This window comes from Mus caroli, unplaced genomic scaffold (assembly GCF_978045245.1).
Source record: "Mus caroli unplaced genomic scaffold, Mus_caroli_1 scaffold_14, whole genome shotgun sequence".
NCBI lineage: Eukaryota > Metazoa > Chordata > Mammalia > Rodentia > Muridae > Mus > Mus caroli.
In genome coordinates this window covers 102,681,243-102,966,926 of record NW_028227269.1, presented here as the reverse complement: position 1 = coordinate 102,966,926, position 285,684 = coordinate 102,681,243, and the positions used below count along the sequence as shown (strand labels likewise).

The 285,684-nt window shown below is 48.1% G+C and overlaps 3 protein-coding genes and 2 long non-coding RNA genes across 16 annotated transcripts in view; 3 read left to right on the top strand and 2 right to left on the bottom strand.

Annotated features, from left to right (window-relative positions):
- Syne3 (spectrin repeat containing nuclear envelope family member 3) overlaps positions 1–25,458 on the top strand; it is an 84,948-nt gene extending 59,490 nt beyond the window's left edge. For all 4 annotated transcript variants that reach the window (XM_021179379.3, XM_029484594.2, XM_021179380.3 and 1 more), the window contains 7 exons: positions 3,627–3,788; positions 3,950–4,122; positions 4,585–4,714; positions 6,194–6,352; positions 10,078–10,227; positions 11,199–11,237; positions 18,327–25,458. In XM_021179379.3, coding sequence (XP_021035038.1) covers positions 3,627–3,788; positions 3,950–4,122; positions 4,585–4,714; positions 6,194–6,352; positions 10,078–10,227; positions 11,199–11,237; positions 18,327–18,536 — 1,023 coding nt within the window. In that variant the 3' untranslated portion in view covers positions 18,537–25,458. The remainder of the gene's footprint in view (positions 1–3,626; positions 3,789–3,949; positions 4,123–4,584; positions 4,715–6,193; positions 6,353–10,077; positions 10,228–11,198; positions 11,238–18,326) is intronic.
- Positions 25,459–81,153: 55,695 nt separating this feature from the next.
- LOC110306952 (uncharacterized) lies at positions 81,154–91,946 on the bottom strand. Of its 3 annotated transcripts, none has more exons than XR_015045263.1 (4): positions 91,710–91,946; positions 88,611–90,279; positions 86,126–86,312; positions 81,154–84,595 (listed from the first exon to the last, which is right to left on the bottom strand). It is a non-coding gene; the product is annotated as an uncharacterized LOC110306952 (long non-coding RNA). The 3 variants fall into 3 exon arrangements; XR_002379335.3 differs by lacking the exon at positions 91,710–91,946 and having other exon boundaries at positions 88,611–88,697; positions 89,855–91,607; XR_003838413.2 differs by lacking the exon at positions 91,710–91,946 and having other exon boundaries at positions 88,611–91,607.
- Positions 91,947–92,142: 196 nt separating this feature from the next.
- Clmn (calmin) lies at positions 92,143–198,975 on the top strand. 5 transcript variants are annotated; one of them, XM_021178585.3, is made up of 14 exons: positions 92,144–92,321; positions 155,703–155,764; positions 160,151–160,246; positions 163,595–163,678; positions 168,784–168,876; positions 170,221–170,411; positions 175,254–175,447; positions 176,859–176,941; positions 178,696–180,369; positions 184,574–184,770; positions 187,135–187,195; positions 187,823–187,893; positions 188,405–188,497; positions 189,773–198,975. In XM_021178585.3, exons 1-14 carry the CDS (start codon positions 92,240–92,242, stop codon positions 189,942–189,944), a joined length of 3,153 nt encoding a protein of 1,050 aa, XP_021034244.1. In that variant the 5' UTR covers positions 92,144–92,239; the 3' UTR covers positions 189,945–198,975. The 5 variants fall into 5 exon arrangements, with proteins under 5 accessions (XP_085686770.1, XP_021034244.1, XP_021034245.1 ...); XM_085830644.1 differs by lacking the exon at positions 189,773–198,975 and having other exon boundaries at positions 92,143–92,321; positions 188,405–189,061; XM_021178586.2 differs by lacking the exon at positions 188,405–188,497 and having other exon boundaries at positions 92,145–92,321.
- Positions 198,976–210,160: 11,185 nt separating this feature from the next.
- On the top strand, positions 210,161–274,938 carry Dicer1 (dicer 1, ribonuclease III). 3 transcript variants are annotated; one of them, XM_021178580.3, is made up of 30 exons: positions 210,161–210,432; positions 223,633–223,698; positions 224,620–224,717; positions 226,893–226,956; positions 230,412–230,599; positions 231,221–231,383; positions 232,164–232,294; positions 233,161–233,295; positions 233,924–234,084; positions 238,285–238,453; positions 239,906–240,378; positions 247,429–247,561; positions 249,080–249,322; positions 249,970–250,124; positions 251,950–252,082; positions 252,850–252,925; positions 253,753–253,892; positions 255,661–255,840; positions 255,929–256,142; positions 256,327–256,480; positions 257,457–257,639; positions 257,869–257,974; positions 258,455–258,630; positions 259,513–260,293; positions 262,127–262,282; positions 265,636–266,509; positions 268,012–268,280; positions 270,305–270,467; positions 270,568–270,643; positions 270,964–274,938. In XM_021178580.3, exons 5-30 carry the CDS (start codon positions 230,456–230,458, stop codon positions 271,127–271,129), a joined length of 5,754 nt encoding a protein of 1,917 aa, XP_021034239.1. In that variant the 5' UTR covers positions 210,161–210,432; positions 223,633–223,698; positions 224,620–224,717; positions 226,893–226,956; positions 230,412–230,455; the 3' UTR covers positions 271,130–274,938. The 3 variants fall into 3 exon arrangements, with proteins under 3 accessions (XP_021034239.1, XP_021034238.1, XP_085686769.1); XM_021178579.3 differs by lacking the exon at positions 226,893–226,956; XM_085830643.1 differs by lacking the exons at positions 210,161–210,432; positions 223,633–223,698; positions 224,620–224,717; positions 226,893–226,956 and having other exon boundaries at positions 230,471–230,599.
- A 471-nt stretch (positions 274,939–275,409) lies between these two features.
- Positions 275,410–280,524, bottom strand: LOC110307514 (uncharacterized). Its single transcript, XR_002379403.2, has 3 exons — positions 280,347–280,524; positions 279,145–279,212; positions 275,410–275,570 (listed from the first exon to the last, which is right to left on the bottom strand). It is a non-coding gene; the product is annotated as an uncharacterized LOC110307514 (long non-coding RNA).
- Positions 280,525–285,684: the final 5,160 nt, after the last annotated feature.

The following is a 285,684-nucleotide window of genomic DNA, read 5'->3' as shown; positions in this document are numbered from 1 at the left end:
TGGCAGTGTCCAGACAGGCCTGGAGGAGTTGAGAGTTCCACATCTTCATCTGGAGGCTGATAGCAGAATACTGGCTTCCAGGCAGCTAGGATAAGGGTCTTAAAGCCCACACCCACAGTGACACCCCAACTCCAACAGGGCCACACCTACTCCAACAAGCCACACTTTTCAATAGTGCCACTCCCCGGATCAAGCATATTCAGACCATGAAACATTGTCTGTTACTTTTGGCCACCGCACTAGGCTTGGCCCCAGGAGTCTCCAAGAAGCACGGTGCTATACACAGGGCCTGTGGCGCACACAGCCCTGCCCCTGAGTGGGGCAGACCTTGATAAGTCTGGTGACTTTAAATTCATCCTTCACTCATAGCCGAGTCACTTTCATGTCCTGTCATCACCATGACCAAGGATCTGACAAAGACAGTGTGTGAAGAGAGGGGTCTGCTTTGGTCCGCAGGTCCAGAGTGTAGTCCATTATGGTTCAGGGAACCATGGTGGCCGGAGCTTGAAGCAGCGAGTCTCACTGTGGCTTTAGTCAGAAAGTATTTCTCGAGGAACACTGGAGTCCTAGGCAGCCCAGGCTGGCCTTGAACTCACAGAGATTCAATGGCTTCTAGTTTCCCCCCTTTTCATGATGTCTCGGACCCTGGCCCACAGAGTGGAGCAGCCCACATTATGGTGGGATTTCTCACCTCAGTTAATGAACCTAGGCAACCCTTCAGAGACACACCCAGAGGCTTGTTTCTGAGGTGATTCTGGATCCGGTCAAGTTGACAAGCAAGATTAACTGTCACATATCCACAGGGAGTGCACTCCTGTGCCGGAAGCCACAGGCCCCTATGGCAGAAAGCTGTCGTGGGTAGTTAGCTACTGTTGGTATCCTGACCCTGGTTCTGCAGTCTCAGAAAAGCAGGGTTTAGAAAATGAGGTTATTTTTGACAGAGTTATTGAAGGCAGATGTAGAATGTGGGATGCTGAACTCATCTTTGGACAATATCTAATTACAGCTCGGACTTTATGGACTTTTCAAGCCCCTTGGCAGGGGCCTGGCATCCCTAGCTCTGCCAGTGGTTTTGTCTTATTATATATATATATATATATATATATATATATATATATATATATGGAGATAGGGTCTTTGGGAGCCCAGCATAGAGGCATGAGGCCTTCAGGGCAATATTGTGAGAATAGTGGCCGAAGGCTGGAGTCTAAATGGCCCTGGTGGGCAGAAAAGGGGGCTCAGAGAGACCCAGGCAAGGAGGCCAGAAGCATGGAGAATGGCCATCCTTCTGAGGACAGTGCCCAGCCTTCTTGGAGACAGAGATGAGAAAGGCCAATGATTCAGACTTCTGAGAAACTGACAGGCCCAGGAAATAGGACCCAGGAAGAAACAGAGGGAAAAGGAGAAGGGGAGGGGGAGGAAGCTTTGCAAACTTTTATAGAGTTGTAATTAGATACAGAAAAGAAAACATGTTGCTGTAGCTCAACAAATCTTAAAACAAACAGACCCATGTGAGCACCCCCAGACAAAACCTAGGGTGATACCGTGCCCCCCATAAACCATCCCTCACTTGCTCTGGAAGACAGCCTGACTTCAGAGTTCCACCTTCAGATAGGCAGAGAAGCAGATTCTCTCACAGTGCTTCAGGGGTCACAGGCTGTTCTTTTTTTTAAAGACTAATTTTATTTATTCTTTGACAATTTCATACATGTATACAATGTATCTTCATCATATCCACCCTGCTCCCCTCCTCCTCCTGAACCCCCTCCCAACATGCCCCTGGTTCACACCCTCTTACATTGATGCTGTTGCTGTCTGCTGGGTAGTTAGTGCTGTCCACATGGGAAGGTCGTGGGGTCATCCACTGGAGCTTGGGCGGCCTCCCAGAGGCCACACCCCCCCAAAGAATAAAAAGGACTCCTCGTCCCCCCAGCAGCCTTCAACTGCCAAGAGCCCCTTGTTAGGGGCGGGGTCTCATGAGCCCCTCCCTTATCCCCAGCGGTAGTATAAACTGGCTTGGTTTTGTACCGGTAACTGCAGTTGCTTACACCAGCTGTGTCATGTCGAAGCACCCTCGTTTACCCCATCTTCCGTGATTATCCCCAATCCTTGAGGAGGAGCGTACCTTAGTCGCTGTCCTATTGCTGTGAAGAGACATCATGGCCAAGGCAACTCTTTTTTTTTTTTGGTTTTTCGAGACAGGGTTTCTCTGTGTAGCCCTGGCTGTCCTGGAACTCACTTTGTAGACCAGGCTGGCCTCGAACTCAGAAATCCACCTGCCTCTGCCTCCCGAGTGCTGGGATTAAAGGCGTGGGCCACCACGCCCGGCTAAGGCAACTCTTATAAAAGAAAGCATTTTGGGGAGGGGGGAGCTTGCTTACGACTTAGTCCATTATCATCATGATAGGGAGCATAGCGACACATAGGCAGGCATGGTGCTGGAGCAGTAGCTGGGAGCTACATTCTGACCCATAGACAGCAGGCAGAGAGAGAGAGGGGGGGGGAGGAGGAGAGAGCGCTCGCACGCGCGCTTGCATCCATCATAGCCCATACACACCCCCTCCAACAAGGATACGCCCACTCTGACAAGGACACACCTCCTCCGACAAGAGTACACCTCCTGATCTTTCAAAACACTTCAAACTGGGGAACAATACATGAGCCTGTAGTAGCCCCTTTCATTCAAACCACCACAGGGGGTTCATATTAGTGTTCCATTTGGAAGTGAGTACTCAACCCTCACTTAAGCTTTGACCAGTTTTTTGTTTTTTGGGTTTTTTTGTTTGTTTGTTTGTTTGTTTTGAGACAGGGTTTCTCTGTATAGCCCTGGCTGTCCTGGAACTCACTTTGTAGACCAGGCTGGCCTCGAACTCAGAAATCTGCCTGCCTCTGTCTCCTGAATGCTGGGATTAAAGGCGTGCACCACCATGCCCGGCAGCTTTGACCAGTTTTAAGTCTCTGCAGCAGCTTCTGGGGCTGTTCTCGCTGCCGTATAATATTCTGTCGAGCGGATGTTCTACCATAAGCCTTTCCACCCTAACCCCCATGCTGACCGAATTCAGGGCCTTACACACACCAGGCAAGGGCTCTACCACTGAGCTACGCCCTGTGTCCTCCATTTTACTTTTGTGGATGGCTTCTGATTTGGAGCGATGACAGTGATATCCGTGTGCCTTTTAGAGACAGCATTTTGCTCTTCTGGGAAACATGAGCCACAGCTGGGTCAGATGTTACATCTGTGCCCAACCTTACCAAATTCCTACCTCTGGTTTTCCCAAATTCACAGAGCACCACAGTGGATGGGAGCCCCACCCTCAACTATGCTTGGGAGTCTCTGTGGAAACAAGACAGGGTCAGAAGTATTTAGGGCAGACGTGGTCTATACCATGTAGAGGGGAGACTGGCCAGCAAGGTTCCTGGTGAGGTAGATTGAGTAAAGCCAGATCTAGGGGCCTTGCAGAATTGGGGTGGCAGTGGAGTCTGCCTCAAGCATTCACGGGAAGGATTTTGGGATGGGGCGACCAGGAGGGGGCAGTGAGTGGGATGTAAAGTGAATAGGTAAAAAATAAATTAAATTTAAAAAGAAGAAGCATTCAGATCTCCCCGCCCTCCTGGCTGTGCCCCAGGATTTCGTGGACAGGTGTCAGCAGAACGTACGGGAACATTGTACCTTCAGTCACAGGCTGTCGGAGCTGCAGGTATGGATCACCATGGCCACACAGACGTTGGAGTCACACCAAGGGGATGTGCGTCTGTGGGATGCTGAGTCCCAAGAGGCTGGACTCGAGGTAAGGTGCCGATTTGTTCTTCCAGCCATATTCCCCTGCAGCATTTGGGATGACCCTCATACAGGGGTACAGTGACTCCCTCCTCCCCAGATCAGTGCCTCAACGTGTGTGTGTGTGTGTGTGGGGGGGGGTGTTCGCATGCTCACTCATGTTTCCCATAGACGCTGCTGTCTGAAATCCCAGAGAAAGAGGTCCAGGTGTCCCTGCTCCAAGCACTGGGCCAGCTTGTGATGAAGAAGTCTTCCCCAGAGGGGGCAGCCATGGTCCAGGAGGAGCTGAGGAAGCTGATGGAGTCTTGGCAGGCCCTGCGGCTGCTAGAGGAGAACATGCTGAGGTGAGGGTCTTTTTTGCTTCCCACTTTGTCTCACACCATGCCTCCTTACCTCCTGGGGTCCCTGGAGCAGATGGCTGCAGCTAGCCTGTGGGCCAGGCATGGTGCCAGGAACCTGGGACCTTCCTTACCTTTGGCCCAGTTAGTGATTCTGGTAGAGGTCGGAGGATCTGAGATCATCCATCCCTCACTAGGGAGTTAGCCTCCAGCCTGTTCTTACTTGAGCGTATTTCTTTACCTGCATTGATAGGTATACGTACCTTCCTGGTGTGGTAAGGTGGGTTTAAAATAAGAGATGGCATGAACATGCCCGAGAAGCCTTCTGATGGTCTCCAAAGGTGGCTGGCTGCTAAGTGAATCCCAGGAGTTTCCTGTCCTTCTTGGTACCCCTGTCTGGTCGCTTCTCCTGGGACCGATGGATACTCATCCCGCGGCTGCCCTGAGAAAGTGTCTTTGTCTCCCCAGTCTCATGAGAAACCAGCAGCTGCAGAGGACAGAGGTGGACACGGGAAAGAAGCAGGTTTTCACCAACAACATCCCGAAGGCCGGCTTTCTCATCAACCCTCAGGACCCCATTCCCAGGAGACGGCACAGGGTGAGTCTGTCTTCCAGGCTTTGGGGAAAAGGTCAGATCCAATGCCAAGAGGAGGTCGGGGCCTCCAGCACAGCTCCCTTCCTGCCCTGGACTGCATGCTCAGCTCATGGGATGTATCTGCTTTCTTGTTACTGTCCCCTGATGTGACCTCAGAAGCAGTCAATTGTTGGAGGACTGAGAGTCTTGAGGATCTAACATCTAGAGGTCTCAGATCACACCAGAAGGTCAGGAACACCCCAAGACAAGGCTGCCCCTCATTTCTCTGAACCCCTGCAGCAGTTCATATTGGGAGAGGTTAAAAAAATTACCCCAGATAGCAAACAGATCAGAGATACAGGTCCTGACCTGGTAGCCTGCTTCTGCATTGCTGCCAAGCCCCAGCAGATGGTCTGTGCTGCCGGGCTCTGGAATACAGTATGAGAGACATGGCAGTGGGGTCCTGGAAGCTGAGCAGGTTTTTAAAAGGCATGTGCTGATGCTGGGTAGGATGTTATATTCAAGTCTGGGGTGAGTAAGCCCTTCTAGTGTGGATGAAATATCAGCTGAACCCCCAAGTCTGAGCAGAAGAGGGAGGGAAGTGGGGACATTGTCTTACTTTTCTATTACCATGACAAAACACCACGGCCAAGGTAACTTATAAAAACAACAGATTTATTGAGGGCTCACAGTTCCAGAACCTTTGAGTCCATGACTGTCATGGCAGAAAGCATGGTAGCAGCAAGCAGGCAGATGCCAGAGCAGTAGCTGAGAGCTTACATCTTGGTCCACAAGTATGAGTCAGAGAGAGCTAACAGGAAAAGGCATAGGCTTTTGACACCTCAAAGTCCATCCCCTTTGGTAGTTTCTTTAATAAGGTTATACTCCTAATTAGTTCTACTGCCTGGGAACCAAGCATCCAAATATATGAGCTATCCTTCAAACCACCACAGGCATGTTCTCAGTAGAGGGGACAGTGTATACAGAGACTGAGAGGGAGCTGAGGTGCAGCTGCAGGCTCCAGCAGAGAGGAGGAGGAGGAAGGGGAGAAGGAAGAGGAGGAAGAGGGGGAGGGAAAGAGAGAGGAGGGGGGAGGCAGCTCAACCTTCAGGACCCCAGAGAACTGGAACCCTGGGCTCTCCAGCCACATGGGGGAAGAGGGAGGACCCACCAAGGGACAGAAAAGGACTTAGCTGGACTGGGTTTTATTTCACTCTGTCCACATCTCTACAAACATGGAGGGTGGATGGCCACTGGGTAGGCATTTTGGTCAAGGATGGTGATAACTTCTGGAACTACAGAGAGGTGATGGTGAGAGATGCCCAGAGGTAATGGTGAAGGGTACCCTAAATGTGGATGACTAGAGACTGCTCTTCGTCCCTCTGCACCTCTCCCATGTCCCCCTGGGTCTTCTGTCCTCATCTTCATCCTTCTGCTGTGGTAGAGTCCCCAGACACACGGTCAGCAAGCCTTTCTCACCTCTGGCCATATGCCTTCCTGCAGGCAAACCCACTGGAAGGACACGACCTCCCTGAAGATCATCCCCAGCTCCTGAGGGACTTTGAACAGTGGCTGCAGGCAGAAAACTCCAAGCTACATAGAATCATCACAATGAGAGCGGCCACAGCCAAGGACTTGAGGACCAGAGAGGTGAAGCTGCAGGTCTGTCTCAAGGAGTAACCTTAATGGTGTCCATGCCATCGGGGCTTCCTCAAATGAAGGACTTCATACTTAATAGTAGTTTGTGAGCCAACCTGAATCTAAGTAATATTTAAATTTTTTTTGTTCAAATATTTTAGAATTAACTTCTTGCATCTGTCCATGCATGCATGCATGTATCCATACATGAATCTATCAATCCTACCTTATATCTATTGGAAAAATATCACCACTTTTGAACTGGTTAGCTGCCATAAACCACCATGATAGTGATTTGCTTACAACAACACCTATTATTTAACTTATGATTTTGACACTAGGTATTTGAGCTCACCCTTGTTTCTGCCAGTTCTGGGGTCAAGACACATCTGCTGGGAAACCTGATTTTTTTGGGGTGTGTGTGTGCAGAGGGTTTAAGACAGGGTTTCTCTGTGTAGCCCTGGCTGTCCTGGAACTCACTCTGTAGACCAGGCCGGCCTTGAACTCAGAAATCCACCTGCCTCTGACTCTCAAGTGCTGGGATTAAAGGTGTGCACCACCACTGCCGGGCAACCTGATCTTTTATCGGATGTGAGGCAGCTAAGTGGCTCTGGTGGGGGTCTGGAATGGCATGGACTATGCCTGTCTCATTCTTGTGTGGGACAGCCTAGACTGCTCCAGGTGGCTGCAGACTGTCAGGAAGCACGCAGGAAGGGTCAAGGCCCTTGGGTGCCTCGGTCAGGGACCAGAGGCTTATGTCACATACTAGCTCACACAGATTCTTCTGTGTTGTACAAAGGATGTCAGCAGGCTGTCTGGGGTTCAAGGAAGGGGAAAACAGACTCCATCACATGATGTGAAGGTATTGGTGGGGTGGGGGAGGGGGGAATCGGACACTTGTATGCAGTCTACCACTACTTTCTACTCTGTGCTATCTGATTAGTCACTGTCTTAGTCTGTTTCTGCTATAATGCTGTATTATATACTGCTATAACAAAAATACTCCAGACTGAGTCATTTATAGCAAACAGGAATTTCACCTTCCAAAGTCCAGAAAGTCCAAGTACCAGAACCTTGCAAGGTTTCCTTGTTTCATAATACGGTCAAAAGATGGAGGAGGCCCAGAGGCAATGGGGGTTCCTTAAAAGGGGGTCTTTCTTTGTGACAGTATTAGTCTTACCCATCCCCGAGAGTTGTTCATCCCACTCTCAGACCAGGTCATCTCTCAAAGGTCCCATCCCCCAATACAGTCCACATGAGTTTGGAATGGGACAATCATTCAACCCATAGAAGTCACCAGACCTTTTTCGAGTCTATTTCTCAGATGCCCTCTGCCTTTGCTGTACACCTGACTGCGGCAGCAACTTCCTCCGTGGCCTCCTTTCTGGTGGGGCCTTCACCCAGGTCAAGTCTCCATCTGCAGGTAGCCAGGACCCAACACAATCACTAGTGTGACCTTGACCCCCTGGTGAAAGATTTTAGCATGATGTTCAAGCCTATGCCGTTGTACAGGGAAGACCTCCCTAATCAAGTCCGCTCCGAGTCTTCTCTCCCTTATTTGTGTGAAATCTCAGTCTGATGTTAGAGTCCAGGTTTCTTCTTACTTACCCTGCTCGGCAATCATCTGAACTGTATTTTCAGTGTAGCCCTTTATGGAAAAATATCTGACAACCTTTTAAAATGTTACCTTTTCCTTGATACCTTTTTCTCCTTGTCTTAAATGTCACTGTCATCTGCATCCCACACACTGTGTGTGTGTGGTTTTTTTCCCTTTGTTTCTTTTGTGTGTCTTTCACCTGTGACTCAGAATGTTGAATTCTGAATATTTTTTCTGATTCACCTTCCATTTCTATCTGTGTCTTATTCACTCTTCTGCATTTCTGTTAAGCTCTTAACACTGGTTGTTGTAATGATTGGTTTTGGAAGTTCTACTTGGTTCCGGTTGGTCTGGTTGGCTGCCTTCTTTGGCTTCCCTCACATCCTTGATGAAATGTTTAAGCGTGTCTTTTAACTTTTAGACTGTAGTCTACCGTGACTGCATTGACAAATAATTCTGCTACCTCCAGGCATCTAGGAGCATTTCTCTTATATAGGTTTGCTTTTCATTCTTGGTGTCGAGTATTGTTGGGCGGCTACGTTTTGTCCTGGACAAAATATACGTAAGACTAATTTGGAACTTAGGATAATCTCTTCCTCCAGAGATGATTTTGTTTGCTATTACCAAAAAAAATGGGGGCTTTATGATTCTTGGGCCATTGAGTCCACGTTCAAGGGCCACTGAGATGACCTGGAACTCGGTTATAAGTACACTCAAGGCCCAGATTCACTTATGTACTCTGAGAACAAGTCTGCAGGCATCTGGTCTACAAAGAGAATAAGTCCCTGCCTCTGCCAAGGCCAGGCTTTGGCTGCCTTATCCTTGTGAGGCTGCAGAAACATATCAGCTTCAAAGCTGGTGGTATTCCCCCTAGGTTGTCAAAAATCCTAAGAGCAAAAGGAAGTCTGGACAGAGGCCTCCCTTCTCAGGCCTCGTCCATGTCTGGGGCTTCTGTGGTGTCTTTACTTGGTTTGTGGTGGTTTGGATTATGCTAGGCAAGTGCTCTGCTGTGGAGGCTGTGACTCCACCCCTTACTCTGTCCTTACTCGCTGCCCCTGTTTGTTAGTCCGTTGCTGGCTTTAAATGTCACCCCGTGTTCTCAGTGAATGGCTTATCCCACGGAGGGAGCCGCATATCACCAGCAAGTCCACCCACCCACTCACCACCCTCTATTCCAGTCATATCAAAAATGACCTCCAGTCTATCCTACACCGGGGTGGGTTCTGAATAGCTTAGCCAGGGTCCAAAGCTGGGATTGAAGCTTAGGCTCCAGCCTGTGGACCCCTGATCCACCCCACATCACAGCATCTGTCAGAACTCCCGGGAAGAGGAAATGTCACCCTAGGGGAAAGCTGTGGTCTTCTTAGACAGATAAAGCTTATGTGACTGAGCATCAACGCTGGCAGTCTCAAATGCCAGCAGTGTCATCTCTCAGTGATCATTATTTTATCATGGCGACCACTGTGACAAACCTTTTGTGACCCCAGTTTGTCAGTGTTGGGAGTAACAGCCTCACTGCCATTCTGCCTGTTGGGAGTTCTCTGACATTCTGGATGGATGCAAGGCTGGAAAGATGGCTCTGTAGTCGAGAACATTTGTTGTTCTTGGAGAGGACCTGGGTTTCCTTCCCAGCATCCACATGGTGGCTCAGAACCATCCATAGCTCCAGTTCTGTAGGCATCAGGCACACTCATGATGCACATAGATATAGGCAGGCAAATGCTCGTGCATATAAAATAAATACGTCTAGGGCCCATTTTTAAAAAGAATATTTATTTTATGTATATGAGTGTTTTATGTGCATGAATGTCTGTGCCCTTATGTGCCACATCTGTGCCTGGTGCCTTTGGAGACCAGAAGAGGACATCAGAGTCTTTGGGACTAAAGTTAAAAATAGTTATGAATCAACATTTGGGTGCTGAGAACTGAACTCAGGTTTTCTGAAAGAACAGCCATAACTTTTAACCATTGAGCCATCTCTCCATCCCTAAAAACCCTTTATTAAAAACTTGCATGGATGAGAATCTCATATTACGGGCCCTGCCCACATCTCCCAGCATGCTTCATGGGGCCCTTGATTGGCATCCTTACCAGCCAGGTGGGGTTCTTGAGCCACCGGGCAGCTGTGGCATGATGCCACCTTCTCTCTCAGGAGCTGGAAGCCCGAATCCCAGAAGGCCAGCACCTCTTTGAGAACCTGCTTCGTCTTGGGCCGGCAAGGGACCCCTCCAACGAGCTGGAAGATCTGCGCTACCAGTGGATGCTGTATAAGTCCAAGCTCAAGGACTCTGGCCACCTGCTGGTAGGTGCTGGGGCGAAAGGTTGGGGGTCCCAGGAGGCAACCATGTCTCGGGGAGACAGAATTGCATCTATGCATGTTCATTCCTGCGTGTCCATATTATCAGGCCACTGGGGCTGCTTAAAGGAGGTGAGGGACACTCTTGGCTCTCAGGTTCTTGTAATATTATTTATCCATCTTACCTCCCAGGGAGGATGGAGCCTATGACTAAGGGCAGTGACTCCTGCTTAGTACATGAAGATGTCTTGCTCCCTCTGTGTTACAGTTTTACATCATTTCCCATTTGGTCCTAGAACCACCTTCTGCTGGAATAGCTGCCCCCCAGACTCCAGAGGGAATAGCTGAGTCCCACCCCTAACCCCAAGGCTAGAAGGGTCACATAGCCCTTCACTGGGGCGTGGTGTTGCCATGGGGATGCCATAGGGAACTGAATCCTGAGCCTCAGCTCCTCTCTTCCTCTGACCTTGGCCTAGCTAGCCCTTTTATCTCCTGGTCCTCCTGTCCCTACGAAAACCATTGGTTAATGGTTAACTATGGCCTCCTAACTTGCCCATGTAGGAGAGGATCTGGTGACCAAAGCGAGACAAAGAAGTTAAGTGTCCTAGGTCCAGGAAGGAGTGGGTGGCTCCCTGGACCCCACTTTCAGCCACAGCTTGAGGCAAGCCGGGCTTTTTTGGCTCTGCAATTTCCAGGTTGGCCACTAGGTGTCAGCTCAGCCCAGGCCATATAGACCACATCCCGAGCCCTGGCCAAGGCCATCCAGACAGTGCCACCTGGACCTGAAGTGTGTTAAAAAGCTCATTAAATGGGATCCCCTGCTGGTGCAGGCTGTCCAGATGACCGGCAGTTTGAACGAAATACTCCCCTGACAGAATGAATATTCTGTTACGGGGGTTCTGTTGGGGTTTAAGTTTTACGCGCCTAGCTGACTTTTTTTTTAAACCCCATTTCTTCTCCCTTCCCTAAAATAACAGACTGAGAGTTCTCCGGGGGAGCTGACTGCATTCCAGAAGGTACGTGTCTGCCATCTGTTCCACACAGCTAGAGGGCAGAGAATGTGCAAGGCTAGGAGCCTGTGACTCTGGTGCAGGGTGTCTGGGTTTTCTAGAAGGTTCCGGGAGAGCTGGAGAGCTCGGATGGAGAATCCGCTTTGGTCTGTAATGGGCTGGGCCCCCGAGGTGTATGTTCTCAGGAAGCCCCAGGCTCAGGGAGGGATTGAAGTGTGTGTAGATGACTTAGCCTTGACGTGAGACCGAGAAGGACCCTGGATTTGTCATCCAGACCTCGGGACACTCTGGAGAGAGACTGAATGCTGCACTGATTATACCTGTGACAGCAGATGTAAACCAGGACTGGCCCAGGAGCCTGGACTATCCCAGGCAAATAGATCTTGTGGCCTTTTTGGCCCCAGGGGACTCATTAGAAAGGGTGGTGGAGTCCTTTGTTCTGCCAGACAGGCTGTGCCCACTGCTGCCCACTGAGACACTTTGGCTCTTCCCGTACTGGTCACGGTGAAAGCGAGAACAGTGCCAGTTCCTGCCCTCTAGGTGGCACCCCTAAAGTTGACACCAGGTGTCATACCAGATGACACAGCCTAGGCTCTGGGTGTCAGGACTGGTGCTCAGTGGCCTCAGTTCTCTTTGCAGTGCTGTTTAAGGTGCTCGGGTTTTAGAGAATGCACCCATGATCTTTAGACTCATGGGCTTGGGCAGTAAGTCGTTGTTTTGGGAGCCTGTGGCAGAGGATGGCTGCCCGCTCACTTCCTGACCAACTAGCAATGAAGGGAGAGGGAGAGGCTGGGGAAGGGGGAGGGAAAGAGAGAGAAGGGGTGGGGAGGAAGGGGGGGAGGGGGAAATTGAGTACTGAGACCCGGGCATAAGCTTCAGCCAGCTAGGCTCCAACTCTCATAGTCTCTGTAACCTCCCCTAATAGGGACAGCCACCTAGGGATCGAGTTGTCCAAACCACCACTCTGTGGGGACATCTGCAACTCAAGCCTGGACAGTCGTGGCTGGGCATCTCCATGCACTCTGCCACTCACAAGGAATAGCTTCCTTAACCCAGCTCTAAGCCCGAGGAAGGGAACATCATGGAGACAGGATGTGCCCACCAGCATGTGACTGCTAACTGGCATCAGGCCTCAGCACCTAATGCTTTACTGTCTCACAGGGTGCCTTGGAGGCCTCCCTGGAGCCTGGACGGTCTCCCCAATCCTGTCCCTTACTGTCCCCAGTGTTACCACTGTTTTCTTGCCAAACATTGACCCTAATAACGTGAGTCCACAGCCCAGTCTGGTTCAAAGGATCCAGCGTCACTTCAGATCCCTCGTGCCCCAGAGTCAGCATCCCTGGTATGGATACCCTGGGTTCAATCCTGGCCTCTGGCAGCTTTGGGAGACCAAGGCTGAGCCCTGGGCCTTTCAGCTTTGTGGCCTTGGACAGCTGGCCTTGCCTTAGGTCTTCCCACGTCTTTCGTGATGTGTGAAATGGAAGTGCCCACACTGGCTTCATTTACTCTGTGGATGAATTTGAAGGCTTTTGTGAAGCCAGAGCGTGCTGAAGGGGGTGTGTTTCGCCCAGGATTTGCCCTAATTCAGAATGATGTGAACTTTGTGGAGTGCAGAGGTGTCAGGAAAGGGCATGTGACCCCTACTGCCTGGCCTGGTGGCCCCTGGAGGAAATGGAAGTCCCAAGATCAGTGTTCAATCTGCCTATGGTTGCTGCAGTTTAAGCCCCTCCATGATTGAGAGTCCACATCCATGCACCCTAGGCCAGAGTTGATCAGGGGCAACCAACCTTTAGTCACTGAAACATAACATTATGTTCTACAAAGTTACAAAGAGCTGTTACCGCTGTGGCTTCCTTCTTCTCCTTCTTCTCCTTCTTCTCCTTCTTCTCCTTCTTCTCCTTCTCCTCCTCCTCCTCCTCCTCCTCCTCCTCCTCTTCTTCTTCTTCTTCAAAAAAAAACCCCTTACAGTATTTTGTTTGTTTATAGTTTTGTGTTGGACCACATTCCTAGCTGTGACATGACACACACGTACCCCCGTCAGAAAGGTTCTAAGTGTTAGTTACATCTGGATCCCTGGTCTAGCCATGGTGCCTTCTAACTGCCTCTCCTTTCAGTCATTTCATTTATTTTGTCAATACGGAGTCATTGCTGATTCTGTGCAGAATGCCGATTAAGTTGCTCAAATCCCACCAACCAACAAGAGAGTGATGTATGCCATCCTAGCATGTGAGCACCTGGCTGTGTGCACAGTGCCAGGGACATCTATGTGGAACTGGGGTTGACAGTCTCTGGGTCAGGAGGCTCTGAAGAGCAGCAGCCATGAGGCCCAAGGTTCAACAATTAGCCCTGGTGAACTACAGCCAGGAGATGATAGCCATTGTTCTGCTGAGTGGACAAACCAGCAGGTTCTTTCTGTGTGTCCACACTGATTCAAACACATAGGCATATAATAGTCTGGCTTCTGTGCTGGCTTCCTTCTAAGCCAGTGAGTGAGCCTTGGCCTCCTGTAATGAAGGAAGCCATTCATGGCAGCTTGGGACTCAGAGACGACCTATGGGGTGGCTTGTGAGCCCAGACGGCTGCGCCCAACCCCTCTGAGGTCCTGATCCACTGCTCTGGATAATTCATGAATCCGTGTTTCTGACATCCCCACATATTGCTCACACTTCCAGTTCAGGGACCACACTTTGAGAACTGATGTTTTATGCTCTGACTTCAAGTCCGGACTCCGTCACTGGTGTGTGTGTGACATTTGGCAAAAACCATGATCTTCCCATGAAGGAAGTCCACAGAACTAAGTCCAGGAAGAGCTTCCTTCCTGTTAACTGGTACATTGGAGGCTCTCAATTGTCCTGTATATGAGTGTATATGAGGGCTTCACATGTCTGTAGACACGCTCCCTACTTCTTCCAAGAGCGGAAAGAGCAGTGACAGACGTCTTGTGTTAGTCAGCTTTCAGTTACTGTTACAGAATGCTTGAGGAAATCAGCTTATCAAGAGGGAAGGGCCCCCACCTCTTTTACCCTTATTGTTTACTTTTGTGTTTCACCTGCACACAAGTTTGCACCACAAGCATGCAGTACCTGTAGAGACCACAAGAGGGCACCCAACTCCCTGGAACTGGAGTTACAGTTGTGAGCTGCTGTGTGGGTACTGGGAATCAAACCTAGGTCCTCTGTAAGAGCAGACAGTGTTCTTTACAGATGAACCATGTGCAGCCCCGCTTCTTAAGGATTCTACTCCTCCAAGTAGCTAGCGAGGAGATCAGTCCTTTAACTGATGAGTCTCTGTGGGACATTCAAAGCTGAAATTCATAGTCTGCCTCTTGTTATTTATGTGGTTAGGTATATGCAAGTGTGACAAAACTCCAAACACATGTGTACACACATGCACACACTTATGTACACAAATACTTGTGCACACACATGTGCACACACACACACACACGTGCATACTTGTGCACACATGCAGGCACACACATGTACACACATGCATGCACACACTTATGCACATGCATACTTGTACAGACATGCACACACACTTATGCACATACGTACTTGTGCACACATACGTGCACACACACATATACACATGCACATACCCATGCATACACAGAAGCCAGCCAGGTAGACCAGCCTGGCTTCTGCAGAGGCTGTAATCTCACCAACTTGAAAACATTCTGTGTATTTATTCTTTTCTGTCCACGGGGAAGAAAGACGCCCAGTGTTGGGCTGATGATTTATGCGTGGTTGCTTCTCCACATTCCCTGACTCCGGCCAGCTCTCCAGTCATCTAATGCTCCAGCTACGTCAGCAGCTCTGGTCTGTTTGTTTGCATAAACAGAATAATTAAGATTTATTAAATTTGTACTGCCAACGCGTTAGCCAGCTTGGTGCCAACAGATGCTTGCCTGCAGCCCTCAGACACGTAAATGGTAGGTTTTTTTTTTTTTTTTTTTTTGGATGGCAGCTGGGACGGGGCTGTGACACACCTCAGGCCTTTCTGTGGCCCGGAGTGGGGTGCCGCCCTCCCTGAAGACGGCCTTTTCTCTTGAAGCCGGGTCTGACTGGTGCTGCTGTTTTCCAGGGCAAATCAGGGCGGTTTGCAGGGGCCAGGCACAGGTGCTTCCTGGGTACACCACACAGTGGGGCTCTTGGTATATAGACCCACCTAGGAATGGCATTAGGTTTTTGTGTGATTGTATTGCTAAGGTTTTTTTTTTTTTCCCCTCTATTTTCACCTTGCTGGAATTTAGATTTTTGTCCTAGTCTAGCTTTCCCAGGGAGTACTCACGATCACCCCCCACCCCACCTCCACTCAGGGAGTACTCATGATCCCCCCCTTTACATTTAGGGAGTATTCACGATCCTCACCCCCCTACTCAGGGAGTACTCACAATCGCTTCCCCCACCAACTCAGGTGACCTTCACCTGGGAATCTTGGAAGTTGAAATCTCTGCTTCTGATTGGGTTTCATTCTTCATTCTTGCTTTCTTTGGGCTACACATTTAGCCCACCTATCTGGGGGAGTCCCTGCTTTTGGTTCGAATTCTCAAGAAATAGCTTTTTGGGGGCTGGAGAGATGGCTCAGTGGTTAAGAGCACTGACTGCTCTTCCAGGGGTCCTGAGTTCAAATCCCAGCAACCACATGGTGGCTCACAACCATCTGTAATGAGATCTGACACCCTCTTCTGCTGTGTCTGAAGACAGCTACAGTGTACTTATAATAAATAAATAAATAAATAAATAAATAAATAAATAAATAAATCTTTAAAAAGAAAGAAAGAAATAACTTTTCCCCATTCCCTTCAACCAGATGTGGAGCGATCTGCCCCTCTCTCTGTGAGGTCGCTGTCCTTGTTCCCTCTTCCCCACTGAAGACACAGCCTCTCCTCATGCAGCTTTTTTCTCCTTCACTTCCTCTCTCTCACTCCATCCTTCCCCCCACCCCCTGCCTTCCCAAGAGTCTTCCATAGCCGAGGCTATGTTTGTGAGGATGAACCAGGTTTCTAAGCCTGCCTCTCCCTCCTGAGTGCAGTGTGACAGGTGGACCCCACCATAGCCAGTTTCCCCAGTGTGGGCAATCAAACCCAGGGCTTCATGCATGCTGGACAAGCACTCTACCTGCTGAGCGGTGCCATCCCCAGCTCCTCTGTAGAAGCTTTTCAGTCGAGTTTACTCTGGCCTTGGTGACAACTGCTTTCTTTCTTGGTAGAAAGAGGAATGGTTGCCTTTGAACAGGTACTTGGGTTGGGATATTGTAGTATCAGACCTAGGAGGCATTGGCTGGCTTCTCATGGTAGAGGATAGCTCCCTCTTGGAGATTTAAATAACGAAAACAAACAAAACCAACAAAGAAAAGCCTCCGACTGCCAGGTGCAGTGGACGCTCATGTGCCTGGCCCTACACACTCTACACAGCCTCTCTTCCTCTGTCCCATAGACAGCAAGGCCATTTGGAGCTGGGGCAGGCGGTGTCATTGACCTCCCTGGGCGTCACCCCTACACAGCTCAGCAATCAGATCAAACTTGTCTCTTCCCTGATCCCAGCTAAATACATAGCCGGGTTTTGCTCGGAGATGCTATCTCTGACCCCGACTGACCTCCAACCCCACTTGATGCCATCTGCCCTCTACCTACAGAACCCTAAGTGCTGCTTTTGAACTCGTTTATTTAGATGGCCTGCTTCCTTCCTTTTCATCCCAGCCTTCCTCTCTCTGACTCCACCCGACTTCTCAGAAACTCATACCAGCCAGGGAGCCTGGAACTGAGTGTGTGTGCATGCACATGCACACCCACACACCTAACACATTCTCTTTAGGGGCCAACAAGGAAATTGGCAGTCCTAGCTCATGTCGGTTCCAAGTGCCTCTCTCTCTCTGCAGAGTGTGATACCTATGCCCCACACAAAGCCATCCAAGAGAGAAGGGCTCCACCAGAGGCAAGGCTCCCATCCTTTCTTTGCTGAATAACAGTCATTCTCTGCTCTGGTCATCTGCCTATCCCTCAGTACCCAGGAGGTGACCACAGAGACACTGCCCCCTGTCTGTGAACATGGTCATTACCCCAATAGTCCGCTCAGAACATCTAGGCTCCTCTTCTCACACATGCACACACTCCACCCAAGGCCTCGTGTGTTCATCTCCTCATGGGCTTCCTGAATGCTTTCAACTGCTCTGGGAGGCTGGTTGTCCTCTGCCCATTTTACAGAAGCGAAACTAAGGCTATGGGAGAGTCAGCAGCCTGAGGCCACATACTGGCTCAACCTCCATCAACACAAACCCAAGGTTTTCCGCTCCTCTACATGGTGCACCTCCTAAGAAACCATGGTTAATGACAACCACAAGGGCCTTTGGGCCTCAGCAGTCCAACATGGGTCCACCCACCAACCTTTGTGATTGTGTAGCTGATGAGGAGCTGTGCGGTCCCACTGCCCAAGGGCCTTGGACCACACGGGCCTACCTAGCCCAGGAAGAGATTAACCGTTGAAGCCTGAGGTGTGGTTTCCACTGAGTACATTTTGCTTTCCAAGGCAAGCCATTGTCATTTGAGGGTCCACCAGGCAAGGATTTCTGTCATCCCTGGCCAGATCTGTTGTTCTGTTGTTATACTCCTTCCAAACCCTTGAATGGTCGCAGGAGTCTGCGGAGAACTTTGTGGCCGGCTAAGCTCAGCTACACATCCTAGCCGATGTGTCTCACTGTTGCGACAAATGCCTGACAAAGGAACCCAAAGGCAGGTTCGAGGGTACCATCCATCATGGGGATGGTGGCTGGTCACACCGTGCCCACAGTCCCGAGGCAGAGAAAGATGGATGCTGGTGCTCGGTTAATCATGTTATCCCTTTTATTCAGCCGGAAGCCCATGAGATGGTGCCACCCGCTGTTAGGTTGGGTCCGCCCACCTCAACACAATCTAGAACTCCCTCCTAGGCATGCTCAGAGGTTTGTGGCTCTAGATTGACACCCCAGACTACCCATCACACCCTTCGTCACAGTGAGCCGCAGTCACGTGGTTGATCCAGCATGTCCTCCAGCCCCAATCCCCGAGGCACCTAGCCACTTATGTACTCACGTATATCTCGTTTTGGTTCACAGAGTCGGAGGCAGAAGCGGTGGCGGAGTCCCTGCTCTCTCCTACAGAAAGCGTGCCGCGTGGCGCTGCCATTGCAGCTGTTGCTCCTGCTCTTTCTGCTGCTGCTGTTCCTGCTGCCAGCCGGCGAGGAGGAGCGCAGCTGCGCCCTGGCCAACAACTTCGCCCGCTCCTTTGCGCTCATGCTTCGGTACAATGGCCCCCCGCCCACCTAGCCCACTGGGCGCACAGGTGACCTTCTGCAGTTCCTCAGAGGCTGGCTGCTGGGGACCCAGTAGCCGATCAGACACCCAGAGCAGCCTTAGACCAAATGCTGCCTCTGTTCCCAGAACAAACTTGCCTTTTTCTACGATGCTGCTTCTGTCTATTTATACTAAAATGTGTACTGTGTGTGGTTAGGGAATATGTACAGAATTTTTATATGCCATGTCCGTACATGCTCAGTGTAGATAACTTCAGATACAATGTCTCTTTGTGCTTATGGAAGCCCAAGACAGTGGGTTTCTCTAGTGGGATTTGTAGCACTTGTGCCTTAGCCTCCTGGCATCCCTGGGGGACAGAAAAAAAAAAATCACACGTTACTTTGATGACAGCCTGTTAACCAGAAATCCAGATGTTGCTGAAGAAGCCTCTGAGTGGTTACCATAGCCACACAGAATTGGAGTCCTGGGACTTGAGTATTTGGCTAGTTTTAAAGTCGCACAGACTTGGGCCGTGGGCTAGATAAAGAGAAGCCGTGATGGCAGGCCACTGGCTTAGCCAGAGCAGTGAGACAGGATGCGTGCCAGAGGGATGCCAAGAGAGCAACAGAAGAGCTGTAAAGATGAAGCCCAGTGGAGCACCACAAAATGGTGGTGCGGAGCACCCAACCCTGCACAGCAGCCACTGATAATACAGACCATGGAGGAATGCCCGTGACTGTGACCGTGACCATGACTGCGACCCCACGTCTTCAGAAGTGGCTGGGTTTTATTTGCATGTTTTCTCCAGGAAAGAGAAAAAGATGAACTTGACTTTTTATTCTCATGCACAAGGGTGAAGTGGCCTGTGTCAGTCCTGGGAGGCCCGTGCCACTGTACACAGCTGTTGAGCTGTCTGCAGCCTAGGGCATGAGCTGAGAGCAGAGTGGAAATGCTTGCCCACCAGGCCAGGAGAGTCTACGTTAAGCAGAGAGGAGAAACTCAGGCCATCTGAAGGGGCCTCTCTTCCCTTCCAAGAAGGAACTGTGCAGGCTGGTGGGTCTACAAGGCTGGGTAGGTCCCACATCCCCCCATGGGCCTATGGCTCACAGTCTGACCCCAGGCAGGAGCAGGCAAAGGCAGCTCCAGGCACAGGTGGGAGGCATCTGGGTGATTCCAGGTTATGCCCAAGACTGGACACATAGCCAGGGAATTCTGGGATGGTTCCTAAGTGCTTTAAAACTGGATCAGGTTCACCCTAAACTGACACTTTTTTTTTAACCTCTAGAAAATACTTAACACTCCCTTGTTACAGATGGAATTACACACTCCTTTGGAGTGTGTGTGCTTGCAGGCCTGATCATTATTAGCTCATCATCATCAGTGTCACAGACCCAGAGAGGCACTTTAAATACAGCAAATACTGTAGCCCTAAGAGGGACTGGACTCCCAGGTCACCGCACTGATGCACATGCAAGCTGGCGTCAGGCTGTACCAGGGGCAGCTTTCGTCTTAGCATGGTACCCAGAAAAGGTTGGACGTCAGCAAACAGGAAAGCAGTGTCTTGGGGCTCGTGACCCTGACTTGGTCTGTTACCCCAGTCACAAAGCCCTCTCTGCACCTGGCCACTTTGCTGGGAAATCAGGGGCTGGTGAACCCTGACCTCACTTAGACCCAGGTAGCCGAGCCCTGATGCTCACTCACCAAGAAAGACCACAGGTCCACCAACTCCATCAGAACTGTGGCAAGGGCCATCAATACTTCTGTAACCACGTTTCCATTTCAAAAGTAAAAAACCTGAGGCCCAGAGAGGGGAAGTAACTCACCCATAGCCACACAGCAAGAACCTAGACAGCCAGAAACGGACTGGTTCCCACAGTCTTCAGGTGATACCAGGTTTATTAGAGCAAACCTCCTCACACTTTCCTTCCCAGGAAGAATGAACAGGGCTCGACGATGGAGCACTTGCCTAGCAGGTGTAAGTCCTGAGTTCCACGGCCTGAATTGAAGAGGGATTGGGGGAGAGCTGTTTGCTACGAATGTGGGCGTGTTTCCTGATAAATACTGGGGAGGGTCAAACTTCAATACCTGGATGGGGGGGGGCAGGGTGGGAACCTGACTGTGTTTTTAACGACAATGACACTGTGGATTGCTTGTTGTGTAACATTTTTTTTTTTAACAGAGGGGACTGATATTTTTATTACTTTCATATGAATATAGCTGCAATATGACTAGCCACTTCTGGGCGCTTTTCAGACGTAGCTTCTTTTGCTTAAAATGGGGGCAGACACCTGCTACTGGGATGTGTCCTAGCCAGTTATCAAAGAGAGTTGGAAGGTGTCCCTGGAGAGGTGTATCAGGACTTTTTGTATAGAGTGTGTGTGTGTGTATGTATGTATGTATGTGCACAGATACATATGTATGTGTGTTTGTATGTGAATGTGGATATACGTGTGTGTGTGAGTGCATGTGTGTGTTGCCTCTGTGTGCATGTGTGTATGCATGTTTGTGTATATATGTACATGTGTGCATATGCATGTGTGTGTACATGTGTGAGTGCATGTGTGTGTATGTGTGTACATTTGAGTATGAGTGCATGTGTGTATGCATGTGTGTGTATGTGTGTACATTTCAGTGTGAGTGCATGTGTGTGTATGTGCATGTGTGAGTGCATGTGTTAATGTATGTGTGTGTGCACATGTGTGTTTGCATGTATGCATCTGTATGTGTGTACATTTATGTGTGAGTGCATGTGTGTGTGTGTGTGTGCATGTTCCTGTTCCTTTGTCCTGCAGACAGTCCTCACATATAACCCTCATAGGTTAGCCCGTGAAAGTGGATGTGTGAGAATCCATTGATAGTATCAGTGCCATTGACCCCCTGGTCTGTATGCTTCCTCCTGCCCTTTTCTGCCCCATCCTTCCTCTGAGATCAGACTGGTGCTTTTAGGGGCAGAGAGTGTGTCTATAACTCAGACGGAATGAGTGGAGTTAGTGGTCCTGACTGCAGGGGAATCATGAAGACCTGGAGGTACTGGCAGAAAGGGCAGAGGGGCTGCCCCTAGACACAGGCAATGGTGTCCTCGGGGGGGCTGGCACGGAAAAGCTGGCATTTCATTGAGTCTCACACTGCCCGCCCCAATTCAAACCTGAGAGTTCTTCACCCCTAAATGGGAGCTGAGAAACCAAGGCATTTAAAGATATGAAGCAGCTTGCCCACATCCTGGTGAGAATTGAATCCAGGGTTATTGGACCCTGAAGCCCACGCTAGGAGGCGAGGACTCTGGGTCATTGCCCCCAAGCTGCAGTGTTCATGGCTCTGGGAATAGTTTAAATGAATAGCAGCTCCTCCCTCGGCTCTGCTGGGATGGGGTTAGCTTCTTGTGAGCTAGCCTGTGGCTCTTTGAGGAATCACCTCATCAGCCACATCCCTGTAGGTGATAGCCCATCATCACCATCCTCACACTGCTCTGAGAGACGGGACTTGCCATATACCCTGGAGCTCAGCCCCACTGTGAAGTCCTCCGCCATTGGCCTCACTTCCCTGTGGGACCAGGGTCCTAAGAGGCTTTAGAGGAAGGAAACTGGGGTCGTTCTGCAGCCTGGACAAGGAGATTGACAGGATCTTAGTGAGCTACTGCTGGGAGAATGGGTGCCAAGGGTGTGGGCCACCCTGTGAGGATGCTCAGGCTGCCTGAGAGCAAGAGAGGCTGGGGGGACCTTTGTTCTTTATGCAGAGTGGAGCCAGGACTGAGCAGATCAATAGAGCTTGAGAATTGGTGCTTAAGCTAATCAGGCTCGGGTAATCAGATGGGAAATGGGGGCAGAGGAGAGCAGAGACAGAGACCACAAAGGCTGAAGGCTACAAATGCACACTCAGTGTGTAAGGGGGTCTAAGTTTATCACTGTTTAAGAAAGGGGACAGCAAGAAAGGGAGATAGGAAGAAGAGGGGGTAGATGAGAGAGAAGAAGGGAAGAGGGAGGGAGTGGGAGAGAGAGAAGATAGAGAGAAGGGAAAATAGACAATAGATGATAGATAATAGATGGACAGACATGATAGAGATAGACAATAGATAGACAGACAGAAAGACAGAGGAAGTGTCCCTGTCTCCTCTTCATTCTATCCCATATAACAAACCCTTAAAGTTCCTTCTTGGGGCCATACATGTTGGGTAAACAAAGTGTAGACCCCGCCCTCCAGATCTCCTAGATGAGAAGGTGTCTGTTCTGTCTAAGATGCTGAGCACAGACTAGGGCCCTGGCCCACGACTTGGCTCATCTGCACTCCCACAGGTGCTGCTCAACCTACCCAGAGCTCAAAGACCATGGTGGAGACAGAGGGGGAGCTGGGGATAGGTGGGAGGGAACCTCACAGCCCCTGCTAATTAAATATGGCTGTGTCTGTGAGGGGCAAGGAGAGCTACAGAGGAGGCCAGATGAGGGGGTGGGAGAAGGTCAGAGGCAGGAGAATGTCAGGACCTGGGCATAGCACAAGGGACAGGAAACCCACTGACTGGGCCTCTACAAGCCTCAAGGTAGATCCTTGGGCTGGGCTGTGCCTGAGCACTGAGGCCTTCCAGGGAGGAGCCCACAGCTGTCTGTGGCTGTGGACATCTAAGTTTTCAGATACATCCCAGGAGGGATCATATCCCGTCTCCCTTCTCAGGGAGCTCAGCCTACAGTGGCAGGTCCTCTGTTCCCCTCACCCTAGCCTGTATTCTGGCCAGGTCAGCATGGAGGAGAGATGTGGGCCGTTTCCTCCTTTAATGTGCCCATGGCAGACCATTGAGCCACCCTCTCTCTCCAGCCTGAATGGACTTTCTAGTCCTCAAAGTACTTAAAGTGTTTACTACTAGTTTGTCCTGTGGGGAAAGTACCTGCTTGTCACTCTAATACCTAATCCTAGCCCCCCACATAAAACTAAATTCTTGTCTGCATCTTCTGCCAACCCCACATGTTAACTTTAGGGCATTCCAGTAAAATTCAGTTTTTCTTAGGAAGGAAGAAAGGTGGATGAGATCAGGCTGGTACCCAGGTTATCAGCCACTATTGGAACAAGAATCCCAGGTTCACCCAGAGCTCCACATCTGGGTCTCATACTCCTTTAGAACATAGGGGCCCTTTGAAGTCCCTGTGCTGCCTGCCAGCCCCTGTTAGCTGACAGGAAGGAGTTCCTGAGCCCTTCCGTGTGCTTGTGGAACACCCAACCTAGGAGTACAGAGGCAGCGCTCCCCTGTCCTGCAGAGCCTAGACTGAGCTCACCACCCTGTTTTGTGTTCAGATCTTCTGGGAAGTTCACAATAACTTTCAGCCACTCTTAGCCACAAGGAGCTCCTGGGAGCAAATCCTGGAAAAGGGAAAGAGAGCCATAGCTTTTTCAGACCAGCCTCTGACCTCCTAGCAGGTCACTGAGACCCACCATCACCTAATAGACAGAGCCTTGGAGCCTCTCCAGTACAAGGTTGCAACCAAAGGACTTCTGATCAGCTGACATTTCTTCCTTAGCCCCAAAGAATGAGAGGAAAGCCTTCCGTTTACAGAAGAGCAAGGCAGGGTTGTTTCAAAAACACAACAGAAGAATCAAGCCTGGAGTCTCCTAGCACAAGCCTTACAGGACAGCCCACAAGACTCAGTGTTCTCCAGGCACCTGCCTGCCTTTTGGTTCCCATGGTAAAATCATAGATGCTCACAGGATGGTACCCAGGCATCCCTGAACACAGGAGACAGCGATGGTAGAGGGAGTCGGCTTCCCAAGAGATCCCAGGCTTCCTTTGTGGAATGGTCATTGCTAGCTCAACAACCAGGCCACCTGGACTCTTGGTGACACTGTGTGGATGTGGGACAGAGCCTGTAGACTCTTGTCTAGTTCTGAGGGAAGAGAGCAGAGGAGACCAGTAAGGAAGGGCCTGAAATACAGCCCAACTCTGGAGACCCTGGGCTGTAGAGTTGAGAGCTATGTTTAGGTGCTGAACCCAGGGGTGACTGGCCACAAGCTGGAGGCTTTCTGCCACTGTGTAGAACTCGCTTTTATCCTCTGTGGCTTTGCTTTCCCTTCCGGGCCTCAGGTCACTGTTACTCCAGCATCTGGTTAGCCTATTGGAAGATGCCATTTCTGAGCAGGGGCTGCAGGCTTTCTCCCCTGTGTCTACTCTGCAGCAAGCTCTCTGACTTCCATTGCCAATGGGGGCTGGGAGTATCAGGACAGAATGCCAGGAGCAGGGGCTGGAAACACACAGGCCACCAATGTCAGGGGCAAATTCAGGATCACTGTACATGGGTCACATTCTTCCAGGAGAGCAAAGATCAGGAGCTGGGCAAGTTTTTGGAGCTCCTGGGATGAAGAGGGGGACAGGGAAGGCACGTGTGTGTGCATGTGTGTATGTATGTATGTATGTATGCATGCATGCATGCATGTATGTGCATGCATGTGTGCATGTGTGCATACATGTGTGTGCATGTGTATGCATGCATGTGTGTTCATGCATGTGTGTGTGCGTGTGTTCATGTGCCTTGTGTTGCATAAGTGTGCTCTGGTAGCTAGAGCAATCGAATTCAATGTTTTAAGTCTTCCTTTGTGTAAACAGTACAGAGGGGCCACCTCCCCTTGTCACAGTCTCTGTGATTATAAAACATGAATTTTTGATAAGTTCAGCTTTCTGGGAAGGCAGGCAGATTTGGAGCCAAAGCACTGTCTTGGAACATGTGTGGTGTTATCTTGGTTCATATCAAGTCCAGAGCTGACTGAAGGCCTCAGCAGCTCTCAGCTCTGTGGGAAGAGCCAAGTGAGTCCTGGGGTCCCTGCTCAGTGCTGTTGTGAAGTTGCGTGGCGGCGGTCCCTGCCGCTTTGGTGGCAGCAGTCTTCTGAAAGACGATTTTGTGTTATCATTGTTACTTCATGGTTTTTTAAAAAATGTATTTGCTCTATGTTTGGAAATAAAAAGCTCTATTTTGGTCTATGAGATGCTGTGTGGTTTCGAGTCCTTTTTCTGAGTCAGGAGTTAGCTGGGGAGGGCACAAGGGGGAGGAGGCAGCAAGATTATGGCTGGCTTATTTTGACATTGTCGTTAGACAAGCTTATTACTGGTGATTGAGCTTAGGGCTGTGTATTGGCCTCTTAATCAAAGATTGGAAATAAGGCTCACGCAGAGCTGCAGAAGCAGCAAGATCACATTATGCAAAGTGATTGTGCAGGAGAGAGAGAAAGAGAGAGAGAGAGAGAGAGAGAGAGAGAGAGAGAGAGAGAGAGAGAGAGAGAGAGAGGGAGGGAGAGAAAGAGAGAGAGAGGGAGAGAGAGAGAGAGAGAGGAGTGAGAGATGCTCAGGTTGACAGGAGGATGGTTACTGTTCAACCTCCTTTCTGGGCTCCCAGGGAAGGAAGAGCTGGTTCCTAGGGGCGGGACTTAGATGGCTCTCCATTTTGATTGACATATGAGGTCATATAGTCATCTTTCCTATTTCATCTTCCTATGATGTCCCTTTGAAGTATCTTCCTATGATATTTCTGTGATGGCCTATTATCCCTTCCTATGATGCATCTGCTTTGAATCACGATTATGCATACAATGATCAATGGAGAAACTCTCCCTAAAAGGTTAGTAGAAGATATAGTTTTGCCTTGCTGCACATAATGGTTTGAATGAGATTGGTCCTCATAGGCTCATTGAACTCTTGGTTCCCCAGTTACTATAGCTGTTTGGGAAGGATTAGGAGGTGTGGTCTTGTTGAGTAGGTGTGGTCCTATTGGGGGAAGTGTGTCACTGGGGGTAGACTTTGAAGTTTCAAAAGCCCCATGTCAATCAAGTTCCTCTCTGACTGTTGCTTGCAGATCAGGATATAAAGCTCCCAGCTGGGCTGGTGCGATGACTCAGCAGTTAAGAGCACTGATTGCTCTTCCAGCAGTCATGAGTTCAAATCCCAGCAACCACATGGTGGCTCACAACCATCCTTAATGAGAAACAAACAAACAAAAAAACCTATGGGCCGGAGTGAGCAGGGCTGGAATGAGCAGGGCCAGAGCAAAAGGGAAGGGGGGAAAAAGGAAAAAAAAAAGCTCTCAGCCACTGTCCCACCTCTGTAATGGGTCCCTGCCAACTCTGGCTTCGCCTCTGACTTCGTCGTGACCTTCTGTACACTGCTGCCCTGGATTGGGTACCCTGAGAGATCCCTGACTTACTGGGAGCTTCCTTGGCTGGAAGGCCTTGCAATTGTCTGGCACGGTTCCTGCCTTTGCTATCTGCCCTGGTCTGCCTGTGGCCTTCGCTGCCAGTTTCTCCGAAAGGGCTCATCCACTGAAGAGTGTAAAGGGAAATTGCTTAAAATTGTTCTGAGCCACAACCTGGCTCACATTGCCCGTGCGTGTGTTTCTCGGCCTCGAGCATGTGCAAATAATTGAAGCCTCCTTTCCTTTGGAAGGCGGAGACAAGGTAACAAAAAAGAAAATGTTTTTTTAAAGAAAAATCTAAAGTGCAATATGTGTTCTGGACTGCATCCTGGAACAGCGAGAGGCCATTAGAGGAAACCAGCAAGACGCCGCTTGGAGCTCCCTTACCGTGGCTGTGCGGTGTTAACGTCCTCTCGGTTTTGACGGATGCCCGTGGTGTGGAAGGATGCCCGTGGTGTGGAGGGAGTCAGCGGAGGCTGGGGGAAGCTCATGGGATCTCTGTGCTGGTTTTGCAGGCTTTCTCAAATCACTCCGAAATTAAAATTTTATTTTATTTTTTTTTTTAAAGATTTATTTATTTATTTATTTAATGTAAGTACACTGTAGCTGTTCTCAGACACTCCAGAAGAGGGCGCCAGATCTCGTTACGGATGGTTGTGAGCCACCATGTGGTTGCTGGGATTTGAACTCCAGACCTTAGGAAGAGCAGTCGGGTGCTCTTACCCACTGAGCCATCTCACCAGCCCTTATTTTTTTTTTTAAACATAGTCTTTATGGGCTCCCTTTTGCTCTTAATTTTCTTTCTTCGGAATGGTGAATCTGAGCAGATTTGGGTCCCTCTGGTGAGTGTGGAGTTTGAATAACCGCAGCTACAAGGCGTTTGACCTTGAGCAACTTCTCAGTCTCCCTGACTGTGTGCCCTTGGAGGGATGTGGTTGTAAGTACTGTAATGAGATGGGACTTGAACATGCCAGGTACATACTAAACACAGACAGGGAGCCACTTCAGGGCTGGTCCCATCGCGCCTTTGGTCCTGCCTTGGTGGGTTTTGAGCAGGGTATCCTGTCTGCCATCTGCTTTGGCACTCCCCATGGCTTAGGACTGACACAGAAGCCTGCAACTACACTAGGACTCCCACGTGTCCTGGGGAACTAGTTAAGGGAAGATTCTAGAATCAATCGGTTTAGTTTCAGACAACAGAGTCCAGTCTAACTGGAGTAGGGAGAAATGGGTTTGTCAGGGATAAGTAAGTGGCTCTTAGAACTATCAAGGGAGTAGAGTGGATGCCAAGGTTCCAGGAGCAGCCCTCCTGCCCCATACACCCCCCCCCAAGTCCATAATGGCCCCTCCCGATGGAGAACCTGTTGTTGCTATCAGAGGGCTTGCTGAATCATGACAGTTGCCAATGGCAGGGTCTCCTGGTCTCCATGGTCACTCATAGCAGCGTGTTGATGGCTCTTGACAGCTGTCTCTTCCTATCCTCCCCTTCCTTGTAGAGAATCTGAGCTGGAAAAGCCTCATCATATCCAGAACATTCTGACAAAGCACAAATGACAGCTTCACCTTACCCTTCCTTCACGACAAAAGAGCACTCGGCAGGGAGTCCACAGCACCTCCCCGGGTCACACCTCTGGGTGCCCAGTATCCATGCACCCCCTATTTCCACATGGTCTCTTCCAAACAATACCAGCAGCAGGACAATCCTCCCCCAACGCACCCCCTTCCTACAAGAATGGCAACTCACTGGACCGTCTCCTTGGCAACGCATGCATCTCTATGCCTGGCTAATTTTCATCTGATCTTGATGTCCTGAAGCCTATGTACCACGTGGCGAGATTGCCACCACCCTACCGCCATGCCTCTTTGTTCCTGAGCCAGTATGGGGGAGGCTGGAGGTAGAGGCAGGCTGGTGTGCACAGGGTGAACTCCTTTGTTCAACTGCCGCGGGCCCTCCGATGTGGATAACTGTTGAGACCGTTCTTAGAGGATTCCCAGACTTGCAGGGTTGGGGGTGGGAGGGGTGGCTCCAGCAGAGCGCTTGCCTAACTATGGGTGAGATCCTGGCTTCAATCTCCAGCACTGAAAAAAAGGAGAAGGAGGAGGGGGAGGAGGAGGGGGAGGAGGAGGGGGAGGAAGAGGAGGAGGAGGGGAAGGAGAAGGAGGACGAAAGAAGAGGAAAAAGAAGAAGAAGAAGAAGAAGAAGAAGAAGAAGAAGAAGAAGAAGAAGAAGAAGAAGAAGAAGAAGAAGAAGAAGAAGAAAGAAGAAGAGGAAGAGGAGGAGGAGGAGAAGAAGAAGGAAGAAGAAGAAGAAGAAGAAGAAGAAGAAGAAGAAGAAGAAGAAGAAGAAGAAGAAGAAGAAGAAGAAGAAAGAGGAGGAAGAGGAGGAGGAGGAGGAGAAGAAGAAAGAAGAAGAGGAGGAAGAGGAGGAGGAGGAGAAGGAGGAGGAGGAGGAGAAGGAGAAGAAGAAGAAGAAGAAGAAGAAGAAGAAGAAGAAGAAGAAAGAAGAGGAGGAGGAGAAGAGGAGGAAGAGGAGGAGGAGGAAGAAGAAGAGATTAGTGAGCTTCTAGTCTATGTCAAGGATGAAGATGATGCGGATGGTGATGACTGATGATGGTGATGGTGATGGTGATAATGGTGATGATGGTGATGATGATGATGAAGGGAGACAAGACACATGACAGGGTCAGTTTGCCTCAATGCTTGCTCTGCATCCCTGTGGGTCACATGGACAGATCAAGGATACCAAGTGGTGTCAGGGAGCCCAGCAACTAAACTCTTGACGAAGTTCCACATAAGGGTAGGGAGACGAAATCACAGCAGGCACACGTGCACATTGACAGATATACATGTATACACCGTAGACAGTCACCTTCTCACACTGCTCACACCTGCACACATGCTCACAGAGTCATACGTAGACACACAGCTGTCATAACCCCATAGACGTATGCACACAGCTGTCATAACCCGCATCGTACAAACACATGCTCTTCACAAAGGCAAACCTGTATATACTCTACACAAGCATAGCCACAGACATACACACATGATTACACACATACCTGAAGGCCCGAACATCCTCTCACCACACAAATCACGTGTGCAATACACACAACATGTCTATACCACATCTCACACTGTACACAGAATTATAGACAGTTACAGGCTGAAACACACCACACGCAACCATCGTGTGCATAAACCACACATAGGCACATACCCACACACAGCCACAGAGGCATGAGCAGATGTGTGCACATAACTTATCCACTGTGCCTGGGAGCCTCACTGGGCTCTGGTCGCATATCCCCAGGAGACACTGCTTTAGTGCTTGGTCAGTCAGTCCTTCAGAAGCCACAAACTGAAGCTGGAGTCATTGCTGTGTTCCAGACATTGTGAGAATTTAATGATCGCTCTGAACCATGGGAGAGGACTAGGAGGCCCTGGCAGGGGCTCCGTGCAGGCAGAGCGAGCCTTTGAACAGCCAAGGGCCGAGATTGGGGGTACAGTGATCCGTGGGCTACAAACAAAGAGAAAGCGTTCACAGACCAACCAGCTCCTGGCCATCCATTTTTGCTGAAAGGCAAACAGAAAGCATCTCTCATTTTGACACAATGTATTAAGATCTGAATGTGTCCTGGAAATGAGGACAGGAGGGATGGAGCCCTGCACTCCGCAGTGACGCATGCCAGCCAGCCTTCATTAGAAGACAAGGCAGGATCCACAGCCGCGGGGCACTTCCGCCCACGGTGTGTGGGGTGCTGCGCCTGATTCTTGCTGTGGCTGTCAAGGGTTTTATTGTCTAGACCACTAAAGAGAGAAATGGCTGAGGACCAGGCACGAAGGCTCATTCTTGGAATCCCACCTCTTGCCATGAGCATCACCATGAGTGTTAGGCTAGCCTGGGCTACAGAAAGGCTACCTCAAGGTCATGATCTGAAGGTGGCTTAGGAGCCCTCCAACGTAGAAGCCCTCTGCCTTCTAGTGACCTCTTGTGAGACCAACAGTCTGCAAGAAGTGAAACAAACCCACCACCGTTCATGTTTCATCCATCTTAACCCCCAGCCCACTAGCTACCCAGGGAACAGCAAGACTGTAAGGGTGGTGATCAGAGCCAGGGGATCATGGGCGGGGTCTCCGGCCCCTCAGGGACCAATAGATTACCTGGTGGTCCAGAGCACAGGCTTAAGGACTCTGGGGTTGTGTTGGAGGAAAGAGCTGTGAGCTGTCTTGAAAATGGAGCAGGGGTTGTCTGCTCTTTGTCTGGCCATAATTTTTTTCTAATGAGCTTTGCTCTAACTTTGGGTCTGTAAACTCATGCGCTTATAGACTCTAAACAGAAAACACCAAGGAGCAGGCTAGATTTGGTGGAAGAAGTCGCCACAGGGAGGCAGGACCTTCCAGTTGCTGCCTTGTGGGTGTGTGGAGTTCTGGGATGTGAGTTTGGTGGTTTCCCAGTCCTTCAAGGTTGTGGAGCTGAATGTAAGAACCGTTTCTTGGTGGCACACGCCTTTAATCCCAGCACTGGGGAGGCAGAGGCAGGCGGATTTCTGAGTTCAAAGCCAGCCTGGTCTACAAAGTGAGTTCCAGGACAGCCAGGGCTACAGAGAAACCCTGTCTCGAAAACCCCCCTCCCCTAAAAAAAGAACCGTTTCTTATAGTGACTTATTTTGTTTCCTGTGTGACTATGGTTGTGTGTGTGTCACAGTGTGCACGTGGAACTCGGAGGCCAGCTTCAATGACTGGGTTCTTTCCGTCTATCTTATTTCTGCAGCAGGGCGCCCTTTATCATTTCTATACCCGAGTTCTCCAGGCTAGCTCTCCATGTCTCTACCCTGCATCTCCTGCAGGAATGCTGGGATTATGGGTAACTACAACCACATCGGTTTTATTCATAGGTGGAATTCAGCTCATCAAACTCGTGCAGCAAGCGCTTTTACATGCTGGGCCATCTCCCTGCCCAGTGGTAACAAATTTAAATACTTTCAAAAGTAATCATGGCTACTCTATGCATGTGCATCTCCAGGCTGTGGCCCATACAGCATGCTCACCAACCTTCATTTTCTATAATCCAAAAGATTCCCTCTCAGATGTAAAATTCCACCTGAGACCTACAGGCCACACACCTGTTAAGTCTGTCTCTCGGTCAACTTTCAGTCCCTTCCCCACATAGCCAGCATCTTGCAGGGTCTGATAAGCATGATCTTGTCAAGGCTTACAAATCTTCCCTTAGCTCTCCTTTTCTGAGCTGAGAATTTAGGCTCAGAGACACAACTGACTTGTTCAAGGTTGCACAGCACATATCCAAATCAAGCATCATCCTTTGTGATTTTCAAAGCTTTGGGGTTTTATGGGTAGAAATTCTATGACATACTCAGCATTCAGTGGGGAAAAAACCAGCAAGGGAGGAGCCCAGGTTCGTATCTAGCCCCAGTATGACATTACCAGGGTTCCAGAGGAATGCAATTTGATCCAATGAGTAACACCACAAGTAACCCGGCAGGCATTCTTGAGCTGGACCTGAACCTGTAGCCCTGTAAGAGCAGTGCTCTGGCTGCAGGCCATCCCATCAATTGTTCTAAAGGCCACTGGAAGGTGGGGGAGATAGGAGGCTCTGAGAGCCAGTGTGTCTCCCATCTGGTCCACATTAGGGTGCTGTTAAAATTTTCATGCTCTTCATTGTAGCAACAAATGAAAGCAGAACGAACCTCTTTGTTGAAGGGTCCCCGACTGACATCACTGCTGATTAAGTGGCAGACTTATTTTCTCATAACCAGAGCCAAGCAATTCTGTGGGAAGTTTGGAAAGAGAGCAGGTTCCCACTGTGAAGCCGAGTGGGAAGCACTCTGAGAATGATGGAGGTGGGGGAGATTGCAGCTCTAGGGGATGGGTGGGAAAGAAGACATTCCTCAATGGTCTAAGCTCTGGAGATGGCAGAAAGCTTCCTGAGTGTGTGTGTGTGTGTGTATGTGTGTACACTCACATTTGTTCATCTGCTCAATGGCTTATCTAGTAAATCCATTCAGACACAAATCCAACAGCCAACCTACCCATACATACATACGTACATACATACATAATATACAAATACCAGCAACCCAAACATCCATACATATATACATACACAAACGCACATAGATAATACACACATGCCAGCCAATACATACATATAGACATACACACATACTTACATATATAATACACAAATACCAGCCAACCCATATGTATGTACATACATACACAAACACACATACATAATACACACATACCAGCCAACCCATCCATCTATTCATAATACAACATATATACATACAACATACATACATGCACACACTCCAGCCAATTCATTAAAACACACACACACATGCCGGGCGTGGTGGCGCACGCCTTTAATCCCAGCACTCGGGAGGCAGAGGCAGGCGGATTTCTGAGTTCGAGGCCAGCCTGGTCTACAAAGTGAGTGCCAGGACAGCCAGGGCTACACAGAGAAACCCTGTCTCGAAAAACCAAAAAAAAAAAAAAAAAAAAAAAAATAACCACACACACACAGCAGCAGCAGCAGCCAACCCATTCATCCATCCATCCATCCATCCATCCATCCATCCATCCATCCATCCATTCATCTGTCCATCCATCCGTCCGTCCGTCCGTCTGTCCGTCCGTCCGTCCATCCATCCACCCATCCATCCATCCATCCACTCATCTATCCACCAACTCATTCATCTATCTGGCATATGATCAATTTATTTATCTACCTATCCACCTACTTATTCATCTACCAACCAACTCATCCACTCATCCATCCATCCATCCATCCATCCATCCATCCATCCACCCACCAGTCCATCCATCCATCCATTCATCCATAAATGAACTAACCCATCCATTTGTTCCATCTACCAATTCACCCATTCATTGGTTGCCTACCCAATCAGTCTACCAACCCACCCATTCATTGGTTGCCTACCCATCAGTCTACCAACCCATCCGTTCATTCATGCATGTATTCATGTGTCCACTCTTATCACTTATCCTCATTGCTGCAAGGGCCCACAAGCCACAGGATGCGCATAGACTCCAGAAGCTTAAAATGTCAAGGAGAGCTGGAGAGATGATGGTGGGTCAAAGGCCTGCTGCTCTTGCAGAGGACCTGGGATCTGTTCCTAGCAACCATCCATGAATCCAGTTTTAGCAGATCTATTACCCTCTTCTGACCTCCACAGGCACAAGGTGCACACATGGTGCACACACTGACATGTAGGCAAAGAATACATACACGGAAAAAAATTCTAAAAAATATCAAGGAATTGGTGGCCTCCTGATCCTCCAGAAGGAGTATGGTGCTTCTGGCCTTGTGACTTTAGCTCCACCTTTGATGCTGATTTCTAGGATTCTGAGACAAGAAATGCATGTGATTGCTAAGCCTCTAAGTATGTGGCAATATAAAGCCACAATCAGAAACCAACCTGCCACCTCACCGGTTAGCTCAAACAGATGGCATGTGCTAAACTGTACCAGTTGACACTGCACCCGTGTGTGAACCCAGCCAAGACTCCATCCCAGCCCAGCTGAGTCCCTGACTCACACCATCCTGGGACAAAAGAAATCTCATCTGAAGCCCTTGTTGTTGTTGGTTTGTTTTTTTTTTATAGTAATTAAAATTACAGTGACATAGGCCACAGACTTACACCATGTGCTGGACATGGTATAAAATCCTTTATCAACAAATTCATGGTTTTGACTAACTTTTTTTTTTTTTTCGAGACAGGGTTTCTCTGTGTAGCCCTGGCTGTCCTGGAACTCACTTTGTAGTCCGGGCTGGCCTTGAACTCAGAAATCTGCCTGCCTCTGCCTCCCAAGTGCTGGGATTAAAGGCGTGTGCCACCACGCCCGGCTTGACTAACTTTTTACTAGTATATATCACTTATAATAGTACCCGCTCTCATCGTGACCCTTTTACTTATATAATTGCCACCTCACTTTATCACCACCCCCACTCCTGCTGTCTCTTTACAGGCATATTCCTTCTACTTTCTTTTCTTTTTTTAAATTAGCAACACAGTAGTAACTTTCCATATGGCGTTTCCATGTTACACAAAGTAACAGGTTTTTGTTGCTTTTCTTCCCTGCCCCTGTACCCGCATCCCCCTCACCTCCTTCCTACTCGGCCACCTTCCCCATAGCATCTTCTTTGCTTCCCAGTCTTGTGTGTCCTCCGGCCCCTCCAGTGTTCCTTTCCTCTCCCGTGGTCTCCTCTGTTCTCATTGACGGTGTCCTCACTTCCCTCACTTACTGCTGAATGAGCTAGGGTCCTCTTGTGAGGACGTGAAGAGTTCGTCCCTTGTGTCTGGATCACCTCACTCAGGACACACTGTCTAGTTTCCTCCTTTTCCTGAAAGCTTGGTGGTTTTTTTCTGAATCAAATTCTGTTGTTTCCTAGGTCCTGTGTGGTGAGAGTGCCTCAACAATTAAAATAAAAAAGATCCCCACCTTAATTCCATGGTTTTTCATACATCACCCATCATTACTATTCATTTGTTAAATAAAACTGCCAGCCAGGTGTTTCAGTGCCCCCCTTTAATCCCAGCACTTAGGAAGCAGAGGCATGCAGAGCTCTGTGAGTTCAAGGCCAGCCTGGTCTGCAGAGTGAGTTCCAGGCCAGTTGAAGGTACATGGTGATGTGGTGAGACTCTCTGTCTCTATCTCTGTCCTCTTTCTCTCTCTCTCTCTCCCTCCCTCCTTCCCTCTCTCTCTCCATGTGCGTGCCTGCGTGCTCGTGCACACGCGCACGAATACACACACATGCATATCAAACATATATATCATATACATTCCTAGGAACTCCAGAACTTTGACCCTCACTACATAGATGCTTGCACCCCATCTTTATTGCTGGTCTGTTCACAACAGTGAGGGAAGGGAGCCCCACTTTCTCAGGTATCTGTGCATGCTCTCTTCACAGTGTGCCTGGGTGAGAGCCTTTGGAAGCTTGTAGGAATGACTCAAAGTGCCCAGCTAGCACCCAGCCTGAGGAGGGACTTGAACCCTTGCAGTTTAAGCCCCTCCCTCAGCCTTTGTGTGCCACATTCCTGGCACTTCATTGAGTTCACTGCCGGGAAGGAGCACCGTTTCTGCCAGTTTATATACAGGACAATGAGGCTCGGCAAACTAAGCTCCCTAACTAAAGAAGGAAGCCAAGGGCTGCAACCCACAGCAGTCAAACTCTCCTGCCTCTGTCAGTGGCCATTTTGGGGCCTAATGTGGGTGAGGTCAGGCCCCACATGACTCTTCTCTGCCTGGCATTCCAGGGGCAGCCTCCAGTGGCCATGGGTAGGGCTTGTCCCAGGCTCTCCTGAGGCTGCTCCAGGCAGAGATGAGAAGAGGTAGCCTCAGGTGAACCCAGAAGAGGGATGGATGAAGTGTGCTTCCTCTGTTAGAATGGAAATTAAATGAGAGCATAGATAATGGTCTGCATTGAGCAGTCTCTAAATGACAATTTCAAGTCCAGCTTCAATACAAAGCAAATGTAAAATAAAATAAAAATAAAATGTGACTCTGGGGCCCGAGTCACATGCCCTCTTCCTGGAGCCAGCTGCTCCTGCTCCTCCCTCAAGGCTGGATCCCACCACGGGCTCCAGAGAGGTGCTCCAGAGAGGTGCTCCAGAGAGATGCTCCAGAGAGGTGCTCCAGAGAGGTGCTCCAGAGAGGTGCTCCAGAGAGATGCTCCAGAGAGGTGCTCCAGAGAGGTGCTCCAGAGGTGCTCCAGAGAGGTGCTCCAGAGAGATGCTCCAGAGAGGTGCTCCAGAGAGGTGCTCCAGAGAGGTGCTCCAGAGAGATGCTCCAGAGAGGTGCTCCAGAGAGGTGCTCCAGAGAGGTGCTCCAGAGAGGTGCTCCAGAGAGGTGCTCCAGAGGTGCTCCAGAGAGGTGCTCCAGAGAGATGCTCCAGAGAGGTGCTCCAGAGAGGTGCTCCAGAGAGGTGCTCCAGAGAGGTGCTCCAGAGAGGTGCTCCAGAGAGGTGCTCCAGAGGTGCTCCAGAGAGGTGCTCCAGAGAGGTGCTCCAGAGAGATGCTCCAGAGAGGTGCTCCAGAGAGGTGCTCCACAGGTGCTCCAGAGAGGTCGCATTTACATAATCCTCTATCATGGCAGTGTTTCCAGAGTGTAAAGGGAGAAGACGAACACCCACTTGCCGGTGGCCCTCTTACGCACCGGTGGCTCTCGTGGAATACCTCACTTGAGCCACTGATGGTTACTACTTTGTCATGGGGTTCGTTTCTTCTGTGTCGCTGTGGCAAACACCTGAGAAACAACAGGTGTGGGAGGAAGATCTGTCTTGGCTCACAGTCGGAGGGCACAGTCCATCATGGTGGGAAGGCAGGCAGTAGAAGGGTGAGGTGGCTGGTCACATCGCATCCAGTCAGGAAGCAGAAAACGACAGATGCTGTGTTCAGCTCACCCACTCATTTCTGTGCTGCCCAGGACCTCAGCCGGTGAACTGGTGCCACCAACATTCATCGAAGATCGCCTCCTCAATCAGTCTATTCTAGAAAGTTCCTCACAGGTGTCCCCAGAGACTAACCTAATCTAGAGATTTCTTCATAGGTGTGCATAGAGGCTCGTCTCCTCCACAGTCTAGATCTTGTCAAGTTGACAATCTATTAACCGTGGCGGCCCCTATGTGACCGGTCCCGGGGAAGCTGTTACCTCTCCTTCCCACTACAGATGGGCTTTCGCTGAGATTTTGTTTCCCTCTTTGGAACCCAAAGCAGGTTATATGCAGCCATGTCTCCTTCCTGCCCTCCTGGATGCTGCCTGCCTCCTGCCCTGGTCTAGCCCAGACCCCTTCCCTGCAAGCCGCATCTTGCTCATCAAACAAGCCACAACAGCATTCCTGTGGTAGTTGTACTTCACAGCCTCCCACGATAAACACTTCTGGGACCTGCTACTTTGATGGCAGGCTCATTCTCTCACCAGAATCTTGGGACAAACTCTGAGAAATCTCATGAGCAGAATGGAAATGTACACTGGCTTAGTATAGGAGACACATCACAATTGCCTGTGGTGGTTAGAGTTCAGGGGAATGAGGGAAGCTGTCGACACTTGGGGGTGGGAGGAACCGTGTCTGGATCACGATGGAAGACATGAGAACCAACTATGGCAGTAGCAGCCTTACTGGCTGATTCCCCCAACAGCAGGCACAGAAGTGCTGCTAATCTCTGCTGGGTCTCTGTGAGAGAGGAGCTGTTCTTACCCCCATTATACAGAAGGGGAAACCAAGGATATTGTTGTCCTGCTATTTCTAAGCCAGGTCTTTCAGCAGCCTCCAGCCTTTCCCTTCACCTGCAACACCTTCCTGTGTGTCCTCTGTGGGAACAGGGGCCTGAGGCGCCCTACGTTTGCCCTAGGGCCCTAACTAAAGAACAAAGGTTTAGTGGAGAGTGGGTCCCTTGTCCCACAGCCTGGGCCATTATTCATGTCCAGCCCTGTAGTCTGCCCTCTGTCCCCAAACCTCTAGATTCTTCTAAGACTCTACAGGGAACAGTTTTACGCCTCTGTCCTGGAAACATTTAGAAATGTCTAGGGACATGATTCATTGTCATGTCTGGGGAGAGGCTAGGGATGCTACTGAATGCCCAACAATGGAGAAGACAGTCTGCTACCCAGGACAAAGAATGAGCCAGCTCTGCAGGTCAAACGCCAGAGTTGAGGGGCCCTGCTTGAGACCCTGGGGCCTAGCTTTGTCCTTGTGTGATCAGTGCCTGGTCCCTAATATGGACCTTCTATTTCTGAACACCTTCTTGACTGGAATCCTCAGAGCTCATTTCTCACCCCACTTCATGCTGGCTGCCCACCCGCCTGTGGCATTCATAGCTCTTGCTGACCTTGGTAGCTTGACTAGCTGGACACCTGTTTCCTGTCACCATTGCCACAGCCCAGTCCCCTATCCTGTGCAGAGGGACCAACCTGTATGCCTTCTTTTCTGCAGAGCCATGAGGTTATGAACTTGGCCGTTTGTGGGCTAGCACCAGCTACAGTGACCATGCTCTGCCAAGACACCAAAGAGACCCCTATGTCCTTGATAGAGGTCTTCTCACCCTGGGACACGCTCTCTAGCCTGGCAGACTCCACCCACTTTTACTGAAGCATGAATTTCAGGCACCCAGAGGTTCTATTCCTTAGAGACCCAGTGTGGGGGCAGTCCTGGCAGTAGACAAAAGGATTCTGTGACCCATGCCTAAAAATACAAGTATTATCCAATTGTCAAATGTCATTCAACTGTGACAGCTGACTGCCCGACGTAGACAACAGGCCCCTGGCAACGGGACTGGCTCCCTGGGAGTCATTCGCTCTGGATATTAGGATGGATCTAGGCCGGCCTTTGGCAGGCCAATTCACTGCTCAATGTTCTGGGTTCTGGGCTGGGGCACAGGCTGGCTCCGGATCCGTGGGAAGAAGAATGAAAGGCACTGGGCCTGCTCAGCTGGTCCCCTTTCTTCAGGCTTCCACCCCCTACTGAGATGTCCCTCCTCCTGAGAGGAATGAAGCTTTCAAAGTACATTTCTGCTGGAGCAGGGGCCAGGAGGTTAAGTCCACACAGACTCACCCCAGCTTGGATTTTCAGTAAACAGCAAGCCCCCTTCTTATCTCATCTACTCGAGAAGAGAGCTTTGAATTAGTCAGACAGAACCCTACCACTCCCAGCCTTGTCTCTGCCCTGCTAAACCTAGCCCTGCCTTTTAAACCCTGAGAAGTCCTTTCTTCCACGAAGGATTTTCCAAGTTTTCCCTTTCTGCTGGGGTTTTCAGTAATCGCCAGCCCAGTGGTCTGTTTGAAAGGTTCCCAGCGGTGCTTCACCAACATGTATGCACATTGCACCATGTTCCTTGCAAGGCAGGTCTTCAGGAGATTCAGTGGGGTGTCAAGGACAGCAGCTTAAGTCCCAGCTCTGCTCCTATGAGATCCTGTGGCCTTGAGTGTGAGTCCTCTCCCCCCCCCCCGCCCCAGCCCCCAATTTCTCACCTTTAAAAGAAATTCGGTCCTGACATGATGGCACAGACCTGCAATCCCAGTGCGAAGGATGCTGGAGCAGAATTTTGAATTTGGGGACAGCCTGGGATACATACACAAAGAGACCCTAAAGTGGGGGTATCTCAATGCCTGCCTTGTGGGGCTCTTGTGATTTGTAATCACCAAGAACAACACTGCTGTTGTAGCCACTTGAAATGCTGGCTTCCGCTGTCATCAGCTTTAGGCACAAAGAGTAAGGGTATGCCATCAGACCTGAGTCTGAGGTCTGACTCCATTGTTAGTGGGTCTTAAAGGTTACACTGTGTCCCACTCCCCACCCCCTGCCCCCAAAATCCCAAAGCATTGACATCCTAACCCAGTTCTTCAGAGGTGACAATATTTGCAGAGTAGACTGGACTCTGAATCTATCATTCCTGGTATCTACAAGAAGATGGTCACGTGACAATGGAGGCAGGTGTTGGAATCCTGCATATAACCAGGGACCGTGAGCCACTTGCAGAGGCTTGGAGAAGAGTCGTGGAATGGAGTTCCTCAGGAGAATCGAGGCCCAGTGATGCCTTGGTTTATACGCTCGCCTCCTGACCTACACAGGAATAAACCCCCATTGCTGGAAGCCAGCCAGTTCCACTTGTTAACACCAGCCTTAGTAAAGGAAGTACACTTGTCCCAGCGGTGGGATCCTCCGGTGTGCCCAGGGACAGGGATGGTGCAGATGGAACGATGGTGTCTGGTAGGTGCTGAACTAACTTTACTGAAACCTGAAATTCAAGGAACTTTCAGAGAAAGGAACACAGAAGTGGGAAATTCACAACAGCTCCAGCCAGCTAGAGGAACCCACCACGGCTCCCAAGTGAGGAATTCTTGTTTCTAGACAGCATGTTGATCTTAGCACACAGCACAGAGTCTCCAGCAGCAGCTAGCACATAGCTGTCTCTGGAATTTGCCATGGTGGGAACTGAGGGAGAAATGTAGGCCTAGTTGGTTGTAGGAGGCCTGAGCCTTGCAGGGACTGAGCAGGGTGCATACAGTGTGAGCTTTTACACTTCTGTCAGATACCATGAGGGCTGTAGTTGTGTTGGCAAAGGCAGGAAGGACTCTAGGGAGCGCTGGTCCTGAAGGCAGGGAAAAGAACTAAAATGGACGCAAACAGTCATCCAGACCAGCTGAAGAGCTTGCAGTTCCCAGCAAGCGCTCTCTCCTGAAGCCATCATCCCCAGTTCTAGTGTGAGAGGTGGGCCAACTGAGGTAAAGCCAAGGAAGCTACAAGAGGTGAAAGGTGAAGGGAAGGGACCCCCACCTAGGAAGGCCTCACTAGGGGTCAGGGCAAGCAGAGGGAGATGGAAAGAGAGTTAGGGATCACTTTGAAAACAACAGGTTGCTTTCAGGCTTTTGCTATTGGGTAGGCCATGCTGAGCACCAAGGGGCACCTCTCTCTGTGTACATTCCTCCACCCAACACAAACTGGGAGCCAGGCTGCCGGAATCAGATGGCAGCCCACACTCAGCCAGTGTCAGACCCAGGATTTGTTACTAATTCTTCTGTCCTTGGATCCCTGGGGCGTTCAGCTTCATGGTGGAAACAGAATCCACCAAGCTCATAGTGTGCCCACTTATACCCCACCCACCCGTGACCTTCCGGAGGCCACCTTTGTTTGTTTGGGCAGTTACACTTACAAAACAGATGCCAGCCCTGGAGACCAGCTAAGCATCCTAACCGTAGGTGGGTTTACACTGTCCCTGTCCCCCAGGCTCTGAGCCTGGAAGGTCCCAGACCAGCATCTCCTAAGAACCCTCAGGGTCTTCCCCCCAAAGATCATGCCCTGTATTTGGCCCCTTGTGGCCCTCAATCCTTTCCCTTGAATGACGACTGACTATGACACGCTCCTTTCACCTCTACCTCAATAAGTGCTGAGCCAGCAAATACAAATGTCCTAGCTGTGTATGCCCCATGCTGGCCATCAGTGTGGGGTGTGGGAGATCATCCAGGCTTCCCAGAGGAGGTAGCACCTGATGAACCCATGAGTCGAGTGGCATGTTGACCAGACAACATCTTAGACCTGAGTGACACTCTGCCACTGTTGCTGTTATAGAAGGGATAGAAGATTGGAAGAAACCATGATTGCTGGTGGTCCCATTGCTTCTGACCAACCTGAGTCCCAGAGGCTGTTTAGCTTTCAGGAAGATATTGAAATTAAAGAGGCATCAAGAGTTGTGATACATATATACACATATGGCATATAATAATATATAAATATGTATTTAAATATTCATATGTTTGTATCGTATGTATATGATGATATCATATATATCTATCATATATATGATATACAAGAATTATATGAGGGTAGATAAATAGATAGATACGTAGATAGATACATAGATGTGTACACTGATAGATGATCCATCCATACATACATACATATACATGTTCATGTGAGTAGGTGTATGTATGTGCATGTGTGTGTATGTGTGTGTGTGTGTGTGTGTGTGGTGTGCTCGCATACGCACACATGTGTCTAGGCTGGCTAACAATCTTAGTTGTCATTCCTCAGGAGTTTGTTGTCTGAGACAGTCTCTCACTGGGCCTGGAGCACACAGATTAGGTTTGCTTGGCTGACCACAAGCCGCAGGGATCTTCAGGTTTCCCTCCCCATTGCTGGGTCACAGGCACAGGCAGTCACCATTGCCTTCCCCCTCCCCCGACATGGGTCCAGGGATTGAGCCCAGGAGCTCACACCAGCAAGGGAAGCTCTTGACCAACTGGATTCTCTCTACAGCATATTTTAGTCAAACGGAAACTACTGGACTGACTGCTCAGCATCTCCTGAGCGTAGACAGTGTTCTGCTATCCGCCTCCACATTGTCATGGACCTGGGGCTGGAGTTGAGGCTTCTACCCTACCCCATTGCACACCCCACCCCCACCCCCAGACACACAAGGTCTTTCTTAGGTAGGAGACAAAGGCTCAGAAAGCTCTGGGCCTGAACCTGTTTTACCACATTTGGTCTCAGTAGGCTGCTCTCACCACTAGTCTCTGATTCTGGGGTTGCTAAAAAGAAGCCCGGATGCCCTCTACGTGAAGCCCTGTGGAAGCCTACAGAGGGTGAGCGATAGATAACCTCGGGTTCCCTCTTCCCCTGGCTTGCTTTCAAAGCTGGCCTGTCTTTATTCTGAAGAACACAGCATGGTACCTGGTACCCAGATGGAGCTGAAAAGACGCCCTGAGGACTGATCTGACCCCTGGGAGGCCAAACACCCAAAGGACCCGGTGGATAGCTAATCCTATTTTAAAGCCTTCTGCTTCCCTGATTACAGGCCAAGTAGGATGCTGAACTTTCCTGACCCCTCTCCTCCCAGGAGGCTGTAAATCCTGCCAACCGGTGATCAGATAAAACAAACGTTTTCTTGTGAGGTTTTCGTGTCCTCTTAGACAACAAAGGCGACTCTTTGGCCCCCCCACCTCATTTCATGATAAAGTCAGGCCTCAGTGCAGGGCAGATCGGAGATCACAGGAACAGCTGTTCGAAGGCAGAAGATAACGGGCTTTGGAGAGGAGAGCTTCAAAAGACGGACGACGGACGGGTTGGACTCCGAATGGGATCCCAGCTCGGTCACAGCCCCCAATTAACTTCCTTAGCAACACAAATCTGATTTGGGCACCAAAGGGGGAAATTAAAACCAGACACTGACATGAAAGGCTGTGGTCTGTTTGGTTTGTGTGCGTGTGTTCGTTCATGTTGGGAGCCTTTTCACAACAAGAAATAAGAATTCTGCTTTCGACAAGGTGAAAGTCAGGGAGCCGTTGTTCTCAGCAGCTCATTTTGTCTTTTTCACAGCAGCGGGAATATTTTGCTGAGGGGTATAAAGTTTCCATTCTGTAAGCAGAAGACTCCTGGGATGGATTTTTTTCTTCTTCATCATTCTCCTCCTTTCCTCCCTCCCCTTCCCCTCTTCCTCTCCCTCCCTCCCTCACTCCTACCTTCCCTCCCCCTCCCTCTCCCCTTCTCTCCTTCTCTCCCTCTTCCTCTTCCCTCTTTCCTTCTGTTCTCTTTCTCCCTCCCTCCCCCTCTCCCCTCCCCTCTTCTTCCTTCCTTCCTTCCTTCCTTCCTTCCTTCCTTCCTTCCTTCCGTTCCTCTCTCCTTCCTCTTCTTGGGTTTCACATATCTTCCATCTTACAACTTAGACAAGAATGACTTTGAACTTCTGATCAGCCTGCTTCAACCTTCGCAGTGCTGGGATTACAAGTGTCTGCCAACACCAGTTTATACTGTGTTGGAGATGGAACTTGGGGCTTCATGCATGCCAGGTAAGCACTGTTATCAACTGCTAGGCCTATATCTCAAGCTCTGAGGCCCCAGATTCTATGAGCAAGGACAACCTTGTTCACTATCCCATCCCCAGTCACCAGCACAAATATAACACATAGCAGATGTTTACACAACATCTGTCTAATAAATGAATTAACTCATATCCCCAAACATACCTGTGGAGGGCTGAATAAAAATGGCCCCCATTGACTCATGTATTTGAATGGTTAGTCATCAGGGAATGGCACTGCTTAGAAGGATTAGGGGGTGTGGCCTAGTTAGGTAGGTGTGGCCTAGTTGGGGTAGGAGTGACCTAGTTCGGGTGGGTGTGGCTTTGTTGGAGGAAGTGTGTCACTAGGGGTGGGCTTTGGGCTTTCAGAAGCCCAAGCCAGGCTCAGTGTCTCTCTTCCTGCTGCCTGTGATTGTATATGTAGAATTCTCAAATTTCTCCTGCACCTGTCTGCCTGCAGGCTACCATGCTCCCCACCATGATGATAATGGACTAAACCTCTGAAACTGTAAGCCAGCCCCCAATTGTTTAATTATATAACAATTACTTCTTGTATAAGAATTACTATGGTCATGGTGTCTCTTCACAGCACTAGAACACTGACTTCATTATCCATAGAACAAACATTTTAGAGTTATAGTAAGTTACTATAACAAAACACCATGGACGGAGCGGCTTATGGACAACAGAAGTTTGTTTTTCATGGTTATGGAGGCTGGAACTCAAGGTCCTTAACAGATTGATTTCTGGTGAGAACCTGTTTTCTCACTCTGAGCTCACATGGAAGGAGTTAAGAGTCTCTTTCTGTCCACCTCTTTGAGGCACTACCTCATGACGTAATCACTTCCCCCTCTGTGACAGCTTGTACCTAGAGTGTCCCAGAGGCCACATTTATAAGCTTAGTCCACAGGTTAGTGCTGTTAGAAAGACTGAGGGAATTTTTAGAAGTAGGATTCAGTGGAGGTCTTCTGCTCATTGTGGGCATGCTATAACAGGGACTGTGAGACACTGGCCTCCCCTCTTTCTCTCTTTCACACCCAGCCTTGAGGTGACCAGACATCCTCCACCACAGGCAATGAGACCAATTAATCATGGACCGAGATCTTCAAAACTAGGAGCCAACACAAAACTTCTCCCTTTATAAGTTGGTTTATATTGAGAATTTATCACAGTAGTTGACAACCAATTAACACAACCTTCTAACACCACCACCTTAGGAGTTAGGACTTCAGTGTATAAATCTGAAGGAGATGCATAAAAAAATTCAGGCCATAGCAAACCCCTATACCAATGGATAGCCCTGAACTGCCTGAGTCTGAACTTCAGAATAGACCTTCATCCAAAATTCCCAGGTCAAACCGTGCCCAGCCTTGCATCTCTGAGGAATCTGCCTCCTCTCATGTGTTGATCATCTTCCTTCTTCTGACTAAAGAATGTGTGTGAGAACAGCTCAAGCTGGCCCTGTGTGTGGGGAGGACCCTGTGTGTGTAGGGAGGACCCTGTGTGTGTAGGGAGGACCCTGTGTGTGTAGGGAGGACCCTGTGTGTGTAGGGAGGACCCTGTGTGTGTAGGGAGGACCCTGTGTGTGTAGGGAGGACCCTGTGTGTGGGGAGGACCCTGTGTGTGGGGGAGGACTGTGCAGTAAAGCAACAGCAAGGAAAGACCAGCACACAGAACACTTAAAAAACCTATTTATTTTCATTTTATGTGCAATGATGTTTTGCCCACCTGCATGGCTGTGTGAGGGAGTTACGGATGGTTGTGAGCTGCCGTGAGGTTGCTGGGAATTGAATCAGGCACTCTGGAAGAGCAGTCAGAGCTCTTAACTGCTGAGCCATCTCCTCAGCCCCCAAGGACACTTTTTAAAAGAAGAGAAGAAATTCTTTGCTGAGACAGTGCCCTGTATACTGAAGGTTGCTGACCAATAAGAACTAGCACCTAAACATGATCTTTCAAAACCATCACCTTCAGGGGAAAATGTACTAGCTGGATGTAGTGGCATTACACCTTTAATCCCAGTGCTTTGGAGGAAGAAGCAGGAGGATCTCTGTGGGTTCAAGGCCAGCCTGCTCTACAGAGTTCCAGGACAGTCAGGAATACATTGAGAATGTTCTGGAAAGCTAAAACCAACCAAAGAAAGGAAAGAAGAAAGGAAGGGAAGAAGGAAGGAAGAAAGGAAGGAAGGAAGGAGGGAGGGAGGGAAGGAAGGAGGGAAAGACAGAAGGAAGGAAGGAAGGAAGGAAGGAAGGAAGGAAGGAAGGAAGGGAAGAAGGAAGGAAGGAAGGAAGGAAGGGAAGAAGGAAAGAAGGAAGGAAGGAAGAAAGGAAGGAAGAAAGGCAGAAGGAAGGATGGATGGAAGACAGAAAGAAGGAAGGAAGGGAGGAAGGAACGAGGAAGGGAGGGAGGGAGGGAGGAAGAAAGGCAGAAGGAAGGATGGATGGAAGACAGAAAGAAAGAAGGAAGGAAGGGAGGAGGAAGGGAGGGAGGAAGGAAGGAAGGAAGGCAGAAGGAAGGAAGGAAGGAAGGAAGGAAGGAAGGAAGGAAGGAAGGAAGGAAGGAAGGAGGGAAGGAGTCCTTCTGAGTACCTAGCAACACAGAGCACATAAGGAAAGTGGTGTTGCTGCCAGGTTATTTTTCAGCAGAACAGCCTATGGCAGAAATGCAATGCCTTTGTCCACATGCACAATGCAAGCAGGGGAAGCGGTGTCCGAGAAAATGAGTTTACAGAAGGGGAAGCGTGTAAAGACTAAACAAAGTCACCAACAACCTGTGGTTTCCCGAAGCCATTGCTGCAGAGTCGTCCTGGGGAATCTGACAGACAGGAGGGTGCAGAGGGTAGGCGACCAGTGACCCAACACAGGACCACGTGGCCACACAACACAGGACTGTGTGGTCACACAACACAGCCTACAACGAGAGTTATAGGTGATTGCTTGGGGTGAAACACAGGGACTCATGTGTGATAGACAAGTACTCTCTAAGGACTGAGCTACAGCTGGGGGATGCAGCTCAGTGATGCAGTCTTTGGGTAGCCTGTATGAGGTCCTGGATTTAATCTCAAGTATCAGAAAAAAAAAAACAAAAATAAAAAATCCTGCAACCATTGAGTTAAAGGTACACTGACAACTGGGCCTCAGACCCAGTGGTGACGGTATTACTGATGTCACAGGATTGGGTAACCATGGAGGGTTGAAAGTGTAACCTCCTTAAGGCCTTGGCCCTCAGGATGCCTGGCATGAGGAAAGTAGATGAAAGGAAATAAGGGAAGCAAAAAGAGCTCCCTGTTAGTGGACAGCATTGCTCTGGGGTCTATGGCAAACAGTCCATCGTGGTGGGGACGAGGAACTGCTCACATTGTGGAAGTCAGGAAGGGGGGGGGAATAGAGGGGGAAAGAGGGAGAGGGAGAGGGAGAGGGAGAGGGAGAGGGAGAGGGAGAGGGAGAGGGAGAGGGAGAGGGAGAGGGAGAGGGAGAGGGAGAGGGAGAGGGAAGCAGTCCTCATCATGTACATCCATCTCTTAAACTCCCTGTCTCCCTGTAGTGTCACACAGAGGAAAGGAAGGAAAGGGGAACTGGGGCAGGCAAAAGCTTTACTTTGATGGCTGGGCAGGCCTTGGGACTGACCATTCTACATCCTGAAGAGAGATGTTAGGATCCCGGGGGGGAGGGGGGGGAGGGGGTTAGGGTGGTTGACACTTGGAAAATCCCTGCATGAAGGCACAGGTGGAGTGTCGGAGAATGTGTTCACAGATCTGGGGTTAAATGTGTGTGGTACTGTGACATAACCAGAGATATATCTAATGTTTACCCACGGCTCCAAGAGCCCTCGAGACTCTTGTCTCAAGGAGAACCTGCACATTAACAAGATCACTGGGGGTAGGAGCCCCCCCCAACAGGATGGGGTTCAAGTTCACAAGAACTTTGTTTGGTTGAATACCAGGAGGTTCCTATTGAGCGGCCCATCCAGAGAAGGCAGGGAACTTGGTCCCTTCCCTGTACCTGGCCCTGGGTGTCTCTTCCACCCATTCATCCACTTGTGTCTGGTGTTACCTCCTTTCTGACCCATGGCTAAACTGTTTTTCCTGAGCTCTGTGGGCTCCTTCAGAGAAGTAAATAATCAGCTCAGATCAAATCAAATCTCCTTACAGTCATTCAGTCGGAACCACAGGTAAAAACAACACAGGTTGGTGATTGTCCTCAGGAAAAGGGGTGGTCTCTGGGGACCAAACACTCCCCCCTGTGGTAATGTGACACAAGGGGTGGTCTCTGGGGACCAAACACTCCCCCCCTCTGTGGTAATGTGACACTCCCTGAGTAGCTGTGTTAGAGTTGGGTTACAGAGTGCCCAGCTGGTGTCTGCTTAAGGCTGATGTGTGGGAAACCACACACACAAACACATGGCTGATGCCAAAGGTCCTGTGAGAAACGGCGGGACGACAGAAAATGGACTCACTCAGGACAGTGTGGACAGGAGTCCAGAGCAAAGATTTTTGCAAGAAAAGAGAGGTGTCTGTAGTGACTCAGGGACCCAGGAGCCAGGCTCACTGTTTGCTCTGGCCGCAGGAGCTGCCGTCCAGCCCTGTGTTCAGTCAGATCCTGGGAGACATTGGTGTGATGGAGAGGCAGGCATTTGGCACCTGCTCCCTCCTCAGGACACTCCCGCTCCTTTTGGTCACCTTCCATGTCCCTATGGTTGGCCACCTTCTCCAGCAGTTAGAGTAACCCTGGGGCTAATACACTTCATGAGAGAGGGGCAGGGTGGTTAAGAGGGTACACCAGCCTCCTGCCTTATTGCGGGACAATTATGAAGGAAACCCCAAATTATCCCAAAGAGAAGCAGTTCTCAACTCCTGGGTCACAGCCCCTTTAGGGAGTTGCATATCAGATATCTTGCACTTCCAATACTTACATTATAATTCATAACAGTAGCAAAGTGACAATTATGAAGTCGCAACAAAGTAATTTTATGGTTGGGGGTCACCACAGCATGAGGAACTGTATTAAAGGGTATTAAAGCCTTAGAAAGGTTGAGCCACCAATGGATGGTTCGTAAGATCCGAGGACAGCGAGGGTAACTGAGGGGCTTGGCTGGCTTGCTCAGGGTGGGTTGAGCATCCACAGAGCCACTCACCAGTCTTCAGTGCATGAGCCCACACCCCCCAAACCCACAGAACAAGAAACAAAATCGGAGTTCTCCCTGAAAAGTTCTATCGTCGTTAGTTTTTTGTTTGTTTGTTTGTTTTTTGTTTTTTATGTCAACTTGACACAGCCAAGAGTCATTTGACAGAGCTGGAGAGATGGCTCAGCAGTCAAAAGCACTGGCTGCTCTTTCAGAGGACCTGAGTTTGATTGCCAGCACCAACATGGTGCCTCACAAACACCTGTAGCTCCGGCTCCAGGGAATCCAATGCCCTCTTCTGACGTCTGTGGCCACTGCACACACGTGGTGCACAGACATACATTCAGGCAAAACACCCATATTTATAACAACAACAACAAAACAACAAAACAGCAATGTTTTTTTTTTAATTAAGGAGTCATTTAGGGTGAAGGAGTCTCATTGGTCAGATCAGATTGGCCGGTAGCTCTCTGTGTCTGTGGGGGGATTGATCATTGATTATTGATTGATGTGGGAAAGCCCAGCTCACTCTGGCTAGTGCCGTTTCTGGGAAGGGTTCCAGGACTGTATAAGAATGCTGTTTGAGCAGGAACCAGAGGAGGGTGAGGAGGCAGTGGACAGGACTCCTCCAGTCTCTGCTTCAGTCCCTCAGACTGCAGCCTGGGAAGTGTGAGACGCAACACAGCCTGTGCATTCAGTCAGCAGTTTGTCACAACAGCAGAGAGGCCAACTAGGCCTCCTCCCTTCTCACTGCTGATTCTGAGCTCCCGAAGGCTGTCTGGTGAAGTGCTGGAGACGGGGAGGCTCAAAGCTGGAACCCTTATTTTTCACAGCTCTGGAGATCAAGGGCAGGTGGAGCTGGTTTCTGATGAAGCTTTTCCCTGACCCTCTGGGTGTAGCTGCCTTCAAATACTATCTTATGCACAGTCATGGGTTGAGGAGATGCTCAGTCAATAAAGTCCTTCCTAAATGTAACCCCTTTACAGAACAGAACTGCTAAATAAGCATAAAGAGCTGAGTTTGAATTTCCAGCACCCACATACCAAAAACCAGGGGTGGAGGTACGCACCTCTAACTCCAGGGCAGAGACACATGCACAGGGTGGGGTGGGGGTGGGGCTCACTAGTCTAGCTCAGAGTGCCATATCCAGGCTTAGTGAGAGACCCTGTCTCAAAAAAAAAGTTAAGTGGAGTCCTGATTGAGAAACACATCCTGATGCCACCGTCTGGCTTCCACAGACATCTTTGTGCATGTGCACACATGCGACATGTGCACACACATGTGCTCTCTCTCTCTCTCTCTCTCTCACACACACACACACACACACACCAGAAAAAAAGGAAGAGTGATTTGTAGTGAATTAGATTTTCCCTAATGCCCTCATTTAGCCATATAACTCATGAAGCCACCATCCCCGAATGGTCACAATCTGAGGGTCAGATTCTGAGGTTTGAATTGTAGGCACACCAGCCGATCACAGCGTTCCCCGTGGATCTTTTATTTCAACTACGGTGGCTATTCATTTTGGTTTGGGGACCAATCAAATGCAGAAAGGGTCCCGTGGATGGGACAGGGCTCTCTTAGTCAGACCCTTCCTCCCTTAGCGTGCCCTTCACTGCTTTCAAATGTCAGGGGCCTGCTGGCCATCTGTTGCTCAGGCCTGGCTGTGAACTCAACCCCCAGTGAAGTTTTAAAATTCAAATCCCCTTGCAGAATATTAATTCTGTCCACCTCCTTCCTATCCCAGATCCCAAAGGAGTTGACGGTAATTGAGACCCAACCCAACAGTCTTCTCACAGGCCAGCTTGGGTTCCCAACGTGTAGGTGCTGTGGAGTGCTTTTATTTGCATTTTAACGGCTTTGCATCCCCCCACCCCACCCCCAGCCCCAGCCCGGGAGGGGCCTGAACACTTTCCATTCCACCTGCTGCGGCCTGACACAAAGCTCTGTTTGTGTCCCTGTGGCTGTGGGGGAATGGCTAACCCTCTGCACCACCTCATCCACCAACAGGCCACAAAAAGCCCAAACATGAGGTGCAGATCAAAACAGGCCAGGCTGTGCCTCTGCCAAATCAAACAGAGAGGAAACAAGCCCGAGCCTGCAGAGAAACCAGATTCCCCTGAAATGGCGGCTGCCTGCTGTGTCTGAAAGGCCTGCTCCAATAAAGCAGCTCGGAAAGGCCCAAAGGACCCCCATGGCCCTCATCTCGATGGAGGTGCCAATAAAATTCTCAGAACATCCAGGCCGCAGGCCCTGTAGGCACTGCCCGGACGGACGGACATAAATCAGCTATGAGCAACTGGGGAGTGGGCGGGAAGAGGCCTGCTCCTCGCAAGACCCACCAGCCAGCCAGCAGCCCACAGGCCAGAAAGTAATGGAGAAGCCATTAGGGAGAGAGGGAGGCTAAGGTAGCTAGGTGGGAGGGGGAGTCTGCCACCTCTGCTCAAAACCAAGCCAAGCTGTTAATTCCATAGGAGCTGCAGGAAGGAGCAATGGCCACTAGCAAACACAGGCTCCTAGAGGAATCTATGGGGGAAGCGGCCTTAGGAAACAACTGCAGACCTAGGGGCTATAAACTCAATTTTGAGGGACTCAGTCTTGAGACAGTGTCTACAGTTCACAGAAAGGGAGAAGTGTGTGTGTGTGTGTCTGCTTGCATATATGTGACTAAGAATCCAGTCATTGAACATACGAGTTATGTGTGTGCACCCCTGTCTTCATGTGTACAGCTGGCCCTCTTTATTTGTGGGAACATGGAATTGTCTATAGAGCCAGCCACCTGCCGACTTAGCTACTTGGAAGACAATGTAGTTAGAAAATAATATTTGCATCTGTGCACTCTCATAGTTTCCTGAGCAAGACAGCATATTTATATAGCATTAAAGTGCATGGGAGGGTGTGTACAGGTGAAATACAGAAGCCACGTCATTTACATATGGGACTCCCATATCCGTAGATTTGGGTATCTGAGGGGATTTTACAACCAATGCTCCTTGGATACCAAGGGAAACTGTGCAGTAGGTGTGGGTATGGAGAGGGTACATGTACACATATGTATGTATGTTTATGTGTCTGTAGAGGTCCCGAGCTTAATAAATCAAACATAAGACACATAGCTAAATTTGGGTTTAGACACATTTAAAAAAAAAAAAAGGTTTTGAAGCCGGGCGTGGTGGCGCACGCCTTTAATCCCAGCACTCAGGAGGCAGAGGCAGGCGGATTTCTGAGTTCGAGGTCAGCCTGGTCTACAAAGTGAGTGCCAGGACAGCCAGGGCTACACAGAGAAACCCTGTCTCAAAAAACCAAAAAAAAAAAAAAAAAATAGGTTTTGATAGAAATATCCACCAACATTTCATAATAATATACTAAAATGTATCTTTGTTATTTTTTTTAAAGATTTATTTATTTATTATATGTAAGTACACTGTAGCTGTCCTCAGATACTCCAGAAGAGGACATCAGATTTCGTTACGGATGGTTGTGAGCCACCACTCACACACACTCACACACACATTCACACACACACTCACACACACACTCACACACACACACACACACACTCACGCACACACTCTCACACTCACACACACACACTCTCACACACACTCACACTCACACACACATACTCACACACACACTCACACACTCACACACATACTCACACACACACTCACACACACTCACACACACATTCACACACACACTCACACACACTTACACACACACTCACACATACACACTCACACACACACACACACACACACACACACACACACACACACACACCCCAGTACACAAAGTTGTCCTTGCAGAGGTTTGAGTGAGGCTCCCAGCTAGCCTAGTTCAGGGCTGTGACATAAATTCCTCGAGGCCGTCACACTGGGAGAGAATCCAGTCTGTCACCTGGAAAAGAGCCAGGAGACTTTCTTGGTGAATGGTAGTAGAGAGGGGAAGCCATTTGCCACCTGGACAGTCTGTGCCTTGGCCCTCTGCAGTGCCCGTGGCTTGCAGGCAGTTTCATAGCTAGCCAGACAGGGCAGTCAGAGGATGTGTCTAGCAAGTGAGGCCTCCAAGGGTCCACTCTAGGGCCCCAGTGGGAGATCACAGGCCTAGTAGGAGATGGGAGAAGCCACTGGAGACTCCATGATCTGTGCCTCTTTCCTTCAATGTGGCAAACCTGTGCTTTATGACAGACAGGAGCTAGTGTTGGAGGTCAGCTTCCGACACTTGGATAAGGACACACCGGTCATCCTGGCACCAGAAAAGTCCATTTAAGCACTTTTGGCCCTGCCTGCGTGAAAAGCTTTAGTTCCCTGTGCAAAACAAGGACAGTTTCCTATCTCACAAGAGGAGGATTCGAGGTGACTTTATCTGGGCATCTCTCTCACACACACAGGTTGATAGATAAACCCTGCCCTCTGCAGAAATGCGAGGGCACTAGAAAGGGACTAGGAAATCTGTAGCCATTCTGCCCTAGTGGTCCACAGCAGAGCCCATGCAGGGAGAGTCAGCGGCCTCCAGGCTTCTCTGTGCATCCAGTGTACACGCCCACCTCTGCCCATGGCAAGCTCAGGAAGTCCTTCCTGGAGAGAAAGTGGTGGCTCCTTGGAGAAGGCAGAGGAAGGCTCACAAGCACAAGCCCCGCCTCCTCAGAGCCAGAAAGATAGATGGATGTCCAATCACCACTAGCTCACCGGCTTCTGTTTCCCCAGAAGATACTAGATTTAAATCAGAGAGACAGAAAGATGAACCTGGCTGGACCAAAGAAGGCAGGAGATGGTAGAGTGCGGGAAAGTGACTTTTCCGGCCTGGAGTGAGCACGGAGACTATCTTCACAATGTGTTCTTCGCCTGGAAGGTTCTGTCAAACCCGCTGATGAAGGCACCTCATGGCAATCCTCAGAAACTCCAAGTAATCAGCCCCTGCAACCCACACTCTGTAGACTCTCCAGAAGGGGACACTGTCGACCCCACATGGGCTAGCTCAAGACCTACTCAATGTGGACTGTTGTTTTAGTGAAGGCCGCTTGGGCACTGCAGCACTCCCAGAATTCCCAGCGGCTTGCAGGCTGCTCAGATCAGCCCTTTCTGGCACAGCCCAGTCATTTCTTGCTTTGTTAGGGGCTGACCCTAGCCATCACTGTCACAGATACCATTTACTGAATGTGTCAGGTACTTTGGACTTTACCCAAACCCACAGGAGTCCTCTGGCTGGCAGGGACGTGTGTGTGTGTGTGTGTGTGTGTGTGTGTGTGTGTGTGTGTGTGTGTGTGTGTGATTATTCCTGTTTTACAGATATGAAAGGCAAAACCTCGGGCCACTTAGGCAATAGTCAGCTGCCCACAGGGCTTCTCTCTATGGCCATGTCTTTCCAGTCCGTGCTCCAGCCTCAGCTGCTGTCCTTGCATGGAGCTGACCACCCCTGGCGTCAAGGATATCCTTGGCTAGCTGTCCCTCATGTGTCACCCAGAGCACTTCAAATAGCCCCCCTTCTCTAACTGAGCCCCAAATCAGGACTGGGTGTTGTGGGACCAGGTAGAATCCAACCTTTTATCTTGCCTGAGGGAAATCTATCCACTTCCTGGAGCAGGTAACACTCCTACTTCAGAACTGCCGGGGTCTGGCCTAGAGGACCGAGCACTTTCCAAACACGATGCTTCATATCTAAAATGGGAGGCCCAGAGAGCTGGCTTGCTGTCTAAAGAGCCCAGCAAGCATAAGACAGACAGCAGGTCCTGCTTACTGCTTTTTTCTGCTCCAGGGGATGTGCTACAATGTCTGCACTCATGTTTGATGGTCACATTGAAGAAGGGTAGAACTTCTGTGATCTGGTGAGCAGCGGCCAGTGAGGCTGCGGCACACTCCCCCATAATGTCCCCCCCCCCACCCCATGATGTCCAGGACAGTCCAAGGAGACAGGACTGCTTATTCCCACAAACACATGGTGGGCTTTGGAGACCCCTGACTTAATCCTGTCATTTTGCCTTGGAATCCTTCACAGGGGCAACTTGGAGCTCAGACTGGGAGACGCCTGGTCTGGTATGGAAGGTCACATGTCACAGCTCAGAGGGACCCCGTTTCGAGATCCTGAAACAGTAATGACACCACCAGTTGAGAGAGACTCATGGGCATGACTCTGGAGGTGGCAGGGGTGGTTGGCTGGACTCTCTTATGAACCTCTAATAAGTAAAATGTTTTCTGTAGAGGCACACAACAGTCAGACAGCCTGTCCAAGATCACATAGTTCTCCCATGCAGAATCCAGATTTAAGCCTAGAAATGATAGAATCCAAAGCCTACATTCTTTCCATACCTGCCCCCCCCCCCCGCAGAGTTCCCACATAACACACAGGCCCCTCGCTTTCCAAAACAAACAGGAGTGGTCTGTAGTCTCCATTCTTTCACAGGCTTGCATCTGTGCTCCTGTGAGACCAGCGCTTTCCAGTTCTTGGTTCATCAACCCTACCTGAGAACTTGGCTGTCCCTAAGCCTCGACGTCCCCCACCCCCCACCTAATAATAGCAACTTCCAAGGTCTGTGCTGCAGCTGGACTGCTGGTTAGGAATGACAGCTCAGTGGCTGCCTGCAGGTGCACACTAAAGGACAGGCTAGGCTCTGTTCCTTCGCTCACCTCTTTGGCCTTACACTTAATCCTTGCGCCGATTGGCCCAGGCAGGTATTTTTCCACCTCCAGGGTCACGGATTCTTTGCATACTTGTTTGGACAGCCAAGCAACCACCATGCCGTGTGAGCCCAGGAACAAAGAGACCTCAGAGCCCCTTCCCTGCCTGCACTGTAGCTGAATGCTGCATTTGTGACCAGCCCTGTGCTGCCTGGGTCCTACACACTATGCTTTGTCTGAGGCCAGCCCCTTCAGTCAAGGGGCACAGTTCAAGGTCAGACTTAGAGCAAGAGATAAGTGGGTGACGTGCCTGATACCCCTACTGCAGTCTTGGGACACTTGTCTCAGGATCCGGAAGCTCTCAGAACTTCTGAGTAGCCCTGACTCATGGAGAGCCCCACATTTTCCTACACAGTCCTGGACAGAGGCAACCCTCGAACCCAGAGTGGAATGCAACGCTGGCTGAGGCCAAGCACTTGCTTTTCACTGAACCAGAGCAAGCCCGGAGTGCTTTCCAAAGTCATTCACTTGGAACATTGGTGCATTGTTTATTCATGTAATCTTTCCTCACTGGCTGGCTGGCGTCCCCAGGGCTGGCGCAGTTCAAGGCCGGTGGACGCTGGGGAGGAAGAAGTGAGGGCAGCCCCAGAGAAGGATGGTTCTACAAGGAAGAAATGGCCAGGCTGTATCCTCAGTGCCAGCCGGTGTCTGCTACTCAAGTGGTCACTGCAATGTGCTCAAGGCTGAAGAAAGAGTGGAGAGGGACAGGCAGCTTAGAGGCATGAAGGGGTCCTAAGAGAAGTGTCATTAGGTACCCAGAAAGCAGGGCCTGCTTATGGGCTCAGAAGTCAGAGGAAGAGATAGACCTATATTTTTCCTGCCTCACTGTCTTTTTTTAATGAAAGGAAATGAAGTCAAGAGTATTTAGAGAGGCAGTTGTGCTTCCAAATGTCTATAAGGTGTTCTGAGCAAAATGCCTGGTTGAGCATCCATCCATCCATCCATTCAACATTGCATCATTCATCCATGGACCAGCCTTCATGGAACACCTACCTAAGCCAGACTCCTGGGAGTCTCATCTATTCTCTACACACTTGCAGCTTCCATAGCAACAGAAAAGCATCCCTAGGGATGTGCTCTTAGGCACTGTCTTTGTTAGGGTTTTACTGCTGTGAACAGATACCGTGACCAAGGCAGCTCTTATAAGGAGAATGTTTAATTGTGTTGGGCCCCAGCAGGCAGCTTGAAGGAGATGTCTAGCTTGAACCGGTTCCTCCTGCTTTAGCAAGACTGGGATTTTGAGGTAAAGGGGAGGAGGGCCTCTGAGCATAGAGCGACTGTTCCATCAACATCCTTGGTCTGTATACAGTTTACAAAGCCTCCACTTCTAGTATGCCTTTAGACCTTCATAACAACGTCAGGGGTTCCAAATAAGGTAAAATTAAGGGACTAGAAGGGAAAAGGGAACTCAGGGGTGAGACAATAAATACACCAAATGTGCCCGGAAGTCCCGCTGGGTTAGAAGCAAGAAACCAACCCAGAGCTTGCACCAAAGCTCTGAGGTGTGGCCAGATGCCGTGAACTGATACTGAGGGACTGTAAAGTGGATATCTGCATTTAGTCATGTGCACCATCCTGAGAGTACCGGGACAAACACCAAGCACGTATCCCTGTGAGGAACATACCAGTGGTCCAAGAATGTTCTATGGGGGAATGTTTGGAAAACCAACTGTGTTTTCCAAAGATAGCCTGAGCAACCTGTCCAATCCCACAGGATCCTCCTGTGTGGGTTTTTTTTTGTTTTGTTTTGTTTTGAGTATGTAGACTGTGATATCATCCCCCCCACCCCCATGTCACACACACACACACACTCCCAATCTGGACTGGCTTTAATGACTCTCTCCACCAATCAGAGTGACGTTAGCGATGCTTCAAGCCTTCTAGGGTGTGATGGCTTACCTTCATTGTCAGTGGGGCTGGATTTGAGTCACCATGGAAACACACTTCTGGGCACATCTGTAAGGGTGTTTCCTGGAAGGTTTATCTGGAGGGAAGAAGCACGCTGACGCTGAATGTGCACAGCACCCCAGGGCCTGCATCCTGGGATTCCTAAAGAGAAGAAAGCAAGCAGAGCATTGGTGTTCATGTCGTTCAGCTTCCTGATTGTGCATGTGGGGGAGGGGACGGGGGCACCAGCTGCCTTAACCTCCTGCTGCCATGACCGCCTCTGCGCCCCCCCCCCCCCCCGCCCAATGGACTGTCTCTCTCCAAATGTGAGGCAAATGAACACTTCTTTTCTTAAATTGTTTTTCTTGGATGTTTTGTCACAGCTGTGACAGAAGTAATTCGTTAGTACATGAGCAAAGATATAAGAGGCACAGAAGTATGTGGTGAGTACCTTGGGTTAATCTCATGCTAACATTGGAAGGATATCCCTCAGTGTCAGGCACTGTGCTATGGTAAGCCATGAATGCTTCCATGATGTCTGGCTGATCTCCCAGTTGATAGCTAGTATGCCACACGACTAGGTGAGCTATCTTGGACATTGTGTACAGTCAGGCCTTCAAGTTACACTAAGTGCCTAAATTCTAACTGTAAACAGCAGGAAATGCACAGGAGAGGCTTCCCATCTGTATCCTAGGATGTCTAGGATGCCAATCCCCTATTCTTGTCAATGGGGAAACAGAGGCTGACGTTTTCCTGCAAGCAGCTCAGGGCAGGATCCTCTGTCCCTTGGTTATCACTGAAGTGTTCCAGAGAGTGACAGAGGAGACAGTGTGAGCAGGGGACACTGGTGAGAGTGTAATGCTGGTGTCCCTTTGCTTAGTCACTAGCCGTTCAGCAGAAGGCATCAACCAGGCAGAGTTGGGTCAATGGCAGAGTGAACTGCATCCAGGGCAGGTCAGTCATCCGTGATACCTCAAAACTTCCAAGAATGGACACTGTGCTCCTCAGCCATGGCCCACCTCACTGATGGAGTCGGAGTCAGACTTTTGATGACTCCTGCACAGAACATACCCTTCTGCTTTCTCTGTATTCTCAGGAGCACAGCCAAGGCTGAAATACAGGTACTGGCGGGAGTGGGGGGCTTGCTGTGCTGAGCAGGATCGTTCATACTTCCCAATTTGTTAGAATGCACACATGCACACAACTGAAGAAAAGTTCAATCTGAGTGTAGTAGCCCATGCTGGTGATTCTAGCACTCAGGAGGCCAAAGCAGAAAGTTCAAGGATATCCTGGGCTCATCTGTGAATTAGTATCTTGAAACCATCTTAGTTTATCTGGACTAAGTTGAGGGTAGCTTTCAGAACAGGGAGGAAAAGAGAAAGAGAGGGGAAGGCCATTTTGCTGAGCATCAGCTAAGACCAGTGCTGGCTGGTTTATGTTTCCAAGGTCCGGACCCTGAGTGACAGAGGCAGGGTCTGAAGGACAGTCCAGTTAGGCCGGGGGTTGGGGGAACGGGGCGGGGACATCATTATGTCACACTGCTGGCTGTAAACAAAGGAAGCTTTTGAACAGAAACTCACCAGCCTCGTCACTAGAACCAGTTCTAGGAGTTCCGGAAAGTAAGCACCGAATTATCTCATTCTTGGACAATTGGAGAGCAGCAGACAAAGAGGCAGGAGAGAGGTGTGGAGAGAGGCAACAGCCGTGGAGGACAGGACTCTGGAGATGGCTCCAAGCAGAGTCACAATTGTGTGAGTGTGTGTGTGTGTGTGTGTGTGTGTGTGTGTGTGTGTGAAGTCAACAAATGTTAGAAGCACTAAAAATCAATGGGAGTATTGTGGGGACACAACTAAATAAAAAGGGGGTTAGAGAGACAGTTCAGTGGTTAACAGCACAAGGGCTCTTCCAGAGAACCTGAGCTCGGTTCCCAGCACCCACCCACTCACCACCACCTGGAACATGGAGGCTCTGACACCCACTACTGGCCCTGTGAGCATTTGCACTGCACTCATGCTAACACCCCCTGCTCCAGACACACATACACATAACTAAAATCTTCAGCTATTGATTGAAAACACAGCTTTATTATTCCCAAAGAAAACTATTTTGGTTTTGTTATCTTTCCCTCTCTGATTTTCTATTCTATTGCTGTCTAATTTTATCTTATCTGCCTTCCTTCTCTTGTTTCTTCGGGTAAAAACCTAGGTCATTTAGACTTTTATTTCAATGATTCTCATTGATCTATATCTTCCTCTGCTTCTGCATTCCCTTCCAGAGACTCCCTTATGAGGGGGTGGCTTGAATAAGAATGGTCCCGTAGGCTCATCATACTTTTGAAAGCTTAGTCATGGGGGAGTGGCACTTCTTGGGAGGGATCATGAAGTGTGGCCTTGTTGGAGTGGGTGTGGCCTTGTTGGAGTGGGTGTGGCCTTGTTGGAGGAAGAGAGTCACTGAAGGTGGGCTTTGAGGTTACAAGGGCCCAGACTAGATCCAGTCTCTCTCTCTCTCTCTCTCTCTCTCTCTCTCTCTCTCTTTCTCCTCTCTCTCTCTCTCTCTCTCTCTCTCTCTCTCTCTCTCTCTCTCTCTCTCTCTCTCTTCCTGCTGCCTATGGATCTAGATGTAGAACTCTCAGCTACTCCTCCATCACCACGTCTGCCTATGTGTCACCGTGCTTCCCTTCATGATGATAAAGGAAGGCCTAAACCTCTGAAACTTTAAACAAGCCCCCACTGTGATGGGTCTTTCACTGACTAGTCACCCTAAGACTCATGTTGTTTCATTCCACCCACGATGGCTTTTTCTGAACATCTTTAGCATGATGCTAGTTTTTAACTGGATTCTCCACACAGCTGTAATTTTCTTTTTGCACTCACCAAGTTTTGTTCTCCTGCACAGTCGATGCTTTGCCTTGCTGTGTGGTTCTTGTGTTTTGGAAACTAGTTTGTGTTCTGACACACTGGGTGAGGCGCTGTGCCCTATCTCTCCTTGGTTCCCCTTTTCCTCTGTTTTTTTAAGATGAAGAACTTTTATGATTCCATATTGTCCTTTCAGCCAGACCTCTTTCTTATCAGCCGGCAGCAGCTGCATCATGGTACACACTTTCTTACGATGATGCTTTGCTTTATTGTTATTGGAACTTTAGAGCAGTGTACTTTCACCCACCTCTCCCTGGCCTTTGTACTAATTTAGCATATATCCTAATGGACAAGTTATATGTGTCACAGTATATCACCAGTGCTTTTCTCTAAGCATTTCTGTACCTGTCTTAGTCAGGGTTTCTACTCCTGCACAAACATCATGACCAAGCAGAAAGTTGGGGAGGAAAGGGTTTATTCGGCTTATACTTTCACATTGCTGTTCACCATCAAAGGAAGTCAGGACTGGAACTCACACAGGGCAGAAACCTGGAGGCAGGAGCTGATGCAGAGGCCATGGAGGGATGTTACTTACTGGCTTGCTTCCCCTGGCTTGCTCAGCCTGCTTTCTTATAGAACCCAGGACTACCAGCCCAGGGATGCACCACCTACAAGGGGCCCTCCCACCCTTGATCACTAATTGAGAAAATGCCTTACAGCTGGATCTCATGGAGGCATTTCCTCAAGGGAGGCTCTTTTCTCTATGGTTGCTCCAGCCTGTGTCAAGTTGACACACAACACCAGCCCATTCAATACAGTAGTACCTCTTCAGTCTGATGTGCAAGCATGCTGATGGGAAGGTAAAGAGTGCAACCATGTTGGAAGATGACTGGGGAGTTTCTGAATCCCTGCCCACAACCCCATCATTCCACGCAGGTTAATGGCCTCAGGGACTGGCGTATCCATATGACAGAACGCTGTAAGACAGGGAGCACAGCTTTGGCACCTGCGCAGAACTAGTATATAACCATCACCCTGCTGGAGTGAGCCAGAGCGAGGAGATGTGTGCTACTGTGCAGTCAGTCCCCTGAAGTCCCAGGAAAATGCAAACTCAGCAATCAGCCCGTCCAGTGGTCTTCCGGGATCAAGAGGGAGAGAGGGCATTGCTCAGTAGCACAGGACACGTTGGGGTAGCGGGTAAATCCTGTATCCTCACCATAGTGGCGTTCCTATGGCAACGCCTGAGCCCCAAACTCAAAGCTTATATTTTAAATACATGTGATTTATTGCCTGTCAATTAGACAGCAATAAAACCATAAACATTTATCTGCCTAAAGCAAACTGTGAGTGGCCTAGTGGTCAGTGAGCTTGATAACACGATCCAAACAACATGATCCAAACTGAGAAAGCAGTACTGGGAAAACAAGAAAGTCTCAGCCTGCAGTGGGACAGCGTCTAGCGAGTTATCACAAGCACACCAAGGAATTCCTAAGAAGAGACACGGGGACAGAAACCATGTACAGAGAAATAATGGGCTCAGTCTTCCCAAAGCTTCAGCGAAAGCTCAACTCAGGGATTAAAATAGGAAGGGGTTGGCCCAAGGCTCAAATTCTCAAAAAAAACAAAACTAAGACGACCATTAGAATTAGCCAACGGGCCAGAGGTAGGTCGGAGGGTGGAGTTCAGTGGTTAGAGCCTCAGATGGCAGAAAAGACGGGAGAAAGAAGAGATATGTGAAGAAAAGAGAGGAGGAAGAAAGAATGAGAAAGAGAAAAGAGGGAGGGAGGGAAGGAGGAAAGGAAAGATGGAAAGATGGAGGGAAGGAAGAAGAGAGGGAGGGAAGGAGGGAGAGAGGAAAGGAAGGAAGCAAAGACGGAAGGAAAGAAGGAAGGAAGAAGGAAAGAAGGAAGCAAAGAAGGAAGGAAAGAAGGAGGAATGGAGGTAGAGAAATGGAGGGAGGAAGGGAGGAAGAAAACACCTACTTTTTTAAGTATCCAGAATAAAAAAAAAAAAAAAAGGAATGAGACCCACAGTGAGGGCCTTTTCAATAGAAAGAGAAGGTTAGATGATGGAATCCAGTCCCGTGTTGCTTAGTAACGGAGACTTGCTCAGAGATGCATACTGTTGGAGGGCTTGTCATGCGAACACTGAACCATATAGACTCAGAGAGCCACAGTGCCACGGGGTAGCAGCATCTTAGGTCTGTCATTGACCAAAACATCACCTCACGTCACCTGACTGCAGAGGTGGGTGTGACACAGGAATCCGTGCACACGTGTGTGCAAGCGTGCTTACATAGAGGGGAGGGGAGGTGTTTCCCAGCTAACTTTTTGAGACAAGGCCTCTCACTGAACAGGAAACAGTTTGAACTGGAAGCAGCTGGACTGGCCAGCAAGCCCCTGCACTGAAATGACAAACATATGCGACTGCTTGGCTTCTTGACACAAGTTCTGGAGATGAACTCAGGTCCTGGGCCTGTGCAAGGCGAGCACTTTACTGATGGAGCTTTCCCCTCAGCCCAAGACAAGCACTATTGTAAATTAAATAAATAAATAAATAAATAAATAAATAAATAAATAAATAAATAAATAAGAGAGATGGCTCAATGGTTAGAACATGGGTTGCTCTTCCAGAGGAATGAATTCAGTTCCCAGCACCGACATAGTGACTCACAACCAGTCTGTAACTCCAGCCCCAAGGGAGGATGCCCTCTTCTGGCTTCCAGGGGCACCAAGCACACACATGCAGCACAGATGAACACACAGGCAAAATACCCATACCCATTCAATAAAATAATAAAACTTAACAAATCAAATCAATGGCGAACTAAAAAAAAAAATTAAGCAAAGATCAGTACTCCTGGCATCTGCTCCTCACGACAGTGCCAGTCAACCCAACCTCATTCCAGACTGTTCTTTAAAAAGTCACTGCTTGTTAAGCACTTCAAAGTCAGAGAAGAAATCGCAGAAGGAACTGGGAAGCATTTTAAATTGGCTAGTAGTATGGCATACCAAAATGACATGGGAAGCTGTGTTCCGTTTCCAGCAAACCTCCCACAGAAATAGCTAGCTGTAACCGCTACATGTTAGAGTTGACTCAAGAAGAAGATGAAAATCCAAAATCGAACACCTTGCTTGCCTTTCTCCTGGATCTCCAGCAGGCGTTATTGACTGCTGTGCTTATTTAATAGACTGTCCAGTGTGTCTTTGTTCCTTTATCAATTTCACAGGTATACTGAGCATCTCCTGAGTTTCAGGCACTTTATAAGTCTTGAGAGATACAACGGCCGTTCCCATTAGTAGAGTCAGCTCAGCATAATTCTGCGTTCATTATTACTAAAAACTTGCGATCTGGAGGCCTGGTGAAGGATTCAGCTCATAGTGAGACTCAAAGATTTGTTGATGTTAGTTCAATGCAGTAACTTTGTTTCAGAAACTTGGGAATTGTTTATATTCTTTGGAGGAGACAGGATGAGGTAAGATGTAATTTAGGGATATTCAAAACAAAACAGACTATGGAAGGGTAGAAGTTTTCAAATTAGTGTCAGTTGCCAGAGAAATATATAGCAGGGTTCTTCTTTTAAATTGTGTCAGTGTGTGCCTGTGTGTGTGTTTGTGTGAGAGAGAGACAGAGACAGAGACAGAGACAGACAGAGAGACATTGGGTGTGTTTCTTAGATCACCTGCACCTGTTTGAGGCAGGCCCTTTCATTAGCAGGGAATTTTGCCAAGCTTAGCTAGGTTGGTCATCAGACTCCAGGGATCCATCTGTCTCCCCCTCCCATCTTGTCATCTCTAGGATGTCAAACATGAGCCAATGAGTCATGCCTAACTTTTACATGGGTCCTGGGGAATCAAACACAGGAACTCAACACAACAGACTCTCAAACCACTGCGCCAACTCCCCAGTCTCAGACCACGATTCCTGACTCTTGCACTCGCCTATCAAAAGGCTGTAAGCCCCAGCCACTCAGAGGACCGAGGCAGGAAACCATGGATCTGAGGCCAGTCTGGTAACTCAATAAGACCTGTCTTAAAGTGAAAATGAACATTTGCCCAGCACATGCATAGAATTAAGCTCAACCCCATGTGTAAAACAAAAAGAAAACGGTTTCTGGGTTGCCAGACTCCTCCAATGGGAGCCCCCATGCCAGCTGGGGAAGGCACTGTAACCACCTTCACCTCATCTCTGTCTGTCTCCTCCCTTCTGAGACACGCCACATGGAGCCCTGCGTAGCAGATAAGTGATAAATGTCTGATGGGAGTGGCTGCCGTTCAAGTCTTTACCTCTCCCCACCTCTGAGCATCCCATTCCAGCATCCTGACTACACCGGAACCTGGCTCCAAGACCTTTCACCACATTCCTCATCTGCTAGACTAGAATAATAACAAGGCTGATCAGAGAGACTCACAGGCGTGAGGGGAGGGGCTGGGCTCGTATCAGTCGATCAGGGCTTACAGGTGTAATCAGGAGCATTCCACCCCGCCCTAGCAGACATATGTCCCTTCTGTCTGTCATTTGCTCAACCCTGCTCCTGAGGACTGTGCTGCCCCAGGAAGGAATCCTAGACAGTCCTCATAAAGTCTCCTGCTCATCTTTTATATATATATGTGTGTGTGTGTGTGTGTGTGTATATATATCTATATACATGTGTGTGTGTGTGTGTGTGTGTGTGTGTATATATATATATATTTCATATATTTCTAAATATGCCATGCTCTGTCTGTATAATGTCAATCGTTTGTCTGTTTTCAGGGCTGACCATTTGGTAATAGCCAATTGGTGTGCTTGTCCCATGGGGAGACTACTTCTGCTCTCAGCATTCCTTAGCGACCTATAGCTCTCTGTGTAGTGACCTATAGCTCTCTGTGTAGTGACCTATAGCTCTCTGTGTAGTGACCTATAGCTCTCTGTGTAGTGACCTATAGCTCTCTGTGTAGCGACCTATAGCTCTTGTGTAGTGACCTATATAGTTCTGTGTAGGGTTGAGGCCTCGAGGTCTTTCCCCATATACTTTCACATGTCTCTTGTTCCTGTCCTTGCTCAGCTCATGTCTAGGTAGTCTTACCAGTGAGACGTTTTTGGCATTTGTAAGAGACCCAGTCTCAAAAACAAGTCCCTGATCCTCTGGCTTCTACAGTCTTTGTGATCCCCCCCACTTCCTTCTTTAATTTTCCTTGAGCCTTAGGTTCTGGCACTGTTTCGTAGATGTAGCCATTGGGACTGAGCTCCACAGTTTTGCTTTCTCATTGGCTGAGGTTCTCTGTAATGGTCTCTATCTGTTATAAAGAGAAGTTTCCTTGATGGGGGGTGAGGACAGCTATTAGGCTAGACCCTGGAGAAGGGTGTGTAGGATTTGGCTGGGTGAAAAGGTTGGACGAGGCATGTGGGGGGGAGCCTCTCTCGCAATCCTAAATATGTCTCTGAGGCCAGTGGTCCCCTGAACTCAGATTAGTAAATAGTATGCCCATTCAATGTGGTAGTCAAACTCCTGCCAACTTCAGTCATAGCTGAAGTACCTCTTCCTCTTTAGTGATAGCCTGATGCAGAGGTCACAGGGCCACGTGACACAAAGGATTCCGGGAACTCTCTAATTGGAGTCCTGTTGTCACAGGTGTACATGGCCTTCCTGGTCTCTGGTTTCATCATCATTTCATAATGCCTCTTAAAGATTGACATCTCAGGCTGGAGAGATGCTCTTTCAGAGGTCCTGAGTTCAATTCCCAGCAATTACATGGTGGCTCGCAACCATCTGTAATGGGAATATGATGCCCTCTTCTGGTGTATCTGAAGACAGCATATTCATATACATAAAATAAATAAATCTTTTTAAAAAGTAAAAAAGATTCTCTCTCTCTCTCTCTCTCTCTCTCTTTCTCTCCCTCCCTCCCCCTCCCTCCCTCTCACCCTCCCTCCCTCCCTGTATGTCTTGTTCATATACATTTGTGGGGGGGCGGGGAGTACCAGAGGAGAAAGAACCTCAGGTACTGTCCGTCTATCTTGCTCTTTTGAGCCAATGTCTCTCAGTGTCCTGGGACTTGCTGACTAGGCTAGGCTGTCTGGTTGGCCAGCAAGCCTCAGAGATCTGCTTATTTCCACAGCACTAGTGTTACAAGCATAAGCCACCACACCCTGCTTTTTTCACAGATGTCCTTGGGATTGAACTCTGGGCCGCACGCTTGCACAATCCTCACTTTACTGACTAAACTGTCAGCGCAACCCACCCTTCCTTCTGGACAAGATCTCGTACCCCAGCTGAACTCAAGTTTTCGATCTTCCTGCCTCTGTCTCCTGAGTGCTAGATTATCGGCTTGCTATTCCCTGGAGACTTCTTCTGGGTGAGTGAACTTACCCTGCTGTCCCTGAAGCTGAAGAAAGCATGTGTCCCACTGTCTGAGGCCTTGCCACTTTCAGATGAGAGAGAAACACCCTCCACATGCCACTCTACCAGCACCCTCCCACCCCGTCAGAGGGTGAGTGGGCTGTGAGGAGGATGGACTCCCAGCTCTGTATTTGCGAATGCTCCAGGCTTTTGCCTGTAGTCTGTGCTTTACTGTGAGTGAGCACGGGGAAGATTAGGAAATCCAAGCCCATCATTCTTTCAGATTCCTGCCCAGAGCATCCAGTCTGATATGTAGGAGACAGAGGACTCATAGGAGCCCTCCACCCAGGGTCTTCATAGACACAGATGGTGACAGCTGAATCTAAACACCTGGAGATCACGCCCTTTCCATTCAAAGAGCCTGGCCTGGGAAGTCACCCAGGGAATGACATTACCCAACCAAGTGACTAAAGCCTAGTTTGCTCAGTGATTACGCCTAACGATTCCTTATCATTACCTGGGTAGACACAGCTCTGACTAACCTTCTGCCCTTGCTCTGAGCTTTCCAAAGCCTTGTGGTTTCATGCTATCCCGCCTGTCTTGGGGCCTTGAGGTCCATTACCATGTGGAGGATGCAGCCTTCCTCCCAGCCCCAGGCAAGTCTTGTTCACCCTGGTGAATAGTCTCCCCTCCCTCAACACACACACACACACACACACACACACACACACACATGTTCAAACACACACACGCTCTCATACACACATGCACAACATGCACATAAACACAATACAAACAGGACTATGCACGAGGCAGCGCATTTTCTTCATGATACTCAGAAAGTGGAGCGAGGCAAAGGCCAGCAGTCCACAGTCCAGTTGTCTTATGAGTTTCAAATCAGTGAATAATGAACAGATGAGGGCATCCGTGAGTCAATCAACTCATTGATCACCAATGATCACTGGGTTGGGAGAAGCAGAACTCCCCCAGAGAACATGGCCCTTTGAGGCTACCTCGGCTGAAGCAATGTTAGTGGGGGTCACGGTGATTAAACTAAGCTAGGGAATTTATCAGCATAAAACTTAATCCAGCTCATTCTACCCCCATCAACCCTGAGCTGTGGACAAGATGTGTAATGGAAGATGGGGGGGCTCACATTAGGTCATCACAGCACAGCATCCCAGAGCCTCTGCTCACAGAAAAGCCTGTGTTCTGGGTGCTGATGACTCTCCTTCGTTCTCTCCTGGGGTTACCAATCTTGTGATTCCTGAAGTACAGCTGGTGGGGTCCCAGCAGCTGTGGTATGGGGTCCTGTAGGGCAGTGTGCATGCCCTGCCTCTGACAGTTTTTGAATGGGGTGCATTGTGTCTTACCTAGAATCAATCATCGCCAGACTTCCGGTCTACAGGATCAATGGTAGAATCCATAATCATCAGACTTCCAGTCTACAGTATCAATGGCCGATGCTCATCTCCTCTTCCAGGAGCAGCTGACACATTTAATGGACATTTCCTCTCTCTCCAAGTGCATCCTTCCCTTACCGTTCTGGCCTCCCCCTCCTTGGCTCATTAGTCTCTCCGCTCCTCTCCCCTCCCCCTTCTGAGATGGTTAATCTTCATTATCAACCTAAATGGATTCAGAAGCCCCTAGGGGACTGCCTGGGAGGCAGGGGGGAGACCTGTCCTAAGTGTGGATGGCTCCAGATGTAGTGAGAAAGGAAACAGGAAGACAAAGGGACACCTGACTTCTGGCTGTTGCCTCTCTGATCTCTGAGCACAAGAAGAAACTCCTGCCATTCTCCTGCTGCCATGATCTCTGCCTCACAGCAGGCGTGAATCATGGAGCTAGGCAATAGTCGACTGATCCTTTTGAAACTGGGAGCCAAAATCAAGCTCTCTCCCTCAAGTTATTTTGGACGTTCAGACACAGCAATGAGAGCATAAACAAAACCAGAAAACCTAACACCTTCCCAGTCGCTCCCTCACCTCTCCAGTACCCTATTTTTCCCTCCCCTCCTCTTCTCTCCCTCCTCCTTCCTCTCCTCTCTTCTCTCTCAGTGACCTTATCCATTCTCAAAGCATTTGATATCACACGTATGTACACTGGTCACTCTCAAACTCTTTTCCGAGCTTCAGTCTCACGAAGCCTGCCCGACTGTCTCCTCTGGTTGGAAGTGCCAAACTGAGCACACAACTCCTTTTGCTCGCTTCCTGACTTACCCACCCGAGCTGCTGGCCTCGCCTGTCTCAGTGTTAATCTAAATATCCAGGCCACCACCATTCTTGCCTTTCGAATCCCTCTCCCTCCATCAGCAAATTCCACAGGCAATAACTTCAAAGTATCTCTGGAATCTGCATTCTCTTCTCTACCCCTACCCTGCCCACGTCACTATCAGTCCTTGCCTGGATTTATTTCTTCACAGGCCTCCTCATTGCTCCACCCGGCCCCATTTTTTTTTCCACACAGCAGCCTGCGTGATCCTTCAAGACTGCAAATGACATCATGCCTTTCTTCTGCTTAGAACTCTCATCTGAGTAAACAGCTCAGGCTGTAGCTCAGTGCTAGAGTACTTGCCTAGCACACACGAAGCTATCCATCCCCATCACAATACACACAGATACACGCACACACGGACACAGATATAAACACATGGACACACACACATACACAGATATAAACACAAGGACACACATACAGATATACACACAGACACAGCCATAAACACACACAAAAACACACACTAGCTATAGCTATACACACAGACACACACACACATACACACACACACAGACACACATACATACCCACATACACACTAGCTATAGCTATACACACAGATATACACAGACACACACAGAGAGACAGACACACACAGACTCAGACACACACACACACACACACACACACACACACACACACACACACACACACAACTATAGCAGTACAGATGAACCCAGACACAGATTAGATGAACCAGCAAACAGAAGAGAAGACTCTGTCTTCATCAGTGGAAAGTCCCTTTGATAGAGTTATAATTGGTGGTGATGGGTGGCAAGGAGATTTGAGGGTGAGTTTAAAGGAAAGAGGCCAGTGTGGGGACATGCTTCGGAAGGGTATCACTTGTCTCCACTGTATCCTTTTGCTTGCCCTCCTGTCCCTCTCTTCCAGGCTGCCAAAGTGAGCAGCAGCACCCCACCAAGCCCTGTCACCACGAAGCCCTTCCTGCAGACCCGGAAAGCTGATCATGAAAGTGTGAGCACAAACTCCTCTTGGCTCTTTTGAGTTGACTCTTCAGGTGTTTAGCACAGCAATGGGACAATGACCCGCATAACTCATGATCACATGGCCTTTTATTACTGTATTCCGCCTAGTCAGCCTTCCACACAGGATTTCAGCTCTCCGAGGGCAGCCTCCTCCTGTTTACCTATCCCTTGCCACACCCAGGGCCTAGTACAGCAGCAGGCATTTCTAAGACTCTCCCATTTGAGCAAACCCACTTGCCCTCTCCTTCCTACACACCCTCATGAAGAAACTGTCCCCAAAGCCACGTCCTTTCCCATGATGACCAAGGCGGGGCTAGCACAGAAATGTAAAGCGGTGACCATCAGATTGGTGGTGGGAGAGAAAACTAAAGCCAAAAAATGGCTAATGGCTGGGCTGTCACACCAGCTCCTGGGGAAGGGTCATGGGGGTGATGATGGTTGCTGTCTGTTTGTTCCCGGAGCTTAGTCTGGGATCTCACAGGAAAGACAGTGTTCCAGGCAAGAGAGAGCCACGTCTCAGTACAGCACGGAGCCCTTTCCTCGGTGCCAGCTGCACAGAGTGGTGAGGTCTAACTGGCCAAGTGCCTTTGTGCTGAGGCTTGTGTGGGGCCCCATGACATCAGTCCTTGTGGAGGCAGTCAGGTAAACACCATCATTATTGTTTGCTGAAGAAATTGCCAGCTGAGCGGGGTGGGGCTTGCCCAAGGTAACTGAACTAGAACTTCCGTGTTTCTCATTCCCCCCCCCCCCTTAAACGGATGGGGGTCCTCAGAGAGCTGGAAAGTCTGTAGGCACCCTTGCTTCTCCCTCATCATGCCAACAAACACACCATTCTTACTTTGGGAGGTTCTGACCCCAGCTCTCCCTGAAATGCTTAAATACGGATGGAGACTGTCAGGTTCATATGTCAATAAAATGTGGGTGTGAATATTGTGGTAGAGGGTGTGTCACTCTTTAAAGGGGACAGGGGACATGGTCACAGAAATATTTCAAGGGAATTTACATAGAAGGAAGGGAATTAAAAATAGCCCTGGCTTCTTCTACAAGGAAGTGGAGGTGTGGTTTACAGCACAGTGTACACAGAAGCTTCCGGTAGGACGAGACAGGTGAGGGTCTCGTGTCAAATTACCTCACACAGTGCAAAGGTCTCGGGGTGTGTGCCTAGCTCAGCTAGGTCCCCAGTGTGGCGGGGGGGGGGGGGGGGGGGAAGGGCCAGACCAAGACACAGCACAAGTCATTCAGGTTGCCATCACTAGCCTGGCATGGGGTGTGTGTGTCAGGGGGACATGAATCCACAGTGATGGAGATCAGTGAGGAGCCAGGTAGATGTGTGGAGGCCAGCAAGGGGTGCCTACCATTGTCCTGGGAGATATGGGGGCAGCACAGTCAAGCTACGGGCTTTATTTTATGTTTATGTAAAAGTGGTGGCTTAATGTGACAGAAGTGGGAGGTGAGAGAGGGGAAGGGGACAAAGGCTTCGGCTGGGCTGGCCAGGACGGTAAGCCCCACTTCTCACACTGTGACCCGAAAATAAAGTTTCTCATGTTGTGGTAACCCCTCAACCATAGATTATTTCATTGCTACTTCATAACTTTGCTACTGTCATGAATCGTGATATAGATATCTGCTTTTTCCAATGGTCTGAGGCAACCCCACAGGGGCCGCGACCCACAGGTTGAGAACCACTGCTCTGGAGGAAAACCCAGCAATTCTAGGGGACTGGACAAGCTGGCTAGGTGTGGTGAGGACAGTTGCTGTCTGCAACAGCCATGTTGTTTGGAGCACACATCAGTGTGTGGTAAGGCCATTAAAAACCTGAGCTTGGCGGAGGCGGCACTAACACCATGCCCCATTCTGACAGGGCTGTGTAAGGGGAGACCTAGCAGGAGAGGTGGGCTTTTGTTATGCACCCAGACTTGAGGCTGTGAAGAATGGAGAGAAGTCAGCCCAGCTGCATTTAGTGCTATAAAGCCTGTTATTCTGGCACCTTAAGAGGCTGAGGCCAGATGGTTGCAAGTTCAAGGCCTGCCTGGACAACTTGGTAAGGGTCTGGCTCACAATAAAAAGTAAAGAAAAACAAAACATAGAGCTCAGATATAGCTGAATGATAAGGTGGTGGCCCAGCATGCACCAGGCTCTAGGGTCTCTCTGCTCCAGAGGCTGCGGCCTCCAGAACGGGCCTGAGGAAGTTCCCTTGCCCAGAGCCTGGCCTTCCTCCGTGACAGCTGCTGCCTGCCTCATGTAGGCTGAGGAAGCCTGGTGGCAAGGTCAAGGCCACCTTGTCCCTTGGAGTAATTGAGAATGACAACAGTATTTTGCGTCTCACGGAGACTAGTGGAGATCAAAGGCAGCATGAAGGAGCAGCTGCGACAGGCTGGAATTCCCTAGCAATTCTGAAATTACTGAAATTGGCCACAGTTACGACTGTTTCCATGAAGACTGCCGGCTCCCCGACACTGTGGAGAGATGAGGGCCTGACATCGGGGTGAGAGTGGTCCGAGGCATGCCTGGTGGAAGCTTGCGCTGACCAAGGTTCAGACTTCAGGATGGATTACAGGTCCGGAGATGACTAAAATGGAGCCTGGGAGCCTTCTTGGGGGTAGAGAGGAATTAGAGGACCTTGAAACATATGTGAGGGGAGGAAGTGAGTTCCAGAGACTGGCTGTCATGGTGGCTGTGTTTGCCTCTCAGTAGAGGTATGCGTGTTGGTTCTCTGCTCCAGGATCCTGGCCAGAGGGTCACAGCATGAACAGCTTGCCTGAGAAAACCACTGACCAAAGGACTGTGAAAGGAAGCAAGACTCTGAGCCCCTGCTGTGTGACAGAGGCTACTCCTGCCTTACCAAGGATGGGATCTGGGGGACCAGTGGTAAAGAATTCAGGCAGCCTGAAAGTGACTTTCAGGTCAACTCTCAGGCTCCAAGGTCCCATGGTTCTAACCAAGGCTCCAAGGCTCCAAGCCAGCCTGAGGCTGCTCGCCCCACCCCCATCTGCTACCCCATCTGATCCTGAAAGAGTCTGCAAAGGGAATGTTCCTCACAGAATGTCCCTGTTCCGTCAATATGGCACCATTATTAAGTAAATGAGGAAGCTTATTTAATTGAGGCCCCAGAATTTGCTTTTAAAAAGTACATGATGAATTGAAAGCTTGAATAGCGTGTCATTCGCTGACAGGAACAATCAAGATATCCCATTAACTCTAGGCTGAGAGGATATGTGGCTGCGCTTTCGCTGGATGCCTTCGCGGAGGGAGCATAGACCTCCCGGGCTGCTCCATGATGGCAGGAGCCATCCTATCACAGGCTGCTCCTGTGGTGGCAGGCCAGGTGCCATCCTATCCCAGGCTCTTGCTGTGCTTTCACCCCTCTTCAAAGGCTCTCCCCGCAGCAAGGCCGCCTCCATCACTGTTAGCAGGATGATGCAGAAGAATCATTTTCTGCTCTTCAGGGTATGGCGGGCCCAAGAGGCCCCCCATCAGGGTAATGGAGCCTTGGGTAGAGGCATGGGGCAGAACAGGCCAGGTGGCAGGAATCCTTGGGAATGTCTCCAGGGGCACTGCTCTGTCCTCTATTGGACAAGTCAGCTTCTTGCTTTTCTTTCTTTCTTTCTTTCTTCTTTTTCTTTCTTTCTTTCTTCTTTTTCTTTCTTTCTTTCTTTCTTTCTTTCTTTCTTTCTTTCTTTCTTTCTTTCTTTTGTTCTTTCTTTCTTTTTTTTTGGTTTTTGGTTTTTTTTTTGTTTGTTTGTTTTGTTTTCCAAGACAGGGTTTCTCTGTGTAGCCCTGGCTGTCCTGGAACTCACTCTGTAGACCAGGCTGGCCTAGAACTCAGAAATCTGCCTGTCTCTGCCTCCCAAGTGCTGGGATTAAAGGCTGCTTCCCTCTGCTTAAGACAGAAACAGCAGGGGATCGAGGGACTGCCCTGGATGGACTGAGCTGGTCCTAGTTCACTCTGTGGCTATAGAACATGAATCTTGTGGCAGTTTGATGAATTACCCCCGAAGGGTCATATGTTTAATACTTGATCCCCAGTTGGTGGAATTGTTTAGGAAGGATTAGGAGGTGTGGCCTTGTCGAAGGAGGTGTGTCACTAGAAGGCTTTCAAAAGCCCATGGCATTTCCTGATAGCTCTTTCTGCCCTGTATGTATTTGTGGATCAAGATCTAAGCTCTCGGCTGCTGCGTTAAAGCCATGCCTGTCTGGGTATTGCCATGCTCCTTAACCATGATGGTGATGGACCCAGCTTCTGCAGGTGTTAGCAAGCCCCCAATACACTTTCCTACACGTTGCCTTGGTTACAGTTTCACAGCAATTGAAAAGTAACATAGCAAGCCTCTTGGTGGAGAATCCCATCAGCTGGCCCATTCCCAGGAGCAGCTCTTCCTACAGAAGTCAGGATGCTTGTATCAGCGGGAGTGGGCATGGATGTCAGACAGGCAGAGTCAACATTTGCCTGTCGGCCCTTTCTCTCCACGCAGTGGAGATGCCTTCCTCTCAAACACGTGGCAGAAAGTGTGAGCAGCCACGTGCCTGGCCTCGCCTACGGAACAGCGGTGGTTCTCAACCTTCCTGATGCTTCAACACTTCAACAGTTCCATACATTGTGCTGACTCTCAGCCGTAACATTTTGTTGCTATGTCATAACTAATTTTGTGACTGTTAATGAATCATGATGTAATTTTCTGATATACCGGATATCTGGCATGTGACTCCTGTGAAAAGAGATCATTTGAGACACCCCCCCCCCAAGGTCACGAACCACAGGTTGAGAACTGCTGCTGTCATCTAGTGCCGTGACAGCCTCCCTGGGTCGGTGGCTGTTAGAGGAGCTGTATACGCCTGCTGTTGGGACTGGATTCTTAGGCTACTTCTCTGAGCCCAGGTGTCTTCTTCCATGAAAAAGAGAGGTGGACACTCCAATATTTATATCATTCTCTCCTCTTCACTTTGGTCTGCTGTCCATTTGGGGGTGATTCAGAGAAACTCAAGGGATCCTTACTGCAGGTGTCCTGAAGTCATGGTGATCGTCTGAGTAATTAGCTCACATGCTCTATGGGGACACCAGGTCCCTGTGGTCCCCATGGAAGTCCCCTGTGACCTTTATACTCTACACATGGTTCTGCCTTCCCTTCAAGAGAGCATTACCAGGATCCATTTGAGGTGTTCCGGGGCGCTAGACGCTGGCATGCGGCCTCCCCTCAAGCCATCTGACAGGCATAAACATGTAATTTTGCGCTGGAGGACAAATCAAATCAAAGAGAAATAAGGTAACATGTGCTTAGCCTATCTCAGGAATCTAGCCTCCTCCCGGGTAACAACGGCTGGAAACCTCTGCTAGGTAACTTCTCAGAGAACTAACAAGATACCTATCTCTTGCCTGGCACCCCTCACTGTAGCTAGCAGTTAACAGTGCCAGAAAGAGCAGGCAGTGACCTCTTCTAGTAAAGCCAAGAGGCCAAACCTTGCCCCAACCCCCACTGCCCTAATGCACTGTCTACATTGTGAGAAGGAGGGAGGGAAGGAGGGGGAGGGAGACAGGGAAGGACAAAGGGAGGGAGGGGGGAAGAATGAAGGGAGGGAGGGAGGGAGACAGACAGACAGACAGACAGACAGACAGACAGAATATGTATCAGCCTTTGCCACTGAGTGGCAATGCACGGGCCTGGGTTATCCTAAAGCAAGCAGAGCCCCTTCATGGGTGCGGAACCGTAAGCCAGAAAATGAGTTATTGGTTATTCTGCAGCTGAGGCTCTAGTAACATAAAACCATATAAACATATCAGAACCAGGAGAGACCCCCTTCTGCCTCAACCACAAACTCCCCTGTGGTTAAGTTCTCGAGGGCTAGGGCTATCTCAGGACAGTGTAAACCTTCAGCAATAATAAGCCTGACCGCATGCAAGCTGTGAGGGGTAACAGCAAGAACGAGATCGTGAACGAAGCTCAGTCGCCGGGTGGCCGATCTCCATCAGCCATCAACACGGATGGGCTGGGTGCTGCCTAGGAGGGAGACATAGCCTTTCCTGTCTGAATGTGCCAGGCCGGATGATCTAGGACACCCGTGGGAGCATGGACTGGCACACCGTTGCTGGGGCACCTCCACATGGCCTCTGTGGTTGGCTCACTCGGCCTTTCACCATGGTCTCAGAATTCCAAGTAACCCAAAAGTGCACAAAAGCCTGAACACCTATTTGTGTCTTTGTGTGGGTCCCATTTGCTAACGCCCACAGACCAAGGCAAGTCCTCCCAGTGGAGACACGAGGGAAGGTCCTCCACCAGGTGACAAGAGTTCTTACAGCCCTGTCTGTCCCCACCAGCCCGGAGACCATCTTGCAGAGAGACACTTTCTCTCTGTGGCACGACACTGCTATTACTGAGTCCTTACATGTCAAACTGACCTTTCTTTCTGTTCCTGGTGGTGGAGGCAGGGACTGGCACTGGACCCCCTGTGCCCTGCACAGTGAATACCACTGATTCCTGGAGAAGGAAGTGGGAGGGGAAGGAAGTGAATGAGGGAGGAGGCATGAAGCCCTGGGAAGATAGAGAGATTCTCTTGTTGCGGCCTGCCCGCAGTCCACAACACGAACGGTTCAACTGAGAATGGCAGTTCGAACTGAAAAGAGAGGAATCTAGACGGGGCGGAAGAAACAATGGAGCCAAGACAACAAACATTCTGATCAAGGCTCAATTTTACTATTTTCAGACACTCAGTTATAAAGGAAGGGGGAGGGAACCCAATATCCCGCCAAGTAACTCAGGGTCCAGTAGCAGGACGAACACGTGTGTGCCTCCAGGCAGCAAAGGCAGGTTCCAGCAGTAGGCGTGGCAGGACGAATGAGCCAGTAGCTCCACCCTTGAGCAAGCAAGTTCCAGGCTGGGGGAAGGGAGGCCACATTTCCTCCCATTAGTTAACAAAACAAACAAAAATAAAAAAGGGGGTGGCCTGAGGCAGAAAAATTATCTATGTTCAATAGTTCTGCCTGAGTTCTTAGGGCTAAAGAAAAAACCTGTTTCCGTGGGATTCCCTAACTTTTCTAATGGTAAACTGTATTTGGCTAAGACTGTCTTTATTATTCTAGTAAACCACTTAACAGAATAGGCTCTGACTTTATAATGCTAATTAGTGCTGAATAGGTAGCTACCTGTTTGCATTTTAAGTAGGGCGTTGGAACCCTGGCTGAGTTTAACTAAACAAATTTAGAATAACACTGAGCTGATAATCCTCCGCAATTTTGGGTGACAGGCAGGGGAAACAGTGAGAAGGGGTAAGACCAGCTCTTTAGTACAAGGCCAGTTGGCTTTTTTATTTGGGTGGGAGGCAGTGAAGGGCTTGCCCTTACGACAGTAAGGTCTCCAACCTCTCTCCCCCCTATTAATTAAGTTTAAATAGGCAATGCTTAACAGAGGTGATCAAATGATTCTTTTCATCCATAGATGAGTGGGCCTTTAACCTTGACTTGGGTGGACATTGACCTGATTCCTCCGGTGAGCATTATAACAACACACATCTGTGGCTCTTGGTATCTTTTGGGGAGGGGAGGCAGAGCCTTAAGTATTTTTGGTTTTTAGCTGGAGTCAGATACCAACCTCTTTCAAATCAGGTGTGTCGCACAGGGAACTCAGAAACGGTCAAGCTGGACCTTCCCTCCGCAGTAATCTCCTGCGCCAAGTGGTACCCATACTGTATTCATATGATTATGAATCAGTAGCGCAGTTCTGAGTTATGCGCGGTCTCTATATGAGACTTGTCAACCTCAGATTTAGCAAGGCCTAGACAAGAATTATGTCAGTATTAACACCATTAATTTTGGTTAAAATAGGAGCTGGAGGTCTTTCCTCTTCATACCTGTTATTCCCAATAGCCTGAGGAACTAAGGACACCTTGCAGTAACAGCAAGGGTGAAAAGCCAGAGGCCAGCTAAGGGACTAAGCCCATCTCTATCAAAATAAGAAATAATCTCTGTAAATATATATGAAATTTCTACTTCCCTAGCTCTCCTGGTAAATCTAAATCTTATCTTAGACTGAAAACCACATGCTGGGATGTCCTTGGAAGGGAGATTAGCAGTACCACCTGTTTGCTCTTAGGGGCGGAGAACCGGAGAATGTAGATTGACCTGCTTGAGAAAAGGAAGAATACTAAACAATTAGAGTGTAGTAATGTAAATTTTCTGTTTGGAGAAGTCAAGGTACTTTATTTAGATGTAAATTGTAAAACTAAAGCTAATCTCCGGCCTCCTGTAGGGGAATTGGCTCAGAGGAGAACAGTTTTTCTGAGAGCTTCCACTCCCAGCTGAACTCTAAGCACAAGAGGAATTTTAGTCTTTAGAATGATACTTACGAGAAGAGACAGAATCTGTGTTTACCTGACGAATTAATCTCTCTGGTAGCCACCATGCTTCATCTTCATCTCGTGAAAAAACACAAACCGAGCCTCTTCCCCAGATTAGAACTGGATCTGGACCCTTCCATTTATTAGTCAGGGCGTCCTTCCATTTTACCAATGCATAAGAATTAGAAGTAACTGGGTGCCAGTGGCGTTCCGCTGCAGACTGACCTTTAATGTCAGTTTGCAAAAGGTTTAGGACAAATAAGGTGAAGGCAAGATGAGCCTTTGGTGACCTTGGGGGAAATGCTCTGAATTAACTTTGCTAGGTAATTTAGAATATAGGAATCTCTAATAATTGAACTGAATATTAGACCAGTCTAAGATTGAGTTAGAATGGCTGGTCACACTGAAGAAGAGTGAAAAATCATTATGACTCTATTAAATGACTAATTTTACTAAGTCTGAATATACAGTCTCTGATGTACTATTGCCATAAAGTTAAAAGGTTAGAAGCTAGTCTAAACTGGAAAAATGACAAGCAAGGATTTAAGGTAAACTTCCCTTGAGAAGCATTAGTTAATAAAATACTTTTCACTTAGGAAACAATATATACTGAAAGATTAAAACTTTTGGCTTCTTGTAAAGAAGCAGAAACAATAAACATTTTTCTTACATAATGTAAAGCTATATTAGCCATACGTAGAGGCAAAATTTTCTAGTGATTACCAGTTTACTAGAAGCAAAAATCTTTGAATTTAAGCATTATTTTAAACATCTGAATAGATCTGTAACACTGTTAAAAAGAAATTTTCTTGAACACAGGGAAAAACTTTTTTAGGCATTGTTTGCAAAACAAAAGAAAGGACCACAAGCGGCTCTGGGGCTGCCCAGAGCCCTGTATTGACTCAAAGGTAAAATACTTTTTAATCTGAGCATTAATCTTAAATTTGCAATCAAACTGCAAGCTGCAGTCAATGGAACAATGGCAGTTTTAACCATAATTTTTAAGTTTTTGTGCAAGGTTAGGATAATATCTACAACTTTGGGAAAGCAAAACCTATGTTTAAAACAATTTATCACTGTTAAAATCAATATTAGAAGCATTACTATCATATTACGAAGTTTGGATATCAATTAATACCTATGAATACCTATTAAAGCAAGCTTTAACGCTTTAATAAAGAGGCATTGCTTTATATCTTATCTTAAATTTTACTATTTAGGATAGGAACCACATTAGTCATTATCTAAACTAGAAACATCTTAAGAGACTCAGCCTCTGAAGCTTAATCTCAAACTCTAACTCGATTAGCCGTGTGTCCCTATGAGTAGCAGCACCTCCCGAAGTGGTGACTATAGGTGAAGCGGGAGATTCGCAAGAGGACCAATTCTCATTAAGGTAATGGGCAATTCCTCTATCTGAGTGATTTTTGTTAAAATTCAGTCCATCATCAGAGTTTCCACATTTATCAATTTTTGAGTTAAGAAGATCTTTTTCTGAGGAGGCCTTCTCTGATAGGCACTCCTCCTGAGATACCACAAGCTCCGCCTGAGGGCGATTTAGCCCTGGAAAAGGTGCATCTTTTATAGCATCATTTATAAGCGCCCAGAGACCTAGGGTAAAATTATCTGTCTGAGCGATATTCAGGGCCTCACCAACTTTCTCCCAGGTTCCACAATCTATCGTTTCTTCTTCTTTGAACCATGGACAACAGCTATCTATCTTATCTAAAAAATTTCTTACTAATTGTACTTCAAGCCTTACCCTTCTTGGCCTGAAGCAACTCCTGAAAGCTAAAAACAACCGCCTGATCCATGACTTTAAACCATTCCTTCTTCCACCTAAACAGCTTTCTAAAAAGCTGCGGCACACCGCCTGTCTCCGTATCTAGTTCCGATTAACGAACTACTGACCCCAAGCAGAAACAGTGTTGGGTCAGCACTGATTCAAACTTGATTCGTATCCTACCGCATCCTCAGCAACACTTTACAAAACTGAAATTTTAGGCTAGCATGTGTACCTGTCCGTTGCTCCGATGCTCCTCCGATATGAAAATCCTTTCCTTTCTTGTGGAGCTCCACACAGCAGTCGTTTCTCTTAGCATCCCTCTGCCATTCTTCAGGTTCCAGTCCTGGCGCCAACTGTTGCAGCCTGCCCGCAGTCCACAACACGAACGGTTCAACTGAGAATGGCAGTTCGAACTGAAAAGAGAGGAATCTAGACGGGGCGGAAGAAACAATGGAGCCAAGACAACAAACATTCTGATCAAGGCTCAATTTTACTATTTTCAGACACTCAGTTATAAAGGAAGGGGGAGGGAACCCAATATCCCGCCAAGTAACTCAGGGTCCAGTAGCAGGACGGACACGTGTGTGCCTCCAGGCAGCAAAGGCAGGTTCCAGCAGTAGGCGTGGCAGGACGAATGAGCCGGTAGCTCCACCCTTGAGCAAGCAAGTTCCAGGCTGGGGGAAGGGAGGCCACATTCTCTGAAGGGGAAGTGTGGGGATATCTGGGCTGCTGGGTGTCCTGTGCACCCACCCCATTCCTGGAAAGCCAGTCTTTAACTACACAAGCAGGCTCTTCTACCCTCAGCTGGAGACCCTTCCATACTCCAGATCCTCAGTCCTTGGTTCCTTCTACTCACAGCTCTGGCTTCCTTCCCACCCCTAGCGCCGCCTCCTCCCCTCCCCCTCCCAGTGTCACGGTGGCTCAGATGCCACACCTTTATTTGCTGCCTCGTTGTCCTGAGTGTGTGTGTCACCTTGTGTCACCACTGAGCGCCCAGCAGCCCTCTAAGAAAGCACAGGGACTGGGGGATGGATTCTGCTATGAAATCCACGGGCCATGAGGTCAGCGATGCTCAGGGATCACATTTGTCCCATGTCCTGTCAAGGATCAAGTGGAAGCTGAGACTCCCCAATCTGTCTGCACACTGTAGTGAGACCATGTGGCCATGGAGTGAGGGTTCCATTCTTTTGGGAGAAGTGGGTTCTGAAAAGGGCCCTGCTGCTAGAGGTGTGCCACCCATGGTGTCCCTTGTGGATGGGGATGCTGGAGGGTGGAGCCTGACTTCAGGATCAAAGGCTGACAGCCTGCCTCCTTCTTTGCCAAAGGGGTTCTGCAATGATCTGGCCCCAGGGCAGGTGATGTTCCCATGGACAGGTCTTCCCAAAAGGGTTATTTTTATAAAAGAAAATAAGCCTGTTCTTAAAACAGGGAGCAACAAACCACACAGGCCGCTTTGGATTTCAGATCAGCGCCAGTCACTGCTATCTCTGTTACTGACCCTCCCCTGTCTCCCTAAGCCCCTCCTCCCTCCCATCCTCTTCCAGCTTCCTGCTAAGGATAGTAAATGACCCCAAGGATAGAGGAACTGGTTAGAGAAGAGAGCCAACTCCCAAGTTCGGGGGAGAGGGAAAGCAGGCAGGCTTCCCACATAACCCGCAGTGACTCGTGCCAACTTACTCCAACTTTACCACCAAGCTATGGTCCAAACTGCTGGAGGTGGATGGTGCCTGGTTACCTCTGACCCACATTCTAGGGCAAGCCCTAAAGTGAGGCAAATACACCCTTGCTAACCTGCACCAGGAAGGTTTGGCTAATTAGAAAAGGACTTTTCATCAGTGGGTTCAAAAATACCTCAAAAATGTGGCTGGCTACTGAGACACAATGGAGCATCCTGCAGGCCCTGCACCTGCCCCTGGAGGGGGGCACCCAGTCACAGCTGCCCCAGGCCATAGCCACTGCAGAACTGAGGTTGCTGGACCTAACCCTAGACGCCTCAGGAGCCCTTCCCACCAGGGATCCTGCCTTGCACTTGCCTCTGAGTGACATTAGACTGTCATACAAGCAGAGTGGAGTGTCCTTGTGTGCCTTGTTGTGTGTAGGGAGCTGCTCTGCACACTATGTGCATTGACTGCCTCTAGAACTCATTGTGACTCCCTTTCACATGGGCAGAAGTCCAGGGCTGTCTAAAGTGTCACAGGAAGGAGGCAGCAGGGCTGGGATCTGAATCTGTACCAGCTGGCAGTTACAGCCTGAGTCCCACACTCAATCTGGTCTCCTTCCTGCCACTGAGGGGCCTGGACAGCTGACCTATGTCTTGTCCTGCCGACTTCCTCCCTGGGTGCTAACTCTGTCTGGATGGGGCCCTCCAGTCTGACACCGTAGTTCATGTGCATCGTGTGCATTCCAACAGAATCTCGAGTTAACGAGCATTGTTCTTGATCACTTTCTTCATGGGTGTGTTTGTTTTGCGGCCACAGCTGACTGATACAATCCTTTTAGGAAAAGGGCTCCCTGAAGAAATGGGAGGCTGGTCTAGATGAGAACGACCAAAAGGAGTTCACCAAAGAAAGTCAAGAGAAGATGCACTCCAGGCGGAGGAAGGAGTGAGTGAATGCGACAGCCCATTAGTAGGTGGAACCTCACTGTTGCTCTTAATAGTGTCTTAAATGTTCGGTTTGATTTACCAGTGAAGAATCGGGAGCCAGATACTGGGGTGAAGAGAAAGCACCCAGCTGACCTTCCTCGTCAGCCAGCATCCCAAAAGGAAAAAGCTGTCCTTCTCCACACCAAACTCAAAACCCTTCAAACTGAATGTCCCTCCCTTCTACTTCCTGTGTGTCTCACTATTCATCCTCCTGACTTCCTCTTACTCTGTCCGGTTTTCCTATGTCCACTCCCTGTCAGCTGGTTGCTTACGTCACCTCTTCATCTATGTTGACTTTAATCTCATTTACAGTAAGCATGAAGCTCTTTGATTAAAGGGGTGAGCTAGGGATAGACACACAAGCTTGGGGTTCACAGTGTGACCAAAAAGCCTGTGACACAGCACTCCCTTCTTTATCACTAATTTGAACATCCACCCCTAAAATGGATAGACTGGTCTGTTAGAACTACCCACTCTAAAGTGTGTGACCAGACTCAGGTCAGAAACCACACACATCCAGTCCTCAGGGGTTGCCCTTATGTGCCTTCCTCTCTGCCTCTGAGGAAGATCTTCACCTTGGCCTCTGTTACATTCCATCACCAGCATCGGGACTTTTTAGCCAACAGAACCCTACAGCTCACACCTCTGTGTCATCTGGATTCTTTTGCTTCATGGTGTGGTCGTGTCTGATCCGTGTCTTCCCTCCTCCTTGATAAACATGATTCTGTGATGTATCTGTTCTCTTCCCAGGATAGTGTGAAACCACTAGGACTGGAACCCAGAGCTTCACGCATGCTCAGCAAGTACTCTATAGTATAAACCACATCTCCAGCCCTCTCAAAGATCCGAGGGAGTCTCTGAAGAGTTTGTATGTAAGCAGCTCTTTTGAGGAACTAACAGGAGCAGGTAACCTAGGGGAACCGAGTGGGTGAAGATGAGGGGTCATCCATGGTAGGGACTGTAGACACACCAAAGTGGACCGGAAGCAACCGTTTCTAATGATGGTTTAAGATCACTTGCTAGGGAGGAGGTTGGAAGCCATCAAGGGAACGGACACAGATAGTTGGTGATAGAGGGAGGGGGAAGACGTATCAGCAGCTGGGACAGGGGACTCTGGAGAGCAGGGCTGGGTTCTGGGTTCTAGGACTTCACGATGTATCTAGCACTTTAAAGCATACACATGTTTTCCTCTGTGATATCAAGAGTCTCTTATGCAGTTCCAGTGATTCCTAAGTCTGAAGCCCTCCACAGCTCCATTGGGCTGGATGGACATGGGCCCTGGAACAAGGCTTCTCTTCTCCTGTGTCTGTCTGTCTCCCAACTCAGTTGCTCTAGCTGCTGGGTGGTGGGGTATGCTTTCATTTCTACACAGTATGCAGGCTCACACTGATGAATGAACGGTAACTGACTTCATCCAGGAGGCATTTGGAGTGCAGGCTGCCAGACTTCTTCTGAGTGGCCTCAGAAGGGCATCACAGCTGCCATAGTTGTCTTCTCAGGCAAGCCATGAAACCCAGCCCAGGTCCAGAGGAGTGCAGGGATGGCCACATCCCAGGAGGAGCAGGGTGAAGATGGAGGTGGGAAAGCTGACAGGTCAGGTCATGGTGGGACAGATAACAGGCCAGGAGTCATTACATCAAGTGGCTGGGACTTGCTACTGGCTTAACAGCTTCTTCCTTTGCCCTAAAGGAATCTACATGCAAATCCATTTGTACTGCAAGGAACAGAGTCACATGTCACATAAGGACTTGTTGGTTAACAACAAACTACATGTTCATTGATGGTCCCTTAGGAATCTAGCCCCCAGTGATGTCACAGCTGGTTTAGTCTGTGCGGATGCACAGTAAGACAAAAATGCCAATAATGTCCTCGCCAGCATGCAGGCAGTATCCCTTCCTTGTGCCATGCACAAACACACCTCCCACAAAGGTCCTACTGAGGTGTCTTAATGATGAGAAGCTATTTGGGGATCCTTGGGCATCAGATTTGGGGACCCCCCCTTGGATCAATACAGAGTTCTTTGTTCCTGACCTGGAAGTGAGCTTGCCCTATTGGTCTTAAAGAGCTAAGGTCAGAAGTCAGCAAAAGTGCTCCCTAGAGAGGGATTCTGCCTTAAACAGCTCCAAGTGGGAGCTGCTGAGCTCAAAGCTACCATAGACAGGACATGAAGCTCAGGGGAGCTCCTGCACCCAGGTCCTGGGCTTCAGTCTCTGCGCCCCAGTGACTCTGGGGACACTGTGAAACTTTTCTGGCCTTAGTTTCCTCATGTCTAACATCGAGACGCTGACAGTTCCTCTCCAGAGGAGTTGCTGAGAAGAGTGAGTGAATGAGGTTATAAATGCTCTTGGCTGGGTCCTTGCCAGCAGGAAGGACTAAACGCCAGCCGCACAGGTAGACAATAGACGTACAATAAAACTAGAAATGGCTTCTCCCATCAGAGAATGTAAGCTTCAGGGACAAGCCCAGGAGGTTTATGGGTATCTTTTCTGGGATTCTCAGCAGAAAAACTTGCTTGAGATTTCAAAATGCCAAAAAAAAAAAAAAAAAAAAGCCGGGCATGGTGGCATATGCCTTTAATCCCAGCACTCGGGAGGCAGAGGCAGGCAGATTTCTGAGTTTGAGGCCAGCTTGGTCTACAAAGTGAGTTCCAGGACAGCCAGGGCTATACAGAGAAACCCTTTAACCCTGTCTTAAAACAAACAAACAAACAAACAAACAAACAAAACAAAAAGATGTCCATTGCTGCAATCTCATTGCAAACACTCGAGGGTGTGGGCGTTTCCCTCTGTAAAGTTTTTAAAGCGCCCTCTTTTCCACATTACCGTCACTAGTATCTCCCTCTTTGTGGTGGTGATGAGGGTGAGGGTTATCATTAGTTTTTCTGGAAAATGCACACTCCTTAAATGGAGTTTTTATAGCTACCAAAAAAAAATTAACTGCTCCATCCCCAGGGAAGCCGCCTTTGACTGTTCAAAACTGGGAGCAATGAAGGGTTTTATTTGTGGAAACTGGGGCATCCGGTACAATCTACCTAGGGAAGCAGAATTTTTTTTAAACCACCCACCAACACCTCTGCATACCAAAATAATTAATAAAATCTTAGGGAATTCATTAATCTCACATATTATAGGCAATCTCCTAACGTCAGGGGAACCTTATCTTCTAGATGTGGTTGGCTTTGAGCCTTTGAAGCGACCTGGGTCTCAGTGACGAACCATCTGAAGATAAACATCCGAGTTCATACCCCAACAGGCAGAGACCGTGAGCAGAGGGCAGAAGTCAAGAGAGGCTAAGAAGTGGCTTGGGATTACACAGCCAACACAGAGCCGGGGCAGGAGAAAGCGCCTTTCTGTTGCTGTGCGTCCCCTGTGTCCTCTGGCCTGTTGCTTGCTCATGGAAGAGGCCCCCGCTTTGCCTTGGGCTCCTTGGCTCTGTGAGGATCAGGAGTTAGTAATTAATAAGGCTTAAACGCCATTTGTTTGTGTATGCACACCACTGATATTTCTTGACCTATTTAACATAACAACAGTTATGTTAGGCGATATAAAATAGCCCAACTTTCAAGGCATTTTCCAGGAGTTTGGAGTAAAGTGGGTGCTACAGTTTGAACCTAAGTGTCTCGCAGTGGTGTTCAGGTAAAAGTGTAGCACTTACCACCCAGGGGCTGCAAATCTTTAGGTGGGAGAGTCTACTGACGACTATTCAGGTCCCTGAGAGCCTGTCGTTGAAAGGGCTGGGGACTTTAGCCACTTGCTCTTCTTCACACTCCAGCTCCTGTGGTGATTGGTTTTAACTGGTTTTGTTTGGCCCTGTACAACTACCATGATGCATTGCATTGCCCAAAGCAGCAGGCCAACCAGAGACTGAGACCTCCAAACTGTGAGCTCAACCAAACCTTTTTTTTCTCCCAAAGCTGATGAGCTCTGATAGTTGGTAGAGTAACAGAAAGGTGACTAACACAGTGGCAATGACAGGCAGAGAACGCTAGAAGCAGAGGTATAGAGATGTGGAGCTACGGGATTCCCTAGCCAAGCACACAGGGCTGTCAAATCTTCCATCTAAATAGTTCAAGAATCTATTTCCTTTGTTTGATGGAGGCTGCCACCCACTTGCTAGGTCGCCTGCTTCATATCTGTCATCTTCCACAGCATGGCTACTAGGGCCAGGAAGAGCCCTTTGTTTAATGCCCACCCCAAAGGCTTCTATCTCAGTAGTGAGGTTAAACTGAGGAGACCACCATACCAGACACAAGGCCTGGCCACAGGGGAGATACTCAACCAAGGTCTGTTGAATGAATGAAGCCAGGGGTATTTATCGCACAGTGCAGCCTGGTGACATCATATTGCAGACCCCTGGCTAGGAAATGTCTTTTTTTTAAAACAATAACCACTAGCCCAATGGCTGCAATCTGCTAACTTTGAGATTTTTATCATTTAAAATTTGTAAAGTTTTATTCAGTTTTTTTTTTAATTTTTGAAATATTTCTGCCAATGTTCAGGCTGGACGTGTCTGAGGAAGGGATACCCTCTCTTGGCACTGGTGCCTGCTTCTCCACGGGGTGCGCTTTGCCATGAGAGCTAAGCAAACATGTCTTGATTGCCATATGTTGTTATGCAACCATGGCTGGCCTCAAACTCTTAGTCCTTCTGTCAGTCTCTGGAATTCTGGGATTACAGGCTCTCTAATTACTCATCTGGCTTCCTGGAGGTTTTAGCATTCTGATTAGTATAGAGATTTTGATTGAGATAAGAATTTTAAACTGCTGGGCATGGTGGCACACACCTTTAATCCCAGCACTTGGGAGGCAGAGGCAAGCGGATTTCTGAGTTGGAGGCCAGCCTGGTCTACAAAGTGAGTTTCAGGTCAGCCAGGGCTATACAGAGAAACCCTGTCTCAAAAATTTTTTTTAAAAACTATATAAGCATGCATATACATACATATATATCACCAAGTGTTAGTGTGGCCTATGGCCCAGGTCTTTCTCTAGTCACACTGGAGAACACTGTCAGTCAAGAGTGAGCGTATAGGACAAAGGGCTCTGTTTGGAACCTGGGGCAGGCTGTTAATAGACTTAAGCTCCTCTAACAAGGATTTCTACCTCTTTGGCCTCTGGCATCCCTTCTGAGCTGACAAAGGCTGTCTACACATAAGAGGACACTGTGGTTTGGGTGAGAAGTGACTGGAAGGCTCATGAGTTAAAGGCATGGTCCCTGCTGGTGGGCTTTGGTGAGGTGGTTGGATCTCGAGGGCTGTGATGGAATCAATCAATCGATCCCTTGATGCAACTGATCCCTTGAAGGATTCATAATATGGTGGCCTCCTTGGAGGTGGTTGGAAGAGAGGAATGAGACCAGGAGGAAGTGAGTCACCAAGGACATGGCCTCCTTCCTGGAGGCCCTTCCTCTTCCTAGATGTCATTATCTGAATAGCTTTTTTTCTACCATGATGCTCTAAGGCTCACAGCCACCGAGCCAGATGACCGTGGAAACCTGCAAACCCATGAGCCTAAATAAACCCTTCCACCCAAGTTCTGCTCGGGCATTTTGTCACAACAATGAAGAAGATAGGGAAGTGGCTGTCTCCAGAGAGGGCAGCTTCCCTTCACTTGGGCTCCTCCCACCTCTCCCAGTGGGGTTACACAGGAACACTGGGGTTACCTTATCCTTTTGTGTTTGGAATCCACATGACAGTCATGTAGGCTGGACCACAGAAGGAAACCTGTACCTCACCTTGCTGCCTGCATCCATCAGTCCCCAGAAGCAGGGGCCAGGAAGGTCACTCGCTGGGCCAGATCAACTGGAAATCCTTGTGCGGGCCTGGGAAGGAGGCTGGAGTCAGTGCCGTCTAAGCACTCTGCCATCCTCCCAAGTCTTTCCCTTCGGGAGAAAGCCAGTTTTAAACAATGACCAAGATTCTGGAAGATCTGGGAAACATCTAGAAAAATCAGTTGCTGGGAACTTCCAGGAAGCCAAGCCTGTAGGCAGAGTACTTTTCCTTCCCCAAAATGTCTGAGAGAGAGAGAGAGAGAGAGAGAGAGACAGAGAGAGAGAGACAGAGAGACAGAGAGAGAGACAGAGAGAGACAGAGAGAGAGTTTTCTGTTCAATCATGCGATAGGCCAAATGCCCAGTTTTCCCTGAAGTCCACACCCTCCAGAAGGCTGGACGTGCCTGAGGAAGGGATAACCCTCTCTTGGCACTGGTGCCTGCTTCTCCACGGGGTGCACTTTGCCATGAGAGCTAAGCAAACATGTCTTGATTGCCTTCTCAGAAGCTTGCTTGGACCCGGTCGTGAAGGCCAGCTGTTGGTCACAGCAGTCCTCTGCTTTCCAAGCTTACAATAAGGGCCATTCATGTGTGTGGTACTTGAGACCTTCCTCTGTGCCAGGCACCGTGCTTCAGGGTCAAGTGTAGAAAATGGCTAAGACTCGGCTGTGTTCTTTAGGACCTCATGGGTGATTGAGGAAAAGCCATTAAGGAAATGTTATGCTCATGCTGTGTAGATGTGGGCCAGCAGGGTTCAGGAGTGCATACCAAATAGCGCCAGGTTGGCACCAGTCAGTCACCCAGCAGGCCAGGGTGATGATGGAGAAGGCTCTTGAGGTGAGTGGGATTCAGGAGGTGTAAACTGAGAAAGGGAGGAGCGGGGATGGTGTCACAGGGGACGAGTTAGGTAAAGGCCTGGAGGTGACATGTCTATCGGTCCATGTTCTGTTTCTGTGACTAACAAATGGGAGCTTTGTGCCATTTTGAAGGGGCTTAAAGTGCATGTGGCATAGCCACGGTCGCGACGAGGCTCCTGGCAATCTCTCACTGCAGTGGTGACATCATGGTGGGTTTGAGTGACAGGGAGAGACCGCCCACAAACCAGGAAGCAAGGGAGCTGGAGGGATCACCCTTGGTGGTGCTGGGTTTGGAATCTAGGACCTTGTGCATAGCAGGTAAGTGCTACAACCCTCTGATACCCCAGCTTACTTGTTCTGTGGTAACTTGGTCTTGTGACAACAGCTGGGGTCCCACGAGAACGACTTTAATTCCTTCTGAGACCTAAGACCTCTCAGGAGGTCACACTTCTTAGGGTCTCATAGCCTCTTGAAATCACCATGTTGGCTGGGCAGGCTTCCAAACATGAATCCAAGAGGGACAGAGCACACCAGACCACAAGCCCTGGGGATAGCTAGGACCTGCAGCAACTTGTAGCAATAGATCGAAGTGGAGAACTATGATTGACAGGTGAGGGTATAAGCCCAAGGACCAATGAGAGAGGCCAGGTGTGCTCCCAACGCCCTTAGAGGTCCTGTAGGAGATCCTATTCATTCAGTGACAATCCAGGTGCTGTTAGGGGTCAGCTTCACAGTGAGTTCTGGCTCCCAGGCCATTTGGAAAACCACCTAAAATTCCTTGCATTTTGATTCAAAGAAACATCAGATTTACAGTTGGTGTTTAATCAGCAGTGACTCAGGCCTCCTTCCCCGTCATTCCCAAGAATAGGCATCACAGATAGCCTGTCCTTTCTGATCATTTTCAACCACATACTGTTTTGAGTCAAGTTCTCTATTTGGCCATCTCACGATGGAGACAACGAAGCTGACTTTCTCAGCACTTGGCTTTGTGAAGGAAATGATTTTCAACCCACAGCAAAGATAGAAATCGAATTTAAGTGGGACGCCTTGTTGAGGAGAGGTGAGACCATGCATGTTAACTGGAGCTGGCTCTATAGTGTAACTATGAATCCAGGCAGGGACAGAGTGGTCTAGTGAGAGCCTCAGACACCCATGATCTGCACTGAGGCTACTCTGCTGGGTGGATGCCTGGTCCCGGGGGTTAGATTTTGGGGGGTTGGGGAGGTGGGTCTCTCCCCCCTTTAGTCTCAGCTTCAGGGTCAGGCTTTATGGGACCCTTGGTGATGTTGCCTCCACCCTGGCTCCTTGCCCCCAGCTGACAATGTCCCCCTTTCTGAAGATCACTTTGATCTGGGATTGTCATCTCAGCTGGGCTAAACACAAATGACTTAAGGGTCTCTCATTGCCCCCCAGGGCCTGCTTCTCCCAGGAGACATGTCTGTGGCCTTCATCTTTGCTTGCTCATTGCTGGGCTTTCCACAGACATGGCAATGGTCAGCAGGCCTCGGTGAGTCTCCACACTCAGAGAGCTCTGCACACTTTCTCCCTCTGGGCATTCATCCTACCAATGGCATACTTCGTTTTCTTGTAGGTAGAATCTGAACAGAGAGCCAGACACTGGGACTTGTGGACCCCTAAGTCATTCCTCACTTTAGACAAACTCCCAGATTTTCTGCTGGCTAACCGATAAAGGAGCCCTGGCTGCAAGTACACAGGCCCCGTGGATCCCCAAACAAGATAAGCTCCAGAACTCTCAGGTTAAAAGACCCAGGGGCCCAGAGTGGGAACCACAAAGGCCTGTTCTGTCTCAGGTATCGCAGGATGACCTTAAACTCATCCAGGTAGCTGTGAATGACCTTGAACTTCTCCCGCTGCCTCCATCTCCAGAGTGCTAGGACCACAGATTGTGCAAATACTCCCTTTATGTTGCACATGGGATCAAACCCAAGGCTTCCTGCGTGCGAGGCAAGCAGGAAACCACCTGAGCCATTGCCCAGCCTGTCCTTGGGGTTTCGATAAAACACCAGATTTCTTATGGCCAAGACCCCAAAGGTACCCATTTCTGGGAGGGTTTCTCCCAACAGCTGGAGAGAACCGGAAGTGGCCTTTACTCTTAAACCAAGAAAGGATCCCCCTCCCACTCCCGCTGCCCCCAACTCCTGCTCTACAGGAAACTCCATCTCCACATCACTTAGCCCATCACTCACTTTCCATGGTCCTGGGATCAGAGATGGACAGGGTTTAGCTGCCTTTAGCAGGGAGATGATCCAGGCATAGGAGGGGTTCCTACTGCGACCAGAAGGGACAGGATAGGGAAGGGGCAGACATCCTGGACCAGCTCTAGGGGCACCCTGGCTTGCGTCACCAGGCCCACCCCCTCAAGACATCACAATCTATGGGCTGCGACCCCCCTGCGCCTCATCATTGTGCGTTTGCGACCAAACAATCCAACCAACACCCACCCTGCGGGTGGGGGAGGGAAAAAAAGGAAAAAAAAAAAAAGGACTGTCCTGAGGCCGGCTCCTCCCGCCCCGCCCCGCCCTCTTCCCTCCCGCCCGGGGCCCCCGCCCCCGCCGGGCAGTGAGCGCGCGCCGGGCGCCCCGCTCCGCCGCCCGCGCCCGCCCGCCAGCCCGTCCGCCCGCGGCGGGGCCGGCCCTTCGCCCGCCCACCAGCCCCGCGCTCACCGCCCACCGCTCGCTGCCCGCCGCCCGCCGCCCCGGCCCGCCGCGCGCGCTCCATGGCTGCTCAGGAGTGGGACTGGTTCCAGCGCGAGGAGCTCATCGGGCAGATCAGCGACATCCGTGTGCAAAACCTGCAAGGTACCGCGGCCCTGGCCTCCCCGGAGGGCCCGTATCCACCAAGCGTGGGCCCCGCTGGGTCCCCCGTGCGCCCCGGAGCCGGTGTGGCTGGCCTGCGCCGGGTTTGCAGAGCTCAGGGGGTGGGGCGGTGCGTGGGCGTGTGTGTGTGTGTGTGTGTGTGTGTGTGCACGCGTGTGCGTGTGGGCACGCGCGCGTGTGCACCCCATTCCCAGCAGGGGACCCTCATCCCCCTCCTACCTCCTCCGGTAGTTTAGAGAAGTTTGTACGTGGAGTCTTGGGGGCGGTGGCCCAGGTCAGGGCCAGGAGAAAGTGCCACTGTGTGTGCTGTGTGCGCACAAGCCAGACTTGAAGCACTTCCGAAGTATCTATGGGGCTGGGGACCTGGAGTGGGGCACAGCGTCAGTCCCGAGAGGCTCTGGATGATGGGGGCACGCTGAGGACTGCAGTGAACTGAGTGAGGTTCAGTAGACCTTCTCTACCCAGCCCACAGACTGGGGAGGGGCTGGAACTAAACCCCCTTGCCTGAGGCGGTTGACAAGATGAAAGAGAAACTCCTGGTGGCCCGTGTGTCAGACTTGGGCTCTGTGGTTCTGCCACCTATGACTATGAAGTATCTTTCAAAAGAAAGTATTGGGTGTGGAAACTTAACAAACGAGAGAGAGAGAGAGAGAGAGAGAGAGAGAGAGAGAGAGAGAGAGAGAGAGAGAGAGAGAGAGAGAGAGAGAGATCTTAAGGAAAAGAGACCCACCCCTCCCACTCGCAAAAGGCATTGCTCTCAAGCCCTGTGGGTGGAGTGTGTTTCGAGCCCCCTCTCTCCTATGGGAGCTTTGCAGAATTGGACAAAAATCCACTTCCGGCCTCCTCACCCACCTGGCCCCGTGCACAGGTGAGGCTGGGTTAGCCACTTCCCCTACTGACTTGGGGCTGAAGAAGAGTCCAAGGTTGAATTCGCCAGGATCCAACTGGGAGGTCTGGACAGAGGTGGGGCAGGAGGATTGTGGGTGTCCCTTTTGCCAGCAGGGCAGGGAGCCCCTGCGGGGGGGTGGGGGAAGAGTCTAGATTAAACATTACACCTGAGAGAGTGTTTTCTGGGAGCTCACGTGGCCCTCTCCAACTGAGGTTTGGCAAGGACAGTGCAGGGTGGCAGAGGTGACCTGAAAAGGAGCCAGCGGGCGGCACAGGGAGTGGGCACTGCACTGGCAGCTCTGGATTCTGCTACTGTACAGCTACTGTGATTTGTGTCAAAGGAGGAGGTTCAGAGCTGCAGTGATGGAGAGAGCTTGGGTTTGGTTTGGGGTGGGCAGCATACCATTGCTGATATGGTATCTGGTTGGGGCTGTCAGATCTGGTGTGTCTCATGTACCTTAGGCAATCATGAGGCATTTTAATGAGCACATACTATCTGTCACAGACAATTATTCTTGTAGGATCAGGTCCCCTCGTAGAGCTCAGTTATTGTAAAGGAACAGGCGGCGAAGTGAGGCAGAGAGATGGGACTACACAGCATGATTTGCGATGGTTCTTGAAGGGCTGGGGTGTGTGTGTGTGTGTGTCTCAGCTCCTCGCTTTGAGGTGACCACACTTTCAGGCAAAATATCAGTTATAATTTGAACAGCAATGGATTCTGTTAGTAAGAGGCCAACTTCAAATCATGTATTTCAAATGTCATATGTATTACACACATGTATGACACAGACTGACTTTAAACGTAAGCTTAGCATGCTTTTAGTTGTGGGTACACCTCAGGTAATTGCTACCTACATAAAGATTCCCAGATCCCTCACCTTCCTTCCCAGTCAGTAACCTCACCCGCCCATCACCAAGGCAACCTTTATTCTGAGCCTGATCCTTATCCTCATCTTTGTTTTTAGTTCACGTAGGTTCAATTTGTCTCTGGACCCCATTACAGTTGAATGGTGCAGTTCAATGTGTTCTCTTGATGTGGCCCTTTTTGATCAACTTGATGTTAGATCCATCCACACAGTCTTTACTATAGCTATAGTTCCTTTTAACTGCTGAGTACTATTCCGCTGAATGGATATACCACCATTCTATTCTCTAGTCATCTGAGGAAGGACCTTTGGGTTGTAACAGCTTGGGCAAAGTCAGCTGTGTTTTGTGGGGTGATCATTAGTTCTGTGCAGTTGTTGAGTGGGACTTGTCTGCTTTGCCTGGCATAGCTGAGATAAAGCAAGAATGGAGTTCAGGCCAGGGGGATCTTGTCTTCTATTTCTCTGTTTCTCTGTCTGGACTAGGAGCCTAGCAGAGATATTCTCTTTTTTGTTCCTGTGGTATTGAGAAGGTCTCAACCAAAAGTCCAAGTCCGGAAATCATTCTACATTGATCTCAGAGCATCTGCTGAGCCAGCTGGTGGATGTCAGAGGCCCAGATATTGTTTGGATGAGCAGTTGGGGGCCCTGGCTTGCCTGAGTTTAGGTGGGCTGTGGGTAGGCGTGGCCAGCAGAGCCTGGCTCAGGGTTTGATTTATAAGGTTGTGACTGCCCTGGGTACAGGTGGCCACAGTGTCTTGGTGATCACACTTGGTGGAGGCAGTGGGACTTCAAGGGTCTGCAATCAAAGGGATGGAGGCTCCTGGTACCATTCGCAGGCAGCTCCTACTGTTGGTCTAACAAGGCTGATTGGAGTCTTCTGTTCCTGGCACAAGGTGGTTCTGGGGTCAGCAGTGAAGGCAGACTGAGGTTAGGCCCTGCAGGCTGCCTTTCAGAGAGCAGCTTGAAGTTAGCTGGTCCTTCTTCCCCGGGTGTTCATGTGTTTATTAGGAAGCATGTTGTCTCACAATGTCCGTACATTCCACCTCTGCCTCTGTCCCCCTGGCCTGTAGGGTTCTAGAATCCAGGCTGTGATTGTGATATGAAAACCTTCTCCAGAGGAACACTGGGGTGGAGGGAAGCCAGATGGGCTGCGTGAAAAACCCAGCCTCCCTCCGTGGGGGGCGGGGGGCATTCCTCCATTAACAGCCACACAGCAGATGAGGCTGTCAGACAGGAGCCCACGATGGCCATCGAGCAGTTTGTCACCAAGGTTCTCTGGTGCAGCATGGCATCCCTTGGCACAGACTCCCTGTGAAAACTTACAGGGTCCCTTGCAAGGGAGTGAGGGTGGCTCTGGCTGTTGATCTTTTCACAGAGGAGAAAATGACCCTCGGGAGGAAGTTCCAAGCATAGGCTCCCTGACCCCGAGTGTCTGCAGAGCCGTGGCAGGTGGTATAGAGGTTAGAGGTGGCCAGGCGCCTCCTCCCAGCTGACTGCTGAGTGTCCCGACGACAGTGTTGCTGGCCTCTCCTCTTTGCTCCAGAGTCCAGATGAGGAGTGACCCACTCTGGACCAGGGCTGCGGAGCCAGGGTTTGAGTGGGCTCCTGCTCATTAGGAGCCTGGCAGCTCTCTCCCAATCCCCGGGTTTTCTGTTTTGCGTGGTGAGGTGGGGCAGGCACATTGAACCTTTTAGAACACCATTTCAGGCATCAGGACAATCAGGGCTCAGTTCCCTGATGCAGCTGTAGGGTGGTCATCTCTGTTTTGGGGCTGTGTCCTCTTCTGCTACCTTAAGGACTTGATGTCATTGTTTCTAGCCTGATTTTTCTAGAACAGCTTGGCGTAGACTCACCTCTCAGAGGGGGCTCGGTGAGGTGGTTGGGACAGACACCAGGCTGTCACATCCCTCCTCTGAGGGGTACTCAGCAGCATCATTGCCATTGCCTGAGTCCTGCTGACTGGTCTCTGACAGGCACTGCCACCTTTAGTCAGAACCGCCCCCAAGGTCATGTGACTTGCAAGTCTAGCCGGTATTTGAACCCAGGTGAGGCTGAGGGCAAGCAACCTATGGGTATAAGCACACAGGTAGAGAGGATGTTAACCTCATTGATGATGGCTGTGAAGGTCCCAAGTGGGCCTTTGAACTTGGACTTTGACCATAGACTTGACTTCGTTTGTTCTCTATAGGGCATTGTTTGTATGTTCCAGAAGGATTCGTGCTTGTCTCTGTTACTGCTTCCTCCTCTTCCTCCTCCTCTTCCTCTTCCTCCTCCTCCTCCTCAGTGGCCTGGGCCCAGGCTCTGGCTCTTCTGAGCTTGCTTGGGCTTCTTAATGGCTTTTTTAGGCTCTGGCCTAGCTTTCCCTCCTCAGATCCACCCACCATCCAGCCACCCCACTGTGTCCCTGCTAAGCCCTCCAGGGAGTTCATGGACTACAGCAGGGCTTCCTGACCTGGTAGTGGCATCAGGGACCTGATGTTGGTATAACTTTTCCTGAGGAGACAGGAAGAAACATCTCTTCACCCACATAAGATGCCAACAACAAGCCAAAGGAACAATTCCATTCATGTCGAGCTTTGTGGGACAGTGAGTTTATTGGGCTCATTCTCAGAAGTAGGGGTGAGCTATTATAGGACTGGGGGTGACCCTAAAATAGCTACATCACTATAAAGTTGTCCCCCCACTTACATGGGTGACAACTCATGAAAGCTGGAGTCCCCATTCAAGTTGACATTTTACCTCCTATTTACTCTAACACTTCCTGAGACCACGTGCTCACTGGGATTAGAGGTGGGACATGGGAGAAGGGTGACCTGCATGTCGGGGATGCCCACAGGAGAATGCCCGCAGGTCCTGTCTTGTGAAATGTGGTTATGATGTCTGACTAAGATAATAGTGGTCTGCAAAGAGGACAACATCCCACAACATGGGTAGCTGCTAGGTCTACCCCTGGAAGAGTGGTGCCAAAGCCTATGGATGAGAAAAAGGCTGGGTTGGCCTGGCAGGCTGGTGTGGCGCCCCCAGCAGACCACAAAGAGTCTGGTATGGGGTCGCCAGCTGTGGTCTGCTGGAGGTACCATACCAACCTCCTCACCCCTAGTTACTTACCTCCCTTCTCCCCCTAGAGCCCACTCTCTGCTCTGCTCATCTACCCAAGTCTAGATGGTCTGTGCTCTGGGACCAGGCCAGAGAGGGAAGAGCCCAGAAAGGGCCTTTCTCTATCCCCACTCCCTGAATCCACACCCCCCCGCCCCCACCCCGGCTGTCAGCACAGTTAGTACCCTGGAAGGTTCCATTTAAAAACCAGGAGAAAATCAGATGTAGATTTTTTGTCCCTAGAGGGCTGCCTTGCTGGGTCACTAGCACTGGGGCTGTGTGCTTGTTTCCCAGGCATGAATCTTGGTGTGGATGTTTTGGGTCTTCAGTCAGACCCCAGGCCCTAAGTCATCTCTGGTTTGCAGGTAAAAGCTCACCATCTGGGAAAGGTCTTTCTTGGGGCATTTTCTTGTGTGGTTGGGGAACACAGCCTGGCCTGTGAGGTTGATGGTCAGCGTTGAGGCTCTGATACTGTGGCTAACGTACCGTGGGACCCAGGGAAATAAATCTTTTGCCTGCAATTTCTCAGCTTTTTGCCTTGGTAAAGTAGGAATTGGCTTACTGGGAGCTCTGAGTTACCCCTGGAAGGTGGTGTCAAGAGAGGTTGGGCCTAGGCATTGTTTATCTGCCTAAAGCCATTTGCATTCTGGCCTGTGGTACACGGGGCGTGGGCTGCCCACGTGTGGTTCTGGGCTCCACGCAGCTCTGTTGGCTGGGTTCCTGGATTCTTTTCACATTCAAGTGCCAGAGATTCATTTCCACCCTGAGACCCAGCAGAAAAGGCTGCAGTTCTCGGGTTTTCTATAGAAAAGGCACACAGCAGTAAATGGTAGGCATTCTTGATTTGCCCTGGCTGGCTTTGTGATGAAGGCAAAAGGAGACTCCTGCCTATCTGTGTACCCAGAAACCAGAGGGGGCAGAACTCATCTTGAAAATGGAGTTGTACATAGCTAGAGGCAAGCCCTCCCCTGTGGGTTGGTAACTGACCTATGAAGAGGATTGAACCCAGGATGCTGGCAGCCAGAGGGGCCTGTCCTCCTCAGAACAGCCAAGCTGCCTACTGGCACCATAACTGCCTGGGGAAGGAAAACACGGGACCAGATCAGCCATTCTAGGGAAGTGCCTCTTGCCCAAGAGGCCTGGCTTTCATGAAGTGCCCTGTTGGCCTGTAGAACACTATGGCATTTTATATTTTATTGGAACAGCAGAGCTCCGGGCAAAATCCTGCCCAACAGGTCATAGGTTACGCCTACCCTGTGTCTGAAGGGAAGAAGAAAAATAAAGCGATTGTCTTTATAATGGTCGCGCCATTAAAAGTGAACTCCCGTTCCCATAGAAACCTACTTTCACGTCCCTTGGTGTCTTTTGAAAAAAGAAAATACTGGTAGATTCTGTCTGTCATAGAAGGAAGTACAAGCAGCCTTTGGGGAGTCTGAGGGTTTTTTCCTCTTTATTGGTGTGTTTGCTTTTCTGTGATTAATTTTCTCCTCACCGAGTGGTCAGTCCTAAACTTTAGCCATAGGTTACATTTGGCCTGCTGCTCATTTTATAAATAAAGTGGTTTTGTTTGTTTATTTGTTTGTTTTTTGTTTTTGTTTTTGTATGTAGCTATACCCATTCATTTGGATATTATCCATGGCTGGGTACGGAAGAAGGCACCCAGAAGGCCATGTATACCACTTGGTCAGGTGCAGAAAAAGAGTCAAGTTGGGGAATGTAGAAACAGTAAAATTCAAGAGAGAGAGAGAGGGTGTGTGTGGCCTGTGCGAGAGAGAGAGAGAGAGAGAGAGAGAGAGAGAGAGAGAGAGAGGATTTGTATGTTATATATCTCCAATTTAGTTGCTAGTCATGACCGTTGTTAGATAAATGTTTTTCCAAGTCATTGCTCCACCTTGGACACGACCCACCAAGCTGTCCCAGGGACTCCCATCTGAGGAACACGCTAGCCACACCCGTCTTCTCCTCACTGATGCACAGCAGATTTGGTCTAGAAGCAGTTCAGGGTGAGGCCTTGATGTCATGCTAACACTTATGGCATATGCAGTCACCTTTCTTCTAAAGCAGGGCGGACACTCAGGGATCCAAGGAGGCCAATCAGCTGTGTGAGGTAGCTAGCCTTCCCCGGGAGACGAAAAGGACAAGCTCTGTCCAGCATCGGCAGGAGTCGAAGACTTCCGGTCGGAACCATGGCAACTGGCGAACTTCCTGTAGGATGGTGGAGGACTGTAGTTTTGAAAGCCAGACTCTGCGTGACAAGTGGGAGTCGCTAGTAGGGCCGTAACAACTGGCCTCTTCCTCAGAATGGCTGTGACTTGTTGCAGGAGACCCCAAGAAAGGCTTGTTGACTGTTGACATTCCCTCCTAGGAAGCGGGGAGGGTGGTCAGTGGACACTCGCTTGAGGTTCCGGCTCCTCTATCCTGCAGCTTTGGGGTAACCCTCACATAAAGCCATTGGTTCCTCACATTGGAAGTTTGAGATTGTCGTTTGGTTTGTTCTTGGGACTTCATAAGCAGGTTAGGCTCTTGTATCCATCTCCCCAGGGAAGGAGTTTTCCTAACTGGATGAGCGTAGAGTGCTCGTGGGTAAAGCTGTCCATCCATTCTTACCCCAGAACTGACGACATGTCTGGCATGCGTTCTGTTGCCTGCTGTACAATGGGTTTACCCATCTGAGGCCAAGTCCAGAGCTGGGGTTGAAAGGCAGGGATCTAGGCAGTGGACTCAGGAGCCCACTTGATATCCTCCTTGTGATTGCCCTAGAGCCCGGGGCTTCTTGGAGATGATTACCTGAAATGCTTGACAATGAGTAAAAGCTGAAAGAGGAGTTGGGGGCATTTGGAAGCCCTGGTCAAAAGCCACTTCTGCAGCGCGCCGGGTGGAATTGGATAGAGCCCCGATGACGTCACACCCCACTCCTGCTGTTCCCTCCTGGGGGGTGGGGCAGCCAGGGGGTGGTTCTCATGCAGCTGGAGCCTTTGCCACTTTATAGTCTTCTCTTTTTAAGACTATTTTAATCGTCTCCTATGCTGTGACATACTTAGAAGGCAGAGTTCTGAGCACCTGGTTAGGATCTGGGGCAGCAGGTGGAGAGGGGCTCAGAGATGATCTGGTTTGCTGGGGAAGAACCTGAATGTAATGACATCATCCCTGCTTCCTTCTTCACCTAGGGCACGCCAGCCCTGGACCTGGAGCCAAACCTACTTGGGCCACACCTCTGTGCACCTCGTACGATCTGTAGTTTGGCCACCAGGCCAGATTCAGCCCTGCAACCTTACCCTCTGGACATATCTATGCCACCAGCCACTCTCCTTCCCAGGGAAAAGCTCGTTCCTTGGATAAAGTGGACCCCAGTGTTTCTCATGCTCACCTTCCCAGAGGGAAGTGCTAGAATGTGTACAGAAACTGTTGTAACTGCAGGCCGTGTCGGACAAAGTAAGCCTGACCCAGAAGGGCAAACATTGAACGTTCTCTGTCATCTGTGCAATCTAGAATTAAAAATCTATTTCACACACACACTCACACTCACTCACTCACACACACACACACACACACCAGACACATATACATGCACACATCACACATACACTCGCACTCACACACATTTACACACACACACACTACATTCACACTCACACACTCTCATACACACTCCAGACACACTCATACACACATACACACACCTCACACTCACACACACATACACACAACACACACACATTCACACACTCACACCAGACACACACACACACATATATACATCAGACACATTCACATACACATACCACACACACACTCATACACACCACACACACTCATACACACCACACACACTCATACACACACCAGACACACGCTCATATACATACACCACACACACATATATGCACACTACACTTGCACACACCACACACTCACACAGACACACACACACTTACAAAGATACACACACTCACACAGACACACACACTCACACTTACGCAGACACACAGACACAGACACGCACACACACACACACACACACACACACACACCATGACAGTAGGAGAGAAGGTATCCAGGAAAAGGAAGGTAACCAGCAAGATTTGGGGAGTGAGGGCAAGAGAGGGAAATAGGTATGAATAGCATCAAAGTACTCAATAAGCCTATATAGAAATATGGTGAATCCCATCACTTTTATGCAATGAATATACAATATTTTAAAAAGTTCCCAGTCTAGACATGTAAGTTGCAAGGGACTTCACTCCCAGAAAATGACATTTGACCTTGTTTTGTGTGGGAGTCTAGCCGAATGGCCACACAAGTATTTCCAGGCTCACCTCCCTGCCTCCATGCCTCCTCCCCTCCGTTTAGAGCAGAGGTCAGCTTGTTTTACTGCCGTCTCCATGGAGAGTTTATGGTGCTGTTCATGACCATTGCTAAGCACACTTTGCTTTTGTCTCTGTGGTATTTGCTAAAGCAGGGATGTACACGGAGATGATGAGATACCAGAAAAGCAGGTCTTTGGTTGTCAGGCTGACTTAGGGACTATCTAGCCAGAGTTAGAGAAGACGGCTTGAGGCTCTGTGGTGATCTGTTTGATGTTCCATGCAGGCTGTGTGTGGGGTGGCGTCCTAATCAGGTTTGTCAGCTTGACAAGATCACATAGCCTAGAGTCATCTGAGAGGAAAGCCTCCTTGGAGGAAATGCTTGGGTCAGATTGGCCTGTGGGCAAGTCTGAGGAGAGTTATCTTGACTGATAATTGATGTGGGAGGGTCCTGTCCACTGTGGGCGGCACCATCCCTAGGCAGGTGGTTCTGGGCTGTGTAAGAAAGCTAAGCACACGAGCTGGAGTGATTCAGCAAGTGGATTCCTCCGTGGGATTCTCTGCTCCATGATGGTTATTACCTGTACCTGAGAGATAGAGATTCCACCACTGAAGGACCAAGCAAGACCGGAGGGTTGGCTTCTGGGCTTTTTGAGTGCAGGAATCAGAAATCAGAGTGAAGTCTGCAAAGATGAGGCTAGGGTGGAGGCTCTAAGAGGAGGCTGGAACTGGGGTTGGGGAGGAAGTATGGAGACTTGGCCATGTATCAAGGACCAGCTGATCAAATAGCAAATGATACTGGGCAAGAAGTCACCACCTTGGGCAGGCTTGTCACCTGCCTTTTGGGACTGGACAAAGCTCATTGTCACTTATACACTGGTAACTCCAACTAACAAGACAGAAGGCCAAGCTCTCAGCCTATAGTTCCTGACTGGTAATCACGGGGCAGCTGAGAAGTGTCAGGACAGGGCTCCTAGTTTAAGAAGTTGACGAATATGATGCTTATAGACTGAATGATGGTTGAAGTGACTAGAGGTGGCCATGGGAACTGTCCTTTACTCTGTATCCTGGACTGTGTGATGGTGATGACAGATTATAAAGCGTTCAGTGTCTTCTATTTAGGTAATTTCATTCTGATGTCACCCTCTGAGGTTGGTGTTATGGCCCCACTGTACAGATACATACACTGAGGCCAGTGTAGAAGAGAACGTCTGTCTAATCTGAACTTGCTCCGAAACAAACCCCCACACACTTAACAAATCCAAGCTGAGGGCCTTGGGCACAGACAGCCCACGGTCGCCTGGTGATGGCCTCACAGGAGCACACATACCATGAGATACCTCACTCTGCTAGGAAATGAAGAGGAGCAGAGGGTGTCAGCATGAGTCACAGGTGAGACGGCCCAGGTCAGCACGGCTGCCCTTGGATCTGTCTTGGCGGTGGTGGCTTCCAGTTGTTTTCTGGAAGCTGTGCCAGGCTCGGCACCAGAGTGCTGTGTTCACACCTGAGCTGGGCACTAGAGTGCTGTGTTCACACCTGAGCGTATGAAAGGAGGAGTTGAAGGGAGAATCAATCCCTGGGCTTCGACAGACCTGTGTGTGAGCCTATTGATGCTGGGTGAAAGGGGACACTCATCCCCAGGTCTCCTGTCTGTTAGAACATCATGAGGCCTCATGCCTTCCCCCCTTTTCCTTTCCTCTCAGCCCCTCCCCTGTTTGCCCTTTCCTTGGACAATTCCTCTTAAAATTGTTTTTTTAAGCTGATGCGTTTGATGATTCGTTTGTCACCGAATCAGATGCTTGCATGCCTTAATCTTGACGCCTTTAGTCTTATGCTCTGACTCCTATGAAATGTAAGCATGCACAGCTCTCTGCTCCTGCTCTTTGGCCCTCAACCCTTACTTCCTGATCTAGTTCCAACACACTTTGGGGGATCTCAGTGTTCTCATAGGTCTGTGCTGCTCAAAGCTTAGTCTGTTGGAAGGCTTGGCCTCCTTTGCCTCCTGTTCTGCCTTTTGCATTCTTGGGAGTTTAGATATTGCTGTTGATCTTGTTGCTAACTTAAGGGTTTATGTATTTAATCCCAAACTCTTTCTGTATTGGATGGCTGTTTTGGGTGGTTGGGACATCAGGTGAATTCTGTCTCTTGGTTCTGACTTCTTGGGTAAATCCAGGTGCTCCGTCTGCTCGAGTCTGGGCTTGTTGCCCTCCATGCCTGGGATCTGGCTGTCGTCTGGGCTGTCAGTTAAACCTCACCATGTGTTCCTTCCCCTTCCACTGCTTCTTGCCTTCTGATGGTGCCAACTTGTGGGTTACTGGCACACATCTTTGCTGAGAGTGGGTACCAGGGTGGTGTGTTGTCTGAGAACTCGAACTGGGAAAATGGGTCTCCTCTTGTCTAATTCTTTTTTTTTTTTTTTTTTTTTTTTGATTTTTCGAGACAGGGTTTCTCTGTGTAGCCCTGGCTGTCCTGGAACTCACTCTGTAGACCAGGCTGGCCTGGAACTCAGAAATCCGCCTGCCTCTGCCTCCCAAGTGCTGGGATTAAAGGCGTGCGCCACCACTGCCCGGCACCTCTTGTCTAATTCTTGATTGCTGCATTAGTTGAGTGTCATGTTCGAGACTGGCAGTCCCTTCCTCTGGGCCACTGAAGCTCTTCACAGTCAAGAGCCCCTTCAAGGGCTCCCTGATGCTGGCTTCTTCCTGTCTCTTTCGTCGAATAGTTTCTGAATTCTTCCTGTCTGAGACTGTCTTTCAGTTCTGGAACATTTCCTCTAACTCCACCATTACAATTTCTATTCTTCTGTTTTCTCTGACCTTCCAGAACTCTATTTAGATAGTGGCTCGGGGAGACTTTCGTCGCTAATTTTCTTATCTTTATTATTTTCCATCCCTGTATTCTGAGAGATTTCATCCACTTCTAATTCTATATTTTATCTATTGCATTTTTAATTTGCCGGAGCTATTGTAGAGCGGAAACCTGCTCTCCCATACTGCCCAGGATGGTGGGAGATCTCAAAAGGCAGCCCACTCAGGGGACTGGAACCCAACACTGGTGGTTTGGGGAAAAGTTCGTGGATGCCACCTTTGTTCTCCAGACACTTTGTGTGGCGTGGGAAGCATTGCACTGGACGTGTGTACCTACCTCAAGAGCCACAGTGATTTCGGAGTCCTGGAGGCAAAGGGCCTGCAGGCAGGCTTGTTCCACCTGCATCCCAAGGCCCAGTTAACCCAGAATCTTGCTAAGAAGCTGGCACAGCACAGAGTCGTAAATGTACCAGAGTCATTTTGAGATTTACGGTTCTTGAATATGAACTTTGTAGACGCCAGTGTTGTGTTGCAATATCGACAGACAGCCACCGAGGCTGGTGGGAAACTCAGCAAGTGAGTGTCCTGGAGACTTAACTTCGGACAATGCTACAAGTTTGGTCCTTAGGTATTCCCTTTTGATGGTTTTGCAGGCTGCTGATTACCAGGGGGAATTGGCAGCATTGCTGGGAGCCTGTTAGCCACTTCGAAAGGCTTTCCTCAGTCATACTCTATCTCACCTGGTGGCTGGTGTCCCAAATCCCAAGTCAGGAAGAGTTTCTGCAGCAAGAAACTGAGTACTTAACCACCAGGCTCCTCCTTCCCCAAGGCTTTCACCCACCCACCAGTGGGCTACAAGCCCCGCCCAGCTTGGCAGTCAGCGTTTTTGATTGGACAACAGTATAGGCTAGTTGCTGTCCTAACTAGGAGCCTGAGCACGGTGTATCTGAAAGCTTGATGTCAGCAGAGCCTTTGTTTAGGTTCTGTGTCGTTGGATGCTGGCTCCTTGACCATTTTTATAAATCTGTCCTAGCCTGAAGCCGTCAGCTTTCTGGCGCCAAGCTTTTAAACAATCTTTGCTTCTGGTGAGATGATAGTTAATTGCCTGGCCTTCGCCAGACTCCAGCCGCCAGGTTGACCTTAGCTTGTTCCCTAAATGCTTGCGGGGTTCAGGTCAGCTGCAAGCAGGACTGTGGAAGTGGCCTTTGGCGGTTCCAGGAAAGAACAAATCAATGTGTGGTCCTTCCGCGCAGCTCGAAGGAGGCCTTTGATTTTGCAACCTTGGCTGCTTAAACACGGTTGATCAATCGGGGTGGGAGTGAGGGGCAGGGGTGGGAATCAAAACAAAATCCGGCAACAAGAGAGACAAGCAAGGAAGGGCAGCCTGTGCTTGCCGGAGTCGGGCTTGAAGACAGCCTGTGGTTAGAGTTTGCTTCCTGTGCGTGGTAGCTGCTCCCGTGTGCTGGTCTCTTCTATCTGTGATGTGTGAGATTAGCAACTTGAGTGTCCCCCTGGGGGCTGTTAGGGGATGCAGTGAGGTTGCTAGGCCTTTTGAGTCAAGGTTTGTTTTTTCTTTACAGTTTATTTAAAATAAATTGTGTGCAGTGGTAGTAGCTGGGGAGATAGTTAGTTGGGGGAATACTTGCCAAGGACCTGAGCTCAGTCCCCAGAAACCATGGTTAAAAAACAAACAAACAAAAGCAAAGCAAACAAACCCAAACAGCCGAGTGGGATCCAGCATGCCTGTAAGCACTGGAGAGGCAGAGGCTGCATCTATAGTGCTCATTGGATCTATAGGGCTCCTTGGCCATCCAGCTGAGCCTACTTGGTGGGTTTCAGGTTAGTGAGAGACCTTGTGTGTCGACTTGTTAAGCCATTGGAAGGACTCAGTGTCTCTGGTCTCCACATTCACATACATTCACATGTGCATATGCACCTGCACCCATACAAACATGCACACACATATGCATGTAACAATAACAGGGGGGGGGGCATTTCATCCTTCCTGTCGGTGTGCTTGTCATTGTTTTCACAGGGGCTCAGCTGGATGAGCCGAGGGACTTATGCACCCAGGCAGTGTTTGGGGTTTGTGCCATATCACCTCAGACTTAGGTCACTTGATGACTAGCACCGAGTGTCTAATTGAAGCCCGAGTCATTTGGGGTAGAGGAGATACTAGGGCTGAAGCATGGGGAAGGTGCCCTGTGACAGGACCCTGTGTCAGGTGGGCATGGGCAGAGGTGGTTTCCGGAGGAGTGAGGGGCCGTGAGACAGTAAGGTGCAGGTGTAGGTGTATGCTCCAGAGATGAGTAAGAGGTGGCCCGCCCAGCCCAGGACAGAGGGAGACTGAGGGTGTGATCGTGAATAAGGCTGTAGACTTTTGGCCACTGTCGCTCCTATAGCCATTTCCTCCATGTGCGAGTGCTGTCCGGGGTGCTACCGGCTCCAGAACAGGGAGGGTTTCCGGGAGTGACCTGTCCTTAAGTGAGTGTATGGAATAGTAGTCGTGTTTCCACCAGAACCCCTTGAGCATCCCAGTGGAGAGGGGACCATCCGCTTGAGAGCCCCCCATGGAGAGGCTGCATCTTTTTGCCCCTTATTCAAAAGGCTCTTTGATGTGAGGGTCCAGCTTTGAGGTCCCTGGTAAGTCAACAGATGATGTCACAGATACCATGAATCGGGTCCATTATAGCTCAGGGTTCTCCAGTCATGGGAAGGATCCAAGAGAGGGCATGCTGCTGCTGCCACCACCCCCTTGGATGACACCGTGGAACATTACATAATGTGCCAGATGCACATGATGCAAGTTTTCTCTGCTTTTCAAAACACAGACTGTTTTCAAGTCAACCCGGCCAGAGTCCTCCTGCTCTTGAAATGACTTTATTATAACACACATGTTCATTGATGTCTGCCTTGTGGCAGCACACTCAGGACCATAAAGGTAGGGAAGGACTTGGCTGTCTTGAGATATACAACAGCAGTGGCAGCTATAGACTTGACTGTAGGGTCCCTAACTAGAGCCCTATGTCTGCTGTTTTTAGGTTGAAATGGGAAGAGTGAATGGGAGTTGCTGGAAAGAAAGGGGTCCGCTTGCCTGCGGCTAAAGCTGATGGCAGTGAGCCTTGTGGACCAGACCTTAAGGCTGCCTTGGGAGTGTAGAGTCCTATGTCTTACCATGCCCCAGAAGCTGAGGCAGAGGCAATGGAGTTCCCCACATGGGAGCAACGGCCCAGGCTTTCGGCCATTATCTGTGCACTCAGAAATGGAGATCCACTTCCTTCCATATAGACTTTGCTAGGAAGAGGCTCTCCTAGACACAAACACATGGAACACAGGTTAACTCAGATGTGATCATACAAAACTGGGGTGGCTTAATGCTTTGAGGTACAAGAGTACTGTGGCCATGTTTGTTTGCCTGATGTGATATCGTCTCTTAATACCCACCTCCCCAGTGAATTCTAGGCAGCTCTGTCCCCTAGACGGGAAAGAACATCTCTTAGGCATCTGGGTTGGGGATGGAGAGAGCGAAGGGAGGCTGACAGAACATTTGTCACCACATTGCTGTGGCTGCCGCTGAGCATACGTGATTTTATATTGGGAACACTGGGGCATGTTTTATACTTAATTCTCCAAGTAGTGAGGTGCATGGAGAGTGGAGGTGCCACGAAGTCTGGTTCAAGGACCAGGGTCTCGTGGCTTTTATAGCAGGGTCAAGTGTGACTGCAGGTGCATCTCAGAAACCCATGCTCTCTCCACGGAGCCACAACCATCCCCTACAGACACTAGGGTTGATTCTATGCGTAGCAAGCTGGTGGCACTGGCCTGAAGCTCCTGTCTGGATCTCAGTTTCTCTTCCAGTGTATGGTGATGAGTCAGAGCTGCACTGCCCATAGAGGGGGCACCATCACGGTGTGTCTTCAGACCCAGCAGGGCTAGGCTAAGCAGAACCATGATGCCCGAGTACCTGACAGGGATGCGTTCAGGGTTTCAGATCCCTCACATGAAATGGAATAGTGTGGCATCAAATCTGTGCTGACCGTCTGCCACCTTAACTCTGGAGCGCTTAGCTTGCCTGCCTGTGTTATTTGCTCTGCTCTCTGCTGTGACAACATGAACATGAGGAAGGTAGGGTTTGCTTTGCACATGGTTTGAGGGTACAGTTCATCACGGCAGGGAAGTAATGGTGGCGGGAACGTGAGGCAGCTGATCACATGACATCGTGGCGAGGAAGCAGAGACAGATAGCCACTTTCTTCCTTTCAATCAGGCCAAGACTAAAGCCCATGGAGTGGCTTTACCCATGGTCAGGGTTGGTCCTCCACCTTAACCCAGTCCAGACACCCCTCAAAGACATGCCAGAGGCTCCTCTCCTGGATTCCACATCCTGTCAAGCTGACACTACTAGCCATCACACTAGTTCCTGGGAATGGCTGATGGATGATGCTGGGTAGGAAGGGACATCTGGAGAGCTGCCCGTGTTTGATACAGGTGCGGTTTCCTGTCCTGGCATCTCTAGTGCGGAGAGCCAGCTGTGACTGCAGAAATCACTTCAGTTCTTCCATTCCCAGGCCATGGTGCTCCTGTCTCTTCCTCCTCACTGAGGTGTAGTTTCCAAAGGCCCTCCTGAATTACTCTCCTGATTTTCCCCGGGGCTGTCCAGCCTGACCTCTAATGCCACCATAGGAGAGACACTTTCCTGCTCTGGTCTCAACTGTCACCCTTGATGGAGTTTGGACACATCTATGAAATTAGTGGATGCTTCCCTTCCTCCAGATTGACCTGTGAAAAGATATGCATGGGGGGTCCACACTTGGCCACAGCTCGCCATAGCTTCACCTTGCTCAGCGCTCTCTGGCTGACATTTGTCACCCTCATGACACAAAGCATATCTCTGTGCATATGGTGCATATGTATGTACATATTTAGGTGTATATGCGTGTTTGTGTTTATGTATTTATATGTGTTTGTGTGTATATGTGTGTATGTATGTATATGTGTGCATTTATGTGTGTGTATGTGGTGTGTGTATATTTGTGTGTGTATGTATGTGTGCATGTGTGTGCATGTGTGTATGCATGTGTGTATGTGTGTGTGATGTGTATGTATATGTATATGTTTGTGTATATGTGTATATTATGTGTGTATGTGTATGTGTGTGCATGTATGTGTATATATTTGTGTGTGTATGTGGTATGTGTGTGTGGTGTGTGCATGTATGTGTGTGTATATATGTGTGTGTGTGTATGTGTGTATTTGTGCATGTGTATGTGGTATGTGTGTGTGTGGTGTGTGCATGTATGTGTGTGTATATATGTGTGTGTGTATGTGTGTATTTGTGCATGTGTATGTGGTGTGTGCATGTATGTGTGTGTATATGTGTGTGTGTGTATTTGTGCATGTGTATGTATGCATGTGTGTGTATGTATGTGCGCGTGCATGTGTGTGATGTTGATGCTGGTGTCCTCCTCAGTTACTCTTCTACCTTATTTCTGGAGGCAGAGTCTGACTGGGTACACTAACTGGCCAGAAAGCTCCAGAGATCCGCCTGTCTCTGTTTCCTAGCACTCAGATTACAGTATAGATGTCTACACCTTGCTCTTTACGTGGGTTCTATGGTTTAGGCCCTCATACCCTCTGCAGGAGCACTTTACTGACTGAGCCATCTCCCTAGCTCCAGCATGTATGTTTGGCATCCTTCCCAAAGCCATGCAATTTCTTTAGCCAAAGCTACAGAAGATAATGTGCCATTGAGTCAAATGAGCCACACCCCTCCATCAGTGTGGTCCAGCTGGCAAAATCAGGGAGATGCTGCCAGCCGACCTGACCTGGAGGCAGGGTTTGTGTGTGTCTGTGTGTATGTCTGGATTTGACTATGCAGCTGCCACAGGTAAATCTTTGTGGTTATGCAAACGGGTTGGGAATGCTAGACTTTTACCTTGGTGGCCATAGATACCCTCCACCTGTCTGTGGGTCTTCCAGTGGACTCAGGGCTTGAACGCAAGGTTAAAGAGTTAAAAGGTTGCCTGAATGGTTCTCCAGAGGGACCTTCCTCTCTGGATGTGCTGGAGCGCTGAACCAGCTTTGGACAGAACTTGGTGGGTAGGGTGCACAGCCTGCAGAGGAGTTAGTTTATCTATATACTTACTGTTCATCTGTACATCTTTATACAACCACTCTTGTTTGTACATGGCTATCAGACCATATGGCCTCTTTGCTGGGCCACCAGCCTTGTCTTCTGTTCCTTTTCCATCCTTTTCCATCTCATTACCCCTCACAGGTGCCCATTGCCTCACTGTCTAAGATTGGCCTTGCCCAGTGTCTTCCTATACATGTTGGGCTGTCCCTCCTGGCCTCTGGTGAGAGAGAAAGCTCTCTGTTCTTGGCAATAACCTTGTCACTTGCCTGGCTACTCTGTTCTTAGCTGCCTGTTGGGGACTGGCTGCTCTGAGATGGCCCAGGGTTTGCCCAGGAGCACCCTTGGAGTGGGCACACCAGGCCCTGTGAGCAGTGGGCTTTGGCTTCCTTGTACCTTTCCTGGGGACACAGAAGCCTTTTCCTAGACAGAGCTGCCCTGGGCGAGGCTCATCCTAAAGGGCAATTTGTCGTGAGTAGTATTTTCTCAGGGTAGGTTCTGAGAAAAGTGGTGGCCCAGGCTCTTGGGCAATATTTGGGGTAGATGTTAATTCAATTTTAATGATTTTATGTAAGTGGCAGGGGCATGGGGCAATATGCACATGTCATGAGGCACGGGGGTGGGTGGGGGAGGTCAGAGGTCAACTTGCAAAAATTTGTTCTCCCTCTTCACCGTGTGTGTAGTAGGATCTCACACAGGGTGCCAAGTACCTGCACCTAGTCTTCTAGTCCAGCCCTGAAATGGATTTTAAAATTGGGGTTTCCATTCACCACCTTTGGGGGATAGGTTTCTGGCCTAGAATACTTTTTATTCTGCCCTCAGGCAATTAAAAAACAAAAAACAAAACAAAACAAAAAACCCTGACCTCTTAGCCCACTGTACCGGAGAGGATGTGAAAACCTGCGAATCAAATCCAAAGGAGCAGTCGCCATAGCACGGGCTTCTCAGCCCCTCCTCCACTGGCTTGGGTCACGGGGCGAGCATTTTCTGACTACCTAAGATATGAAGGGGCCCCAGGATAGTCAGGCTGGAGGAAGTAGCCACTGCGCTCAGCTCCTGGACAAGAGGCATTTCAGGGTAGCAGCCTAGAGAAACGAGGAAAGGGGGGTGGGGTGGGGTGGATCTGGGACTTGGCGATCCGGAGTCCCAGCAGGAAGGGGTGTGGTGATTCGGAAGGACTTGAGATCTGGGCTCAGGTCCTGACTCCTCCCCTTGGAGCTCCGGTCCTGACTCCTCCCCTCTTGGTAGCCAGGTGCTTTCCTGCCCTCTTTGCTAGTCAACAAAGAGTGCCCTGCGACAAGCCAGTGTTCTCCCAGTTCCCTGCGGGGCTTCCCTCCCCTGTGGGGATCTTTGAGTTCGCAGGGAGGGCCCCTGTCTGTGGACTCTTCAGCGAAGTCCTCAGACTTTAGGCCAGTGCTTACCTCAGGCAGAGCCAAATCTCTAAGGAAAACTTGGTATCCGCAGGGGAGGTTTGGGGTTTCAAGACTGAATGGGCGCTATTTTTTCCCGGGAGGTGGGGGTGGAGCAGAGGTCCCAGTACTGTTTAATACCTTGCCAGGCACAAATGAACTCCCCAGTAGTGGGAGGTGGAACCCTGCCCCATCCTGGACACTTAGACTGCAGCTGTCTGACCCTCACCAGAGACTCTGGCTGGAGATCTGGGTGGGGCCGAGACAAGCATATCTAACAGGGTCCCCAAGGCGAGCTGTCTGTCCCTGCGCTATGCTCTTCTAAGATCACAACAGAGAAGGGGGCTGTTTCTGCAGCCAGAGTCATGGCCACCACTGTTCCTGGGGTACAACGGGGAAGGGTCCTGTGACCATGTTATGACCAATCAGGAGTGGGTTTTTTTTATCCCCACCCCCATTTCCACTTGGATAACTGAAAGCAAGGAATATTGTTCCTGCTAAGCATATGAAAGCACCGCCCACTCACCTCACCAGCCTTCCCCACATCCCACAGAGCTGAGCTGTCACTCTCATGGGCCTGCCGCAATTGCTGCATGCGTCGACTCCAGTCACCAGTGGCTAGATGTGGGCAACAGGTGCCCCCTTCCTCTCCCAGTTCAGAAGGGCAGACCAAGGGAGAGAGGAAGGAGCCAGGGAGGAAGGAGTTAAGGAACTGGGAAGCCCAGTGCATGGAGGTACTCAGGTACCCTAGTCTGCCTCCCAAGACTTGCAGGCAGGAGCTCGGGGCTTGGGTGGGCATTGAGTTACTGGTCTGTAAACGGGGCTGCTCACCTGCTCAGGCTCCTGCCTCACACCCATCCTACAAGACTTCTTTATAAGGAAGCTGGGTGTGGTGGCACACATATACCTTCAATGCCAGCACTGGAGAGGCACAGGTAGGAGGATCTCTGAGTTCAAGGGCAGCCCCGTCTAGGGCGCGAGTTCCAGGACAGCTAAGGGCTACATAGAGAGTCCCTATCTCAAGAGAACTATCATCACCAAAGAAAGTGAGCACTTGGGGTCGTCACAAGTTATATGGGGGAGGGGGTGCCACATCCCTGACATTAACGGCCTCATTTCTGCATGACTGGCTCTTCTGTTTGGGGACTGTGGCTGATGGCTGCATGGCTCCTCAGAATGACCTGCTTCCTTGCACGCCTTGGTCCAGACTAGACAAGGGTGGCCACTTGGGTTCTGTGGTGGATGATGTCATAAGGAAGCTGACCTTTGAAATCTCTCGCTCACTAACTCCCATGACAGAGAGCTTCCTTGTCAAGGAGACTTTACCAAGTTCTTTCAAGACTGGTAAAGCCAAACCTTCAAGGAGAGCAGTGGCAGCGAGGGGTCTGCTGGCCTGCCTTTCTCTTTGACTCCTGTACCCCCTACTACCCCCGGTCCCCCTCCCCCCAGCCAGAGCTACCCCAGAAGATCAGCTGATGCACAGTACTCTCACAGAGAACACATTCTTTTGTCACTGGCTGACACGAGGTTCAAGAACATAGGCTTTGGTCTCAGACAGATCCCCAGGTCATTCGGGATCAGTCTCAGCCAGGTTTAGCTGAGTTCCGGAGAACCCCCCACGCCATGGTGCTATAAGCAGAAGAGCATTTCTATGCATGTAGTCCAAAGCCACATGGCAGTAGGTCCCTTCAGAACCTGCAGTCACTCAGGCTCTTTCTGGCTCACAGCTCTGCCATCTCCTGTGTGGCTCTTGATCATCTTATGGTCCAGAGTGACAGCTAGGGCTGTCGCTGTTATGTTAATGCTCGAGGAAGCAGGTTGGAAGAAAGTAGGATAAAGAAGGATTAGAGCAAATGCCAGCGTTTCATGAGGTTTTTAGAATGACCCTATGGCGTTCTTTCTCAGATTCCATTGGCTGAAATATAAGTTACAAGAGACTGCAAAGGAGACTGGTTAGTGGAGTTCCCCTGAAAACAAGGGGTTCTCAGTCACGGGGGAAATCAAGAAGGGAACTGTGAAGTAGCCCTGTCAACCCATCTCTGTCCTACAACTCCCTGCTTCCGAGGGCCTCAGTCCAGTCCTGGCCTCTTTACATCTTAATCATCTCCGGCTGCCTGGAAACTGGAGTTGATGGCTCATAGTCCTGACCCGGCCTGACACAGCATGGGGCCCAGAAGTCACGTCCGTTGTGTTCTGTCACTGGCTGTGGGTGTTCTGCTTCATGGGGCAGAGAGAGAGCAGGGTGAGCTGAGGACACACAGGGGATCTCCACATCTTAAGCCTCCTTTATGTCACTCCCTCAGGTGCCATGAAAACTGCGGTGTGAAAGTAACTCACACAGGCACTGAGGAGATGGCTCAGTGGGTAAGAGGCTCCTCTGCAACCCCAAGGACCTGGCATCAGATCCTGGCACTGACGTGAAAAATCTGAGGTTCTTGGCACACGTGTGATCCCAGTACTCAACCTACACCAGGTGGGTGACCAGGATGTGGTGGTCACCTGGCTCGCTCCGTGCTGTGTGTGTTGTACTTTGAGTACCCCCTGGGTGTGCAACTCTTTGCCCCATGGGGCCTAGGGAGCCTGTACACTCAAGGGACAAGGGATGTGGCCAAGATCACATGGGGAGTGAGAAGATACCCAGGTGGTAAGGTCAAGGCCTCCATGCAGCTGGGTGCTGGTGACTCCATGCTACGTGTCCATCTTAGGGATGGTGGGAGAATGGGCAAATGTGTATCGTACTTATTGGGATGGTCTGGACAAGGTCATGGAGACTTATTCCACCTCCCATCAGAACAGAATTTTTTCCAGAGTCATGACTGCATTTGGGGATGTGTGTGCCAGCTCTGTCACCTGCCAGATGATGGCTTCCAGGCTTTGGTTGTATACCCACCATCTGCCATTTTTAAAAGTGTGTGTGTGTGAACACATGTGTGCAGAGGACCAAGGAGGATGCTGAGTCTCCTGCTCTATCTGCTTCGCTTTATTCCTTGGTCACAGGGTCTCACACTGAACCTAGAGCTAAGGCTGGTGGTCAGCAAGCTCCAGCAAGCCCCTGACCCCTGACCCCCCAGCACTGGGTGCATGGCCACTCCAGGTTCTTAGATCAGTTCTGGGGATTTGAACCTGGGTCTGCAGGCTTGTGCAACAAGTCTTCTTATACACTGAGACATTTCTCTGATTAGTTTTCTTTTTATGACTGTGACCACCATGCTTGAGGGAGGAAGGACCGACTGACTTTGCTGTTTCAGAGAGTGTGACCACTTGGCCCTTTGTGCTTGGGCAGGATATCAGGAGACTATCATGTAGGGAGGTGGCACTGCTCAGGTCATAGTAGGCAGGGGGAAAAGATGGAATGGACTAGGGATGATATATAACCCTCAAGGGCACATCTCCAGTGACCATCCTTTATGTAGGTCTTGGACCCTCCGGTTTTCAGAACCCCCTTAAATAGTACCATGGCTGGGAATGAGCATGGATGCCTGCAGGGGACCTTTCATATCCAAGCCATCCCCTTCCCCCGAATCCCTGTCTCCATGCTATGGGTCTGACAGGCATGCTTGAAGCTCTAGGACCGTGCAATGTGAGGGACCCAACCCCGTCCTAGCAACTACAGCAAAAGCAGGCTTTGGGAGGGAGTGGGGAGAAAAGAGAAAAACAGAATGCTTGAATGTCCCTCGAAATACTCAGAAGGGAGAGCCTGGAACTTAGCCTGGGGAGGCTCATTTCTGGCATTTGACTTCTAGAGTTATAGGATACAGTTGCAATCTTTTAGGCTACCATGTTTGAGGTAATTTGTTACAGTAACCAGTGAAAAATGACAGGAGACATCTCTGTGTGGCCAGGGGAAGTTTCTCCAGGAGATGAAACCAGGGAAACAAACCAGGCAAAATTTTGAGAGAAAAGTACCCTGGGCAAAGGAAACACTAAGTACAAAGGTTCCCAAGGCCAGGAAACACTTGACCCTCTCAGTGTCAGTGGCCAAGTCCTTTGGTCAACATGAGACTGCTGACCTTCGTCCCAGTGGACTCTCCATCAGCCATCTTCCTGGGTTTTCTTTTGTGCCAAGGGCTCTTTCAGCTCAGAGAACTACGTGTATCTCCAGGCAGGTCTGCTGTCATTTCTTTGAGAGCCTTCTATGTCCCCTGCTGTTCCCAGCTCCTGCCTGGCTTGTCCTGTGGTACCACTTGCTGATACACCTGTGGCCTCTGCTGGGCAGCTGCCCAGGGTGAAACCTGGCTCTCCTCCACCTCTGTCTCACCACTGCCTGAGGCACAAGAGGCAAAATATTTGTTAACAGAGCGCTGCCTCTGCCAGAAGTGTGGGCCTATTCACCTTACTTTGGACTATGACCTAGCTAAGGATGCCAAGGGCTTTGGCTGCCTGGACAGGGGGTGGAAGGTGCTGGGGAGAAAGCAGCTCACAGGAGACTTCCAGCCCACCCTCCCCCATCCCTCCCCTATCCTCACCATCCCAGCCACAGGATAAGATTGGTACCTCTTGTTGACATTCAGCAGGCTCGAGCATGCTGAGAGCTGGCAGGATTAGGAGGCACTGGGCCCACTTTCCCCTGTCCTCCTTCCTATGGAGTATCCCTGCTGTTCCCTGGAGACTGTAATCCTGTGGCTGACCCCAGACCTCTGGGTCCCCAATGAGCCTGGGCCCCATTCTCAACCAGGGACATCTGAGCAAGGGCTGAACCTTGTACTATTTTGTTCTTTCCTTTCCCAAGAAGAGCAGGGGTGGATGCCTCTGACCTCTGAGCTGGCCTGGGCCTGTACACCCTGCAGCTCACTCACCAGGGTCAGGGTGAGCTTGGATACAGAGAGATCTCTGATGAAGACCACAGCTTAGTAGACCAGGGTTGGGATGGGGGTGAGGGGCTTAGATGTGTGTGTGCATTTGAGCTGATTAAAAGACAAATCAGAGAAGGTTTGAAAAGGAGGAAGGGGTGGGGCAAGGAGAGATGGAGGGAGGAAGAAGGACGGAGGGAGGGAAGGAAGGAGGATGTCTTCATTCCCTTCTGTTCCTGTTCACCATTTTTCTGGCTGCTCCATTCCCTCACGTGTGTTCCTCTCTATCCTCCATCTTCAGCCTGCTCTTGGCTTTGCTGCTTACTTCTCTGCGGTTCCTGCTACCTGGTTTTGGCACACGGCTGGTGTCCTGTGTGGGGACCAGAGAAGTTACGCTCTTGCCTGTCTCATGGCTCTCTGGTACCTGGTGTTCTGAGCTCCTGCCTCTCCCAGTCCTCTTGGTCTCCCTGTCAGCCAGTCCTGGCCCCTTTGAGAGCCTTGCAGGTGCCAGCCCTGGGATCTGAGAGCAGGTGGGATTGGAGGGTGCTTGGTATCCCTTGAGACTGTGTGAGGACACAGTATTCCGGGGCTTCCACCTGAGCCTATTTAAAGTCAAGGTGTGGTCTAGTAACAAGGGGACAGTCAGTGCAGGAGACAGTCCCTTCCTGGAAGTTGAGGAGCCAGCATCATGGGTCTCGGGATTCAAGCACCCAAGCTTCTTGCTCTGAGTGTCCTCATATTCTCTACATCCTTAACTGGTGTAATAGGACAGACTCATGGAGTCTGCTGCATGCTGAGTTCAGCAGCTGCCCTGAGAGCCAACGACTCCCAGTACCCTGGTGTGCGTGTATGTGTGTGTGTGTGTGTGTGTGTGTATGTGTGTGTATATGCATGTATACATATAGTAATACATCTATATTGTCACAACTGCATCCAATGGCACCATTATCTCATTTTTGCAGATCAGAGTCTGACAGTCACTGGTGACAGTCAAAGTGTTGGTCACCTGGTTTCTTGCTGCCATTAACTTGTAGGGGCCTCTTGCATTCCCTAGCCTGTGGCCCGTTCCTCACCTCCACAGCCAGGGGCATTTCATCTTCCATCCTCACCTGTTTTTGTCACTGTCCTGCTTCTCTTTGCTTTCTTGTGGACAGTGAGCCTCTTGTCACGGAGCTGGTCAGAGATGGTGCTAGTGAAGTTGGGGCTGTTATTTTAAGCGATGCTAGGAGAGGCGGTGAACTCTCTAGAGACTTGTAAAAATAGCATCCCTTCTGGTTCGCAGAGCGGTACATGTCCACTGTCTACGGATGGTATCAAAAACACGGAGGAGAAATCAAATCATCTCTCTGCACCTGCCTCGTGTGACTCAGTTCCCACGGATGGATTGTTTTTTCTGGGTTTTTCTGATTAGGTGCTGAGCTCAGACTGGAGCTGGGGGGGGCTGGGGGGGCTGACACTCAGTGACCACGCTGGCTCCTCAACTCTACCCCCTAGGCCCTGAACTCCTTTGGGAGCCGTTCCCAGGCCTGCAGTGATGTGGAACACAGTCATGGGTAGAAATCACACCATGACTGGTAACAGGAGCATGGCAGGCACCCTATGTGTTCTCTCCTTGCTTTTAGGACATCTGTATAATATACCTTTACTGTCACTTTCCCCTCTTTGTGCCCCCACCTCTCCTGTGCCCAGTGCTGGCTCACGGTGCCCTGTGCTATGAGAGTGCCCCCCTGTGGTGGCTTCTCTGCTCTTGGCAGCTTGGTTTGTCCCTCTGGTCCCTCCAGCTCTGGTCAGGTCTTTGTATCTTCTCTCTCATCCCCACTTCTGACGACATCGTCCTGGGACATGCGCCTACCTGGAGAGACACTGGGTCACAGAAGACAGGAATTGAGTTCTGGGACTCTGGACTCTGAACCATGACTGGATTGGTTTTTTTTTTTTCTGAGGGTGCTACTTTGCAAGAGGCAGGTGCAGCCTCCCCAGTGAGTGGGTCCCTTTGGTGGCTTTCTGCTGAAGAAGCCTTTGTTCCTGCAAATAAGGAGCCCCCAGGGAGAGGAGGCAGCTGCTGTGGCCAGGGACATTTCCATGGAACATGCTGCTGTTTGGGTTTCATTTCCTTTCTGATGCAGGCTGTGGCTATCAAGGTGCCTTCTTATTAGTGGTAATAAGGCAGGAGCCTTCTATGTGCAGAACTGTGTGGGTGGAAGAGTCTGGAAGGAGCCACTGGCAGGCTTGTGAGGCATCTGGCACCCAGGAGCTGACAGGTCGTTTCCTTCATGGGGGCAAAGCCCCAGATGGACAGGAAGCACCCACTTGTGCTTAGCCCAGAGTGGGTGTTGTTACTAGGGACCAGAGATGATCACAGCCCCCTGTGGTCCACTCTAGCTAGCCAACACTTTTTCCTCCCAAGATGCTTTCTTTTACTATAGTTCTTGAGAAGAAATGGAGGGTCTGATACTATCTGGTGGAAGCCAGGCGAGTGTGGGAAGCGTTCATGGTGATGGTGACTGTCTTGATCTCCATGAGAGATCGGGCACATTTTCACAGGGTGTCTGCTTTGGCATCAGAACCCCCTGTTCTGAAAGTCCCTGCTTTTTCTGCACCCTTAATTCCACAATAGAACCAGATGCACGGTGAGTCTGCTGCACGCTAAAGCCAAGGGCGGGAGGATGGCAAGCGCTTAGAATGTCAGCTGCCCTGACAGTCGGATCCTCCGTGCCATGAGGTGCTGGGCAGGATACTTCTGGCTGCTGGGACAGATTGTCACAGCCCTCTTATCTTTCAGCTCTGCAGGCCAGAGTCTGTCACAGTCACGGGTGGCATTCAAGGCACTGGCCAGCCTGTATGTTGCTATCTCTAGCCTGCAGAGGCCACACACATTCTTATAGCGTGGAAGTTAGCAAAGCTCAGCGCCTAGAGGTGATTGGCTGCACATGGCTGGCCGGGGGGGGGGGGGGGGGGAAGAGCCAGGTTTACATGCAAGCAGGGGTTTCGACTGTATGGTTGAAAGTGGGAAAATAGATATTGAGTGGTCTTGGGTTGGGGACCATCTGCAAGTTAAGTATGTGTGTGTGGGGGGGGATCACTTCTGACTCTGCTGGCTCTAGATCCAGTGGCCTCTTCCTCTGGGTCAGGCTTTTTGCCTCATCCCTGTGGCTCTTGTGCTAGGGGCAACACTCTGTCAGGTCTACTCTGTGCTTTGCAGCTGGACAGTAGTGTGCTGGCCTCTGAAACCTAGATGCCAATAGCTTCTGTCCTCCCATTATAAGACATGCAATGTCTCCAGCAACCGATAGATGTCCTGTCTGTGTGTGTGTTTGTGTATGTCTATGTGTGTGTGTCTGTGTGTGTCTTTGTATGTGTGTGTCTGTGAGTGTGTCTCTGCGTGTTTGTGTATGTCTGTGTGTGTCTGTGTATGTGTGTGTGTGTGTGTGTGTGTGTGTGTGTGTGTATGACACAGGAGCCTTCCAGGCTGGAGCATCATTGCAGTCTCTTCTTTCCCTCTCCCTCCTCCCCTCCCTCTCTGCTGATGTCCCTGATCACTGGCTGCTGTCCCTGGTACAGCCTGTGCCTCGCACATATTTCTCCCTCTGCCTGGTGGCCTCTCTGTCCCAGACTCGTCAGCTTTGCCTGTGAGGGTGGATCCTTGCTGTGTCCCCAGAGCCAGCATTGCTGCCTGAGTCCTCACTGAGCTCAGTAAATTTTTATTGAAAGGCTGAGGGACTGTTGCATAAGAGCCCCAGAAGACACACACTAGACCAAAGGAGGTCTCCTTCCCACATGGGGTTTCCAGAATAAAAGATGCAGGAGGGGCCAGCATTCTGACATTCAGGGGGTGCTTCCCTCCCACCTATGGCCAGACAGCGGGTGGGGTATAGGGGCAGATGCTCAGGAACCTGACAGGACATGACATGTGGCAGTATGTTTGTTGCTTGACCACAGGATGACATGCCAGCTCATCACAGGCCAGGAGCCACCACGTCTTGGCAGAATGGGCACACATGTTGATTCACTCGAGGATTGGGGGTACCATGCAGCCCGTGGGAGCCTGGAAGGTGCCGGTGTAGTGTGGGGCACAGTATATTGTGCTGGACAAGGAAAGAGGAAGGTGTGGTATTACAAAGTACATTAGTGGAGGGGAAAAAAAATCAGGATTTGAGGACTTAGGGGTGCAGCGAGGGTTGCTCCAAGAGAGGGGGACAGACAGGAATCACAAGTTACCATAGTGGACTCTGTCTCAAAATAAAAAACAAATCCCACAAGTGTTCATAGCAAAGTCACAGCCCCAAATGTCCATCAACAATACCAAGCCCATCACAGAAACTGTAGGTCATGCCAGACCTATAAACTGTGGTATGTCCATATTATGGAATATTACTCAGCAATCAAAAAGGATAAAACTCTGATAGATGCTACTATCTGCATGCTGTGGAGTATTATAAACAGCAATGAAGTGCCGATGGGTGTTGCAACATTATAGGAAGTGAAGGAAGTCAGTTGCAAAGGCCATATGTTGTATGGACCCATTGATATGAAATGCCACAAGTTTCTCAAGAGAGTGATAGTGTATTTGTGATTGCTTGAGGCGGAAAGAAATTGGAGGTTTGCTAGTAAATATAGCATTGCCTTTGGATGTTTAGAAGATTATTTACTTTATATGAATGTTTGCCGGCATTTGTTTATGAGCGTCATGCATGCACAGTGCCCACAAAGACCAGAAGATGGGACCAGATCCCTAGAACTAGAGTTACAGATGATTTTAAGCCATCATGTAGATGCTGGGAATAGAACCTGGGTCCTCTAGAAGGGCAGCCAGTGCTCTTAACCACTGAGTCATCTCCAGCTCTGGGGAAAAAAAGTGTTTTCAAATTAGATCATGGAGATGGGTATAGACATTTCCAGGCACAGGCTAGAAAGCTCTGAGCTGGGTACTCAAGCAGGCATTCTGGTCCGTATGTTAACTATATCGAAAAGATAAGAGACACCCCACGGGTCTAATGGGAAGTAAGGTACTTGCTGGTGACCGTCTGAGAAGGCTTGATTGGAGGTGCACGTGAGTGGGTAGCCAATGCTGGATGGTGGGCGTGTCTCGGGAAAGAATCCTCTCCAGGTGCTTGGGTCCTGGGGTGGCTCTATGCCATTTGGTACTGGCCAAGTCATCCTACCTCCCTGGGATCTGCTTCCGACTCATATTTGGGGAAGGACAGCCAGCAGTGAGATACAGAGAAAGTTAGTTTATTTATTTATTTTTGTGACATGGTTTTATGCAGGCTGATGTTGAACCTACTGTATGCTGGGAATCTTGGTTTTCCTATTTGTTGTTTCCTTGTTTCTGGACAAGGTCTTGCCTTGTCTGGCCATGGCTGGCCTAGAACTGGTTATGTAAATTAGCCTGGCCTTGAATTCACAGAAATCCACCTGCTTGTGCTTCCTGGGTGCTGGGATTAAAGGCGTATGCTACTGTGTCCGGTTTATGTCATGTTGGAGGTAGAACCCAGAGCTCGTGCGTGCTGAACTACTGACTGTGTTACATCTCCCGCCCCTAAGACATTACTGTCTTGCTCATACAGAGTATACTGTGGGATCTTCAGGGACAGGAAGGTGCAGGGGAGGAGAGAAGTGAGCACCCATAGGCCATTCCAGAAGAGACACACATCTAGCCCCTACCTCATTGGCTGGAACTCTGTCACCTGATCCCACCCAGAGGCTGCGGGTTCCGTAGATTCCAGGCCTCTGAGAGTGTCTTTAGCTGCCTACAGAAAGAGCCAGGCATCTAGAGGATGTAGGAGAGAGCCCATCCAATAAGGCACATTGTCATTTTTGTGATCATAAGGGCACACACACCCTCACGGGACATGTGGGACCTTTGTCACCATCCCCACTTCTACTTTCCAGGTTTTGCAGTAGGAGTGGCCCATGTCTTTATGGAGAGCACTGTACTGCCCAGCCAGGCCTTCGCACTGATTCCACTGTGACTCTTAGCGTCTTGTCACTTCCTCTTCTGCACAGGTCTCTGAGCCTTGAAGGGAGGGTTTGATGAAGACATCAGAGTGAGTGCTCCAGAGTCTCTCAGTCTCTGCACCTTGATCACTGTGGGTCTTTGTTAACTCCCACCTACTGAAAGAAGAGATTTCTCTGAGCAGGACTAAGAGAGGCACTGATCTACAAGTAATATAGCGTTAAAAGTCATTTTATTCCTATGTTCCTTTAGCAGGATAATAGCAGCAGGCTTTCCTCTGTCCCCGTGACCTATCCAGTCTCGGGTTTTTGGCCACTTTAGCAGTGTTGGGATGGACACAATAAGACTGTTGTACACAGCAACTCACAGAGACTGACAGCCTGCACAAGTTCAAGCCACATATAATCCCCAGCACTGAGATCCTATTCCTAACCCAGAGCTATTTGTAATTGATCCCTGCAGAGAAAGGGAGGTCAATTTTCTTCACTGGAGTCTCACTGTGCGCACCTCCAGGGCATTGGAGTCTCATTGTGCGCACGCTCTCCAGGCCAGGCCCCAGGCCAAGGAGCAGCTGGTCAACAACAACAAAAATGGACTCTGTGGTGTTTTATTTGTTTTTATATTAGTTTTGTTTGTTTTTGATTTTCTTTTCTTTTTTCTTCTTGGAGAGGGAGAATGAGAGAGAGAGAGAGAGAGAGAGAGAAAGAGAGAGAGAGAGAGAGAGAGAGAGAGAGAGAGAGAGAGAGAGAGAGAGGACATGAAGTTGGATGGGGAGAGAGCTAGGGAGCTAGGGAGGATTTGGGAGAAGTTGGAGGAGGGGAAGAATATAATCCAGTTTAAAGAAAGGAGGGAAGCAATCGGAGAACCCAACGTGGTTCCTGAATGGCCAGCAGCTTCTGCAGTGGTGGCCTATGACAGGTCCAGTCTCTGTGAGGAAGCTCGCTGGAATTCCCAGAGGCCTGTGTGGGGCGGGAGGCAGGGGTGGGCTGTTGCTATGGAGAACTCTGATGACACTCAGTCTATAGCTCATTAAAACTGTGTTCTTCTCAAAGCTGGAGAATATCACTGGGATACACACTCACACGCACACGCGCACGCGCACGCACATATACCCCTGCCCCGCCTTCAAGCTGGCTGAAGGTAAATGTTAAACAGAGCTCTGTCTGGGCATGAGGAGAGTGGCTTGCTGCATCTCATTTCAGCCAGCCGCAGGAATATGATTCATCAGGAAGCAAAAATGAGAAATTGATCTAGCAGGGGCAATAGCAAGTCATTACCCACAGAAAACGTGACGCACAGACAGGGCTTTCTCCTCTCCTTCTCAGGCTCCCGAGTGCCAGGGGTCACACCTACTCCGAGGAGTCCAGATCAGCTGCACACGCATGAAGAGAGTATGGGTTTAAGAATTAGCTTATGCAATGGGGGAGGTACGACAGATCCAAGCTCTGCAGGGGTGGGTCTGCAGGCTGATTAGACGAAACCCACCCACACTGCCAGTTTCTATGTTCATCTCATTCGAAAAATGCCTTTGTTGAAACATCTAGAATAATGGCCAAATCTTTGTCTCCTATGGGCTTGTCAGGTTGACTGGTGACGTTGACTGACTGGTAGCTGTCCAGAGAGGTGTGGGGAATGGGGATGTTAAGTGTTAACTGTGTCACCCGTGTCTTGTAGAGATGGAGGCCTGACCTCTGTGTCTGCAGGTGACATGGCCTCTGTGCACTGTTTGAGGTTGTTCTGAGACTCCCCAGCCTTGCGTTCAGGCTATCTTAAGGGGCTGGTCTTAAGGCAGGCCACTGAATGATAAGCAAGGCTGGAGTGAGAACTTACTGATGTGTGGTTGAAGGTGTGTTTAATCCAGATTAGATCTGTGGATGCGATCGATGGGGCTGCTGACTGTGACCCTGAGAACCAGTGATGAGTGACTGTCTTCTAAAACCCTTTGCCTGCCCTCCTCTCAGTGCTTCCTCTTTGAAGGCTCACAGCACCCCTCGTCCACCCCAGGCTGGTGCTGCTACTGCTTCTGTTTGGCTGGAAACTGAGGCACAGCTCAGCGGATATACTCCAGGTGTCCTGACTCTTCCTCCAGGTGTCCTGACTCCTCCTCTAGCAGCTCTGGGCTCTGTCCAGCTTACCTCAAACTTTTGCCATCTAACAAGTCCATTCTAAGTTTGTTCATAGTGCAAGTTCCACAAGAACCTTTGTCCCCAAGTCCCCAAAAGCAGGTTGAAGTCGGGGGCGAATAGATACCTCCCTCTCCTCCCAGCCTCTTCTTTGAGTGGGTATGGCTACTTGGCCTCTCCCTTCTGGGTCACATAGGCCAGGCTCCAGTAGACCATATGACCACTAGGCATCAGGATGGGGCCCTGCAGGAAGAGCCCTGGGGTGCCTGTCAACTCCATGCCATAGACTCCAGCTAGACTCTAAGGGGAATTTTTTGGAATCCCAGAAGGACACACTGAATATTCTAGTTTCTTTTGGTTGCTATAACAAAGTATCCTGACACCAGGTGGTGGTGGCGCACGCCTTTAATCCCAGCACTTCGGAGGCAGAGGCAGGCGGATTTCTGAGTTCGAGGCCAGCCTGGTCTACAAAGTGAGTTCCAGGACAGCCAGGGCCATACAGAGAAACCCTGTCTCAAAAAAAACCAAACCAAACCAAACCAAACCAAACCAAAAAACCAAAGTATCCTGACAGAAACAACATACTTTTTTAACTCCATAGTTCCAGATGGGGACGTGGAGGAGCTTAAAACAGCTGGTCACATTGTCTCTCCAGTCAGGAGAGAGCAAGGAATGCAGGCAGGCCAGGGCTCACCTCACTTCTCTGCACCTCTCCATCCCAGGATCTCTTTGCCTAGGGAATGGTGCCACCCACATCTGATGGGTCTTCCCACCTCGATTAATGAAATGGAGATGCGTCCTGCAGACATTCTCTGGGATTCTCCCAGTGACTCTATCACCATGCCAGGTGATTTTAGATCCATTGCCTGCCCTGCTACTGCAGAAAAAGAGTAATCCCCGCTTCACAGTGGGTACCATGTCACCTCTGAAGCCCTCAGTGCTACCCCTGCATGCCACTCGCTCTGTGCAGATGAAGTAGCCTCTCCTTTCCTTAGGCATGCAGTAATAGATGCTGGAAAGACCACTCTGCTCATTCTAGATGGTCCTCCAGCCCAGCTTTTGCTGTGTGGCACTCTCGTGGTTAGTATGGGTTTATTTATTTGGCTTCTGTTTGGGAAGGTGGCTGGCTGCCTTTTGTGGAGCAGAGCAGCTGGGCAAAGGTGAAGTTGCCATAGCAGAGCAGTAGCTGGCCAGCCTCAGGGCATATACAGTCATATGAGGAAATAGTGGCTCCATGCCCACGGAACATAGCTCTGAGATGAGCTTTAATGCATTTGAACAGGTAGGGATCTGCACTTGCTCACACTGTGGGAGATGCTTGGAACATTCATGCTGATTTATAATGTTTGGGGGGATTTAAGAATGTGGGCATGGATGTTAACCCTGTTCCAGGGGATGCTAGCCCAGCCCAGTTTCAGGGGATGCTAGCCCAGATCCAGGAGTTGCTAGGCTAGCTCAGCTCCAGTGGTTGCTAGGCTAGCTCAGCTCCAGGGGTTGCTAGGCTAGCTCAGCTCCAGGGGTTGCTAGCCTTGCCCAGCTCCAGGGATTACTAGGCTAGCCCAGCTCCAGGGATTGCTAGGCTAGCCCAGATTCAGGGATTGCTAGGCTAGCCCAGATCCAGGAGATGCTAGCCCAGCTCCAGAGGATCCTTGCCCAGCTCCAGGGCATGCTAGCCCAGCTGTAGCACTTGTTACCTGGCCTTTTGATGCCACCTGCTTGCAAGGAAACCCCCCTCGCCCCTCCCCCCACCAGATAAGATGCCTGGTGGACATCCATTCTTGATCAGCAGACAGTTAGAGGCTGCTGCTAATTTCCAGGTTCTTGCTGTAGGAAGGAGCTGTGGGGTCCAGGGTCCTCTATAGTACACCAGGCCCTTGTGACAAGTGAAGGAACCAGACTCTTAACACAGCAGGTAAGAGCACTGACTGCTCTTCCAAAAGTCCTGAGTTCAAATCCCAGCAACCACATGGTGGCTCACAACCACCCATAATGAGATCTGATACCCTTTTCTGGCACATCTGAAGACAGCTACAGTGTACTTATGTATAATAATAAATAAATCTTTAAGAAAAACAACACAGCTTAGGATGGCTTGGGTTGGAAGAGTTGGCCCGCTCAACATTGCTTGGGTGGTTTGTGGGTACTGCTGAGACCTCAGGGACCCTCAGATCCTCAAGACTGGCAGGGATGTTGCCAATCACATTCCGTTCTCTTTAAAGAATATGTTTATTCTTCTTATTATTTTTATTATGTGTGTGGTGTAGGTAGGTGCACAGAAGTGTGAGTGTTCACAGAAGTCTGAGGTATCAGATCCTCCAGGAGCTGGGGTTACAGGCAGTTGTAAGCCATCTGATCTGGGGGCCTGGGAATCGAACTCTGGTCCTCAGGAGGAGCAGAGGTGCTCCTAACCACTGGGCCATTCCCTCCAGCCCCACAGTCCATTCTTATTCTCCCAAAAGACTGCACTTGTGAACTCACCGGTGGTATGCAGGTGGGAGAGAGAAAAATAGAAGAGAGGGAGAGGAGGGAGGGAGGGGGAAGGGAGGGAGGGAGAAAGGGAGAAGGGGAAGGAGGGGAGGAGGGAGAGAGAGGGAGAAGAGAGGGAAGAGAGGGAAAGGAGGGGTGGAGGGGGAGGGAGAAGAGAGAAGGGGAGGGAGGAGGGGAGGGAGGGAAGGAGGGAGGGAGAGAAAAAGGAGAAGGGGAGGGAGGAGAGTGGGGGAAGTAGAAAGAGAGGAAGAGAGAGAGAAGGGGGATGGAGAGGGAAGAGAGGGGAGAGAGGGAGAAGGGGAGGGAGGGGAGGAGGGGGAGAGAGGGAGGAAAGAGGGAAGAGAGGGAAAGGAGGGATAGAGGGGGATGGAGGGGGAAGAGAGAGGAAAGACAGAAGGGGAGGGAGGAGAGAGGGAGGAGAGAGAAAGGAGGGATGGAGGGGGAGGGAGGGGAAGAGGGAGGAGTGAGTGAGGAGGGAGGAAAGAAGGGAGGGAGAAAAATGAGACAGACAGACAGACAGACTGACTGACTGACTTGTAAAAATGGCTCAGTCCTTCAAGGCCATGGCCCCCTAGTCTGACAGCCTGAGTTCAGCCTGGGACTTACATGGAGGAAGGTGGAAACTGACTCCCTCAAGCTGTCCCCTGGCCTCCACATGCTTGCCATGGCACACGCTCTCCTCTCAGAGATAAAAAGACACACTTAGTTTTTTAAATTAAAATGCAAACTCCTGACGCAGTCCCAGCTAACACTGGTCACAGCTGATGGCTTCACCCTTGTTTCCAGCAACCAGCAGTGCCATCTCTGAGTCCAGTTGGTTCTGCTTCACGCTCCCCAGGTCTGGGCGTTTTCTTGAAGCAGTTGCTGTAAGTTGGTCCCAAGCACAATGCAGATGTGCAAGAAGGCTTCGGTGAGGACATGCGTGTACTAGGCAGGGTAGGCTCGGGCACTCTGTACAACTGTTGGTGATTGTGAGTTCAGTACCCTAGAGCCAGCACGTGCGCGTGTGTAGTAGAGGCATCTTTAAAGCCAACACGTAAAATAGGGTACTTTCACATAAATGTGTGCCCAGCAGTTCACAGCAGCTCCAATCCCCTCCAGGGTCAGTGGTGGCTCCTCTAGGCCAGCTCAGCTAAGGGCATCAGCTGGGGCTCATAGTCACTCGATACCTGACTGAAAGCCACCTCCTCTGGGAAGTCTCCCAGGGTCACAGCTGCCTCCAAGGATCTTTCTGGTCTCATTTTGCCTGACTGTATGTTCTGTTAACCACTGACTTAATGCATGTCTACAAGACATTAGTCCCTTTGCCAGGTGGTTCTCTTATACGTGACAATGGCCTGAGCTCCCTCAGGCTGGGAATGGGCTCAGAGAATGTCTGTGCTCGGAATAGACCATGTCGACAGTGATGGCCTTTCAACAAAAGCCGGATTCATTGATTGGCTCTTTACCTTCTCATGACCAAATAGACTCGGAGCCTAATGAATAAATGGTGTGTCACTAGACACCTGCTGTGTGCCACACGACTTGGGACAGTAGGAAGCTGTTGCAGGGAAGATACTGTGAGACACCGATGCTAGGGAGTAAGGACTGACCCCTTCCTGGCAGTGGGTGGGATGTGTGGGGCGAGAGGAGTGGTGTGTGTAAAGGCAGGTGCATGTCTGGGCTGATGTCACTGTGACAGAGGGTGCTTTTGGTTGGGAGCAGGAATGGGCCCAGTGCTCTCCATTCGGTGAGGAGAATAGCGCCCAGGAATAAGGCGGGGTGAGCAGTCTGTGTCCTTGGGAGCTCTCAGCTCAGGGGTCAGGTGGGCTGCTTAGAAGGCAACTCCTTTCCGGGCCCCAGCCCGGCACAAACAGGGGAGTCTCTGCAGATTAAGATCTAGTTTCCTGGCTCCTAGCCAGCCAGTCCTTTCTGTGGGAACCACTGGCCTGACCTGTTTCCTCCAAGCGTCTCAAAGCCTTAGAGGAGCTCAAAGGTGAACGAGAAGGGGGAGGCTCTTTGTAAGATGCCTGTTCTGGCCGCTAGAGGGTTGTGCCTACATGTCTTCCTCTGCCCTGGTGTTTGAGGTCAGGCCTCAGACACTTGTAGAAGGAGCTGGCCACAGCAGGACTTGTTAGCCTTGTGGAGGTCTCAGACAAACCTCATCTACTTTGCCTCTGGCTAAGGCTGAAAAGAGGCCTGTCTATGTCCTTAGCAAAGGGGTCAGCTTCCTTTCCCAGCCCTGTGTGCTGGCCTAGTTTGTTCCAGTTTCCACATCCTGCATTACTCCATTACACACACACACACACACACACACACACACACACACACACACACACACACACACTCACACTCACACACACACACACTCACACACTGGCTGAAGCTGCAACATTGTCTCTATCTCCTTCTCCAGGCCTCTGAGGATCCCTCCTGTGGCTCTCGTCTCTGGCCCTAGCACCCACGGATGCAGGCTCAGGGTCCTATCTCTGCTGCATTAGAAGTGGTTGGGAAGTGCCACGGACCAGCCCAGTCGGGCATGGGGGTCCCTGGAATGAGGTTCTTTGAAGCTAGGTGGGCAAGGATGCGATGGTGACAAACAGAAACAAACACAGAGGTAGTTTGAATCTGAGTGTATTCTGCAGCTCTCAAGCAGGGGATTTTATACATTAAAAACCAAACATTACATCTCTTAGAAACTGTATCCAGTGAAACAATCACAGATACCAACAAAAATCATTTGGCACAGTAAAGCACAAAAATTATCCAAGCTTTACAACTCTGAAACTATGTATTCAGTGAATCACAAACAGAACAGGTAACATCATTATAAATCATCAAAATATAACAATTCTAAAAGGATGTATTTAGTGTGGGGCTGTCGTCCAAGGTTAGTGGCATATTTCCAGGAGCAGGTAAATAAATCTTTAACTGTCAGTGCTCTTAACTCTCCAGCCCCATGGTCAATTATTATTTAACATCTAGTGCCTGATTTTTTTTTATAAATCTTCAATGTATCAGTTTAAACTATTTTAATTCTTTCTAATTAAGGCTTTCTTTACCATTACCAAAACCCACTTCCGATGACACACGTGTAGCCGTATGAAATTTTATTGTTGGGAAAGTTTTTTATCATAATAGTTTTGTAAATGATTTAGAAAGTAAAGTGTTGGTTTCCCCGGGGATAAAGTGATGTTAGTGACCCCATCTCTAGGGATGGTTTCTTACCCATTATTCTCACTTAAGATCTTGGCCTAGGTTACTAGGAACATGTAAATAAGAAAAGGAATAAGAGAAAACAAAACAGATAGATTGCCATGAGAACTACAGCTCAATATTTTTTTCTCCGGCAAACAGTTCCACTACCGGTTCTGGAGGCCTCCCCCTTTTGAGGTCAATCGCCTCAGTCTGTGGAACTTGTCACACAGATCCTACTAGAGATGGTATGGCAGGGAAGAAGGGGTTTGATGGAGGGAATGGAGTAAGCTTCCCGGGTCTGCAGATGGTGTTTCTAATCCCAAGAATGTTCCATGGTCCTCGCTCCCATTAGAAGAACCAGCAGTGTTAGATTGCTGTCATCCGTTCCATATGCCCCCCAAAAAGGGAGCTGAGAATAGGGGGACAGAGATTCAAGGGTTAATACTAGACCTTCCAGCATTGTGACTATGAGTCTGCCCCAAGTCCTGTTTTTTCTCATCAATGAAATGAAGACTGTGCTGTGTGCTAGGAGTTTGGGTAGCAAGTCACAGAAGCACAGAGTCCAAAGGAACTACTTACAGACTTCTAGCAAGAGAGGGAACATGGAGGTACTGTCAGGGCTGGGGCAGCTGACTGGGGAGAAAGGACAGATGGGGCCTGAACTTGACTCCCTCTGTGTTTGATCTAATAACCTCATTTGGGGTATGCATTTGTCCCCCAGGTTCAGCTATCATTGCTTCAGCTGTGGCAGAGGCTCCTGGGATCCAGGCTTTCAGGGAAGACGCACATTGACCCCTCCTGGGTCAAGTGTCCTCAGAGCTAGTATGTGGCCTAGAATGTGGGGCCACAGTATACCATAAGGCACACCACAGCCTGGGTAGCTTGGGCAGCCTTGTCCTCAGGCAGGGAGCAAAGAGGAGACCCCCGAGGAAGGGACTGTGACCACGCCATCACGGTTAAAGATAGAGAGACAGAGCTGATGGGAGAGTTTGGCCAGCTGCCCAGTTCCTCTCCTCACTGCCCCCCTTTAAGTTCTGCAAGCTATTTGAAAGAGAAGACTAATTTGAATTAATGAGGTCTTGTTAAAATATTATGAACACTTGAGCAGATAATTATTCTCTGAACACAGTGTTTCCCATGGCACCTGCTGGGTCCGTGTCAAAGAACAAACTGTCTTTCTCGGGCTGTGTCCTTCACCTCTCAGAGAACACTTGAAGTCTGTTCGTGGTGGTGGTGGTGGTGATGGTGGTGGTGGTAGTGGTGGTGGTGGTAGTGGTTTTCTGTACCTGGGATGGAACACAGGGCCTTGTAAATGCTAGGCAAGTGCTCTACCGCTAAGCCACATCACCAGCCCCAAATCTGTTCTTCATACAGGAGCAAATGGGAGCAGGAACCAAGCAGTATTGAAGATCCCCCTTTTGAGTGGCGCCTGGGCGATGTTTGATTTGGATGGATGGAGCATGCATGGGTCATCTGGTTATTCTAGCTTTAGCTTTCTGTGACTCCCCAAATTCTACAGTAACTTCATCTCGGTGTGAACTTGATCGCATCTATGCAGTAGCCCTGTGTTGTTTGTGGTCCAAAGAATCCACTGGGTGGCATGCAAGGCTCTCTCACCAGAATGGCCCCATCCCAGATGTGTCTGTCCCTCCTTCTCCACACCTACAAGGAATATGGGCTAACGGAGGTTGGAGAAGGTACCAAGCTCTACACGTAGGACTTAGAATGTGCCGAGCGACACCCTTTCTGCTCTCTGGAGATGACACAGTCTTTAGGGAGGCTTCTTTGTCCTTAAGACCTGTGGACCCCTCTAGGCGTTAAACCCCTGCCCCAACTGATCCCCAGGAAGCACCAGAGGCTCGTGTGTCTGACACCCCTCCCCATCTGTTGATTTCCCTGCCTAGCACGGCCCATGTTGCTCAGCTTGGTTTTTAAGGGAGTAATTGAGGAGCCTCCTGCCAGGAGTCCTGGGGTTCCTTCTGGTCATTTCTATGCTTGTATCCTTCTATGATGAGTGGGTCTTAGAGAGAAGAAGGTAGACAAGGAGTCCCTGCTGGGTCTGGCGGGAGCTGGAGAGCTGTCCCAGCAGGCTCATTCCCCCACAGGGACACCATGTGCCACAGTCCTCGCAGAGGTGCTGGGAGTGAATCTGCATGGTGTTTAGCACTGTCTTTATGTTGAGCTGCCAAAGCTGGCTTGGTGCCTTTGCTTCCTCTGTCTTTGTTGCTAACAGATCAGGATCCCTGGGCCCCAGGAAGCCTTCATAAGCCCGGGCCAGCTGTGGGCTCCTGAGACTAAAGCTAGGTTTACTGTGGAGAGCAGCTTTCTGATGCTCTTCCTGACTGGGTCCAAATGGGTTCTTGGGGTCTTGGTTGGAGGCTAGCCTTGGGGAGCAAAAATAAAGGGGTATCATTTCCTTTAGTAGGGTATGCCCAAAACTTTTTGATGTTCCAAGTGACATTGCTATCTTCAACGTTCATACTTAAGCTGTGTGGTTTGAGTTGTAAAAAAAACAAAAAAAACAAAACAAAAAAAAACAAACAATAGCAAAGCCAACCTCAATCTTTTAAACACATTTATAAATTTGTGTTGGGCTACATTCATAGCTGTTCTGGAGCACACATGGCCCATGGTCCGTGCGCTGACTGTACCTGCTAACCCCCTGTATAGCTATTATTCAAGGAATGCTAGTATTCAAGGAATTGGCTGTATATCCTAATGATTAAGAGTACTGCTGAAGGCTCTGGGGAGGTGGCTCCGTATCTGAGAGCACTTTCTGCTCGTGCAGAGGCGCCAAGCTTGAATCCCAGCACCCATATCAGGCAGCTTCCAACCTCCTTAACTCTAGCTTTGTGGGATTTTATGCCCTCTTCTGGCCCCCACAGGTGGTACACATAAACACAGGCACACACACACACACAATATAGGGAGATGACTCAGTCATGAAAGTGTTTAAAGACCTGAGTTTGATCCCCTAAAACTCATGTTAATTAAAAACAAACATTGCATTCCTGTAATCCTGGCTTTATGGGTTGTGGGACATACATTCCCTATGCCGTGCCCATTTCCTGGGGCTCAGTGGCCAGCCAGTCCAGCTAAGTGGGTAAGTTAGTGGGAACCCCAGAAGTGTACCTTACGTAGAAAGCGACTGGAGATAACACAGGACACCGACCTCTGGCTTCTATACACATGTGTACAGATGTGCACACATGGGCACATACACATACACTCTAGCCTCTGTTCTGCCCACCTGGGGCTGTGCGTCAATAGGTAAGACTTTTGTGTAAAGAGATGCCAGGGTCATTTGCCTTGTAGGGTTAAAAGAGCTAGTATTCAAGGAATTGGCTTGGTGACACACTTAAGGACCCCCACTTCTGCTGTGACATTTGTTTCTAAAAGTCACCACAGAGAGGAAATGAGAGTTGGGGAAGGACGGCCGGGGCAGAACGAACACTCAGAAATGTCTTCAGTGGTGTGAGTCTGTTTTTTTTTTTTTTTTTTTTTTTTTTCTCTTTTAACTTTTTTTGGTGGATCTTTGTGAATTTCACTCCAATTGTCTCCCGTCTCCTCATACCCATCCTCCACCCTTGCAAAGCCCCCAATGGAGCAAAAGAAAAAGATCTCGTTGTGGCACAGTGTGTCCCACAGAAGACCCCTTTGTCCACTCTTCTTCGCTTGCAAATCTTCATTGCAATGACTCCTGGGTCTGGTGCGAGGCCTCTGGCTTCCGCTTCACTATCGATTCTGGAACCTCACTGGGACTCCTCTCAGATACTCTCTTGCTGCCTGCCCCGTGTCATGGAGATCCTGTAGTTTTGGATCTGTGGGACCAGCCCCTTCCGACAGTGGTACAATTCTTTAATTAAAAAAAAAGAACTACCTAGTTTTACACCTGCTAAGTGGTTAAGGAATCTATAAATACTAAGATAAACATGACACTCAGCCATAAAAGAGCTTTGGCTCTGCGCCTGGAAGGGTGTGGCACAGAGCCAGGGGACCTCTGCACTAGGAATGGGCACGGCAGGCTCTCAGCCCTGGAGGCTGCAAGTCTGAGATAAAGGTGGTGTCAGGGTCTGCTGAGGCCTCTCTTTCTCTTCCAGTCGGCTGTGTCCTCGCCTCCTCTCTACATAGATGTCCTGTATGATCTGACATCTGTCTGTGACCATGTGCCCCATCTTAGGTCACTAGTCACATTGGCTTCAAGCCACCTGCAGGCTTTTCTGTCTTTAACCCTTTAACCACCTTGTTCAAGACCCTGTTTCCACACAGTTCCTTCCATCTGAAGCTTTGGTATATAGATTTGTTCATCTCAAGATATGCACGCGTGTGTGAACACCAAGGGGGCCGGTGGGTGTTTGAGGTAGCGTGTGTGTGTGTGTGTGTGTGTGTGTGTGTGTGTGTGTTAATCCTCACTCAGCTGCAGCCAGCCCCAAGTGCAGCTTTCTCAACACACCCAATGTTTTATTTTTAATGTATTACTAGCCGATTTAAATTTACATGGTGAGAACTAATGGAAGAGGAAAGGCATCAACACTGAAACGAAGCTCACGGGCAATGGTGAAATGTGTAGAAATACCTAAAGCCAGAGCAGCAGGCTTTCAGGAGCACCATTGGTCTGAACAGGAAATGCACCTGGAACTGAGTCTGAACCTCATCCTAACAGAACAGAGTCAGGAGTTAGCTGGATCTTCTAAAGGCTTCTTACAGACAGAAATGTGCTTTAACCAGTCCCTAATGTGCGCTATGCTGAAGTTACCCATGATGCATCTGTGACACTGGAGGCAAACTTGTTTCTGATGAACATGTCTCCGCCTACTGTGATAGCTACCTAGTGTGTGCTGGGCACTGCTCAGTCTTCAGGGGACCGTGAGTCACGGTGCTAGATCTGTCCAGCATGACCATGTGTTTTACTGAGAGGGAGAGGACAGTTGTGACAGTCACCCATCACCTGGATGGGCTCAAAAGCTCCTGCCCAAGGCTTAGCTGACGGTGGTGCTGGGAAGGGGGTTTTCAGGCCCTCTTATGAGACTGAGTCTACCGTATGATGTCACCATGCAGAGTCCCAGGCTTGTCTCATAGTGTGGCTTTGGGTCTTGCACATGCCTGGGCCTGGGTAGCTGTATTAACTGTCAGATCATTCTTGGATGTAACAGGACAAGGTGAGGTGAGACTGCCCTCAGTTTCCCACCTGCCAGTGAGCATCCTGTCTATCCTTGTCATGGTGGTGGGTGAAATACATGACATGACATTTCTGTAGGGAGAGTTGTCACCTCCAAGCTGACCTCAACCCGTAGATGTCACAAGGATTGTGCAGGGTGCCCAGGCCATGGAGTTAAATTGTGTGCACTCTTGCTCCCTAGTGGTGAGTCTTGGGTAGGTCCCAGCCTGAAGAGGTGAGCATTGTGGCTTTCATTTTTCAGATGTGGTACCCAGGCACCCACGAGGTCCCATCTGGAAAGCGTGTCACTCAGGGCAGCGGAGAGTCCCATCCTTAGCTCCTTTCTTCTCTCCCATCCTAGCGGTTGTGGTTTCTGTAGGTGTGCTACCTGGGGAAGTTTGTGTCCAGGATTGGACTAGAGTTAGCCAGACTGTCCTGGATCAGGGCAATCTCCACACACCACCCTCATTTGTGACCCGACCGAGAGGTTCCTGGCATCAGCCTCAGCTAACAAATGCTTTTAGAAGGACTGAAAGTTCCATCTCACTGCCCTGATTCCTCACAGGGAAGGGAGAAAGTTCCATCGAGCCAAAGCGATGTCATGGAGCAGACACAGGAAGGAGCCCAACAGAGGTCTGCCTTGTCTCTTCCTAACGAGGCAGGTATACTGTACTTCTGCCATCGACACGTGACAACAGAGTAGGGAGCAGGGAGGGTCACTGGAGGTTATCAGGGCATTGCCTCTAAGGCTTGCTTGACAGACTGACTGACTGTCACTCCAGTCCCACCAAGACTATGACACAAAGCCTCCATCCTTGCTCATATAGTTGATCTTTCTGGAATGGCCAGTCGCCCTATAGCATCCCGTGTGATCAGCCACCCAAAGCAAGACCTTGTCATTGGATGTGACTTAGATTAGCTAGGGTGGAGGCCCAGCTTCTCTTCAAGAAATACCCACTTCTTCACCACCCAGATATGTTGAAGGGATGGCCTTTGGTTGGATGATGGCTACACAGGCAATGGCTAGGCCCAGTCACTCTCCATATTCAGCTGTGTGCCTATTCTGAGCCATTTGCAGGCACCAGCTCTCATTCTCTGTCCCTCTGACTATTTCCTGATGCTCCGGGGCTATCATTAGCACTGCCAGGACCCCGAGGGGAAGCAACCTGCCAACCATCACAGAGCCAGCCAGGGGTGGCAGCTGGGCCACCCAGTTCCAGAATGCCCGCTCTTTTGACCCCTTTCTCACACCTGCCTGATTTGCTTGTTAAACTTTAAAAAACATTAATTAGTGGCCGCTGCCACGTCAGATGGCCTACTCAGCACCCCTGGAGTTCCTTTGGTAATTTCCGGTCCCTCCGAGAAGGAAGGACCACCCTGAGTCCACAGGTCTTAGGTCTCATGGCCATCGTTGCCTAGGGCTTGAAGGAGGAGAAATGAGGCCAGAGAACAGGCTGGAGGGAAGTTATTTTTCAATCAAGTTGGGCTTTGCCTTGCTAATCCTTCTCCTCTGCAGGGGCCAAGGGCAGACAGCTCTTCCCAGCATGGGGACAGCTTTGGCCCTGAGATTGGGACCTCCCCCCCAATCTGACAATAAACAGAAGAATGTGTCTCAAAAGACACCCAGCTGCTCCTAATGAAACTAAGAGAGAGAGAGAGAGAGAGAGAGAGAGAGAGAGAGAGAGAGAGAGAGAGGAGAGAGAGACTGAGAGACTATCAGCCAGGAAAAGCCCAAGATCCTCTGGGCGACACCAGTCCCTCCAACAACTGGGAACCTGTTCAAGACCTTTCGAATGGAGTTTTTCCCTGTGTGGGCCTGGGCACTAAGTTCCCTTCCAGGTCCCAGTCTCAGGTTCTTCCCTATGTGACGTGGAGATCATAACACGCCTCTCAGAAATGCATAGGCACATGGCGTGCTGAAAACACGAGTTCCACACAGGCCTTCACAGTACACACAACTTAAACACATGTTCTGGGTTCCATACCCGAGGCTCTAGAGGATTTGAAGTTTACATTCCAGGTCCTCTTTATCAGAGATGAGTTCTGTTTATGAAAATGAAGCTATTCCAAACCGAAGAAGCTTGGAGCAAATGTGTTTTAAAGAGTGCAGAGACTGGGCAGGGGCTGCTGGCTCAGGGGGCAAAGGCCTTGATATTGTCAACGTGAGAACCCAAGTTCAAGCCATAAGAACCCACATTTTACAAAAAAACCCGACAGGTATGGTGGTGTGCGTTTGTCATCCCTGCATTGAGGTAGAGAGAGATGGGATCCCCGAGTCCTCACTGGCCAGCCTGGCCATATTGTCAAGTCCCAGGTAGAAAGTGAGAGACCTGTTTTAAACAACAACAACAATACCCAAGCCCCAAAAACAAGGTACAACACCTGATGTTGAACCCTGGCTGCCACACATGTGCACATACACATGTGCACCAATGCATACACATGTGTGCACACATGCACATATGCACCAATGCATACACATATATACACGCATACACATATGCATGTGCACCAATGCTCAAACATGAATACACACATACACATATGCATGCCCAACAATGCACACACAGGTATACACACATACACATATTCATGTGCACCAGTGTTCAAACATGTATACACCCAAACACATATGCATGCACACCAATGCACGCACATGTATACATACATATACACATATACACACACTGTTTTTTTTTTTTTAAAACAGTGAAAAGCCTCCTTGAGTAGAAGTCAAGTCCCGTTTTACTCTATCTATTTTACTGGCTCTGAGACAAGAGTCATTTCCCACTGGAATAATGGGATTCCATCCACAAAATAGCCGTCAAGTGCAGTTGTAAAGCTTTTCCAAATGCATGAGGGCGGAAGTGTTTTATTATCATTCCCTGAAAACCAAGATGACATTGGCTGTGGCCTTCGCCTCCTTTCCTGACAGGAGATCAGCTCACTGTGCATACCGAATGCACAGACCTCACCACGTGGCAAACAGCAAGGAACACTCAGGAATCTGGAGGTCAGGGGTGGCGTTTGGTTTCCCGGGGTCCCTTGAACAGATTTCCTGTGCTGTCTCTGAGGACTAGCCTCTAATGCCTTTTCAAGGTCTCTCGGTCCCTGCCACCTCTCCTGGTGCCTGTCCTTGCTATTCCACTCTCCCCACCTGCTTATTCCCATACAAACCCTGCATCATGGACCAGAGTTGCTGGCTTAGCCCCCTGTTTCTTGAGGCCCCAGGCAATATCCAGGATTTACGAGTCCTGCGTATGAGAGATCTCCTTCCTTCCTTCTTTCTTTCGTTCTTTGCTTCCAAGGCTGGAGACTAGCTATCTGATGCAAGAGGGTGATCTGTAGCATTTTAGAACCTGGGTGGCTCCCCAACCTTGGGCTGTCCAGGATTCGTCATCGTTCGTATCCAGCTTTTAGCTCAGTATTTGCTGAAGCTGCTGACATTGTGAGCAGATTCTAGTTGCTGTAAGGACTTGAAAAGAGAGACAACATTCCTGACAGCCTGTTGCCTGTGGCTGGACTGCTGAATCATCTTATCTTGCCTTCCTTCCTTCCTTTCTTTCTTTGTGAGAAAAACAAAACAAAACAAAACAAAACAAAACGCCTAAAGAGAGCAGGTTTGAGAATTTCACAAATGATAAAGAGTTTGAGAAATGTAAGGGCCCATGCGCACATGTGCATCAAAATGCTTATTACCGGGCCATTAGTAGCATCAAGGCACACTGGTGTAAATACCCAGCTATAAGGACACAGGGTTGATTTGAGTTCTGTCCTTAGTCACAAATGATAAACTTGTAACAATGGCAGGAGTTTCTCTTGTGTTAGGATGGTGTCCAGATGTTAAGTTACACAGTGGCTTCTTCAGAGAGCGATGCTCTCAGAGCAGAGTCCACAGATGAGCAGCCTGGGGCCAGTGCTGGCACTTAGTAGGACTGCAGAGGAACTAGCTGCTTTCTTCTTGGTCATCCTTAGCAATCACTGCTGGGTTTTCTGTCTTCTGAGTTCCACTCTAGGAAGGCCAAGGCTAGAGGAGATGTATGGTATTCTCGCCTTTCTCGGTAAAGAACATTCCAGAAGTCCCTTGCCTTCATTTGCACGGTCACCTTAGTGGCTGAGCTTTCTCATGAGTTCAGCTCCGCAAGAGAGGCTGGGAAATGCTTTAACAACCGAGAAGATTGCAGACCCAAAGTTGGAATTCTGTTAGGAACAGGAAGGAGATGGCCATGGGTATTAGGACAGCCACAGCCTACTCCATCAACCCCCCAGCATCCTGGGTACCCTCTTCCCACCCCCTGCTCAGACCTGATTATGTTTCTCCCTGGAGAGAACGACAGAAGGCTTCGCTCTGGGGTTGCAGCTCACAAGAGATCATGCCAGCTTCTGGGCTAGGTTGGAATGTGCCTGGGTGTTTCAGGATTACATGCTTGATTAAGAGCTGAGGTCATTCGCCGTGCTTACAGGGTCAAAGAAAATTCCCGGGTGACCATAACACAGTCATGAAGAGGCAGCGAGATAAACTACCCGGGAAGGGTAAGAGGCAGACCTGAGGTGGAGGACCTCATTGCATATATGAGGGCAGCGTAGTAAAAATAAGGAACAGACCAAGGGAAGTATGGAGGGGGTTAAGTTGGTCTGTGACATCCCCCCTTTTGTTGGATTTTCTGAAATTTTCTAGTGTAGATATCTAACAATTTTACAAGCAGAAAAATTCTTCCTGTCAGATGTATATGTGACTAATTCTCCAAAGGTGGTCTTGGGAACAAACAAATTATTTGCACAAGGGTGAGTGAAGAGTAACTATAAGTTATTCATTTATTTGATGCTTCGTGTCTGCAAGACAAGTGTGCCTGCTACCAAGCTTCATCCCCAGCCTCCTTCTTGCTTCGTATTTTGAGTTTAGGTCTTCCTAAATTGCTCAAGCAGGCCCTCCTAGTAGCTGGGACTACAGGTCTGCACCACCAGGCCTGGCTTAACAATTAATTTTTAAATACAAATTGAAATTTATATCAAATAGATGCATACACACAAAATGAAGTCCTCCGGCGAGCCTGCAACAAAAGGCAAGTGTCCCTCCCCCAGGCCTCTCTCCCTTCAACCTAGGAAAACATCTCCCCTATGACAGCGTCTGAGCCTTGAATCTGAGACCCTCGCCTTGCAGAATTGGCTGAAATAGTTCGAATAGCAGATAACACAGGGACTGGAAATCAACATCCCTTACAGAGGGGCCCATCAATGTGACAGGTGGCTCTCGGCTGGGTGTGACGACCTAGTTAGGAAGGACTTGGATGGTTTTGAATTCAATGGGGCTGGAGAGGGACAGTGAGTCAGGAAGTATTGCGTAATGGTTAGAGATGTGAGCTTTGGGGCCCAAGTGGGTTCAGAACCTGGTTCTGTCACTCACTAAATGGGTGACCTTATTTCTCCCTGCCTCGGTTGGCACGGTTTCAAAGTGGCGACCAGAGTACTCCTGTCAAGGGCTCTTTAACGTTTGTTGCTTGATTCAAATCCCCTAATGTGGACATTACATATCCTGGATATTTGTTTTAGTTGCAAGCTTTCAGACTACAGTTGCTCACTTTGGGGTGACGAGTCGGGATCTAGTAAGGACCACACATTGCAGACTCTGTCTCCAGGTTCCTCTCTTTGATCTTCCCATCCCTGCCACATGAAGTTTGCTGGTTGAAGACTAGAATGGTTCTCATTGTAATCTGCCAAAACCCCACAATGGAGGGCATGGTTAAGCTACAGAGTTGCCATTATTCTCATACCAGGGTCCCTGTGAATCCAAAGGGGGAGAGGAGGGAAAAGGGGGAGCTGGTGGCACGGTGGGGGCGGGGGACAGGGCAGTGGCAAATAGGCCTGAGCAGGGATCTGTTTGCAGGCTTCTCATGGACCCTTCGCTCTTCCTTTCTCTTGTTTGCATCTTCTCGGTCCTTCTGCTCTGTAGTCCATAGGATGGTACGTGGCCTCCACACCAGCCCTCTATCCCAGGGATCAGCCAGATAGAACCAGACTGAAACTACTGCTGCATCTGAATTCCCTAGGCATGCTCTCAGGCTTAATCTTGATCTAGTGACCACAGCTTCTGAAACCGGTTCCACTGTCTTCTTCCTGTGGATCACGACAAGGAAGGGTTGTCCCCATCTATCCCGCCCACCATGATGACACCCATCTCCTAGGGAAGAAGCCATGAGGGACACAGCAGCGATCCCACAATGGACTTCTGGCGTAGGAAGCTGCCCCACGTAGGACGCTGCTTCGAGGCAGGGTCCTTTCTCCAGGAGGACAGCCATGTACTGGAGACCTATGCATGACTCCAGAGCCTGGGCACAGAAGCTGTACCTGGCCACTGTTGCAGAAGAATATTGTGCCAGCACTCCCTGAGGCTGGGTGAGGAAGAATCCCTTCATGGTGGCTCAGCGCCTGGGATAGCACCATAGAGGACTTCTGTGCCAGCTGAAAGACTCCCAGTGATGGAGCAGCAGTGGCCCTTCACTCTGAGGATTAGCAGAACTGCCTGCTGCCTTGGGTCATGTGTGGGGGCTCACACCTATCATTCTAACACCCTGGGAGGTTAAGACAGGAAGACTGGTGAGTTTGAGGCCAGCCTGAGCTACATAGTGAAATCAAGGCTGGCTTTGGTTTTATACACACACACACACACACACACACACACACACACACATATATATATATTACACACACATATAATGTATATACACACATATAATGTATATATATATATACATATGTGTATATATATGGTTTATTTATTATATGGTTTATATATGGTATATATATTTATATATATGGTTTTATATATATATACACTATCTCAAGAAATCAAAATGTAGCAGTGGAGGAGGAGGAGGGAGAAGGAGTTGCAGCAGCTACCGAGCCGGGCCCCAGCACCAGCTCCTGTCCTCCTAGGGCTCTACCTGGGATTGTTACCCGCACCACCAGCCCAGATGTGGTGTGAGCTGTGTGCCTCTGCCCAGGGAATGCAACCTGAGAATACCTCATTCCAGAAGGAAAGCACTATGGCCTGTGAACATTGGCTTCTGTGGCAAGGCTGCCTCTAGTCAGGCAGCCCTGTCTTGTGCTAATTAATGTGAGCTCTTGTTGTCCCAGTTGGAGGTGACTGTGAAGCTCCTCACCTTCCTGTCACAGTTTACAGTCACACTGTCACTTTCTGTTGCAGGCAGAAACTGTAAACAGGGAGTCCTGTGTTCTTTTCTTTGAAGTGAATATAGCCGGCTTGCCATCCTTACCTTTGTATTCGGAATGGACCTGTTCTGCCTGCACAGCCCTCCCTCCCCTCCCCTGTCTCCCCCCCTCCCGCCCCCTCCCTCTCCAGACCTGCTATCCTAGATACAAAACGTGTCTCTATGTGCCTGGCACTTCTCCAGTTTTAGCACCTAACGCCCTGCTGGGATTCCCTTAGTCCTGTGTGGACAGGGTCACCTTCATGGCTGGCCAAGAACACTGAGATTTGAGAGGAACTTGTGGATCTCATTAAAGGCAGATAGGCTTTAAAATGCAAATTAAGGGTATGTGTATGTTTGTGCAAACACAGGGTTGTGTGTTCAATTTCCATTTTTTAAGTGTGATTGGAATGCAGAGGTCACGCTGATTCTCGTCATTGGGCCTTGGAGCTCTGCTCTTGAGTGACAACTAAGGATAGCCTTTCTTCTAGGACTGCACTAACCCTGTGACAAAGGCCCTTCTGGAAGGGCCCATATTGTCACACTTGCTCTGAACAGGGGCTCAAGCAGCCTGGGCACAGTCCCCTTCCCAGAGAAGGTGACAAACTAGACTGCCAACTTGTCTGAGGTGGCACAGGTATGGCTCCTGCCTTCCCCACACCAAAGTTTGATGTAAGCATCCTTCTTCACACAACTGTAACATGGTAACTCTCTTCTTCTCAGTGGGTTCCAGAGTCCACTGCTGTGGTGGGTCTACTCTCTCTCTCAATCATTATAGGGCAGGGTAGTGGTGTCTAGAAATGGCATGCCTTCTGCCTGACTCCATCCTGTTGGCCAGAACTCAGCCATGTGACCCCACCACCTACCTGCGTGGGAGGCTGGGAAGTGGAGGTGTGTCCCACGGGGAAAAGTAGTCTTTGTCATTGCCACCACATAAGCTATCAGCCATCCACTTTGCACTCTGTAAGGAGCCGGTGCAAGCAGCTCCCCCATCTGTGGTCCTCCCTCTGGTTTCCAAAGCAAGATTCTGTAAGGACACTGTTTTATACAGAAAAGTCTGGCCTCAAATGAACTTGGTTTGAGTGGAGTTACAGAAGTGTGTGTGTGTGTGTGTGTGTGAGAGAGAGAGAGAGCATATGTGTACATGTATGTAACTATGTGTGTGAATGTGTCTATGTGTATGTGAGTGTGTGCATGTATGTGTGTACATGTATGTGACTCTGTGTGTATGTGTGTGCATGTGTATGCACATTTGTATGTGACTGTGTACACACATACATATGTGTACATATAGGTAACTATGTGTGTGAATGTGTATATGTATATGTGACTGTGTGTATGTGCATGTATGTGTGCACTTGTATGTAAATGTGTGTGCACACAAGTGTGTGTACATATACATGACTATGTTTATGTGTATGTGAATATGTGTGTATGTGCTTGATCACACACATGTGTATGTGTGTGTGAATGAGGGCATGCATGTATGCCATAGTACATGTATGAAGGGTTAGAGAACAGCTTCAGGTGTCGGGCTTTCTCTGTGTCTTGTTTGAGGCAGGGTCTCCCTTTGTTGTTCTCTCTGCCTGTGGCAGATTAGCTGGCCTATAGACTTCTGGGAATTCTACTCTGCCTTGTCATCTCCTTGTGGGAGCACTAGAATCACAGATACATCTTATCGTGACTGGCTTTACATAGGAGCTAGGGATTTGAACTCAGGTCCTCATGTGTGTGGGTGGGAAGCACTTTACCACTAAGCCATTTTCTCTGCCCCATAATTTTTTTTGGGGGGGTGAGCTTTATCAGGGCTTTAAACATATTGGTCATAAATATACTTCCTATATCCTGAACTTCCTAAAAAACATTTTAGTGAGTACTCTATATCTGTAGGATATAGTTTGGAAAGCACTGATCTAGAAGTCTCTCATTTTTATGGAAATGTTGGCTTGAAAAAAAATGTGCCTAAGTTTGTGGTTTCCCAAAGTGTAGTCCTTTGGTGGATCATGGCGTCAGAGGCCCAGAGATGAGTCTTCATGGTATGTGAATAAGGAATCTGCTGCTGTGGCAACATACCCGAGAAAATCACCTGAAAAGTGAAGCCAGGCTCCTCCGGCTCTGTCGGAGGTCAGAGGGCATGGTCTGTGGTGTGGCTCCGTCAGGATGCTTTGGACCTGGGGGAGGCAGGATTTCACAGCAGGATCCTATGATGGAGAAAAACCACCCACCCCGGGGTGGCCAGAAAGCAAAACGAAAGAATGGGGTTGAGGTTCCAGTTTTCTCCTCAAGAACCTGGCCTCAGTGACTGCTTCCTCCAAGCAGGCCCCGCTTCCTCCTAAAGGGCCCATCTCCCCTCAGTTCGATCATCAGCTGGCACCAAGCTTTCAACACACGCATTCTGGGCGGACAAATAAAACCAAACCATAGCCTTCTGTCTCTTCCTTCTTTCCTTCCTTGGACTTTCTATCCCATGCCTTCCCACTCCATCTCCTCTGCCCCTCCTCCCCTTCCTCCTCCTCCTCCCCCTCTTCTTCCTTCTTCTCCCCCCTCCTCCCCCTCTTTCTCTTCCTCCCCTCCTCCTCCCCCTCCTCCTCCTCCCTCTCCTCCCCCTCTCCTCCCCCTCTTCTTCCCCCTCTTCCTCCTCTTCCTCCTCCTCCTCCTCCCCATCCTCCTCCTCATTCACTCTTTTGAGAGAACATCTCACTCCGTGGCCTTCCATTTGTGACTCTCCTGCCTCAGCATCCTGGGTCTGGACTCACAGAAGTGAGCCAATCCTCCCAGCCAGTCTCTCTTTTTAAACCTGGCAGAGAGAGCCTATGAGGATGGGATCCACGTCTTATCATTTATGGTTGAGTGACTTTATAAATGATTGTACAGTACCATACGTGCCTTCCTGGGTCATAGCTGGACACTTTGGGGCAGTCTGCCTGCACTGGTCCTGTCGCCCAGGCCTGCCCATCTGGCCAAATGTAAAATCTCTATTTGTCTGCTTATAGTTTTATGGCTGGCTGGCGGCACTGGCCATAAATCAAGGTGGTTTGAGGGTTAATGTTGAGCTTAGACAGAATCATGCTCCGGGAAAACTGGAACGGGTTTTTTTTTATTTGAGCTACAGGCACTGGTCCTATATATATATAGCTTAAAATTTAATTTGGTGTGTAATTGGGACTAGCTCTTTGGAGCCCTGGGTTATGTGTTTTGGAGCAGCTGAGAAACAGGGGCGAGGCAGGGCAGGACATGGTATGTTAATTGGTGGCCTCTGGGACCTGAGCGAGAACGGGATCTAAGTCCCCAGTTAGAATGAGCTTGGCAGTTTTATTTGAGTCTGAGGGGGCGTGTATTACAGAGACCACTGGTTTGCACCAACCAGAGCGGGTTATTCTCTGCTCTGTTGCCTGTGGACACCATCTCCAGCATGCAGGAGGGATGGAAGATAAAAAGTAACGGGGCATCCTGAGAGAGGGTACGTGAGCCTGCCAGTTGGGGCTTGCCTGCACCCCTGTCTGTAGTATTTCTGTGCTGCTCGGCCTGTGGTCCCTACGAGGGTTTCACATTTTATTACCAGTCTCGATAAAAAGGACTTGGGTCAAAGCAAATATTCATGGAGGAAAAAACAAAGGAAATTAAATGCAAAATCGTGACTGGCGAGTAACCACACAGAGGCCTGACTTTAATACCGCCAGAGCCATTGGGGGAAGTGGTCCCCAAGAGTCGGAACCGAAGGACATTGGCCTGGTATTCCCAAAGCCTGGCCTCTCTCCTGTTTAAAAAGAAATTGCCATTTAATTTGTTTCTGAGTTTTATTTCTCAAGTGAACCAGCATGGGGCCCTGTAATGAGGTTGTGTTTCTGGGAAGTGTTGAAAGATGACGGGAAGAGGCGGGAAACCACCGAGCAAGGCTGGGTCTCATCTGGAGCGGGTATGGACCTCTTCAAGGGGTATGGGCTCTTGAGGAGTCGGCAAGCAGAGCATGGGGAAGGAGGTAGAACTGCGCGGGGCTGCTTCACACGCTGCCGTGGACAGGAGTTGCCATTGTGTGTCCTTGTGGTCCCCAGGAAACAAGGCAAGGGACCCAAGAGAGGGATGCAAATCTGAGCCAAGGAATTGGCTAAGTGTGTTTGGAGTGAGCCAGGAATAGTCCTAGAGACAAGAGGGCCTGAGCATCTCAGGGTCTCAGATGCAGTTGTGCATTGGTATCTAAGGGGGTGGGTCCCAGAAGCCCTCTGGGTACCCAAGTACTTAGATGCTCACGTCCCTTGTATAAGATGGTCCAGTGTTCTCAAGAACAAACACATCCTCATGTTCTTTGACCATCTCTAGCTGACTTGTAGAACTTAGCACCCTATATGTGGGGTCTATAGCAATAGTCGTTTTACTGTATTGTTATGGAGACAAGAAAAAGAAGCCTGTTCATGGTCAGGATGGATGGAATTTTTAAAATATCTATTTTTTAAAAATGTGATTTGAATCCAAGAATGCAGAAACAGAAAATGGACTACGTGTACATTTAGGTGAGAGATTTCTAGTTCAGGGAGCATCAGAGAAAACCTGGTGATTGTCTCTGACAGGGAAAAATCTCCGTTCCCTGGTGCTGAGCCAGCTTTCTGCACAGGATAAGGCGATTTGTGGCAAACAGTGACTGGGTGCAGAAGTAGGCACAGCAGGATCCCACCACCCTGCCTTCCCTGACCTTTCAGACAATGAAGAGTAGCAGAGAGGTCTTGACCCCCAAATCACCCTCCCACAAGCTCTCGTCGCTCTTCCCCTGGCTGCCAACTCATTTTATAAAAGTAACTGCAGGCTCATGAAGGCCAACCCTAAGGGCTGCTCCTGTCTTAGCCTGATGCTACCAGCTGGGGGAACCCATGAGTCCATTTACTTGAGTGTCTATGGTGCACCTGACATTCTTAGGCAGTATGGTTTCCCCGCAGCCCTAGGAAGGAAACATTGTCTCTATAGACAACAGCCTCCAATTGTCCAAGGTGGCTCACAGCAGCAACACTGTGTGTTTGCAACACTTATGGTGTCCCCGGTCCTTTACTAAGGTCTGGGAGTCTGGGATCCCATTCAGGTCTTGCCCTAATTGGCCTATCCTGCTTTCTGTCTGTTACCTGCTTGCACCCTCCCCCTTACATAACAAGGGGTTTCATTGTCAGGATGGGGTAAAGTCTTTGGTGTTGTTGTCAGGAAATAGCACTAATGGATTTGATGCTTCCAACTTCCTGAAGTAAGTTTTATGACCCTATTGCACCTACTGGGAAACAGGCCGTGGGGCAGATCTGACTTCATCCAAGGTCACTTGGAAGGGACAGAGTCTTCCCACACTCACTGAAACTCGTCTGCACTGCACTGGAGCAGATCTTGGATGGGCAGTCACCTTAGAACACTACCCCTAGCCAGGGCTAGCTCCCTCAGTGTTGCTGGCGTTATAGACCCAACAAGCCTATGTTGGAGAGGTTGGCTGGGCATCATGGGATACTGAGCAGCTCTTGGCCACGAGAGACCAGCAGCAGGCCCTCAGTTGTTAGAATCAAAATTACCTCTCAGACATTGCCTGACACGTGTTCCTGGAAATAGTCACCTTGGTTGATCATAGTGACCGAGAGAGCCACACCTGAAGGATTCTAAACCTTATCAGATGTTCCTGGCCATGGGCATGGCTGAGGGACACCATCAGAGAGGAGGCCTGGGGCATTGAGACCAAGCTTGGGGAGGATGCCCTGTCGGTTTTGTGAGTGTGGACCAGAACGTCCAGAAATGTGGAAGCGGAGGTGAGCATCAGCCTGGAGCCAAGGTAGGCTAGGTTCAAAGCCTGCAATTCCCCTGAGTGGCCACCACACATCGGCTGCCTGAGCCTCCCAGTCCTTGTTTGTGACCTGGGTAGTTCCTGGCCACATTTATAGACCACATGGGCTTGTAGATGAGAGTGCTACTATCCGGGAATTGTGGCCTTTATCACCAGCTACCTTTAACAAAAAAATTTTCCCCAATACTAGTGACAGGGCAGGCTGCACAGCCCCACCAGTGGACCTCTGTAGCAGCCTCTGTGACAGGAAAAGCTGGTTCGTGTCTTTCAAGTGGTACTACAGGTCTTCCTTCTGCACTCTGTCCTGTGCCAGCCCCATTCAGTTCCCTCAGCTACCTCCATTTATGTCGCTCAGGACATGGAGTGGAGCAAGGACATTATAGCTCGTGCCCTCTCTCTTCTCCCTTCTGTCCAACAGTGCCTCTGGACTCAAAGCTTGTCTCCCTACAAATATTTGGATCCATAGCCTTCACCCCCATCCCAGTCCAGGAACCTCTCAGGGACTTGGACTCCTCCCAGTCACAGGAATTCAGCAATAAAGACGTCTGAGTTTATCATCAGGAGAGCTCTGGGTGAAAGAGAAAGTGACTCTTGCCTGGTGCTTCCAAGCCGGTTCTCTTTCTCTGCTGGCTATTCACATTGAATTAGCTTAAATGATAATTAAGCCTGAGTTTATGGTTATGGAACCTGAAGAGCCAGGGATGACGGAAGGACAGTGGTTCCCTTCGGCAAAACTCCATCTCCAAAAATATTTGCATGACGATTCGTAACAGTAGCAACATCATAGTTATGAAGTAGTAACGAAACTCATTTTATGGTTAGGGGACGCCACAACATGAGGAACTGTATTGACAGGAGGAACTGTATTAGGAAGGCTGCATTAGGTAACTGCATTACCTTAGGGGCTATGGTAAAACTTACCAGGCTCTAAACATCTGGGACTTCCCCACCAGCCTAGCATAACCTATTAGCATTCTCTGTATCACGGGAAGATACAAGAAGTCACCTGTGCCTATCTCTCTTTCCAAGATGCAGGGTCTCTCACCACTGAGCAGGTAAGGTGCAGATTCCCATGCCCCTGCCTCAAAGCATAACCCTGGAGGTCTCGAACAGGGTTTGGGGATGTAACTCAGTGGGCAGACTCCTTGCCAAGCATGCATGGAGCCCTGGGTCCCGTCTCTAGCATCATGGATATCAAGTGAGGGAGTGAGTGCCCCTTTCCTCAGTTCAGGGTTATCCTGGGCTACATAAGGAGGTCAAGGTCAATTGGGGATCTGTTAGAACCCTGCCTCAAAAGAAAGGCGCCTTGGGCTAGAGAAATGGCTCAGCAGTTATGAGTGCTTGCTGCTCTCACAGAGGACCATAGTTTGGTTTCTGATACCCAAGACAGGTGACTCTCAGTTGCCAGCTCCGGCTCCTGGGGATCTGATGCCCTCTTCCTAGCCACACAAGCACTTACATGTACTACGGATTTTTTTTTTAAGATGTCTTTTTAAAAAAAAGTTTTGAATGGAGCTCAAAGTGCGGATCTTAACTGTCACTCTAGGGGATCTGTCCGTGAGTATGGGCCATATTTTGAGAAACTGAGTCACACCGGATCACATGGAAATTATTTGAGTGGCGATTTATGTGCTCTCTGTGTGTGCACACCGTACGCTGCTGGGTGTGTTTTCTCTGGGCATGATGAAGCTTAAGGAGATTTTAATTTTCCCTGTACTTTTAAAACTTTATAATGATGGTATAATTTCAATCATATAATTTTTTTTAAATAAGTGCCAAAAGCCATTAGATTTCTCCCCTGGGCTGGGAAGAACAGAAGTATTATAGAGAGAATACTGTATTTGAAGTAAATTTTGGAGAAAAATGACCATAGAGACAGAAGACCACAAGTTTGAACGAATCTCTTTGTTTTTAATTATTTCTTTTATTTTTTGAGATTAGTATAATTACATCATTTTCCCTTCCCTTTCCTCCCTCTAAGCCCTCTCATATACCCTACTTGCTTTCTTCAAATTCATAGCCTTTTTCCTCATTGTTGTTGCACACACACACACACACACACACACACACACACACACAGAGAGAGAGAGAGATGTTTCCAAATACATAAAATAATTTTTCCTACTCTCATGTGCATTTTCAGGGTTGACCACTTAGCACTGGACAACCAAGTGCTGTGTTTGTCCCTGGGAAAGACTGTGTCTCCCCTCTGGCCCCTTGCGTTACCCCCCACCCCCCACCCCCACCCCTGCCCCTGGCCTTTCCTTGGGTGTCTGTAGTTCTTTGTGTAGGGTTGAAGCCTTCTGGGCTCCTCTCATCTCCCTGCCCCTGTGCTCACATCCATGTTAGCTTGTCTTTTGTTGTCCTGGTTCTGCTGATGATGGGCGCAGCTTCTCACATTCCCAGGAGACACAGTGTAACAGCGAACTCCACCATGCTCCCAATCCTCGGGCTCCCACAGCCTTCCTGGCCCCTCATCCCTCCGCAGTGAGCCCTGAGCCTTAGGTGCAGGAGTGTTTTGGAGATGAACCATCGGGACTAAGCTCCACAGCTCTGCATTTTGATTGGTTGTGGTTTTCTGTAATGATCTCCATCCATGGCGAAGAGATGTTTCCTGGGTTAGGGGTGAAGACTGGGCTTATATCTGAAGATATCTGCTTTAACGCCCGGGATGTGTCCCTTTCTCTGAGGCTTCCAGCTCCTCAGCCTGCCTACCCCTCGGGGCCTGAAGAAGAGGGAAATGGTCCTTCTCCTTCTTCTTCTTCTTCTTTTCTTTTTTTCAAAGCCAGAGGCAGAATTGCACCTGAGAATTTGGACCTGTAGCCTTGAGCTGGACAGTGGGGCCTCCCCTGTCTCTTGCCCCTCCTTTGCCCAATCTTTGAGGTCCTGGGCCTGGTGTTCTCCCTCCACCCCACCCCACCCCACCCCACCCCACCCTGCCTGGTTTTCCTGCACGCCCCCTGGCCAGGCAGAGCTGGGATGGCAATTTTACAGTGCTGTTATTACTTCATTGCTGCCCGCACGGGGCCCCCTCAGCCACTCCATGAGCTGGCCAGACCTCGCCAGGGAAACTGTTTCCTAGACCTTTACAACGTGAGAGGAAAAAAGGGGCCGTTGGATTTATGGAAACTATATAAAGTTTATGGAGTCTTGGCAGGCCAGAAGTAGGAATGCCTGCAGGAAGGGGGGCACATTTTGAAATGGAGACAGCCATGCAAGGGCAACAGTCCTGTGTCGAGACACTAGACAAAATCCCGGAGTTCAGGGTGTGCTGTGTAAGCCAGGGGCCAGGGAGCTCGGCCTGATGACAGCAGCTGCCAGGGACGGGAAGGTCTCGGGGTGACCTCATGCACTCCCATAGCAGGCTTCTGGGGCAGGGTGGGAACAGGGCTGTCCTCATTCTGTAGAGCGTGAACTTGCTGAAGGCTGTAGGGTGACATGAAGCAGTTGTGCTGGGCGGGCAGAGGTTCCCTCAGACTCTTCTGTGCATTGAGTGATGCGTCCTGGTTTTAAGCACTGAGAATATGTTCTTCATACCTACTTCAGTTTGGAACTTGTCTGATATCTGGGATTGTGTCTGACCATCCCCTGCTACCCCTCCTGTAGAAGAGGATCTATGCTCAGGTTTGCCCGCAGGCATTAGTGGGGACAGAAGCAAAAGCAACCCCAGGGTTGGTTCTGAGTCAGCAGGGTTTGAATCTGCAACCTTTGCCGCCAGGAGTCCCCTGTGTCCCACTTCTCCTGGAGGACCCTAGAAGAGTACCCTGTGAGATACAAAGTCCCCTGTCCCTATCTCTGTCATCCTGGGCACTTTTAACCCATTATCCCTTTCATTTGTACCTCTCGGTAGCTTTGTTTTCCCCTTCCTACTTGTCTGTGAATTCTTGGAGCGCAGATTCCGTGAATGCTTAATTCTTCCTTGCTGGTTTTGCCCACGGAGCCTGGCATTGCTCCAGTGTCTAGGAATCCTTGTATAAAAATATCAACTTATCAACTGGATGTGTGGATGGCTGAGTGGATGGATGGATGGATGGATGGATGGATGGATGGATGGATGGATGAATGGATGGGTAGATGGGTAGGTGGATGGATAGATGGATGAATGGGTAAGTGGATGCCATATTGGACAGATGGGTATATGGATAGACAGATGAAGGAATGGTAAAGTCCATGGTAGGAGATACGTGGCTGGTTGAATGGCTGGATGAGTTGAGTGTGGTGTGTGGTTGTGGATTGCTGGTTGGATAAGTAGGGCAGTGTAGACCAACAGATACACACACCCACATTTACACTACCACACTCAGTGAAGCTGTGAGTTCCCTCTCAACCTCCTTACTAAATGCTTTTCCGTCTCATGGGCTATATTTTGCTCTTTCTCTGAGGCCAGCTGGAGAAGCAAGCCTGGGTGTTTGAGTGTGTGTGTGTGTGTGTGTGTGTGTGTATGTGTGAGTGTGTGTAAATACTTTACAATCCCCATAAACTTGTTTAAAGACAGGTGGGGGTGAAAGTATAAACTCGGACAGCCTTTGGGGAGGGCAATTTGGAAGTGGCTATTAAAATTTTAAATGTGCCTACCACTAAGACCCAGCAGCCCACTTTGGGCTGTCAAGGATGAGAAATGCCTCCCAGGCTTGTGCCCAAGGCTGTGTGCTGGGTGCTGGTGCACGGCTGGCTGTTCATTGGTCTGTCCCTCCCAGTGGTGGCAGATTAAAAGAAGTCACAATGTCTATTGAGCAGGGGATAAGTAATTACCCTGGAAAACTCCTGCCACCCAAGAGAACATGGTAGATCTATGTCCAGAGACGGGCAGTTCTCAGATGGTGCTTGAGATGGGACACTGCAAGCTTTCATGAGTCCCTGGGACTCAGCCATCTCAGCAAGTGTCCCCTTGTCCTGACATTTTGGCCAGTGTTTCCTTTCCCTCTCCAGGAAGCCCAGCCTGCTGGGATTACATCTTTCAATCTCATGCCCGCTTGTCAGTGACCTTCTTTAGGAAAGGAGACAAATGAGAGGGGGAAAGCAGTTTTAGGCGTAATTACTGTCTGCTGGCTCTTCAATTAAAAAAAGCACGAAAGGCACAATATTAAAATCTGATTTATAGGTGCCACTATCTGCCTAATAGTGTGGCCAAGAGCCAGAAAGGCACTGTAGTCATTACAGAAAAGCAAAGCCCTTTTTTCCTCCGACAGCAGACAAATTGGCTCTCATTTTCTTCTTGCTAAGGACAATGAATGAAATGGTTGTTGGCATCTACAGCATGTTCTTCTACCGTGCTGAAATCCAGAACTTAGTAGTCTGGGAGCAACTTAGAAGTTGTCTGGCTCAGTACCTCAGGGAAGTTTCCTGAGAGGCACGGTGGCTGAACACGGAGGTGGTAGCCACCATGGGCCACCATGCCTCAAGACAGAGAGAGACTGGAGCTTCAGCCCCTCAGAGGAACACCATCTAGTCTCTGACGGGCCTGGAATAACTAAGACCACAGTGCTTACTTAGGAGGGAGGGGAAGGAAGCATGTGGGTATTTAGCTCCCAGTTTATTCTTCTGTAAAGTGTGTGTGTGTGTGTGTGTGTGTTTATAGGTATATACCCACTCAGGTGTGCACATGTGGAGGCCAGAGGTGGTCACCTGTCTTCCTCTATCGCTGTCTACCCTATTGTTCGAAGTAAGGTCTCTCACTGAACTTGAGGCTTGCTGTGCCATCTAGACTGGCTGGCTGGGAGCCCCTAGGACCCACCTTTCTCCAATTCCCCAGGCTGGCGTTGCAGACATACACTGCCGCACCTAGCTTTGACATGGGCACCAGGGAATTGAACTCAGGTCTTCTTGCTTACAGAGCTTACAGAGGACATTTTACCCACTGAGCCATCTCTCCAGGCCCTGCTCAGTGAATTTCTTCAAAGTCATTGTTGCGGTTACAGGTTATCACTGGGAAAGCTGGAATCTAACCTACACTTGACATTTCCATGGTGATAGCTGATGTGGGGTGGACCACAGGGAATTCCCAGCACGACTTCTTTACCACTGGAAAGGCCCCTGGGTGCCTTCTGCATCCTGTTCTGTTCATGCTTAGCACGGTTTCTCCTTAGCAGAGGTGTTTTCAAGCATACAGTTTTATAAACATGTGAACAGAACCAGCCCAGAACATTCCAGTCCAGAACGTAACCGATAGCTGGTGGTACCCTGCTCAATGAGCGCATCGTATAAGAATCTCAGTGGGGAGTGCTGTCCCCTGCAAGAAGGGATCCATGATTTAGGGCTGTCCACTCACCACGGCTAGGCAGTGGGTGCCTGCAGAATCTTCCATTCTTAGCTTTAAAAATAAGAGCTACAAAGCTGGGCATGGTGACCCATCCATATAATCAACCCCAGAGCTCTGGAGGCTGAGGCAGGAGGATCCTGAATTGGAAGCCGTCTTAGACAATGACATACAATGTAATGTAGCAACATCCTCACTCAAAAACATCTGTAAAGAAAAACAACGATGTTGCCGATGATGTGCAGGACCCCAGGTTCCCTCTGTCAACCTGGGAGTGGGCCCGCCATTCTCAGCTTGCAGAGCAGAAGTGGGGGTAGGAGGAAGACCTGAATACAGGAGCTGGAAAGTGACCGGAAGATTATTTCTTCAACACCTAGCATGTCCCAAAGCTCCTCCCAGTTCCTAACCGTGGGCTCCATCCCTCCTGTCCTGCCTCTCGGGAGGCACGCTGGATTACTGATGCACTCTACTGAGTCTGGCTTTCTCTGGGTTCTGGGTATTCTAATTCTGTTTATCACACTGGTGTGGCAAGGGCTTTCTCCACAGAACCATCTCACCATCCCCATGGCCCTGTACCTCTCTCTGTTGTAGGCAGCTGTGAGATCCATGCCTTGTGTGATCTTTGTACTTCCCACAGAGCATCTTACAGGCAGGAGTTTGACACTCATGACCATTCTGTATTCATGAGGTGCTTAGAAGCCATGCTTGGACTGGAACACTGGGATCCGGTGCCACACAAGCCCCTGGTGGCCCCTTCTGAGGAGAGTTCTGCTTTCTCACGTTGGGGACCCTGCGGGGCTCAGTCTGCCCTCTGTCTACATGGAATTTCCCTGGGAAGAGGGAGGGTGGGATTTTGCCCGTATTTCTCCCGTGCCCTGGTTAATGGCATTTCTTCGTTTGCAGTGGAGAGGGAAAACGTGCAGAAGAGGACTTTCACACGATGGATAAACCTACACCTCGAAAAGGCAAGTGGGGGTATTGGGGCTGGTGAGTGATACATTTACCTATATTCACATGCGGCTACATGGATGGTTCTGTATGGTGGCAGGGAGACGTGACTCTCTCTCTGTGTCTTTCCCTCTCTGTTTCTGTGTGTGTGTGTGTGTGTGTGAGAGAGAGAGAGAGAGAGACTTTCTGTAGTGTATATTGTGTATATATGTGTACATGTCTGTTCACATATGTAAGTGTTCATGTATGTAAGTGTTCATGTATGTAAATGTTCATGTATGTAAGTGTTCACGTATGTAAGTGTTCATGTATGTAAGCACACTGAAGTGAGCCCCTCAGAGGACAACTTCAGTGTCCACCCTCGCCTTCACCCTTGAGAGACGGGGTTTCTTGTTCACTGCTCTACACACCAGACTAGCCACCCCAGGAGCCTCTGTGGATTTGCCTATGAGTCGCTTCCCACCTTGAGGACACTGGGAATTACCAATGCACACTACCGCATCTGAGTTCTGGTTGTTGGAACTCTGGTCCCTATACTTCTGTGGGAAGGCCCTTGTGCCCCATGGCTCTGAACCTTTGAGTCTTTCTGGGTTGTGGGGAGCACGGAGAGCATATGGGGGAGCACGGAGAGCAGACCCAGTTGTTCTGCAGTCACCAGCATAGCTCTGGAGGGGAACCCACGTGTGAGCCACAGAAGGCTTTCCTTGAACCATTGCAGCGTTTCCATAGACAGAAGCACCCTCAGTCACCTCCAACTCAGACACTGTCCAGCTGCCCGCTCTGGGGCTGTTAGTAGCCATTTGAACTGACTTAGGCAAGGTTAGCAAAGCCACTCTAACATTGCTGTTGAAGCGCCATTCCCTGCATCAGTCAGCCTACTTCATGCCTGCAAGAAGATTCCCTGGAATCTTCCCATAGCCCAAAGTAGAATGTAAAAATAAGGACAGGGTGCCCAAGGCCCTCCGAACTCTTACAGCTCTTCTCTTTCCTGTTCTAATACGTATTTCTTTTTACTTTGTGTGCATTGGTGTTTTACCGGCATGCCTGTCTGTGTGAGGGCATCAGAAGCCCTGAAACTCGTGGTCACAGGCGGGTGTGAGCTGACATGTGGGTACTGGGCATTGAATCCTAGTCCTTTGGTAGAACAGCCCAGCACCCACATGGCTGAGCTATCTCTCCAGTCCCAGCTCTCTCTCCCTTTATTTCTCACATTCTTTGACCATGCAACTTTGAGTAAGATCCTGTCTGCAAGCTCGGCCCCAGCACACTTAGCTCCCAGACAGCTGATGACTGCAACTCCAGACAAAAGGCAGGGCTGAGGAGGAGAGAAGGGGTGAGCAGGTAAAGGGGGGGGGGCCAGCAGAAATGTGAGGAGCTCCCTTGCACCGTGAGGCTGAAGCTGTGAGCCCTGGGAATGTAATTGTTCTAAGTCAGAAAGCAGGAAAGTGGGGCTCCTGGCTGAAGTGGCTCACTTTAACCTTTGACTGTGTTCCGAGCTCCCATCCTTCCTGAGCTCCTGTCCCTCTTTCAGACGGGATGGCGTGGCACTGCCACGTCACCCAAGAGCATCTTGGAGACTAGGTAGAAAGTGACAAGGACTCACACTTGAAACACGATAAATCCTTTGCCAGTTGTTTCGACCGTGGGTACATGGCTCACGAAGCAAAATATTCCGGGGTGGGGTGGAGATGACAAAAGGGGAAACCAGTCTCCAAATCTGAGCTTGGAGAGCTCCAAAATTAATGCCCGATGTATGTCAGCCTGGCTGAGAATTCCTAGCAGGGGATGGGGTAGAGCCGGAAGGTCTTTCTTTCTTTTTATAGTAAAAATAAATAAATACTGAAAAGAGCAGAGAGTCATTTAACAAATGTTCCTCACTCTTCAACCACTCAGTATGAGCCCCTTTGAACGAGAATGTGCCACGTCACAGACAGTCTCCTCGCCCGGGCCTGCCCTTATCCCTTCTTTTGGGGAGGCAGGTACGTAACAGGTAGCCCCCATTCTGAGGATAAACCAGACAGCATCTGAGAGTGATGCAGCTCTCTTGTTAGCAGAGAGAAATTAACAGCCCCATTTCCAGCCCTGAGACTTTAAAAAACAACCTTTAAGTCAAGGAAACCTAGGAAGTCCTTGGTGAATTGGGCTTAACGATAATTTGAAGGCTGTCAGGAATATTTACTGAGTCTCTGGCTTCTGGAAAAAAATATCCCTTAATTTACAGAAGGAGTTCAATCATGCAGAAAGCCCTTTGGGAGGTGGGGGGGGGGTGCTGTGGTTCCGGCCATAGCAGACTCCTGAAGCCTGGGGAATGTTTGTCCAGGGAGTGTTTGGGCTGGAGTGGGTTCTTACCCCCTGCCATCCAGCTGTGGACTCTAGCCAAGGTCGTGTTTGATGCCGCTGCAGAGGCCCTTCCAGAAACAGCCGATGGAAATTAGCCTTTGGGTTTAAATCCCAAGTCAGACTCCACTTCTGTCAGGCGGGTAACTGGAAATTTTGTTAGCCCATTCATCAGGGGTGCTGGGGTCTCTTAAAAGGAAGCAGTCTGCCAGGCCTGGAATGTTCCTGAAGCTGCAGGGTTTGCAAAGAAAATATCTTGCCTTTTGGCTCAAACTCCCTGGCGCCCTTGAGGCAATGCCCTGTTTTGTACACCTGTAGGTAGCCCCATCCTGTATTTTGACTAATGGAGCAGGGGACTGGGACTCGTATAAAGGGTGAGGAAATGCCACCTTCCTTAATAAACAGTGGAACACAGGCCCACCAAGGGGCCAGGGAAGAAAGGGGCTTTCCCAGAGTAGAAGACTGACTAAGCTAATGTCGGGTTGAGATTTTCTTCACCACTGAGAGTGTGCTGGGGACAGCTGCCTCTGCATCCTGTTTTCCGTTGTTCCTGGGGTATAGGAAGCACCCAGTCACTCCTCAAACCTGGACAAAGGTAAGGGGGAATTCAGATCAAGGCCGCAGGAGCTCTGAATGCAGGCCTCTGGTCCCTGTTGTGTGATTGATTCTCAGTCCAACCGTTGAAGGTCAGGTGTAGGAAACAGGAGTTTACCAAATAGCTGTGCGATGGTCACCCAACCTCTTTGAGCCTCAGTTTCCCCAAATCTGAAGTGAGGGCTTGCACTGGATCATTTCCCGTGAGCCTAACAGACTTCGAATATGGTTTATTGATGGGTACGCTGACCTGTGTGTGTGTGTGTGGTGTGTGTGTGATGTGGTGTGTGTGTGTTTGTGTGTGTGTGGGGTGTGTGTGTGTGTGTGTGTGTGTGGTGTATGTGTGATGTGGTGTGTGTGGGGTGTGTGTGTGTGGTGTGTGTGTGTTTGTGTGTGTGTGTGTGGTGTGTGTGTGTATGATGTGGTGTGTGTGTGTGTGTGGTGTGTGTGTGTGTGTGATGTGGTGTTTGTGGGAGGGGGGTGTGGGAGGGTGGGGGGGGGTGGGGTGTGTGTGTGTGTGGTGTATGTGTGATGTGGTGTGTGTGGGGGGGGTGTGTGTGGTGTGTGTGTGTTTGTGTGTGTGTGTGTGGTGTGTGTGTGTGTGTGATGTGGTGTTTGTGGGAGGGGGGTGTGGGAGGGTGGGGGGGGTGGGGTGTGTGTGTGTGTGTGTGTGTGGTGTATGTGTGATGTGGTGTGTGTGGGGTGTGTGTGTGTGGTGTGTGTGTGTTTGTGTGTGTGTGTGGTGTGTGTGTGTGTGTGATGTGGTGTGTGTGTGTGTGTGTGGTGTGTGTGTGATGTGGTGTTTGTGGGAGGGGGGTGTGGGAGGGTGGGGTGTGTGTGGGGTGTGTGTGTGTGTGTGTGTGTAGAAGATGTCTAAAAGTAAAGACCAGAGGTCAGCCTCCAGGGTTGTTTCTCAGGAGCAACCCACCTTGTTTTTTGACACAGAGTTTCTTGAGACGGGGACTTACTGATACAGCAAGGCTGGTTGGCCAGCAGGCTTTGGGGATCCTCTGGCCTCCACCGCCCTCCGTTGGGATAATTAGCATGTACCACCATGCCCAGCTTTTTATGTGGGCACCGAGGGATTGAACCCGGGTCCTCATGCGTGTGCGGCATCACTTTTATCAACTGGGCCATCACCCCGGACTCAGAGTTTTTCATGCTTTAGAAGCCTATAATGGCATGTCATTTCTTTTTCCTCTTAAACAGAAACCTGAATGTGATCTAGTCTTGGAGTCTGAGATCTCATGTTAGGTGGGCTACCAAAACCAATCAATCATCCCCTTGTTGCTGAGTCTCTTGTATAGCTCTCCTCCCCAGCCGCCAGACACCAGCCGGCCAGAGGGCCCTTCCAGGGCGATGGATTGCTGCCACCTCGGATGACCCTTTGCCTGCAGAGTTCAGTCTTGAGCAGGAACTGTGTAACTCACCCAGTTCATTAATGGGCTTCTCCTTTTCCTCCTGTCCCACAGTGTGACCCACCTCTAGAAGTTACGGACCTGTTTGTTGATATTCAAGATGGCAAAATCCTAATGGCTCTGTTAGAAGTCCTCTCTGGGCGAAATCTGGTATGTCGTTTACAGCAGGGTTGGGGGCATTACAAAAGGAAGCACTGCTAAGGTCCCATTGCCATTCAGGCATCAGATTTCTGTAGCTGGGACTAAACACCACCCGTAAAAAAAAAACTTTAAGGAAGAAGGGACTTCGACTTCGGGCTCATGGCTCCAGAGGTGTCTGTGGCCACTTGGTCCTGTAGCTTTGGGCCTGAGAAAAGACTGTGCGTCACAGGAATGTGTAACAGGGAAACTTCTCGTCTCATGGCAGCAAAGAGAAAGGGGCCAAGGACCCCAGTATTATCCTCAAGGACACAACTCCAAAGACCTAACATCCTCCCACCAGGCCCCATCTCCTAAAGGTTCCATCAGCAGCCAGGTGCCCCATAGCCTGATGTGCATAGGCCAACAGCACCCTGAGCCTTTAATGTGTGGGTCTTGGGGGAGCATCCCAGATGCAACCGTGACATGGTATATAAATGTACCCACACATCCAGACAGGGGAACTCGATAAGTATCAGGACATGCTGAAGGATGGCATTGCTTTTTCACATAAGGTGGGGACGGCAGAGAGGGATCAGCAGCTAAGAGCACTCCCTACTCTCCCAGAGGACTTGAGATCTGTGCCCAGCACCCTATGGCTCACAATAACTGGAGCTTCGGAGGATCCAGTACTTTGTCTGCCCTCTGAGGGTTCCTGCACACATGTGGCAGGCACATACACATAAAGAAATCGAAAATTGTGACATCAGGTCTGAGAGATGGTTCAGCGGTTAAGAACACTGGCTGCTCTTGCAGAGGACCCAGGTTCAGTTCTCAACACCACATGGCAGCTCACAACCATTCATAACTCCAGTTCCAAGGGATCTGATGCCCTCTCTTCTGGTGCCCTCTTTTGGCCTTTGTGGGTACTACATGCACATGGTACACATGAACTCATGCCCATAAAATAATATGTGACTCTTAAAGAAAATGAATAATATGAACGACAGTAACTGAGTGATATCTTTTTTTTAAAACTATTATTTCATTATTGTGCATTGTATTTGGGGTGTAATACACATGTAATAGGGTATACATAGAGAGGTCAGAGGATAGCCTGAGGAAGTTAGTTCTCTCTTTCCATTTTGGGTTCCTGGGATCAAGCTCAGGTTATCAGGTTGTGTGACAAGCACTTATAGTTACTGAGCCATCTTGCTGGCCTATATCTGTTTCAGCTTGTTGGGTTTTTTGTTTTTGGTTTTGGTTTTTTTTTTTTTTTTTGGTTTTTTGTTTTGTTTGTTTGTTTTTTAGCAAACGTATTTTAGTAGGTAAATTAGTAAATGAATGTCCAGTGATTTCAGTGAGCCTGTGATGGCTAAGACCTGAACCTGGACCATTCAGGTTAGCCGACAAAGCATTGTGCTAACCAGAGTGACAACTAAGAATTAGGGAAAGCCTCCCTGTAGCTGTCGGATGAGAGCAGGTAAACTCTCAATGCTGGGAGCACCCATTGGTATAGCAACCACAAATGTCCCCAGGCATTGTCAGATGCCCCCTGCCCCAGATGGCAAATTGATCCAGTCTAAGATGCCAGTCATAGGGGCTGGAGAAATGGCTCAGCGGTTGAGAGTGATTGTGGCTCTTGCAGAGTTTGATTCACCGAATCCACATCAAGTAGCTCCCAACCACCTGTAATTCCAGCCCCAGTGGGTCCAAAGCACTCATTGGGCCTCCACTTCTGCTGGCATCTGTATGCACACACAAAAATAAAACATATTTTATTTAAATGCCAGATGTTTACACTGAGAAACAGACTCTGGAGTCGAGTGCTTGATTTGGCCTTGGTGATTCCTGAATGCCTGTGCTCAAGTGACAGATGGCCGTCTGCTCTGGATGTCTCTTTAAAAGCTCTACTTCCCACCCTGCCTGATGGCATAAGCCTTTAATCCCAACACTCAGGAGGCAGAGGCAGATGGATCTCTGAGTTCGAGGCCAGCCTCAGAGGCCAGGCAGCAGCAGGTCTTTCCTGGTGGAATTGGCCTGTGTGGGAGGAGATGACTGTGGTAGTCTGTGCAGATCTAAGGAGCAAGTTCCAGGGCTACACAGAGAAACACTCTCTGGAAAAGCAAAGCAAACAAACAAAACCACCCACGACTTCTCAGATCGCTGTGGCTGAGACCTGCCACACCCATTCACCCTCCTCACCTGGGCTTTCCTCCCACAAAGTAGAAGATGCTCATGAGGTCACTCAAAGGAGAGAGATGAGCAAAGCTGGAGGAGGCATTCCCAGCAGGTCTCAGTGAGCAAGATGCACACTTACCTCCCAAGGCTTTGTAAGAAACTGTATCCCGGTTCTATGTTCTCTGTAGACAGGCTTCCACTTTGAAGCCAGGGCGTGTGGCAACAGAGTCCATAGCCTTTGACCCTGCAGCTCAGCAAAGAATGGCCCTCCTCCACTGCGCATGAGCAGAGCGCAGCAGGTCTTTCCCGGTAGAATTGGCCTGCGTGGGAGGAGATGTGCTCACTGTGTGCAGATGCGGTACTCTGTGCAGAACCCACATGGTTGGTTGGGAATTGAGGTCCAGCCTGCAACTGGCTTTTGTGTGTTCTCACCCCAAGCCTCATCTGAAAACCCAGCCACATCCGCTGCTGTTGGGGGCTGAGCTGAGTGGGGATGTGGACAGCAAGCTAGATTCTCTAAGCAAATAGTCACTTGCACTATGAGACCATGCAGGTTCTGGGGGGCGGGGTGGGCAAAGGTTAACAAGCCAGGAGCTGGTTAGAGAGAAAACTAGGCCCATTGGTCCCATGTCAAGATTCCCCATTTACCAGCTCCAGCGAACCAAGTCTCAGGATCCTAGGAGCATAGTGACATCTGGATGCCTTCATTATGGGTCTTTTCTTTTTCATTCATTCATTCATTCATTCATTCATTCACTTTACACCCTGGTCACAGATCCCCCTCCCTTCTCTTCTCCCAGAACCTTCCTCACGACTCCTCCCCATTGCCTCCTCCCCCCAACCTCCTGTGAGTACCAGCCTGCCCTGGGACATCAAGTCTGCAGTAGGACTAAGCACATCCTCTCTCCCATTGAGGCCCGACCAGGCAGTCCAGCTAAGGGGAAGGGGATCCAATGGCAGGCAACAGAGTCAGAGGCAGCCCCTGCTCCAGTTGTTTGGGGACCCACATGAAGACCAAGCTGCACATATACTACAAATGTGTAGGAGGCATAGGTCCAGCCCCTGCATGCTCTTTGGTTGGTGATTCTTTTCAATACCATACCTAACCTTCAAAAAGCAAGTGATAAAGAAAAGGCGCCCCCTGTGATCCTCGGGCACTACTGCATGGGCACTGGCTTAGCTGCATGTTTTGTTTTTCAGCTGCATGAATACAAATCCTCATCACATCGTATTTTTCGGTTGAACAACATAGCGAAAGCACTCAAGTTTCTGGAAGATAGCAATGTAAGTGTTTGAAGTCTGTCTGGTCAAGCCAAGCTTGCCTTGGAACAAAAGAGTGCCAGTTGAAGTTTGGTGCTCATCTCTCGGGAAGTGTGGAAAGGCTTGATGGGGGAATAGCCAAGTTCTTCCAAGCTTAGGGTGAAGGGAAGTCACTCAGAGAAGCTACATTTTAAAATATGGCTCCTACGCCCTGCACACCCTATTTGCGCCTAGGCAGTCTGGGAGAAGGTCAGCAGCTGTTGGTTAGCAAGGTTTGTGTTTGTGACTGATCGCTACAATGTATCTCTCTCTCTCTCTCTCTCTCTCTCTCTCTCTCTCTCTCTCTCTCTCTCTCTCTCTCTCTCTCTCGGAACTTAAGGACAGGGCTTGGGACTGATCGCTACAATGTATCTCTCTCTTGGAACTTAAGGACAGGGCGCTCAGTGTGACAGAGGCAAGGACCTGGCTCTGTCATAGAGAGTTCTGGATCTGCATTTGGAACTCTTTCTGATCCTTCACAGGTGGGAAGGGGAGGCCCACAGGTGGCATCCCTAAAGCGCCCCCCTCCCCTTTTGCTAGGTTTGTTTCAGGACAGTCTGTGTGAAAACAGTGTTCACTTGTCCCGCCTATCTGCAGACTAAACCATTACCCTAGAGTGCAGACCCTTTGAGGTCGTGTGTGTAAGACAAGCAGATGTGTGTGTTATCTCAGCGGAAGGAGTACTGGGTGAGGACCTCCAGTAGCTCATGAAGGGACCTGGAGAGTCAAGGATGGAGCCCAGGATCCTGGAATATCTCAGAACCTGCTGAAGGGTGGGAGCAGGCATGCCTCCACTTTCCTGCCCTGATGCTTCTGGCTGCTCTCACCCAGGCTGGGGCAGGCAGGCACTCACCACTGCAATGTTATCCCAAGCTGAGTGGATGTGAATGTCAACCCTGAGGCTGAGCAAGAGCTTGGGGAGCACGTTAACCACCACAGAGGAAGTGGGATGTGTCTCCCAATTGCCACACAGCAGAGAAAGACCTGGATGCAAGAGGTTTAAGTGATGGTGACCACTGAACACCCCAGTGCATATTGGATATCAGAGTCCAAAGGTGCAAACAAGACCAGGAATTTACCAGCTGACAGATGGGTCAGCACTCTTGGGGAAAATTACTTGGTTGTGGAAAATAAGTTGGTGCTGGTGTGTGTTAAGGCGTGGGACCTCAAACACAGTATACTGAATAACAGGCAGACAGATGTCAGTATACTGAATAACAGGCAGACAGACAGATGTAAAGGGTGCTTCTTACATGATACCATCTGTGTGAAATGTCTGTGATGGAGAAATGGCTTTAGAGAAAGTTAGACCGAAGGGGAGGCAGAGGGACGCCAGATGACAGCTAGTAGGTCCAGGGCTGCTCGTAGAAATGGTGAATATGCTCTACAACCCGCTCCAGTGGTCTTTACACATGTCTGCAGATACACCAAACCCACGGAACTGAATGCTCAAAATGGGAGGCTTCAACAGCCTGTCAACCACAGCTCAGTGAAGCTTTTAAATACAGTGGAGTTTAAAATACAAGCACTACCCAGATTCACTCTGTGGGCTCAGGAACACTGTGAGCCTCTGCTTGAGCAAGGATCAAGCTTGCCTTTGTATGACTAGGCCTGGGTTTCCAATCCTGGCTTCCCCACTCACTTCTAGAGGGACTGTGGGGAAACCATATACCTCTCTAAATAGAAGGAACAGAGACAGAACCTTCCTCAGAGCGCTACTGAGGAGGCGGTGTGCACACCCCTGCCAAGGGCTGTGTGCCCTGTTTCTGCCCTTCACTGGCTTGACTGGTGGCACCACCCACCTGTGTTCCATCATTAGCATAATTCTCAGAAAGCTTTGTCTCCCCCGAATGCCTTACTTGGGACAGGAGGCGTGGCTTCAAGCAGCTGCCTAGGTTGCTCCTTCTGGTTGGCCTTGATCATCTCCCACAGTGAATGCCATGTGGGTGACTCTGGTCAGTTACCCAGGCAGGTGGTAGGCTTGCATCCCAGTGTCTTTGTGGATTTGGGCTGTGCCTAGCATAGGGGAGAATCAGTTATGTAAGATGGTTGGGATCCAGAGGAAAGAACAATGCTCTTGCAAGCAGCAGCTGCCTGGCGCTCCAGGGCATGAAGAGGAGCCTCTGACTCACACAGGAGAATGTATGGCCTGCCGAGTCTACATGCGAGGCGCTCCTGCCGTGGACTAATCTGAACATACGGTGCCATGGGAAAAGCATGGCCGAGGCCTGGCCTTCTGGCCTCCACATGTGAGCCTTTTCCAGGCTGTCTGCTCTAGCGACCGTACAGCACCACAGACCACTGAGCCCACCTTCCTTTCAATTAGTTATTCTTCACAGAAACATCCCAGCCTGGGCGCCTGGGAGCTCAGTGTCTCATTTGGGTCCATTTCCCAGACAGGTAGGACAAGTGTAATGTGGTCGGGGGGAGGGGGGTTCATTCAGGGGAGAGGAGACAAGGCAAGTTCCCAGGGACAAGTTGTGGCCCATTTTGAGAATCCACAATATGACTTAAGGAGCCTTATTTATCCCTCTTTGTGCCACTGCCTGGATTTCTAGCACAGGCCTCAGTGGCTCTGCTGGTGCCTGGGTGGCGGTGCCCAGAGCTGGAAAGTAGGTACAGACACCAACCAAAGCTGTTGTTCTGGGGTCCTGGGACCAGCCAGTGTGCACTCTTCTCTCTCTTCAACTGTGGGACCAACTCTGGGACCTCAGGAAGTCACTTAGGCTGAGCTTTGGCTTTGTCACCTTTGAAATGGGGACATGGAGAGCATCGGAGAGACTAACCTGGGAACCCACCCGCAGTGGTCAGTGCTCTGTCGGGGAAGCCATTGTCATGAAGGTTTCCAAGTCACTCTTCTAAACCTATCAGCTCAGCTCAGAGAAGAGATGGTCCACAACCCAGCAGGCTCATTTGTATTCAGTGTGGCAGAACAAACTGAGTTAGAGGCGGGGAGGGGAAGCACCATCCCTAAAGATCTGAAGCATGGTGATTTTATCATCTATCACCAAGGAGAGTAGAAGACTCCGTCCTCCAGGGAGGACTATACTCTGACGATGAGGATGACAGAATCCCTTAAGTACTTGTAATTCTCTGGGCTAGAATGTTCTATAAACTGCAAACCAGAGGATGCTTCCAGGAAGACCTGGCTGGTAGGAAAACAGAAGAGTTTCCACAAGTGATTGGTTATGTGCTGCGAGCGCTGCCGGGGGAGCCTGGACGGAAGATTGGCTCTGAGTTTGATGGCTTGTATCCCTCTTAGTATTGACAACTTCCTTCCTGGCCTCCAGTCTGCCGGCGATGAGCCGGTGTTGTCTCAATTACCTTCTTGGCAGCGGCTGTGAATGGCCCGTCAACCAGGGAGCTGGGCAGTCAGCCTCAATCAGGCTACCCCAGGCCTAACTGATGTTGTCAGAGCCCCCAATAAACCGATAAGATCAGAGATGCGAGCCAAGGCAGTTTAAAGGCTCATGACAGAAAGGGAGAGTGGAGCGAGAAACGGCTGTATGACAGACAACCTCTCTTAAGTCCCCCCCCCCCCCCCAGTGTCCCGGGATAAAGTTTGCAGTGTGGGTTTTAAAGGTTGCTCTGGCGAGCTCATTCATCCCCATTACATCCCTGGAGACAGCTGTGTACATGAAGTGTTGCTGAACGAGGAGAGGAAATGAGACAGAGGCCGACAGCTTGTGCAGCCCTGCTCACCCTCTCCATTCTAGGGCCCTTCCAGAGAGGTTGGAAGGAGGCTGACCACTGGACTGCGAACTCAATGATGGCTGTAAGCGCTGACCCTCCATCCTGAGCCTGCACAGGACACTGTGTGTGCGTTAAAGTGCAGAATGGGTTTCGCAGGGTGTCAAGCACTTACTGCTTAAGAGGACCTGAGTTTTGACACTAGATAGCTAACTAGAACCTGCATAAAAAACACAGGTGCTGTAATCCCAGCGCCCCCGTTCCAGGCAAGGTGGGAACAGAGACAAAAGGATACCCAGAGCTTATTGGCCAGTCAGTGTAGCCAAATCAGTGATTTTTCAGGTCTAGTGAGAAACCCTGTCTCAAAACAAAAACAAACAAACAAACAAAAAAAGCAGGGTAGAAGCCGAACTTGCTCGGGCACACCTTTAAGTCCTAGTACTTGGGAGGCAGAGGCAGACAGAGCTCTGAGTTCAATGACAGCCTGGTTTACATAGCAAGTTCTAGGTCAGCCAAGACAACATAGTGAGATCCTGTCACAAAGATACATAAAATAAATAAGTAAATAAATAAATGAAAATTTAAAAATAAGGTGGAGCCTGATAGAGGGAGACATCTGACATCAGCCTCTGTCTTCCAAACACAGAGACATGAAATGCAGATTGTGCGTGTTGGGGAACATAGCTCCCCAACTAGGTCCTAGGATGCTGCAGATCCAGGGGCTCTTAAGTAGTTTTAGGGTTCACGGGAACATCTTTGCATGGTCAGACACAGGTGAAAGAGTATTGTCTGAGCGGTGGTTTCTGTTTAACGTGTTACACAGCTGCTCTGTAGGACAGTTTGTGTAGATGCGGAATCCCTGGCTGTGATGGGTTCACTCTTTGTTTTTCTGATGCATGTGGCTGTGCTCTGAGTCAGTCAAGGGTACCCTAACTCAGGAGGTTTGATGGCGTTCATGCGGTGTGCAGACAGTCTTCCTGGGGTTCTTGCCCTCCTTTTATGGAACGGAATGGTGGAAACTGCAGGCTTATGGCTTGGGGCACATTAGAGTTGTGTACCTGTATTTTTTTTAATGCAGGCTTTAGCTATCAAGAGCTTTCTGGATGCTCTCCTAACACGAAGTGGTAAGAGTGGTGCCTACACGATAGACCTGTGGTTGGGGTAAACTGAGCCAGTAGTCATAAGTACTGGGAAGACTTTAGGGTGGTGTCCGCACATGGTAAGCACTACATATGTTTTGGTCAGATACAGTTTTCCCCAGTAGGTGTCCCCAAGAGGTGGCCTTTGGCAAAGACAAATAGCACCAGGCAGTCAGCAGCATCAGGCTTCAGAGGGCGGCGAAGGTGGTAGGTCAGACTTTTGGGAGCCGAGCTTTGTGCTCATCAACCGCTTCTTTCCAGGTCAAGCTGGTTAGCATCGATGCAGCGGAAATAGCGGACGGCAACCCCTCACTGGTTCTCGGGCTGATATGGAACATCATTCTCTTCTTCCAGGTAAGCCTGCCGCTCTCTGTGACACTTGAACATCATCTGGAGCGTTCTAACCACGGGACAGCACGCCCACATCAAGGGACACCACGAGACTTAGTTTCTGTGATTCATATTCCTCTGTTTTCTGATGGGGACCAGGAAATGAAGACTGAGGCTCATTGTTTAGTTACAAAGGTGATCCGCTAGGGGAAGATTTGTAGGGGCTTTGGCGCTGGTGTTGGCCAGAGGCACGGGCGCTGTTGGGAGCTGTGGGTCCCTTTCTGCATCAGCCGAGAACTTGAGCCTCAGTTTCCACCTCTGTGAATGCAGGAGTGGTCACAAGATGTGCCGTGTGTGAGGGCTTCACCCACTGTGCCAAGTTTACACAGGACTCGGTCCCTCCGTAGCCTGGCTTCTTGAGGGATGCTGGGAACATCAGGAAAGGTGTTGAATGCCTTAAATAGACCACAGAGAAGCCGGGCGTGGTGGTGCACGCCTTTAATCCCAGCACTTGGGAGGCAGAGGCAAGTGGATTTCTGAGTTCAAGGCCAGCCTGGTCTACAAAGTGAGTTCCAGGACAGCCAGAGCTACACAGAGAAACCCTGTCTCGAAAAACCAAAAAAAAAAAATATATATATATATAGACCACAGAGGTCCCTTTGCTCCTTCGGCAGATGTCTGTTGAGTTTGGTGGGGTTTTTTTTTGTTTTGTTTTGTTTTTGTTTTTGTTTTTGTTTTTTCAGTAATCTCAGATGTTAGAGAGACGGAGCTCTCTCTTCTTGGGGGAATCACAAAGACGCATAGATTCCATATTACTTCAGGGTGAATGTCACAATTGGGGTTTGAGCAGGTCTTTGTAAGAGCTCTAAGCGGGGACAACTTTACCATAAATGGATGAGCCAAATGAGGAAAACCATAACCAAGGGAGCGACCTGAGCAGGGTTTGGAAGGGTGGGTAGGAGTGTGCTTCTCGTATTTATTATGCATACGAATTACATGGGCACAGTGTTAAAATGACAGGCCTGGGCTTCTGCATTTCTCACGTGTACCCTATGGTAATAGTTCAATGCTAGAGGAAAGAGACAGTCAATCAGCCAGCAGGCCCAGAATGAGCCTGGGAAGCCTGACAGGAGTGGGATGCATCCAGGTTTTTAGTGGAACAGAACAGATCGTCTGGTCAGGAAGAATATGTGTGCCGTGTGCCTAGGCTGATGAGAGCTACAGGAGCCTCAGAAAAAGCTTCTCGTATCCTGAGAACCAAGTCTATGTAAGCTGGACTCTCCAACCAGGGTCTGTGGCAGATGAGAGGGAGCCACTGGCCAGGAGTCACTGTGGGTCACTGGGCCTGATATGCCCTCTTCTCTCTAGATAAAGGAGCTCACGGGCAACCTCAGCAGGAGTTCTCCATCTTCCAGCTTGTCACCGGGCTCTGGGGGCACCGACTCCGACTCTTCCTACCCACCCACCCCCACCACCGAGAGGAGTGTGGCAGTGGCAGTGAAAGACCAGAGGAAGGCCATCAAGACCCTGCTGTCATGGGTGCAGAGGAAAACCAGGAAGTAAGCTATAGTCTCCCCCTCCCCTAAATCAAGCCCAGCTTTAGGTGCACTGGCGTCCACCATAGGCGTACCACACCCTACAAGGCTGTCTCCAGGCCCCGGGAGTAGTACACTTGGACCTGGGTGGCCAAGGTAGATCAAGTTCCATCTGCTAAGGGGCCAGTGTCCATGGGACCTGTGCTTCACACAAACCGTGAGAATATGAATGTGATGTGCTTTTCCAGTTTGTGTGTGGTGTGTGCCTGTGACTGTGTGGCGCATGCCCATGCTTGTACCTTGAGGAGGGGAGAGCAAGCATCAGGTATCTTCCTTTATTGCTCTCTCTCTTATTCTTCCAAGACAAAGTCTCTCACTGAATCAACAGCTTGCCATTTCAGTTAGGCAGGCCAGCAAGCTTCTGGCATCCTCCGGTCTCTGCTCCCCAATGATAGGCTTTCACACACGGGCAGCCATGCCTGGCTTTTTGTGAGGGTGCTGGGGGTTCAAATTCTGGTCCTCAGATTTATGGGGCAAGCACTCTTACCATTTCCTTTTTTTTTTTTAAAGATTTATTTATTTATTATATGTAAGTACACTGTAGCTGTCTTCAGACACACCAGAAGAGGGTGTCAGATCTCATTTCGGGTGGTTGTGAGCCACCATGTGGTTGCTGGGATTTGAACTCTGGACCTTTGGAAGAGCAGTCGGGTGCTCTTACCCACTGAGCCATCTCACCAGCCCCTCTTACCATTTCCTAAGTTCAGTTATAGAAATCTTCTGCCAGGCTTTTTTTTTTTTTTTTTGAACACTGATCTCTTTATTTTAATATAAAGCAATTCATTAAAATTTTCTTCATACTTCACAGGAAAAAAATGTGCTCTTTTACAACTAATGTTGTATTTCTTAAAAATAAGAACATTTAATGATCTTTTAAAAAAAATGTGAATCCTTGCTGTTTTTGAGCCAAACAAAAATATTGGATGAAGAGTGAGAGAGAAAGCTTCAAATGCAAGGATGAGAATGCCAGGCTCTAGATGGTAATCCCAGCCTTTTCTGCCAGGCTTTTTACTGCCCTGGGCCTTGGTCAGAGGTGTCAGGCTAGTGTAGAGGAAGCCACACCTACTTGGGGATACTCCACCTCCTCTGTGTACAGCCTAGGGGGGTAGTTGCTGGTGTCTCACTTGCCTGTCTGAGCCTCCTATTTAATAGTGACACCGTTCATTGCCTTCCAAGACAGTTGTGACACAATCGTGGAGAGAAGCTCGCACCTCACCTAAAAGGCTACTTAATACATTTCTTCCGGGAAGAGGAGATGCAACAGAGGCTAGACCTGGGGGTGGGGGGTTAATGGAGGAAGTTAAATGTGAGTGATTAGAATAGATGACTGTGAAAAACCAGGAAAGGTTTAAGAATAAATCAAGTCGGAGAGTTCACTGTCAGGAGCCCTGTGCATGAGGCAGAGGGATGGCGGCTGGGGGATTGAGAGCATCTTGTGCTCCCCTCATGGCATGCCCATGTGACTCTTGGACAAGTGCATGTGACAGCTGCAGGTGACTTTGGCTTGGTTCACAGCCTTACTAAGCATTGTCTTGATGACTGCTGGGTCCCTGGCTTTGAAAATGTACTCTGAGTAGGTCACAGGAGCCAAGGCTTACAGGAGCTCCGCCTTTAGGGTTTGTAACCTGTGGAAGACTGAAGTTATTTCTACATTAAAAAGGTGTTAGATTTTATTAATTCTGTGAGCATGATAAGAAATGAAAGGACTTTACATAGAGAGCCAACACCTCCAGGCATGTCCCTCACTGTGAAAGTTATGGTGTTAGGGCCAGGGAGATGGCTCAGTGGATAAGATACATGCTGGGTGTAGTAGTCTACCTGAGGCTAAGGTAGAGATTTATATTAATTACAGTGACAAAGGAAGTCTCAAAAAAGCCCAGCCAGAGACTTTGGTCTCTGATTAAGTCTCATGAAGAGCACTTGGAAGAAGCGCAGCAAGCTTAGAAAGGAAAAATAGAAAATATATGGTTCAAGCATTAAAGGGGCACCGGGAAGTGAGATGGAGCCAAATCCTGTGTTCAAGGATATTAAATTGAATTAAGGAAGGGGTGATGTTGGGGCAAGATCCCACCCAACTAAATTTAGGTCCAGGCATGGGAGTATAAGCTTTTAATCCCAGGAGGCAAAGGCAAGCAAATCTCTGAATTCAAGGCCAGCCTGGTACAGAGCAAGTTCCAAATAAAGTAAAATGTAAAGCCATGCATAGTGGGCCACACCTTCAATCCCAGCGTTTAGGAGACACGTATGCAGATCTCTGAGTTCAAAGTCAGTCTACAGAGCAAGTTCCAGGACAGCTAATCTTAGACAATGAAGAAATTGGAAAATAGAAAGCTGGTGATAAACTGGATGTGGTGGCACACACCTTTAATCCCAGCACTCGGGAGGCAGAGGCAGGCGGATTTCTGAGTTCAAGGACAGCCTGGTCTACAAAGTGAGTTTCAGGACAGCCAGGGCTATACAGAGAAACCTTGTCTTGAAAAACCAAACCAAAACAAAACAAAAAACAAAAAAACAACGAAAGCTGGTGATAGTAATAGAACGAGGGGGCCATGTTCTAGCCCCAGCAAGCAGCAGAACTCAGCAGCTTTGACCATTTGGCTCTGGCTTTAGAGTGGAGAAGAGAAGTAGACTACTAGGACAATTGGTGCTGGTTAGCTGGAGCTGAGAAATTAGCAGCAATCAAAAAAAGACCAGCATCACTGAGGTGAAATCTTCTGGGATGTGTTTTCTGAGAGCACAAAGAAGTTGTGTTCCAGAGATAGTCAAGGTTGTACCTCGGGCTGCAGCTGGACTTGGTAATGTGAAAGAGTCACCCCAGTGGTACTGGTTTTGAAGGCATGAAGGGTCATGAAGAACAGCTGAGGCTTGGCACTGTGAGAGGCCATGGAAGGCCATTGGTGAAGGTGCAGCCTCAGTTGCAGTTGAAGGCCCAGGACTGAAGGGATGCAAAGGAGTTGAGGCTTGGTATCGTGAAGAGAGCCTGTGAAAGGCTATTGGTGAAGTCTAGTTACAGTGGAAGACTCCAGTGTATTGGAGATGCCAGTACCATGGGATGACCACCAAGGATAACAGCAGCAGTGGAGTGGAGTCAACCAGAGCCTAGAGTGCTACAGACGGCAGAGCTGCAGAAGTGACGCCAACCCCTTGGAGGAGCTCAGAAGATCATGTGTGTATCCCAGACATTGAAACAAGAAGCTATAACATTGAAGTTGCCTTGGAGACCCCAAGATATTCGAGATGCCAGAGCCATGAGTTATCTGCTGAGAAAAGCTGCTAGCAGGGAGTGGTAGCAGCCCAGGAGAAAGAAGTTCGTTGCAGTCAACAAAGATGAAAAGGGACTTGGAGATCTGAAGATTGCTTTGACATCAGACATGGAGATGCAGAATTTGGAATCTGCCCAGCTGGTTTCCTATCTTTTTGGGGGGATTACAGTTAAGTGATTGGATGAATTTCAGAAGAGACTTTGAGCTTTGGACTTTTAACATTGTTGAGAGTGATAGAGACTATGAGGACTTTTGAAGTTGAGTCCAATTTAGTCAAATGTATTTTTCATTATGCCATGTTTAGGCATGGCCCCCTTAGACTCATATGTTTGAACAAGCCTATGGGGGCCAGGGAGTGGGATACAGTGCTTTGAATATGGTTGGCCCAGGGAGTGGCACTATTTAGAAGTGTGGCTCTATTGGAGTAGGTGTGTCATTGTGGGCGTGGGCTTTAAGATCTTCATCCTAGCTTCCTGGAAGCCAGTATTCTCCTAGCAGCCTTCAGATGAAGATGTAGAACTCTTAGCTCCTTAGGCCTGCCTGGATGCTGCCATGCTCCCACCTTGATAATCTACTGAACCTCTGAACCTGTAAGCCAGCCCCGATTAAATGTTGTCCTCATAAGACTTGACTTGGCCATGGTGTCTGTTCACAGCAGTAAAACCCTAACTACAACCCTGGGTAAGCATGAAGACCAAAGTTTTTATTTCCAGCACCCACAGGCTTAGTGGCCCATCTGTAATACAAGAGCTCAGAAGGCTGTATAGCCATAGTGGGATTCCCAGGGCAAGCTAGTTAGCCAGAGCAGCATGTGAGTGTGCTATGGGTTCAAGCAAGAGACCGTGCCTTGCTGAACACAATGAGAGTAATTAAGGAAGTTTCCTGATATGGGTCTCCAGCTGCTACATATGTGTGCATCCACACCCAACATGCAAACATACATGTGTACATGCCTACAACACACACATACACATGAGAAAAAGTTATGATTTTATGTGTATTGATGATGCGGGTAACTGACAGTCATCCCATGGCTCCTGTACTCCTGCTGCACACACTAGGTTCACCTTTAGACATGACCATCCCTGTGGAAACCTCGCCCTTCCCCATAACAGTACCCCACAAGGTTATCCTGCATCCACCCTGTTTTATAACTGTAGTGTTGGAGGCTCAGAAAGGGCATGTGCCTGGCCCAAGCCAGAAGCATAGAGGAGCAGCTGAGACAGAAACTTGGATCTTCCTGGCTCTGTCTCCAACAGAGAGCATCCTGTGTGTCCCCTTTCCATTGTCATTGATGACGTGTGCACTGTAAAAATCTTTTCTTTATGTATTTAGGGACTTGGGAACCGAGGGTCTGGCTTGCATTTTTGGATAACATATATGTCCTGCTCCATTTGGAGCAGGGTAAATTCTTAGGGTAGCACTCATGGTGGTCAAGGTCTTTGAACAGCAGGGAGGGTGAACAGCACCCAGCCCTGTCAGGTCCCCTCCTTGGGTTCCTTTACTAACCTGGGTTGTTGCTGTCTCCACCTCTTTTCATCAGGTATGGTGTGGCGGTCCAAGACTTTGCGGGCAGCTGGAGGAGTGGCCTGGCTTTCCTGGCTGTCATCAAAGCTATTGACCCCAGCCTCGTAGACATGAAGCAGGCTCTGGAAGATTCCACCCGGGACAATCTGGAAAAGGCCTTCAGCATTGCACATGATTCCCTGCATATCCCGAGGCTCCTGGAGCCGGAAGGTACGCTGACTCTCCGTCTCTGTCCTTTTAACTGTTAATATAAATATACTGTCTGCTCTTCCAGGTAGGAAACTAAGAAAATTAAAATAAAATTCTAGTGAAGAAAAAAAAATTCTTTTTCCTATGCTATAGTTGTCTTTGTGCATCTAATTTCTACATCATTGACATCACTTGGTATATGTATAATTTTGTCTCTTTTTCACTTGTAGATAATACCAATGTTTGGCTAGTATATTTCTATAATCTTCTGGTTATATTTATTTATATTGGATACAGAACAGTCCACCTGTAGGCATCCTAAATTTACCTGGCCATTGAGGTTACGTCAGAAACTATCACTTCAGGGGTTGGAGATGAAGCTCTGTGGCAAAGCCCTGTAGATGGAAGGAAGGAGAAGCAGAGGGAAGAGAGAAGGAGGGAGAGAGAGCCAAAAGAGGGAGGAATAGAAGGAAGGGTAGTTTTTTGCACACAACATGATCATAAACATCTTTCTTACCCAGCATGCCTTTGACTCTCCCTCAAAGGCCAGCTCCCACCTGCAGAATGACAAAGTTAGAGGAGTGCATCAATGTAGTATTAATTATCTATTAATAAATCCCGGTGGTGGGTTCGTTACCTGCCTCATTCTGAGTGAAACACACACACACACAGCCTTTATATTTTAATACGCCTTAAATAGCTCTGTAGCTGGGCCACTGCCTAAGCTCTACACAGTTAATCCTAAGTTATTACTTACTTATTCTGTGTTCTATCCTGGCTGCTCTGGGCCCAGAGGGCTGCCCAGCTGGGCTGTGCTCTCTCGGGTCCTTCACATGCCGGCCATGCCTCTCTGCCCTGCACCATTCTTAGGCATGGTGTCTCTCCTCTCCTCCACACTCTTCCAACATGTGGATCGGTTCTCCTTCTTCCTTCCCTCCTGGTCCCAAGTCAAGTCCCACCTCTGTCTGCCCTGCCCTGCCCAGCTATTGGTTATTGGCATTTTTATTACCAATCAGAACCAACTGGGGTCAGGTTCTCAGAAGCTACGTACAAGCAGCTACACATTAAGATGTGTAACTCTATTCTGTCATTGTTGCTTTCCACTCTGGGGTGTCTAATTTGGGACCCCCCCCCCAATTTCATGGTCATCAGATGTGCTCATGGAACCAGAAGCAAGCGGATTACAGTGAAGGGATCCAAGGAATGAGGGGCACAACCCTGAGCATGGGGGTCGCAGGCTTCCCCGTCCCGGCTTCTCTGTCTGGCAGCCAGCTTTAACCAAGGGCATTCCTCCCTCTCAGAGTCTAAATTTCTTCCAGGGGAAAAGAAAAAAGGAAAACTTTGCTGATGTGTGTGTCCCTTCCTCATCAACGCCGCCTGGTCCTAAGGAGAAAGTGTGTGTCTTTGCTAATGCCTTTGTCTCTCTCCACAGACATCATGGTTGACATGCCGGATGAGCAGTCCATTGTGACTTACGTGGCCCAGTTTCTAGAACGCTTTCCAGAGTTGGAGCCTGTACGTTGTTCCCCTTCCCTTCAGTTCACAAACTGGACATTTTTCCTGGGTACTCAAGGCACAGTCACAACAGCTGGGGCTCTGGCTGGGGCTGTGTCAGTCTATGTGGCTGATGGCAACAAAGTAACCTCAAGTTGCTTGCTTGTCCTATTTCCATTTCTTAAACCACCTGTGACATAATACATCAAGGTGGAACAGAAAGCCAGTCACATCTCACACACAAACCTCTTCCCAGACCAATTTGTTAAGACAACAATGTGTTCACCTGTCACTTGAGTATCACTCTTTAGGTACCCAGAGGCATAGTCCAGCAAGTCACCTATTTATTTATTTATTTATTTATTTATTTATTTATTTATTAGACCAGGCTGGCCTCGAACTCAGAAATCTGCCTGCCTCTGACTCCCAAGTGCTAGGATTAAAGTCATATGCCACCACTGCCTGGCTAAGTCACCAAATCTTAAAGGATGCTCAAAATTATAAAAGATACTGACCATTTGTGGCCAGCATGGTATGAGTGTCTCTGTGTGTGTCTGTGTATATGTGTGTATGTGTGTCCATGTCCATCTGTACGTGTGTCTGTGTGTCCTTGTCTATCTGTGTCTGTGTGGTGTGTCTGTGTATGTCCGTGTGCCGTGTGCTGTGTGTGTGTGTGTTCTGTTGTTTGATTTTTGGATTTTATTTGTTTGTTTTTTGCATTTTTGAGACAAGATCTCGTGTTATAGTCCCAACTGGCCTTGAACATTCAGCAGTCCCCTTTCCTCAGCCTCCTCACTCTGGTAATACAATCTGTGCCACTTGAAGATAGGTTTTAGGTATGGATGGAAGTTGTTGTGGTTTCACTGAACACACACACACACACACACATACACACATATACACGCGCACACCTATACATAATCCAATTCAGGAACCTAGAGGCACCTCGGTGCTAGTTCATTTCTGCATCACAGGCTGACAGCGAATGGCGTCACATGCTAAGGATGAGGTCAGTCCCCTCTGTCAGTACTGATGGAGGCCCGCCCCCTACAGCCCCATTGCCTTGCTCTCTGCCTCTCAGCCCTGCCTTGGCTCTCGCACTGAAGATGGCCCTGAGTAGAATCGCAAGGCTCTGATGAGAGTTGGTCATGTAGCTTGATCATGACCCTTCTAGCTTCAGGCTTTCACGGTGAGACACATTGTCAGTAAAAATGTGGCTGGACCTTCCTTACCTCAGGCAGGCTAGCCTCTCCACTTCCTTACCTCAGGCAGGCTAGCCTCTCCACTTCCTTCCCTCAGGCAGGCTAGCCTCTCCACTTCCTTCCCTCAGGCAGGCTAGCCTCTCCACTTCCTTCCCTCAGGCAGGCTAGCCTCTCCACTTCCTTCCCTCAGGCAGGCTAGCCTCTCCACTTCCTTACCTCAGGCAGGCTAGCCTCTCCACTTCCTTACCTCAGGCAGGCTAGCCTCTCCACTTCCTTACCTCAGGCAGGCTAGCCTCTCCACTAGCAGGGTGGAGCAGCTTAGTGACTGTTCATTGGAGTACACTGAATACGCCATTCAGTACGTTGTTATCTCCTTGGAAAAAAGCATATTTCATATTTTTATTTATCTGGCACTTCTGCATTTCAGCAGGACAGAATTCTTGTGGCTGTTGACATCACCATGAAAACTCTTGTTAAAGTGGCTTTTTGTGTTTGTGTTTGAAGAAGAGGATGGAAGTTGTTGTATTTGAAGGGAGAACCTGTGGTTTAATGTTGTCTTGTGTTTCTCTGCAGGAAGATTTTGTGAATCTGGACAAAGAAGCCCCCATCGAGTCCACCTTTGTCCGCATCAAAGAAAGCCCCTCCGAGCAGGAGAGCAGAGTCCTCCTCCTCAGCGAGAACGGAGAGCGGGCCTACACTGTCAACCATGAAACCAGCTACCCGCCGCCTGACAAGGTCTTCGTCTGTGACCAGCTTGAGAGTCCAGCTGGCTTCTGTCTGGATAGTGCTCCCAGCCACAAACTGTCAGACAGCTCCACAGAGTTTATGCATGAGATTATTGACCAAGTCCTCCAGGGGAGCACGGGGAAGACTGGATCCATCGCAGAGCCAACTCCAGAGTCGTCCATTTTATCAACCAGAAAGGATGGCAGGAGGTCCAACTCTTTGCCTGTCAAGAAAACCGTCCACTTCGAGGCAGACTTGCACAAGGATGCCTCGTGTAGTAAGGACCCTTTCTATAGCTCTGACTTCCGCTTCGAGGGGAGCCCCAAGGCAACCAAGGAGCTGTCAAAGCAGGACGGCCATGTCTCACTGGCTGAGGTGTCCAAGGAAAAGAAGTCAGAACAGGAAGCCAGGCTAGTGCTGGAAGCCGCCTCAGACAAGGCCCCCGAAAGCGCGGTCGATGGTCTGGATGCTGTGCCCCAGGATGCTCAGCCTTCTCAGGACTCCTCCTTCTGTAATGGCACTGTAGAGAGCCCATCCAGCCAAGGTGAGAAAGGCCCTCCTCCACCATCCCCTGAAGATCATACTATCCTGGCCAACTCCACTGAGCTCAAGGTCCAGCTGATGACCGTTGAGCCTATGGACAAAGAAGACTACTTTGAATGCATCCCACTAAAAGCTTCAAAGTTTAACAGGGACCTAGTGGATTTCGCCTCCACCAGCCAGGCTTTTGGTGAGGATCCTTCGTCCCACGAGAAGACCCGTGGGGAGGAAGAGGGTTCTGAGAATCACGCTGAGAAACCAGGGAAAAGGAAATCAAAGTCTCCCCATGCAGAAACAGAGTCTTCCGAGTCCAGATTGGAGCCCAAGAAGCTCAAGCCTCCTCCCAAGGATCCCGAACAAGAGGACCAAGGCCACACTTTGCCCCCGGAAACCCCTGCAGACAAAAAGCCTGAAGTGTATGAAAAGGCCAAGAGAAAGTCCACTCGTCATCACAGCGAGGAAGAAGGAGAAGCAGAAAGTGTCCTCTCTGCAGTCGGTGAAGAAATACCATCCACCCCTCCCAGCACCAGCGTCAGCCTGGAAACCCTCAGGAGTCACAGCGAAGAAGGTTTGGATTTCAAACCTTCGCCTCCGCTCTCGAAGATCTCTGTCATCCCCCACGACCTGTTCTACTACCCTCACTACGAAGTGCCCCTGGCCGCTGTGCTGGAGGCTTACGCGGAAGGCGGGGAGGATTTGAAAAGTGAGGATATGGACCCAGAGCATCCAGAGGAGAGCTATCTGCAGGACTCCAGGGAGGAGGAGGCTGACGAGGACGAGGAGGAGGCCCACAGCTCTCAAAGCAGCTGCAGTTTCTCCTTGCCTGTTGACAACAGCTACCCCAGTGTCAGTGACCATGTGTCCCATGTCGATGGGAGCTCTGAGGGACCCACGTCAGCCTTGGGACCTGGTTCTCCACCCTCTCATGAGGACCACCAGCCAAAGGAAACCAAAGAGAATGGCCCTGTGGAAAGCCAGCAGGTACTCTTGGTTTGGGAACTCAGGGCTTCTCCCTCCGTAAGCCTTCCCCTTAGGTGTAGAATTGAATGTCCTTATAGGAGGCTCTAGCAAGTATTGGGTTGATACCAGAAGGGAATCCCTCCTAAAATTTTGCACCCAGGCACCCCGCTGACAGCCCAGGCCCCACTCAGAGGGCAAATGTTATTGTGTGTGAGGGGCCAGCAAGGTAAGGAATGATCATTTAAAAGTAGCCATTAATCGTGAACTACCAGGTCATCTCCTGTGGCCACCTGGGGACCAGGGCAAATTTGCACTGGACTCCAGCTTGATTCTTAGAACCCCTGTTCTTCAGTTCCTGTGATTTGCTATGGATTGTGTAGACAGAAAGAGAACACTCATTCTAGGCTCAAGCAGCTGAGCACACACTTGTCAATCAAAGTGTTGCCACTGTGTCTAGCCAGTGTCTCAAGGCCGGTATAAGAGGGGCAGGTACACAGAGTCCTGTCCTGATGTCCTGGGGAACAGGCAAGATCTTTCAACAAAGGACTACCTTGCAGCCCTGGGAATCCTGGAGAGGGCATCGAAGCCCTGCTGGTATAGAGACAGGTGAGAGAAGGGGGTCCTGGGCTCAGCTCCAGGAGGTCATGTGCCTATCAACTCAGCAATGTGGGTTGCGAACCCCTTCGGGTCACATGTCCGATATCTACATTACTATTCGTAGCAGTAGCAAAATCACAGTTATAAAGTAACAACGAGATAATGTTATGGTTGGGGGCAGGGGTCACCACCACGTAAAGAACGGTATTAGGAAGGTTCAACCCCTTTGGAAGAAGGATTGTGACCAACATCAGCAAATGTAGGAAAAGGGAGGTGCGCCAACTTCCCGTACAGTGGACACAGAGAGTGTGGCATCGGACGTGGAGATGGCCCTGCAAAGGGTTCTGCAGAGGGAGATTTCCTCAAACCCAGAGAGGCCAGAGGGTGTGGGGCAGCTATCCAGTGGTAGGCGTTCCCGAGTGCCAGAATCCGACTAGGAATGGAGCCAGCTTATTCCTGATCAGGCTCTGTCGCTGTTTTTCATCTCTTCCTGGACATTAGTGACACCTCTCCTCCCTCCCAGTTCAGTCCTGAGCAGCTCACAGAGGGGTGACCCTAAAGCCTACGTCTCACCTCATTTCCCCTTACTCCTCCTGCCTCCTTAGCATGGCCTCTGATCTTTTCTCTCCCACCTGGCTGTCCATCCCTCATGGCCTCTCTCCAGCAAAGGCGGCTTCTCTTGGTTTCTAGATACCCATGCTCTTGGGTGGTCCTTCCCCACCCAGAATTTGGCAAGTGGTCATTCACCCTTCAAAGCTCTGTGTCGAGGTCACCTCCTCCTGGCTCCTGCCCTAGCAGCGACCTTACAGTCTTAGTGGGGCCGACCCCACTCTGGCAGTTCTTTCCCATATCCGTGGGGTTTGATTTTCCATACCAAGAGTAGTAAGTGGGCATCAGTGTATTCATCCTTGGGCCCTAGATACCAGTGTGGTACCTGGCAGGGTCTTCCAAATGCAGGGGTCAAGTGCTTATTGCTTTGGGAGTAAAACGAGAAGATAAAGGGGGAGAGACATGGGTGGGCTCCTGAGTGGAACTGGAAAGGCTAAGAAAGCTTCTATACTCAGTGGGTTGCTGACAAGGGAGTTTGGGGAGCCCTCAGCAATGCTTAGTATTGAGACAGTACTCTGCCTTCATCAGCGCTTGCTGCCGTTCTGTTTGCCAGTCCGGGACAATGGGGAGAGTTCTCAGTCTTCAGCCATGAGTGGCTGGCTATTCGGGACAGGGCAGGGAGCAATGTGTTCAACAGTTGTAGGCCACATGCATGGAGAAGAGAGCTGGGATGGTTCCAGAGGTGCCAGAGACACACCTGACTCCTTGCCCTGTTGCTGAGAGCCATTACATACACACACACACACACACACACACACACACACACACACACACACACACATACACACACACACTTCAGGCCTCATGTGGGCTGCCAGTTCCCCCCTGTGGTGCCTCCTGTGGGAAACTGGCAGAAGCCAGCAGCAGTGGGCATAGAGGTCACCAAGATCAGATCTAGTGTTTTAGCTGAATATATAGAGGAAAACTGGAATGATTCTCCAGATTCCCAGGGAACAAAAAGCTAGGTGGGGGGAGTAGGTGACTGAGAGTGTTCAGGCTCCTGTCCTTGGGCAGGCAGCCTATGGAGACACAAGTCTGACCCTTCATTCCCTTATTGGATTGGTTGTGACGGGCTCTCATGCAGCCCAGGCTAGCCTCAAGCTCGCTAAAGAACCAAGAATGGCCTTCAATGTCTGATTCTAAGTGCTACTATGTCAAACTTAGGTAGGGCTGGGGTTCGAACCCAGAGCTTCTTTCATGCCCGGCAAGCCCTTTATTAACAGAGCCACATGCTCCGTGCCTGACCCTGCATTGCCAGGAACTGCCAAAATCAGGTAGGGCACCTGCTTTGTGGAGAGTGTTAGGTGGATAGCTAGGGGTGGTGGGGCAGCCCTAGGATGGAATCATGGGGTCAGTTAGATTTGGAATCTCATCCTATCTCAAGCCTTACTGGTGGCCAGCAGGGATAGGGACAGATCAAGTTTCCTTCTCCAGCTCTATGCACAGCCTCCCTATGTTACTCCAGGGGGAGTAATAGTGGCACTGTAAGATCCCCGAAGCTGGGCCACCGCTCAAGTCCCGGGATGAGCTGGCCAGCACCCCAGTGTCCACACCTGATGCAAACTGCAAGAGGTTTTATTATCAGCTAGCTGTGGATGAAGTCCCTCTGCCACCGTGCAGGGCAGGGGAGTTCGACCCCAGGAGTGACAGTAGGGGGCTTTTAACAGCTAGCTGAGGGATTGGGAGGAGTTGGGAGGAGAGTTGGGAGGAGTTGGAAGGAGTTGGGAGGAGTTGGGAGTAGAGTTGGGAGGAGTTGGGAGGAGTTGGGAGGAGAGTTGGCTACAGCTCCTTTCTGATGAGGGGGGTGAGTGAGCTGCAGCCTCCTCTCAGGAGTCTATCTCCATGTCCTTGGCACAGGAAGACAGGCATCTCTGGTTGTACAGTATAGAAACAAAAAGGTCTTTTGCTGGCTATAGAGAACAAAGAGCTTCTTTCTAGCTGTATTTTTAAAGATCAGGGAAAACAAGCTTGGGGAACATCCAGGGGCTTTACCTTCCAGGGAGAAACGCTCTAAGTCGGGGTCTCACAGCACAACTTGCATTGTGGCTCTGACCCCCATGGCCTTGTTTGTCTGCTGCTCCCAACCGCACTTTGTACTTGGTCCCCATGTGTACCCCCTGCAAAGCCTGTTGGTGTGGAGAACCTGCTCCTCCGTTCAAAAAGGAAAGGAAAGGCTACGAAGACTAGAAAATTCAAGTTTGTATTGTTCTGACCACTAAAAAAAAATAAAGTACAATACAAATCCTCTCCTCATTTCCCCTTGAGGTAAAGGTCTTTTGCTCAGCCCTGAGGAACAATGGTCTCCTGTGGCTAAGAGCACTTTCAGTTCCTGCTTGGAGCTTTGTTCTGAGTAGCTGGCCTGGCCTCCAAATCCCTTGACTGGCCCTGCCCAGCTGAACAGGTTCTCCCTGCTGGTCCCACACTTGAGATTTCAGTGGGGGCGTTGCTGATGGCTATCGGGTGCTCTGTTACTGCAGCTAGCTATTTCCCTTTCTAGTAAATACTAGAGATGTGGCCCTGTGGTCCCTTCTAGCAAAGGCACAATGTCAATGTCTTCTCATAGACTGCATTTGCCTGTGTGTGTCCTGCTCCAGAGCCATTGACCACCTGGCTCTCGGGATTTGTTCCTTTGTTGAGGTGGCTGAGTGTAATGAAACCATTGTAAGGGGCCTCCTTCTAAGGAACCCTGTGCCGCACAGGGAAGAGGGTGATGGCGGATGTACCCATTTGACAGCTGGGAAATCCAGACTCAAGGGCGGACAGTCTGTGGCTCAAGGTCAAGAAGGTGACTCAGGCAGGATTATGTACCAGAGCTTCTGACTCCAAAACTCGCTGCCTTTCCTCCATCCATTCACAGCCCTTGATTTCTGCACAAGGAGGGGAAGTGGAGCGGGCTTTTTCCCTGGGCCATCCAGGCTGGAAGGGATGTATAAGATAAGCAGAATTGGAAGGGGCACTGGCCAGATTGGAGGAGAGCCTAGACAGTGATGACCTGTATTTTGACTATTTTGTATTCTAGTCCCAAGAACCCCCAAACCCGGAACTGCCCACAAAGCCATTAGAAGAAAAGTTAACGGAAGCCTCAACTAGCAGTAAAAAGAAGGAAAAACGGAAACATGTGGACCACGTAGAAAGCTCATTATTTATAGCCCCTGGGACGGTCCGCTCCTCAGACGACCTTGAAGAAAACTCCAGCGAGCACAAGGTCCCTTCCAGGTATGATACTAAGGTCCTTTCACTTTAGAAACGGAGAGTGGGGCTCCGAGTGAGCACCTTGTATATAGTGCATCTGTGGAGGGAGAGGCAAGCAAAGCCCAAGCCATGGAGTTCAGCTGAGAACAGACAAGGAAGTGTCCGTGCCCATGGGCATGAGGTGTGGTTGGCCATTCCCTACACAGAGTCTGAACACCAATCACAGAACAGGTCCCGGTTACCTCCCAGCTCCTGCGTCCTTGTCTTGCTCAGGCACAGTGCGGCTAAAGATGCTGTAGTGTGGGTAGACCTAGTTAGCACAATAGAACTCTGCAGCCCCGGTATAAGCAGGCAGCACTGAGGTGAGTTCATTATGTGAGGGGGTCCTGGAGCCTGCTGGCCCCGGGTAAACCAAGCTTCCACGAGCTTCCAAGAGGTTGACACCTGGCTTGAGTAGCAATGGATAGGACCCTTCTCTGGGTACCTGTCTCCTAGATGATCATGATTAAGTTGGTCTTCCTATGTAGCTGTCTACTGGCCTAGGCAGAGAGGCCTAGGAACCCACAGGACCCACGTATGCCTCTGGCCTTGGCCTTCTGTCCTCCGTGGGGTTTATACTTTGCTTTATGCTCCTTCAAACTGAAGAGCTGCCCCACTACATTCAACTCTGTCCTCTCCATCACTCCAGCTCAGCCTCTGGTAGAGAGGGCTGGTTGGGGGTGGGAGGGGAGGGATGGAAAAGGAGGGAAGACTCCATTACATCTCCTCCAAGCAGGTGTTTTGGATCCCCCCTCCTTTTTTTTTTTAAAAAAAAGATTTATTTATTTAATATATACAAGTACACTGTCACTCTCTTCAGACACGCACCAGAAGAGGGCATTGCATCCCATTACAGATGGTTGTTAGCCACCATGTGGTTGCTGGGAATTGAATTCAGGATCTCTGGAAAAGCAGTGAACCACTTAGCCATCTCTCCAGCACTCCCAGGGGTTATTTTTGCTGTATTCTTGTACCATAGCATGATTTTGTTTGTTTGTTTTTCTTCACAGAACAGTCATTCCTTTCCTTTAAGATTTTTGGTAGTTCTGGGGATTGAACCACAGCCTCATGCATGCTAGGAGGTGAGCTAGGTGACCAGCCGGAGCTACTTTCCAGCTCCCATTTAGCTTTTGCTTTTGAGGGTGTGTCTCACTAAGTTGCCTAGGCTGACTTTGAACTGGCTCCATAGCCCAGGCCTGGGCAAGCATGGAGTTGATTCCATCGCTTAGCCAGGCTCTGCCTTGGAGAGAGGCACTCCGTTCTTTGGGTAGATGAACTCATGGTTGACTGTGCTTCCCCGGGGGTCAGGGTTCACACCCATTAGAAAGCGCATATTGATACAATGTAACACAAACCCATCTATGAGGAAGCCTGCTGCAGCCATGGGAACAGAGAAATTATTTCCTTACCAGGAATGGGCTTTTGAGTTTGGAAGTATTACTTACACATAAGGGCAAGAACAGGGCTCCAGAGCTCCTAGCTCTGCACCGTGGGGGACCAAGTCACTCTGGACGCTGCTGAGGCCCCAGGATCCCTTTGGACTCGGAGGTTACATTTTGCTTCATTCCTGTGCAGTGTTTGCGATGTAAGGATGTAACGTAGCGAAACCTAGATTGAGAGATACTGATGTTGCCTTACAGGACCTTTCTGAGAATATGTACTTAGGCCAAGTGCCAGGCTCCTGGGGGCCATGGAGTAAGCTTGCTTAGAGGAACTTGAGATGGCACAGTGTCAAGGTACATGGCACCCACCAAATACCTAGTTCTGCTAGGCAGCAATCCAGGCCCCAAGGCCTTCTGAAGCAAGTGGGGTGACCCATTCTCCAGGAGAAGACAACTTCAGTTTCCGCATAACATTGGCAGCTCCCAGCCAGGAGCCACAGTTGATGGCCCAGGATTCTTCTGCCTCCACTTTGGGGGTGTCAGCTCTACGCAAAAGACAGAAGGGCATTCCATGTTAGACTCAAAGGATTTGGGCATAAAATCAGCCTCCTTATGTAAGAAAGGAAAAATGGTGGTATCCCCTAGGGCTAGATTGGCAGAATGGCATAGCAAGAAACACCAGAGAGGAAGGCCAGCCTCCAGGCCTTGGGCGCAGCCCTGTCCTTAAAGCGCAGGGGACTGCAGGTGAATCCTAAACCAGGATGCTTGGATATAAAGGCTCCAATCCTGACCCAAACCCTTGGAAGTTTAGAAATATGTGACCTGCTTTCTGTTAAAAACTCTGATTTGTATTTTGGTATAGATGAGGGTTCAGTGTCTGTGGAAGGCACCAGGCCAAGGTGACTTGGGTGACTGTGTGATTTGTGCCCTGGGTGGTGTCCATTCACAACGTGTTTTTGCTTTTCAGGAATAGTCACAGTGACTCCAGCATTTACATTCGGCGACACACTAATAGGTCTTTGGAATTGGTTAGTATGTGAATTTCTTCTTCCCTATGGCCCCTGCTAATCGGTACCTTCCCTTCCTTCCTCCCCTTCCCGGCCCTGAGCGTTGAGATTACTGACCTGCACCAACCTTAACTTGGGGATAGAAGACAGACACACTTGAAATCTTGTTAAGCACAGTCCAGTTGGATGTCCAGTTGGAGCAAGAAAGGATGTAAATAAAGCATTGATTCCAAAGCCCAAAGGCCTCTTTGTGAAACCAACAAACAAACAAAAAAGAAAAACAAATCCAAGACACCGCCCTAACCCTGCGCCCACATCTGGAAAGATCAAAGGCAGAGCAATCGTACCCAGCCACTCGAGGGTTCCCCTGTGACATCTGCAAGTGCTGAGAACTGCAGAGGCCCTCCCTCCAGATCCAGGCTAGGTGGTGGGTGGGTCTCTTCCCGGTCACCCTTGGGTGGGGAGGTTAGGGGAGGAGGCAGAGGTATCTACTGTTTAGCAATTTGATTTTTGAAACTAGATGTCTGCAGTATCGAGAAAAGCGTGGCGTGGTCAGCTTTGTAAGCTTAAAATCACCTTGTTTTCTGTTTCAGAGATTTCATCTTTACTAATTGGGTTGCGGGGTTTTGTTTATAAATTTCACTGTAGGACCATTTTAGCTATGTTCAATTGAGGAACGCAGCCGATCTGGATGACAGGAGAAACAGAGTGTTAAACAGGTTGGTGGCTCCATTCCATACGTTTGTGGAATTTAAATATATATATATATATATATATATATATATATAAATAGATTTCATATATTTGTATATTATTTATTTTATGTATTTATAGTTTTGTTTATAAATATTATAAAATATAAATATATTATAAATATATTTCTATATATTTTAATATGCTATTAAATAAATATATGTTTATTTTAATGCATATTTATGTGTGTTCATGTATATATGTATATATCCTAACTCACGGGGGCCATTATTTTTCGGCTATGGCTTATTGACCATGCTGTTAATAATTTGGGAAAATACCAGAAAATAGCTCTTCCAAATGAAGTAAAGTGAATGTAAATGGATGAGGGAAAAGTTAGCGATCCCTGAATCCGGGCAGAGAGGCAGCGCACAGCTCACTATGCGTCTGGGGCAGAAGGTGGTTGTCAGAGGTAGAGCTGTATGCATCCCCTCCCGTAGTAGGGCCTGACTCTCTGTCCCTTCTGTCCCGCTGCAGGTACAATTCTCAGAAGCTCACTGAGCTGATTTTACAGTTCTACGGCATCAGAGCAGACATGAAGCGCGAGTACAAACATGCCAGGCTGTCTATGAAAGTATTCGTTACTGGTGGAGAACTAAATTGTCTAGTTGATAGTTCTCAAGTTACAGTAGTAAACTGGTGCAGAGTCCTGTACCTTAGAGCCCCCGACAGGAATCTCTCGAGTTCTGACTAAGCCCTGCCCTGTTAAAGGCACAGAAGTACTTGATCCTATTGCCCCCCCCTGCGGATTCGCTCAGTTTTGGAAGGGTTGTATGATCAGGCTCGCTCGTCTCTACCTAATGCCCCGGGAGCAGGAGCCTTAGATTCCCACTCTTATGTGTCCTAAAAACAAATACAAGCAGGATCCCCTGCTTCCTTCCCAAGCCTAAAATGGAAATGCTATAATTTCAGTTTTCCGCCAAAGGGAGTTCGCAGCTAGGGAGAAAATGCCTTTAGCTTTGATCAGGTAGGGCATTGGCAAGGAGAACTTGACATGTTCAGGAGTGTTCCTTACCTCCAACAACAGAGTTTATATTTTTTCTATGCAAGCTAGGGAAGTTGCACCTCGTGTCTGGTATTCAGCCATAAATCACTCCATTGCGGATGCCACAGCCCACCCATACCCCCCCCCCCCCCGTGGGCTATGACATGAAAATGGCCCTGAGCAGCTCATACTTCAGGCTTCTGTGTATCAGTCCCCCACCCACCCCTTCCTACCTTTCCTTGGGATGGTTGGTTTTTGCCACCACCTATTCCCTCCAGTTAGCACCCTGTTCATTACCTGCCAGGCCAAAGCAACCTGGCTCACTCATTAAACACTCCCTCCCACCACCTAAAAGAAAGGTAACTGACCCAAATCAAAGCTGGCAGTTCTTCTGAAGGCAACCTGTCAAGGCAAAACTTGGGGTGACTTGACTTGTTTGTCCCCGGTAGCTGCTTTGAAATTATCAGCCAAAGTCCCTTTAGTAACTGAGGCATAGGTAGGTGAGAGCTGGCAGTCCTACCTCCTCCTGGGCTGTCCCAGGAGACCTGGCTCAGCTCTATCATGAAGTAATTGTGTGGCCTTTGACAACTGCTGCCCAATGACTGTCACTGTGGTCATTTGTGAAATGGCTGGCATGGCTCCTTCTGTTAGGGAGTGGTGATGGAGCTGGCTGGGGTCTGTCTGGGTGCTCCAAGGCCTGTCTCCCTCTCCTGGAACACAGACACACAAACAAATGGGGACCTCCCTGATGTATCATGGGAGTTTATCTGCGGATGGGTTGTGGGGTTGAGGCTCAGGATGGTCTTCCAATCACCCGGACCCCACCAATAACCATCCTGTCCCTTTCTTTCCTTCTGCAGGACTGGCACCAACTCCTCTGGAGAAGCTGTGCCCCTGGGGAACCAGAGCCCGCCCAACGACTCTCTGACGCAGTTTGTACAGCAGCCCGATGTGATATATTTCATTCTCTTCCTCTGGCTCCTGGTTTACTGCTTACTGCTCTTCCCACAGCTTGATGTCAGCCGGCTCTGAAACGCGTGTCTGGAGAATAAAAAGACAGGACCCTGGCCAGGGCGGAGTCTTTCTACCGCCTCTTACTGTCTGTTCGGGGTTGAGCCACCTGTGCAGAGATGGAAGACGGCAGAGGGAGCGCAGGCCCCACCCCACCTCTGCTGCTGTCCTGTTCAGTCTTTGCTCACATGTCCTCTGATTCTCTAAGTCCCCCCCCCCCCCCCAAGAGCATGCTTTCTTCCCAGACTGTGTGCTCCCAGCTCAGGTTTGAGGCTGGATCTGTGGACGCATTTCTTCCTTATGTGCCTTGTTTGGTAAGATACGAGTCCTTGCTAATGTGTACCCCAAACCTGGGTCTTAACATGTGCGCATGCAGGTTTTTAAGGTCCTGGAGGAGCTTGAGTTACTTTTATCTCAGGGGAGGGCCTGCCCAACTCCGAGAAAGAGCGGAGTCCATGGTAAGAAGAACGGGTACCCTGTTTGCCTCCAAGTGTGAGTGTTTGAGCGATAACCTGCCCCAGCCTGGTCATCCATTGCTGGGACTTAAACAGCACATACCTGCCCATTCACTGGAAATTACACCCGGGCATTGGCAGATTCCAAAGAAGAGGGTGTTTCTGCCAGGTTTGTTGTGAACTACAGCCCATTCGTCTTTCGCCTTGGTGTTCTTGGAGGGTTGCGTTTTTAATTCGCCTTTTTATTGATTAAATTGAGGTACGGCTCTAGTTTTCAAACCTGCCCATCAGTAGGACCTCCTATCAGATGAAAGCCAGTCTAGATTTGCATGCAAAGCAAGGCTCTGGCTGACTGGGGTAGCCCTGACTCTCCCTTCCTCTGCTGAGTCTTCTGTATGGAACTTGTCTTCCTTGAGGGGCTGCATAAGGTGCCCCAGGGGGCTGGAAGTGGCCCAGCCAGAATAAGCTCCCACAAATGGTGGCGCTGGGAGGGTTTCTGCAGGTTTCTGGACTCAGGAGGCATTCGTACCTTGGCACCAGCATCCTTTGCGGTCAGCCAAACAGAGATCTTGCAAAGGCTTTCTGGAAAGGACCAGGGTGAGGCTGGGGCAGGCAGGTTGCAGGAAGAGAAAGGTTTCTTTCCTCACCCTCCTGTCTTCCTCAGCCCCTACCCCAGTGTCCCCTGTCCTCTTTGCGAAGGCTCAAGTCTGGGAAAGCCCCAGCTTCTTCTTGCCCTTGCTATCCCTCTCAAAAAGCACACACTAGCTGGGCGTGGTGGCGCACGCCTTTAATCCCAGAACTCAGGAGGCAGAGACAGGGAGATTTCTGAGGCCAGCCTGGTCTACAAAGTGAGTTCCAGGACAGTCAGGGCTACACAGAGAATCCCTGTCTTGAAACCCCCTCCCCCCAAAAAAGCACACACTAGGCAGCCCTTATAAAACCACAAACCGTTAGTCCAGAGTGGGCCTCAGAGAGCATCTCTGAACTCAGAGAGGCAGAACAAGCTGGCCAAGGTCACACAGTCTACCAGCAACAGACTGGTCACTAGCCCCCAGGCCACTTGGCCCCCGAGTCTGGAACTATTGCTTTTTCTTTATAGAAAACGTCCAGCCAGGTACACAAATGTCCTCACTCAAACACAGCCATCCTTTTTACACCTTTTAGTAACCTCCAAGCTTAGCCTGGGCACCGTCTAGAATGTTCTTGACGGCTGTAAAGGCTTATGTGTTGGTTACTACTCTTGTTGCTGTGACAAAGCAACTGAGAAAACAACTTAAGAAGAAAGGAGAGGGTCTGGGGGCTCACAGCTCCAGGATGCGATCCATCACACAGGGGGCGTCGTGGCAGCAGGAATGTGAGGCGGCTAGTCATGTTGTATCGGGAGGCAGAGGAAGGGGGAGGGGAAGGGGGGAAAGAGTGTGTGTTAGTTCAGGTTGGGACCCCCAGTCCAGGGGATGGTGCTGCCCACATTCAGGGCAAGCCTTGCCTCTTTCTGGAAAGACCCTCAGAGTCACTTCCAGAGGTGTGTTTCCATGGATACTAAATGCAGTCAGATTGACAATGGAAATGAGGCATCACATCTTGCATCTGACATGAACGCTGTTCTTCATCCAGGAGTCATTCTCCTTAAGCAAGCCAACGACTCAGACAATTTACATAGCACATTGAGTCGGGACAGTTAAAAACCTGGCTCCTCAGCCATTTTGATTGGCGTCTGCCTCCCCCTCCCAGAAAAAGAATTGAGGCTTTCTAAGGGGAGAGAGATTGGGGGCTTGGAACACTTCCAGGTTAAAGGCCCAAAGCTCCAAAGAAAGTGAACGACTTAATGAGCTCCCTGGTCCCATTGGAAGTTCAAAAGTACAGATGATAAAGGTTTTATGTGTGATGTTTTATGACCTCGCACACTGCAGGGTCCTTGCCCAGATGAGGTACCAAAGAGGAGCTGGCCCAGATGTGAATCGTTTATTTTATGGGTCTAGACCTTGGTCCGAAGTCTGCGCATACCTCTTCTCTCGCCTCCTGTGGCTTAGAACAGCCTTTAAAACTACTGCAGGCAAGATGCCCAAGCATCATTCGGCTCAAGCTGGCAGGAAGTTGCTAGTTGAAAGGGAAAAATAATCTCACTTGAGTGTAGGGGCATGTAGAAGAGACCGGTTATGGAAAGCTGCTGGCAAGCTGTCGGTCACTCGACATCTTTAAAAACATTTATTTTTAAAGAGTGTGTACGTGTGTGTGTGTGTGTGTGTGTACTCATGTACATGTGTGTGCATGCTCGTGTGTGTGTGTGCATGAATGCAGGTACCCATGGAGGCCCTAAGAAGGCATCAGATCCCCTCTGTGGGTATGAAGAACTGAATCAGGGTCCAGTGCAAGAGCATCATGTGCGCTTAACTACTGAGTCATGTCTCCAGCCTTGCTTAGTTAGCATCTATTAAATAAGAAAGTGCTGTAGGTTTGAAACGAGGGCAGCTGCCCCTGAGGCTCATTTGTGGTCATAGTCCCTTTTGTCTCCCTTTCAGCTGTTTCTCCTACTATTCCCTTCTGTGTCTTTAGTAACATCATATATATATATATATATATATATATATATATATATATATACACACACACACACATATATATATATACACACACATACATGTATATATACATATATGTGCATGTATGTATGTATATATATACATATATAAATTCTTTTTTGCTAATACCTTAGATGGAAGTTCCCCTCTCACCAGTACCATACAGGGTTTGAACTTAGATCACATGACCGACGCATCCCTCCTTAGTGTCTTGGGCATGTGGGGACTGTACTTTTGAGCTAAGAAGTAGCTGTGGTAGACATCTTTGCTTGTTGGTATCTTCTTCCTTCCATCCTCTCTTCTTCTTCCTTCTGTGCCCCCCCCCATCTGTTTCTCACCAACTTTTTGAGAAATGGAATGTGAGAAATAAAAAGCTTTAGTTTAGTTTAGTTTTGTTTTGTTTTGCTTTGCTTTGTTTTTTCATGACTTAACATGTCTGTCTCCTGCCCTACTGTGTGGCTGGGCATAGCTCTGCAGGTGGCAATGTAGCCCTTGCTGCTGCTTTCCAGTGGCAGACTTAAGATGCCGTTTCTGCCCCATGCCTTTGTACAAGACAAGGACTCTCCCTTCCCTGATTGACATCCCCAGTCTCCTTTCTCTTGGTGGCCTGACCTGAGGGTGTCCTGTCCTTTGCTGTGGCACCTATGCTGGGTCCTCATGGGAAACTCCTTAAATTCTCTTGCAATTTATTTCTTTCTGAGCCCCTGGCTGCCTCAGTATGGGGCCTCCCTGGCTTGTCTTCTAACGTTTTCGTCTCTTAAATCCCTCATCTCTGTCTGTATCTGCTTCTGAGGGGATTTGCTCCATCTTCTCTTTCCAAGAATGTTTTATTTTTAGCTTCTAAGACTTCTTCCTTGTTCTTTGAGTTTTGTTGTGTAGCCTCCTGCTCTTGGTTCAGGAGTGTGAATCTTCTTTGTGGCTGACGCAGCTGTTGAGGGGGGGGGCATCGTCTGCCCTCAGATGTGCCTTTGGGTCCTCTAAGGTCCATTTTTCTCGGCTGAGCTGGGTCGCTGTCTCTCACATTGTGCACAGATACCTGCATCTACTCATGTTTCAGGGCGATACACCCAGGAGCTGGCAGGATGTTCTGACAACCATCTGGTAAGGTTCTGTCTAGTGTCGCCCAATGGGTTGGCTTAGCTCTGAGAGGCCGCCATGTCGGTAGTTAAATGTTTCTTCTGGGGCTTATTCCATTTCCTTACAGAGCTTTCTGCCACTCCTCTGCCTGGAAAAGATACACACAGGGCTGTTAGCCCATTTAGTACACTTGTGCAATACTAGTAGTGGTCCCCCTCTGGGAAGAAGCCACCCACCATCCATATTTGGTTTAGTTGGCAGAGGACAGCTGTTTTCTCTATCTCTGAGCAGACACAGCCCTCAGGTAAGACAAAGCGTGGGTTCTAACCCCCACATGCTCCCTTGGCCAGGTGCCTTAGTTTCAAGCACAAACCATAGGATGGGACCCAGATACCCCTGAGTTCTGTGTTCGGGCCTTGAAGCAGGCAGTCTCAGGAATCACTGTGTAACCACCTGAAGCTGCCCCTGCCTTGCTTCTGTCCCCGGACTGTGCCCTGCTAGTCCTCTATGAATAGGAGGCAAGACAGTCATCTGGCTGCAATGAGAGGGCAGGAGGCCCAAAAATCAGTGCTGTATCTCATCTTGCAGTCACCATCCCAACCCACAAGCTCATCTTGGGTGCCAAGCTGGGCAGCTACTCATTGCTGCCCCCTGCAGGCACATGGTGGGGAGGACCATGCCTCTTTCTCAGTGGTCTTCTTCAGCTTTGAATGGGTGGTGCCTGTGGCCTTTGGCTTAGCTTTTCCAGTCCGTGGCTCTGGAACTTTCTCTTCCTTTGCACTTCTTCCGACAGGGGAAGTAGGCAAGCACAGATGCTCTGTACCCCATCCTCTGTTTAGCTTTATTACTTTTCAGTTTCATTTCGGGGGAAAAGGGGGTTGGGGGAGTGTGGTCTTACTAATTAGTCCAGGCTGGCCTTGAACTCTTGATCCTCTTTCCCCATCGTCCCAAGTATGAGGTTACCCCCATGCTTGGCCTCTGTGTGCCATCTTGACCCATAAATGCCTTTGGGTTTTCTGGCTGGTGGGTTAGGTGGCTCGTGACCCTGCTGACTTCACTGTGAACCTGTCTTGAATGAATCTGCTGAAGCTCTGAGACATGAAGGGCCCCGGGAGCATCGGGTGGCACAAGAACGCTGCGTTCGCAGGTCACGGCTCAGGGTGTTCGCCTTTCTCCCTCCTTTCAAGTGTTTTCAGCTTCTCCCACAGAACACGTAGATCTCCCAAATCCTCGCCAGATGTGGTCTGTGTGGTCCCATGGATTTTAGCCCTGCTGAACCCACACCCCAGCCCTGACTCTCATGTAGGGAACAGCTTGTCCACACCAGCATTTGCCAGACAGCAGACAAGGTTCTCTACCAGCTGATGTCTGGAGTTTGGGTAGAATTTCCTCCTAAAAGCTGTGGCTTTCCCTTGCTGTTGGTGACAGAACCAGGGGGCTACTGGTCAGGTGTGACTTTGGAGGAGGACTGTGCTTCAACAGACTCTCTGACCCAGGCTGTGTTTCTCCACAGCTGGGCTCAGCTCAGATCCAGCAGCCCACCTGCGCTGTAAGCCATGCACCTAGAAGCCAAGGACTCTCGAAGTCCTAGTCTGATTGGTGGCATTGGGGACCATGTGAAGGTCCAGAGGTCTATCTAGCACCATCTTTAGAGAAGGTGTGGAGGACCATGAGTCTTCAGCTGCAGTACCAGCAGTACCAGTCCAGACAATTCAGTAAGATGGTATAAAAAAAAAAAAAAAAAAAAAAAGGAAACACTCAGTACCTATCTTGCCAGTGATTTTGGGATGGCTATTCCTTCCCAACTAAGGTTTGTATAAAACTCCAGCCACTCTCAGTGAGGCCTCTGAACACCTCTGGTGCACATCTCGCCAGAAGTCAGCCAGTGCGTGGATAGGATTCCTTGGAAGAACATAATGAACCTGGCTTCCGTGGTGAGAACTGTTGCCTTCTGTGGATGTCATTGGCTTGGTGATGTCAGCTCCTTCGTGTGAGTTCATCTTTTCCTCAAACTCCAGAGGGTTCAGTGTCGTCTGAGGCCTGGCCTCCCTCTCCGTCTTGCATGGAGACACTGCCCTTGGGAATCTCCACTGGCTTTCCTGTCTGGACTCTTGATGAAGCAGATGCAGCATCCAGGGACTGCAGCTGAGTAGCGGCCAAGTCTTCTAGCCTTTTGTCCTGGTGAGGCAGCTGTTCTCATGAGCACATCTGGGATCTAGGTTGAGTCGAGACTGTTGGTGTCTTTTTCTTATTGGCTGAAAATTGCTATGGAGGTTTCCCTTACCCATCACCCCAGAGCACTGTGCCTCCTTCCCCGATGATGTTCACTTGACCATGGCTTCTGCCAGCTTCTCTCTAGCCCGACACTACCAGACTTAGCGTCAGCTGCCCAGTCTTAAATCTAACAACTTTTACAAGAGGAAGTGTTAAGCCATTGTGTACTTGTAAACTCACTTGGCCCTGCCAACAGTCCAGGAAAGTGTTTCCTTCAGGAAAGATAAAAAAAAAAAAAAACACTGGACAGAAAGATAAGGTGGTCACAGCCTAGAGCCAGCTAACTCTGACTTTTCGTGATTAGCTTTACTGCTTAGAAAAACAAGGCAATACCCCGAGGAGACTCCGATTCTGGGGCACCAGTCCATTTGGGAGTTGTGGGTGGGATTCTCGGAGCCAGCCCTTCCTTACCCTGGTACCCTATCCCCACCCCACTGTCTTCCTGCCAAGTTTCTATGCTTTGACCCAACCTGTGTCATAACCTCTTAAGTCCCTGGGGAACACATGATGCCCATGGTTGGCCTTTAGCTTGTAGCAGTAAAATCTCACATCCAAAATTGAACCCACACCCCTTGGTAGCTTCAGTCAATACTGAGTCCTGTCCCCGGCTGCTCTCCCCAGTCTCCACCTCCAACTTATGTTTCTCAGAGAAAGAATTCAGGCTTTCTCTTTCAAACACAGACCTAGAGAAAGGGATGGGTTTAAAAGTACACAGTGGAAAACAAGTGTTCAAAGCCAGCCCTGGTGATGCACACCTATAATGCTAGCTCTGAGGAATCTAGGGCAGGAAGGTTGCCAGCCAGGATTAAGAAGTGAAATCCTATCTCAAAACAAAACAAACCAGCTGGGCGGTGGTGGCGCACGCCTTTAGTCCCAGCACTCAGGAGGCAGAGGCAGGCGGATTTTTGAGTTCGAGGACAGCCTGGTCTACAGAGTGAGTTCCAGGACAGCCAAGACTACACAGAGAAACCCTGTCTGGAAAAACTTAAAAAAACAAAACAAAACAAAAACAAAAAACCAAGACCCAAAACCAAAACAAAGGAAAAGAAAAACAACCCACAAAAATAAACTGTAAAAAAAGACTTTGCTTTTAGTATGTGCAAATGTTTTGCCTGAGTGCACATATTTGTATTGTGTGTGCAGTGCCCTTGGACTTTAGAATAGGGTGCTGGAAACCACCCTCCCCCCAACTGGAGTTACAGATGGTTTTGAGCCACCCTGTGGATGCTGAGTGCCAAACCCAGGTTGTCTGTGAAACCTTTCAAATCATTAAAATGGGTAGAAGACCACGACTCCCTTGGATGAAGTTATAATCACGGGGATCCATTTTTTTTTAAGTTTAAAAGTCATGAATTTTGCATTGTTATTTTTTAAAAAGGAAGGAAGGAAAGAAAGGAAACCCTTGTTTCAGTGACCTCAAAAGTCAATAGGAGCTGAGATTCCAAGGCTGCGTGGAAAGGACAGCCATAAAATGCCTGTGTTCTTAAATGCCGCATGAGGGTTGAAGCGTGTTTTATTTAAAGGAAATTTGGGGAGCTCCCAAGTTTAAGACAGTCTCTGACCTGAGAACCCTACCCTGGCTCAGCACCTCAGAGAATGCACTTAGCTCTCTGGGTGGAGGGCCACACACAAAAGCCCCCTGGGCTTTAAAGCCCCAGGCTTAAGGGGGGAGGGAGTGTCTCTTTGTTTTTATCACAATAAGTGGCCTGTTTGCATAAATGCACTTGTGTAAATGAATGGACTGCCAAATTGTCAAACCTTTGTCCGGTCTGCAAAAGGTGCCTTGAGGAGGAGTTTGGTCAGCCCAGGGTAGCCTGTTTGTTACAGGGTTTGGAGTAGAACCTGGACGTCTCTAGGCTTGCACCCCAGACAAATTCCCAGGGGAAGTTTTTCTTTGAAATTCAAGAATTCAGCTATAGGAACAGTTAGCCATAGGTAACTAATTACCTGTATCTTTCCACCCCTCCCAGACTTTTCCTCTTGCCCTAGCTAAGAGAGCTTTGTAGCGCATCCCTGGGGTGTGGTAGGAAGGTAGGGTCTACAGTGAAGGGTGCACCTGCCTTCTGCCCTTGAAACTGAACCCTAAGATGCTGCCTGTATTAATTACTTTTGTGCTGATAACGTGAGCCAAAGATAAATAGGAAAATGTTACTCCCTCCCAAGAACTGTTAGAACAGGTTGTTAAGCCTGAAGACAGGACGGTGTTCAGAGAATGCCCCTGGAAGGCCGACCGGTGTTTCATCGTCTTTAGGCCTGGGATATAGTTTGGGCCTGGGACTTAATGTCTTCTTAATGGCACAATGGAGGACCTCGTGGCTTGTGCCTGAAAGTTGCAGAACTGTTGGGGACAGAAGCAAAATGTTATTTTGTGGTACAAGGCTTATTTTGTCTGTTTAGTTATGCATAGCTATAGCTTTATAAAAGCAAAGGGAGCTTTGTAAAAAAAAAAAAAAGCTGTACGAATGTGCGCTCTTATTTATTGATTATTGTAAATGAAGATATAAATGGATATTTGCATAATTTATACCTGTAGGAAACGCCCTGGAGTATTTGTTACTTGACTGTTTTCTATCATGGGACATTGGGCCTGGTGCTATGACGAATGACCTTGTAAAATCACGTGTATTCTTAAGAAAAATTTTCAATAAAAATTTCTTGGACTGATCACCTCTTTGCTAACTTCTTTGTGTGTGTGTGTGTGTGTGCGTGTGTGTGTGTGTGTGTAAGTGCGTGTGTCTCTCCAACCAGAAATGACTTTCCTCCCTTTCCTAAAAGTAGTACTTTACCATCTACCTTCACAGGGAACAAGCTCTTCCTGGGCAATGTTCACTTGTCTTGAGTTTTATTTATTTATTTTTTTTTGGTTTGTTTTTGTTTTTGAAAGACCCACAACGTGAGGACTCCCCCACGTTCTAACTCAGGAGAGGCGACACCCCAAAACCACCCACAAGAAACGGTCTTGCTGCAAACTGCAAGAGGATTTTTATTCAAGAGTGCTCTCAGGCCCACAGTCATACACCACGCAGGGGTAGAGGACCGTGGCGCCCCGAGTAGCTGGATAAGGGGGTATTTAAAGGAAGAAACCACAACTCAAGGAGGTGGGGAGGGCATTGTTGGAAAACACCAAAAATACCAGTTAAGAGTCACAAGGAAGTGCAAAGTCACAAGAGTCACGAGGAATACCTGGTAATTGTGAGGGTTATTTCTCAAGACAGTTTCTAAGAGCCCCTAAGGAAAGCACATTTGCATTGCAGGTTCCGGCAATGGTCAGGGTGACTTTCTTTGAATGAACACTCTTTGAACCCAGGAAGCGGGTGGGTGGAGGAATGTCTATCTGTTTTATGATTAGCATACCTTGGAGCATTGAGTCCCAAAGGCCACATTCCCAAGCCAGGGCCTAAAGGCCTAGAATTTTGTTTTTACGTTTTACTTTTTCATTTTGTTTTGTTTTGTTTTGAGACAGGGTTTCTCTGTGTAGCCCTGGCTGTCCTGGCACTAACTCTGTAGACCAGGCTGGCCTCAAACTCAGAAATCCACCTGCCTCTGCCTTCCAAGAGCTGGGATTAAAGGCGTGTGTCATCACACCTGGCTGTCTTGAGTCTTTTTGAGCAAAGTTCCAAGAAGGAATGACAACAGCTATGTCACCCCTGAGTGTCTGCATCAGGCTGGTTCTCAAACTTCTGGGAAACACGATAGTCCTTGACATTTGCATGTAAACCATACACATGATATCTTCATGTAAACCATACATGTTCCTCTTATACTTAAAACACATCAGGACTACTCATGATCCTTGCTGTGACATTGTGCTTATGTAGACAGTTGGCATATTGTTTGGGGGATAGTGGCAGAAAGATAGTCTGCCCATGTTATGTGCAGTCCAGGTTCAGTGTGTGTGTGTGTGTGTGTGTGTGTGTGTGTGTGTGTGTGAGAGAGAGAGAGATTTTTGTTTAATCCCGTTAGTAAAACCCTCAGATTTGGAATCCTCAAAGAGACTGGCACAGTGCTAAGCCCTATGGCTCAGAGGTAGACTTCCTGGCCTAACTCCCACCCCCATTCTAAACCAGTTTTATGATCTGTTGCTTGGTTTGCCAGGATGGTAGTGTATGCCTTTATTCTCAGTGCTCAGAAGGCAGAGGCAGGCAGATCTCTATGAGTTCAAGGCCAACATGGTCTACTTAGTAAGTTAAAGATCTGTCTCAAAAACAAGATTAGCCTGGTTTTCCAGAACACAGAGCCTGAGTCCAAGCCTGTGTGATAAGGCTCCATCTTCAGGCAAAGGGCGGCCAGAGGCAAGTGGGGGGGATGTGGGGTGGGGAAGCCGACGGACAGTGTGAAGAATATGTGCTGCACATCTGCTAGTCTCTGCACACTCAAGATGCACTGTGGGTTGCAGGCATGGACAGAGAGAGCTATATCCCTGGAGCTCAATGACCCAGCCAATGTAGACTATCGGTGGGCTCTGGGTTCAGCTGAGAGACTTACCTCAAAATATAAGATGGAGATAGTGGAAGACACCTGGGGTCAACTTCTGGCCTCTACATTGCAGGCACACACATGTGCACATGCACTACACATACATATAGAAAAAGAGAAATGGGGGCTGGCGAGATGGCTCAGCGGGTAAGAGCACTGACTGCTCTACTGAAGGTCCTGAGTTCAAATCCCAGCAAACACATGGTGGCTCACAACCACCCGTAACGAGATCTGACACCCTCTTCTGGTGTGTCTGAAGACACCTGCAGTGTACTTGATTATAATAATAAATCTTTGGGCCTGAGCGAGCAGGGCCGACTGGAGGGAGTAGGGTTGACCAGAGCAAGCAGAGGTCCTAATGAAGGCTCACAACATCTGTACAGCTACAGTGTACTCATTTACAGAAAATAAAATAAATTAACCTTTGAAAAGAAAAAGAGAAACAATATGGAAAGTCTCTTTTTCACCTCTGTCTGGAGAGGCCTTCAGGCTTGAGTCATCCTGAAGCTGACCCTTCCTTCCTACTGGTCTTGGATCTCTTGTGGCTGTGTCGTCTCTCTACTGTGGTTCCTATCCTTGTGGTCCAAAATGGAGGCAGTGTATTTAGACATCTCATCACTGTCCCCACGTGAGCCACTACTGCAAACGTCTAAGAAGGACCACACAGCATATCTTGCCAGTGACCACAGCTACCAGCGGGAAAGCAACTGTCCTCTGGCTGGTCCCAGGGCTGAGTGGCTTGTTTGGAAGACTGATGTATTAGCCTCTCCCTGTTTTACAAATACCCGTGAGACCAACTTGAAGGTGTGCCTTACTCACTTTTCTATTGCTGTGAAGACACCATGGTAGGCATACATATTTTGCAACCTACTTTTAATAAAAGTTCAACCTCTCCCTTAGCCCACCGCCCAGCAGAAGTAGTGGAAGAGAAAAGTTATTAGGATATGGGGAAGTGGACCTGTTCAGCAATAGTTCTTTGGGAGCAAGCTCGATCTTCTTTGGCAGCAGCTTCACAGCAGTCCTCTAGGCTGGCAGACAGCACACACGAACTGGCAGCTACAGTCCAGTCCTCTCAGCAGGCAGACACTAGGCATGAACCAGCAGCGGTAGGTCAGTCCTGAAGAAACCTCAAGGCTCGCCCATCGACTTGAGGCTAGGCTCAAGTAACAGTAAGCTAACCCAGAAACCTCACAAGCAGTTCTTTGAGTTACTCTCAATGGCAGCATTACCACTAGTGAGTTCAACCATGTAAGGCAAATCAATACATGCATGTCGTTAGGGAAGGATAGCAAGACAGAGCAAGCCAAACCATGCTCAGTGCTCGTCTTCCACTGCCTGAGGAGTTGTATTAATATCCTTTCATCACAGGTCCTTCCATGTGTCTGCTATATCAAAGCATCCTTTCACCTGTGCCTGCTTCAGGAAAACATTCCTTTCCCATGTCTGCTTTAGCAAGACATCCTTTTTCCTGTGTGCCCCAGCAAAACATCATTTGACATAACTAACTTTCCAAAGAAACTAGAAGTTTCTGCTTTACACCATGATCAAGGCAACTCTCAGAAGAAAAAGTATATTTGGTGCCTACAGTTCAGAAGGTGAGTTTCTGACCGGCACGGCTGGGACCATGACCTCAGGTAGCCAAGGCGCTGAAGCAGTAGCTGAGAACTTACATCCCGACTTGATCCACAGGCACCGGGCAAGGAAAGCTCAGTGGGAGTGGTGTGGACTCTTGAAAGTTCAAAGCCTACCGCTCCCAGTGACACACCTCCTCCAACAGAGCCAAACCTCATGATCCTTGCCAAACATTTCCACCAACTAAAGACCAAGCATTCAAACACATGAGCCTACTGGGCTGTTATTCAAACTGCCACAAGGTGGGGGAATCTATTTTGACTCCCAGTCTCGGAAGAGTCAGCCTCTGTTCTGTCTCTAGCTGGATGGTTCCCTTGCTGTGACCTGAAGCCTGAATATCATGAGAGAGACCTTGTGATAGGGCACAGTAGTTCAGTTCACAGAGGGTAAGAGGCAGAGAGATTGGGGGGAGGGGCAGGGCACAGACATTCCTCAAGGGCACAGCCCCAGTGACCTACTTCCTCCAGTGGGACCCCGCCTCCTGACATTTCGGCCCCTCCTAGTAATATCACCAATTATGAATCGACCAGTAGATTAATCTATTGATGAAGTAAGTCAGAGCCTGCAGGATCCCATTGTGTTCCATAAGCCACCTGTGTGACCACTATTTGTCTGGGGACCATGCCTTCAGTATGTGAACTCTTGGGGGAATGGATACTTCAACCATAAAAAGAAGTACAGTTTGTGACAGCAGCAAGCATCTTGGGTGGCTCTTGCCTAGGTTCTAATGGTCAGAGGTTGGGCCAACCATGGCAGCTGGCTCCCTCAGCCCACAGGCCTTCTGGTTGGGTTTTGGAGACAGAGGTCAGATGGAAGGAAAGTCTACCTTCCCTCAGATGGAGCACACCAGGAGTCTGGGGAGGGGACTGACACATGAGGGTGTGCCTGCCGTGTGTGCTGAGTGTTCTCCCAGGTGCCAGTCGGTGCAGCGCATAACCCTGACAAATGGCGGGCACTGTGTCCTCCCACAAGAGACAAAGCTTAGAAAAAACCAAGGGGTGGAGATGAAGGAGCAGAACTGGAGGGAAACTGAGGCTCCAGGAGTTTCCTGGCATGTTCGACATGCTCCCGGAGTCCCTTCAGGTGGTCTCAAAGCAATGAGACCCAAGGGGTTTGAGGCTAATCCTGGGAAGGCCTCGCCTCTACCCCCGAGGAGAAAGCTGGCTACCAGGTACAGATCTGAAGTTCTTTTCTTGGAGAGAAGGAGACCACAACTTCCAGTGTCCCCAGCTCAGAGATCTGCTCTGAATTTCAGAGGCCTCCGAACGACTTCAGCTTCCCCAAGCTCAGTTTCTGCCAGCCTTGCCACAGCCCCACTGTGTGAAGGAAGATGAGCCCTGTGAAAGGGACTCAAGTGTGAGTAAAATGGCACCACCCTGTCTGTCCACATTAAAGCTCCTTTCCCCCTGGAGTTAACCCCGCCCCCACCCTCCCTGGACTTTACTGAGCCGCTGCTGCCATAACAGATCTGGAAACGTCCCTGGTGGCCTTGGGTTTCCTAGACTGACAGTAAATTCCCTACCATGGCATAGCAAAAGAGGCTGCAAGAAGACGGCTAGGAAGCCACAGGCCAGCAGTTTCAGCATCCGTGTGATGGGTCAATCTGTCTTGCGCGACTGAAGAATGGCCTATCTGCAGCGACCAGAGAAAGCCCTAGAGTTTGAGGTGTGTGTGGGGGTGTGCATGCACCTGTGTGTGCGTGTGTGGGGAAATAGTGTTTACACTATTGGTGCTGTGTTGTACATAGTTGGTGTGCTTAAACTGTCTACTCTGTCCCTGGGGACTGTGGGAAGATTCCAGATATCCATGTGAGGAGATAACCGTCACCCTCTGAGGAGAGTGTAGCTGGGAGCCTGGGCTGGATCTGGGTCCATCTGGAGGAAAAAAAAATCCCCCAAATGGATAAGAGCCTATGGAACCATTTTCATTCAAACCAGATTATATAACAGAGCCACAAAGCTCTTGACATATTGGTCCTTCAGTGCCATGCAGGCCCCATTCCCAGTGCCACACAGGACAATGTATTCAGGGCTCTTGCTCTATATGAGGTATTGGGAGAAGTCTGATTTGGCTCAGTCCTGTTTGGTACCCTGATGTTGGTGGAAGACACCATCCTACTGAAGTGATATGTTCATTTTTTCCAGTGTAACAGTGAGACAAAAATCTCTATGTGTTTGGGACCAGTGTCTCTCTCTGGCAGAAGGGATTCTTCAAGGACTGAGTAAACCTACTGTCTAGGGCTGTGACCAGGAGAAGGCTCCCATTGGTTTAGTCTCATACAGCCTTTCCCACTACAATTTCCTAAAGAAATGAGGAGGCCCAGCAAGGTGGGCACAGGTCTGTCCTGCCTTCTGCCCCCACTGAGAGCAAACTGAAAAATGCTTCCATGAAACAGGCATTGAGGAATGGACTTGGAGAAATGACTTAGCCAACATATTCAGTATAGTTAATAATCACCCTGCTTGCCTTAAGACAAAAACAAAATCCACACTTTCCCTTCGGAAGGTAGCAAGATTATACCGATCCAGTAAATGCCTCCTAAAGTGGGTTTTTGTTGCTATGACAACAGAAATACCCTTTTTCTTCAAGCCCTTTGACTCCACTTAGACTGGGAAGCCTGCATTTGTAGTTTCTCCTGCTGGGCTTTGTGGTTTTGAAAGCCTCCTGCCAACTGAGCAGTTTCAATACAGTTATTAATATTTTTAAGCGTTTGAGTGTTTTGCCTGTGTGCATGTCTGTGTGTACTTGGTTTTCTCAGAGGCAAAAAAAAAAAAGTTGTCAAATCCCTGGAACTGTAGTTATGTTTGGCTTGCAGCCACCACGTGAATGCTGGGAATCGAACCCAGGTCCTCTACACGAGCAGTCAATGCTTTACCCACCGAGGCACCTCTCCAGCTGTTTGAGCAACTTCATGTTTATTCGCTGCCTACATTCATTTACTGTTCATCTGCTCACATTCTGTACCTGGGTTGTTTATTGCTAAGCTTTTAAAATCATAAAAATATAATTTACAGAGACTAGTCATTTTTATTTTTTTTTAATTTTTTAAAAATATTTTTATTATCTTTTCCTCAATTACATTTCCAATGCTATCCCAAAAGTCCTCCATACCCTCCCCCCCCACTTCCCTACCCACCCATTCCCATTTTTTTGGCCCTGGCGTTCCCCTGTACTGGGGCATATAAAGTTTGCATGTCCAATGGGCCTCTCTTTCCAGTGATGGCCGACTAGGCCATCTTTTGATGCATATGCAGCTAGAGTCAAGAGCTCCGGGGTACTGGTTAGTTCATAATGTTGTTCCACCCATAGGGTTGCGGATCCCTTCAGCTCCTTGGGTACTTTCTCCAGCTCCTCCATTGGGGGCCCTGTGATCCATCCACTAGCTGACTGTGAGAATCCACTTCTGTGTTTGCCAGGCCCCGGCATAGTCTCACAAGAGACAGCTATATCTGGGTCCTTTCAGCAAAATCTTGCTAGTGTATGCAGTGGTGTCAGTGTTTGGAAGCTGATTATGGGGTGGATCCCTGGATACGGCAGTCTCTAGATGGTCCATCCTTTCGTCACAGCTCCAAACTTTGTCTCTGTAACTCCTTCCATGGGTGTTCTGTTCCCAATTCTAAGGAGGGGCATAGTGTCCACACTTCAGTCTTCATTCTTCTTGAGTTTCATTTGTTTAGCAAACTGTATCTTATATCTTGGGTATCCTAAGTTTTGGGCTAATATCCACTTATCAGTGAGTACATATTGTGTGAGTTCCTTTGTGATTGTGTTATCTGGCAGTTCCTTAGAAAATTGGACATAGTACTACCGGAGGATCCAGCAATACCTCTCCTGGGCATATATCCAGAAGATGTCCCAACCGGTAAGAAGGACACATGCTTCACTATGTTCATAGCAGCCTTATTTATAATAGCCAGAAGCTGGAAAGAACCCAGATGCCCCTCAACAGAGGAATGGATACAGAAAATGTGGTACATTTACACAATGGAGTACTACTCAGCTATTAAAAAGAATGAATTTATGAAATTCCTAGCCAAATGAATGGACCTGGAGGGCATCATCCTGAGTGAGGTAACACTAGTCATTTTTAGATAGGCATTTGGAGAACACCCTTTTCAAATGTGTGGCTTTTCTTTTGATTTTCTTAACAGTGTCTTGTTACAGATAATGGAAGTTTTAAATTGTGAGGTATCTAATCCAAGTCTGTAACTATTTTGCCTTACCATCTTAGTTAGAAATGCTTTTATATTTTGTCTATGATACATTCAGTTGGTTTTTGTACAAAGGCTTTTTTTTTTGGCCTATTAGGTATTGTGATGGTTAATCCTGTCACTTGGTTCTTAAATTATCTAACCTCTGGGCAGGTCTGTGATGGTATTTCCTGGAAGGACAGATAAGTGGTGGTGATCTTCCCCTGGAGTCGGCAGCAGTGGGCCAGCCTCTGTTCCTCCTTGCTGGTGAGGGCCTCTACCCTATAGTGGAACTGCTGCCATCAAGACATCCTGAAGCTATGCCATTGACCAGGAATGGATTTGAACTTAGGACCTCTGGAAGAGCAGTCAGTGCTCTTAACTGCTGAGCCATCTCTCCAGCCTGAAGGAACATTTCCTTATGAAACCCTACCATAGCTACACTTCCAACTTGAAACTTAGAAAACTTGACAAGACCGAGGCTGTGACTCTAGTGGGATGTGTCTGTTATCTCCTCCCATGACAGCTGACTTCATCTGGGCGAGATAGCATCTGCTGGATCACTCTCTTGTAAAGTTATCACTTTTCAAAGAATTCGTAGAGAGATGCTTTGAATCTGAGTTAAGATCTCTCATTCCTCGTTCAATGTTTATCCATCAGATTTAGTCAGTATAATTGCCAAATAGATCATTGCTCTGACACAACTCCTTGTAAACTTATTCTGTGGTAAGGAAGAGCTTTCTCTCCTCCTCAGTTATTATTTTTGGATCAGTGTGGAGTCCTGAATATCTGATGGAAAAATCAAAGTTAGCTCACAGAAAATGCACTGCACGGTGCATTGTGCCACTGCTTAAAGTGGCTTGAAACATCAGCTCTGAGATTTCAAACAAAATGAGGACTCTAGTTCTTCTACGAGTTTAGATCCCCAGATCGAAAACAAACCAGCAAGTGGAGCATGGACAGATAGACCACTGGGATGGAGACGTTCCGAACCCAGAGAGTTCAAGAGGGCTGGAACATGGACAATTGTGTAAGTGTCGGGGGTGGGGGTGGGGGATGATTGGGGGTCATGCCCCACCCTATACATTGGATCAATTCTTAGTGTACCAACGCTGATTTACCAAAGAGTCTCAGCCTGCACAGAGAGCTGGTGACTCTTGGCAAGACTGGGGGCTCCTCCACATGCTGTAAACATCTGTTCTGTATGTGTGTGTATTGTATTAAAAGCAAGATACAGTAAATGTATACCTCATGCTGCCTGTGGCTTTTTTAAATGAAGAAGATAGAGAATAAGTATCTTGGTGGCTTTTATAAATGAAGATAGAGAATAAGTATCTTGGCTTGCTTGTGAAGGCAAGTGTGAAGAATGAACAAGAAACAATGGTTTGCTGTTGGGGCACAAGAACAGGTGTAGGAGAGACTTTCTTGTTTTAAATTTTGAATGTTTATCTTTCATTGCTGCTTATCATAATCCTGAATGATACATCTCAAGTGGAAAAATCCAGAATTCTGAAAAATCAAAGATTATTGAGTCAACTCTAACCCCCCCCCCAGACTGAGCAAAATATATAGAAAGCACTTGTGAGCATGCACTGGACTCCGAGTTCAATGACCAGTCGTCCTGAATTCATATTTCTGAAAGAATTATCCCAAATGTTGATTCCTGTTGAAAGGCAGGTAGGGATAAATATATATTAGGCCTAGAAGACAAAATTGTGGGGAAGAAATTGGTGCATTTTGATGTGTTATTGGTTGGTGAGGGAGGGTCTTTCCAGAGGCAACTAGTGTGGGTTGAGTGGATCATGTGGGAAGAGTCTCATCTGCAGCTGTGTTTCTGTAAGTTAATGTTCTTGAGAGCTGGACATTGTCCAACTGCATATGTAAACGTGAGCTTTTGTGGATATGGGTATATATCATATATACGTGCATATATATCACATATATGTATGATATGGTACATATCAGATATAGCATATACATTATATATTACATATTAATTATACATTGTATGATACATATACATTATACATAATATCTAGCATGATACATATATATGATAGATATCATATATAATACATACATCATATAAATGATACAAATACATTATATATATCATATATGTATGTGCCAGGGCTTTGGCATGTAGCTCAGGCTGGCCTTGATCTGTGATTTTGCTATGGTAACCTCCTCCTCCTCATGCTGGGATAGTCCAAATCTATTTTTTTTTTTTTTGAAAGACAGCCGAAGATGTGGTGCATGCCTTTAATCCCAGTGTTTGGGAGGCAGAGGCAGTTGGATCTTTATGAGTTCTAGGCCAACTTGGTGTACAGAGCAAGTTCTAGGACAGCCAGGGCTATACAGAGAAACATTGTGTCGAAAAACAAAACAAAACAAAACAAAACAAAACAAAACAAAACAAGACAAATGGACCATATTGCCTCCAAGTTAAAGGTAAAGAAATCAGAAACATCTGCTAATGGACAAGAAGTTGGTCTTTAAAAAATATCTTTTTTTTTTTTCTTTTTCGAGACAGGGTTTCTCTGTGTAGCCCTGGCTATCCTGGAACTCACTCTGTAGACCAGGCTGGCCTCGAACCCAGAAATCCGCCTGTCTCTACCTCCCAAGTGTTGGGATTAAAGGCGTGCCTCACCACGCCCGGCGTGGCACACACGTTTAAACCCAAAATTGAGAGGCAGAGGCAGGCGGATCTCTGAGTTTGAGGACAGCCTGGTCTACATAGTGAGATCTGCTTTCGAAATAACAGTAATAAAAAAATAGAAACAAATGACACTAGTATTTATTCAAATAAACAAATCACTTGCACTTATTAAAGATTAGCCTTAACTTGGAGAGGTAACAACCACTACGTGGGACTGTTGGACATAGTTCAGACGGACAGGTATGTGCTTCCAGTGGCTGAGAGAAGTCCCGGGCTAGAACCGTCCATCCCTCACCTGGAGTACCAGTCTATTCCGGAGTCTTTTTCCAAGATGCCACACGGAGGTGGGGGAGGGTCCTACACTAAGATGGTTTTCTTTAAGTCGGTCTCTTTACTCCTCTGATCTCAGCAAGAAGACGCAGCAGAAAGCTCAGCCTTATAAATCCAAGTTTGCATGCCGCGGGCATTTTCTGGTTGTTCAAGTTGGTTTTGAGGGCTGCCCACAGGGCTCAGTTCTTTGGACCAAAAGAGCGGTGCAGCGGGGCTTGCGGATGGGGGCGATGGGTGCCATCATCAAGAAGGGAAAGGAGCCGGGAGCCGTCTAGACCAAGCCGGGACTGCGTAGCCCCAGCGGCGCGTTCAGGGTTCCGGCTGGCCGGCAGGCTGGCTGACTGCGTTGCAGAGCTCGGTCTTCGCATTGGGCCTCCGACGCCACCTCGGCCCGAGTCTGCTGTCTCCCGGCTTCTGAGTGGCTGGGGGGCCGGGGTTAACCTTTCACCTCCGCGCTCCGTCCAATCACAGGACGGCTTTCATGCGGCCGCGGGGCGAACGAGCGAGGGGGCGCGGAGCGGCGGCGCGACGCCGGTGGGATTCTCCAAGCCGCTGTGCGCCGTCGCCGCGGGCCGAGCGCGGGCTGCAGGCGAGCAGGGCGCTGCGCAGTCTCCGCAGGAGCGGGCGGGAGGGGTCGGGGCGCGGCGCGGTGCGGCGCGGGCGGCTCCGGGCCCAGGTGAATGGAGTAACCTGACAGCCGGAACGAGGCGACGGCGAGCGGCAGGAAATGGCGGCGGCGGCGGCGGCGCCGGGCGGCACCGGGAGGCCTGGGCTGTGACGCGCGCGCCGAAGCGGGGTCCGATGGTTCTGGAAGGCCCGCGGCGCCCAGTGCTGCAGGTGAGGCGGGCTTCCCGCTGGGCCGCTTTGTGTCCGGGCCCGGGGGACGGCGATGCCCGGCCCGCCTCTTGCGCGAGGCCCGCGCGGGCGCCGGGAGCAGGCCGCGACGCCGAGCCCGGGCAGAGGACGGTCCACGCGGGCCTCTCTGCACCCCCGCCTTAGGAGGAGCGGCCTTTGACAGGTCCCGTTCCGCGTTCGAAGCCCGGGAGAAGACAGGAGGTATCCACGCGGGCCGGCGTCCCGGGAGCGACCGGGGCCTGCCAAATGGCGCGGGACCCCTGGATGCCTCCGAGGATCTGGAGGGGGACAAGGCCTCAGCGAGGTGCGGGCTGGAGCCCTGGGAAGGACTGTTATGTGTTTATTGGCAGGTGACCAAGGCTGGCCTTAGGGGGTGTGTGGCCCAGGTCATGTTTTGTGCCCCTCCCCTTTTAGGTCGTCTGGACCTTTCGAAGAAGGGTCTTTGCTTAAGGGGCTTTCGTTCGGCCAAATCTGTGTGCAGCTCAAGCCAGCACACCAAATTGGTGTGGATTGCCTAGCAGAGATGAGCTAGGCATTTGCGACTTTGCCTGCAGGACAGAGCCAATGTCCTGAAGACTTGTCCAAATGGATGACTGGGAGTCTATGATCTGTAATAGTCCTTGCTTTTATGAGTAGACTTGTGATTAAAGGGTTAGTTACCGATATATGATGCCCTAAGTATTATGATGATCAAGTGTTGAAAGACGTCATCGGGTGAAAGACTTACTTGGGAGTTTGCTCCTGAGTTTCTGAATCTTTGATTGTTAGTTTTCTGAGGAACCTCACTGTAAGTCAGTAGGAAAGGATGCAATTCAAGAGTTAAGCAACTTGGGATATGTTTTTCAAACCTGTTGTAAAGTAGGATCGCTGAGTTGGAAATTCATTGGTATAAACATTAAGTTTTCTAGGCAAAAATTTTCATAGTAACCGAGGACCCGAAATTTTACCAAAAGGTGAATACTGGGTGACGCTTGTAGCAAACAGTAGTTTGGATGTTTTTGGAAATATCTTTTTGATACCTTTGGGGACTGAGTTCTGGAATAATCTGTTTCACTTTTCAGGCTACCTGTGAAACATGCAGTGTGTAATATAAACAGTGCACAATATCATGACTGGTGTGTATTTTATAGAACTGTCAGCACCAAGGGTTGCTTTTGTAGTAGCCTAAGTTTGTGAATTTACACGTGGCTCCAAAAGATCACTCGGTTGGCTTTAACTGGGTGATAAAAGACCTTGCAACTGCATTAATAATGTAGTTGTCTTCCTGTTCCACACTGAGCACTGCATTATAGCAGTGTTTCTGGGCAGGAGTTGTATAGCTAGGCTGTTTGTCTGTTGTTGAACTTTCTTGTTTTGGTTTTAGAAGGTATTTTTGGTGTAGTTCATATCTGTCTTTCTTGAAAGAAACTTTTAGGAAGTTTCTCTCTCAGCCTCTGGGATACCGGAATTACAGGCATGCACCACCAGGCCTGACTCTCTTGGTTCTGATCAGAGAGTGGTTTCATGGTGGTATGTATGAGTGTGTCTAGGTGTAGCTCTGCTTTCTAGGGAGGGTAACGTGTGTAGCATTGTGTCACACAGCATTGCCACATCTGACTCTTTGACCAGTCTGATGCGGTGAGATGGGGATGTCATTTGAGAAGGTGGGTGTGCTCTCTAAGGATTGCCTCTCTGCAGCCTACACAGCTTAGCCGTGGCAGGGAAGGAGGACACTTGCTAAGTCTCATCAGTCTGTACCAAGACGTGTCAGGCTCTTTTCTCAGAGTCTCACTGAATGAATTCTCAGTGTGTTCATGCAGTATCCTCCTTCCTGGTTGTACACACGAGGGAAGTGCGACTCTGATGATTTCTTCAGCGTGTGAGGCTGCCTGAGCCTTGACTGGATCATGCTTTGGTCTCGGAGCCTGCATACCTGCTTCTCAGGGTGTGCTGTCCAAGTGGATTTAGGCAGACAGCCCAGCGTGGGATCCGTCCTCAGTCAGTACAGTGGCGTGAGTGGAGAAGCGCTGTCCCACTGAGAGAGTCAGGTGACTTCTGTTTGTCTCAATGTGTACAGTTGTTTTAACATGTGCCAACATACTCAGGATTGACGCTTCGGCCATGAAGTACAGTGCAGCTGCTTTCAGGTTTGCAGGTCTCACCACTGCCCTTCTCCAGACTTCTCCCTCACTGGGACACTTTCACCACTCAGCACTGAGCCACGTTCCGCCCTTCATTCCCAAGTGACCCCCTCGTTTTCCTTGTCGTTGAGTTTGGCCGTGCTAGGAACCTCTTGTAAGTATGGACAGAAAGGATCTGTCCTTTGGGGCTGGTGCGCTGACACTTAGCATACACCTCTGGCTTCATGCCGAGTGCATCTGTCTCCTCCCTTTGAAAGGCTGAAACTCTTGTAAAGACAGCTTCTCGCCTTAAGATGTGGGAAAAGTACAGTTATAGTAGGCCCTTCTTTTACTTTCCTATCCCAGTCAGCCATGTGATCATGAGGTGTAGCCTGGGATGCCTCACATCCTGCTTCGTTGTTCAGCCAGAAAGTTGACAAGCGCTCCTCAGTTCTGTGTTTCCAACTCAGAAGTGGGTGTCTAGGGCCACCAGAGATGGAGGGGCACCTGCGTATGCCTTGTTCTGATTTCCCAGCCATCTGTGGATAGCAGCTTCCATCTTTTGACTTTTGACTAGTTGCTGTGAGAATAGATACGCATGGGACCCTTTGAGGCCCCGCTGTTGTCCCTTCTTTTGGCATATACCTCAAAGTGGTCAGGTTGCTTGTTCATCAGAACACTAGGCTCAGGTTCCTTCCTGATTCTTAATCTTCTACAAATAGTTCTTCTGTGTCAGTAGAAGACTAGAATCTTCTCCAAGTCCAGGAGTTACTGATTTGTAGAATCTCGGTTCTTATCACAGTATGGCAAACAGGGATTCTTATCACTGAATTTGTTCAGTGGATCAGCAGGCTCATTATGTCCTAATGGAGGCAGAGGAGGGGGCTGCGAAGGTTTCTGTGTACTTTGTGCAAATAGAAAGTTGAAGCTGGGTGATTATTTTGTTTACCTTAGGCTTTGCTGTTTGAGCGCTCAAGAGTTTAGCTCATCCTGAATGCCAGCGGGTGTGTGTTTGTGTGTGTGTGTGTGTATGTGTGTGTTGTGTTGTGTTGGCTTCTGCTTACAGGTTCCTTGGAATATCTTCAGAGTAGGCTGTACTCTTGGAGGCAACATTACTTTGGTAGTGTTCCACCTCTAGTCTGTGCTGCTTGGTCTTTTTAGCACTGTTTCCTGATTCTTTGATGCTTATCGATATTTCTTTCTTTTTTTTTTTTTTTTTTTTTTTGGTTTTTTGAGACAGGGTTTCTCTGTGTAGCCCTGGCTGTCCTGGAACTCACTTTGTAGACCAGGCTGGCCTCGAACTCAGAAATCCGCCTGCCTCTGCCTCCCAAGTGCTGGGATTAAAGGCGTGCGCCACCACCGCCCGGCTTCGATATTTCTTTTAAAGAGACTTTGGTTTTTAAAAAGTTGTTCTCATAGATAAGCATTTGTATAATAATTCTGTGTTCTTTGAGAAGGGATGTAGACCGTTCTTACACTAATAAGAAGGTGCTTTTAAGATCTGAGATTAACAGTGTAGGCTTAAGACCGTCCATGGATGGAGGACTAGGTGAAGAGCTTCCACAAGGGTAATTCACAGCTTTGAGCACCTTAGGTGCGTTCACTTGTTTGCTTTGTTTTAATTTGCCAAAATGCAAGAGGAACTCAAGGTAATTATGGTTGCATCGATTAATGAGGGAGGTGTAACCGTTAGCCAGGAGAAACAGATCTTCTCTTTCATCAACAGGGGTTGTTTGGATTCTTCAACACCATGATGGTGGTCATGATTGGAGTCAGTGTTGACCCTTCCACATGATGACCGTGCCTCCCATTCCGCTCTAAAGAAACCCTGTCAAAAGCATGAGGTGGAATCAGGGAGTAAGAGTAAGCCAGGCTTGTGTGGTTCAGGTGATGTCATTGCCACTGGAGTTGAAGTGTCACTTGTAGTGTGAAGGCCTTAACTGAGGGCAGATGACAGTTGGTTGAGGAGTAGAGGCAGTCAGGACTTTGCAAACAGTGATAATTTTGTTGGCCTTTAGGAGTGTGCACTGGGTGAGTGCTTGTGTGGTAGTATGGACCTGATAAATAAAAGAACACGGAGAGAAGAGTGTATGCTTGAGGTGTAGCTAGAAAAATGGGAAACTTTGGCCATGTGAGAAAGCTTTGTTGAATTGCAGGTCCACAGTGACTTTCCCATTTCTCTAAAATGGCTGATTAATTGGTACTCCTGATCTGAGAATCAGTTATATGCTACCAGTCAGTGACTGAGATGACCCATAGCCTTTAGGCGTGGGGCTGCTGACTGCTGAGTCTTGCTTCTGAGTGAAGCAAGAAGCGGAAGCCACATAGTGACATGAAGTGTTTGTAGCTGTGCTCAGGGTCATAGAATCAAGGATCAAGCACTGCACACGCTTCACTGCCACACACAGCTCTGTGTAGAGGGCACTTAGTTTTGCTAAGAAAATTAGTTTATCTTTATAAATAATTTTGACAGTTTTAGAAATTAACTTGTGGGGACTGGTAGCATCTTAAGGCTTTGGAAAAGACCTTAGCCCCTCTAATAATGGACAGGTCACGCCTTTGGCTAATTCTCTGCTTATGATCTATGCATAACTGTGTATGAAGGCATTGAAGACTGAGAGCACATCTGGAATCCTGGAGAGAGAGTGTCTGCAGTGCTAGAGCTTTATTGGTATTGTAGAGATGTCATTGTTGAGGTGACTAATCTCCACTTATTTTTTAAGTGACAAATTAGTATATGTGATAAAGATTTTAAAAACATTTGAAAAAATTCTCTTGGGGGTTATAAAACAGGACAATCAGTTCCGAATTTTTAAAAGATACCTTTAATCCAAATAATGAGAAGAGAACGCTAGTTTAAAACTGCGATCTTTGGGCTGAGGCTAAAGCTCAGGGGTGGAGCATTTGCCTGGTATACATAGGGCTCTGGCTTCAGGTCCAGCATGAGTGGAGGCTGACCTTTGAGATGATAGAAGATGGTTGTTTGCTTAAGAGCTAACTCTGTAGCTATCTGCCTTTCATTTATTTTGAGACAGCGTTTCACTATGCAGCCATGATGATGTAGACCAGGCTGGCCTTGAACTTGCAGAGATCTCCCTGCTTTTGACTTCTAAGTTATGGGAATTAAAGGAGTGTGCACCTACCAGTTAAAAAGGAAGACCGTGGACTTATCTGACACTTGGAGATGCTTTGAAGTCGGAATTTCTGTCTTCTGCTTGATAACAGTAAGGCTTAAGACAGGGTAAGGTGACCATGGAGAGACAGACCTGTGACTGCCTTCCTTTCCCACATCTTGCTCATAGCCTTCACTGCCTGTGGCATCTTAGAGATACTGTATGCTTCATCCACTTAAAGCTCAACTATTACTTTTCATAACACTTTGGGAGCTAATGTTGGGTGGAGGACCAACTCTTCTAGCTCATCACTGAGATGCACTGGGCAGCTGCTGGCCTCTGGGTTTCTGTGTCCTCCTTTGTAAGCTTTTGGCTCCTTGAAGTTGGAAGGAAAACAGTTTGCTGCCTGGTTCTGGCCTATTGCTTATTTTAGATAAAATTTAGATGTTTTTCTTCAGATATGTGCTTTAGAGAATATTTTGCTGTGTTCTTGTAACTAGATATGTCATGACTTTCCATGTTACTAATAGTGAAATACATATCCAGTTGTTTTGTTGTTGGTGGTGGTTTTTTGTTTGTTTGTTTGTTTTTTTGTTTTCTGTTTTCTGTTTTTTCAAGACAGGGTTTCTCTGTGTAGCCCTGGCTATCCTGGAACTAATGTAGACCAGGCCGGCCTTGAACTCAGAAATCCGCCTGCCTCTGCCTCCCAAGTACTGGGATTAAAGGCGTGCGCCACCACTGCCCCATATCCAGTTTTATAATGGAAGATGGTTCAAAAAAGAGGGCTTGTGCACGTTTTCATAGATGAGTTGTCTTTTTTGGTATTTATGTATTTATTTGCATATATAAGTAACAATAATATTGAAAGAAAAAGAGTCTGTCAGTGTGAGAAGGAGTGGGGCGTGGAGGGCTGGAGGGAGACAGGGAGCGACAAGTGATGCATCCGTTTGTGCATATTTTCTTTCTTCCACTTTTATTACAAATAGCTGTTCTGTTTGCTTGGTTTTATTTTGGTCTCACATAATTTATTCTGATTACGGTTTTCCCTCCCTCTATTCCCAGCTCCTCCCCACCCCTCCTCCCATCTAGATCCACTCCTTTTCTATCTCTCATTAGAAAACAAATAGGTTTCTAAGGGATAATAATAAAATATAATAAGATAAAACAAAAGCGAACATAGCAAATATCTTAGGGTTTCTGTTGCTGTGAACAGACACCTTGACCAACGCAGTGCTTATAAAGGGCAACATTTAATTGAGGCTAGCTTACAGTTCAGAGGTTTAGTCTATTATCATCATGGCAGGAAACATGTCACTATGCAGTTAGACATGGTACTGGAGAAGGAGCTGAGAGTTCTATATCTTGACCCACAGGCAGCAGGGGACTATGTATCACACTGGGTGTAGCTTGAGATATATGAGACTTCAGAGCTGCCCTCCACGGTGACACGCTTCCTCCAACAACACACCTCCTAAGAGTGCCTGCCACTCCCTAGAGTCTATGGGAGCCATTTCCCACCACTTTGCATCTGCAGGAGAATTTTTTATTAAGATAGACTTAGCTTCTAGCTTCTTCTCTAGCTGGGTGCCTGGAAGCTTTACTAAACTGGTTCTTAGGGGTGTTTATAATAAAACTTTCAACTGGTGTATTGTAGACATACTATTTTTTTAAAGACTATATTATAAATGTATAAACATAAGAAAGTATAAATTATATAAATATAAAGAGAAATCTGTACACTTACGTAGACACATGTGGTGGCCTTGGTGCCATCTTATGCACTCATAAGATGCTTACCCGCATTGACTATATCCCATGAAGAATTCAGACTTGGACCTGTGGTTTCTAGGGTATACATTTACTTAGCTTATGCTAATAATTTCTTCTAAAACACCACTTCTTATTTCACTAGAAAAATAAGGTGTTGTGTAGATTCCTTTCAGGATCTCACTTAGCTGTCCTGATTCTCCCTCCTCTTTTTCTGAAAGATTGTCAGCTTTTTTCTAATACTCACTCTTGAAGAATACAAATTACTTGTCTTGCAAAGTGAATATCAAGTTTTGTTTGTTGATGGCTGGATTCAGGCCTTGTACTTTGGGTAGGGAAAATTCATGAGATACATGTCAGTGTCCCACTGACTTCCGGGATGGACACAGATCACCTTTTATTGACATAGAATTTGAGTGGTTAGCAGGTCCATGAGAGCCTGGAGTGGCTGCATTTGAATGATGTCACACTATCTGCTGTACAGATTGACACCTCTAGAGCTCTGGCAGGTCTTCTGGCCTTGGAGTGCCAAAGATGAAGATTTATTCTGTTTGAATAATTCAAATTGTATAAAGTCTTTTGGAAATAGATCCTGCAGATCTTTAACTATTATATTGTTACCCATCATTCCTGACTTGAAAGTCATTCTCCATATCTGAAATAATACATGCTCAAGCTGTAGAAGAGTTTGATTTGTTTTTTTTTTTTTTTTTTTTTTGGTTTTTCGAGACAGGGTTTCTCTGTATAGCCCTGGCTGTCCTGGAACTCACTTTGTAGACCAGGCTGGCCTCGAACTCAGAAATCCGCCTGCCTCTGCCTCCCAAGTGCTGGGATTAAAGGCGTGCACCACCACCGCCCGGCTTGTAGAAGAGTTTGAAATGTAGACAAGTGTAAAAGAAAAGATAGTCCCCCTCTCAATCCCTTTTCTTTCTTTAGGTTTTAACTAACACCCAAGCAGATATTAATAATAATCTAAATAAAGATTGCTTTTTTTGTTTGATGTCACGACATACACATTTTTGTCTGTTATAATCTACTACCCTTCTCAATGGCTGTACTAAGTTGCCTCTTGAAACCAAACCCTAGTTTGCTAAACTATTTCCTCATCCACTCTTGTGCGTAGACATGTAGCTATGGGGTGGGCTATTAGGGATAGCAGCTGCTCTGGGGTTTTTATGGTAACACTTAGACTAGATAAGGCTCCAGGGTTTTTAATGACAGCTACAACAAGTGAAAGACAACATCTCTCTTGTTCTTTTTAGCAATCAAAGGAGTGGTGTTTGGATCCCAGCACTCTTCATTCCATTCTTTCCTCTTTAATCTTTCGGTTTTTAGCTTGAGCTTAGTCTTACTATAACATAGTTGGTAGGTCCTTTATGTATAATTATCTTAAATACTGTGGTTATTTGGGGGTATGCCCTATTTTTTTTATGGTTTAAATTTTCAAAACTTACCATTTGGTGGACATTATTTCTGTGTGTGTATGTGTGTGTGTGCATGGGTGTGCAAGTGCAGAAGCGAAAAGATGATGTCCAGTCTCTTACTTGGTCGCTCTCTGCTTTGTCCCTTTATGAACCAGGAGCTTGGGACACACCTTTTCTTGACCTGCTGGCTGACCAGTGAGGACTAGTGAGATGTCTGTCTCTGCCTCTTTTAGCCTGGAGGCTACAGGCTCAGCCAAACCTAGCCTTTTTTTTTTTTAAAGATTTATTTATTTATTATATGTAAATACACTGTAGCTGTCTTCAGACACACCAGAAGAGGGCGTCAGATCTCATTACAGATGGTTGTGAACCACCATGTGGTTGCTGGGATTTGAACTCAGGACCTTCGGAAGAGCTGTCAGTGCTCTTACCCGCTGAGCCATCTCGCCAGCCCCAAACCCAGCCTTTACATGGTTGCTGAGGACCAGAGCTCAGGTCCTCATGCAGACTCAGCAAGTGTTCTTACCTAGGAACCATCTCTCCAGCCCCGCTGAGGTGTTTATTTATTACTTAAGTTTTTCCTCCTTTGTTTTCATTTCATGTACATGGATGTTTATTACAGTGATAGCAAAGTGAGCCGGAGTGAGAAATAGCAGGAAAGGAGACGTGGGCTTTTAGGGCTGGGAGACGGTAGTAGGTCGCTAGAGGTATGGAGAAGGAGCTACTTAGTAAAGTCTGTTCATTCGGACCAGTTATGTGGCCATTTCTGCCTGCTGGTGTAGGGCGGAATCTCTTCCCTCTGGAGCAGGCTGAAGGGATTTATACTTTAGGTTTTGGTAGAAAGGAGAAGGTGGAGGCCTTGTCCTGAATCTGTTGATCTTTAATGCCTTGACCTCAAAATAGTCACTGGGCAACAGTGGCATGTTTAAAGGTAGTTATGTGTGTTTTGTTCTCCTTTATGAATTTGTGTGTTGTGTGTGTGTGTTTTAGGTTAATCTGGCTAAAAATACTATGTAAACTCTTGTGTGCTTTATATCACACATGTTTGTTTTTTCTGTGTTGAATCTTAAATTGTATTTTAGATTTTTCTTTAAGAATTCTTTAACATTTAAGAAGTATAGTTTCTGTGTCTGCTTTACTAAGTTTAAGATTTCATTTTCATTCTGGAGAGATGCCTTAGTGGTTAAGACTGACTGCTCTTCCAGAGGTCCTGAGTTCAATTCCTAGAAACCATGTGGTAGCTCACAACCATCTGTAATGGGATTCAATGTCCTCTTCTGGTGTGTCTGAAGACAGCTACAGTGTACTCATATGGTAAAATAAATACATCTTAAAGAAGATCTCATTTCCTCCTAATACAGGTTCCTGTTTTTGAGGGCCAGGAAACGGTTTTAGAGGGTAGTGGATGCTTGATATGTGTACGCCTTGGCCTACCTGATGTGTCCCTTACACGATAAAGATATAAAGAAAAGAAAGACTGCTTTCCAAGTCACTCACATTCAGACTGCCTGCTCTGAAGAGGCTCCTCAAGGCCAGCTGAGACATTGTCTTGACGAATTTAGAGAGGAAGGGATTTCGGAGGAGTTTTAACCAATGCCGACCATTGGATGTGTGGGTTCCTTTTTTTTGGGGGGGGGTTCCTTTTTAATGTAGCAAGTGTTGGCCTACTTTGTTCCATCTTTATTTTTAAACTTCTTCTCTCTGTGCAGTTGAGGAACATGTTTTAGAGTTTCTTGAGTACTTAAGTTCCAAGAAATGGAATTTGCTATTTGGCATCAGTGTTGCTTGAGGATTGGGCTGTGTTTAAAACATTTTAAAGCCATGTTGGAGAAATATAACTTAAGTCTTCCAGCACAGACATTCTCGGCATAGAAGTAGAAGAAAAAGGAAACAATTTCAGTTTTGAATAACATTAAACTAGGCTGATATGCATCGAGGACCATTCTGAAGACAACAGGGATATGATCTTTACACACTTAAATAGTGTCTATGAATCCAAACCCAGAAAGTAGAAGCAAGGAGGTTCTAAGAATTGATATGAGCAGATAAGCTAAGATAGCTCTGAATGTGAGCAGGCCAGGGACAGTGGTGACTGGATGGAGCAAACCGTTTATAACAGGGCAGTTGGGAAACTACAGATTCTTTTGTGGAGAAACTTGTGTTGGAGCTGAAAGCCCGTACTACAAAACAGGACCTCTGTGACCAATAGAAAGGAAGAAAAGAATGTATACACTGATCCGTGCTACCATTAACGAGACTCTGGCCTCTTGCCATACATCTTATGTCTGGCATACCACACAGATGATTATCTGTTCTGGGTCCTGCAGTCAGCAGGGATCCCAGCTGCCCGTTGCTGGCCACAGACGTTGGGCTTTTCTCAGCAGTTGTCAGCTTTATGTTGAAAGCTTTTTCTTTTTCTTTAGTTTTCATAGTGGTTTGTAGTCCATTCCATTTCTGTCCTCAAAGTAAACTTTCTAGTGTTCTGGCTTGATGATTACAGGACAGGTTCATAAATAGGAATCAGATGACATATTAGGCCTATCTCCTCCTGGAAGCTAATTGTTTCCTTCCTTGTAATAGTTCAGAGATAGTGCTTGGACTCTGAAGGAAACCTTCTGTAGTTAGTGCACTGGAGGCTCGACTTTCTACACGCTGCAGAAGGAGAAGGGAATTCTGGAAAAAAAAAACAAAAAAACAAAGGAGAAGGGGTTTCTTCTGATTTCAACAGATCAGTTTACAAAACCTGTAATTGTTTGCACCCTGTGCCAAGTGATCATCTCAAGTGGTCACTTGGACGCCCTGGCTGGTGTTAGGTTGTCTAGATTTGCTTGCTGTCTGTGTTCCGATCTCCCATAGCACTTCTGTCATTGGGAACTTTTCAGTGCTAACAAGTTTGACTGCCTGTTAATGCTGTACCGTTCGTTCATACTGAGTCTCCCCTCTTGCTTACTGGGGCTTTACGGAAGTTGCACCTGAGTAGCTCAGGAGTAGGATGAGTAGGAAGGACTTCTGTAAAGTTAGTAGTGGCAGAGTCTCTGGGATTCTTTTAATGTGCTTTGAAAGGTCATACCAGGAAGTCATAGTTGCTGCAAGCTTTGGACTGCAAGGGCTGTCTCTCTTTGCACCCCAAAGGATACAGCCTTACTTCTGTAGTTGGGTGCTAATGGGAGCTTCTTGTTTATATTACAACCTAGTATCATTTGCAGCTTGTCAAGTCACCTCAAACTCCCAGAGAGATTTGTAGCCATCAATCACGAAGGGTCAAAGTCCCAAGCCCTTCTTCATGTTCATGAAGCAACATCCCTAACATCTCAGACCAAGACAATAGGAAAAGAGACATGGCCACAGTAAAGCAGGCCCAGAGGAGTTGTCCATGCTCATGAGCTTCCTGGCGTCCTGTCCCGCAGGGCGTAACCGAGAAGCTTCTGCCTGTCCGCAGACATTCCTCCCTGCAGAAAGACTTCATCCCAGGCCCGCCCTGAGAAGTGGGGTGTGGTTTACATATCTACACCCACCCTGACAATCTTAAAGAGACCTACAAGACAGAGTTTTGTAGATTTGTAGTATCAATTAAAATTAGATAAAGACTTATTAATGTTTATTACCAACATAAGTCACTATTCTATACTTGTCAGATGGACTTTCTACCTGTATAAAGATTGCCTAGTAGTGTAACTAGATAACTAGATAATCCTATACTGGTTGACTTGACTTTTGGTTAGAGCATTGCTAGAAACAGGCAGGCATGAAACAGACTAGTGCTGTTTACTGCTCTAGAGGCAGTAGTACCTGGGAGGGTGAAGCTGATAAATGAGGTAGACCATGTCTCATGCAATAGCCAGCCTTATTCAGAGCATCAGACAGTTCATACTCTAAGGGTTAAGAAGGATCAGTCATATGAGTAAGGTGCTCAGTCACAAGGACAAGCCACACGTGGCAAAGACATGGCTTTTTTCCCCATAGAGGCATGTAAACAAATAACAATAGCCAGTTGTTTTAAACACTCTAAAGTGAACTCACTCCTATTTGCTACACCTAAGAGGGGCATGAAAACACATTCTAAGAACAACCTGTGTTATGGAGTAACAGAGATTATAAGACTTATCTTGTTTACATGGAGTTTTCTCACAAGCTCTCAGAAGTTTGCTTCACACAGCTTTGTTCATGGTACGTGTTCCTACAGCTCATGCTGGCGGGCATGGTCTCTGCATCTTACTGGGTGGCATATAAAATGTGATGAAAATCTAGTGAATAGCCGGGTTACAGTAGTGCACGCCTTTAATTCTAACACTCAGAGGCAGACACCAGCCCAGTGCACATAGTGAGTTACAGAACAGCCAGGGTTACACAGAGAAGCCCTGTCTTGGAAAAATAAAATCTGGTGAAGGATGAGGTAGCCTTAAGAGACAGACAGACAAGCTGGGAGGCGAGAAGCACGCGGTGCTGAAGAGTGTGGTGGTCAGCAGGCTTACAGGCAGGTCAGGGGGGGGAAATCTGGCGTGCTCTGCCAAGCGCTTTCCCTCCTGTCTGACTGGACTTGCTTCGTTTTCACAGTTGTATTAGAGTGAAATGCTAATTTTAACAGGTAGTTCTTTCAGTCATGGACTGTATCCTTGTCTTTTAGTAGATAATTTTATGAAGGATTTTATTCTGATGTTAAATATAAAAAGATTATTAAGTAGCTAATTTGTGAAGTCAATTTCTTAACATTGTTTTTTTGTTGTTGTTGTTAAAAAAATGAGTTGTGTCTTCTAAAATCCTCTCTCTGATTGCTTTTAGGTTACCTAGGGTATGCATAAATACAGACTTGGAAACTCTGAAAGAACTTAGAGTCAGCATTTCGAGGTAAATATGTACCTATTAAAGTAGTGTTATGTTGTCTCAGTCTGATTTATTAGCAGCCAGCTAAACTGTACAAATGCAGTTACCTGCCCATGACTGCTTGAAAGGCTTGGGTGTAAATGAGTGCCAAGAGCCAGCTGCGCACTGGCCTGTCCTTGCTGTGTGTTCGCAGTATAGGTGCAGCGAGCTGACCCCAAGCCTGTCCGGCGTTAGCGCTGTTAAGATCAGGGTTGAGCACACTCAGCTTTTCCTGTCAGCTCCTTATGTGTGCTCCCTACAGCTGGCTTTCTTTCGTTTTTGAATCATAATAATCATTTAGGAAAGGTATCCCATATTTATTTTTTCCCAACACTAGCATTGTTAATTCTAGTCTTGAGCTGTCTTATAAACCAGTTTGGTGAAAGAGTGGGTAGAACAGGTTTAACAGTCCTTGGCGTTTGTATTTAATTTCATTTGTTACATTGGAATTACTGTTGGATTTCCTGCATACACTAAAGGCTTAACTCTCGGTTTATTTGGGTATCTTGGCTAAGTATCTCCTTGCTGATTTTTGTTTGCTTTTCATACATGTGAATCTAGGAAGTAACACATGATTTCTTCTTTGCTTCTCTGTAACCTGTAACGCATGATCTTTAACGTAAACGTTAGAGTCGCATGTATGTATTCTTTAGAAGTCTTTCCTTGAGCTTGGCTGCAGCTTTCTCTTTCTGTAGGTCAGGCTTGCCTGTGTTGTCTCTCATTCTCTGTTCCTTGTTTTAAAAGAAGACTTGGCATCCTAAAATATCCCCAACTCCTAAAATGTCTTTTGTTTAAAAGTTGATACAAAATAATGGCTTGTTACTTAGCTCCTCATTGAGTGGGACTCTGGTGTGTGCATTCCCTTAACAGGCGTCTTATGCTTGACTGTTTGTGCATTTATTTTAGAGCTGAAGCGTGGGCGTGCTGTGAGTTTCCAATGAGCTGTCACAATGTCAGAATGCAGTTCAGACAGCAGCAGCACAGCGCTCGCAGACGTTAAAACGGTAAATCTGGGTTCTCAGCGGCGGAGAGGACGAGGGCTTAGTTTTGTGTGTTATTACGTTATTCTTTATGTCTGTTTGGTTGCTGTTTTTGTGGTGTTGGGTCCTGAATCAAGGTCTTGCTTTGCATTAGGTAAGTGCTCTGCGTTACACCCCAGTCTCCATCAGTATTGTTAAGTAAGGAGCTCACAGAAGCTGCCAAACAGCTTTGCCAATTTCATCAGTGTACATTATTTGATAAGAAATTAAAACCCATAATTGAAAAGAATCACTTGGGGGTTAATCCTTTGGCTCTATCAAAGAAGTTAATGATGGCTCACTGACAAGACTCAAACTGTTACATAGCATCAGGGGTTCTGGGCCTTTCACTTATGGCTAAGTTTAAAATGAAATCAACTGACACATGCCAAAGAAAGTAAAAATTGGCAGAACTTTTATAGGTTTTCCTGTTATTACGTGATTAGGTTACCTATTGATGTGTTAATATTGGGCTTGATTTTCCTGACTAGAAAGTGTTTTACCATGTATAAAATGAATAAAAATTAATTTAAATACTGTGATCTTATGGAAAATATAGTTGGAAGGGTTCAATTGCTGTCTTCCACCTCGTAAAATCTTATCTTCTACCATTAGAGATGGCAACATTCATTTCCAAACCAAATAAAGACATACTGACTTGCCCGTGATTGTGTTCTGTATTATTGTGTGGCTAGGAGCAGCAGATTTGATATATACAGAGAAATGAAGCCCATATCTTGTTTTGAGGGAGCTTGTGTTCCAGGAAGAACCAAGAGAGGGAGAGTCTGTGTAAAGTGGTTATGTTATGACAGCAGAGGGAAGCTGCTTGTGCCATTCAGAGCACACCTGCATACTTTGTTCGTTGTGTCCCAGCTGTGATTCAGGACCGTGGCTCAAAGTCACACAATCTAATTGACCATTTTAAAGCAAGAGGGGGTATTTCAAAGCTAAGAATTTTTTAAAGTTCTAGAAAAATAGTTTATGAATATTAGTAATTTCAAGAAGATTTACTAAAAGTTTCAAAAATACTCATAAGAACAAATAAGGAGAGAATGTCTAAACTTCAGAAGTCACGGAAGCTTCTAGATGGAGGTCATCCCTGTCTCTTGCATGAGCCATGTTGGACTCCTGAATGTGCCTAGCTTGTGGTCTGCCTGGCTGGAGGGCCTCCCTGGGACGACCTCACGTTTCTAGTCTGATGGCTTTCTTTCAGGTCTGTCCCTGACTGTCCCTTTTTCCTTCTTTCATCCCTCCTTTTATTCCTACCCCCCCTTTAGATCTTTTATAGAAGCAATAACGGTGATTTATAGTGCCATTTGTTCAGAGTTGCATACCTCACACTGACTTGGACGGTAAGGGAATTTGTTGGCTTATGTGTTTGGCAAGGATGTTAGGCTGAGCTTTGAGGTTGATTGATTGAGCTGCTCATTGATGTTACCAGGGACCAAGTTTCTTATTGTTACTCTTGAAAGTACATCTTTTTCATGGCTGTCAAATGACTTCAGCAGCAGATGGGGCTGGCATTTCTTGAAGTGTGTTCATAGGGGAAGAATTGCTTTTCAGCCAGTGACTGAAAGGCCCCAATCTTTTGTCATTGGATTATCATGAATCAGTTCCTTGCCCAAAGAGAGGCGTGTGCCATGGGGTGAGGGCTAGGTGACCGGCAGATAGTAGAAAGTCTGAAACAAAGCCTTGGCAGCTTTGGCAAGCAGATTTACTCTGCTGAAGAATACACAGGGTTAGGTCATGCTCTTATTTGGGAAAGAGTGCAGAGTGGATACTGAGTGATAGTCATAGAGTTACCTGTTGTTCCTAAAAGAAACAAAGTACTTATTTATATTATATTACAATATAAATTTTAAAAAGGATCCATTACTGTCCTTTGTGAATGAAATTAGATCTCCGAATGATAAAACTTTAACGTTACTTGGATGTTCATTGCATCATTGTTCACAACAGTCACACTACTAAAGCTGTACCTGTGCCTGTTTGCCAGCAGATGGGGGGAATACATACATACATACACACGACACACGCACACGAGGGATATTCAGAAAATGAAGGACTGATATTGCACGAGTTAGACTGGGATAACAAATATATGCTTTACACATTTAGCCTCACTTGCTTTTTTTTATTAACTTGTCTGTCTCCGTGTAGCTTCTGCTTAGGAACTGCTTGAGACTGATTCCAGAGTCATGATCCTTTGTCCACAGATGCTTCAGTGAGTACTTCCTAAGAACATAGCTAGCCTCTGATGTGCATGTGGTGAAGGTACACCCTCAGGGAATCTTTAACACCTTTTATCTGCAGTATAAAAGATTTCATTAATTTTTTTGTAATGCCTTTATTTATTAATGTGATTAGCATTAAGAAATTCTTAAGTGCAGATAGAGATCTACATTTGTACACTTATTGTAGCATAGTCACAGGGGCCAAAATATGGAAGCAGCCTAAGTGTCTGTCAGCAAAAGAGTGGGCAGACACACACACACACACATACACACACACACACACATGAATATTTGATTACAGTAAAGAAGGAAATGCTGACGTTGTGATAACCTAACTATCCATGGAGCCCATTACGCTAAGTGCAGCAAGGCAGGCTTAGAACAACCAACACTGCACAGTCTTCTCTGTCTGTGGATCTGGCAATCAGAGCTCTTCCGACAGCGCAAGAGCACAGGTGACAGGTGTGAGTGTGGGAGATGTGAGGGAAGCGGACTGACTGGTACAAGATTTCAGTTATGGGGAATACATCCTAGAGATGGAATAGCCAGTGGGCTACAGTTGATAATGTTGGATAGGCTGTAATTGAATCTGCTAAGTGTGGCTTGTTAACATTCCCCTCACACCTGAATTTGGGAGCTGTGTACCAATGGATGTGCTGATCAGCTGAGCTGTAACAGTCCAGCGTGTATGCTTCACATCACACTCCTTAGGATAGCTAGTTTTATTGTGAAAAAATGTCAGGCTGAGGTCTCTCCTGAGATCAGTTACTGTGCGTTGTTGCCAGGCCTCTTACAGTCTATTGTGCTGTAGCACGTTTTCATAGTTTGCTTTGTATTTTGTGATACTGAGTTTTGAAGTATAATTTCCTTCTCTTTTAAAAATTGGAGCATACTTAATTTCCTTTGTAGATCATTTTCTAGATTAATCATTATTACTATGGTTGTCTGTTTGAGAAAAAAAGAAGCAGGAGGGTTATAGACAGGAGGGAGCTGCTGATCTTATGTGCATAATGTTTGGAAGTGCACATGTTGGCTGTTGTCTTTGTTGCTATCTTTTCTCCTCCATTTTAGATTTCCATCCCTAGGATTTAGTCTTAGTTGAAACCTCCCAGCATGCCCTGATGACTCCAGATGAGCGAGCATGTGTGCTGTGTGGAAAGTCAGGGGCCAGGCTTAAGGTCAAGGGTTCCCAAACAGAGCGTCTATGGATATGACGTGACAGCACAGAGTGGTGGCAAGCCAGGACGCTCAGGAAACGGCTGCCTTAGATGGTGGACCTTCAGGGTGGCCTCTTGATCTTTAAAAACTAAGTGAACTTGACACTTGACAGTTCTGTAAAAATGCTTGAGTCCTCTGTGCTGTGGAATTTGGCACTGTGGGTGTCAGATGTGGGGTGAAGGATATAGCTTTTAGACTTTCCAACAGAAACTGAGTTATTTCCCATGAAGAATATGGTTTCTTTGATCCCAAGCACCTTTGTAAAAGCCAGCCAGTAGTAGCAGCCGTAGCAGCAGTAGTAGCGAAACTGCCTGATAGCGTCTGCAAAAGTGCTTTTCCCCTCGCACGCCTCCTTCCTTTGAGAAGGGCAGTAAGGATGATAATGTCGGTTGGTGTGTGGACAAGCAGTCTTGCTGAGGTCCTCAGTGCTCTGTGCTGCGAGCTGTGAGTCAAGCCTTTATTATCATTCTTACTGCCTTTTTCAAAGGAAGGAGGCATGCAAGGCATACAGAACTGAATTATGCCTTCTTGATTTCTGAAGCAGGAGTGCAGTGTTGTACCTCGGTATGCAAAAGACTGGAAAGTAAAGTGTTTGATTTTCAGGAAACTCTATAGATCGAATTCTCTTCCAGTGTCACAGAGTAATGGTAGTGAATGCCACAAAGCACAATAAGGGTGACAGTTCCAATGCAGCAATGAATTCTGCTCATTGAGGGGAGCTGCTGATAGGCTTCCACGAAGACTCTTGACATCCAAGCCTTCTTTTCTGGTTGAGATTTTAGAAAGATTGGGCTGGGGATGAACAGCCATGCAGTGCTTGCAGTGGGACCATGAGGACCTGCTTTCCTGATCCCAAGCATCAGTGTAAAGGCTGGGCACTGTGGGGTCATCTGTACTTCCATCTGTGTAAAAGCTAGGCACTGTGGTGACTATCTGTACTCCCAGCACTGGGGTAGGAAGGATGTGGTGTGTGTGTGTGTGTGTGTTTGTGGTGCTTGCTGGTAGAGATGGACAGAACCTGTGGTCTTGGTGGCTGGCCAGTTATTATGATCTTGCAGACTGTGTCAAATGTTTTGAGATTCCTGTCCCTTCATTCTGTTGCTCCACTGACAAACCAAATGACAACTCACTAAAGTCCAGGTTGGGGGAAACCAATCAGTTTATGGGGCTCACTTACAGAGCATCAGTGAGAGGCCACTCACAGGAGAGTGCGTGACCACAAACCATTGGGTAGCAGCCATACCATTGGAAATTCTTGCCCCCAAATGGATGGCAGCTTCCTATAGATGCATAGATGGAATCCCTGCTCTGTTAACCTTCCACTTGAGAGCTCCTGAGGCCGTGTGTAATTAGAGCAGGACTCTTAACAGAGGGTGGGAGGTAGAAGAGGGAGCTGCTGAGACTTCAGGTAAGTATCCCTGACCCGCTTCTTCTGTGAGTAAGACTTGCCTCAGGGTGTCCTGCAAGTAGTTCCAGCCGCTCTGGTGAGAACTCAGGGCAGTGCTATGCAGCCCCAGTGTTACTGATGCTGAGCTCAGTTCCAGGGAAAGTTCCTGCCTCACAGAGTGAGAGAGCTGGACGAGAACATCACTGCTGACTTCTGGCCCCACACTTGCACACACTGGCCTACACATGCATGCATACACACAGAAAGGTTTTAAAAGATTTCTATTTTTCCAACTTACATAGTGAAAATTACTTCTGAAGAGAGTATCTGAATATGGGAGGGTGCTTAGATGACATGGACAGTTTTCCATGTAAGGAATATCATGGGTTTAGTTTATTGGGGTGGGTGTGATTGTAAATGTGTATGTCTGTTCCCAGCCCTTTAATAAAGTGATATAGCCAGCTCAAGTGTTTGCATCTTTAATGCCTGTCTGTACGTTGGCTCATTTTGTCAACATAACATTAGAGAACTTAAGAGTATGTGTGTGTGTATGTATATATTTGTATTTTCCTGTAACAATGCAAGTTAATGTGTTTATGTATTTGTGCAGTTGTCTGGTTCATTCTTTAGATAAGCTTCTAGCTGTAGGATTGCTTGGGTGGGTATAGACTGCTTGACTTTTAAAACCATCCTCTTAGATCTCAAGAGAAACCAAAGCAGCCATAGGAAGAACCTGAAAAGACTTGAGGGAGCGGTAGTGTGATGTCTCTCTTGTTCCTGTGCTTCCTTTTGTTTTAACCCTGCATGGTTATGTAATGGTATTCTTTTTCCCTTTTGTAGTAAGCTGTGCTAGAACAAAATGCAATGAAAGAAACACTGGATGAATGAAAAGCCCTGCTTTGCAGCCCCTCAGCATGGCAGGCCTGCAGCTCATGACCCCTGCTTCCTCACCAATGGGTCCTTTCTTTGGACTGCCATGGCAACAAGAAGCAATTCATGATAACATTTATACGCCAAGAAAATACCAGGTACTAATGAGACCACTAATACTGGAGCATTTTTCACACAAATGGAAAAATCAGTATAGAGTTGACACACTTATAAAACTCATTTACCCCTTCAAGCCCGCCTCTTCTGATTAATTTTCTTATTCAAAACACTTTTATTCTTAATTGTTCTTCTCTGTTCTAACATCTGCTGGGTAATTGATTTGTTGTGTTGGTTCTGTTTCTTAGTTCCTTATCCCACCCTCTTTGAAATCCACACTGTTCCTTTATATCCATTTGGGTGTACCAGTCCTCATAAGCTGGGTTGGGATGGAGATTGTTAGATGTTCAGTCCTGAGCGGGGAGAAGCATACCTCGTGTAGGGTTCAGTCATACGTGCCATTTTAGGGAAGTAGCCTGTGCAGAAATAATTATTCAATGACATGGCTGGTGCCGTTTCAATGTTTGTTTCCAGCAGCACAGCTGTGTGGCAGCCATTTTATTCCCCTGTTACTCTTGAGTAAATGTGAAGATAGTGGTTGTCTTTTTGCAAAGTTGTCTGCAGAAGATTTTAGAAAACGGGGACATTTCTCTATTTAAAGCAAGCCAATTCTTAAGTGTGGTGCCTGGGTAAGAAGTATGTGATCTTTTCCCATGTTTCAGGTTGAGCTGCTGGAAGCAGCTCTGGACCATAACACAATTGTGTGCTTGAACACTGGCTCAGGGAAGACGTTCATCGCGGTCCTGCTCACCAAAGAGCTGGCCCATCAGATCAGGGGCGACCTCAACCCGCACGCAAAAAGGACCGTGTTCCTCGTCAACTCTGGTAATTAAACATCATTTCCCACATGTGAGGAGAAAATTGGATGAGCCTTCATAGTTAAAAAGATTATCTCTGTGGGTATTAAATTATTGAAAGTAAAACGAGTTTGACAAATAGTGTGCTTACTGAAGTCCTGCTAGCCAAAATACCATTTTATTTCTCAGGAGCATTCCTCTCAATTGTTCAGACTCTGTGTTTCTCTTAGATGAGGACTTCTGGGGAGATGGCTAAGTTGTTAAAATTCCTTCCATTCTTGATGTTTTAGCTTCATAACGTAGGCTGAAAGCTGGTTGACTAGAGGTGGGTGATTTTTGCTGAGGCGGTTTTAGAACGTTCCATGCTTCTTAAAGGCTGTTGGGTTTATGTGTGGGGACTGCAGACTGAAAGCAGAGCCTGTGAGCCCGGCTGACCTCCCTTTCTGTCTTTAAAGACAGTCTAAGCCGACTGTGGTTTGAATAGTACTTGTTGGTGGATTGACTTGCTTTCCTTAAGGAGCAGGAGAGCAGGTGTAGACTCGCTGCCCATCCAGCCTGCCAGGCAAGGACTTAGATAGAGCTTAGGTTGGAAGTCAGCTGTGAAGGGCATGTGGTTGTCCCGGAAGTGATGGAAGAGGACGGGGATGGGCTCATTGGTGGCCTTTGAAAGGTAATCTTGGAACTATGATTTTTAAATTAGCTATTTAAAAAAATGGTGGCTAGGTATAACAACAACTGATAATTTTTTTAAGTGCTCAGGAGCCGATTTGGCACAATGTTCATATTCACATCTTGTCTTTGTGATCAGCAAACCAGGCTGCTCAACAAGTGTCAGCCGTGAGAACTCACTCGGATCTCAAGGTTGGAGAGTACTCAGACCTAGAAGTAATTGCGTCTTGGACAAAGGAGAGATGGAGCCAGGAGTTTACCAAGCACCAGGTGAGACCTGCAGAGACCTTTCCCCGTGCGGATGCGACAAATCCTTGATTTAATAGCCCTCAGCCTTAGCTAGCTGAGGAGGTTTAAGACCCTCACCTTCCCATCCTCTGCACTCTCTGTTTCTGAAGGTTCATCTGAGATGAGGTAAATTACTGAAGTGTGCTATTTAGTGGGTAGGAAAGAGAGAGCTGCCATTGTTTACCTGCTAGAAAAGTACAAATGCCTGTGGCTTACTTTGAACTTGAAGGAAATGAACTTCTGAGCTACATATGTTGAAAGTCGGAAAAGTGTCCTGGTTGAAGCCTCTGGTCTATGAGGAGGCTCCCTCTGCCTTCATGTTTACATGTAGCTAGCATGTGCTAAGGGCTTTTGTGTGTAGTGCTAGGAGATCCAGAGCGGTTGAGGGCTGCATTGTAACTGACCTTCCGTGGCCTACATACTGAAATGAATCCACATAGATAGAGCCTGTCCACAGCAAAGACTATACAAAGTTTTCTTTCAGAAAACCCTGTCAGCTCAATGGGGAAAAAAATTAAAAACTTGTGAATTCTTTTGTGATTTGACAAGGTTGACAGGTCTCATCTGCCAAGGTATGGCTGAGGACACCTCAGGTCAATTTAGTAACTTATAAGGACACGCTCTGCCTTTATAAGGACTTTCTCTCAGTCTTCCCCACAACTTTCATCATTTATATTTTGGTCCCAATGTTTGTATGTTTGATGTACATATGTGAATGTTTTGGCTTTAATTTTGATCCATGAATTTCCTAGGCCTTGCTTCCATACACAGACTCGTGTGGTCTCTCTCCTAGAGGTACAGCCAGGCAGGTTAATGGCCTTTGTGTACTGATGTCAGTTTTATTTTAGGTTCTCATTATGACTTGCTATGTCGCCTTGAATGTTTTGAAAAATGGTTACCTATCACTGTCAGACATTAACCTTCTGGTGTTTGATGAGTGTCATCTTGCGATTCTAGACCACCCCTATCGTGAAATTATGAAGGTAAGTTTGAGACTTTATCAACTTCAATAATTCATAGTCAAATTATTAAATTATGAGTATGTACAGTTTTACATTTTCTAATTTTTACACATATAGGAGTTTGTCCCATGTGTGTCTGTGCCAGAGGTCAGAAGAGGGTGTCAGGTCCTTCTGGAACTGGAATTACACATGGTTGTGAGCCAGTGTCTGAACACTGCGAATCAAATCTGGGTCCTGTAGAAGGGTGACCAGTGCTCCTAATTGCTGAGCCAGCGCTTCCATCCAGTATTGAAATCAACAACCAAATTTAATTTGGAAAAAAAAAGAAAGAGATTTGAAGAGCAGTGGTGATAGTTACCAGTACTGGGACTTGATTCTAGTATACAAGTAAACTATTCTCAATGTTCATTTCATTTATACAATTTATTACGTTTCTAACATTGTAATATCAACTGACATATTTTTTTAGTGTATCCAAATGTGCCCTTTTGAGAAATAGATCTTTAAGTAAAAACTACAGTAATTTATAGTCTTGTGCTACTGTTCCAGAGAAATGGGTCTTAGTGGTTCCTGTGTTTGGATGTGGCAGTGTCCTTGCTGTGGCACTGCGTGACCAAGTCCTTACTGCCTGTATCTTTCATTATGTTAGCTCTGTGAGAGTTGTCCATCATGCCCTCGAATTTTGGGACTAACTGCTTCCATTTTAAATGGAAAATGTGATCCAGAGGAATTGGAAGAGAAGATTCAGAAACTGGAGCGAATTCTTAGGAGTGACGCTGAGACGGCGACTGACCTGGTGGTCCTGGACAGGTAGGCTCCTAAGAGAGCGGCCGGCAGGAGGAAGCTGCTCGGGTGCACCCACACTTGGGAGAAGGCGGGAATTTTGCTTTCTTTAAAAAACACAGAAACATTTTAAGAATGTGTCTTCTTTGTAATCCCAGGTGTAGGGCTGTAGGGCTGCTTCAGACTGTCCACAGCAGCTGGCCACGCTTGCCTCATGCTCTAGCAGAAGCATAGTTTTGCCAGCTGCAGATAATTTCTGCCATTGTGTGATTTTGATATTCCAGGAACTTTTCAGAGGGTACATAAATGTGAGGGCCCCAAGAGGCGAATGGGGGTGGGGTTGTAGGACTTTAAGGGACATTGTTTACAGTTTGTTAGTAGTCGTGGTCAAAGAAGAAACAAAAGGAAAGAAATTCGATTCAGGGCTCTCTTCCCCTTTATCCTTGTTCCTCTCCTGTCTAGTGTTAGGGGTGAAGCCTGGGGGTGGGGGAAACAAAGGCTGGGGAAAAGAACAATTCACAAAGTAGCAAAGACCAGCTCCAGCCATGACCAGCGGGGAGTCTTTGGTGTCCTTTCAGCATCTTGCATTTGGTAACTTTGAACAAATGGCTGCTGAAAGGAGTGAACGAGACTGAGGAGTCTGTTTTAAGTAGTTACCAGCAAGTCCAAAAGCGGCTCCTCTTGTTTTTGTAGATAGCCTCAAATGGGTTACTGCCACCTTCAGTGAGGGTGATGCTCGGGGTCACTGTCCTGACCAGTTTTATGTCAACTTGACACAGCTGTCAGTCATCTGATGGAAGGGAACCTCAATAGAGCACGTACTTCCAAAACAGGACTGGCCTAGAAACAGACACACCTGTAGGGCATTTCCTTAGTGATCAGTGAGGGAGGGCCCAACCCACTGTGGGTGGGGCCATCCCTGGGCTGGTGGTCCTGGGTTCTATTAAGAAAGCAGCTGAGCATGCCATGAGGAGTAAACCAGTAAGCAGCACCCCTCCATGACCTCTGCATCAGCTCTGCCTTCAGGTTCTGACTTCCTTCGACAATGAGCCGTGATACAGAAGTGTAAGCAAAATCAACTCTTTCCCCCCCAAGTTGCTTTGGTCATGATATTTCATCACAGCAATAGTCACCCAAGACAGCTCTTTCTGTTCCCTGGTGTTGCTAGACTGGGGGCTTAATCAGTGTAAAGGACATACCATCAGCTTGTGCTTTTCTTCTGACCTAGACACCTCTCAGGGTGCATTGAAGGATTCTTAAGAGAACTCAGTAGTATACTTTAAAATATTTGAGAAACACTCCCTTGTTTGGAAAATTTGTTGCTAGTTTCTGAGAAAAGTGCTGTTTGTGATTTGTGAGTTGTCTCGTTTGAGGAGTTAACATTTTGGGCTGCTGTCATTTAATTGATGTGGAAACAGACACCTCTACACAGCCTGACTGAAGTGTTTACCTTTATAGAAAGGAGCTATGGTGGTTAGTAAACATTGCCATCTTGACAGAATCTAGAATTACCTGGGAGAGAGACAAACCTCTGGGAGATTATCTTAATCAGGTTAATTAAGGTGGGAAGACCCAGCCTAAGGCAGGTGGCACCATTCCCTGGGTCTGGAGTCTTCAATGGAATACAAAGGAGAAAGTGAGTTTAAGACAGGCATCCATTGCTGTCTGTTTCTTGACTGTGGATGTGATGTGAATTGTTGCTTCAGTTTCTTGCTGTTCATTGTGAACAGTATTGCTAAACTGTGAGCTGGAGCAGCCCTTTCCGATTGTCCTGGCTGGTGTTGTGTCACCTTGACACAGCTGGAGTTATCACAGAGAAAGGAGCTTCAGTTGAGGAAATGCCTCCCTGAGATCCAACTGTAAGGCATTTTCTCAATTATGATCAAGGGGTAAAGGCCCCTTGTGGGTGGTGCCATCCCTGGGCTGGTAGTCTTGGTTCTATAAGAAAGCAAGCTGAGCAAGCCAGGGGAAGCAAGCCAGTAAAGAACATCCCTCCATGGCCTCTGCATCAGCTCCTGCTCCCTGACCTGCTTGAGTTCCAACTGCTTTGGTGATCAACAGCAATGTGGAAGGTGTAAGCTGAATACACCCTTTCCTCCCCAACTGCTTCTTGGTCATGATGTTTGTGCAGGAATAGAAACCCTGACTAAGATACCACTTACGTTTCTTTTGCCAGGGTGTTTTATAACAGCAGCTTAACCAACACTAAGTCAGGAAGCCTTATATTGATTAGTAGGGAAATGGGTTACCATCGGGAACAAACGGAGTGGATATGGAAGCATGTTTATAAGTAAAGATAAGATTCAGTTCCCATCAGAAGAGTCTAATGTCCTTGTTAGCAAACCACTAGTGAATCTTCCCATTTTTGGGATAGACTGTTCCTTATGTCCCTTGGCCAACACAGTTGTGGTGTCTATACATACACAATGTGTGCTTTTAAAGTCATATCACATTCCATTTATCTGGATTGAGTTTATTTGCTTGGCTTGTATTAAGGGAGGCTTTGGGGAGAAGTAGATCATAGATGTTTCTAGTAATAACATTGTGTGAACTTTTAGCTCACATGTTCCTGGTTCTCCAGACAGCTCTAAATGTGTATACGTTCCAGTTTGCTGTCTTTGTTTCTTTTCCTGTTATTCTTGTAAAGTACATAGCTGCTTTAAGTTCCTGATGCCTTGATGAGATCCCAACAGAATAGATGTTCTTTACCTGTGAGCTCAAATTCTCTCTCTGAAGGTATTTTATCTCACAACAAGAAAAGAAATGTAAGACATTTGGGTTAAGGAAAATGAAAACTATGTATGAAGTGTTTTTATTGTATTTTACTCACTAAAATCATTGGTATGCTTTTGGGTTAAGGAAGATGAGAACTATGTATGAAGTGTTTTTATTGTATTTTGCTCACTAAAATCATTGGTGTGCTTTTGGGTTAAGGAAGATGAGAACTATGTATGAAGTGTTTTTATTGTATTTTGCTCACTAAAATCATTGGTATGAAGTGTTTTTATTGTATTTTACTCACTAAAATCATTGGTATGCTTTTGGAGTAGTGTGGACTGTTCTGGTTGTTGTGATTTGTGAAAGACACAGTGGACTCGAGGAGTGACATAAAAAATGAATAGGATGGCCTAGTTGGCCATCAATGGGAGGAGAGGCCCTTTGCTGCTCTTCCAAAGGACCTGAGGTGGCTTTCCCAGTATCCATATCAGGTCCTCGCCTTGGCCATCTACGCATGCACGCATCTATACATAATTAAAAATAACTAAAAGAAAATTTCAGAGAGTATGTTAAGCTGTACATTTAGTGATAAAACATTCCCTGATGACCTCTACTGATGAGTTCTGTTTCCAAAACATAATTCCTGGATATTTTGAATATTTTTGTCTTCCACTCTGCCTAAGTGAACAAAAGATACTAATCTACCTACAAAACAAAGCCCAAGTTAGGAACTCCAGTGAAATATTTTCACCGAGTTCTTTGAATTGTAGACGTATGCAGTGATTGCTTGCAGCTAACTCAAGCCAAGTGTCACCAGGAGGTGTGCGGGGGTCCGCCTTGTTGCTTAGTAGAGGCCTGGCCTAAATAGAGAAGGTAAATGAGTGTGTAAAAGATGGAGTGAAGGGCATTTGGGGAAGGCAAAGGACTGTAGCTGAAAGAGCCTTTTTCAAAGGGGGGAGGAGACATGGCCGAGTTCCCTGATGTTCTCCACATTCGTCTCTTCTGCAATCCCCGTTATGTTAAATTGGAGTGGAGTTCCCAGCAGAGTTGTAATAAACAGCCAACTTGCATTATTTATTTTTTTTCTTTTAGGAAAAAACCTCCTGTAAATAATATATTATTTAAAACAAAAAGGGGTGGTGGTGGCTGGAGGCGGCTGTTAAGATGACTGTCTCCTCTTCCAGAGGACCTGGGTTCCACTTCCAGCACCCACATCGGGGCTCACAACTGTCTTAACTCCAGTCCCAGGGGATCTGGACACTGTTACACAGACATATATGCAGGCAAACATTAAGCACATAGAATAAAAATAAATTATTAAAAACAAAACGATTGCATATTTGCTGTGGGGAAATTCAGAAATATGAAAAAGTGTAAGATAAATACCTAAGATAAATTCTGCCACCCGCTAACATTTGGGATTTTTTTAGTGTCCTCTTTCCCTTGTCTTCCAGAAGCAGCTTTGCGTGTTCACGGGTTGTACTGACACCTTGTTTCTGATTTTTAAAGATACACTTCTCAGCCTTGTGAGATTGTGGTAGACTGTGGACCATTTACTGACAGAAGTGGGCTGTATGAAAGATTGCTGATGGAGTTAGAAGAAGCACTTGATTTTATCAATGATTGTAATGTATCTGTACATTCAAAGGAAAGAGATTCTACTTTGATTTCCAAACAAGTGAGTATGTGCAGAGCCTTGTAAGTAGTAAAGCGCTTTTCTCTCTTGTGAGCCTTTCCATTGAGGCTATTTTCTACACATTTTAGTTTAAAGCCTTACTTTACTAGTTCATTGAACCTGTGATCACATCAGAGTGGAGGTTGGGTTTTTATGATAGGCACTTGTGTTTGTATGCTCTAGCCCTCTGTGCAGGGCTAAGGGTTCCTTCTGGTCATGCCTGCTTAGGAACTGAGTCCCATTTGCTTTGCTTTGCTTTGCTTTTGGTCAGATGTGTTGGTTCCGGATGAACTTTTTGCTCTGAGTTCTTTACTGTTCCTGGTGTCTATAACAGAACCAGAGCTGTCAGGACAACAGTCTTGAGTTGGTTCCACACGTGCAGCAGCCCCACAACACCTGCCGCCTCAGCTGGTTGATTGAAGGGAAATTTAGGGGACCCATTCCTGGCCTGCTGAGTCGGTGAGGAGGGCTCCGCAGAAGGGACTGAGTCTGACAGGTCCCTCCAGTGGTCCAGACAGCACTGATGCTTGACAACCAGAAAGCACTCTAGGGGCTTCCAGCCAGTTTTAATATCAGCACCCTCTTAAATGAGGCTCAGAATTATTCTTGGTGGTGATTTAATTTTTTAACAGCAATGTCTAGGTTGTTTTGTTGTTTTCTTTTTTAATTGTTGTTTTTGAGAGAGTCTCACCGTGTGTCTCTGGTTAGCCTGGAACTCAAAATGTAGACTAGTCTGGCCTCTAACTCACAAAGGTCCACCTGCCTCTGTCTCCTGAGTGCCAGGATTAAAGGTGTGTCACCATGCCTTACCTTGTTTGGGTTTTTTAACCTTACAAATCTTAGTCCATATTCAACACTGTCTTTGCTGCATATAAAACTGGTAATTGCCCCACATTTTTTTTCAAGTCAGCTCTAAGATGAGAGCCAGCCCGGTGGTGTAAATTGTCCAGCCTTTGTAGAGGGAAGTTCTCGTGCTGGCCTGGCCAGAAGTTACCTGGACATCTTACCATTTCATTTTAATACTGATTATAATAGAAAAAAAATGTATGAATGACTTGGGACTAGTTAGCATGAGTACAGCTGAAGGGAAGTCGCTCTGGTCTTTGCTGAAGAGGAAGACCGGCCTGCGCTGCTGCACGCCGTTGCACACAGCACTGCAGGGAGCAACCAGATGGTGCAGTTGTAGTGCTGATGAATCTGACATCTAAAGTGCAGTCTCCACATCCCATACAGTACATGGTTCAGCTACTAATTATTTTTGCTAGGAGAAAAGGGGATGGTTCATAGATCTGTGAAACAGAGGTTGGGAAGACCGCTAAGCTCCCCTCTGATATTGGGGTATGAATCTCTGCTCTCTTGCTGGGGTAAACACTTTAGGACCGCTGAAGCTCCAGCTCAGCTGTTTGAAAGTATGGGATGTTCATCAGCTTTTGGGTTTCTTCACTTTTCTTGTAGATCCTCTCAGACTGCCGTGCAGTGTTGGTTGTTCTGGGACCCTGGTGTGCAGATAAAGTAGCTGGGATGATGGTAAGAGAACTTCAGAAGTACATCAAACATGAGCAAGAGGAGCTACACAGGAAGTTCCTATTGTTTACAGACACTTTGCTAAGGAAAATACACGCACTGTGCGAAGAGTACTTCTCACCTGCCTCACTTGACCTGAAGTACGTAACTCCCAAAGTCATGAAACTGCTCGAGATCCTGCGGAAATACAAGCCCTATGAGCGACAGCAGTTTGAAAGTGTTGAGTGGTACAATAACAGGAATCAGGATAATTACGTGTCCTGGAGTGATTCTGAGGATGACGATGATGACGAAGAAATTGAAGAAAAAGAAAAGCCAGAGACAAATTTTCCTTCTCCGTTTACCAATATTTTATGTGGGATTATTTTTGTGGAAAGAAGATACACAGCAGTTGTCCTAAACAGGTAACTGTTGGAGTCGGTGTCTGTTCCCTGTAGGGAAGCAGTGCTGGGAGAGTGGGAGCAGCCCTCCCTCATAAGGGCTTTCTCATCCAGGGTCCTGAGGGAACACAGGAGATGCCTAGACAGAGTCACTTTCTCTAAAGGCCAATTTTGACACAACTGAGGTTTTCATCTTAAAGGATGCTAATCCATCCTAATTAATCCAAAATGGAGAATATACCAAAAAAAAAAAAAAAAAAAAAAAAAAGGAAGTAAAGTATTCCTTGTTTGTATGCAGTTGCTGGAGTCACCTTCAGCTGACGTGGGTTCTTGTGTTAAGCATCTCTCACAGCTGTTTCTTCATATGTTCCAAGACATATTATTTGATTACTGAGGGTGATTTTTTTTCTTAAGTATTAACTTTTTCCCCTTAAATCTGATAGAGTGAAATATTCAGGTTTCGAGGCATGCATGTCCTAAGTCCTTAGAACCTTCAGAATAAAAATTGTTATTTATATGCTTGAAGAATTGCTTGGCTTGAGGTTGGTCTGAGCACTCCCGTCCCCAGTGCTCAGGAGGGAAGAAAGGACTGCAGGCTGAGTCGGTAACCAGTGGCAGTCGTACCATAAAAGAGCACTTTTCATTAAGGCCAGACCATAAAGGAAGAGAGCTTTCAGGCCGCTGAAGCCCTGGATGGCCCTGGATGGTATGGACCTAATTTGTAAAATAAACCAGTAAACAGTGTCCTGGGCCTTTTGGCTGCTTTGAAGAGGACTCTGCTTGGGGCTTGTGACTGACATCTGAAAAGCAGGAGCATTTCTTGGCAACTGAACCATTCCGGCTTGGGATCTGATCATATCTCTAGGCTGCTAAGTTACAGGATACCAGCAGCAGCATGTCTGCTGCCACAGAGCTGATTGCTCGCCGGGAGAAATCCTGTGTGGCTTCTTATTGACTTCTGTGGTTGAGAGCCTAGGTAGGAGGATCATTGTTCAGCCTTCAAGGCCACACCGGGGAAATTTAGAGGTAGATTTGCAGTTTAGGTTGGTTTATTAGACTGTATAGTAAAATGTTCTGGGTTGGAAGAGAACGTTACAGCATTCTGAGGATATTAGCAAAGATAATGGTTAGTCCCCATCCATATTCCTTAGTAAGTACTGGTTTTCCTGGCTATGGAGCTGTGCTTCCTATATAAACTGTGACAGGTGCTGCTCGTTTAATGTATGGTGGTTCTGATTGTTTTATTTTGTTGGTAGATGGTAGATGCTTTATCATTTTAAAGAGGGTCCTTATTTTTTTGTACTTAAGGCTGTACTTTTCTGGGAGATCCATTAATTGGCCAAAGTTCGATCCCTGAGAGCCTTTTCTGAAAGTAGTCCTCTGTGGAGAAATTAAGCTTTGTTTCCTGAGGTAATTGCCTTTTTTTTTCCTTAACTACTTGAATATTTAGGAGTTTTAAATTTTTTTGAGTAATGGGAAATTGGACTGGAGAGCAGTCATCTTTCAGTTTTCAGTCTGGTGATTTTCTGGTCATTGAGCCTGGGCCTCCTGATGTATAAGGAGTGAACTAACTGGAGGTACTGAATTAAGCAGGACATTAAGGTTGGAAGGGACCTCACTGAACATCTAATCCAACCACTCAGCTCTGTAAGAAACACAGCGGAGGAAAAGTGATTTGCCCCAAGTTCAATCGCTAGTCTGTGACAGAGACAGTTCTAGAATCCTAATACCCTAGCTCTTAGCTTCCATTTCTTTCTACAGTCATAACACTCCTGGATGTCCTTGAACAGCAGAACCTATAGCAGGACTCAAGCCAGGGGACCAGGAAGCATGTGGCTGGAGGCGGGGTGAGGGGAGATGTGGTGGTATTTCTTAGACTGGGGAAAGGCTTTTCAGGGGTCAAGAAGTTGAGCACTGGTACAGTCCTATGTCTTGCTGTGGAGAGCTGCCTGCCCTGGGAGCCCTGGCTTGGAGAGAAACAGGTGTTTCTTCTTTCTCCCTTTTAAAGAACTCAGGCTGGGTCTGTGTGTGCTATGTAGAGATGTGTCAGTTTCCATTGCAGAATTATTAGCCAGAAAAAGTTGACCTAAAATCAATCACTTTCTGTTAACGCAAGGATTAAGTGCATTGTGATCAGCTTTCATGAAATGTGGCTGAGTTGGTATTCTAGGATGAATGAAGGACAGTCTGAGGTTGACTTTATGGCATCTAATTAAGTGTACAGTAGAAGTGCGGTTCTAATAAGCTTTTAAATAAGCTTAGAAGAACTTGGTGCAATCTGGAGTCTTTCCTCCCATCTATTTAACAGGAAACCCCTCCTTGCCGAGTGGAAGCTCTTCACACAGGCTGCTCTCCAGCTCCTGAGCAGCCAGCCACGCTGCTGCTGTGTGCTGCAAGAGCACTTAGTCTCACATTTGCAATTTCTTCCTGTGTCCCCTATAGCAGTGCTCACATACTCCATGTGGGAGAAAGGTAGATGTTGGCACAGGGTCAGATCCAAGTGTCGCCCTGGGCTTGAGTGCAGTGGTCTCACCCTGTTTTACTAGGGTCGTGAGGCACAGGCATTGGGCAGACCTGGGTTTGCATCCTGTTTGTCTCCAACTTCTCCCTTCCTAATACTTATTATTCTGAACTAATTTTAGATTTACAAAGCAGTGGATAAGTAGCGTCCTGCATTCTCTCCCCAGTTTCCCTATGATTAAGGTTTTTGTCTCAACCAAGGAACCAACATTAGTGTAGTATTGGGCCTGCCCTCCTGGCTTTATCCTGTAGTACTGGGCCTGCCCTCCTGGCTTTATTCCAGGTTTGCCAGTTTTCCCTCACACTAGTGCTCCCTCAGTCTTAGCCATTGCTAGGCTTGCAGGCTTGGCTCTGCTTCTTCCTTTTGTTAGGTTGTTTTAGGGGGCACGGCCTCACTTAACCCAGGTTGTCCTCAAGCTCACTCTGGAGTTGCCTTCCTTCCTAACTGGTGCATAAAGTGTGTCTCCACCGCAGAGCCCAGTCCTCCTTCCCATTCCAGGGGTTGTAGAGCATCAGCGTTGTCTTCTCGATCTTCTCTGCTATTTTCCTTGTTTCTGATGACCTTGAGGGTCAGGAATATTGGTCAGGCATTTCATTGGTTACCCCTCCATTTGGGTTCGGTGATGGTGTTCTCAGGGTTAAGCTAGGGGTAGGGAATTTCAAACACTACTGTAGAGTTGGCAGTCCTTTCTGGTCACATCGTATTAGGGGCTGGTGTAACAGCACCATCATTGGTGATGTTCAACTTCTGCTTACTGTCTGCCCACCTCCCCTACTGTAAAGTGTTTGCTGTTTCTTAATAAATGCTTTGGAAGCAAATTCCCACATCTAAACAGTCTGCAGGAGGAGGGAATGATGACCGTCTGCCTGGGGAGGTGGTGTGTATGTGCCGCTGTTCTCCACTCTTACTCTGTTTGCTCCCTTTCTGTCTGTGGTTGTTGGATCTCATATGTGCTGGTGTGGACCATGTCTGGACTGTTCATTACAGCTCCATAGCAAGTTGTTTATCAGCTGCCTGGCTCTTCTGATCTGGGCCACGAGGTGCTGTTTGTGGGTAGCTTGCTTGCTCCATTTACCCAGCATCCTTCTGTGTGAGCTCTGCTTTACATGGCTAACAGATATTTCACCACTGCTCTCACCTTTATAGGTAACTTTTAGTGTATTGGTTTTGACATATAATTACAAGGTTCCTGTACTTTCTGTTGCCATAGCCATAATCAGTCATTTTTGCAAAGGACCTCCTGTCCTTTTTATACCCGGTTTTATAGGCACATATTTTGTAAACTTACGTAATTTTAAAGCCTATGCATCTGCATCCATAAAATACTAATAACGCCTGCCCTCACACTTACTGTGAGTACCTGCCAGTGTACACGGAAATGTCTTGTTAGCAGTGTGCTGTCCTTTAACTCGTAGGGGCAGAGTCACGAGAGAGTAATGTTTGCTTTACAGTGACAAGATAAGGGATACTGCTAGGAGAATGTAATGTATTTCAAGTACATGGTAGACGTTTCAGATGTTTGTGTATAAACATGTTCTGTTTTGTCTGTAGAATGTAGCGTGTGTGTTCATAAAACAGTTTTAGTAATCTAGTTCTGTGTATCTAATCAGTGTTTGGTCATGCTATTTATTCCAGTGTACCTGGGAGGCAGCATGTGGCACATGCTATGGTCTTCCCTCTGCTCTGAGTTGCATAGAGAGATTGAAAGTCCATGTGTGGACACTCTTGAGAAGCAGCTTGATAAAGAAATTTATGCTTCCTGAATATAATACAATTGTATTTTAATGCCTTTTAAGTTTCATTTCCTTAGTGGTTTTTTGTTGTTGTTGTTTTGGTTTTGGTTTTATAGAATTTTACAAAAATGTAGGTTGTTGAGGAATTGGGGAGGTTTTTGAAAAACCTGGCTCTTGACTCTCATGTGGATCCAAAGAGAACAGTGGGGCTCAGCACATAGTTGTCAGTGCCTTGCAATGCCCGCAGGAACAAGGTCTGCTCACCTGTTCAGTCCTGCCAAGAAGTCTTTAACAGGCTGTGCCAGGCACTTGTCAGTTCCTGAAGACAGTGGAACACTTATTTTGTTTTCCTTGAAGCCTCTGGCTTAGGTTTGGGATGTGGTTAGACATTCTATACATTAGTCTAGTAAAGGAATACTCTTCTTTTTTATGTTAATGCACATATGGAACATTTAATTATTGCTTACAATATAATTTTTTATTAATGTGCATGTTGTCTCTTCAGCTCTGCAATTTGATGCCAACATCATTAAAGAGAAATAAATTCCTATTAGTATTTCCATTTCTCAGCTAATTGAAACCTGCCAGCTTGATAATTTGGGCAAAATATATTCTTAATTAGGAGTAACTTGAATTGCATTTTAAAACCTCCCATTATGCTCAAATTGATAGTTATTTATGTAAAGGCACACCCACAGCGCAGGGGTTGCTAAGGTAACTTGTTCCAGCTTTGGCCGTGCTATTTGTTTTCACTTGCCTGCTCTTTGTCACTGACGTGGTGATGTATTCACCAAAGTACCGAAACAGACCCCGGAATGGAAGGTTGGGAAGCTCCTGACTCTGAACGTTTGTGTCATTGAGCCTTAGAACACACTGGATAACCTGGCCAGGACAGGGTCTGGGAGCACAGGAGACTCTACGTTCCCATTCAGTTTGCCAGGCCTTTGATATTAGCCTGTTTCATGTGTCTATTTAAAAAGAATGGTTTTACTTAAAAATGCAATTTTCCATTAGGAATTTATACTATGTAGCATGATTTCATAGGGACCATGTGGAGTCACTTAGGTCAGGTGTGGAACCGTTTATCCTGTGCTGAGTCTTTGAATGTGGGTATTTTCAAATAGCTGTAATAGCAGCACTGACTGTTAACCTTCGTTCTGTGTAACACGATCTGACCTGTAGCTTTTTTCCATGTTTTAGTCAAAGGCCCCTATGGGTTTCTGGTACTATAGGTTAATGCCAAGGAGCAGGTGGGGAAGGGGCCGTGGCTTGGGGTTCTCTCGTGACAGTGCAGTGGGATGCCTTCAGCATTGCTGTGGACAGCTTTTGCCCAGGACTGCAGGATAAACTCTTCAACGCATGGCCTGGGGGCCAAAAGAGGACTTGAATAGAGGCCTTTCTTTCTCAAGAATTCTGCTTCTAGTGATCATGGTATTGGGTAAGGTGAACAGCAGTGGGCCCTGTCAGACCTGTAGAGGCGCTTGAGAGGTTTAGACTCTGCACTCACTGCTGTGTGCGTACCTCCGGAGGTTTGTGTGTGGTGGCTGTTGAAGCCAGTCGTGTCCGAAGTGTGTTGAGCTGTCTAGTGGTTCTCTGACTAGCTCCATCTCATCCTGGGACATCATTCTGTTAAGTCATCATCACTAAATTGAAAGTTGGAAGGAAAGTGACCCTTTTACTTGTCAGTGTGAGCCAGCCTTATATATTTTTATAGCAAGTGCTCAGCCCGCAGGTCTGTGTGGTCAGACACGGTGCTGGTTTTTCCTAAAATTTGATGGGAAGAAAAGACTGTTGTTCTGGTTACGCCTTAACTGTCAGCCAGACACAGCCTAGAGTCATCTAAGGGGAGAACCTCAGCCGGGGAATTATCCAGATCAAATTGGTCTGGGGAATGGCAGGGATTGTCCTGTTAATTGATAGTAGGAAGACCCAGTGCAGTGTGGGCAGTGCCCGCCTTAGGAGGCAGGGGGCACTGGGTTGTAAGCTGGTGTGTGAGCGCCAGCAAGCGTTGTCTTCTGTGGTCCCTGCTGTACTCTGGGTGTGAAATAAGTTCTGTGGTCAGAGCTGGGGGGAATAGCAAGTTGGACTACCATCAAGTTTCTTCCTGAGCGAGCACTGGCCTCAGCTTCCCGGAATGGTGGGCTGTGACCTGGAACTGTGAGCTGAAATAGCCCCATTCCTCCCCAACACTGTTTTTGCTCAGAGTCTTTTATCAAAGCAAGGGCAGTGAGACTAGGGCAACTATTTGGTTAGGATGTTGGCCTAACACAAGAACAAGTGTGAGTGCTAGACGTGTGTTCCTGTTTCACAGGAGACTGGAGGCTAGACTTTTAAAAATTATTTTATTTTATTTATTTATTTTTTGATTTTTTGAGACAGGGATTCTCTGTTTAGCCCAGGCTGGCCTCAACCTCAGAAATCCGCCTGCCTCTGCCTCCTAAGTGCTGGGATTAAAGGTGTGCGCCACCACTGCCCGGCTGGAGGCTAGATTTTAAACCATCTGGAGAGAGGACTCAGTGATTCAGTATATACTACTTTTTTAGAGGACCAGTGTTTGGTTCCTATGTTGGGTGGCTCATAGTTCCAGGAGTTCTAATGCCCCTCTCCTGGCCCTCTGGGCACTCTACACATCTGATGCACAGATAAGCAGGTCTCTCTGTCTGTCTGTCTGTTTCTCTGTCTGTCTGTCTCTCTGTGTCTCTGTCTGTCTCTTTCTCACTCATACACACACACAGTAGAAAAATAAAAAAATAAGAGAACCCAAAAGTTAAAATGTTTCCCTTGGAAGTGTTTAACTCCTTGTGTGTCTTACATCCTTAGATTGATAAAGGAAGCTGGCAAACAAGATCCAGAGCTGGCTTATATCAGCAGCAACTTTATAACTGGACACGGCATTGGGAAGAACCAGCCTCGCAGCAAACAGATGGAGGCGGAGTTCAGAAAGCAGGAGGAGGTAATAGTGACAGCAGGGGTTTTTACAGCGCATACTGAGAACCTAACCTAGAAACGTCCTTCATAGAAACGTCCAGTCCCTGTCGTCCTCTCCCCTTCAGTTCCTCCTCCTCCTTCCTTCTCCTCTCTCCTTGCTTTTTAACAATAGATTACTTGTTTATAAAGATATTTGCTGTTCTCATGAGGTGACTAAGGGTCACTGATCTACTCAGAACTAGGGTAGCTTCTGGTGAGCTAGTCTTATTGTCATTCAACAGCTCATTTTTCTTTATGGAATTACTATGGGATATCTATGCCTCATAGGAGAGTGAACCTGGAGGCAGTAACAACTGTGGCCTCCACAGGTCTGCCGAGCCACAAGCTAGAGTCTTCAGGGTGCCTTTTATGCTTTTAAAGGCCTGCCTTTGTGATATACATAAGACCACTGTTCTTTGTAAATGTAGCTTAAAATTGTTTGTGCTCTTAAAAATCTTCTATAGGAGGCAGCATTATAAAGAGACTGACATCCAAGTGTCCTGGCTGGCAGACAGGATCCTTTGTTATGTAACCTACAATCAGCAGAGTGATTTCTGTTCCAGGCATTTGGCGTTAACATTTTGAGGGGATTCCAGGTCTGGGAAGTTCAAGATCCAGTCTGTCCTCTCCATCTGAAGAACAGCATGTGCTATTTAACTTAGCCATGTGGGAATACATTAGTTACTTCTTGTAACTATGACAAAGTCCCCCACAGAAGCAACTTAAGGAAGGGATGGTTTGTTTTGCTTCTTGATTTGAGAGTCTCCTCTATTGTGGCAGGGAGAATCTGACGACAGCAGTTGAGGCAGCCGGCCATGCTGCATTTGTAGTCAGAATACAGAGTTGAATCCCAGTGCTTAGCTTACAGTCTCCTTTTGGTTGCGACCTGCTCCCCAACATAAGGAATAGTGCCTGCATTTAAGGCGGCTCTTCTACCTCACTTAAACTTCTTGAGAAACATTTTTACAAAAAAGTCCCAAGGTTTGTCCCTAGGTGATGTGATTTAGATCTCATTAGTTGACCAATCAGGATTAACCATCACAGGAGGTAGTGTTAGTTTAAGTTTTGTATGAAAACTCTTGTCCTTTGTTTTAATCAGTTCTGTTTCCTTCCATTGAAAGTTTCTGGGGTGCTGAGGAGAAGCAGAGCTATGCTTTTGGTTTCATTCCAAGTGCACTGGAGGTTTAGTGCTGCTGAGGCTTGCACAGCACATTCTCAGGGGCACAGGTCCCCAAGAGGGGCCGACTGTCACATAGATGCGTTTGTGATCAGCAAAGAGAAGTCAGTCTGAGGCATTCAGTGACAACTCCGTCGCTAAATCAGTGCTCTGGGCATGTGACTGTGTCCTCCCTCACTGTTCTGTGACACTCTTCTCTTCCCTGGGCTGATCTTAGGGCTGTAGTGTGCCTAGGAAATAGGTCATAAATGACCATTGTTAATGATTTTGTAATGCTTTCTTTGGGAAATTTCTTAGAATTGCTTTTCTTGGTGAATTTTTTTTCAGGTACTTAGGAAATTTCGAGCTCATGAGACCAACCTGCTCATTGCAACAAGTGTTGTAGAAGAGGGTGTGGATATTCCCAAGTGCAATTTGGTGGTTCGTTTTGATTTGCCTACAGAGTATCGATCATATGTCCAGTCTAAAGGACGGGCACGCGCGCCGATCTCTAATTACGTAATGTTAGCAGATACAGACAAGATAAAGAGCTTTGAAGAAGACCTCAAGACCTACAAAGCTATAGAAAAGGTGAGATCAGAAAGATAACACATCTTCCTTCTTATTTATGTGCATGGAAAGAGAAGTTTGATCTCCAGAGTGACGCGTCGGCGGTGTGAACGTATAAGGAAGCTGAGAGAGATCAGAGAGCTGGGAGTGTTCTATAAAGTAAAATCGTAGAGGAAAGGTCCTGGGGGGCCATTTGAGAAGGATGTCTATGGAAGGGCATTGTAAGTGCAGCCAGCATAGCGGCCAGTGATGGTTTGTGGCAGGAGAGTGATGAGATGTTTGTTTACCAGCAGGAGACCAATAGTGTCCTCTGTGAGCATGCACAGTGTCAGGTAATTCTTGCTCAGTGTGTTTCCATATGGTGGGGGCTGGGAGGGCCCTGTGGAGAGCTTCACTGCACAGATAGCTTCTGAAGTATGCAGAGATGGTTGTGTTGCACAACCTACATCAAAAGTCAGTAAGTTTGTTTGTTTGTTTTTGAGACTATGATATTGTGTAGTCCAGGCTGGTCTAGAACCCATGATCATTGTGCTTCAGCCTCCTGAGTGCTGGGTTATAGGTGTGTGCTGCCATGCCTCGGTAGAGAGTTTTCTCTGTAGTAGATGTAAAACTGACAGCTGTCAAAGAAGATTCTTGTTCTCACCCTACGTCCTGTTTGTGAATGTCAGATCTTAAGGAACAAGTGTTCGAAGTCCGTGGACGGTGCTGAGGCTGACGTCCATGCTGCTGTAGATGATGATGATGCTTTCCCGCCGTATGTGTTGAGGCCTGATGATGGGGGTCCTCGAGTCACAATCAACACTGCCATTGGACACATCAACAGGTGAGGGAGGACACACACGGCTTGTCAGTGTGGCAGGCTGAAGTCTGTCTCCACAGGTGAGCAGACTGTTCCCAGTGACAAGAGCCACCTCCAAGAAGGGACAATAACAACAGTGAGATAGCTTGAACACTGTATTACTTCAGGATATAGTAGCCAAAAATGTATAAGCTGGGTTTAATCATGAGAAAAATCTCGTGGAAACTCAAGTTGAGAGGCAGACTTCAAGGGATACGTCTGCAGTTTTCAGGGGTTGCAAAACAAGGTCACTGCGATCAAGGACAGACCAAAGATAGGAAGATGTGACAGTCTGGTGTGGCCTCTGATCCTGCACTGCATGCTTTGACTACAAAGACTTTTTGTGAAACATTTGCTCCTTTGTTTTACCCTTAAGTGAGATTTGTCCTGATATACAGACTAGGCCTATAACGGTTTTTCTTAGTTCTTTGTAATGGTATCGGCTCAGGAAAAAAAAGTAATTGTGCCTAAATCCAGATTAACTCATAATGATCACACTTAATTGCTAATAGAAAATTCAGCACCACACAATACAAAAATTTTAAGTGGAATATGTTCTGTGTTCTGTGCCTGTTTTACTTGTCCGGTACTGTTTTCTGTGGCTGTTCGCTGTTAGTGGAGAATAAATGATAATGGAAAGGAACTGGACTTGTGGGCGTGAGTTAAACCTTCAGCAGGCAGCCACTGGGCTGTCCTACCGCCCAGGCCTCTTTGTAGGCAGAGCCAAAGAATCTGCTTACATACATACATCACATGCAGGCATTCACATCTGCGTTGCTGTCTCACCTCCTGCTTCTGCTGTCCCCATTCTTACTGTGGCTCTAAGTCATTCTCGATTTCCTGTTTTCCTCTTCTGTGATGAGAAGTCTGATCCACTGTGCTTGGGTGTGATATGTGCTTAGCCTGCCTGTCTGCTGCCCACTCTTGTCTTTGGAGCACCCTAGCTGCACAGGTGCTTCCCTGCAAGTTTGCTGGCCTCAGACATCCTCCTTCCTTGGGCCTGCTTCCTGTTCTGTCACCAGACTATGATGACTGATGGAGTTTCTGGTTCTGGTGCCTTCTTGGTTCAACCCTAGGCTATGCTGTTACTGTTACCTTCCTTACATGTGCCATGGCTATTGGCAAGTGTCAGATGCTTAAGATACCAACATGGCTAATGCACTCCCACAGGGTGAACTTTGAAATGCAAGCTTTAGATTTAACTAAAGTAAAATTAAATAATGTAGTTTCCTAGTTACACACATCCGTTTCTAGTGCCTGGTTCTGTCATATTCACAGTCAGGAGCAACAAAGAACACTCCTCATGCAAATGGCAGCTGTCTCAGTCAGGGGTTCTATTCCTGCACAAACATCATGACCAAGAAGCAAGTTGGGGAGGAAAGGGTTTACTCGGTTACACTTCCATATTGCTGTTCATCACCAAAGAAGTCAGGACTGGAACTCAAGCAGGTCAGGGAGCAGGAGCTGATGCAGAGGCCATGGAGGGATGTTCCTTACTGGCTTGCTTACCCTGGCTTGCTCAGCCTGCTCTCTTATAGAACCCAAGACTACCAGCCCAGGGATGGCACCACCCACAAGGGGCCTTTCCCCCTTGATCACTAATTGAGAAAATGCCTTACAGTTGTATCTCATGGAGGCATTTCCTCAACTGAAGCTCCTTTCTCTGTGATAACTCCAGCTGTGTCAAGTTGACACAACACCAGCCAGCAGAGCAGCCCTGCAGGAGCCCTTGTGAAGACGGTTTTTCTGGAGACAGTTTCCTGTCAATCTTTCATTTATAGGTTCAACTTCAGAATTCCTTTCTTTACAGATATTGTGCTCGATTACCAAGTGATCCGTTTACGCATCTAGCTCCCAAATGTAGAACCCGAGAATTGCCTGATGGTACATTTTATTCAACTCTTTATCTTCCGATTAACTCACCTCTTCGAGCCTCCATTGTTGTAAGTTAAGAAAAAGACTTGCCTAGTATTGAAGTATGTACGCCATTGTTTAGTTTCTCTAAGACATCTGAATTATAGAGTTGTTATTAAATCTACACTCTGAAAAGTCACTTGTAAGTTGCATATATGCTCTACGCTCAGGAATTTTATAGTCTACACCCTATAAACTGTTGGAACTGACCAGATAGCCTCCACAAGTTCCCTTTAGTCTCTTACTAATTTGAATCTTTGTGAGGAATCTGTTAGCTGTGGCTTTGCACACAGTGACTGACGCAGAAGTTTGAGCTGCTCTGGCTGGCGTCTGCTGTCTGCATTTGCAGATGTCCCCAACTAAGTGATTTGAAGTTCACAGAAAAGCTGTTCCCTGGTGATATATATTAGAGCTAGTTCTAGTGTCTTTACCTTTTTGTTGTGTATTTGTTGGCTAATGAAAATAATACTTTAAAATTTTATTTAAAATGCACAATTACTTGAAATTGTAACATCTTAGTTATGAATTCATTTTGATTAGATGCCGTTTTAAAAGATGGGATGTAGCTGTGTTAGAACCCTTGCTTCATAACGTGGGAGACCCTGGATTCTATCCCAGCACTACCAAAATTTTAAACAAAACGAAAACAACTAGGAGGCTTGAAAGCTTGTTGGTATTTTCAAACTAAAGTACTTGGTTGTGGCAGCTTGGGCGTCAGCAGTATTAGGCAGAGGTTCTGAGTCTGTCCCGTGGGTTGGTAAACTGTAACTGGGAAATGCTCTCTTCTTGTTTTCAGGGTCCACCGATGGACAGTGTACGGTTGGCTGAAAGAGTGGTAGCTCTCATTTGCTGTGAAAAACTGCACAAAATTGGTATGTAAACATGCTTGGAAAACATATCAGTGAAAAAAAGGTGGCAAAAGTGTCCGTCAGAAGCACATGGAGGCCTCTGCGGGTTTCTGGGCTTGTCAGCCTAGACGTGCTGCTTTGACTATACCTCGGTCGGTTCACTACGCCTTTTCTGTACCTCAGAGACCCTACAGAGCTGGGCAGGGCTGCTGACTTTCACAGCTTCACTGCAAACAGCTGCCACTTTTTGCTTCTGTTATTGGCCCCTTTTACACACATAAGGATACTCTAACTATTGGATTCTAAGCCAGCCATATGTATGTTTAATGTGTTAAACTCTCAGGTTAGTCTATGTCGGTGAAGAAGACAATCCTTTAAAAAGTGAAAAACTTGTGTTTAAAAGGGATGTGTGGGCCTGGCTAGTTGATACTGTAATTTTGGATTTTAGAGTTAGGTTTGTTCATGCTGAATGCATGAGTGTCACATAGAGCCCCTAAAGTTTCAGCTGTGACTACTTTACAGTGTTTGTAAGGTTTATTTATCCTGTGTGTGCACGGGTACTTACACAGTGCATTGGCACTATGTGCCTGCCTGCCAGCTGGAGGCAGATGAAGGTACCTGAGCCCTGGAACTGTACTTACAGATGGTCATGAGTCACCATGTGGGGGCTGGGAACTAGACCTGGGTCCTCTCTGCGAGTAGCCAGTGCTCCTCACTGCTGAGCCAGCTCTTTTCCGTGTCTAACGGCAGGGGCGCTTTGGTTGCTGTGCTCTGAGTTGCTCCCTCAGCATGGTGCTCTTTTAGATCATTTACTCTTCAGTTTGCTGACATAAGCGCTTCAAACTTTGTAGGTGAACTGGATGAACACTTGATGCCAGTTGGGAAAGAGACTGTTAAATATGAAGAAGAGCTGGACTTACATGACGAGGAGGAGACCAGTGTTCCCGGGAGACCAGGGTCCACAAAACGACGGCAGTGCTACCCCAAAGCAGTTAGTATTGCTTAGAACTGAGGAACGTCAGCCGTTCTCAGCTTATCTCCTGTCACATCACACGCCACATCTTCTGCTCAGATGTTTCCCCAGGTCCTTGTGATTGACCCAACTGTGGGTCTGTCTTGTTCCTCTGATTCCTGGCGTCTCCAGAGCCGCCTTTGTATTTGAGCATAACTGTTGCTGGGCTCTGTTGTTCGGTTTTGTCATAAGCCTTTCCAAAGGATTCTTGAGGCATTTATCAAATTATCAAAAATATCAAAGGAGCGTCTTTCATTTAAAAAGACACGTTCTTTTATTTATTTATTTTAGTGGTGTGACTCTAGCCTTAGTGGCCCTTGCTGTGACTCTCACAGTTAATGAAAAGGTTGCTCTGCGGAGGCGGCCTGGTCTGTCAGGAGGTGGAGGAGGGTGTGCTGGGAGTGGGCAGAGGTCCCTGCAGAGCAGCATCTGCTAGACCTCTGATACCCCAGCAGGGCTCAGCTCTCAGCATCTCATGCTTGACAGAGGCTGATCTTTAAAACACGGATATTTTCTTTGTGTTTTGTCTTCACCTAAATATTCGGTCATTTTGTTTTTGCAGTTTTTACTTTATGTATCTGTACCCCAGCTAAGCATTTTTCAAGATTTAAAAATCCTGCTTTTTCCCTCTCCCAATCTTTTGTGTAAAGCTTTCACCCTCATGCTAACTTGAGCCCTACTAAAGGCATCGGTGATGTCTTCTGAGATACGCGTTCTGTCTTGCTCACTGCCCCCTTGACCCACCCATCTTGTCTTTAGTACTGACTCTTAGTCCGTGGGTAACAATGTAACTGTGAACTACCTGTGTAGACCCCAACCTATGAGTCTGAGAAAGTAGAAAACTCAGAAAATCTGAAGTAATGATCACAGTACTGATTCACTCTCATAATGAGAACTGTTAAGAATTACATTAGAGCCAGAGAGCTGGTTCGGCAGGCCTGATTGCTGGAGTTTTAGTCCCCGAGAACCACATGGTAGGATAGATAACACTGACTCTGACAGGCTGTCCTCTGGTTACCACAGCCACCAGACACAGACACAGACACACACACACACACTTTCTCTCTCTGTCCAATAGAGGTCATGAGTATTAAAACTGACACTGGTTTGCGAAAGGTTGTCCTGTTGTAGTAACTGAGGCACAAACTGCTTGTCTTTCTGTCCCTCCCTCCCTCTTCCTGGCCTCTCTTCTCCCCTCCTTTCCCTCTTGCACATTTACCTTAGCTAAGTCTCTGTTATGATTCCATTTGTACTGAGAAATATAAATTTTTTTCCCCATTGGTGCCAAGACAATGTGATTTGTACAGAGAAAAATATTTTTTTAAATGAAATAGTTTTACAAATAATAGAGCATATTGAATGTTATCTGGACGGGGTTATATACAATATTAAAAACAGGTCTACCTTTATTTTCTGATACTCTGTGTGAGTAAATAGTTTGAAAACTCATGGAATAAAAGTGCTTTTCAGTCAAAAGAAATAGATCAAATGATTTAATATTTTAAAAAGGCTATTTTAAATACTTTTGATATTCCATAAAACTGTAATAAGCAGTGTATAATAGCATAGGTAAATTGGGCAGTGTGCAGCTTTGGCTTCCCACAAGACTCGCTACTGAGTGCCTTCTGAGCTGCTGTTGCTGCTTTGTTTAACCCCACAGCAGAAATAAATGTCTTTTCTTTCCAGCATCTAGAACAAAGGCTGGTTGTATTTGAGCATGATGCTTAATTCTTCTTTCCAACTCTAGATTCCAGAGTGCTTGAGGGAGAGTTACCCCAAACCCGACCAGCCTTGTTACCTGTATGTGATAGGAATGGTCTTAACTACCCCCCTCCCTGACGAACTCAACTTCAGGCGGCGGAAGCTCTACCCACCTGAGGACACCACAAGATGCTTTGGGATCCTGACAGCCAAACCCATACCTCAGGTAAACCCTTCACTATATCTATTGACATAGAGATGGAATAAACTAATGTCATTGTTGACTGAAGGTACCCACTCTTCTTTTTGCTAAGATTCCTCACTTTCCTGTGTATACACGCTCTGGAGAGGTCACCATATCCATCGAGCTGAAGAAGTCTGGTTTCACGTTGTCTCAACAAATGCTCGAGCTGATTACAAGATTGCACCAGTACATATTCTCACATATTCTCCGGCTTGAGAAGCCTGCCCTGGAGTTTAAACCTACAGGCGCGGAGTCAGCATATTGTGTTCTACCTCTTAATGTTGGTAAGAAGGGGCCTGCTTGCCAGGGTTGCTTTAGCTGGGTAGCGAGCGGTTTGCTGGTGACTCACTCATTGTGTATCCCGTGAATCCTCCTTACTTCGCTAGCTGTAGACTCACATTAGTGTACCTTAAATGGAAATCTCACCTATGTTATATTTAACCTGTTAAAGTGTTTTTCTTCCTGAAGTTAATGACTCCAGCACTTTGGACATTGATTTTAAATTCATGGAGGATATTGAGAAGTCGGAAGCTCGGATAGGCATTCCCAGCACCAAGTATTCAAAGGAAACACCGTTTGTCTTTAAGTTAGAAGATTACCAAGATGCAGTGATCATTCCAAGGTGGGTGCTTCAGTGGGAAGGAAAATGGCAGTGGGCCTTGCTTCAGGTGTGCTTGTCATTGTGGCTGTGGCTGTGTACCATGTCACCAGCATGCAGAGGGCAGTCAGGGAAAGTGTCTCTCCATTCACAACATTTAAAACAATTCCAAAGAGCACTGCAGCTGAGAGAGTTACATTGTGAAAAATATTATTTCTTATATAAATAAATAATGTTGCTAGCCTTTTAAGAAGTCTCTATTCCCTTAATTCTAAAGTCTTCCTGGAGAATTTCATTGGGAAGAATGTGTGTGCCTTAAGCTTTCCAAGACAGTCATTGTTACTCCACCTGTGGAGGTGGGGAAGGTACCACTTGACAGAGTTAGGGAGTGGAGTCTGCGGCAGTTCGTGATGTCAGAATACTTGACAAAGAGTTAGAGCTGGGTGACTGACTCTGGCTTACATGCATGCACATTCCTGTCCTTTGCCTTCTGTCTCTACCCCTACCCAGAGTCGCATTGTAAAGGTTGCACTAGACTATCGCTTGCATAGATAATGAAATACATTTTTTAAATGGTTTTTAGAGCTTTATTGTAGAAAGGCAGAGAGAGAAGGTCAAAATACATCTTCTATATCAGATACCACATATTTAACATAATAATTTGCAAAGGATTTACTTTGTTGGATATTGCATTTTCTGTTTTGATTGTATTGGTGAAGCAAATATTTGCAGGAATGATTTATTTAGCTTTTAAGATTGTCAAAAGACAGTTAGAAGAAGCAGAATAAGAGGGGGAGATGGAGAGCTTGTTTTACTTAACAGAAATATAGTTTTTATTCTCAAACTCTTGAAATTTTTTTTTGGAATTTAAATTTTCATTAATGCTATTTACATTTAATTATTTGAATTCTTAATGATGTGTTTCCATATTAAAATAGTTGTACTTTGAAGATAGTTGAGTTACACAAAAGGCAACTTGATTGATTTTCTTTATTTTTAGATACCGCAATTTTGATCAGCCTCATCGATTTTATGTAGCTGATGTATATACGGATCTTACCCCACTCAGTAAATTTCCTTCCCCTGAATATGAAACTTTTGCAGAATATTATAAAACAAAGTATAACCTGGACCTGACCAATCTCAACCAGCCACTGCTGGATGTTGACCACACATCTTCCAGGTAAGAGCCGCAGACACGATACTTAGGTTGCACAGGGGGGCTTGCTTTATAGGGTTCATTGTACCTCTGCCTGCTCATGGCCCCTTTGGACAGACTTGTCTGTGTTGTAGAGGAGTGTGCTGACAGAGCTCCTTAGGCAATGTGTAGGCATACCTAAGTTGGAGTTCTAACCACTGGGAGGTGTACTTTAGTTTGCTTTTTTGATAAAATTGTTCTGAAATTTGTATAGACTGAACCTTTTGACACCTCGGCATTTGAATCAGAAGGGGAAAGCGCTTCCTCTAAGCAGTGCTGAGAAGAGGAAGGCCAAATGGGAAAGTCTGCAGAACAAACAGGTAATGAGGTGCTAGTCACAGGACTAAGGGTTTTAAATTGGTTCTTTTGAGGTTATTATAATATGATGACATCATTTTTCTCTTCTTTCCTCCCTGCAAGCACTCCCGTGTACCCCTCCTTACTCTTTTTCAAATTCATGTCCCTGTTTTTCAATATGTACAACCTGCTCAAGCATGACCTAGTTTGGTTTTTATTGAAGTCTCAACATTATCAATATAGCAATGACCTGTGAATTTAGGAAGGTCACCATGGGTATTGAGTTTATTTTGAACATCCTTGTTGGTAAAACTTGGGTTTTCCTGGCCACTGATGCATTGGGAATCACCTTCATAAATCCCATTTAGGTATAAAGGATTAGCTTTAGAAGTTAAGTATTACTAGCATTTATGATTTTCATCATGAGCCCTTAGTGAAGTTGGTCTTTATATTTTGCTTTGCTTTGCTTTATATTTATCAGCCTGTGCTTTTCTTACTCAAAGATACTGGTTCCGGAACTCTGTGCTATACATCCAATCCCAGCATCACTGTGGAGAAAAGCAGTTTGTCTCCCCAGCATACTGTATCGCCTTCACTGCCTTCTGACTGCAGAGGAACTAAGAGCTCAGACAGCCAGCGATGCTGGTGTGGGAGTCAGATCACTTCCTGCGGACTTTAGGTATGCCTGTGTTGCTGGCCAGAAATTTGATTTGCAACAAAATGGAATTAAGTTAAAGTTGTATTTTTCTTATAGTTTCTAAAAGATGAAAAAGACCATGTGCCCATTTAACACATGAAAAGAAACTGTACTGTTTATCCCTGAAGTAGCCGACTAGACCACTGAGATCTTGTCAAGTTAGAGAGCAGCAAGCCCCCTGAGACCGAATCATTGCTCCTGTAGCAGTGATGCTGAAATAAGGATGAGAATGGATACTGTTCTTCTCAAAACTAACCTCATGTTAGTAAGCAGCAGCCTCCGCTCGTTCTTATTCTGATCACTTTTTTTTCCTGTTAGTGAAGTTCTGTATATCAAAGAAATCTTTGTCGTAATTAAGTTTGGTCATATAGATAGTTGTAGAGGTTGAAAGCCTCTTAACATAGTAATGTGAGCAATAATCCCAGTTATCCTACCTGAGTACATGATACAGTCTGCAACACAGGTGTAAACAACATGCTCTGTGGTCTCTGCTGACATAGGCTGTATTGACCTCATTTCCAAGAGCAGAAAATGAGGCACTGAGAAAGTTTGTAAGTTGCTTGAAGCGGCTCACTTGGTTCAGGAGGCGAGCCCACTAAGCCAGTAGCCACTGCAGGACCTCCATGTTGGGTCCTGAGTCAGCTCTGCTTTGCGACCATAAACCGAAGTCAAAGCAGGAAGCTGTTCTGCATTAGAACTGACTGTGTGCAGAGTTGCAGGCATGGTCAGGTAAGCTTGGAAATGTGTTTTCTTCTTAGGATGACTTCTAGACTTGCTTGCTTTGTTTGCTTTTAACTCAAAATGTTGCTTTTCTGAGCTTACCCTTTGGAGGGTTGATAGAAAGTTATAAAAATGTCTTTGCAGATACCCTAACTTAGACTTCGGGTGGAAAAAATCTATTGATAGCAAGTCTTTCATCTCAACCTGTAACTCCTCGTTGGCTGAGAGTGATAATTACTGTAAGCACAGCACAACTGTAGTCCCTGAACATGCTGCACATCAAGGTGCTACTAGAGCCTCCTTAGAAAACCACGACCAAATGTCTGTGAACTGCAAAAGGTTGCCCGCTGAGTCACCTGCCAAGCTCCAAAGTGAGGTTTCAACGGATCTTACAGCAGTTAATGGTCTTTCTTACAATAAAAACCTTGCCAATGGCAGTTATGATTTAGTTAACAGAGACTTTTGCCAAGGAAATCAGCTGAATTACTTCAAGCAGGAAATACCTGTACAACCAACTACCTCATATCCCATTCAGAATTTATACAATTATGAGAACCAGCCCAAGCCCAGCAATGAATGTCCTCTACTGAGTAATACGTACCTTGACGGGATCGCTAACACACCTACCTCAGATGGAAGCCCCGCGGTGTCCACGATGCCTGCCATGATGAATGCTGTTAAAGCACTCAAGGACAGGATGGACTCTGAGCAGAGCCCTTCTGTTGGGTACTCCTCAAGGACTCTTGGCCCCAATCCGGGCCTGATTCTCCAGGCTTTGACACTGTCAAATGCTAGTGATGGGTTTAACCTGGAGCGGCTTGAGATGCTTGGTGACTCCTTTTTAAAGCATGCTATCACCACATATCTGTTTTGCACGTACCCTGATGCTCATGAGGGCCGCCTTTCATATATGAGAAGCAAAAAGGTAAGGCACGATTCTCGTTCTGGGCTGTTGCTTCTTCAGTGTGCCTGAAAACAGGCCAAGTTACCCATGGGGAATTCTCCGTGAGTCGGTGCAGCTGCTACTCATTTGAGTTCATTAGGGCCAGAGAAGCCCATGGAGGCATTGCCCAGTAGTGATGTGAGGGCACCAGTGGTACAGCCAGGCTGCGGGCTGACCTTCTCTACTGGGAAAAGTGCAGTTTAAAATAAACCTTTGTGCAAATGAGGAACCATTTTGCAGATGAAGAAACTGATGCCCAGACAGTGGGATTAGCTTGTGCCGGGTCGTTCACTAGTCTGGGTATTTAGGGGAGTATGTCTGAGACTAGAGGCCTCACCTGCTGGCTGCCTTCCCAGTGTTCTTAAGACAGGCCACGACAACTGTGACATCGTGGACGTGGTGGGCAGTGGCGGCAGCAAGGTTAGGAGGAAGACATTGAGGAAGCTGTCAGGGCTGCTTACTAGAGTCAGTGGAGACGTGAGATAAGAATACCAGCCCCTATTGAGCAAGACAGATGGCACTTTAACATTTCAGAACTTCATCCATTCGTCTCTTCAGACCCCTTTCACTTCATTTCCTGCAGAAATACTTATTGTTTCCTCTGCCTGGTATCAGGTGGGCTCAGCATCTTCCAGACTGACCCTGCCTGAACTCCAGCTGCCAGTCTCAACACAAGCGCCATGCTCTCTGCACAACCTGTGTCTTTGCTTCAAGCTAACCTTCCCTGTGTCTTTGCTCAAGCTAGCCCATCCTGGTATTGTCCTCATTGCCAACTGCTGCTGGAATTGTGCCTCACAACAAGTCCTTAGTTGTAGCTTTTCTGTTCCACTGAGCATTTCTCTTGACTTGGAATGTTTTCCTCCTATTGCTGTCTTCCTCTTGGGATGCTCTCACATGTCATGGAAAAGGAAACCAGCATTTATGTATATTGGTTCCGTGGTAGACAGCTGAGAGGTGTGTTGACTCATGGTAGTTCCAAACAGAGCCTGCTACATTGCAAGGAGCGTTTCTCTGTCTCTTTGCATGCTTTCTACCAGACTGTGGCCAGTGCTGATTGTGGGTACCAGATGCTGGCTAAGTAGTATCTGAGTTACATGGAAAGGGCTCCTGAAGTATTCCAGTAAGGTTTTAGAAACTGGAAATGAGATTAATGGTGATAGGTCCTAGTCTCCAAGTGAGAACTAGACAGAAATGTCATGTTTTAAGTAAATTAGGGACATGGTAGAGACATTAGGAAAGGCAAAAGGACTGGGAGGAGGATAATAAAGCCACCTTGGTGGTGTGCTGTGCAGCAGCTGTTCTTTAGCACTTTTTACTCCAGGGCTTTGAATGCTATCCAGCACAAAAAGAGCACTATTTGAGAGCGTTAGGGTTGGTGTCACATTATTGGTGCTTAGACTCCAGAGATACACAATTGTTTTGTATGGTGAGGGCTCTCACCTTAAAACATATCCGTCCCTTTTCTCACTGAGAATGTCATGACATCTGAGTTCCAGAGTGTTGATATCTGCTCCCAGCTCCACTTGTCATCTTGAGTTCCATATTGTCAGTGTGTGATTTAAAACTTTGAAGTTGAGCTCTTCCTTTGACTTGTTTATAAGGAGAGGAGTTTATATACATTAGGGTTTGTGGGTTCCACTTTGGATGAAATGTCTGACACGGAAGGCTGTCCAGTACTTGGAAACCTAGAGTTGTTATTTTAACTGTGTAGTCCTTGTAACTGCTGACCAGTGTGCAATACAAAAACATTGGCACGCTGTATCTTCCAGCCATGACCATCTATGGGTAAGTGTTTGTGACTCTTTTCTGCCGAAGGTCAGCAACTGTAACCTGTATCGCCTTGGCAAGAAGAAGGGACTGCCCAGCCGCATGGTGGTGTCGATATTCGATCCTCCTGTGAATTGGCTTCCTCCTGGTTATGTGGTAAACCAAGACAAAAGTCACTCAGAGAAATGGGAAAAGGATGAAATGGTAAGCTCTCAGCATGGAGCTTTTTGCTTGTGTTGACTAAAGAATTTTGTTTTTTGTTTTCTTTCTGCTGTACGTTTGCCATGTAGTAGATATTTCATGTGTTGGCAGGCTGTCTGTGACTTAAGAAATAGTGTTGGTTTTGGTGCAGTGTGATTTCTGTTACCTCCCCTCCCCATTTCAGAGGCATAAACTTCTGTTATGTTTCCACTTAGAAATAAAATCGGAGCCCTCTCAGATTCCTTCCCTCTCATGTTACAGTGTAGCCTTAGCCATTTGTTGGAGTGACTCTGCAGTGACCTGTGATCTCCAGGCTGTATCTGGAAGAATTCAGTTCAGCACAGACTAGCTTGGGCAGTGCTAGCTTGGGACTATTTCCTCTTGCCAACTTGACGACAGCTCGCCGCCGTATGGGAAGGCTGCAGTGTATAAAGACTTTAAACCAGGCCACAGACTGGAGAATTCTCTTTAGTAGCTACAGCTTCCTTTGTCTTGTCCTCAAACCACCAGGGGGCAGCCCAGAGGCCTGGACTCCCAGCTTGTGGCTGAGGGACAGTTGTCTTGTACTTCTTTGAAGTTCTCATCTGTTCAGGCATCTCGCTTGCCAGATTTATTTTGTATTGATGACAAATGGGCTTGCATTATTTCATTTTTACTTCAGGCTTTAATGATCACAGCATTTCTTTTACAGGTTTGTGAATAGTATCTTCTCATGCCTGGTTTCTGACGTTTCTGTCTCAATGAGTCCTAAGTGTCTAGGTGGTATGGTGTCTGAGGCTGCTCTGACGTAGGCCTGCTCGCTGGGTTTATTTATAACTCACGTAGGATTTGACTTATCACAGAAATGCAACTTAGCTGGAAAACATTAAGAGTATTTTAATGGAAATTAAGTCTGAGGGTGACATTTGCTCTTAATTTATCACACACACACTCTCAAATACATGATGCACACACTCACACACACTTAGAAAAGTGAAGAATTTGAACCTTAGAAAAAGTACTTCATTTCTACTAAAAACAGTCCAGCAGGCCTCCTCTTCTGTCTAATATTTGATCCTTTAGGTAGCAGTGACGTGCCAGGGCATTCCTGAGTTACATGTTACAGCGTGGACTTTCCTTTTCTGCCGTGTCAGCCCTTCAGTTCCTAGCGCGCACTAATAGACTTTCATCTGGTGCTTTACACATAATTACTAGGGATCACAGAGTCAGAGTGGGTACGGAGTCAAGGTCCTTCCAGTTCCTTCTGCCCCTGGGTCACACCTCAGTCTCTGCATGCCTCCTAGGAGAAAGAGTGAGAGCAGTAGACTGTACTGTCAAGAGATACACACACACACACACACACACACACACACACACACTTTTCAAATGCCTTTTGTGTTTTGGAGAGCATTTTTGAAGTATAACTCCTTGTGAAAATGAAGAGTCTGCAAGTGCCAGGGATGTAGAAGACAGCCCAGGATCACTGGGTGGCAGCACCATGTTACAGGACATGATTTATGCAGGAACTCTGCAGTTTACAACCTCAGGCTAAATAATGTTAAGTTGGCCCATCTTGTCTTAAGACCTAAATAATAAAGCTGATGTGGTGGCACATGCTTTTCCCATCACTTGGGATACAGAGGCAGGTGGGTCTCAGAGTTCAAGGCCAGCCTGGTTTACATAGTGAGTCCCAGGCCACCCAAGGCTACATAGTTAGATCCTGTCTCAAACAAAACAAATAGAAACAGACATTAGTCAAAGTCTTTTATGTTATCTTGGAAAATGGGATAGTTTCTTGAGGTTTGCCACTAGCTGGGTGCTTGGCCTGTACAAGGTGTCTGTGCACCTTGTAGATGCTGGTACCTGCAGAGGCCAGAAGAGGGAGGTGGATCACCTGCAGCCGTCATTAGAGTTGGTTATAAACTGCCATGTTGGTGCTGGGAACTGAACCCAGATCGCCTGGCAAGAGCAGCCAGTATTCTTTTTTTTTTTTTGGTTTTTCGAGACAGGGTTTCTCTGTATAGCCCTGGCTGTCCTGGAACTCACTCTGTAGACCAGGCTGGCCTCGAACTCAGAAATCCACCTGCCTCTGTCTCCCGAGTGCTGGGATTAAAGGCGTGCGCCACCACATAGCAGCCTGTATTCTTAATCTCTGAGCCATCCCTTGGGCCCCTGTTGATGTTTAGTGGTTTTTATTTTTCAAAAAAAAAAAAAAATTTTTTTTTTTTGGTTTATTTTTTAGTGATTGCATGTGGTTACATGGCTAGACTCAAAGCTATTTTTCTTTCAGGCAAATACAGAGTTTCTATCTTTTGTGAGTCTGGTTTAAACTGAGATGTATGCTTGTTTTAAAGTCACATGGAAAATAGTTTGAAAGCGTTTTGTCACAGTTCTCTGGAAAGTTGTTCCAATCAAAGTTGAAGTTTACAGTCCTGCATTTGCCCCCAAGTAGGGTGGTGGTGCTGTGTGTGACTTTATGGCATTGCAGAGAGTGGGTGGCATCTTAGCATTGCAGAAGATGACGTCACTGCTGAATCATAGCCCATTAGTAAAGTTGTCACTCACAAACAGCTTTTGCCAAAGAAATTGGATTTAGCAAAGATTTTTTGACAGAAATGGGGTTGTTTTGTTCCATTTTAGTCTAAATTTTCTTCTGTTTTGTCAGCCTGCTATGACCTGTTGGCCAGAGTACCACAGCTCTGAACAGAGGACGAAAGAATAATTTCCCAAATTCATACCCTCTTTCACTGGGCACGTTTATTTTTTCGTTTTTAAGCAAAGCAGTTTAGTTTTACATTGTAGCGAGTGGTTTTTGATTTGAAGTGGAAGCAGAGAGTGAAACTGTTACAATGCCCTCCTATAGTTTTTAGTGGTAAAGGGTTTTAAAAATATTTTTGTCTGCTTTTATATTATGTTATTAATTGTAAAGATAGTGCTCTTTCTACATCTGGAATTTCATTTTGTTGGTTTTGAAAGTCAGGCAACCACATTCAAATGCTGATAGCTAATGGAAGGTTCTGCTCGGCACCGCGGGGCTCGGCTGTCCTTGCAGAGTCTGGCTGCTCACTTGACATCTGCATGGTGGATATCAATTTAACGTCATCCTCGTTCAGAATTCTTCACTTACAGATTTATACTGGATAAAGGTCATTTTATAACTTAGAAAATGAACATTCAAAGAGCATGTTTGACTTTGTTTATATGATTAAATAACTTATTTTATGTTAATTGAAAACAAATGGCCATGATTTTTAAAAGTTGCCTTTCAGTATTTGTGGTTGTCATTTGAAATTATCCATAACCCTTGCTTTTATTGAGTTTCAAACCCTTTTAAAAACAGCAGCTCTGTCTCTCCTCCTTCCCCGTCCCCGTTTCAGACAAAAGACTGCTTGCTGGCTAATGGCAAACTGGGTGAGGCCTGTGAGGAGGAGGAGGAGGACCTGACGTGGAGGGCCCCCAAGGAGGAGGCCGAGGACGAGGACGACTTCCTGGAGTACGACCAGGAGCACATCCAGTTCATAGACAGCATGCTCATGGGCTCGGGCGCCTTCGTGAGGAAGATCTCTCTTGCGCCCTTCTCCGCCTCCGACGCTGCGTACGAATGGAAGATGCCCAAAAAGGCCTCCGTGGGCAGTCTGCCGTTTGCCTCAGGCCTTGAGGATTTTGATTACAGCTCTTGGGATGCGATGTGCTATCTGGATCCTAGCAAAGCCGTTGAAGAGGATGACTTTGTGGTAGGTTTCTGGAATCCATCAGAAGAGAACTGTGGCGTCGACACAGGGAAGCAGTCCATTTCTTACGACTTGCACACGGAGCAGTGCATTGCTGACAAGAGCATAGCGGACTGTGTGGAGGCCCTGCTGGGCTGCTACTTAACCAGCTGCGGCGAGAGGGCTGCTCAGCTCTTCCTCTGTTCGCTGGGGCTGAAGGTGCTCCCAGTCATCAAAAGGACCAGCCGGGAGAAGGCCTTGGACACTGCTCAGGAGAACGTAAGCAGCCAAGAAAAGAGCCTTTCAGGGAGCAGTGCCGCTACAGTTGGCCCGCGCTCCTCTGCAGGGAAAGACGTGGAGTACGGCTGCCTGAAGATCCCACCGAGGTGTATGTTTGACCATCCAGATGCAGAAAAAACCCTGAACCACCTGATATCTGGGTTTGAAAATTTTGAGAAGAAAATTAACTATAGATTCAAGAATAAGGCTTATCTTCTGCAGGCTTTTACACACGCCTCCTACCACTACAACACTATCACTGGTAAGGAGCCCCAGGGCCACACTCCTGTCCCAAGGCAGGAGACTTTGTGTCTTGTTTTGGTCTTACACAAATAAGGTCTGTGCATGCACAGTCTTAGTGCTCAGTACGGATGCATGGCTTGGGGAGGAAGTAAAAGAAAGCAGAACTCTAATGCCCCGTCTGCTGGGGAATAAGACTGTGTGGTGATGTGAGTGCTGGGTGTGGCTCCTGTATCCTCTCACACATTGGCATCTTACATGCTGCATGTGTAGAAATCCACCTGATATCTGGTGTTTGCTACCTAAATACCTTTCTTAGGCTCAGTTGTGGCTTTAGCTTCTTGTTTTACTCACATATGTGGGATGTTTCTTCATCTTTTTGTTGTTCCTCTCTTGTCTTTTTAAATCTAAAGATGAGAAATTTAAACAGAACCATTCTATAGGAAGGGGTCATTGCTTCCCACTGTGCAATGCTTTTTCTCCCTCTTGATACCTAAGAGGTTCCCTAGAACCAGTCAGCTTCAGCTGGTGAACCCAGATAAAGCTTATCTCTTGCTTTCTGTGTGAGAATATCAAGCATATCAAAGCAAAACAAAATCTTGTGGTTTGGATGGTAAAAGTCATGTAAGTTAAAGCTGTTTGCAAAATATTAACCCTGACAGTGACGGTCCAAAGTAAAGCCTGCTTTTCTTTGTGGCGAGGAAATGGTGTGGCCTACATCCATTGCTAGAAACTCTGAGGCCTGGGCTCTAGCCTGGCTTGTCTCTTTTTGCCTCTTCCCGACTGGATACTCTGGACCAGGTCACTTCCGTCCCAGCCTCATTCTCTCAGCTCAGTGGATTCTTTTAATGGCTTTGAGGAAATCAAGGTTCTGATCCGCCCTGGACAAGCAATCCTTTTGTCCGTCTGCGTGTTGTGCCCTAGCACACAATTCTTTCTTAGTCCCTTGGTTTGTCAGATCCAGTGCATTTGAGTTTGAGTTGAAGAGTCCTGCTTTCCCTGCTGCTGTCCCATGTAATATATAACAGGGAAGTATTAAGGAATTATGTCACTTAGCACACATTGCAGAGTGTGGCTGACACACTGCCTCGATGGCAGTGGACAGAAGGCATGTGTGCCATGGATGGCTTTCCTGAGATGCCAGCATGGTGAGAGAGACTAGGAAGGGATGCCCAGTGCCTGCCTGGCTAGTATAGTGCCCAGGGAAAGGAGAGCTATGACTTGGATTGCATCTGGAAAGTGGCTTTTCCCCCCTCCAAAATAAGCATATTATTTGGGCACTGGAAGATTATATGACCCAATTTATGTATAATAAATATGCTTTCAATTACCATTAAAACTTCCAGGTGCATTAGTGAGTATATGCCCAATAATTTTACTAAGAAAGGTAAATGAAAATGTTCCTCAGTAGAAATCTCAAAAGGAGCCTGGGACTGCCGCTTTTCCGTTGGCTCCCGTGCAGACTGTGTGCAGAAGTGCATGTGTTCATGCAGGCTCATCATTGCACTTTGGATCTCTGCGCAGATTGTTACCAGCGCTTAGAATTCCTGGGAGATGCGATTTTGGACTACCTCATTACCAAGCACCTTTATGAAGACCCACGGCAGCATTCTCCAGGGGTCTTGACTGACCTGCGCTCTGCCCTTGTCAATAACACCATCTTTGCATCATTGGCTGTGAAGTATGACTACCACAAGTACTTTAAAGCTGTCTCTCCTGAGCTCTTTCATGTTATTGATGACTTTGTGAAGTTTCAGCTTGAGAAGAACGAAATGCAAGGAATGGACTCTGAGGTTAGTGCTGTTTAAGCTGTGAACTCGGTGCTGAGGGAAGCAGCGGACTGTGAGTTTGGGCAGATTGAGCCCTGACTCCTGGCTGTCCAGAGGGATAGTTGCAGGCCAGGACCAGGGTGCCCCCATGCTGCCTGATCTCTAAGGGAGCCGAGAATGACTTGCTTTGCTCAGGTAGGCCTTTGAGACAGGGCTGCCCACTCCATGGACCCATGTGGTCATTCAGACAAGGAGCCTGGGTTTTCAGTTACCTCAGTAAGGCTCCTACAGCAGGCATAGACAATTGTAGACGTACACCTCCTCCCATGCCCCAAAGTGGCCTTAGCCTCTCTGACACCACAGGATGATCCGATTCTGTCTTTTCTAAGTGGGTCACAAATATTTGGTAGCATCTCAGGTAAGCCTCACAAATGTACACTTGCATTGTTGAAGTGGGAACTCGGGAACTCTTATTGAAAAACAAATTGAAGTGGTGCTGGGAGGCATCTGCCGCTAGGCTGGGCTGCTTGGCTCCAGTGTGTGCGTGCTGCAGTGCTCTGCTCTTTGTAGGCAGGGATAGTGCTCAACTTCCTGCACCCAGGACCCTAGGAGCTTCCATCCCAGTAGAGGGATTTATTCTCAGGTCACTGTTCTTATTTTAATTTTTGCCATCTCTTCAATGGCTGCAAACTGTTGGAGAAAGTAAGTCTGGGGCTGAAGCCCTGGCAGCCAAACAGCAGAGCTCCTGCTCCAGCTCTGCAGAGTCTTAGCAGTCACAGCCAAAATCCAAGTGATGAGGAAGGACCTACCTGTCCTGTGTAGATCTCTATTTCATTCTTTACAGTTAAGCTGTACGTTTAAGGAGCTCACTAAAATTCAAGTTGTCTTTGGATGCAGTGAGGGGCTAGTCAGCTTTGCTGGTCTTTCTGCGTTCTTTTACTGCCCTTTCTGTGTACGAGCTGCAAATATCTGCCTGTTCTAACTGAACTATTTTGTCTTAAGGAAGTCTATCTTTGTGGCTCTCAGCTTCCTTAGCTGTAAGAAGAGGGAGCTAAACCTGCCAGGGTTGACATTGTCTTTTATCCCAGAGCCAGGGAATATGGATGTATCAACATTTAATACGTTCACTAATTTATGTCCAAGTTGAAATTTTCTCCTTTCCTTCATTCTCTTCTACAGTAATTTGTGCTTTGTTGTTGTTGTTGTTGTTAGAAAATCCAAGTAAATAAAAAAAGAGAATTGGAGCTGTCTAGTTAGTTATGCAGCCCATGCGTGGTCAGCATTAGCATTTGTCAATAACTATTGCTAAGGAGTCCAGACTTAATGTACAGAGGCTGGAGCTCCGCACACTACAGCTGCTCCCTCACGTGCTGTGCTTGCAGCTGAGGACTGGCTGCTGCCGTGATCATCTTGAGATGGCTCGTTCCCTTAGATGATCCTTCTAGGGGTTGAGCAGCTTTCGTTAGGATGTGTAGTGACTGTGAGTGTGAGGCAGAGGCCTGTGCATGCAGTTAGCTATTGCCAGAGGTAGGACTGGAGCACTGAAGACTTGTGGGCTTTACACAGGTGCTGTTTTATCCCGTGGATCTGAGCATGCGCTGTGTCGGCCATGCTGTCAGAGTGAGTGCAGTTCATGTTTCAGTGACAGAGCGACTGGGGGGAAAGAGCTTCTGAAAGGGTTCCTCCGCCCACAGAGTGCTAGTCTCTAAGCCCGTCCCCACGTGTCGCTCTTGCTAGGTGCTAAGGGGCGCCTTTTCTGAGAAAGGCAGTTATTTGGTTACAGGTGATTGTGACCATATTTATCTTGCAATTCTGGATTACACCTAAGTTCTGTTCTGGTTTGCAAGGGTTTTCCCTTTGCTGGCATCAGGTACTTGTCTCTTTGGTTCTGGGGAAGGTGGTTTTGGAATGCCCACTGCCGTGAATCAGGTGCACCTGGGTGTTGGTTACGCTTGTTAAATAGTAAAAGGCAGCTAAGAGAAGCAAGCCAGTCTGGGGTAGATAGTCTTTGAAGGTGCCCTATTTGACAAGTCACTTTTCTTCAATAGCTTAGGAGATCCGAGGAGGATGAGGAGAAAGAAGAGGATATCGAAGTCCCCAAGGCCATGGGGGACATTTTTGAGTCTCTTGCTGGTGCCATTTATATGGACAGTGGGATGTCTCTGGAGGTGGTCTGGCAGGTGTACTATCCGATGATGCAGCCTCTAATAGGTACAGTGCGGGCTCTTTCCCCCTGGTGTATACAAGAACACTATTTAAAATGCTTCTAGGGCCTTTAGTCACCTTATATAATCTATTATTCTGATTATAGAAAAGTTTTCTGCAAATGTGCCTCGTTCTCCAGTGAGAGAATTGCTCGAGATGGAACCAGAAACTGCCAAGTTTAGGTAAGCAGGGTGTGTACGTAAAGAACTAACGTATCTACACACAAGGGCTCTCAAGAAACCATAGCTACTGAATGAGAGCGCCTGCATGGCCTGCATCCTCTCAGCGTCCATGTTGGTGTGACCGGCTGTTCTTTCCCTTTTTGTTTTCATAAAGTGAAGCTGAGGGAGGGAGGGAGGGAGGAGAGAGCGGTCTATGTGTGCTAAGGCCTGGTACATGGTCAGCTCATAGGAGGGACTCTGCCCAGGAGGACTGGAGGTGCCGACTGACAGTACTAACAAATACTTCTGATGCCTAACTCAAACTGTCTGGGGTTTTGCAGCCCAGCGGAGAGAACTTTTGATGGAAAGGTCAGAGTCACCGTGGAAGTGGTGGGAAAGGGGAAATTTAAAGGTGTTGGCCGGAGCTACAGGATCGCCAAGTCTGCTGCAGCACGAAGGGCCCTCCGCAGCCTCAAAGCTAACCAGCCTCAGGCTCCTAACAGCTGAAGCTTCCAGGCTTACAGGCGGCAAGACCGAGGACCAGAACCACAGCTCCACGGCACCAGGACGGTTCGGGCTGACACAGAACAGGAAAACTGAAGGCAGAATTTAAAGTTTGATAATGAGACAGATAACAGAATAAAACATTTAATATGTGTATAAACTCTTTGGAACTAATTGTAGCTTTAGTTTCTTGCGCAGACACAATCTTGTCTTCTTTACCCACCCCTGCTTTGTTTAGTCACAGGAGTGCTTTAATCCTGGTGTTTATTAGCAAGTTTTTAAAATCATTTTGACAGGTTTTTGATTTTGTTTTGACATTTAATTTCTGTCGACTTTGCTTGGTGTTAGAGGCCATGGAGCTTAGCCTCTTGTAGCAGTCCCTAGAACTGGGTCGTCCTGACCTTGCAGTCCCTTACACTAGTACCTGTCCTGCTGCGGTGTCAAGCGCAACAAAAAGGGAACAGTGTGCAAAGGAAGCTCCCGTGCTGTGGAGGGCAGTGGAGGAAGGGGCCCGCCCGGCGGACCCCGGGTACCATTGCACAGAATAGGAAGGGACAGGTTCTGAGTCAGTGCTGGCCGTTGGTGAGTCGAGGCCAGGTTCTCAGATGCCACATCGTGCTGCAGAGAGGATTCTTGCCTTAAAAGGAAGGACTTGATAGTTTGCTTTTTATTTTGCCTTCCCCTTATTATGCATTGGATGAGATGGGGTGGCAGCTCACTAGGGCACTTGCAATGGAACTATTACAGGTAGGATTTCTGTTGCTTGTACTGAAGACATTCTAAAACCCAGAGTGAGTATATAGATTTTTAAAGCATCATTATAGAGAGGATACATGACTAGATGCCCGGTTTTCCTCAGAACTTCCTGCCAGGTGGTCCCAGTGGTGGAAATGCCCAGTCAGCTGTTGTTCTGACGAAATGAGCCTGAGATGCAGTACACCTAGACATGCCACAGGTTTGTACTAGGCAGTGCTGCCAGAGTCACCAAAGCTGTGCTGTCATTCCTATGGGGTCAGCATTGTGGCAGACTGCCAGGACCAACCCGTCTGGGGTAGAAGCCACCAGTTTAGATAAACTAGGTCATTAGTTCATTTCAGAATCAGAGAAAGTAAAGCTGTTTAGGCATTTGCTGAAGGTCTCAATTGGGCTTGTGGGCCCCTCTTCACTTACACACCTCAGTCCCCTCCCTTTGCCTGCATTTTCCCGTTGGTGCTACGTTTATGTATCATGCTTGAAGTTTAATTTTTTGCACTGTGACTATAATACCTCTTAATTTACATTTAAAAATGCTGTATGGGTTGCCCATGCCCTCCCACCAACACACAGGAGAGCTTTGCTGCAATTCGCCCTCTTACGCTTGAAGTCTCAGCAGGCTGAGCCAGGGTAGCTCGCGTTCCCCACACATCTCCTGAGGCTGATGCTTCATGTAATGCTGCACTTAGGTTCAAGTCACCCGCGAGAGAGAGAGAGAGAGAGAGAGAGAGAGAGAGAGAGAGAGAGAGAGAGAGAGAGAGAGAGATATGCCGTGTGTGTGCAAGCAAGCACTCGGGCTGTCAGGAACCCCATGGAGAGGGGCGAGTGAGCGTCTCCAAGGATTATGTGCTGTTGCCCATCTGAAAAGCGGGATCTGAATTATTGTTTGATGAAATTAATTTGGCTGACTCATCTTAAATATTTAATTCTAACTTGAGATTGTAGTTGTCTATTTGATTTAGAACATCCCTCTTCCCCATGCGCGCACACACACACAAACCTTAATGCAAGACATCATAGCATGTGCAAACCAGGTGATCTTTTGAATGTTGTAGCTATAATTGTACAGTCAGATAGTAAGGTGGGGTGGGATTGTGGGAGGTAGAGTTTGTTGTCTTATCACAGTCCTTGGGGATTTATAAACTACCTGATTCTCTGCATTGTGATTCGTGCATTTATGTCCTGGGATGGATGCTCTGGCATCCGGGCACCAAAAGCAGATGGTTTCACACTTGGATTCCTGGTGGAAGAAAATGCCTCAGTATATTTTGTAACATAAGGAGAGTATTTTTTGTTAATATTGAAAAGTTCAGAATTGGATATGCTTCGCTCATCCATTCTCAGGGCTCAAATGTTTTGCCACTATTCAGAATGTTGTATCAATAGCAAACTTGGGCTGTTTTTCTTTCTTCCTTCTTTTTTTGGTTGCTGTTAGATAAAAGTACCTGATAACTAGCTTGAATCATACTGTGATTTACCCAGAGACCAAGTCCGAAAAATCAAAAGTATGAGTTAGATGTGCGTTTGTTTGTGGTGGGGGTTGTCCCCAGGCTCACTGGTTGAAAGACTTTGCATTTTAGAGAAAAAGTTGTTCTGCCCAGTCCCTCGATGACTCCATGTGCCTCCTCCACTAGTGTAGCAGGAGGAGGAGACAGCCAGCGCGCCCGTGAGGAGGAAGCAGCTGCACAGATCCTGTGGCTGCTTTCGAGCTCAGCAGGCGCTGCACTGTTGGGCCGTCCCCTGTGGCCCTTTTGCAATCCCAGGCAGGCAGAGTGAGTGAGGCCCTGTCCTCTGTTGGGTTGTGTCTGTGTGGCACAGGCTGGGCAGTGCTCCGGCACTCACACCTCGCTGCGGTTCTGACTTGGGAACATGCTGGGATGCCTGCAGCTTGTCACACACTTGCACATTTGAACTATTATTATTATTCTTGTCTGTGACATTTTCTTTTATCTGTAAAGCTGAAAGCATGGCAGAGATTTGTTGACTGAACACTTAGTTATGCTTTTTAAATGTTTTGGTTACGTTTCTTTTTTTCGTTCATATTATGTGAAATGATTAAATTTAGAATAACCTCTAACACTCCTATAATTATCGTTTAAAATACCGATGTTTTTATTTTCTCGACAGTAGTCCGTCCTCAGAAAGATGCAGACACGCTGTGTAATTAGCAGGGACTTGAGGCTGCTTCGGTTCTGCCGTTCAGTTCCCGTGTACAGTCACCAGCAGCCACCAGACAGTGGCTGAGAGCGTGGAGGGAGACCAGTAAAAAACCCACAACCACCCGCTTTGCTCGTGGGGCCTGTTGATTTAAAACGACTCCTTGCTCGGTGAAGGCACCTAGTCCTCCTGCACAAACTTAACTGCTGGCAATCCGAGGCCTTGCACCTTTATTTCACAGACCCTGAGCTGAGCCTACAGCCGCATCCTTAGCCACCTCGGGCTCTGTGTGTCTCCTCTGTGCTTAACAACGCCCAAGAACCCATAGCTTCCCATCTGCTGATTGCTTCTCTGGAATTTAATTATTTCTCAATAAATTCTGTATTTTATATTGTACATGAGACATTTTAAAGATATGTTTGAGACCAAGGATAGTTAAAATGACTGTAAAGGTGGTGTGTCTGCCATGGAGACGGAGTGCTGTCCACTGGCAGGGAAAATGATCACCTCAAACTAATTTGCAGTTATTATTTGACTCATTATTTTCTTGTCTGTTTTTCTTTGATAAACAACCACAGACAGTTTAAATGTCATACATGGCCCCAGAATTTGTCTTGGCTGCTGGTTCCATAGCAAAAGCACAGAGGTGAATGGGAAGAACACAACTGCCTTTTCTGCTGTAAATAAAGGGAAATGACTAACGGAGTCAGGCTGAGTGTTCTGCCGACAATAAACGAAGTCCATCACATCACACTCTGCAGCCTTCTAAAGAAACATGTATCCGTGCACGCAGCTGTCACTGCAGAGCTGTGCCAGCACCTATGGACCACAGTTACCTTTAGCTTTTCCGTTTTGTTTTTTTCTTTTTAATAATTGTAGCCAATAAAGTTATTGTCTGTTCACGCTGTGTCTTTATCTTTGTTTTTTGTTTTTGTTTTAATGTTTATACTTGGTGCAGTGTAACCAGTTCAGCTGTGGTAGCAGAAAGTGGTCTCCAAAGGTTTTCATTCAGTAGACAAGCTCATAGGTTGCCTATTTCAGGAAGATCTTGTTCACGGTCTCCTGAGAAACAATATGACACAGTAACAGTTGTCCTCTTACTAGGGCTGTGCTTTGCTGAAATCCCGCCATGCCGATTGATGTGTGCCAGCTCTTGGATTGCCTGTGACTTACTTGATGGTTTCCTTAGTGAATTAGGTTAGTTTGAAACAAAGACAGAATGTCCACTTGCCGATCCTTACAACACATTTCTGCATTGTTGCTTAAGTGAAGGTTTTATTAGTTTAAGCTTTTAACATTTCCAAAAGTCAGTAACGTGAAGAGGGGTCACCGGGCTGTGAGATGGGAAGTGTGTAGCCTGTAGTTTCTTCTCTGGTTTCTTAGGAGACTTTACCAGTGATGCGATGTGCACTCCCTCACCACTTTCACATGGCAGCGTTCTGAGTCTGCACTCACGTGGTACTTCTTAGTAAAACTTGCAGATTGGAGAACATTCTGTCAGGGTTGTCTGCTTGGTTTTGTTTCCTTGTAATTCCTAAAGTACAGTCAGCCAGTAATCACTAATGTGTACGAGGAGTTTCCTTGCCTCCCCCATCTCTTTCTCTCCCTTCTTCCTTCCCTGCCTCCCTCTTCTCTCCCTGGTTCTGAATTCTCAAGTTTAGAATGCACTAAGAGTCAACTTAAGAGATTTGGTACAAAGCCTGATGAGCTGAGCAGCCTCCGCCCCCCTGGCCTGTGCCTCTTCCCCGGCAGAGGCGCTCTGCGGTACATGGGAAATAGTCTGACTCAGCAGGCCTGCAGCAGAACCTGCATTGGCCTCAAGGACTTCAGCTAAAGGCTTGTGGGCCTGTGGTGAGAAGTAGAGGGGAGGACTAGGTGGCAGACCTATGCTACCTAGAGGGCTAAAGTTTGGGCATCCTGGGATATGTCCACCCTCAGACTCTGTTCCCTGACAGAATCAGAAAAGCAGCTTCAAGAAGATGGTGTGAGCAGGCTGGGGTCGTTCCGACGGCCTGGCTGCTGCTGGGTGACCTGCTAGCTTACCTGGCTTTAGGGTAAAGAAGGGGTCCTGTGAAAAGCTGCTTTGAGCTTGATTGGTCTCAGTTATTAGTACACGTACACACAAAGACCACAGACTGATGAAGCCCAGGGAGGGAGCAGTGGGCTTGAGATTGCAGCGTCTGTATAAGTCCCTCAAGATTCTGACAAAGAACTAATGCAAGTGGAAGGGCCACGGGCTGGTTGACAGATGGGGGAGGGGTGAGGAAAGTGATTCTTTCCATTAGAGAGCTACACTGGCTTCAGGTCTAAAGCGCAGACTACATGCATGTTCACACACCAGCATGTATGTGCACCTACCTCACAGCCAAAGCATGGTCTGTGATGCTATTCTCACCCTATAGGGCCATCAGCATACATTCTGGCCTGGGAACTCAGCTTCTCTTGGCAGAAGTTGGTGGGATGGTGGTTGGCCTATGAACAGCAGAGTCTAGCTAGAAAGTCACTAGCTGGTGAAGTGGGGGTTAGTCCCATACAGCTCCAAAATATTCTCTGGTATTTCTGAGAAACTTAATTTCAGTGAGCTGCTCACACTCAACATAGGCTTGCCTTCACCCTCACTTCCTTTGGTGCAGAAGTAAATCTACCCTGTGGGATGGAGATGGATGGGTTCTAGAGATATGAACAGATGCAATACGGCAACAAACAGATTTAAAATGTGCTGCTGGTTAAAGATGGTTGAGCAGTTGCCGGTGAAATTAGTGTCCTTTGCAGGTCATTTCAGGTTGGTTTATGCCTGAGTGCAATACATATCAGAGAGCTGCATCTTCCTATGGCCATAGACACCTTTAAGTTTGGACTCTTGGTGAGATCCCCAGCAATGTCTTCAGGACATGGCTAGGCAAGGTTTTTGGGACCCCAGCCTGAGACTGTCACACCAGTAAGTGCCCAGCTGTCCTGCCATTGGGCTTGAAGGGGGACCCATTTCAGGTACAGTGAGCCATCACGAAGCAGAAGGTCTGTGGAATACATTTTATATAGAAACCAGTCTCTGCTTCTACATGCTGGCCTCTCATAGTCCCAGAAGGATGTAACCATGATCCATGAAGGTTATCTCCGTCAGGAAATGCAGCTGACCCAGCTCAGGATGAGGGGTGGTGTCTTCCCATCAGGTGCCAGTCTGCAGCTTCCAAGAACCCCATTTGTGTATTGCCAAGTGTAATTGAAAACTTCCCACCCTAGTCCCCAGCTGCAGTTCTAGATGCCACCTTCTGTGTTCAACCCCCTCCTCAGTTGGGGCCATTGCTACTTCAAGCTGTGTGCAGCTAAAGTGTGGTACTGTCCTCCACTCTTCCGGTCTCCATTGCCTCTGTGAGAATAGGTCCTGGGGAGATGCATCAGAGGAGGGCTGGGACAATCAGAAGAGTGAAGGGCAGGGCAATTCCCCGTTTGCTAGGTTTGTTTGTTTTTGTGTCTTTCTCTTTAAACAATGTTTTTGCCAAGGGAAATGAGAACTGGGCCCTTCTGAGTTTCAGTGCTGCCTTACAGGGAGATCAGGGCCCTGTGATACAAGTAAGATGTATAGAATTAATTGAGAGGAGTCGGTGGAGAACTGTCTCAAAAATCTTGACTCTCAAAGCTTTGGTCTGGAACACTGCATCTTGCAGCTGATGTTTCTTCTTTAAACTTTGGCTACTAAGCGACTCAGTTCACCGCTTCAAAACTCTGGAGAGGTGGCAGTAAGTAACGTAACACTCCTGACCTGGTCTTAGGCAGCTACATCCTGTGGGAAAAACAGCTATACCCAAATCAATAGATACTGTCATCTGATAACAAAGCAGTTCTCTGGGTAGCAGCTTCTCATTTTCCTGTTGTCCCCATTCCTGCTTCCCCTGGAGCAGCATCGGGGCTGTTGTGCTGTTGCTGTGGATTCTCTGGGGAATGACTCTGGGCAGCAGAGAAGCACCAAGGCTTCTGTTGGACAGGAGCTGGCCGGCCTGGGTGAGTACAGCAGCCCTCAGGCAGGCTGCATCCCTCCGGCTCTGCTTTGAACCAGCTGTTGTTGGTCTGTCCCTGCCGGGGCATGTAAGAAGTAGACGTAGCTCAAGCCTGTGCTGCTCTGTGCAGCGTGTGACAGCAGACCTGACTCTATGCTTCGAAGATGCGCTCTGAGCTTTGTCTTCTGCCTGAAGCAGTAGAGACAAGTGGGTTCATGGAAATGAGTTTGAACTTTCTGGGGTTGGTTGTTTGTGTTAGTGTCCCCCCCCGCCCCCGGTTTTGTTTTGTTTGAGGTCACTTTGGATTTTGTGTGGTAGTTGGCTTTGTGTGGGAGAGTGCTTGAAAGCTTAGGATGTCATTCTTCAGGCACTGTCTATTTTGAGGCAAGGTCTCTCATAGGCCTGGAGTTCGCTAAGTAGTGTAGTCTGGTCAGCCAGCCCTTGCCTCCACCTCCCCAGGATCTTAAGCATATTACATCATCGGTGCTGGGGATTCAACTTAGCTCCTTAAGTTGCATGGCAAGCCCTTCACTGACAGAGCCTTCTCCATAGCCCTTGGTGGTTAGTTTTTAATTCTGTTCATCTATTCTCGTGTGAAGGGCTGAGTCAGTCTGTCCCATGAGCCAGAATGCCAGTTTGTGGTCTCACTTATAAATAGATGATGGAATCTTTCCAGAACTGAAGCTCCCAGAGACCACTGTTGTTGACAAAGGAGAGGTGCTCATGACCAACCAGCATCTCTGGGTGTCTAGATTATCTGAAGCCCACACATATCCTGGGATGCCCTAACTTTAGCCCTCTAGGTATCAGGACAGAGCTGGTCAGTAGGGAGCATTGGGGGTGGGTGGTGGGGTGTGGGAGGTTCATGCCTGGGCAAACCAAGCTCTGATACTCTTCAGCCAGGTCCTGGACCTTTTACGATTCTGTCTCCTTTTCTGTACAGTAGGCTGGGCCCTGGAGGTACACTTAAAATCGGTAAGGACTGGGAGCCTCAGTACCAGAAGACTGGAGCCTAAGGGCGCAAGTCGTCTTAGTCAGTGTTCCATCACTGTGATGGGACACATGACCACAGCAACTTTTACAAAGGAAAACATTTCATTGAGACTGGCTTACAGTTCAGAGGTTGTTACTCATGGTGGCACGCAGGCAGACGTGTTGGAGAGAAGTCGAGAGTCCTGCATCTGGATCCAAAGGCAGTAGGAAAAGAGAGAGACAGTGGGCCTGGCTTGAGCATTTGAAGCCCCAAAGCCCAACCCCCAATGACACACTTCCTCCAACAAGGCCACACCTCCTAATCCCTGTTAAGTAGTGCCACTCCCTAATAACCGAGCATTCAAATGGCCTGCGGGGCCATTCCTATTCAACCCACCACACAAGAAGTGAGGCATGCTACCCTTTGAGGGACAGTAGTTCTTCAGAGGACCTCTTAATGGCACAGTGATTAGCATCTCCTTCTCACAGGCTGTTCACTAGGCTCATTGTTAGTTGTCACCTTGACAGATGGTAGAGTCTCCTGGGAGGTGGAAATGCCTGCAGGGGTTCCATTAACTGATGTGGGAAGACCCTTTTTAAACTGTGAGTGGGACCATTCCTTGCTCATAGGGTTCAATCAAATACAATAAAGGAAATGGGCTGAGCACTGGCTCATTCATTTGTTCCCTGACTCTGGCTGCCATGTGACCTGCTGCTTCAGGCTCCTCCCTGCCGTGATGAACTGGCACCGTTGAACTGCAAGTCAGGATGAACTCTGTGCCTCTGAGCTACTTTTCTCCAAGTATTTTATCCTAGCAAAGAGAACAGAGATTGTGATTTTTATTTTTTAGGCGAAAGGCTGTGTGCATTCTGAAGATGCCAGCTTGGGTAGATTAAAGACCTGACTTTTTTTTTTTTTTTTCAGGCAGGATTGGGGTTAAATCTAGGGCCTTATATATGCTAGGCAAGAGCTCTGCCACCAGGCAGCAATGCTAGCTGTAAACCCTATATGTTTTAAGAATAACTTGAAAGTCTTTGATCACTAAAAATCTTCAAAATTAATTTCCACCTTTCCACCCAAAGTTGTAATTTCAGTGTGGGCAGCGGCAGCCCTGAGGATAGCCTTGTCTTTCTAGACCACAGATGGAAGCCGGTTTTTCTTAGGAAAATCTCTCTCCCTCTTGCAATTCTGGGTTCCTCAGAGGTATGATGGGTGCCACCAGGCCAGTGGTTCACAACACAATTGGAATCTCTGGGTTAGCCTCAGCATCTGCCTTTAGAAGATGTCTCCCTGGGGACCCCACAGTGTCACCAACTGGGCACAGCTCTGAGCAGATACTAACCTGAGAAGGTGTGTGGCTGTCCTGCCTCCACAGTGTCCCAAGTCTGTCTGACCTGAGCTTTTCCAATGGCACTGTTTAGAGAAAGAGCCCAGTCAGACACTAACATTTGATACTACTGGGGCCTGAGCCAGTGAGGGCTACCCCTTGGTTCTCCGTGTCTCCTCCATAACCCAGGGGCCATTTCTACATTGTGTCCCAAGATGCCACATGCACCCCCTTCCCCAGGTAAGTATGTCATGCCCCAGTGTCGCAGCATGGCCTCATAATGAGGGTTTGAAACACCTTGCTATGAATTATGACAGAGTACCTAGTGAAGGGCAGAAGGTATTTGAGACCTTCTGGGACCAAATGTGAGCTATTACCACAACGAGGCTCCACTTAATAGGGAATAAATCTTGATATTGTTAAGTTTAATACAGTTTGATGGTTGTAAATCCAGAGAATCCACCTTAGGAATTTGCTGTGTGTTGCTTTTATGAAATATTTGGTCAGGTGTTTTGTTTTTTTTTTTTAAAGGTACAGCTTTTCTCATAAGGTGTTAATTTTTGTGGGCTTAACAAGAGGAATTTTATACTGATGTCAAGCGTGCTGCCTGTTTGGGGGCCTTTAAAAAGGGAAAGATATTTGTTTTAGAGAACACAGTGACAGCCAAATTAAGAAAGAAGTAGATTATTTATATAAATGTCTTTAAGAACAAGAGGGAGGCCTTAAAGCAATGTGATGTTTGGATTGCCATATGAGGAAGGAGTTGATACGTGGGGCTGAGAAACAGCTTCAGCGTACTTGCTGGTCAGGAAGCTGTGACTCCATGAGTGTTTGCTTTCTGTGCCACATCACAAGCCCCCCACCCCCCCACCCCCCCACCCCCACCCCCGCTTAGTGGCTGAGAATACACATATGCTAGTTCACACTCTCCCTGTTCTGGCGTCCCAGGACAGCCTAGGTGGGGGTCTCTCTAGAGTCTCCAAAGCTGTAGTCAGGGTTCCCCTGCAGTGAACGGCTCACCTGGCCTCTGGTTTCTCTTGTGCCCCATAGCTGCTGGCAGCTTTCACCATCTTGTAGATGCAGGTGCCTGGCTGCTTGCTGCCCACAAGACCCCTGCCCCCAGACTCCATAGCTTTCCTCTCAGGAAGGTCTGGATTGGCTTGTAAAAGTTCTGCCCCATCAGCCTACCTAGAACCTCTCTATCTCCATGAACTCAGTTCATTGAGGGGGAGCCCTCATTACTGATACAAACCCTTGCATCTTTGCCCTAGAGGGTAGCCCTGCTATAGCATTGGCAGCCATCACCTTCCTGGGCCCCACTCACACTCACAAGCCCCACCAACATTCACAGGCCCCACCCACACCACAGGCCCCACCCACACTCACTCACAGGACCCACTCACCCACAGGCTCCACCTACATTCACAGACCCCACCCACACTTACAGATCCCACACCCACTCACCCACAGACCCCACCCATACCCACAGGCTCCACCCTCACTCACAGGCCCCACCCTTACTCACAGGCTCCACCCTCACTCACAGGCAGGGTTTCAGGTAAAGGTGGCCATCTGCCTGCTGTACCATGGGGTGAAGCTGTTCTCTGTGAGCTTCACTTCTGAAGGGGCCCTGATGACTGTTTCAGGACACAGTCAACACCAGTCCCAGAGAAATTCTAGGGTTATATTAATCAATGAGGGAAGACTCACCCACTCTGGGTGGCGCCATTCCCTAGGTGTGGTTTTCCAACCTATAAGACTGGAGAAAGACAGCTGAACTGTGCAGGCATTAATTAAGTCATTGTTCTCTGCTTCTTGCCTACAGACTGGCTGCTTCACGTTCCCACCTCTGTGACTTCCCCTCAGTGATGGACTACGAGCTAAAAGAAACCTTTCCCCCTCTAAGTTGCCTTTGTCGTGGTATTTTAGCACATCAACAGAAACTAAGTATCTCCCCTTATATTCTCCCAAATACCCTACTGATCACTTTCCATTCCCAATTGACCCAGAGCCCATTTGAAGGCAGATAAGACAGGACTTTTTTTTTTGGTTTTTCGATACTTTTTTTTTTTCTTTTTTAATGGATAATGGGGCTGAGTGGAGAGTGAGTGGTCAAAGCCTACACTGGAGCACCAAGGGGGACCCTGTACTGCTGCAATAGCAAAGGCGGAGGTGGGAGGGGGGGGCAGAAAAATCCATCTTATGGGAAAGTGTTTTTAACGTCAGCAAACACGTTGCAGTGCCATTAAGAGTGTTTTTGTTAAGGACACATTCAACTTGAGGTTTTTAATTTGTTTGAAGTATTTCGCTAAAACAGAATTATGCTGGAGTTTATATAAAAGCAGAAAAAGACATGAAAAGTTTTAACTTAAGCAGCAAAATATAGAGGCTAATCTTATTTAAAAGTAATATGTATGTCTTGATTGAACGCCCAGATACGCTCAACTGGGACTTTTTAGTGGGATCGGGTCTGAGCTGTTAGACTGAGTTATACCGAGAAGGTTTCCCCGGGCTTATATTGCCAGACCTGAAATACTCTTGTGGCTGCGTTTAATAACGAATTGAAAGTCTTGAGTAAGGGGATATGATTTTTTATGACAGAAGGAATGCAAATAACTCTTAGTCTCGTTGCCTTGACCGGGTTTGGTTTGATTTGACGGAGTTTAATAGTGACTTGTAACCCGTGATGACAATATGCAGACCCGCGCAACGTCATTTAAGTCATTTATTCTGCATGCTGTAAAAACAAAGAGATGGCAAATAAATACCCAGGACGTTCATTGTTTGTCAGAGAGCCCAAGCCAAGAGTTTTCAGTGACCTTTTAAAATATGGTCCCAGGCTAGTACTAAAATGTCTGTCACTCAACACGCACGCTTGCGTGCTGTGGCCTTTTAACCCGTGCGGCCTGTGTTTTTCTCTTTCAAACAGGCGTATGAATTTCCAATCAGCTGCAGCGACTTGGGTTTTTTTGCATGGGAGGATTACTGTAAATTGCAGACTGACAATTACAATACGCAGGGCACCGGCGAGTTATTAATGGGCTCGCCTACCGATGGCCTTTCAGCGTACCCTCAGACCCGCCGAGCTGCGGTCTAATTGGATCCAGGGGTGCAGGCCCCTGTGGAGGGGATGAGGCGGCGGGGAGTGGGACTCTGAGACCCCCACCCCCTCCCAGGCAAAGGAAGATATCAATTGATCACAGAGAGCTCCTGCCTGCCACGGCTCTTATTCACTCCCTCTGTAATGACTTGTATTGGCTTAAGGAACTCAGCGTGATTTGACAGCATCAAGTTCAACTGACAAAGACCAGCAGGTGACTTTAATTGAAGACTTCTATTGCGAGCAAGCGATTTTATGCAAGACAGAGCAACAGTCCGACAGACACAAAAGAGGCTTGTAAAAAAAAAAAGGGAAAGAAAGAAAGAAAAAGAAAGACCCTCAGCCTTTGCAGGAGACTAAGGCCAGACCACGGGCTTGCTATTTTACTTTGGTTTTCCCCATACTTACCCCCCTACCCCCCACCCTGTCAGTGGCAGGACTGGAGGGGGGACCTTCTCTGCAGCCCTCTGGCCCCAGCAAATTCTGCAGCTGCTTCTCCTCTCTTGGGTTTCAATATTTATCTTTGGGGATGAATTATGTCCAGGCATAAATTATGTTTGACACATCTTGATGCTGGGGGGAAAAATTAAATTTTTCACTGCTCTGAGAAACATTCCACAGGCCCGTATCACGCTCACCGTGCATCCTGAGAGAGCCGGCGTGCTGTTTGGTTTTACGAAATTAAATGGACGGCCTGTCTGAAGCATTGGAAGGGTCTGCGGATAACGATCAGTGAGCGACGGAAGGAGAAAGAGATGACGAGATGACGGCTGTGATAGGACCGCAGGCTGGAGCCCTGGGAGGGAGGAGCAGGAGGAGGAGGAGGAGGAGGAGGAGGGCCAGCCAGGGAGCACCTCCTTCTCAAGGCCCATTAGAGAACTATGGCCAAGGCCCTTGTCTTTGGAGGACCATGCAGGCTGCAAGCGTAGCGTCAGCCAGGTGGTGGGCAGCTGACATCCACTGGGAACCTGCTGTTTCCTCTTAGCTTGTAGAAGGCACTGTATCCTCCTTCCTCCTTGACCTTGAACCTTGAATTCCTGACACATTGATCGCTTATCTTCCCTTCTCCCCCCACATCTCCACCTCACCGCTTCTAGCCCACCCCCCAGACACACCCCTTAGGCTTTCACTTTCTCTTCCTTAACCCCTTCCTCCTGTTTCCTGCTTCTTACAAACTCCTATTCCTCCTTCAAGACCCCGCTTGGTTACCCCTTCCAGGAAGTGTCCTTTCCTTGATTTTCTTTCAGGCAGTGTGATTTCAGAGCCTACACTTCTATTGCTACCGTAAAGGGGTAAAGACATATTTAGGTGTCCACAAGAACCAGCCAGAACACAGTTTATACCATCCCCCCGCCCCCAATGAAGGTCCCATCATCCTCAAGAATTTGAGAGGAAGGAGTGATGAGTTCTGGAGGAAGGTAGAAGGGAAGGCGGAGAGGCAGAATTAGGGTCACCCTGAAAGGAAGCTTCACCTTGAGGCTGGGCAGGCCCTTGGGCTGTGGCGGTGTGTGTGTGTGTGTGTGTTGGGGGGGGGGGTGGTAGGCTGTCCTGCATGGAGCTCAGACTCAGGAAGTCCAATTAGGGGAGGAGGGGAGGAATAGGTCCGCTGGGCGATGGGGGCCTGGTCAGTCTTCCTGGCTGGCTCTGCTCCCTCATAGGTTCAGGCAGGTTGACAGATGCCTTCAGTTCCAAACTGGAGCAAATCCTCACCTTTGCCCTTCTATCTGCCTGGCCCCTGCCACACATTGTCAGCCTTTTGTGGGGGAGGGCTGCCAGCCCTAGTGTGGGTACCTGCAGGAGTTTCTGTGCCATTCAAGGCTGTCTTCTGTGGCTCTTTCTCCTCGGGCACTCTACAATGTAAGCCCCGCCCACTCAGGCACTCTACAATGTAAGCCCCGCCCACTCAGTCTACAATGTGAGTCCCTCCCACTCCTCACTCAGCTAGCCGTCACTACTGTACTTTGTGACATCCCTTTCTCCTTACTCCCTCCCTCCACGCCTCCTCCCCCGGTCCCACTCAGGGCTGGGCTCTGCCCACTGGCTTTGACCTCTGACCCCTGTGCCCCTGAGGAGTGGGCATAAAGATGAAACACAAGTTTTAGGAAGCGAACAGGCTGGTGTGGGTTCACATATGAACTCTGTCATCTAGGTCACAAGGTGACTTTGGAACTGAGTCTGAGTTTCACATTCCTCACTACAGAGGTGACCCCAGCCACAGTGTTGCCCAGGGTCTTAAACAGGGCAGATGTGAAG

What these genes read in the sequence shown, in the direction of transcription:
- Dicer1 (XM_021178579.3), top strand. Translation starts at nt 230,456, where the DNA reads ATGAAAAGCCCTGCTTTGCAGCCCCTCAGCATGGCAGGCCTGCAGCTC. An exon ending in CCTACAAAGCTATAGAAAAG is followed by an intron (nt 249,323 to 249,969) that starts GTGAGATCAGAA and finishes TGTGAATGTCAG; the next exon opens with ATCTTAAGGAACAAGTGTTC. An exon ending in GTTGACCACACATCTTCCAG is followed by an intron (nt 257,640 to 257,868) that starts GTAAGAGCCGCA and finishes AAATTTGTATAG; the next exon opens with ACTGAACCTTTTGACACCTC.
- Clmn (XM_021178585.3), top strand. Translation starts at nt 92,240, where the DNA reads ATGGCTGCTCAGGAGTGGGACTGGTTCCAGCGCGAGGAGCTCATCGGG. An exon ending in GCCCTGTGGAAAGCCAGCAG is followed by an intron (nt 180,370 to 184,573) that starts GTACTCTTGGTT and finishes TTTGTATTCTAG; the next exon opens with TCCCAAGAACCCCCAAACCC. An exon ending in GAGCACAAGGTCCCTTCCAG is followed by an intron (nt 184,771 to 187,134) that starts GTATGATACTAA and finishes TTTGCTTTTCAG; the next exon opens with GAATAGTCACAGTGACTCCA.